At 38.5% G+C, this 288,358-nt stretch overlaps 4 protein-coding genes, 1 long non-coding RNA gene, 1 other non-coding gene and 3 pseudogenes across 15 annotated transcripts; 6 read left to right on the plus strand and 3 right to left on the minus strand.

Annotated features, from left to right (window-relative positions):
- Positions 1–17,751: 17,751 nt before the first annotated feature.
- Positions 17,752–94,909, plus strand: MAP3K1 (mitogen-activated protein kinase kinase kinase 1). Of its 5 annotated transcripts, XM_042987057.1 has the most exons (21): positions 29,158–29,954; positions 33,978–34,013; positions 61,842–61,992; positions 64,627–64,827; positions 68,973–69,173; positions 69,539–69,655; positions 69,971–70,119; positions 75,947–76,068; positions 76,677–76,758; positions 76,873–77,056; positions 79,879–80,157; positions 83,142–83,263; positions 84,855–84,946; positions 85,199–85,388; positions 85,696–86,980; positions 87,342–87,494; positions 88,242–88,404; positions 90,323–90,454; positions 91,292–91,434; positions 92,163–92,294; positions 93,528–94,909. In XM_042987057.1, the coding sequence occupies exons 2-21, from the start codon at positions 34,003–34,005 to the stop codon at positions 93,675–93,677; spliced, it is 4,059 nt and encodes a 1,352-aa protein (XP_042842991.1). In that variant the 5' UTR covers positions 29,158–29,954; positions 33,978–34,002; the 3' UTR covers positions 93,678–94,909. The 5 variants fall into 5 exon arrangements, with proteins under 5 accessions (XP_042842985.1, XP_042843007.1, XP_042842991.1 ...); XM_042987051.1 differs by lacking the exons at positions 29,158–29,954; positions 33,978–34,013 and adding an exon at positions 17,752–18,263; XM_042987073.1 differs by lacking the exons at positions 29,158–29,954; positions 33,978–34,013 and adding an exon at positions 18,562–18,712.
- On the minus strand, positions 49,976–124,095 carry LOC122238729. 2 transcript variants are annotated; one of them, XR_006217854.1, is made up of 6 exons: positions 124,012–124,095; positions 98,055–98,151; positions 83,951–84,167; positions 79,469–79,558; positions 64,672–64,825; positions 49,976–50,147 (listed from the first exon to the last, which is right to left on the minus strand). It is a non-coding gene; the product is annotated as an uncharacterized LOC122238729 (long non-coding RNA). The 2 variants fall into 2 exon arrangements; XR_006217851.1 differs by lacking the exons at positions 49,976–50,147; positions 64,672–64,825; positions 79,469–79,558 and having other exon boundaries at positions 83,493–84,167.
- Positions 113,832–115,408, plus strand: LOC102967772 (annotated as a pseudogene).
- Positions 124,013–131,333, plus strand: SETD9 (SET domain containing 9). Of its 3 annotated transcripts, XM_042987088.1 has the most exons (7): positions 124,356–124,419; positions 124,930–125,111; positions 125,607–125,974; positions 127,380–127,503; positions 127,992–128,107; positions 128,827–128,932; positions 130,964–131,333. In XM_042987088.1, exons 2-7 carry the CDS (start codon positions 125,080–125,082, stop codon positions 131,049–131,051), a joined length of 834 nt encoding a protein of 277 aa, XP_042843022.1. In that variant the 5' UTR covers positions 124,356–124,419; positions 124,930–125,079; the 3' UTR covers positions 131,052–131,333. The 3 variants fall into 3 exon arrangements, with proteins under 3 accessions (XP_007079990.1, XP_042843026.1, XP_042843022.1); XM_007079928.3 differs by lacking the exons at positions 124,356–124,419; positions 124,930–125,111 and adding an exon at positions 124,013–124,149; XM_042987092.1 differs by lacking the exons at positions 124,356–124,419; positions 124,930–125,111 and adding an exon at positions 124,013–124,149 and having other exon boundaries at positions 128,831–128,932; positions 130,964–131,051.
- A 4,226-nt stretch (positions 131,334–135,559) lies between these two features.
- On the minus strand, positions 135,560–208,399 carry MIER3 (MIER family member 3). 3 transcript variants are annotated; one of them, XM_042987129.1, is made up of 13 exons: positions 208,167–208,399; positions 186,980–187,175; positions 164,562–164,707; positions 155,502–155,636; positions 153,859–153,979; positions 152,636–152,721; positions 152,368–152,440; positions 150,240–150,391; positions 146,674–146,755; positions 145,084–145,178; positions 139,887–140,014; positions 139,667–139,809; positions 135,560–139,561 (listed from the first exon to the last, which is right to left on the minus strand). In XM_042987129.1, the coding sequence occupies exons 3-13, from the start codon at positions 164,658–164,660 to the stop codon at positions 139,104–139,106; spliced, it is 1,572 nt and encodes a 523-aa protein (XP_042843063.1). In that variant the 5' UTR covers positions 164,661–164,707; positions 186,980–187,175; positions 208,167–208,399; the 3' UTR covers positions 135,560–139,103. The 3 variants fall into 3 exon arrangements, with proteins under 3 accessions (XP_042843063.1, XP_042843047.1, XP_042843053.1); XM_042987113.1 differs by lacking the exons at positions 186,980–187,175; positions 208,167–208,399 and adding exons at positions 167,739–167,763; positions 169,208–169,225; XM_042987119.1 differs by lacking the exon at positions 186,980–187,175.
- A 23,054-nt stretch (positions 208,400–231,453) lies between these two features.
- On the minus strand, positions 231,454–232,405 carry LOC102967211 (annotated as a pseudogene).
- A 20,201-nt stretch (positions 232,406–252,606) lies between these two features.
- LOC122232361 lies at positions 252,607–252,743 on the plus strand. Its single transcript, XR_006209729.1, has one exon. It is a non-coding gene; the product is annotated as a small nucleolar RNA SNORA42/SNORA80 family (small nucleolar RNA).
- A 10,513-nt stretch (positions 252,744–263,256) lies between these two features.
- On the plus strand, positions 263,257–264,169 carry LOC102966921 (palmitoyl-protein thioesterase ABHD10, mitochondrial-like). The gene has a single exon (XM_042987134.1). The coding sequence runs from the start codon at positions 263,257–263,259 to the stop codon at positions 264,106–264,108; it is 852 nt and encodes a 283-aa protein (XP_042843068.1). The 3' UTR covers positions 264,109–264,169.
- A 16,164-nt stretch (positions 264,170–280,333) lies between these two features.
- On the plus strand, positions 280,334–280,516 carry LOC122231981 (annotated as a pseudogene).
- The last annotated feature ends 7,842 nt before the right edge of the window (positions 280,517–288,358 follow it).

Consider the following 288,358-nt stretch of genomic DNA (forward strand, 5'->3'; position numbering starts at 1 on the left):
TCAAAGTTCCTCAGACCAGGTCTCATCTCTTTGTATTGTTGTTGTTGTTTTTAACTCTTGAGACTTTTTGAACAACTGCTCTATCTCTGATGATTCCAGTTGAGCTGCTCAAATTGAAACCGAGTGAATGTCTTAATAATAGGCTTTGGGGGGTATATTTTTTAAAGCACGTGTATATAAAGCATTCACATAGAGATAAGCATAAGTCATAATAGTACAGGAGTGTACATTTATTTTTAATTTATGCAAATGACATTGTGATAGATGTAGAAATATAGAGATACATCTTATTTTTTTCACATAAGTTTCTATACACAACGTTCATAATTGACAAAATGTAAACAAAATGGTTTCACTCCCTCACCAGAATAGAGTATAAATTTTAATTTAAAAGTTGTTTTAATGTTTTATTTATTTTTGAGAGAGAGAGAGAGAATGAGTGGGAGAAGGGCAGAGAGAGAAAGAGATAGGGGATCCAAAGCAGGCTTGGTGCTTGAACTCACAAACTGTGAGATCATGACTTGAACAAAAGTCGGAAGATCAACCAACTGTGCCACCCACATGCCCCATAAATTTTAATTTAAAAACAAACAAACAGGGGCACCTGGGTGGCTAAGTCAGTTAAGCATCAGACTCTTGATTTCAGTTCAGGTTATGATCACATGATTCCTGGGATCCAGCCCTGTTTAGGCAGAACCTGCTTGGGATTCTCTCTCTCCTCTCTCTCTGTCCCTCTCCCTGCTCACATTCTCTCTCTCTCTCTCAACATAAACAAACACTTAAAAAAAAAAATACCCTCCCTTACCAGGCATTAAGCCAGCTCTGTTGGCTTTTTTTTTTTTTTTTAATGTTTATTTACTTCTGAGAGAGAGAGAGAGAGACAAATCACGAGCAGGGGAGGGGCATAGGAAGAGGCAGACACAGAATCTGAAGCAGTCTCCAAGCTCCAGCACAAAGCCTGAAGCAGGGATTGAACTCACAGACCATGAGACCATGACCTGAGCTGAAGTTGGATGCTTAACCAACTGAGCCCCACAAATGTGCTGAAATTTATCAGAAAATTCATCGCAGCTATGTCACCGTATGAGCCACCCACATGGCCAGGGGCATAAGGGACAGAGGTATCTAAATTGTGAGATGTGTAATAACCAACATTGATAATTTGACAAGTCTAGCAAATCTCTAGCTGCAGGACTATAGCAAAGCTTTAAGGACACTAGAATGTGGGAAAAGTCCCCAGTAAAGCAATGAAGTAATGGGTCAGTGAATAAATCATTTGTGGAATTGATTTTTGGTGAACTAGCTTGTGGCAAATTCACTCATTATCAATGAATTGACTTTTGCTGCATGGGCCTGATGCAACATGTATAACTAGAATGTATAAATGTAGGTTAGGTCCTACAGTCTCCACCACAATGATCTTGAATCCTACTTTACTGCAACCTGTGGTAAGGAATACACTTTGCAGCATGACTACATGCACACACATGCATACACACAACACACACAAAAGATTCACATTGCCTTCACTCCAGGCAATGCACTCTGATATTTTCTATCCTATTTCTTTTATTTTTTTAAATAATAGTTACAACCCAATAATGTGATTTCTTAATAATTCAATTGGTTTTGACCTGCAGTTTAGAAAACCTTGTAACAGAAAACCTGTTGTAATTTTGAATCTATAGTACAAGGTTAATAGTCCCATAGCACCAAATTAACATGTTTAATACTGTTTTGGAGAAAATAATGGATATGGTTCCAACTGAGTGTTCCAGGATACAATTCCCCACTGCAAGGGAACATTCTATCTACTCTAAATCCTATCGTGGGACCATAGGGAGACCTTGAAGCTCCACATTGCTGTTGTGGCTGCTCTGGCCTGATGGGTCACCGAGGAGCTAATTAAAAGGCTGAGGGGAGAGAAATGCCTTGGTCACCAGATGCCTCACTAATGGAGCCCTTTCTTTTCCTCTACCAAACCTGTTTCACTTTGCACTGCCAAAACTGGCTGGCTATCTGCTGTCCATAGGAATTGCTCTTTCCCTTGCTCTGCTAAAACAAACACCATCTCCACCTTTTCACTTCTTCTGTCCTGCAATCAAGTCAGCAACCGTATGAGGTTTCCTAAAGGGTAGAGTGCTGGCAATGAGAATGCACTTATTGGGTAGAAAAGCCTCATGCCTTTTCTTTCTCCCTTGTGCTGGGTAGGAAAAAACAGAATTGCACATAGATTCTTGTGGTGAGTTTTCAAGTGCAGCAGTGTTGATTTACCATCATTTTAAGAAAAAACAGACTTGGGTTGCTCTGATGGGGCCTTCATGTCATCTGCCTGAAACCAATATTTTATGATACTATTTCTAATTTGGTGACATATGAATATTAGAGGGGAAAATGATAAAAACATACGCCATGTGCTATTGTATAATGTCTCATCATTTAGCCATGAATTTAAACAAATTACATGCTGATTATACTTCAAGTGTAAAATGCTGAGGGCCTCTTCTGCCCTTTTGAGTTCAATTAAATTTTTAATTACTTGGTAAAGGAAAGCACTTCAGGAAAGAGAGGTGACATTTCACCCAAAAGCTTTTGTAAAATTAAGAGTTGAAGAACAATGATATTTTTATCTGCTATTGTTCACTGATGACCAGCCAGTCTATTTGTTTGTCTGTTTTTGTATTTAACCATCTCCATGTGTCCATCCCCAATGGACTTGTATCAGCCATACTGGATGCTGATAGGAAAGATTAGAATCAAAGATGAAGAATAAATAAAACCTCACCTATTTTCAGGTTTTTCAAATTTCTGGGACTCATCCTTTGTCGCTGGAGCTTTCCATATTGAAGTTAACCCAAAACTTAATTTAGGGAGAATGTTTGATTAGCATTCCTTCAGTTATGAGGCCTTTACAAAGCACAATGTTTTCTTGGCATCTTTGTTAGATTTATTTTCTTCCTTATCCGTGTGAGCATCTTTAGAAGAAGATGATGAAAGAACTGAACTTTGAAACGGACTTACTGAGAAGGTAAATGTGAAGCACTCAATTTGAAAAACTGAGAAAATACAAAACTGAGAGTGTTATATGAGTATTTGAGGATTCTGAAAGCCTAGGGCATGTGTTGGATAATTCTACCGAAATGCCTAAGAATCTGTTTTGGAATTCCAGGCCTACATTGGAGAGGCTGATAACTCAGTGAGTTAGAACATAATGCTAATGAGCTGAGATGACAATCATGGTCCTTGTTTGAGTTACTGGGAGTCATTAAAAGAAATTTTGTTACTTTTACCCCCCACTAAACTTCTAACCCCAGTGACCTGCTGGAAAATTTTCTGCTACTGCTCAAAATAGGACTGGTTGAGGACCATGAGTGATTATACTATCGTTACTCAGAAAACCTTCAAGTGCCTGGTACCTGATAGGCACTTGATAAACATTTGTTGACTGATTAGAGATGTCTGATTGTTACACAAAGAATACATTTATTCTTCCTGGAAGCAGTGATGTATAATGGGAAGAAGACCAAACTTAGAGTTAGCAGCCTATCCTGCCAATTTTCCAGCTAAGTGATTTGCAGCAGGATTAAAAAAAAACAAAAAAAAACAAAAAAAAACAAAAAAACTCCCTATGGCTCCATTTCCAAGTCTGTAGAACGGGGAAACTTTGTCTCCAAAACGACCTGTGGAAGAATTACGTGGGTAACAGTATGCAAGAACACCTGACAGACTGGGGCCTTTATCAAATGTTGGATGAATCAAATCCTAAATTTTCTGTTGTTGTGAATGAGTTTGTCTTCAATTTTAGTCTTTCCACCAATAATTTTAATCTAATTATTTTGTTCTCTGGATTATGTAGTATTCTTCCTCCCTTAAAAAAAATCAACTCATTTTTGGCAAAGTACAGATGGAAGCAAAAATAATAGGAATATTAAATATTACAATGCCAATAGAAGGGAGTAAGACCAACTTTGAGGTATTAGTAAGACCACAGAGTACCGCCAGGCTCCTGAGTGTATGTGGGTAAAGGAGGCAGGGAATCCAATAGTAACTTCCCTGGCTAAGTACAACTGCAGCATGTCAGAGAGAACTCAGTCGATTATGATTTTATGCCATCCTCTGGTCAATGATGGCCTCTTGGCAGTTACCTAAGCTGATGTTATTGTTGTTGATTAGACTAATATGAAGAGTTATGACAGCTGCTGGAGTACTTTGCTTCAAATAAAATGAAAATAGAACCCAAGGAAACAGAAAAAGATACAACTGAAGGAGCCAAAAATCACCTGAGTTAGAAGAGGCCATTCTGAACATATGCTCAGCTTCTAAGGAGGCTGACAACTCCAGAATGAGACAGGCCAGGCTGTTCGGGAGCTGCCCCTTGTCCTCTGCCAGACGTGATGATCACTAACTGTCACATGAATAGGCAGAGCTGGGCCTGGCCCTGAAACTGCAGTGAGGAGCACTGGCCCAGCCAACAAGCCTGCAAAGCAGTTGGAGAATAGAAAAATGCTAATGTCCTGGGTTTCCTCAACCCTCAATACACAATCTAAGTTCCAACATATGGTCAACTGTTTTAGAAAGGTAAAGAATTGCTTTTAGGAAAATCTGGCCATTTGAAAATCAGCTTAGAAAAGTTCTTATAGTTCAGAAGCTTTTTAAAGTTTATTTATTTATTTTGAGAGAGAGAGAGAGCTGGGGAGGAGCAGGGAGAGAGAGAGGGAGGGACAGAGAGGATCCCAAGAGGATCCACGCTGTCAGCACAGAGTCCAACATACCAGGAGATCATGACCTGAGGGGAAATCAAGAGTTGGATGCTTAACTGACTGAGCCACCCAGGCACCCCTATTTCAAAAGCTTTTGATCTCAATGATATGTCTATATAATTTTCATCACTGATCATTTTAATATTTGAAATTTTTTTTAAAAACCTAGCTCTTCGGATTTCTTCAATTCACATTGCAATATCCTATTTCTAAAGAAGGACATGAATCTTAAAACGTAATTTTGAGACCCTCTGCAATATGAAAAGTGGTTTAAAATAAGATGAAAAAGGGGCACCTGGGTGTCTCAGTCAGTTAAGAATCCAATTCTTGATTTCGGCTCAGGTCATGATCTCACGGTTCATGAGTTCGGGCCTGAGTCAAGCTCTGTGCTGACAGTGAGGAGCCTGCTTGGGATTCTTACTCTCTTGGGGCACCTGGGTGGCTCAGATAAGGGTCTGACTTCGGATCAGGTCATGATCTCACGGCTTGTGAGTTTGAACCGCAGGTAGGGCTCTATACTGACAGCTCAGAGCCTAGAGCCTTCTTTGGATTCTGTGTGTTCCTCTCTATCTTTGCCCCTCCCCCACTCACACTCTCTATCTCTCTGTCTCTCTGTCTCTCTGTCTCTCAAAAGTGAATAAACCTTAAAAATTTTTTTAAAACAAGATTCTCACTCTCTTTCTTTCTCTGCCCCTCCCTCGCTCTCTCTCTCAAAAATAAACATCTAAAAATTAGTAAATAAAACAAAATGAAATGAAATGAAAAGTTTGTTTCCATGGTCTGACCCTGCCTAGTCCAGTGTTTTCTTATCTTAAGTTGGCATTCCAATGTTTTCATATATACTGGTAAGCTATAACAACAATGCCCATCCACTTTACACTGATAAAGAAGATAGTTCTGTGATTTTTGCCACCCTTTGGAGTACTTCTCAAAGAAAAGCCGTTGTTAGTTTACCTTTGCCTCTCTCAGACTGGGATATGACCCGACTTGCTTTATAGTCTACAAGTTGAGGAGAGTAAATGCTTCTGCTTAGCTTCCTCATCTTGCCATGTTTTCCTACAGCTTGGCCCAGCAGATTCTCTGCCAAAAATCATCTGAAGCAACAGATGTATACTGCAATTGCCAATAAATATGTGTGAAGGGGAGGGCGCTCTAGAGAGATGGGCTGTGTTTTAGAGTTGTTGATACAATGACACTTACTTTCTCATCTTAGAAATTATTTTTCTTTGTAATTTAATTAAAGCTGGAAGTCAGTGATAGGTGTCCTCTTAAGAAATGCAGAGAGGTACTAAACTTAAGTCCAAAAGTGAAGATTGTTTCCCCCATCACGTGAGTTGTATTTCTTTTTTACTTTTTCTTAAGTTAGCAAAAAACACTTTATTTAGTTACTGTGCTGAAAAATATGCTGTGTCCACAGCATACACTGAATATATTGCAAGGATTACTCTTCAGTGTTGTAATTTCAGACTGAAGTGCAAAGGCTTCATAACCAACCAACTCAGTTTTAGCACTAAAGTTTGGGAAAAATAAGTCAATAAATTTTATGTTTCCAAAAGAAAACCTGGCATTCTAGCATTTAATTTCACCCTGACTATTCCTCTACCTAAAATTTAAACTTCATAATGTATATAAATTAGTGCCCTTGTTATAGAAACACCTTTATTTTCAAAAGTTAGGAAAGTTATAGGAGTCTAATGAAAACTTAGCCAAAGCAAAATCACTGGTAATAAGGCATACTTTTTTGGGAAAGATTTATTCCTTCATATTTGTATGTATTATTTAAATTTATTATTGAAGAAAGATCCATGTCTGTTATAAGGTGTATAAACAACATAGAAGTAAAAAGTGAAAGTTCCTTCACCCAACTCCCAAGAGTTAGTATTAACTATCTTACAGGTATTTGAAATATATAAAAATTTGTCACATTAGCATTGTATATAACATATATAAAATAAGTATAGACTTTACAAAAATGTAATTGTATTATAATCTGCTGCTTGCTTTTCCACTTTACTACACTTTAGACATCTTTCTTTGTCAGTACAAGAAATAAGTAGAACAAGCTATTTCACTCTTCCCTGTGACTAAATATTCATTTAAGTAGCATAATTTTTAACAATCTAACCACTACTAATGAGATCAAGTTTACTGTTACTCTTTCATGACTATCAACACTGCTCTGTAGAATAGAAATCAAAGCAAGGGCACCTGGTTGGCTCAGTTGGTTAAGCGCCTGACTCTTGATTTTGACTCAGGTCATGATCTCACAGTGCATGAGTTTGAGCCCCACAACAGGCTCTGTGCACTGGCAGTGTGGAGCCTGCTTGGGATTCTCTCTCTCTCTCTCTCTCTGTCTCTCTCTCTGTCTCTCTCTCCCTTTCTCTCTCTCTGCCCCTCCCCTGCTCACTAGCTCTCTCTCAAAACAAATAAATAAACATAAAAAAAAAAGAAATCAAAGCATAGTTTTGTTTAAATTTTTAAAAGCTATTTCACATTGTCCTCTTTGGTTCTGTATTCGATACCTCTTGTGTCCACCTGCATCTTGCACATCTTTTATTTCCATTATTGCTGCAGCTTTGTGCTGCTGTCTGCAGCACGACAGCATCTCACTCCAGCCTGACCTCATTATCTCTCACTTCCTCAGGGTCTATCAGGCTGTCTGACCGATGCCTGGGGACACTAATCAGCTTTCACCAGTGCGTACACCTTGAAATACGAAAGGCTAACACTTCTTGGTGTGACTCTTATCCAATGAGGACAGGAGCTGGTGGGTAAATGCTCCCCTCCCCTCTCCCATTCTTTAGGTGGGCAATTATGAGGCACAATTCACACATCCCTTCAGAAAACCCCTGAGAGATCCAGCCCTTGACTGCCTACAAGGGTGGTGACTGACTGGAAAAAGCTCCCCGTGGATGGGCTTTACCGTTCCCTTTTCATTCCCCCACTCCTATTCCATGGTCTCAGGATCTCCTTTTGGGGGGAATCTCAGTTAAGACAGGTACAGATTAAACCCGACCAAAGGTGACTGTTTCTTCTCATCCTCAGCCACATCAGGCATTGTCCACCTTTTTAAATGTTGTCAGTCTTATAGGAAATAAATAAATCTCACTGTTTTAATTTGCAAGTCTGAATAATAGTAAGTTACATATTTAAAAAAAAAACAAACTTTAAAACATCAGCAAGTAAACCATGATCAAGAGTCTGTCATTTCTTCCAACATTAAAACCCTAAGGAAAAATACTTTGTTGCCTTTTTCCCCCAGATGAAGGTAGTACTTTCTGATTTTCACACAGTAACTGACACCACAAAGATAATAACAAGGATACAACATGACCAGAAGTCTTTTCTTACTGTCTTACAGACTTTGACATATTAAGATAGGACTAGCAAATGATGGCTACATAATTTGAACTGGGTCCTTTGTCCACATGTGTCACACTCTGATAAAATGCTATTTGCTAATAATTCCTATGGTGTAAATACACCTATCCATCCATAAAATGTTAGAGCTGAAATAGACATTAAATTCCATCTTGTTCAGTGTCCTTACTTTGAAAATGGGGACACTAAAACCCAGGGAAGGGAAGTGACTGAATGACTCACCCAATATGACACAGACGGAGAGAGCAATAATCTGGGACTCCTGACTCTGGGTTCGGTGTTTTTCTTAATAAATTATGTTCTCCTTTCAGAAACTAATAATTTGGCTTCTCCAAAATGTCCTTAGCCCTTGTGTCTGGTAAGAGCCCATTTACTCTTGAAACATAATAAGGTAAACAATGCTATTCATAATTTCACCATAGAGACATTACAAAGGACTACAGGTTTCCCCTCTAAAAGTAGAGCTTTCCTATGAAAACTTTGTAAGCCAAAATGGCATAAAGCAAAGAAGCACTTAAAATTAATTTATATGGGTGGGAATGCAAGCTGGTGCAGCCTCTCTGGAAAACAGTATGGAGTTTCCTCAAAAAAACTAAAAATAAGACTACCCTACGACCCAGCAATTGCACTACTAGGCACTTATCCAAGGGATACAGGTGTGCTGTTTTGAAGGGACACATGCACCCCAATGTTTATAGCAGCACTATCAACAATAGCCAAAGTATGGAAAAAGCCCAAATGTCCATTAATGGATGAATGGATAAAGAAGATGTGGTGTGTATATATATATATATATATATATATATATATATATATATATATACACCACACACACACACACACACACACACACACACACACACACCAGAGTATTACTTGGCAATCCAAAAGAATGAAATCTTGCCATTTGCAACTATGTGGATGGACCTGGAGGGTATCATGCTAAATGAAATTAGTCAGTCAGAGAAAGGTAAATATCATATGACTTCACTCATAAGAGAACTTTAAGAGACAAAACAGATGAACATGAGGGAAGGGAAACAAAAATAATATAAAAACAAGGAAGGAGACAAAACAGAAGAGACTCATAAATATGGAGAACAAACTGAGGGTTACTGGAGGGGTTGTGGGAGGGGGGATCGGCTAAATGGGTAAGGGGCATTAAGGAATCTACTCCTGAAATCATTGTTGCACTATATGTTAAGTAATTTGGATGTAAATTACTAAAAAAATTTTATTTATTTTTTTTTAATTTTTTTTAACGTTTTATTTATTTTTGAGACAGAGAGAGACAGAGCATGAACGGGGGAGGGGCAGAGAGAGAGGGAGACACAGGAAGCAGGCTCCAGGCTCTGAGCCATCAGCCCAGAGCCTGACGCGGGGCTCGAACTCACGGACCGCGAGATCGTGACCTGAGCCGAAGTCCGACGCTTAACCAACTGACCCACCCAGGCGCCCCTAAAAAATTTTTACATAAAAAAATTATTAAAAAATACAGGAAACAACAGTGTTGGCAAGAATATGGAGAAAATGAAAAAAATATATATTTATATAGAAAAGTTTTTGAGCATTCCCAGAACCCCTGCAAAAAAAAAAAACCTCTCAGCCTTTTCTGATACCATAGGACATATCTTGCTAATGGATGCCAAAATAAATCGAGATAAAGCACAGATGCTCACAGACAGAGTTCAAAGCTATGGCAGCTTGATGCTGAGTGTGGTTCCTGAGTTCATATTTCTTTTGGTTAGCAAAAGCAGGAACCAATGCAGGTCTTTCATAAAAGCAAAGAGGAAAACTTTCAAAAAGCTGGGGATACCTATGTTTTTAAAGAGAAATATCTAGGGAGGTTATAGCTTTTTAATGGTGACCTCATGAAAGAGCTTTCTAATGGCTCCAAAATTACAACTGCAAATCCTAGAATATTCAGATCCTGGCATACATCACTATTCAAAGGTGACATACAATATGAGGTCAAGACAAGAATCTAAAATTAAAACCAAAATAAAACAAAACTGACAGTTGCTAGTGAAAAATCAGTATCAATGAATAAAGGCATTAGAGACTTTAAATTTATTAGAAGGCTACAGCTACTAGCAGTGTGAAGAGAGCCTGGAGATCTACATCTCACAAGACTACATTCCTGAATTAATTTTGTCTCTTTGGTTATGTTAGAGATTTACCTTAAGTTTTCATATGTATAGTTTGCATTTTTTATGATAAAAATTTATTTAAAATAATGAAAGTTTTAAAAAGTCCACAGAGGTGATTTATGTATTTAGGACAATTGAGTTTTAAATGCATACTTTCAATTCCTATTATGGCTAATTAACCCTTAAATTCTGCTGAGTTGGGTTTACCCATATATTATTTCAGTACAGGGAACTGCTAATATTTGTGGAGCACCTGCTAAGCTCTATGCACTTTACATAATTTCAACTTTATTTATCGCTAGTCCCTGTCCTAGTTTGAGTTGCCCTAAAACCAGACCTTTAGACAGGATTCTAACGCAAATAGTTGTTTGAGAGGGGAAGGCAGGGGAGTGGAGACCTGGGACAGGAAAGGCAGCTAATAAAGATTGTATTTCCAAGCTAGCTACCACTATGGGTAACTGGAGATCAGTCCTGCTGGGGAAAAAATCTGGAAATTATTGCCAACCACACTCCTGAATGATCCCACCCTAAGGGTAAGACATTCTGGTATGTTGGTCAGTGTTTAACAAACAGCTCTGGAAGACGATGGGAGAGTTCTTTTTTTTTTTTTTAAGTTTAAGAAAGAGAGCATGGTGGGGGTGGGGGGCAGAGAGAGAGGGAGAGTGAGAATTTCAAGCTGTCAGTACAGAACCCATGTGGGATCATGACCTGAGCCAAGATCAAGAGTCAGACCCCCAACCTACTGGACCACCCATGCCCCCCAAGTTCTGATTTGTAGCATTTGCTAATAATTCCCGTGGTGTAAAATACATCTATAGTTGCCAATTTCAAGCTATCAATGTGACATCACTGAACTTGAAGTTGGAAAGGGATGTGCACTATAGGTTCTTACAAATGTGTGCAAAGCATCTGTAGTACACCACTGTAACCCTTGTCATTGGGTAAAGACTGCTCTGAATCAGGGAGCAGGGTCCACTTCCAGCAGGCTATATAGTCGGCAAAGTGAGCTTTAGAGGCCAGAGAGATGTAGCTGGTGGCATGGAAATGTGGTAACGGTATGAGGAGAAGGGGAGGCTCCAACAGAAAATCCCCATGTTAATGATGACTAAAGTGTGTACAACTTGTCAAAGGTCATGTCACTAATAATGGAAGAACTGAGATTCCAACACCAACTTAGCTGATACCGAAGCCCTCTTGTATCTGTGTATTGCCGCTTCTCCTAAAGCAAGTGGTATCTACAATGCATTAGTGAACAAAGAAAATTATATTGTATTATTTATGGTAGATTAAGTTACCATAACAACTAAGTCTAAATAAGTAATGGCATAAAACGATAAATTGTTATCCCTGGGAATGAATTCAGGTTTTCTAGAAGGGCTGTCCTCTACCTAGTCACTTAAAGACCCTTTTTATTCTGTGACTCTGACATCCCATGGGGGTATTGTAGTTATCAGTACCCAGCCAGGGCCATTTCTTTAAAGCCATGGTTCCCATTCTATTGGAGAAACAACTCACATGGCCATATGTAACTGCAAGGATGGCTGGGAAAGAGTCCCTCACTGGGCAGCTGTTTCCCAGCTACAGCTATACAGGGTGATGCGAGGAACAGTTATTTGTCGCTGGAGCTCAGGCCTCAGGATAGAGTAAATGGTGAGACCAAAATAATTAATGGTGGAAAGTATGAAGGAGGAGATAGATTGAGAGTTCCAGGAGGGTAGAAAGCATGTCTACTTTGATCCTATGATATTCTTGGGCCTTGCATGGTATCTAACACATAGGAGTTAATGCACTTAGGGGTGCCTAAGTAGCTCAGTCAGTTAAGGGTTGATCTTGGTTTCACCTCAGGTCATGATCTTGCAGTTTAGTGAATTGAGCCACGCCGTGGGCTCTGCACTGACAGTGTGGAGCCTGCTTGGGATTCTCTCTCTCCTTTTTTCTCTGCCCTCCCCCACTCACGATGTCTCTATGTCTCTCAAAAAATAAATAAAATAAATAAAACACTAAAACTACAAATCTTTTTTTTAAAAAGGAGTTAATGCACTTAACATTTGTTGAATGAGTGAAAGAAGGAATTTGGATTCTATGCTCTATGTAATGTGGAACCATTAAAGAGTTTGAGGAGAAGGGACAGAATCAGAACTGTAGTTTAGTAAGATAACTGACAATAGCACCTGAAATTTATTTGAAAGGTTAACTACTGGAAGTAGAAAATAATTTACTTAGGTATATGTTACTAATTTCCATCTGTTGTGACTTTTTCTTTACAGAACATATAAATGTGGATTTATTTTATTTTTTTATTTTTTAAAATTTACATCCAAATTAGTTAGCATATAGTGAAACAATGATTTCGGGAGTAGATTCCTTAATGCCCCTTACCCATTTAGCCCATCCCTCCTCCCACAACCCCTCCAGGAACCCTCAGTTTGTTCTCCATATTTATGAGTCTCTTCTGTTTTCTCCCCCTCCCTGTTTTTATGTCATTTTTGTTTCCCTTCCCTTATGTTCATCTGTTTTGTCTCTTAAAGTCCTCATATGAGTGAAGTCATATGATATTTGTCTTTCTCTGACCGACTAATATCACTTAGCATAATTTTTTTTTATTATACACCAATCTGGCCTCACCAGGGATTTAATAATCCATAAAACTAATAAGTGTTAGGTACAATGGCACTGGGACTGTGCGATGCAACGCACTAGCCGCTAGCTACATGGGCCTTTTGAGCACTTGAATTATAACTAGTCCAAAATGATGTTTAAGATGTTCTGAAGTATAAAATACACATCAGATTTGAAAAATCTAGTACAAAAACAAATGGTAAAAGTTATCATTAGTAATATTCTATGTATTGGTTAAATATTGAAAGAGTAACACCTTATATATATTACGTAAAATAACACATTATTGTAATTAATTTCACTTGTTTCTTTTTAGTTTTTTTTTTTTAATGTGGCTACTAGAAAATTTTAAGTTACATATATGACTTGGCATTTGTGGCTTGCGTTATATTTTATTAGACAGCACTGCTCTAGTAGATATCAATTTTGTATACCTATTTAGCAGTTTTCGTCCCAAAATAATGCAAATCAATTGCAAAGTGAAGGTGCAAATGTTGCAAAAGATGCAGAAGTTAACTAACCCATCGGAAGTAGCAGTGAACTTCTTAGCTCACATGTAAAGCCTTACCAGTGTAGGATTCAGCAGAGTTGAACCAGCAGACCACAAAGGAAGAGAAAAGGAACAGGGACAACAATTCAAAGAAAGCAACTGAATATTACAGGAGGACCTTGAGAAAATGTATGAAGTCTTCAAATATTTTTTGCAAAACTAATAGTCATAAATAAACCACAAAGGTCAAATGAAAAAAGAATATCTCATCATACATCAAAAACAATAACCAATATAGCTCATTCAAAGAATTCAAAGAATCAGTGATGTTGCAAATGTAGTATAACTTTCCTAACTGTGAGATAGATCAGTTTCATAAGTTGTAGTTTTATTTTTAAATAGGAAAACCCAAATTATCTGTTTTTCATTATTACTACAAAATTTAGTGTCTGATTTTAAGTACATGCAAATATATGTAAAATATTTAGATGGCTGGTTAATAAAAAGGAATCATAAAAATGTATGTTTATCTTTATAAGATACATATATCTTAATATCTTACTGTTTAAAGTTTATTTATTTATTTTGAGAGAGAGAGAGAGAGAGCTGGGGAGAGGCAGAGAGAGAGGGAAAAAGAGAATCCCAAGCAGGCTCCACCCTGCCGGCAGAGAGCTCAATGCCGAACTTGAACTCACAAACCATAAGATCATGACCTGAAGAGTCAAATGCTTAACTAAGCCACCCAGGCACCCCTTAAATATCTTATTTTAGCTTAAACATAAATAACAGTATTTTGTTTTGTATGATTTGGGATTTCTTAACCAGTACGTGGCTGTGGGGCCCTGGTTTGTTGAGTGTGGGTTCACTATTTAGAGTTCCATGTATCTATGTCACTTATCTCACTGCCTACAATTTTCACTTTTACTTTTTTAAAGCCAAGTGAGAACTGATAGATACCTGCTTTTCCAATCTTTTACAGTTAACACATCCACTACTAATTTCATAAAGACTTTTTTCAGGGTCTTACCTGCTTGCATTTTCCAAAGCATTTAACTTAGTTTTCATTGGAACAACGTTCCTTTTGCATTTGCATACCCATGTTTTATTAACAATCAATTTGATAGTATTTAAATTTCATAAGGACACTTATAACACTATAATCAGGTTTGGGAACAAGTATGACAGATTTTCTTCGGGCCCACAACTCACCTGGAAGGAGAAGCATACAGGCACCATGAGCATTCATTGTGCTCTGGCATCCCTTTGAAAATGCCCTTTTAGGGGGCCAGTTATCCCATAAATGACAAGATTTCCTGACTTGGAACATCTGGAAACAACTGGGAAGTATGGTATCTGGAAAGAACATGGAGAAACCAAATTCTAGCCCAGCTCTCCTGAAAGTACTCTATACTAAATATATAAATATATATAAACCTCATAGAACACAAGCTTTTCATTCTATGTTGCACATTATATTCCTGCTCTTTATGTCTACATAAAAATAAATCTTACAAAAAAAGTATGGAAAGACACACACAGATCTGAAAATTCTCTCAGAGTCAGCCTGAAAAATAACTAATAAAAATATTTGCAGATGGGAATTTTTTAATTTTGTAAATAAGAAAAATAACAAACAATATCTCCAGAGAAGAGGAAAACTCCCTGCATATGCATAGTAGATACTAGGTGCTCAATAAATATGTGATGAATGACATACAGGCTGAAATATTTCTGCCAGTGCATACTAAATCAGCTCATTCTGATGTCAGTGATATTTACGCACAATCAAGAAACACACCAATATTAAGCTAGATTCTCCAAATGAATGTGTGTAGCAACCAAAGTGTGATAAAGGTTACCAAAGTTGTCATGGGATGAGTGAAATCATTGCAATACTTCTATCTGGGAAAGCATAGAACTAAAGGACTTGGAAATAGTACCTGAAGTTTTCAATGCACAAGCAACCTTCGAAGAGACACAGACTCCTTTATGTCATTAAAGAAATCAAATTAAGGCACTTCAACATCAGGATCCAACAGTACCAAAACCAGAGCTAGAGTCCTACCATGTTTAAGATTGAGAAACTACAGTAGCAATCCCATGGGTTAAATTGTCCTTAAAGAAGACTTTGTATTAACATATTGCAGACAAAGAACATCCTTTGCAGTCAAGCATGTCCTTTGCTTATTTCTCTCTCCTCCCCTCCTCTAAAAAAAAAAAAAAAAAAATCTATTTGTCAGTGCATAATGACAACCCAAATATTTACATAAAAGATCAAGGGCAAAATTCCTCAAAGCACCAAAAACTAGGCAAAAGACCAGTACTTGGGTTTCTCGGTGGTGGTGTGTGGTGAATGGACGAGGTCAGAGAAGTGGGGCTAGTTTATAGTGTTGCATTTGCTACAAATAAAGAGTTTTACTGGAATCCTCTTCTACTTTGCTACTATGGCCAAACTTTAAAATTGGAACGATTTTGAAAGGCTAATTACAGGTAACTCTGTGTGTGTGTGTGTGTGTGTGTGTGTGTACACAATTTTAAGGTTTTTCTGTCTAAATAGGAAAGAGGATAGTTTATCCTTTCAATTTGGGATTTGGTGGGTGTGGCAATCTGGGAAGATCTGGGAAACAACTAGTGTTTAGTTTGGATGATACACCTGGCTACCATTAAAAGAGCATATAATTATAGCCTAAATGTAGACTTTAAATTTTAACAGATTTATCTAAACTTTCAAAATTTGTACCGTTGAATGTAACTATCTAAAACCATTCTATGGCAGATGTTGCAGTAGTATTCAAAACTGAGCTAATTTACACTGCCATTTTAAAAATCCCTCCAATATCACCACATTCCTAAGTTAACGTTTATACTCGGGAATGGGGCTTTCATTTTTTCTAGTTTGGAGAAGTCAAATGAATTGTTTTGTAGACAGTTCAGACTTCTAATTCTATGAAGACTGACAAGACAGCGCTCTACTTTGTGTTAGAGAGGAACCCTCTCCCTCCCATCCCCCCACGCTATGTTTTAATTAACGTTTCACAAAATAAATATAGGGGTGCAGGTCCCGGGTTGTGGGACGTTTCCCCTCACAGACAAACATGCTCGAGGAAAAGGAGGGGAGAAATAAACGCCACACAGAAGATCTACTCGCCAGAAGAAAGGTCGAAAATCATTAACATGTAAATGGTACTTCTTCCATTCCGAGGCACCTTATCGCCGAGACTGCCCCAAGGACTGGAAGGGTTCGGAACTCCAAGTTAGGCAACTTGGGGACTACAGGGGTCGGGGCGGAGGGAACCCAGACCATGGCCAGACCCTCCTTGGAAGGACGTGCGGCTAGAGGCATCGGATTTAGAGGCGGGGCGGGGCAGGGCCGGGGGGGGGGGGGTGGGGGGGGAGAAGGAGGGACTGGCCGAGGATGATATTATCGAGCACTTTCCTGCACAGCCTAGCTTCCTTCCCCAAACGCGCTCTATGTGGTCCCGTAAACCGCTGCCCTTCCCCAAAACAGCGGAAGAAAAAATAAAGATGTATAAGGGGACACCCGCCCTCCGTGTCTCTCTCTAGGTGAGAGGGGTATCCCAAATCGGTGATGTCAGGTCGTGAACAAGATATTCCAGGAAACGCTGAAGTTTTATTTGTAGTTCGTGTTGCGGAGGGTGGGGGAGGAGGACAATGGAAGAGAAAAACATTAAAAAAAAAAAACTTATTCTTTTTGGTCCGCGGCTGCACGTCTGCTGAAAATTGAGTTTCTTTCGCTTTCCATCAAGCCGAGAACCCTGGCCGCCACCTGCGCGTCCCGCGCGGGGTGGGGGAGGGGGTTGGTCCTCGCCCGGGTTCCCCGACGACCACTGCAAAGGGCAGCGAGAATGACAAACCGCAAACTGTCTCGCCGGCATTCCCTTCAACGCACCACACACCTAAGTTCGAATTGAAACTCCCGTTGGCCGACCTCCCACCGAGCCAGGCCGAGATTGCGGCGGAGAGGAAGCTGCGCGCTGCCGCCACGGAGGCTCCTCCTCTCGCCGGTGCAGCCCGGGACTACCTGGCGGCTCGGGCAGGGGCGGGGGTTGGGTGCAGCACGCAAAGCTCAGGGCACCTTCGAGACGGCTACGTTCCAGCCCACTTCGCAGGCCAGCGCGGGACGCCGGGCGCACAGCCTATTCCTTCCACCTGCTCCATGCCGTACCCTCCCCCTTCCCTGGCTGTGCCCGGTGAGCCTGCCAGACCGTCCAGGCCAAGCACCCGGCGGGCCGTGCTCACGCAGTTGGCGCAGGCGGCCCTACGCTAGCGGCGCAGCGCCCGCCGGTCCGCCCGCCCCCTGCACTCTCCCCGCCCCCTCCCTCCCTCGCAGGGGCCGAGCGAATGTAGCCCGCGAGAGAAAATGGCGGCGGCGGCGGGGAATCGCGCCTCGTCGTCGGGATTCCCGGGCGCCCGGGCGGCGAGCCCCGAGGCGGGTGGTGGTGGAGGTGCTCTCAAGGCTAGCAGCGCGCCCGCAGCAGCCGCGGGGCTACTTCGGGAGGCGGGCAGCGGGGGCCGCGAGCGGGCTGACTGGCGGCGGCGGCAGCTGCGCAAAGTGCGGAGTGTGGAGCTGGACCAGCTGCCGGAGCCGCCGCTCTTCCTCGCCGCCTCACCGCCGTCCTCCTCCACTTCCCCGTCGCCGGAGCCCTCGGACGCAGCGGCGGGCGGGAGCGGTTTCCAGCCTGTGGCCGTGCCGCAACCCCACGGAGCCGCGAGCCGTGGCGGCGCCCACCCTCCGGAGCCCGCGGCCGCACCGGACAGCGGCGCTCCGAGCCCCGCGGGGGCCGAGTCCGGGGAGAAGCGGACGACCGCCGCCGAGCCGCCTCCTGCAGCGGCCCCAGCCGGGTGAGCTGCGCGGCCGGGGATGCGGCGGGGACTTGGGGGACGGGCGAGGGCAATGAATGAACCCCGGACACCGCGCACTGCGTCCCGGCGCTCAGCGCCGCTAAGCTGCGCGCCGCTCGCCGGGATCTGAGCCCTCGGGCACCCCCTTTGACCCCTCCGGCGTCGGGCGGCGCCCCGGACCTGGCCTGCGGGACGAAACGGGGGCCCGGGGCGGGGACGTGCCGGAGAGTTTGTTATTGTTTGTAGACATGTGACAGGCGTGCGAGCCGCGCTGCAGGGACCCGTTGAGATAAGGTGTGGGGCCCCGGGCTGGCTTTGTGGGGCTCCGGAATCGGGACTCTTGGAGGACCCCCCGGCGTGGGACCCTGGTGTTGCCCTCGGGGCTGGGCTGGGGGGCGGGCAGAAGCCTGTTGGCGGCGCCCCCAGACGAGAGTCCCGGGATCTCTGGGGTGAGGCCAGAGCCTGCAAACAAGCGGTGGTCAAAAAAAGGGGCGGGGTGGGTGGGAAGCCCAGCCCGAGGCCGGGTGGGGGGCCCGGGACGGAGGAGAACGCGGTGAGGTCCTCCCGGCCTTGACAGGCAGAGACCCTTAGCAGGTACCCGGGGCCCGGCCCGGACGGAGGCAGAACGACCACAGGGGCTCCTGGTGGAAGGCGCTGTAACGCCTGTCAAAGCGTTGTGGGCGGGCAGACTGCACACTCGGGGACTTGTAATATTTTTGGAGTTGGTTTTTCTCATTGCGTCCCTCAAGGGGCTCCACATGTTCTTGGGAATGCGGACAGCGCCACTGAGACTTGAGTGACTTCTGTTTGCAGTTTGAAATTGGCCTTTGAAGTTTGCATTTGGCGGAGTGGTGTAAGAGCCAGGACCGGATGTGTCAGCCATTCAGTTTCAAAGCAGTGGTGACTGCTCCCCGCAGCCTCTCTGGCGTGGCTGGGGACCGCGGCTCGGGTGCGGTGCTTCCTGCTCGGTGCAGCTGCGTGGGCCGCCCGCCTGACTGAGGGATTCCAGGGGTCACAGTGCGGTGGGCTTCGGCTCACATAGCCCTGTAGTGCCAATGCATTACGGTATGTGTAAGGTAACAGACTAGACGTTCTTGGCCTGACCCTTTCTTTGGCTACTGGAAATCTTTATGTTAAAGGAAATTCTTTTAAGTGTGACAGCCGTAATCCATGTTTTTAGAAAATCTGACTAGTGTTTGCACAGCACAGTCTTGATGAGTATTTTGAGTTGCTGGAAATGTTTTTGTGATAGTTACCCATTGCCCTGTGGAGTTTCCTGACCTTTATTCTGAGTATTTTAAAGACTGTCTTAGATTTTTTTCCTTGTGAGACGAATCTGACAGTAGGAATCCTTGGTTTCGGTTATCTAAAGTTCTTTGGCACTTTTTTGAGCTTGATTATTTATTTAAAGCCACAGTTCATTTATTACCAGGAAGTCGCGCCCCCCCCCCCAAAATTACCCTAAAAATTATGGTCAACACTGTGCCATGGCAATCTTGAAAGGAAAGGAGATGGCTGTGATAGTTTTCTGCGTGCACTTGTAAATATAACTTAGTTTTACGAGAGTTAAGTTCCTCTACACTTTGCTGCTTCCCTGCAGATTGGAGTAAAAACTCAGTAGGATAATTCTTTGAAGGCAGTTGATACTACAAATGAGCTCCAGATAAAAATATTAAACCTTAAATTTGAGAAGTTAATTTTATCTGTTCTGACGAAAGCAACTTTTGAATACAGTAAATAATTTAGTACCAGCATTTTAGTCATTAAAGAGCTATGAATATAGAAGAGCAACCACTGTAAAAAATAATGTGTAGAAGTTGTTTAGTGTTGTCTCCACACAAAATAAGAGGACTAAGATGGAGGCAGGTAGAATTCAGAAATGGTAATTTATGCTTAATTTTTGCATTTCATAACGTAGGTATTTTTCCCCTCTTTGTTTCAGGAGTGGATTATAATTGTGCAATGTGTGAAATAATGGGCTAATCAGCATAATCACTTTTTAAAAATGAATTTCACTAGCCAGAATGCTGTTTGTTCACCCTAAGTCATCCCTGCAAATTTCATTTATACTAAAATGTTGATTCCCTAAACTTTTGAAATATAGTGATTTTTCCTTTCAATTTCCTTGTCAGTGGGATTGAAATTCATTTGCATTTGTTGGTATAAATACTTTGAGTATAAAGAGTTCATTGAACTCTACATTTTACTTTTTTGACAGTTTCATTTGTACTTTCTGGAGGAAAATTTAGCCTTGAGATTTTGAAATATTTTTATGTTTTAGTAGTAGTAAGGGTCTGGAGACCCCTTCTGTCTAAAGACCTATTGTATGTTTTAAAGAGAATCCTATGATTTTTAATTTCAGAATTTCCTTCAGGTTTTTGACCTTTGGATGTAGAAACTGAAAATGTAGAAAATATATTTGTGCAGTATAAATTATGTAAGTTATACTCATATTAAAAATAGAAAAGTTTAAGTCTGACCCTCTCCTTTAGGGTAATAATTGAAACCATGAAAGTTTTGTGCCTGAAAGTGGCACCCAAAGGTTTGGGATTTTAACTTACATTACAGAATTAGGAACTTTTTCTTCCTATTTATTGTCTTTGAAGAAAAATTGCAGTGTTATCCTCCATTGAACAGGCTGTTGTGAGTTTGGTAGTTATAATTACTCTATCCTATTTTTGTAACTGAAAAAACCCTAACTATCAATTTGCTGGCCCCATGAAAGAACAAGATATGCTGTACTTGTTAATGTTAGTTTTTGTTAAAACTAAAGCTATTACATAGGCTGCTTTTATATCCTCATATAGCCCTCAGCTTTCACTTCCGTTTAGAAGCTACTGGGTTAAAAATATAATTTAGTGATTTTTTTTACTAGAGGAGATACAGGAACATTATTACCTAAAAATAAGTTTTAAAAAATTAAGTTGACAATTTTACAAAACAGTAGAGGGAGTTACAGAAGTTAACATAGGTGAATTTGTAAGTTTTGTAGTTATGAATTATCTCCAAACTCTCTATTAAATCAAGTAAGAAAATTAATGCATTCTTCAAAGATTATCCTTATTAAATATAATTCTGAAAGAAAAATATCAGTTATAGTTGCTGCCAACTTTTGTTTTCTTTTCATATCTGATTTTGGCAGGGGTAACTGGTTAACCAACATTCCTTAATGTATGATTTCCAATACTCTTTAATAACTCCATTTTGTTAGATACAAAAACCAGGAAGTAGCCCTGTTCATTGGTACTGTTTCACCTCCTCATAGTGCCTCAAGTCTATGTTGCTTGTCTTAGAAAAATGGTCATTGACTTACTGACTTGAAGATTTCAAAATATAGAAAGAAAGGAGTGTTCTTTGTTTTCATCGAGTGCAAAATAACCAGCTACAGCTTGCCTAGGCTGTCTGCTCATCAGTCCTTGACACTGGCTGTGAACATTCCAGAAGAAGAAATAATGGGGTGGCAAGGCAGTTAATGGTGAATGGATTCCCCTGAGGGAAAATATGAGGCATTCAGAAGTGCTCTGAGTTAGAAAGCATGATTTGCATTTGTAACCCATTTTCTTGGGTTGAGGGGTCTTTCTCTATAAAGGCAGTAGAAAAATGTGGTATGGAAAAGTAATAGTCTCCAGAGGCTGCTTACGAACTATACTATATTGCACCTCTAACCTTGGTAATGTTTTGATTATATCAGATACCAAGTATAGTCCTTAGACTTGGTGGTTTTCCTCAATCCTGGCCTCTTTTTATATCCTAAGTCAAAAGTTAGAGCTACTTAAAAATGTGAATGGGTAGAAGATAAATGTAAGCAAATGTTCAGTATTAGGAATAGATCCACATTGTCTCTAACAAATAATTGAAGAACATTTTTAACATGAAAGAAGTAATCAGGAACAGAATTAAAGTAAATGGTTTGTGGCAAAACAGTGAGATTAGTCAGGTGATATGTAAGAGGATTTTAGCTATGGCTAAAACATGTTCATTGAGCATACAGATATGTTTGGATTCATTTTATGTAGTCACCTTTCTTCCCTTCTGCGGGTCAGACAAGTTACAGCCCTCCAAGGCTTTGTAATTTCTGTTTTCAAGAGGTGGAAACTTATAGGTAATGCTAAAGCCCTTTGATCCCATAACTAGAAGACAGCTCCGTCAGTCTGACTCCACAGTTCATTTCTTTCCACCATCTATGCTGCTTTTATTTTTTCAAATTAATAATTAAATTAATTGATAATTTTTAAGGAGGAAGTTACTCTGCAGGAGTCATAGTAAACATAATAGGTCTCCACTGAGTGCCATTGCCAATGTATTTGTCTCTTTATATGTATATACTGCATAGTTTTCTGTAACCTGGCCTTGTATATGTAATACAAGTAGACTGTACTAGATCACCTTATTGTGTTAGGCATGAAAAATAATTGATTCATGTTGAGTGTTTCTTAGATTTCTTGATTTGTGCTGTATTAAATCGGAAGTGGAGGGAAGTGAAGCTGAAATTAAAATCACTCATTTATCTAAATCATCATACATGGAGAGAAACTTCCTGTTTAGCTGGACCTTGCTCCTTTGTTGTTCTTTTTTTATTTCATTCATCCAACATGTAAGAATCTCTACAAGATGATAGTCTTTGTATTAGAGAAAAAGATCATTAATGCATGGTCTCAGTTTCTCTTGGTGGGTTCTAGTATGCATGTGTTAGCAGTACCATGTTAAGTGCTTTAAGAGAGATGTGAATTCAGAGAGACACCCAGATTAAAAATTAGTGTTCTGAATCTCATCCACAGCATTCCACACTATTCATGCAGTGAATATGATGGTACCTCCCTAACTTTCTCAGGAATTAGTTGGCCTTCCAGATTAGTAGTTAAGGGTGGTAGCTTTGTTTTACTTTCTGCAGGGCATTTGGTCTTTTTCCCCTTTCTTAGGACAGGTATATGCTGTAGTTTTTCCATTTCTACAGTAATGGAAAAAGGAAATCTAGATACAGATGAGTTTCAAACTGTTTCTGGCTATACTCTTAAGAGGAATATATACAGAACTGCAAGTTCAGATGTGATTTTTTTTTCTTGAAAGAGAAAATGGAGGTATGGGGAACAAGAAACTCAATATATGCCAATGGTGCTTTTAAACTTTAGTCTTAATTATTAGTAACAGCAACTCTGCTAGTTAAGAAAACAATATTGGGAAATGTAAATTATGCTCTATGGCATAAGATAATCAAGAAAATATCCTTGTCTTTATATACTCTATGGCATATCACAGTTGGTTTAGGTATGTTTGGTATGGAAGGGAGTTTTATTAGTGACGGAGTCCTTTGGAATACCAGTCTGGTTAGTTTAGTTTAATAGATTGACATGTCATAGAGTGCCAAGAACTGTTAAGTTCTTAATAACCACCAAGCATATATTTCTGAGAGTACAGTCTGTCACCTGGAAATCATTAGTGAGGCCATCAGACCTCTTGAAGAATGGAGGAAGTCCCTGGAGCTTCCACAGTGCTGTAGTTAGTGCATTAACTAAGTTTATCACATGAAATATATTGAGTGTATGTGGAGTAAGGAGAGAGTAGACACTGGGTGGAGACTTTACTCTTGACAAATAGACGTGATCATTACTTTTTTGTTGTTGCCTAAATAAGTCATTTAACTGATATATTATCAAGTAACCTTCAAACTGGTCTAACAGCATTCTGAATAGTAAATATCAGTTGTTAACAAATGCGGAATTCTGTCTTATTATTTATACCATTGCCCAGTACCTAGACTCGTGTCTGCTACCCATGAATGTTAGGTGCCCATAAATGTTAGGATGGATTAATTTTCTCAAAGTGGTTATTTTTAAATTAGTGTATCTGAAGATTACAATAATTTACTTTGATGTGATTTTAATCATGGTCTAGCTTAAGGCAAGTTTTGAAGTCAAGAACTGTTTCTTAGGCTTGATATTTAGTAGCAGTAGTTGGTGTTTAGCAATCACTGACCATATTGATTGATTTCATATTATGTATAACAAAGTAATTAGTTTAATAGCTCAGTGTAGTTGCAAAGTAATTAGAGCCATGCTCAAAGTATCAAATAGTGAGAAAATTGAGTTTCTGATATTTCAAGTGGCTAGTTATTTGGACTGATGGGTAATCCTCCTGATTATCTTCTTCACCCTGACAGTTCTTGCTTGGTGGCCCATCATCACTCTCTTGAACATTAATATTAGAAGATCTTCAGGTTGATCCTAGGGCTTCTCTCATTTTGTCTTCTCCATCCCTACCCTCATTAATGCCTTGAGATCAATTATTGACCGTTCACAAATGATTGCCGAATTTCCTAACCATGACCTCTCCTGAACTCCAGACTTGACATCTAACTGTCTGTGTAACAGAGCCATACTCAGATATCTAAAATCAAATTCAGGACTTTCCCTATACCTTGTTCTACTAATACGTTCTCGGCTTATGGAATGGCAGAACCAGAACCTAGGAGTTACCCTTGACAGCTCCTTGTGTATAGTCCACCATCAGAGGCTGAGGATTTGACTGTTACCACATCCTTAAGCCAGGCTTCCATGATCCCTTATTTAGACTAATGTAGTAGCTTCCTGACTTGCCCCTGTATCCTGCTTTCTCCCTTCTAATCTGTTCTCCTTATTATATGGCCAGAGTGATTGTTTTATTTTATTTTTATTTTTATTTTTATTTTAATTTTTATTTTATTTTATTTTATTTTATTTTATTTTATTTTATTTTATTTAAGTAGGCTCCATGCCCAGTGTGGAGCCCAATGCAGAGCTTGAACTCAGGACCTTGAGATCAAGACTGGCTGAGATCAAGACTCACGCCCTTAACTGACTGAGCCAGCCAGGTGCCCACAGAGTGATGACTTTAAAATGTTAATCTGATTATAACAATTTTCCTCTAGAAAAGTAAGTAAGATTAAATATGAAAACTCTCAGAAGCTTTCTATTTGGTTAAAAACAGAGAATCCTTAACATGCTCTACCCAGTCCCTGCCCTGTCTGGCCCTGCGCCTCTCCAGGCTGTCTCAGATCACACTTGCCCTTGTTCTTTGCTGGCTTGCCTTCTTTCATTTCCTCAAACTCAGCATTCCACCTCTCGCCATAGGGCTTTGGCATGTACTGCATGCTCCCTCTGCCGGGAACACTCTTCCCCAGTCCCATGTCAGTACTTCCTTGTTCAAACCTTAGCTCAATGATACTTCCTCGGGGAAGCTTTTCTTCCCTGGTCTCTCAGACTGGCTTCTAGCACAGTGTCTCTCTACTGTCAATGTTGTGATTTTACATTTGTTATCTCATTTGATGAATTGCTGCCTTCTCCAGAAGATTATAAGACCTTTGTGGGCAGTGCCTGTGCCTGGATGGGGACCCGGCACCTAGCAAATGCCTGGCCCAGAGTAGACCCCCAGAGTAAATATTTGTGGAATAAATGAGTAAGGATAATAATGGCAAGTTTAACCTAGTGGATCATCTGTTTGTCGCCTTTGGTCACAGTACCCTTGGACCTAGCTGAGACACGAATAAACAGCAAAAGCCTAGATGATTGTTATTTCCAAGTTCTCAGTTTGTGATAGATTCATTGGGAGGTATATGGACTATTAGACATGCCAAGTGCCTTGACTGAGGTAGGACAGCTTAATGTGGCATGGGGGAAATAGCTATATAGTAGTCCCTTACCCCCTTTCCCATGGTTTCACTTTCCAAGGTTTCAGTCGGCTGGCCGCAGTCTGATGATCCTCCTTCCTCCTTCTGACACTGTCATCACAAGTTCAGTAGTGCTACCCCTTCCCCACTCATGCTCTGTCTCTCTCTCTCTTTCTCTCAAAAATAAAGAAAAACATTTAAAAAAAATTTAAAAAGGGTGGGGGGGGCCCTGGATGGTTCAGTCAGTGGGTTAAGCATCCAACCTTGGCTCAGGTTATGATCTCACGGTTCATGCGTTCAAGTCCCGCATTGGGCTCTGTGCTGACAGCTCAGAGCCTGGAGCCTGCTTCACATTCTGTGTCTGTGTGTCTGTCTCTGTCTCTCTCTCTCACTCTCTCTTCCTCCTTCCACCCCTCACTCATGTTCCCTCTCTCAAAACTAAATAAAAACGTTAAAAAATTTTTTAAAAAAAGTTCAGTAGTAGCTTAACACTACGTCGCCAAGTCTACATCATTCACCTCACTTCATCTCATCAGATGGGCATTTTATCATGTTACATCATCACAAGAAGGGTGAGTACAGTACAATAAGACTTGGAGAGAAAGTGACCACGTTCACATAACTTTTATAAAATTATATTGTAATAATTGTTCTATTCTATTAGTTACTGTTACTCTTACAGTGCCTAATTTATAAATTTAGAAAAAACATAATTTATGTAGGGTTCAGTACTATCTCTGGTTTTAGACATCCACTGGGGGTCTTGGAATGTGTTCCTAGTGGATAAGGGGAGACTGCTCTACTGCATGATAATCTCTTGTAGGTAAGAAGAGCTTACTGTGTGTATGTAATTCTTTTGCACTTACTAGGGTACTGAAAATGTGTGTGTATGCATATTTATGTATATATGAATAAATATACACATAAAGGTGCCACGCATTAATATAATGATTCCTTTTTTTTCAAGTTCTCAAAATGTTATGTAAACTTAAGATATCGTTTTAAGGTTCTTGTCCCAATGTATTCATATGAATAAATATAAAGATGTTATGCATTAATGTAATTGTTCCTTTTTCACAAACTAGTAATGTAATGTAAACTTAAAATACCATTTCCAGGATTCTTGTCACAATATAACCCTACTTCATGTAAAATTTATTAAACTGTTTTTGATAGTAATTCAACTTGTAATAAATAGAAGTTCACATTTGCACTAAAGAGATTTGCTAGGCAAATACTGTATGAGATTTCAGGAACCAAGAGCCCACGTAACAGAAAGAAAACATTTTAAAGTTTACTGATGGTAACTAAACCCAGCAGCCTCCCTTATCTAGAACATGGTTTAGCACTAAGATGTAGGGAAAAAAGGCTCTCAGCCGCCAAAGAGCCTGTAACAAAATCTATCCTTTGAAGTTCTTTGATTTTACACTTAATGAGAGTTCTAAGGGCATTGTCTCAGGATTCACAGACACTTACTTAAGATATTCTTGTTTTCTTGTCCATTTGGTGTCCCTAAAACACAGCAATCAAAAGCCGCCAATTAGAAGGACTAGGAGTATGAGGGACAGGTTCCCTGATGGCAGCAATACTGGCAAAGAGATTTGACAGCCAGAGAGGAGAGAGGGAGGGAGAGGAGGATGTCACAGCATTGCTGTTGGGGACACCTGGTGTGGGAACATTCTGTTCCACATACCTGGATAGCTTCTCAGATTATGAATTTTTTGAATGACAAAACTTTCCACATTACTTCTTGAGCACCAATTTCCTTATTTGTAGAATGACTATGAAGAAGATTGTTTTTTATAATGGCAAGTGTGGCTCATCATAACAAAGTTGTGGTGTTTCTTTCTATTCAGTGAACGGAAATTAGAATGTTTATAATATATTAAGATTTTCATTCAAGATAGTTGTAGCAAGTATTTTGATCCTTAAAGTGGTAAGCTTCTAAATTATCTAGAATACGTAGTTACATAGCCCTGATGGTACTAAATAATTGAAGAGTCCGTTAGAATTCTGAAAAATTGGATGCCACTCATTAGAAATGTCGTGTGGATTGTCTCTGTGGGAAAATCTTTTTTGTTCTATTTGTTGGCTTGAATCATATTCTACCCTGCAGTTTCTTTAAGATACTTCTTAATCACTACCACTAGGGATATATCCTGACCTTTCTCCTAGTTAGACTGTGAAGAGTGAAGCAGTAAGCTCTGACTTTTTAACACTGATCAAGTTACTTAATGACTGCAAGGTTTTTGGTTTAATTACTTGGAAAAGTCTGTATGCTTTAAGGTGGTAAGTGTTTTGAAACAGACATTCACATTTCTTCCTTTTTTCTCCTTCGAGGTTAATTGGCTGCATCTCTTTATCTTCTGGATTTCTATTAATATTCTTAAATTCTGCTTGGGTAGTAAATAAGATAATTTTAATTGAAACTTAGATTTTATAAAAGATGTTACAGACTAATGTAGATATTAATATTCCTGAAAAAGTTTTAGGTTTTTTAATCTAAATTTATTTTGAATTATGAAAATATGTTTCAATCTTCTGATACAATGGCATCTCCATGCTGTTTTATGAGGTCCTAATAATGTTTTTGGGATTCAGGACTTATAGAATTAAACTTCATTATTAAAATGATTGGACAGCCCTTTTGAAAGCAATAGAACAATTATTTTTTTAATTTGTATCTTTATCATTTTACAAAAAGGACTGTACACTGGAGACTACAAAATTTTCTTTTTTCTTTTTTTAGATTTCTTTTTAACATTCATTTTTGAGAGGGTGTGAACAGGGCAGGGGCAGAGAGAGAGGGAGACATAGAATCCAAAGCAGGCTCCAGGCTCTGAGCTGTCACCACAGAGCCTGACGTGAGGCTTGAACTCACAAGCTGTGAGATCATGACCCAAGCTGAAGTTAGACGCTTAACCGACTGAGCCACCCAGGCGCCCCATAAATTTGCCTTTTTCTTGACAGTATTTTGTTAGTTGTGTTGATAAACATGGAGCTATCTTTTTTGTTTTTTTTTAATGTTTATTTATTTTTGAGAGAAACCAAGTGTAAGCGGGGAAGGGGCAGAGAGAGAGAGAGGGAGACACAGAATCTGAAGCAGGCTGCAGGGTCTAAGCTGTCAGCACAGAGCCCAATGTAGGGCTCAAACCCACTAACCGAGAGATCATGACCTGAGCCAAAGTCAGTCACTTAACTGACTGAGCCACCCAGGCGTCCCTGAGCTATCTTTTTAATGACTGAATAATATTCTGTTATATGAATGTCTCATTAGCCAGTTTTCTATTTTTTTCTCAGTTTCCTGTTTTTAGACATTTATATTGTTTGTGTTTGGATTGTTATATTAACCTTTAGTGACTGCCATCGTATATGCATTTTTATGTATTAGAGAATTTATTTCTATAAAATAAATATTCAGAAGTGGAATTGCTGAGTCAAAGGACATGGATATTTAAAATTTGATTGTATAGCTGAATTGCATCATCAAACATTGTACCAGTTTATATTTATTTCTGTTTATTTCACAGTATGTGAGAGTGCCCGTGGCCCCACATTTTGGCTATCATTGGACATCATCCATCTTTCATTTTTTGCCAGTCTGGATGAAAGATGGTTTCTTATTTTAATTTGCATTTTTTAGCTTTTTAACATCATTGTACAACTTGCCATATTTATTATGGACAAGCTGTCATAATAATTTATTGGACAAGTTGTCATATTTATTAACAGTTTCATATTTCTTTGGTATATTTTCTTTCATACATGGGTAAGAACTGTTTATTTTTTCCTGTTGGTTTGTGATCACCCTTTGTATGTTAGAATAGCTCTGACATGTATTGCAATTGTTTTCCTCCACTTTGGTGTTATGAATTTCAGTTAAGAGTGTTTTTCCACAAAGAAAGTTTAATTGTCTTTTCAGATTTCAGTGTTTTCTTTTCATTATTTTTGCATTTAGGTCTTATAGCATGGCCTTCTAGAGATGCAGTGCTGTGTAGTACTGAAGAGTGCAGATGCATGAATTATAGTCAGAGTGTCACCACTGCCAGGTAGTGTAACTGGGCAGTTACTTACCTTCTTTGCATTTCACTTTTCTTAACTGTAAGATGAAGATACCATTTCATAGTTATAATGAGGACTGAGTATTTGTATAGCTCTTCAGACAGTGAGTGCTTGGTGCACAGTAAACACTGTATAAGTAATGGTTCTTACTATTCCCTATTGTAAAGTTATACAAATTCACCAGCATTTTCTAATATTTTTATGTATTTAAAAAAAAAAAAAAAAACTTCTGATCCATCTGAAGTTGTAAGGAATGGTACAGGGTCTAACTTCATTGTCTCCAAATGACTAACTAGGTGTCCCAGCACTGTTTATTGATTAAAAGTATTCCCTTTATCACATACTAAATTCTCAGATATTTGGAAGTTCCTAGATACATTTCTTTATTCCAGATCTTTTTCTTGCACTAAGGGCCTAAACTCCTAAATAGCCACATTTCAAGATTAAAAGAAAGACATTAACTAGAGAGAAAGGATATATCAGGAGATTATTAACTATATCTTTGCTGACTCATTCTTATTGATTTTGGTCCCTGAAATGTCTTGGCTTCATTGACAGAACCCTGCATCCTACTGCCTCTGGGATAGTTTCTCTAGAAGGTGCAGCTCTGGCAGGTGCTATAGCCCTGTGTCCACACTGAATCCCTGTCACCCTGCCCCCCAGCTTCTCTATCCTCTCCCTCAGTTCTCCTGCTTGTTTTGGGTGCCTGTTGGTAACTCCTGCCATCATCTCCCTCATTGCTGTGCTCTTATTCTTCTGGCTTTCTTATCCTCAGCATCCAAGCAGTCTCCAGTTGTACTGTTGCCAGTTCCCTGCTAGCCTTGGAATTCACCCTACGGCTGCTAATCCAGGGTCACACTATTGTCACTTCATCTCGATCTTGCAAAGCCTCCTTCCTAACCAGACTCCTGCTTTTAGACATGTCTTCCTGTCTTTTCCCTACACTGTAGTTAGAGTGAGGCTTCTACAGTGAGGGTATGACCCTGACACTTCTGTCCACGGAACTTTCCTTCATCCTCAGAATAAAGTCCAGACTCCTTAATCTAGCTCAGAAGCCCCTGGTGACCAGGTCTGCTCCCCTCTTAGCTCCCCCTTTCAGGACACCGTCTTTATTTTCAATGTGCTGTTTCCTCCATCTGGAATACTCCTCATCTCCACTGTGAGATGGTTTTCAATATGTTTTTACTCCCTTTGCAATAACGAATTACTGGTATTCTACTAAATATAAGTGTGGCTTTTTGCAGAAGTCAATACTGTATTGTGAATTCTGCTGAACTCTGATTTAAAGTTCCTCAGTATCTGAATTAGATTTGTCGCTTTTAAACCTCTTCAGTTTTTCCTCTGTGATTGTGTATGTAGTCACGTCTTAACTGAACAACGGTGTTTACGAAGAGTTGTTTGTAAAGTGTACGTTATTATACAGTGAGTCGGATTTTTCAGGTTATGTGAAAATTTCATAGGTGCAATGTTGGGAGAAAATTTTGGTGGCACACAATGTATTGCTGTCTTTGGGAATAATCCAAGACCATCTCCCGTAGGAGAACAAACATGCTGAAATGCTGCAATCACAGGGCTTGACTGTGTCCTGGGCACATCATCACAAGGTTTATATCAGCTGCCTGGCCTCCTCAGGCAAGGTCCCAGGAAGCCGATGGGCTGTAGGAAGACAGGCCTGTCAGAAGTTGGGTCATTTGAAATCTCTTTTTGTCTAGTCTTTGCATACTCTTTCCAGAAAAACCAAAGGCTAGAGTAGTAAACATGCCAGGGTGAATGTCCATTACCAGTGCTATCATCCCCCCTTACACCGCCACCATCCATGCCTTCAAGAGCACTCTGAGTGACTTCTGTGAACCAGGCTCCAAGGTGCTAGGGACCCAGGAGGGATGATGCGTGTAAAGGAGTTTAACAAGGTAACAGTCTGCTGATGACAAGGGTTGTGCAGCTCTTAGTCATCTGGGAATGACACTGGTGTAGGGAGGGTTTTCAGGGAAATGGGAGGTCCATGCCAAGTTCTGGAGAATGCAGAGTTGTGAAACAGGTGAAAGGGGCTTGCTTACAGGGAGACTTCATGAGGTGCAGGGGGAACAGACACAGGCCCTCTGCTGATAAGTGAACTGCAAGTATAGTTCAAATAGCTCTAAATGGGTGGAGAGTAGAGTGTACATGGGGCTAAGGAACCAACCTGTGGACAAGATTTCTGTCTGTGCCCAGAGAGCCGTGCAGAGCTCTCTGCTTCATTATTGCTCCCACTGGTCAATCCTTAGATCTCTGTGCTTAGGGCAAAATAAAAAGCTTTTGTAGTTTTACAGGTAACCACAGTGTGCTAGGAAGTGGAACAGGAGGCCCAAAGAAGGAGTTACATCAGAGCTGGTGCAAGGTAGTCTGCAGCCACAAGTCTTTCTGGAAGCTATGACTCTTGCATGGCCAGCAGCTCCCACATTTGCAGAGGTCCACAGATTGGGAGGTGTTTACCTGCAAAACAAATTCCATCCACTTTGAACCTGAATGTGGTTTTGGAACTGCACTACACTGGGCTGTAGTGATTAGGGCCCTAAGAGTCAGACCTGCTAGCCACTTAATACTGTTGGACCCAGGGAAAGTCACTTAACTTCTCTGACCCTCATATTTCTCACCTCAAAAATGGTGTGAGTGGGGTGATGAGATGAAATAATAAAGCTTGATTCTTGACCCAGTAAAGTACTCAGTAGGGGCGCCTGGGTGACTTGTCAGTTAAGCCTCCGACTTCGGCTCAGGTCATGATCTCACAGCCTGTGAGCTCAAGGCCCACGTCAGGCTTAATTCTGACCGCTCAGAGCGTGGAGCCTGCTTCGGATTGTGTCTGTCTGTCTTGTCTCTCTTTCGGCCCCTTCCCCATTTGTGCTCCGTCTTTCTCAAAATAAATAAATAAAAGTAAACATTAAAAAAAAATTTTTAAGTACTCATTAACTGTCAGTAATATCACTGCAAATAACTATGAAGACCAGTTAAAACTTTGTACAAATGAAGATGAGGTTAAGACACTCAAGGTTACCTTAATTACCATTAATTTAGGAAAGGTAATGTATATAGATTATGTGTCATCTTGAGAGGAATTTATTTTTTATTATTTTGAAATTATTTACTAGAATAATGGAAAACACAACTTTCAGAATTATGTGATATGGGATAAAGCATATCACTGGTAGTACATAGATCAAGGTTCTCATCACTTTGTGAGGACATAGGGCTGGTTTTCTGGGTTTGGTTTTCTCATCTGTGAAAAGAAGAGGTGACTTACATAATCTCTTGGTTCCCTTAAAGATCTAACAACTTTACAAAAATTTAATTTGAAAATTACCGCTTGTGGCTGTATTTAGTTCTAATTACTGAAATGATTACTTTTGTGAACTTACATACTCTTGAAATTTTAAACCTGGATATCAGCCCTAACAAGAAATACAAATGAAAATCAATGAAGGCCTAGAAAAGTGGAATCATGTTTATTAACTGACATTAAATGATGAGAAAATCCTTACTTTTTTTTTTAAAGCCTGTAACTATACTGGGAGTATAGTATTTTGCAAAGTGGAGAAAAATTAGGACTGAGTAATTAGCATGTTTGTGTTTAACAGCTATGGTTAGAGAAGAGTTTTGAAAGTAACTTTGAATCTAATTTTTGGTAACTATACTGGTAAAAGCTGTTTTGCCTTTTGGTTTTTTTTTTTTTTTGTTTAGCTTTAATTGTATAAGGAAAGGATATCCCCAGGGATATCTTCTAACGAACAAAGCCCTCTTTTGTCTTTTTCCTAAATTTGTAAAGTTTTTCCATAAATGCCCATATGTATACATTCTTTTTTGCTTAAAACTTTAAAATGCATTGTTCAGTGACACTTAGTTGTATTGCTTCCTGATACTGAAAATTCAGATTTAACTGTATTGCAGGGGTTCTTTTCACATAATTTGGACAGAGTTGGCAATTCCTAGAAAGTATGAATTTCACTATGAATTTTTTTTTCTTTTTAATCTAATAGCTTGGTGCTCAAGTTCTAGAAGAATATGACTTTCAGGTAGGTTTGGAATAAGGCTTTTTAACTGACTTAATCACTGTGATTGTACCAACTTGAAGCATAGTCACAGAAAATCTCTTGCCCATTGCTATTCTTCATGTACAGAACTGAAGCTGCTTCTAATTCATTGCTGAGCACATCCAGTACTAATCACTGTTTGTCTTTGGATTCCTGGTACTGAAGAATACTTGACCTTTTCTGCTTCCATCACAACCCATACAGTTCCTGCGTTTTGAATGTTGGGATCAGCTATTCAGATATTTGGGAGCACTTACTACATGCTGCTAGCACCTGATTTATCCACAGACACAGCTGTGATGAGAAATAGAGCAAAGTTCTTTTGAGTCTCAATTGCAATTAGCACTATTCCTTTAGCTTATTGTGACTGATAACTAGCAAAAGTTTTTGTTACCACTGAATAAGCTTATGCAGGTAGACTGTCAATTTGCACAATGCAAACTGAAATCATCCTGCAGTTTTATAAATGCATGGTAGAACATTTCCTCCAATGCAAGAGGATTCGCTAGGAGTTTTAAATAATGCCAGAGATGTGTGAGAACAGAGCCTTCCGTTTTGGGGATTAGATCCATAAAGACACTTTGGGCATCCAAGAGAAAAGGTTTATGTTGCAAATTTCTTGATTTCTCTTCTCCCTCTTACTTCCTGGGCCAAGTTTTGGTGATAAAATCTAAAACCATCAGTGTCTGAAAGTCATCTTATCTCTAAATACAGCAACTTGCTAAGAATTAAATTGTGTAATATAATGCTTTATTCTTATTGAAGGTTCCCCAAAATACTGAATGTCACAGATTTTAATTACTAAAAGCAAATGAGTAGAAATTTCTTATATGAGTAGAGAATATGGTTGGCCATATACCGAGCCAAAATGAAGTTTTTGTTTCTGAGTTCTTTCTCTGTTTAATATTCCCTGCCTACAATACATACACATGTCATGTCCCCTGCCCCCCGACCCCCCAAAACACAGACAGGTCTTGACTTTTCACTTGTGCTGGACAGTGGCTCTAAGACTTGCTGTTAGTAAGCCACCTGCACTGAATTCTTTGCTTTAGCAAGTTTCCTATAATGCCATTGCAATCACATTTTTTCTCTATTTCTTAGTCCTTTATTAAAAATAAATATTGCTTTATAAATTATTTATTAAGCATTGATAGGGTTTGCACTTGTGATCAATTTGCTGTACACTTTGGATAGTTATACCATCCTTCTCTTCATAGGCTGATTTCTGTCCTCATGCTTTGGGTTACTTTTGCCCCAGTATATTATTACATGGGAATACAGAGCACAGGAGCTACATTTTATATTGGCTGAAGCCGTATTGTTTTTAAATCTGTCACAGAAATTAGCCCAAAGACCTAGAAAAATAATATGCTATCAATTATTGATTTTTTTAAATAGCTAATCTGGGACTGATTTTAACTGTACTGTGAGAAATTGCATTAAAAACATTGATAAAAGTATTTACATTTTGTAAAAAGTTTCTGCTTAAGGGATATATTTTAAGTGTTCATTTTTCCCCCATATGCTTAGTTAGCCGTGTGCATCAAATCTTTCTAAATACAGTGTTTTTTTCCATAAACCGTTAAAATATCCTGGAAATATTATAATTTCAGAATTTCAGCCCTTTCTTCCACAGCTCTTTTACCTGTGAAAATGGGATAAAATCTTGTTTTCTTAAGATGATGTGTAAGAATTTGGGGTTTGGACACTGTGGGCACTGTGAAGACATGACAGCCATCACCACCTCCCCTCCAGGATTATGTCACCTGTGATTGTTGTGAGGAAGTGGTGAAGTTAGCACTCTTGGCTTCTGTGGCTTTCAGTTTCTTCCCTGCTGCCTAGTAGTTATTTTGGGGTCTCCCCTGTATAAGTCTGAGAAGCAAAATATCACTGGGTGTCACCCTGGATCCTGGACATCAGAGGGGTCTGCTGCTATGCTGCAGCTGAAGCCAGGGTGGACTCCCTGGCTTATATCAGTTCAGGTACCAGAGAACTGCTTCTGGATAAGACTTGCTCAGGATATTGACCTGTTCTCCCTTGCTGGAGCACAGAAGCAGCCATTGAGACTTTTAGAGGCGACGAGATCAGGAATGGGATGGAGAACAGAGGGGCTGCTGGTGGTGGCAGTGATGGCAGTGGCAGCAGCAACTGAAATCGATCTTTACGGCCAGTGAACTGCAAAACCTGATCAGCTTCTTACGGGATAGCTAGACTCTGACAGAGGCAGATGGACCACAAAACACCTAGGCCTAAATTTTTTTTAGCCCCTGATTTGTAACTTGATGTGTTTTTAATTATTCATTTTGTGATTCAAGTTTAATCAGACTAACTACAAGTGGGGCCTTTAGACTGCCCTTTCAAAAAATTGGTAGCATGTTCACTTCACTTATTAAATGATATTTTGAATCATTACCTGTTACTTTCTCTTAGAACTTTAAACATTCTTTAAAAACGTGAATATTTTAGTCTATTTCAAGATGTTTATTACTGCTTATGTAGGACTAATGAAAAAAATTAGGAACAAATGAATTCCACAAGAATTTTTCTTTGACCTCTGAAGAGTCAAGTAGCCCAACTTAAAGGTGAGAAAATGTGGATAATACTTTGAAAATGAAAACTATTCTGATAGAAAATTGAAGTTTTCTTTTCCTGTTTCATTTAAAATGAAAAGCCTAATCAAATTGCATTTCAAATTCAGGAGTTCTTTATGGACACATCTGATTCCTTCTTTCCCCTTTCAGCTATTGTATAGGGAATTTTCTGTGTCTTTAGTTGAAAAACATCGAACCTGCTCTCCAGGAGCTGATTGTGGTAGACGGCGTGTTAGCATCAGCTCACACCAACAAGCCTGTACCCAGTACTGTCTTCCCACCTGTGCAGACCATTGAGTAAAGTACTTGAACCACTTTGAGTTTGTCCTCATCTATGAATGGGAAATAATGTCTTTCATACTTCAAGAATTTGAGAAAATTGAACGAAATGATGGCTATGAAAGTGCTTTCAAAGGGTAACAATGCAGCACTAGGATTTATGGTCCCAGCACTTCAGAATTCCAAAGTGCAAGCACCTGCCTCTCTAAGTATCACAGTGGCATTAGAGATCTGGAGCAGTGGAGTCCTGGGCTGAGGCGGCTGGGGCTGGCCAGTGCTGAGTTCCCATCAGCTCATCCTAGTTCAGCAGCGTACTCCTGCTGTGCTGCTCTTATTGGAAAGAGCAGTAATAGCTCACTTCCTCCGTGCCTGGTCCACTGGGTGCATCCTATAGCTTCTCTCATTTAAGACTTACACCATCCTTGTGAAGTTTTATTCCCATTTTACAACTGAGAAAGCAGACACTCTGAGAGTTGAGGTAACTTGGCAGCTAGTTGACCTTGAAGCCTGGATGTGAACCCTGGTAGTCTGACTCCAAGACTGTGTGCTCTTAACCTTTTTGATAATCTTGTGTGTGTATATATATATATATATATATATACACACATATATATATACACATATATATATACACACACACACACACACACAATATATATATATATAAATATATGTTTTATATACGTTATACATATATTTTAAATCAGGAGATAGGTTTGAGTTACATCAGCACATTTTTTTAAAGTTTATTTATTTTTAGAGAGAGAGCATGAGTGGAGGACAGGCAGAGCCAAAGCGGGTCTCAGTGTCATAAACCATGAGATCGTGATCTGAAGTGAAAGCAAGATTTGGACACTTAACCAACTGAGCCACCCAGGCACCCCAGCACATACATTTTATTATCTTTTATTTATTTCCTTTTCTTGCCTTTTATTGGAGTAAAAATCATATCTGATTATGACTTTTTAAATTATGGTTAAGTCTTCCAGAATACACAGGAAGCATCACTGAACCATGTTAACATTTTTCATTGTGACGTGAAGTTGGTATAAAATAAAGCCAATTGTAAACACAAATAAATTTAGACTTCATTGTGTTTACTGTGCCAGAGAAGAGAGTAGGCTCTAGGGTGCAAATATGGTCGGATTCTTTTTTTTTTTTTTAATTTTTTTATATTTACATCCAAATTAGTATATAGTGCAACAATGATTTCAGGAGATTACTTAGTGCCCCTTACCCATTTAGCCCATTCCCCCTCCCACAATCCCTCCAGTAGCCCTCAGTTTGTTTTGTCCCCCTCCCTGTTTTTATATTATTTTTGTTTCCCTTCTCTTATGTTCATCTGTTTTGTCTCTTAAAGTCCTCATAGGAGTGAAGTCATAGGATTTTTTTCTTTCTCTGACTAATTTCACTTAGCATAATACCCTCCAATTCCATCCATGTAGTTGCACACGGCAAGATTTCATTCTTTTGGATTGCGGAGAAATACTCCAGTGTGTGTATGTGTATGTGTGTGTGTATATATATATATATATATATACACACACACCCCACATCTTCTTTATATATATATATACACACACACCCCACATCTTCTTTATCCATTTATCCATCAGTGGACATTTGGGCTCTTTCCATACTTTGGCTATTGTTGATAGTGCTCCTATAAACATGGGGGTGCATGTGTCCCTTCAAAACAGCACACCTGTATCCCTTGGATAAATACCTAGTAGTGCAATTGCTGGGTCTTAGGGTAGTTCTATTTTTAGTTTTTGAGGAACCTCCATACTGTTTTCCAGAGTGGCTGCACCAGTTTGCATTCCCAAAATATGGTTGGATTCTTAATGCACAGACCTTTGCCAACAGAATGGGAGATATGCTTGGAGTGCACTTGCATTAGAAGTAGTCATTGTTAACACCGTGGAGCCTTCACCCTTCACAGAGTGCACGCACAGACTTGGTCTCCCCTGCACCCTGTGACACTGCCATTATTCCCATTATATAGTTGGTGGAGATACCTCACAAGAGTTAGGCAGCCTCTCCAGGCAAATGAAGTAGTAAGAGACAGAGTAGTAATCCTCTGTTCTGTATTTACACCCACTCCCTCCTGTGCCGCCTCTCCTCAGCTTGCACCTGAGTGTCCTAGTGCATGCTCCAAGGTAGCTGCCTTGGGTATTTCAGGCATTTTGAAATTTATTTCTTTACATCTAAATGTAGTTATTAGAACTCTTTGTGTAAGTGGGTCTTAAAAAAATATTTTTCATGTCCTGTGGTTTTAAATAAAGATTCAATTCAGACTTCAGCATTTTTTTTGGTTGGTGTAATTGTTGGTTATGCCTGTTTACTAATTTGAGTAAAGATATTAATATCTAAGGCTAACATCCAATATAGAAGTATGCCTAAGTGAATTCTAGTCCATTCTCTTATTGATGTTTGTTCTCTACTAGTAATGTAGGTTAACAAATGCCTGCCTCCCAAATGTGGAATCTCTTTTTGTGTTCAGCAGACATCTTCTTTGATAATTAGAAGAGCTTAGTGGCTTTGAGAAAATTCAGTAATCTCCCTGACCCTATGCCTCCCTAACAAACAAAGGCGATTATCTTTAACTATAGAAAGTCCACTCAGGTAAAAATGAAATCTCCTTCAGGGCAAGATAAATATCTTTGCCCTTAACTGTCTTTTATTCCCTTATTTTGTTTTCTTAAAAATCATAGTAATGTATTTGCTGTCCTGTAAAACTTACATACGTGCTCCTTGTAGAAACTTAAACTGTCACCTCAACTCAGGCCATGTTTACTGGCATACTGTGTGCATACTACTGTGCTAGGAACTCATTTGGGGAGGTAAAAAGATGATTGACTTCTTGTGTCCTCTGACTGGTTATAGCACTACTGGTAGCTAGGTTCAGGAGAAACTCTTGGAGAAAATAGGGGTAGTTGTCCATTCTGCCTGGATTTGACAGTATTCATGTATATACTGGATATGAGGACAACTTCATAAATGCTGCCTACTGATTATCTTTTTAGGGTACAGATGATGTAGGCATTGAAGAAAAAAGATGAAGAAAGAAATACCGTTGTGCTGTAAGAAAGGCCTCTTAATAAAAAATGTAAGCTGACACACACACACTCTCCCAGGAAAACAATCAAGAATGATGCAGTGCCAAACTCCTGAAAATTATTTTATTATGTGTATTTTACTTATATACATCTTTTAAGAAAATAACTTGTGGAAAGTAAGATATGCTTAATCTTACATATCTTATTACAGTGATAATAATTCCTCCTTTGGGATTGAAGTTTCATGGCTTCTTATGAATGTTTGTAAGGATACCTTTGCTCACTTGAACCCTGGGTTGCTCAGAATCTTTCACAATTGCTGAAGATTGAAGAATGAATGGAGAGTTGCTGTGGGCAATTTTAATTCCTTGATAGATCAGCCCTGGTTCATTTCCGGACCTCTGAAAGAGTAGTGGGGAAATCCTAGCTCAGATTCCTCCTTCTGAGGAGTGCCAGGATTTCACGGAAGAGAGCAGAGGAGAACCTGCAAAGGAGATGTTACAGGACAGATGACACCCAGAAGGCAGGGGAGAGGACATTGTCCATGGAGAAAATGGTCAGCAGTGGCAGTGCCATTGGGCAAGGAATGTGAAGGTGGTAGTGACTGTCTTCTGACCAGCAGTTTTAGTGGGGTGGTGGGCATCGGAGCACCTGTGCTTTGTTAAGGAGTAACAGGGCGGTGACGAAGCCCAGGCTCCTCTTGAGAAGCTGGCAGAAGATGGAAGGGGAGAGAGGAGAAAGCCTAAGGGTTAGCAAAGGCAAAGAAGCATTTAGGATTGATGTGATTGGTCTTTATTTTAAGGCTAGGAGAGGGGAGAATGCTTATAGACTGAAAAGATGGAGCAAAGAGAGGAGGTTTTGTTGTTCAAGTAGTGAGCGTGCTTTTCTGAAACAGACGTTTCTTGAGGAGGAGGCTGGGAGGGCACTTGACTGAATGGTGAATAGGAAGCCAGTCTGTGATTAAAAGTTTGCCATGGTTATGAAATATGTAGATAGGCATTTTTTTCTGTGTTTAAATTATTGTAGTTCATGGTGTAACAAAACATTTGCTCACTCAACAAATTTATTAAGAACTGGCTATGTGCCAGGCACTAGGAATACAGCAGTGAGGGAACAGACAAAAATCCCTGCTCTTACAGACATTATGTTCTAACAAAACACGGTTGTGATTGTACTTGGAACCCATTTCATGGTTTCTACATGCACAGTTTGTTCATGTCTTACAGACTTCCCTGAGTGTGACAGGGAACACTTTTTTTTTTTTTAAGTGACTTTCCCTGCCCCAAGTGTTCAGAAGGTTGCTTTCTGTCCAAGCCGTCTTGGTGGCTCTGATAGTTCTCTACCCTCTTCCTAATTGTCACTTACAGTTGCCTCTTAGAAATAGTAACCTGGTCCTGTTTTAACTTGGTCAGCATGCATACCTAACTGGTAGCCAGTCACATTTTGATGCTGAAGGTGTGGTGTGGTGATGCATGTAGGGGTATGATCCCATAGTACTTTCTTGGTAATAAAGTATCAAAGATTTAAAATATTTTTAGAAAAATAGTTTAGGACATATTTATAAATATCCCTATAAATATTACTTATTCTGTTGTATAACAGATATAACTGATAGGCTTTCTTGGGTGGAAAGTGGTAGAGATATGGTATATGCTTGGCAGTTATGCAGTTTATCTTCTCTCTGCCTCAGGTAGAGGGTGACTTATTGCTTATATATGGCTAGTTGCTGTGGCCTTGATAAATTATGCTCTCTGAACAGTTTTTTGAAGTTTTGTCATATCTTTATGTAAACATCAAACTGATGGGAACACGGTTGAGAACAGCTGCTTTAGCTTGTTTGTGAACACTTTGGACATCCATTCAGTTCTGCTGAAGGACCCAGGAGTGTCCCATGCAGTCTGCCATCCTGAGAATGCTTGCTTGGAACAATGAACATCTTTGTGTCATTGGCTAACATTGAATTCATTTGAATTTTATTTTTTAGTCATATTTGTATTTTTTTTAATTAAATTTTTTTTGATCTTTATTTTTGAGAGAGAGAGAGACAGAGACAGAGCATGAGCGGGGGAGGGGCAGAGAGAGAGGGAGACACAGAATCCGAAGCAGGCTCCAGGCTCTGAGCCATCAGCATGGAGCCCGACATGAGACTCAAACTCACGGACCGTGAGATCATGACCTGAGCCAAAGTTGGATGCTTCACCGACAGAGACACTCAGGAGCCCCTAGTCACATTTGTATATTCAATGAAAGACTTTCATTGCAACTCACTCCCAAATCTTAGAATAAAATTGGCCTTCTAGAAATTGATGGTCAATTTTTCATGCTTATGCTATGGCTTCTAATGCATACCACCAGCTGTTTTCCCCTAAACTAGGAGAGTCCATGTTTGAGGAGTCTAGATTTGGGCTTCCAACACTGCTGCTTCCCTGGACATACCCCCATTCATCAACCCCCTTGGCTAATTCCCTCTGAGGTTGCTTCCTAGTAAGATAGTAGTCTCATGACTTCTGCCTCTCCCCTCCCATGCACAAATCCTGTTGGGTTTTCCTTCAAGACTTTTTATTCTTACTAACCACAGGAAAATCATCAGGCATTAACAAAATGAGAGTCATGCTCAAGTTCCCAAACTTTGGGAAAGTTCTTTACACTGAAATACAGATGTCTAAATTTGTGGTTCTTGGCTTCTTTTACCGGCCATCTCTTAGTGTTCTACTGGGATGAAATCTTCCACTTTTCATTCTTTCCACAAAGCGTGGTCATAGAGATATGGTCTGGAGGCTCATATTGGAAAGGCATTCCTTCCTCCCAGCCTGCCGTGTATAGGTACCAAGCATTTGAAGATCCATAATGTTAGAATGGAAAATGAGTAAGACCTGGTCTTACCCTCAAGTAAAATATAGCACAAGGGGAAAGATCAGTCTTTTCCTTTATTCAGCATGTATTTATTAAGTATCTCCCATATGCCAAGCTTTTTGCTAGGGTGGGGGACATAATGTTGAGACACCCCCCCCCCACTTTCTGCCCTCAAGGATTGCACAGTCAATTGTTGGAGACAGATAAGTGTCCATTTTAATAGTGCAATTTGCTGAGAGGGGATGGAAGAATCTATCCCTCACTCCAAACTCAGACTGAAAGCCAGCCTCTGGGACAGTTTCTCTAAGGTAGAGATGACCCTAGAACTTGAGTGGTAAGGTGACAACTACAGGGCATTGAGACCAAGAGATACGCCAAGGAAAACTAGACAAATTTTATTTTTATTTTTTCCTTCTTCTGTGTACTAGATAAACTCACATTTTATTGTCAGCTTTGTTTCCATTTTTCAACCTAAAAGTTTCGAGGTTGCATATCAGCCAGAATGGTAATGAATTGAGTCAAAGTTATTCCAGGTAGAAAGAATATTCATATACATGCTTAGGAAAAAGAGTTGGTGCCTGCCATGATTTAAAACAGGAATAACATGGGGCACTGGGGTGGCTCAGTCAGTTGAGCATCAGGCTTCGACTCAGGTCATGATCTCACAGTCCGTGGGTTCGAGCCCCACATCGGGCTCTGGGCTGACAGCTCGGTGCCTGGAGCCTGTTTCGGATTCTGTGTCTCCCTCTCTCTCTGTCCCTCCCCCACTCACGCTCTGTCTCTCTCTCAAAGATAAATAAACATTTTTTAAAAATAAATAAATAAATAATAAAAAAAAATAAAACAGGAATAACACAATAATACAATTTATGTATAATCTTTTGCCCCATTTTCATTCAGATCATTCTTTTATAACTGAATTAATTAAAATTAGAGATGGTTAAAATGACTGTCTTTTGAAGAATATACTAGGCTGTCATAAGTCAAAACCTGCCATTTTAAAATTAATGCAATTATTGGATTCTACTAAATTGTACCTTTTGCTACAGTGAAAAGAAATTGGCATATTCAGGAACACCTCCAGAATTCTGTTGAAATAAGGAAGACATTATTTAGGTAGACAGTAATGATTCAGACTGTATTTGGGACCGGATATCAGAATTAATGTACCTTCTCTTTGAAGTGATTAGTGGGGCAAATGACATCTTTGATAGTAATAATCACTTAGGTTACATTTTTAAGGAAAGAGTGCCACCTGCTGAATGAAGTTTTTTTCTTCTCATTCCATTCTAGAATGTTCTGTTTCACTTTGAATTCTTAGTTTTTTCAACTATATATAGATAGCTTATGTCAGCCAAAGAACAAAGAAGTTAGGTTCACTCCTGATCTCATCTTCCAGTGGATTAAATAAGGTGTGCCTAGTATTCTTAGAGGAGGTTTGTGCCATCAAAACCAGTTGCAGAAAATAAAACCTTAACCTAAACACGATTCAGCACTTTGCAAGTTTCAAAACCTTCCCATGATTGTAATGTACTCACTGGCCCAAAGTTTTTGTTTTGTTTCAAGATGGGTATGTGGACACTCATTGAGTAGGAATAGGTGAGCAAATGTCTGGGAAGAAATTATGCCAAGGAATAACTGAAGGGGAATAAGGAACATATGAAATTCGTCAACATCTACTGGGGGAGACCTCAGTCACCTAGAATGTTAGTACAGAAGTAGTTTGATCACAACTTGGCTGTAGGTTATTTGAGGAGATTCCTGAAGTCAAGTTGGAAATCTAAATACCTATTTTACAATAATCCATAAGGTACTTTTGTAGTTATTAACAAGATGTCATCTCATCAGTGAAAGGTTGAGAACGTGAACACTAGCAAACACAGCAGTAATAGAATTAAAATATTTTATTTGAGAATTTTACATGGCCATTACTTGTAGTTTATTGACACATTTGTGGTGTTTTGGCTTAATTTGTTAGGCGTCAGTCATTTGCAGCTTTTTCCACTTGTTTATTGGACTATATAAGTAGAGAATTTTTTTTCTTACCAGAAGAGCTAGACAGTACACTAGATTGATTTATACTTGCTGATACAGACAGAGTAATTGCACAGCCCACAGAGGAATGACATTTTGTATTAAAAATCTGGAACTAAAAAATCATATATACATAGTGTAAGGTATTAGAATTTATTCCATATAAAATATTTATGTTTTTTATTCAAATATGTCAAGTTTGTATCCTAAATACCAGATGTAATTAACCAAAGGTTAGTCACTTTTTCAGTTTGAGGAATGAATTGTACCTAAGACAGCAGATCTTAAAAAAAAAGTTGCAGTGATATCTACTTTTATTACTTAAATAAGCAGTAATAATTGGCTGAATGATAAGCATTCTAAATATAAAAAGCATAATATTTAATACAGAATCAAAAAGATTTTACAGTAATTGTGTTTTCAGGTTAGCACTCAAAATGACACATTAAATATTAACATCTTAGCTTTTCTTCATTTACAAAAAGCAAACCATCACTTCTGTGACACAGATTAAGCATTTCTTTTTTTTTTTTTTAAACGTTTATTTTGGAGGAGAGCACAAGTTGGCGAGGGGCAGAGAGAGAAGGGGCAGAGCATCTGAAGCAGGGTCTGTGGTAACAGGCTGACAGTAGTGAGCCTGATGTGGGGCTCAAACTCATCAACCACGAGATCATGACCTGAGCCGAATGGACACTCAACCGACTGAGCCACCCAAATGCCTCCATATTAAGCATTTCTGAAATGATGACACCAGATTAGGATAAAAGCAGGCTATATGTCTGCATAGAGCTCTGGACCAGGGGAGTCAGAATTCAAATTGGACCATTGTCACCAGTGCAGCCAAGACTTGACCAGAGACCAGACATGCTTCATTTCTCATTTCAGGGTAGGTACTACTTTACATCTTTTTGACTTGTAGCACTTAAATATGCAAAAATGGCTGTTCTTTTAAGAAAGAGAAATTTGTGTTTAATTAAAAAAAAAAACTAGAAGAGTTTTTAATGTAAAACAACTGAAAGTCCATGTTTTGTGGTCTCTCCTTTCTTGAATGTTCTTCCTAATAGGTGTTTGACATTTCCGAGAGAGCTTTGATAGACTCTTAAATATAATACTCACCTCTTTTCGTAATGAGGTTTAAATTGCTTTTATGTAATGACTATCAAGTGTACAGAGTCTGTAAGTTTAGTATTTCCTAGCCTGAGTTTTCGTAGGGTCTATGGATTCACATGTGTAGCTTGCTGATGGTAAGAAAGGCTTCTCAGATTTTAAAATACTGGGAGCCACAGGATTATAGGAGTGGCAAAGAATATTTTACACAAATAAACTATTAGAAGGTACTCTCCAGATTTAACAAATAAGGGAGTTTATGGGTCATGTTGAGCTTTATATTTTTGTTTATATTATATCTCCCTTATAGGACTAAAGCATTTATATAGTGGCATTAATAAACGAATCAGGGGTGCCTGGGTGGCTCATTCAGTTAAGCATATGACTCTTGGTTTTGGCTCAGGTCATGGTCTCGCACAAATCGAGCCCCTTATTGGGCTCCATGCTGAGCATGGAGCCTGCCTGGGATTCTCTCTCTCCCTCGCTCTCTGCCCCTCCCCCACTCACATGCATGTGCTCTCTCTGTAATGTATGTATATGTGTGTGTATATATATATATATACATATATATATAATTAAACAGACAATCCTCTTAATAGATGCAGAAAAAACATTTGACAAATACAGCATCGTTTCTTGATAAAAACCCTCAAGAAAGTAGGGATAGAAGGAACATACCTCAAGATCATAAAGACCATTTATGAAAGACCTATAGCTAATATCATCCTCAGTGGGGAAAAACTGAGAGCTTTCTCCCTGAGATCAGGAACACAACAGGGATGTCCACTCACCACTGTTGTTCAGCATACTGTTGGAAGCTCTAGCCTCAGCAATCAGACAACACAAAGAAACAAAAGACATCTAAATCAGCCTGGAAAAAGTCAGATTTTCACTCTTCGCAGATGACATGATATTCTACATGGAAAACCCGAAATACTCCACCAAAAAACTGCTAGAAATGATACATGAATTCAGCAAGTTGCAGGATATAAAATCAATGTACAGAAATTGGTTGCATTTCTGTACACCAATAATGAAGCAGCAGAAAGAGAAATAAAGGAATCTGTCGCATTTATAATTGCACCCAAAACCATAAAATACCTAGGAATAAACCTAACCAAAGAGGTAAGAGATTCGTACACTGAAAGTTATAGAAAGCTTATGAAATAAATTGAACAAACACAAAGAAATGGAAAAACATTCCATGCCCATGGGTTGGAAGAACAAATACTGTTAAAATGTCCATATGGACTACCCAAATCTACACATTTGATGCAATCCCTATCAAAACACAGAACTAGAACATTCTTCACAGAGCTAGAACAAACAAGTCTAAAATTTGTATGGAACCAGAAAAGACTCCAAATAGCCAAAGCAGTCCTGAAAAAGCAAACCAAAGCTGGAAGCATCACAATTCCAGACTTCAAGCTGTATTACCAAGCTGTAATCATCAACACTGTATGGTACTGACACACAAAAACAGACACATAGGTCAATGGAACAGAATAGAAAACCCAGTAATGGGCTCACAGATGTATGGCCAGCTAATCTTTGACAAAGCAGGAAAGAGCATCCAGTGGAAAAAGACAATCTCTTCAGCAAATGGTGTTGGGAAAACTGGATAGTGACACGCAGAAGAATGAACCTGGATCACTTTCTTACACCATACACAAACGCAAAACAGGTAAAAGACCTAAATGTAAGACAGGAAAACATCAAAAATTCTAGAGGAGAACACAGGCAGCAACCTCTTTGACCTCAGTCATAGCAACTTCTTACTAGACGTGTCTCCAGAGGCAAGGGAAACAAAAGCAAAAACGAACAACTGGGACTTCGTCAAGATAAAAACCAGGAATGTGGCCATCAGTGCCAAAAACACGAGAGTGCTACCACTGGCCAGAGCCTTGGGTGTTTGCAGTAAAGTGAAGACTGTACCCCAGGAGCCTTTTTTATTTCATATTCTGGGGCTTTCCTTAGGCATATAGAGATTAAAGAAAATGGCTTGTCCAGGTTTTGTTGGGTTTTTTTTCCCCCTTTGGCTGGTGTCTTACGTTTACCCAAGACCTAAGTCCTTGGCAGAGAGTGAGTAGACAGGGGCAAATCTTAGTGACAAACTCTGGCCTCTGCTAGTAGTTAGATTAGTCCAAGTTTGCATGTCTGACACCCACTTCTCTTAGGATGGGTTCACATCAGGTGATTTTACCCATCTCTCTAGCTGGCTGTCAAATAATCTTTTCCCCCATATTTTGAAATCTTAGAGCCTTAGTTGCTCTAAAGACATGCTGAATTTTATGATAGCTTGAGAAGTCTTACATTAAGATAGTAAGACAGCTAGTTTTAGTTTCTTCTCTAGATTTTTCTTCTTAGATATATTGACTTATTTGAGCCAAAAGGGACTATATAGATGATTCAGTACAGATTTCTCACAATATATCCCAAGAACCACTACTCTACCAAAGGTGTTCTGCTAAAAGGGGCTTCTATGCCAATGTAAGGAATGCTGTGTATCTTCTTTTTTCACCCTTTTTGGAAAATTAAGATGCACATAGGTCTTTAAATAAACTCATTTAATTTCATTTTATCTAATATTTCCTAACAGTAGGGTTATAAACTGTTTAGTATTTTATAGAACATTATTTTCACCAAAGTTAGATCTTTTGTCTAGAAAATCTTTCAGCCTTAATCAACTCCATGCCAGTCCTTCTCTTTCCTTTAAAATTATTCAGGTGTTACCTTCTCTGTGGATCTTTCCAGGATTCCCCTAGATAAATTTAAGGGATGGAGATCCACTCCATCCTTGCAACTATTTATGGTATGTTAAAATACTTCTATTGTTGCAGAGATGGCCTCATATTTTCTCTACCATAGAGAAAGTGCTAGACTAAGCACCTGGAGGGATAGAGGTCCTGTCTTATTTATCTTTTGTTTCTTTATCCCACTTTGTATATCTGATGCTTAGACCAGAGCTTACATGTAGTCGACATGCCAACATTGATTGAACAGAGTGGGTTTCTAGCATTAAAAGCATAAAGAAGAAAAGCAACATTTATTAGGAAGTCATTCTTCCTCATTCTGAGCATCCCAGTTAACATGCCTTTCCACCAGCTAGAAGGAAGTAGTACTATAGAAATAGTATCAGCTGTTCTGCGGCATTTGAAAGAAATCATTCTCCTAGCAGAGGATGTAAGAGGGCTTTGTGCTCTAATTTGGTGCTATATCATACTCTCCTCCATTAATCTGGGAACAGTGAAAATAGCCCAAGGGTTTTTATCAACATAGATGTATTCACTCAAATTACATTTACATACAGTTACATTTTTAACTGTAAACCAACTTTTCTTAAAAGAGAGGAATATATACAGTAACAGTCCAGTCTTCCAATTACTAGCCGTACTCATTTGATCTCTTAAAAGAATACTCAAACTGAACTGCCATGCTTTTTGAAAAATAACTGACTTGGTAAAAATGTAGTTAACACACCCATTGGAGAAAGTTCCAAAGAAAAGCATACACCAGAGCCTCCATATAACATTGATTTGGGATCTTTCTGATGCAAGGCAAAGTGGTTAAGGAACAGCCATCCCTCCCCCCACCCCCCAATACCTGCTTTGTGCCATGGACTATGTACTAGTGCTCTTAGACTGAGGACGGGAGACAGTGCTTTGTGGGAAGCTGTCCCCAGTAGTGGTGTAGGGAGTTCCAGTCTACTTCTGTAACGTATTGTAAAAGCCCCCTATACTTATCCATTGGTTGTCATTTAGACACAACCCTAGATTTGTCGTGTAGCACAAAGGAGAATTCTTAAAAGGAAATAGACATTTACCCGATACTATAAAGTATTAGTATCCTTTTCCTTGCTTACTAATCTGTGATCAACAATTCAGGAAGAGGATGCTCATATGTCCCATTTTTCTCAAAGGTTTCTAAAGGTTCTTCATCAGGTATCAAGGACACAACAAAGTGGGGGATAAACTGGAATTTTTAGCAATGACTATCAAAAGAATACAAGCCTCAGGATTAAAAGTTTTTGAAGCTTCCGTGGGTTTTTTTTGGAGAGGAAGAAATGAGAAATGGGACCATATTGGTCTTAAACTCCCTCTGTAAACAGTGGTTCTCAGAAACTAGTTTACATTAGGCCTGGTAGATCTCCGAAGTTCGTGGGTGTGAAGAAAAGAATAGTATGAATCTTCTCCCTGGAAAGATGGGTGGAAGAATAGTAGTATTTAGAAATATTGTTACAAAGGTCATTACTGTGATGAGTAAAACAAGTATTTTTGAAAAATACTTAGTTTAAGTAATAAACATTCCCTTGACAGCAACTTTTCAGTCCATTTGTCTGTCATTGTTAGCAGAATAGCATTGTTTTTCTGTCACAAGGATTTTCATGTATTTTGTGAGTTGATCAATCTTACAAAATCATGAAACTGAGGGTCCCTGGGTGGCTCAGTCAGTTAAGCATCTAACTGTTTTGGCTCAGGTTATGATCTCACAGTTTGTGAGTTCGAGCCCTATGTCAGACTTTCTCTCCCTCCCTCCCTTTCTGTCTCTCTCAAAAAGTAAATAAACAGTAAAAAAAATTTTTTAAATCACAAAACTCATTTCTATTCAATTCTGACAGTTTTTATAGTTTTCACTCATCTACCATAAATATTGCCATTTAATTTTAGTTCATAATTTGTGACAAGTCCGTGAATTTCACTGAACTTGAATCATTGCTGGTTCACTTTAGTCTGATTTGTTTTCTTTTATGCACATACATGAGAGGTGTGACCTTGAAAAGATGTCTGCCTTCACCGTCTCGTTTTTCTCTGAGTGCCTTTTTAAAAACGTTTTTGATTTCAAATCGCTAATCTTCTTCTAGGATTTTTATTTCCTTACTAACCTAACTTGATTACTACCTTGATTCATCTTACTTCCTTTAATTTTCTTTAAATTCTGAGCCTGCGTGGCTCAGTCATTTGTGTCCAACTCTTCATCTCAGCTTCAGGTCATGATCTCACAGTTAGTAAAATCAAGCCCTGCATCGGGCTTTGTGCTGATAGCACAGAGCCGGCTTGGGATTCCCTCTCTCCTCTCTTTCTGTACCTCCTCTGCTTGTATTCTGTCTTTCTCTCTCTAAAAATAAACAACAAAAATAAATAAATTCTTATTGCCTCCTGGCAAGTTTTAACTTCTGTTGTAGACATTTTCTTGACTGGTCCGTCACATACTTGTCATTACATATGACTATTATATGTCCTCTGGCTTGATAAAGTATATATAATTATTCTCGTTTGATACAGATTTATTGATTTTCAAATTCATCTATTAGCACATTTAGAAGGCAGGGTGATTTTTTTTACCCCAGATTTGGATAGCATATCATAGTTCCATTACTGTGTGATGTTACCAGTAATGCATTTAGACTGGTCTGTTTGTGGTAAATTAATTAACTTAAACATAGTAGTTCTTAATGGAATGTGTCAGCTGAGAGAGAGGGATGTACCAAGGAAACTTACTAATCAAGTTTTTGCATTGCTGCTTTATATTCTTCCTGGGACTAAGAGGTATTTTTGAACATTCATTTTTCATTGTATCTTTTTCTTGATTTATGTAGGCACAGGAAAAACAGCCCCTTTAGTTTGATATTTACTCATGTATAAGTGTGTCTACCTGAAAGACTAGCCTTGGTGTTTTACCTTCATTGTGTCAGTAACTTTGGAAGCTCCTGAAGTCCATCCATTAGCCTCATGTGTTAATTATACAATATTTACTTTTCCTGCAAAGTAGTTTTATCAGACTCATATTTGAATACTGGTATGAATATGTGACCAAGAAAGGTGCCTTTTAATCATAAAATAGTGTTGAGTAGAGTTAAATAAAAATGCAGCTCATAAAACAATCTAGAATCTTTTCTTTCTTCACTGGGGGCACCTGGGTGGCTCAGTTGTTTGAGCATCCAACTCTTGGTCTCAGCTCAGGTTATGATCTCACAGTTTGTGAATTCAAGTCCTGCATCGGGCTCTGCACTGACAGCATGGAGCCTGCTTGGGATTCTGTCTCCTCTCTCTACCCCTACCCCTACTTGCTCTCTGTACCTTTCTCAAAATAAATAAAAATTTAAAAAATAATGTATTCTCCATTCATCATAATATTGTCCTAGTTGGTAGTTATCAATATGTTATTTACATTTAAGAACATTTTAATGGTGTTTGAATTTATAACAGTTACAACTACCAGTAATTCACTTATCAATCCGTTAGTGTTTATTCATTATTCTGTAGTCTTGCTTTAAATATATTTATATATTTTTACTACGTATCTAAGAACATATGGTACAGAACAATGTAGCTAAAATACACTTTTTAAATTTTATTTATTTGTTTTTGAGAGAGAATCTTAAGCAGGCTCCACGCCCAGCACAGAGCCCTGTGTGAGATTTGATCTCACAACCATGAGATCATGACCTGAGCCAAAATCAGGAATCAGGTGCTCAACTGACTGAGCCATCCAGGCACCCATAAGATTTTATTTTAAGTAAATCTGTACTCCCAACATGGGGCTCGAACTTACAGCCCCAAGATCAAGAGTCCCATGCTCCACTGACTGAGCCAGTCAGATGCCCCACAATACACTTTTCTTTTTGATTCACTTGAATTCTCTAAAAGGAGACCTTCAGGCATATAGTTTACTCCATAGACTCGGTCATGGGTAATTGACTGCCAAAAAAATTCCATATGGAGTTGCTACCTTGAAGAATGCTTTGATACTGTCTAGTGGCTCTCTGCCTTTTGTAAACTCCGTTGTTATATTTGCACAATGATTGTTCATTCAGTATTTTACAAATTACTGATTTAGAAGTCAGAAAACCTTTTGATCAAAACCACAATGAGATACTACCTCACACCTCGCTAACATTATTGGTGAGGACGTAGAGAAAGAGGATCTCTTTCACCTGCTGGTAGTAACGAAAACTGATGCAGTCGCTCTGGAAAACAGTATGGACGTTCCTCAAAAAATTAAAAATAGAGCTACCCTACAACCCAGCAATCACACTACTAGGTATTTATCCAAGGGATACAGGTGTGCTGTTTCGAAGGGGCACATGCACCCCAAGGTTTATAGCCGCGCTATTGACAGTAGCCAAAGTATGGAAGGAGCCCAAATGTCCATGGATGGATGAATGGATAAAGAAGATGTGGTATACACACACACACACACACACACACACACACACACACACACACACAATGGAGTATTACTTGGCAATCAAAAAGAATGAAATCTTGCCATTTGCAACTATGTGGATGGAACTGGAGGGTATTATGCTAAGTGAAATTAGTCAAAGAAAGACAAATATCATGACTTCACTCATGAGGAATTTAAGATACAAAACAGATGAACATAAGGGAAGGGAAGCAAAAATAATATAAAAACAGGGAGGGGGACAAAACATAAAAGACTCTTAAATATAGAGAACAGAGGGTTACTGGAAGGGTTGTGGGAGGGGGGATGATCTAAATGGGTAAGGGGCATTAAGGAATCTACTCCTGAAATCATTGTTGCAAAATATGCTAACTAACTTGGATGGAAATTAAACAGTAAATAAGTTTTTTAAAAAAGCTTTTGAATATTCTTGTTCTCTTTGAAATTGTTTTTATGTCCCAGAGGCACTAATTTATGCTAGAAGTTATGAGTTAAATAGGCTGTGTGTATCTGCTGGGTACAATATCTGCACAGTGTTATTTCCTAGGTATTTGTTTATTAGAAGTGATAACCAGCTACTCTGACTCTGAATCAGCAATTGTTTATGGAGCCCACGACATATGTTGCTCTGAGTGCTCTGTTCGTAGCTATAGGAGGTGCCAGAGAAAGGAGGTGCCAGAAAAGGCACTTGCACTTTTCTTGTCTAGGTTGGCCTAAGTTAGCTAGTGAGCAAATGACTGCAGTATGATTACCCATTAATATATTCTATTGGTTTAATTTTGGTTAATTTCATACATACTCTTCATGTGTCTATACCACATTCAACTTTTCCAAATCTTGTCAATTTTGCTTAATTAAATTTTAATCTTAAAATTCAAATGGAGTGACAGTTTGGTTGAAACTAATCCATGAGGTCAGATAAACTGATTTTTAGCAGTTTATTTTTAGCATATATTTAGCATATATTTTTAGCATTTTTGGAATAATTTATAAATATGAATCCATCAGAATCACTAAGGTGGTATTAAACTGCTTGTAATCATTGTTGACAATAAGTTGTATTACTGTCTTTGATCTTTGGCCTCCATATTATTTAACTCTTGATGTTATTGACCAGAATACGGGCTTTTTGAAAGTGAGATTCTGTGCCTGTGTCACTCAAAGGACTAAATAAGATTTGTACAATACTAGAAATAGCTGTCTCCCCCCATAAAGACTTTCTTTTTTAATATTTATTTATTTATTTTGAGAAAAAGAGCACAAGCAGGGGAGGGGCAGAGAGAGAAGGAGAGAATCCCAAGCAGGCTTCATGCTATCAGCGCAGAACCTGTTGTGGGACTTGAACCCACGAACAGTGAGATCATGACCTGAGCTGAAATCAGAGTCAGATGCTTAACTGAGCTACCCAGGTGGGACCCCCCTCCCCCACAAAGACTTCTGATAGAAATTCTACATAATATAAAACTGGTTATATCATGGCCATACCCACATTAACAAATCAGTAGGGGGGGTTGGTGCCTGGGTGGCTCAGTTGATTAAGCATCCAACTCTTTTTTTTTTTTAATGTTTACTTATTTTTGAGAGACAGAGTGAGCGAGTGCATGCAACTGAGTAGGGAAGGGTCAGAGAGAGATGGAGACACAGAATCCGAAGCAGGCTCCAGGCTCTGAGCTGTGAGCACAGAGCCTGACATGGAGCTCGAACTCACAAATCAAGAGGTCATGACTGGAGCCGAAGTCAGACACTTAACTGACTGAGCCACCCAAGTGCCCCAAGCATTCAACTCTTGATTTTGACTCAGGTCATGATCTTGTGGTTCGTGAGTTCAAGCCCCACGTTGGCCTCTGCGTTGACAGTGCAGAGCCTATTTAGGATTCTCTCTCTCCCCCTCTCCCTGCTTCTCTCCTGCTCCCTCTCTCTCTCAAAATAAATAAATAAACCAAAAAAATAAATAAATAAATCAGTAGACCTTTGTTGTGACAAAGGTTTACTCTGTATAGAAAAAAAAAAAAAGCAATTGCCTATTTCTTGTTGTAAATCAGTAGGACTTGTGCCATCATTCTCAGGTTCATATATTACTGAACATAACTTGAGTAAAATCTTTTGGGGACTAATTTTCATAACGAGCCATTTTTATATATTATTTCTTACGTAAAATTAGATATGTTATAAATGCTGGAAGATGGAAAAAAAAAAAGACGGAAAGGTTGGACTGGCCATTGATTTTGATCTTTCCTCCTCAGTAGCAGCCCACATCTCTCAAGAAGTTATCTCATGGGAAAATAGAGCTGTTACAGATATTTTGGCCTCATGTCTTGGTCAACAAATTTTAAGCACTTGTAATCATTTTCTTTTTGCCCTATAGGATATAAGAGACTGTGGAATCATTCATATGTGGGTTTAAATCCTGTATTCTTCACATATAGACTTTATCACCTTGGAGATGTTACTTAACCTCCTTGGCTTTTTGTTTTTGTTTTTGTTTTTGTTTTTTTGCCAATGGGATAATAAAAGTTCCATGTCTTGGGAATTGACTGAGGTGACCCATGTGGAACTGTTAGCGCAGTGCCCTGTCGATGTTAAGGGATTGTTAGCCTCTTTTGTTAGCCATATGCTTCACCAGACTCTCTCCCCAGTCTTACCTAAGTCATTCCTTCTCTTGACCTTTACTTGGAAACTTAAATTTTAAGGGTCCCACAACAGACTAGTTTTGTTTTGGAAGGGGGTTCTTCCCTTACTCTCCTCTCCCCTTGGTAACAAAGTCTGTGGGTTTTAGCATAAGAATTCCTACTCTTATGAGAACTTCCCACTCTTATGAGAACTTCCCAAGCAGACCTCAGTTGTGTGGCTCTTAATTGTGCCTGTCCCAAATAATTCAGTGTATTTCCAGGGTTCTGTGAGATTCCTTGGATACTGAAAGAATGAAGATTCTTTGTATATAAAGTTATCCATAATGTGAACTGTTTGACAATCTTCATATATACTAAAGTTAAACCCCTTAATTTCCAGAAAGGTTTCATATAATCATTATATACTCCTATTACAGTGAAATGCTCTATTAATGAAAAGAATTAATGAGCTTTTGAATTCTTAGTCACCATTGTAAAAACTTGTTTAAACTTCTTTGTATTCTTATCAAATAGATAAATAGCACAGATACCTGGCGTTGACTCATTGTAAAAACAAAATCAGAATTGACAGTGACCTGCCATAGCAGTCAGAGTCAGATTGACCAAGGTCTAAATCCTGGTCCTGCTCCTTATATGTTGTGTGATCCCAGGCTTGTAAGCCTGCCTCTCCACGCCTCAGATGGTAATGACCTCATGTGGTTATTGGGAGGGTGAAGTACCTGTAAATATATATAAAGCACCTAACACCTTGCCTGTCATGTAACATTAACTTTTTCTATTATGACGTATGTCTGGTCATTACTTCTCCATATTACTAGTTGACTAACATATTTCCATGCTAAAAATGAACTATTTAAGAAATAGCTTTTAAAAATTATAGTTAACTTGGTAGGATTCTATTTTTGAGTGTTTTTTGAATATCCTCTGTGTGCCAGAGCAATGAGCTGTGTTAGTGCTGTAGTCAGACTCTTTGGGGATGCAGGGAAGAGAGGGATTATGGGGTTTATTTCAGTACAATGTAAAAAGGACCCATGAAGTTTCCTCCATTGCAGCGAACACATGCAGCCTTTGGAGAACTTGGTTATTCACCACCCAGGGAAGTGTAAAAGTAGCTCTTACCGGGTAACAGCATATCAGGGGACCCAGGTACAACTCTCATGTTTATTTTCATTGCTTCTTTCCATCCTTCCATCGCTGACCTCATCTTCCTTCTAATTTCTCTTTGCTCTCCCTTATTTTGTCTCACTGTTCCTAGTTACTGCTTTGCTCTTTTTCTCTATTTTGGTGCCATTCTTCCTACAGTGACACATCCATGTATCTTTTAAACTCCCACAGTGGGCAGATCTGGTTAAAATATAACAATGCCATCTAGTATAAAGGGTCTTTGGATGAGGGCAAATTATTGCACTGGCCAAATGTGACTGCTGGAGGGATTCACGTTTATAAACCATAGTGCCCCTGAGCATCAGACACTACAGAAGGGGAGGTGGCTATGACTAGATAGGTGCCCTGGCTTCGAGTTGGGTGCCTTTTGTGGCTTGTCCAGGACATTTGCCTGGATAAAAAAATGAGTATGATGTTGTGGTCTGTCCCAGAAGAGCTCCTAGTGTGGTGAGGGAAGCAGATACTTAAACCAATACTGGACTTTATGCTGTATTATAATTAATATTGACATGGTGGGAGGGAGTGGCAACTGCTGTAGAGTGGGAGTAGGAAGTTCTTGATGAAGGCATGTAAGATGATAGGGTGGTTCTGTCAGGAGAAAAAAACCATCTGCAGTAGCAGAGAGGTATGAAATATCTTGGTGTACTTAAGAGAGTATTGAGAAGAGGGCAGTGACTAGTATTTAAGGGGCTCCTGGAAGAGGGTCTAGTATATGATACCAGTGAGGTCAGAGAGTCAGAAGCAGAAATAGGAAAAAATCATCTAGAAGTTAAGGGAGAGGACATCTATAAGAGTGACAGTCCATTTAATAATAGCTGGTACTGTGGGAGGTCAGATAAAGAAAGGACCAAATGGCTTCATTAAGAAGGGGGCACTGAACCATTTCATTTGTTAGCAGGTAAATTCTGTCTCTAGAAAGAGACTAGAACAAGAAGCCTAACCTCAGAAGAGAAAGGTTCTCTGACACTCTAGATTGATCACAAATTTATTCTGAGGAATGTTTAGAACCAAAAAAAGCAAGAAACCTCATGTTTTCTAAATAAACAGGAAAGGAAGATAAAGCTTAATCTGTAACAGTGTTTAAGTTTCTCATATTTGTCTGGCTAAAATTTCATTTATTTTTAAAGTCTTCAAAATACTTTCCCAAAATACATTATGTTTGTTTTGTCAAAGAGTCAGAAATATACAAGCTATTACTTTAGATAAAATAACAGGTATTGGTTGTAGGTACTAGGTCAAAAATAACTCTCCAGAACACTCTTGTTTAACCAAAATGAATTAGAGGCCCTCTAATCTCCTGGTGATTTAGCAACTATCTGTTTAGATTAGTTTGTGGGTTTAAGATTAAGATTTAATATTAATATTATTATAGCTATAATGTTAATTGGATAAGATGACACATGACTTCTCTATCCATACACACATGATTTTTTTCCTAGTCAGTAGAATTAGGATTTACTGTATATTTCATTGAAGCTAAGATCCCATTGGTTGTAAATGGAACCATTATTTTATATAAACCCTGCCATAAATTACAACATTTGATTGTAAGAGGCATTCAGATTTCAGAGATACTAAAATGTGAAAAATACACATTTTATAATTAATGATATATAATTATTTATGAAGACATTAGAATATTTTGGTTTATATTTACAGATTAATTTAGGAACAACAAAAATTGCTCTACTAAATAACATCTAAACTGCAACTGTAGTCTTAATTAAAAACAGAACTATAAAAAGAATAACATGAGTAGTCATTAAATTTTAAAACTAGGAAGGTTCTTAGGGCTGTCAAAGATGTTAACACATGATTATTCATTTAATATATGCTTTGATACCTATCATAAGCCAGACATTGTTAGATGTTGTATATATAATGATGGATAAAACACTGGTCCCTGCCTTCATAGAGTTTATAGTTCTTGATGGGGGATCGGGAAATAGGCTTGCAAATTGCAATGAGTACTTTAAAGGAAAAGTACAGTGCTGTCAAAAAATGGAACAAGGTGGGGGCGGTGCCTGGGTGCCTAGTCAGTTGAGCATCCAGCTTTGGCTTAGGTCATGATCTCCTGATTGGTGAGTTTGAGCCCCAAATCGGGCTTTCTGCTGTCAGCACAGATCCAGCTTCAGATCTTCTGTCCCCCTCTCTTTTTGCCCTTTCCCCACTCACACTCTCTTGTCTCAAAGTTAAATAAACATTAAGGGGCACCTGGGTGGCTCACTGGGTTGAGTGTCCAACTTTGGCTCAGGTCCTGATCTCGGATTCATGGGTTCAAGCCCTGCATCAGCCTTTGTGCTAATAGCTCTGCAAAAGTCTGTCTGTGCAGAAGTCTTGAGCAGGAAAGATGTTGGAGTTTTTTAGACAGTGAAAGAAACACAAGGGTTGGGTAGAGGTCTAGGTGATTTTCAGTTGAGATAAGACCACATGGTGCATAGCCACAGTGGACCTTTTAAACATTTTAATCTAAGCCCAGGGGCAAACCACTGGAGGGTTTTAATAGAGGAAGTGACCCTGGCTGCTCTGTGAAACCTGGACTGGAGTAAGATTCAAAGTGAAGAAGCCCCCTTAGGAGTCTGTTAGTACAGACCAGCTAAGATGGCAACTTGACCTGAGGGATTGTGAATGGAAGATACATTTTCTTGAAGATAATTTGCCAGTATTATCAGGAATCTTAAATTTGTGTATGGTCTGACCCAGCACTTCCATTTCACTCCCTTGTTCTGAAGAAACAGATGTATGTAAAAGTTGAACTACTAGTTTGCTCATTCCCTATTATTTATTGAGAAATTGGTTTAAATAATTACAGTATTTTCAAACAAGCAAAAAGGAAAGAGGCAACTCATGCCAACTTTAAGGAGGCCACATCTTCCAGGAAGAGGTGTTTAGACAGGGAGAGTCTTCTGGTGGGTTCCTGGGAGAGAGACACTGAAAATACAGAATGGAGAAGAGATACTCCTAAAACAAATGTGGGGGAGGAGAGACATTTAGGACCAAAGGGAAGATAAGCTCTCTTGTCTGGGAGTGCAGGAGCTTCTGGTGTAAAATGTACTGCAGTTCTGCCATGTGACTTATTTTTTGAGAACTAGCCTGGGAACCTAGCCACGCCTTGCAACGTTGTTACTGGAGGGGAAAGTGTTTGCTTTTCAAACTAGAGAATTGTAAGTGAATTTTTGGTATGCAGTCAGCCCATAAATTCAGTTGCCTGTAAATCTGAGCTTCCCTGGGTAAGTAGTAACTGAACAGGATGAAATTTTGTGAAAACGTTTCTCTACCCCTGCCTTTTCCTTCCCTTAGCTCTCCCCACCCCCTACTCTCTCACTCTCCTCTCCTTTTCTTCTTTCTTGTTCCTTCCCTTTCTTTCCTCTCTTCCTTTCCCTCTCCTCCCTCCTTCTCTAGTCTTCTCTTATATACCCCAAAAGTTATATTTTATACTATAATTAGAGCAGGAAAAACAGCCAGGCACTTCTAAGTAAAAAAAAGAATCTCCTTCCTTTCCTTCCTTCCTTCCTTTACCTTTTTTCTTCTCAGGTAGCCTCTTTTTTTTTTTTTTGGACAGCTTTTTTATACCATGTGATGGAAATACTCTACTACGTGCTCTTAATGCCGATTTGCAAGTTTTCAAATGTTTTGTACTCTTTGCATTCCTAAAACTCTCTAGACCAATCTCTGCACAGGGATGTTTAACTTGTTGATTTCCACTCCCCTCCAGAATTGATGCTTTAGGAAAACCAGTTAACCATTTACTTTCTAGTGCATATTTAGTTTTAAGTTTTTGCTGGTTCTCTGAAGATACTGCTGCTCTGTGGTTGTAATTATCTGGAAAATTCCTAGAGGAGTTTGCATTTCACTTTTTAGTAAGCTTGCAGCTATCATCTCTGGTATTTCCTTGAGTATTTCCTTTTCCTATCTATGTAGAAAAATCAGTTTTGTAGCTTTATAGAATTTCCAAAATAGTTATTGAACTTAGCTGATTAGTATTTTTTAAATTGTTACTTCTCCCAGAGTGCAAATGCTTTAACTGTTTCCTTATGAATCAGGTTTTAAAATCCATGCATATGTATATTGTATCTGTTGTATATATCCGCATGTGGATATAAGTGTATTTGAAATTAGTGGATGCTTTACCTATTAAAGGCTAAATAATTTTAGGAGCCTTTTAGGATTAATTTTCAAAAATTACTAGCTTACAGATTATTTTATTCTGATAACTCCACAGTATATTATGGAGTAAAGTTCACATGTTTGTACCAATTTTTACATTTTATATATGGAGTGTCCCCAATACTGTGATGTGGAAATAATGTTACAAGAATACAAATCTAATCATTTAGGCTTCGAACAAATATTGTGAGATCATAGAAGATGTGGTTAGGTTTCACTTAGCTTATTAAATATTGATTTAGCTTTTTTCAGAAAATGAGCATATCCACCAGATTCTATCTATATTTACTTAAATTATTGGAAATCCTTAAGTTATTGGAAATCCTAGAGTAGTAAAATGCTCTTCTAAATATTTGTCTGTTAAATACTTCAAGTATGTGAGAGTGGTATAAATGGAAGCAGTGCAGTCTTCATGAATGTGTTTCTTAATGCAGTACTTAATGTCTTGGGATCCATTTTGTTAACTACCTGTAAACAAAGGTCTGTGTTAGTAGTATTAGTAAGCCTGCACCTTCTAAATAGAACTTTTCTTTTTAAAGGCACTATTACACTCACATTACCATACAACATTGAAAAACAGAGTATATACGATTCACAGTGACACTTTCTTTCATACTTGGCTTAAATTGAGGTTTTAGCAGTTACCTTTTTAGTTACATGTCCACTGAAAATATAAAATACTACTTATTCTTGGAAATTTTTTATATACTAATCTCCTTCTTATTGCTCCCTCCATTTTAGTCGCGAGATGGAGAATAAAGAAACTCTCAAGGGGTTGCATAAGATGGACGATCGCCCAGAAGAACGAATGATCAGGGAGAAACTGAAGGCAACCTGTATGCCAGCCTGGAAGCACGAGTGGCTGGAGAGAAGAAATAGGAGGGGCCCTGTGGTAAGTGTCTGTTTACCTGCTATAAGGAAGAAAGCATAGGAAGAGATGGGAAATTAAGCATAAGTAGATCCTCTTGTAAGCTTTTTTTTCTTCTTGATTTTAAGTGCAGTTATTTGATTTGCTTAACATTCTAGCCACTTGGAATAAAACATAGCTAAAACTATGCTCATTAAGCACCTTAAATTGTTCTAGAAACTGAACTGGTTGGATTGGGTAGCTAATGCTTAAAGCAACACTGCCCCCTACTGTCAGTGTCTAAAATCCTTTTGGTAGAGATTTATACTGTATTTTAAGAAAGAAAAGCAATTTTTCTAATGTTCTCTCTCTAAGATAGGATCCAAAGATCTGAGTTCCAGAAATCATCCAGGAAAGCAAAAACTGAATAGCCTCATAGAGTTTGAGGTAAATTTAAAAGATGCCCAGGGTTTGAGGAAAGAAACCTAGATTACTAGGATTAGGAGAGAACGTCATACTCCATCTTTTGCCATGGTTATTCTCTTTTAAGGTATACAAATACTATGAAATGTGCTTCTCATTCTTACAAAGGAGATAGACCTCAATTGTTAAGTGATCCCGTATCCGCCTGTATCAGCAAGTTTTTTGTCCTTTATAAACAAAGATAAGTTAAGATTGATTAGGTTTGGGGTAGGCAAAGGGATGGTGGGCATAATCATAAAAGTTATTGGGCAAGCTACTCACTTGACATTTGAAACCCTTGACCTTTACCCTTGCCAAATGACCAGCTAGCTCTCCATTCATCCCTCTTGCCTATTTAAGTTCAAATTGAAATTAATTAAATGTAAATAAAGTAAAAATTTAGTTCCTCAGCCACATTAGCCATATTTCAAGTGCTTGATAGCCACATAGACATCCCTCATCATTGTGTTGTCTTGCACGTTCTACCTACTGGTGTTTACCCATGGAGCCAATATAGAATATATTTAATTGTTCCTTTATCTACCAGCTTTTTAAGCTGTGTTACTCATGAGTCCTTTCCTTTCCAGCTGAGCTTCCACATTTCTTGCATTTGTTTTTCATAGGAAGTAGTATGGCGAGAACCCCTCACTGTTTTAGTAATCATGTCAGAGGATAAAGATGAAGAAATCAGGAATTTATCTTAGAAAAGCAAAAGTTCTATTGAAATAACTTATAGAAGGGAGTAAATTTCTACCAAGTTACTACAAAGAACTTTTGAGTAGGTAAAGCCATTTGAATGTGTTGCTTTCTGGAGCTCCTTGTGCTAGTGGAGAGTCTAAATCTTTTGAGAATACCATAAAGCAGAAATTACAACTTTTTAAAAAGAAGCCAATAAAGCCAATCCTTTATTACATATAAACTAAGGACATTCCATTTTCTAAGACAAAATTTTGGTTTTTCTCACTGTCCCCTTTCTGGCAAATCTTTAAATACAAGACAGAGCTAAAGAGGGAAGAGATGTGTGGAATAAGACATTTGACACGTAGTCCTTAGCACAGTTATACTACCCTGTATGTTACAGTTTACAGATTTCATATTACCCTTAAGAAGTTTATAGTCTACTTGGGAAATCTGATTGTGTTTATTATGTCTTATATAAATTACATCAGATCCTTCTTGAAATATAAGTGAGATATAAATATCTCCAGTTGTGAAAATGCAACTTATAAATAAAAATAAAGGCATGAAATACCACAGAACAGTTTGTGAGTATACACCAAATGTGTGGACTGGGCAGAAAGCAATGATGACTTAGAAGAAAAATGTCAGGCTGACAGAGTTAAGGGCACTTTTGTTAAAGGTAGGATTTTAACCGAGCCTTAAAAGCTGGGTGTTTTCACCAGGTGAAGGTATGCTACCTGGTATGCTGCAGGCTAGAGATGTGGATTAGAAGGGAGAGTGGGAGTGAGAGTGCAGGACAAGGCCAGGTTAGGCGTGTGTGGTAGGCACAGCAGCTGGCTAGTAGAACAGTAGAAGAGTAGTGGAAGGAAGGCGGGGATGGTTGGCTAAGGCTACAGTGTATGGCCTTTTGGTCATAGCTAGATTAGGTCTGTTGAGAAATAGCAGGTTTTATAGCCTGCATTTGTGCTTGAGAGATTGATCTTTTAAATATCTAGCTTCTTTTGGTGATTCTGAAATATATGTCTAAACTGTTGTAACATAACATTGCAAAAAAAAAAAAAAAGGCAAAATGGTTTTGTATCGATTAGACTATTTGGGCACATAAATTACTCCCATTATTGTTTTCAAGATCCTGCATTTTCTCAATAGAAATGAAAAAACATCTACTTTAATCTAGTTGAATAAGTTAACTGTAGAAGGTATAAGTGCTTATTTTTCACATTTGTTTACTAACCTGTGATTGTTGATTTTTAATGTTAAGTGATTTAGAGCACATAATAACAGATAATGCTAAATTTCTAAAATTACATAATAACATTTTAACTAGTGATAAAGCCTACGTTAAAGAAATCTGTGGGTAAAAAGTCTTACATTTATATCATTTGAAGTAAGACTAAATAAAAGTTGATATGTTGTCTGTTATATTTGTATAATATTGTGTGATGAAAAACTTGAGTTCATCTCTTAGTCTGTTGTGTTCAAATTTACTTATTTTTTATATTTTTAAGTAATGAGAATATTGGAATTTTAATTTAGGTGGTAAAACCAATCCCTATTAAAGGAGACGGTTCTGAAACTCACAGCTTGGCAGCTGAGTCTCCAGGAGAAAGCCAGACAAGCACCACTTCACCAGCTCCCAAGGGCCGCCGCAGTCCTTCTCCCGGCAGCTCCCCGGCGGGCCGCACAGTGAAATCTGAATCTCCAGGAGTGAGGAGAAAGAGAGTCTCCCCCGTACCTGTAAGTTAATGTTTCAACAAGCATGTTAAGTTTCTACAATTTTTAGATTCATCTGTAACACAGAAAATATTGCTAGACATCTGTTAAAGCAGCACTTCTCAAAGTGTGGTCCACAAGCCCTACATTGGGGGAAGAGGGAAGGTCCTGGGACCTTTTCTGTGGATCCGTTAACTCAAAGCAAATTTGGTAATAAAACTGAGATGTTATTTGCCCCTTTCACTGCATTAACATTTAAATTGGTGGGTAAAGCTGCTGGTGCATTCACCTGAATTAAAGCTGTGACAATAGAAAATGTATTCTTCATCTGGGTATTTGGCATTTTCCTTAAGACTAGTTAAGTGAAGGAAGGAACTTGAAGGAAGGCAACGGAAATGTTTTTTCACCAGTGGTAAAATTTGAGATTTCAAGCAAAAATTAGAATTTTGGAAAACTATCTACCACTGTCAGCTTGACAGTTTCCCAGTCCTTAAAAGAATTTTCTAATGAGATCAGTGATTTTATCAACTGTGATTTTTTTTTCCATATATATCGCACAGTGAAATGTGTGAACATTTGAGAGATCTGCATAACTTAGTGAACCAGTATTTTCCTGATGACCAGTGCATGATGAAACAAAACCATCCTTAGGTAAATGATCCATTCAAATTGTGTGAGATATACCATCTGGATTTTAATGTGTAACAGTAGGAAAAGTTTGTTGGTGTGGTTTCAGATTCCATATCACAGTCTCCTTTAAGAAACCACTTTTTTGGGGGCGCCTGGGTGGTGCAGTCGGTTAAGCGTCCGACTTCAGCCAGGTCACGATCTCGCGGTCTGTGAGTTCGAGCCCCACGTCAGGCTCTGGGCTGATGGCTCGGAGCCTGGAGCCTGTTTCCGATTCTGTGTCTCCCTCTCTCTCTGCCCCTCCCCCGTTCATGCTCTGTCTCTCTCTGTCCCAAAAATAAATAAAAAACGTTGAAAAAAAAATTTTTTTTTTAAATAAAAAAAAAAAAGAAACCACTTTTTTGGAGTAGTATCAAAAAAAGAGTGTTCATAATTACTGTCTTTTACAATACCTTTCCCAGCTACATATATTTGTAAAGCCACATTTTCTTCATGTACTTTAACCAGATCATAGTATCACAGCAGACTGAATGCAGAAGCATCAATGAGAATCCAGCTGTCTTCTATTTTAAATCAGACATCAAAGAGATTTACAAAATGATAGGTGCTAACTTCCAGAGAGAAAATGAAAGAATGAGACCTCTAGTGGCAAAATGCAAGTTAAAATTGACTTTCTAAACTTGAAGAGCAAATGAGTGAATGGTAGAATGATTAAGGTCATGCCTACCAAGGGGAGATTTGCATATAAATCCTTCAAGAAGTAAATTTTAAGTGAATCTTTTCACATTAAAGCCCAAGATACCTACCAGTATTTATTGGCTTTATGTTGACACACCTTTAAATGAGCTATTAAAAAAAAACAAAACTTAAAATAAGAACAATCATGAATCTGCAAATTAGGTGGAGCTCAGCAAGAGTGACTTTTGTCTGTTCCTCATGGCATCTGTGGAAGTTAGAATATCCAAAATGCTTCCTTACTCCCATATCTGGTGTTTCAGCTGGGATGCTAGAACAGTTGGGGGCTGCTGACATCTCTTTCGTTCTCACAGCACAACACCAAGTGTTGCAAGGTAAGAGAGAACATAAAACATATTTCCTCTCACAGTCCTAAGAGGGAATCCACCCTGCTGACATCTGCTCTTGGACTTCTAACCTCTGAAACTGTGAAGCAAATTTCTGTTAAGCCAAAAAAAAAGTGTATCAGGAGGGCAAGTCCAGTGTGGAAGTTCTTATAAAGCTGCCTTATATCCTAATGCCTTATTGCCCAAAAGTAGTTACATGCCAGTTGCAAACCCAGAATTAGTGTGGTGGGGGACTCCACAAGGGTGCAAGTACTGGGCGGTGTGGTTCATAGGGGCCATCAAAGTAAAAGTCTACCACGAGTACATACAAATTACATTTTCCCTGCCCTCTCCCACTTTAGGATAGATGTTAAAGTTACCCCTCATTTAACAGCAACTTAGCATTTCATTATCTGGATAAATCATAGTTTAATGAACTTCATACTAATGGACATTTATATTCCTTCTTCACTTTCATTACTAAAAAAACGTATGCAAACATACTTTTTAGGCATACATCATTTTGCACATCTGTGAGCAAATCCATAGTCTGAATACTTAGGTCATATAGCATGTACACGTGTACTTTTTTTTTTTTTAAATAACTGCCTATTAAAAAATAATGGCTGTATTGAGATATAATTCCTATACAGTACAGTTTACCTGTTTAAGTTATATAGTTCCTTGGTTTTGGTCTACTCAGAGTTATAGCCATCACAGCAGTCAACTTTAAAACATTTTCATCACCCCAGAAACCCCAGACCAAATGAGCAGTCTATCCTCAGCCCTAGGCAACCATTAATGTACTTTCTGACTCTATATATAATTTGCCTTTTCTGGTCATTACATATACAGTAAATGGAGTCATGCAGTATATGTGGTCTTTTGTGACTGGCTTCTTTCACACAGCATCATATAAGTTGTATCCATACTCTCTTTGTTTTAGTTTTGTTTTCCCCCACAAACTGTGTTTACTTATCAGTGTGTGCATTGGGCACCTGGGTGGCTCAGTCAGTTAAGCATCCGACTTCAGCTCAGGCCATGATCTCACTATTCATGAGTTCAAGCCCCGCATTGGTCTCTCTACTGTCCGCAGCATGGAGCCTGCTTCAGATACTCTATTCCCCACTCACTCTTGCCCTCCCCTGCTCCCACTCTCAAAAATAAATAAACATTAAAAAAATTTTTTTTAATTATCAGTGTGTGAATTTTTGCCATGTGCATTCATATTTTAACACAAAGTATTCGTTGTGCCATATCATTCTTCCTCTTTTTTGTTGTTTAACATTCAAAACTAATTTCTGATACACCTACTTCTCTTTATGTTTAAAAGTACTCCATTTTTTTTAAGTTTATTTATTTTGAGAGAGAGCAAGAAAGATCTGGGAAAGGGCAGAGAGAGAAGGAAAGAGAACCCCAAGCAGGCTCCACACTGTCACTGTGGTTACAGGGCTCAAATTCACGAACTGCAAGATGATGACCTGAGCTGAAATGAAGAGTCAGATGCTTAACTGAGCCACCAGGCACCCCAGAAGTACTATACTTTTAAGTTATAGAAGATAACATTCTTTTGTGTGGATATACACATTTGGCTTATCCATTCATCAGTTGATGGACATTTGGGTTATTTCCACTCTTTGGTTATTATATATATAATGCTGTTGTGAACATGTGTATATGAATCTTTGGGTGGACATAACTTTTCACTTCTCTTGGGTTTATACCTAGAAGTGGAATTGCCGGGTCATGTTTTCCATAGGAGCTGTACCATTTTATTTCCCCACAAGCACGGTTCTAATGCTTCGTGTTCTCACCAACATTTATTATCTTTAACGATTAAATTAGGTGTCAAAAAGAATTAGAATTCCCACTGACCACTGATGGAAAGACCAAGTTCTAGGGGAATCAGTGAGGTAGAATGAGAGTGGTATATGTCACCCTCACCACAGGAGAAGTTTTATCAGCCTTTGGTGAGATGTCTTAATCTGGGGAAAGTCACTTGCCATTAGTTCTCTACAGACTGCACCATGGGAGGAATTGCATGGCAGCATTTATATGCTCTTGCAAAAGAGCATTTGGTAACACCTTAAGTGGAAGTGAGGAAACTGGATATTTAATTTTTATCACTAGAAACAAGTCATTGTGCTTGCTTCTAAGTGAATCTTTATGCTTTCCATCTTGGTTTACATAATACTCTTCAAAGAACTCAAATACTTACAATTTGTAAAATTATCACATGGTTGTCTCACTTGGCCAGATATTTATCATTATTTATAGGGATGACTGTGATTTTAGAAGTTTCTTTGTGATGAGTATGTCAAATAAAAGCATTTGCAATATGCATTTTGTCCCATTATATTTGGGAGCATTTTTTCAGAATATAAAATGCCACATGGCCATCTGATACGACCTTTTTTTTAAGGTAAGTGTTTCTTATCAATAAGTAAGCAATTTACCTAATACAAAAACAATGTTGTGAAGTTTCAGAGCGGGAGAATCACACCACCTAGAAGAGCCCCTTCCCCGGATGGCTTCTCACCATACAGCCCTGAGGAGACAAACCGCCGTGTAAACAAAGTCATGCGGGCCAGGCTGTACTTACTGCAACAAATAGGACCCAACTCTTTCCTGATTGGAGGAGACAGCCCAGACAATAAATACCGGGTGTTTATTGGGCCTCAGGTAGGATCTTTCACCATTCTACAGTTTATTAGTATCTGTTCTTCTTAAGTTTAGATGACTTATTTCTCTTCAGTAAACTAAAGTGAGTTTAAAAAATATTTTGGGCTGATAAACATTTTTATTTAATGTATTTGTGAAGGTTTCTACTTGAGAATACAGATTTGATCTATTTAATAAATTTACCATAAATAAGAGATTAGTTCATACATAGACTTTTCTTGCTTATCCTTATATATCTTACATAATAATAATGAAGCAAATAGAAAACTTTGTTAAACTTGGAAATATAAAAAAAAGTGATCATCTTAGGAATTCTAATAGAGCCAGAGATTTGTTAACCCATAAGTTCTCTTTTAACTCTCTAGAACTGCAGCTGTGGACGTGGAACATTTTGTATCCATCTGTTATTTGTCATGCTCCGGGTGTTTCAACTAGAACCTTCAGACCCAATGTTATGGAGAAAAACTTTAAAGAATTTTGAGGTAATTTTTAATAAGTACCTTAGAGTAAAATTGTTAATAAATTTTTATGGCTCATTCCTGACACTTCTCCATGAGGAGTCATTTTGAAGTTATAAAGACACAGAAGAATTATTTGAGCCTTATCTCTTATAATCTATTGACTTTTTCCTCCAGACTGAAAAGAATGTGAACACTGACCTGCTGTTATTTTGAAGCTCTTAAATTGGCTTTGTGAAAAACTTATGAAATAAAAGACAAATAATTCAACCTCTATAGAATTCTTTATATGTTATTATGGCATGAATATCATTGTTACTGTTTTTTTTTCAATGTTAGGTTGAAAGTTTGTTCCAGAAATATCACAGTAGGCGTAGCTCAAGGATCAAAGCTCCATCTCGTAACACCATCCAGAAGTTTGTTTCACGCATGTCAAATTCTCATACATTGTCATCATCTAGTACTTCTACATCTAGTTCAGAAAACAGGTTAGTACTATTTAAGGAATTAAAAGCATTAATCTAGTGTTACTTTTTAATTTTAGAGGTAATTTTTTATACCTACTTGTTAAGCTGCTCTAAAGTAATTGACCTATTGAACCTTGGCTTTGAAGTTAAAATCAAGGGTAAACAACATAGATCATCTGAGCATGTGTGTGTATACACATATATATATGCATATATATATGTGGACTTCTCATCCTGAAAAACCACACTGTTGAAAAATGGCACCTTAAATATCAGAATATAGTAGAGTCATTTCACAAGAAAAATCAAGTGGCAAGTATAAATATAAGTGGCTACTATTTATCAATCATTACTTTGTGCCAAGCATCTAATACGTTGTCTTATTCTGTTCATAGGCCAACCTCATTAGGTAGGTTTTATCACTCTTTTGCAGATAATGAAGGTGCAGCACTGTGTAAAAAATATGTCTATAGTTTTATTAACAAATTATATACAAGGCAAATGGTTTTCCAAAATCACTTTGAAATGCAGGATCTCTAAATTGTATGACATCACTACTTCTTTCATAGATCTTTTCAGGGAATCCTCATTACAGGCTGTTTTACTTGTGAGAGCCCAAGGATACTCTTGGAAACAGACTAATCAATTGTAATTAAGAGATACAGTAGCCATTAATCACAATTACTATTTAAAATCTACAGCACTTCTCAAACTTTTTCATTGCCTAGCTGATAAGAATGAACATACAATACTGAAGGATATAGCCTAAAATGACCAGTGTGAAAAAATTTTCAAGTCTCTAGTATTATAAAAATTCTTGTCCGTTATCTTTCTTTTCCAAGTTCCTTATTGGGTTTAATGTAAAAATGAGTTTTTTAGGGCTGGTTTAGTGGTGACAAATTCCTTCAGTTTTTGTTTGTTTGGGAAGACCTTTATCTCTCCTTCTATTCTAAATGACAGACTTGCTGGATAAAGGATTCTCGGCTGCATATTTTTTTCTGTTTAGCACACTGAAGATATCGTGCCAATCCTTTCTGGCCTGCCAAGTTTCAAAAGAGAGATCAGTCACGAGTCTTATAGGTCTCCCTTTATATGTGAGGGCACGTTTATCCCTTGCTGCCTTCAGAATTTTCTCTTTATCCTTGTATTTTGCCAGTTTCACTATGATATGTCGTGCAGAAGATCGATTCAAGTTACGTCTGAAGGGAGTTCTCTGTGCCTCTTGGATTTCAATGCCTTTTTCCTTCCCCAGTTCAGGGAAGTTCTCAGCTATAATTTCTTCAAGTTCCCCTTCAGCACCTTTCCCTCTCTCTTCCTCCTCTGAGATACCAATTATGCGTATATTATTTCTTTTTAGTGTATCACTTAGTTCTCTAATTTTCCCCTCATACTCCTGGATTTTTTTCTCTCTCTTTCTCTCAGCTTCCTCTTTTTCCATAACTTTATCTTCTAGTTCACCTATTCTCTCCTCTGCCTCTTCAATCCAAGGTGTCGTCGTTTCCATTTTGTTTTGCATTTCGTTTAAAGCGCTTTTCAGCTCCTCGTGACTGTTCCTTAGTCCCTTGATCTCTGTAGCAAGAGATTCTCTGCTGTCCTCTATATTGTTTTCAAGCCCAGCGATTAATTTTATGACTATTATTCTAAATTCACTTTCTGTTATATTATTTAAATCCTTTTTGATCAGTTCATTAGCTGCTGTTATTTCCTGGAGATTCTTCTGAGGGGAATTCTTCCGTTTGGTCATTTTGGATAGTCCCTGGAGTGGTGAGGACCTGCAGGGCACTTCCCCTGTGCTGTGGTGTATAACTGGAGTTGGTGGGCGGGGCCGCAGTCAGACCCGATGTCTGCCCCCAGCCCACCGCTGGGGCCACAGTCAGACTGGTGCGTGCCTTCTCTTCCCCTCTCCTAGGGGCAGGATTCACTGTGGGGTGGCGTGGCCCGTCTGGGCTACTTGCACACTGCCAGGCTTGTGGTGCTGGGGATCTGGCGTATTAGCTGGGGTGGGTAGGCAAGGTGCACGGGGGCAGGAGGGGCAGGCTTAGCTCACTTCTCCTTAGGTGATCCACTTCAGGAGGGGCCCTGTGGGCAGCGGGAGAGAGTCAGATCCGCTGCTGGAGGTTTGGCTCCACAGAAGCACAGAGTTGGGTGTTTGCGCGGAGCGAGCAAGTTGCCCGGCAGGAACTGGTTTCCTTTGGGATTTTGGCTGGGGGATGGGCGGGGGAGATGGCTCTGGCGAGCGCGTTTGTTCCCCACCAAACTGAGCTCTGTTGTCCGGGGGCTCAGCAGCTCTCCCTCCCTTTGTCCTCCAGCCTTCCCGCTTTCTGAGCAGAGCTGTTAACTTATGACCTCCCAGACGCTAAGTCACGCTTGCTGTCGGAACACAGTCCGTCAGGCCCCTCCGCTTTTGCCAGCCAGACTCGGGGACTCTGCTTGGCTGGCGGGCCGCCCCTCCGCCACGGCTCCCTCCCGCCAGTCCGTGGAGCGCTCACCGCCTCGCCGCCCTTCCTACCCTCTTCCGTGGGCCTCTCGTCTGTGCTTGGCTCCAGAGACTCCGTTCTGCTAATCCTCTGGCGGTTTTCTGGGTTATTTAGGCAGGTGTAGGTGGAATCTAAGTGATCAGCAGGACGCGCGGTGAGCCCAGCGTCCTCCTACGCCGCCATCTTCCCTCCGAAGCCTCAAAAAATGAGTTTTTTTTTTTTAATTTTTTTTTTTAACGTTTATTTATTTTTGAGACAGAGAGAGACAGAGCATGAACGGGGGAGGGGCAGAGAGAGAGGGAGACACAGAATCGGAAGCAGGCTCCAGGCTCTGAGCCATCAGCCCAGAGCCCGACGCGGGGCTCGAACTCACGGACCGCGAGATCGTGACCTGAGCCGAAGTCGGATGCTCAACCCACTGAGCCACCCAGGCGCCCCTCAAAAATGAGTTTTTTAAATCACTCCAGAAAAGAGTGCTGCTTTTCTTAAAAGGGCACCTCCTATGTGTTCCTGAGGCACCTGTTTGAGAAGCACGGGTCTAAGTGATTAAATCCCATCTTCATCCATCAGTTTTTTACGTATTGTAACTACTTCAAAATTCACAAATAGAAAGTAATCAGATCAAGGGATTTGTGAAAAATGGAGAGACCAGTTTTTTCACCTGTAGGAAAAGTAAATGTTTGAATTTCCTTATTTTTGGTTAAATGAATTTGTTTTAGAATCAGAGAGTTTTACAAGCTTTTTGGGAATTAGAGATTTCTAGTTTATGTGGTTCCATGATAAGTGAAGCCAAAAGAGGTCATGCCACTCAGGTGAGCAAAGGCAGAACCAGAACCTCAGCATCTTGACTCTTAGTTCAGAACTCTTTCTCTTACTACTTACCTCTTCTAAATAGATGAAAAGAATGAATTTTATTTCTCAAGCTTCCTGACCCAAACTTATTCTGGACCCTTTCTCCTTTTGGTTGACATTCCTGTAGCTTTTTATTTTGGAAAAAATAAAAAATGTTTAAAACCAGGTAGCCAAAGTTAAGTTAGAAAGTTTCTCTCTAAAATAAACAAAGGTACCTTCCAAATATGGGCTGGCCATACTATGGATATTAATTCATTTGGATTAATGTATCCATGCAGAGAAACCACAGAAGCTATAATCTAGATTTTACTGAGATTATACTGTGTTGCTAAGTAGGTTATGTTTCATGTAATCACAAATTTTTATATCTAAAGACTAAAATAAAAAGAAACTTATCTGGAAACCTGATTGCATTGTATTAATTTTAAACTATATAGGAAACAGTAAAAAAACAATTAGGACAATTGGAATATACTTTAAAAACTTTACCAAAAAAATTAAAGCTGCAAACAGGAACCTAAGGTCCCAGTACATAGTGGCAAAGGGCATGAAGACAGTATTGACACAAGAATTCCATAGGGCGCCTGGGTGGCTCAGTTGGTTAAGCGTCCTGACTCTTGATTTCAGCTCAGTTCATGATCTCATAGTTCTTGAGGTCAGGCCCCATGTTGGGATCTGCACTGACAGTGTGGAGCATGCTTGGGATTCTCTCTCTTTTTTCAAAATAAGTAAATAAACTTAAAAAAAAAAAAAAAATTGAAACAAACATGAAAATGGTTTAGTTAACCTGATAACTAAGAAAATGGTCATTAAAAAAAAAAAAAAAGGTATCAGATTTATTTAGAGACTTTGTAATAAAGACCATTCAGTTCTCGTGTAAGGATTTGCTTCACTGTATGTCAAGTGCTATATAGCCTTTCTGGAAAAAAAAAAAAATGTGATTTTTTAAATGTTTGTGTTTGTTGATCCAGTAAATGTACCTTTTTTTAAGAAAAAAATGTTAATCTGAGAAATGCACAAGATTTATATATATGACTGTCACAGTATTGTGAAAAATTGAGAATAGCTTAAACATCGAGCAAGGGAGTGGTTAAAGTATACCCATATTAGGAATAGTTCATGCAGCCGTTAAAATTATGCTTCTGAAGAATACTGAATGGCGTGAAACAAAATCTAAGTTGTAATGCTGTATGTCATGCATGAACCCAATTTTTATATATATAAAGGGTATTATGGGTACATACATACTATAATGACCAAAAATTTTAATGGTTATCAATAAGTGGCATTATTACACTTTTTTATACTTTAAATACTTTGGGCTTTAAGGTTCACTGGGTCTCTGTCACAACTACTCATCTCTGCCCTTGTAGCTGAAAAACCCAAAGAAGATATGTGAATGAATGGGGATGGCTGTGTTCAAAAAAAACTTTGTTTACAAAAGCTGGCACAGGCTAATTTGATCCCCTTGTAGTATGCTAATATCTGCTCTCTACTCACATGGCTTGACTCCTGAAAAAACTGCTAAAGAAAAGAAAATCAGAAATGTAGAAGTGGGCACAAAGAGGTTTCTCCTTATGTCTTAAAATGTGAAAATACAGAAACAACTTTTGTCCAACAATAAATAAATGCTTATGTAGTTAGATCTATCTACTCAGTGGAAAATGATGCCACCATTAAATTTTTACTATGTATATGAAGAGTTTAGTAACAAGTAGAATATGAAATTGTACATCTCTATAGATAAATGATCTAAATAATGTTTACAAAATATATACTGTAAAAAGATGAGCGGAAAAATTCCAGGATGGAATTTTTTTTTAAGTCAGAAAAGCATTTCAGTAGTAAGTTATACTTGCAGTGGGACTGAATTGTGGAATTTTTTTTTTTCTAAATCTTTTGAGTAAGCTAATTTCAGTGTAATTTGAAAAGTTACTTGAGCTGGGATCATCTTTGCCATTAATATTTTTATTATAGATTGTTGTATAAATAATTTCTCCAATATTTGTTAATTTTTGTCATTGCTGCATGCATATTTTGACAGCATTTCCCCACTCCATGTAGCTCCTTAATTATGAAAGGAGATAAAGAAAAGGGGCAGATAGTCAGGAGGGAGAGAGACTGACTAGTAAGTATGCCTTCACCTGAGGAATCATGCATCCTGACTTTGCTAGACCTGTTTAGCTTTTAGGAACATTTTTTAGGAAATTGTTACTTTACTATCACTCATTCAGACCAGTTTTTCAGGAACAGCAGAATCTGGGGGCTACATGGGTCTCTTAAGATTATAGTTTATATACTGAATTGTACTCATAGCAAGGAAAGCTTAACTCAAAATCTTAAAGTTACTCTACTAATTAATAGGAAAAATAAATTTCTCAAATAGTTGTATGCAAGATTTCCTAACAAGAATTTCTATTTTTTCATATTGTAAAGAATCCAAAACTGTTTTTAGCTATGCCATTAATTCTGTATTATATTCTTTTCTGTTTAATGCTTTCATTTCCCCTTCCTTACAGTATCAAAGATGAGGAGGAACAGATGTGTCCTATTTGCTTGTTGGGCATGCTTGATGAAGAAAGTCTTACTGTGTGTGAAGACGGCTGCAGGAACAAGCTGCATCACCACTGCATGTCAATCTGTATGTGGCTCTTTCCTCCCCCTGCTCACTCAGAATAGTTGCTCTATGAGCCAACTGTATTATTTAGGATTTTAACATGACTTTTGTGGAGCCTAGGGAGAGAAGAAAAGAAGTATATCTAGGCCCTTAGGTAAAGTTTTCAATGAATTGGAGTTTAGGATCCTTTAAGAGATGAGCTGTGTGAGCAAAGAAATGTAACATAGTGTGATACATATAGTAATGGAAGGAGTGCACAGAATTAGAAACATGATTCTGGTCTTGAAGTGTACATGGAGGTGAAGAGGTAGAAGACCTGGGCAGGCGTGACAGGGTAACATCAAAGCAAGTTTGAAATAACATTACCAGGTAATCAAGTGGGCAGAATGTTTTGAAAAATAGTTAGCAAAATACATGTTGTAACTAAAAAAACAGCATTTGCAAGAGGTATGTGCATCAGAATAAAATTTAACCTACTGTGTTTGCCTGCTTCTAGGTAAATACCTGATCAGGTTGTTTTTTGAGGTTCTTTCAATATAAACCTATACTAGCCACGAGCAACAATTATTATATATAACTACTTAATGTTAAGCATTTATATTTTTGTAAAGTTCTTCCCTTTAATTTTTCAGGGGCAGAAGAATGTAGAAGAAATAGAGAACCTTTAATATGTCCCCTTTGTAGGTCTAAATGGAGATCTCACGATTTCTACAGGTAACAGTTTTGAATTAATGATTTGGACGTATCTAACAAAAAGTTAAAATGTTCCCTAAATGTTATTTAAATCTGTTAATTATTTTTAACAAGGTTTTGTTAATTTTCAATTAGCCATGAGTTGTCAAGCCCTGTGGATTCCCCTTCTTCCCTGCGAGCTGCACAGCAGCAAACCATACAGCAGCAGCCTTTGGCTGGATCACAACGAAGGAGTCAGGAGAGCAATTTTAACCTTACTCATTATGGAACTCAGCAGATTCCTCCTGCTTACAAAGATTTAGCTGAGCCATGGATTCAGGTAAATGGTTCTTGTTCTTCATTTCTCAAATAAACCTTTATAGACCACTTAATGTAGTTGTCTCCCAGTTGTTTATAGTTTAAGAAAATACTTTTACTTTGCCTCCATCATGACTCTTACTCGATGGAAATTTCTACCTTTGGTGTTAATACTATGCTGCTCACTCTCAACAATAGCCAAATTATGGAAAGAGCCTAAATGTCCATCAACTGATGAATGGATAAAGAAATTGTGGTTTATATACACAATGGAATACTACGTGGCAATGAGAAAGAATGAAATATGGCCTTTTGTAGCAACGTGGATGGAACTGGAGAGTGTGATGCTAAGTGAAATAAGCCATACAGAGAAAGACAGATACCATATGGTTTCACTCTTATGTGGATCCTGAGAAACTTAACAGAAACCCATGGGGGAGGGGAAGGAAAAAAAAAAAAAAAAGAGGTTAGAGTGGGAGAGAGCCAAAGCATAAGAGACTCTTAAAAACTGAGAACAAACTGAGGGTTGATGGGGGGTGGGAGGGAGGGCAGGGTGGGTGATGGGTATTGAGGAGGGCACCTTTTGGGATGAGCACTGGGTGTTGTATGGAAACCAATTTGACAATAAACTTCATCTATTGAAAAAAAAAAGAAAGAAAGAAAGAAAAAGAAAGAAAGAAAGAAAGAAAGAAAGAAAGAAAGAAAGAAAGAAAATACTATGCTGATTATAGAGCTTAAATTTCAAAAATTTTTGGAGCCTCACTGCCCATCTCTAGAACCATCAGACATTAAGGATTATCCAAGGATAGACACTAGACCCCTTCAGTGCTAACTTATTCAAATGTTTAATCCCATTCCTACTATTTCTCATTTCTGTGTCTTCATGGCATATATATAATAGCTGCTTAATAATTGCTGAGTGGTTGAAAAAAAATGTATGATATTTGCCTTATATTAGTCATTTTTATTTGTAAGGGCAGTTCCTATTCCTTTATTTTCTCTTTGGATGAAATATTTTTTTCTTCCTTAATCAGAATTTCTACTGGTTGTTTGGTTGGATTCTAGTGATTTTTCTTTGTTATTTTAGTCCATGATGTTTAAAAATGTAGAATCCCAGGGGTGCCTGGGTGGCTCAGTCAGGTAAGTGTCCAACTCTTGATTTTGGCGCAGGTCATGACCTCATGGCTCATGGGATCCGACCCCGTGTTGAATTCCACGCAAAGCATGGAGCCTGCTTAAGATTGTCTTTCCCTCTGCCCCTCTCCCCACCTCGTTCACTCTCTCTGTAAAATATGAATGAATGAATGAATGAATGAATGAATTCCAAACCAATATCTCCAGTAGATAAGTGAAGTAAAATATTTTCAATAATCTGTTAAATACTGTTTAACTTAAATTTGTCAATGGACACACTAACTCATTCAGTTTATATGTCATTAGGATTTATTTCCTTTTTCTTTTTATGACCACTATAGTCCTGCAGCTTTTGAAACTCTTCTCAGCATGTAATCAACCTATCATGAATCTAATAAAATTTCCAAACTTAATAAACATACCTTATTTTAACTGGTTCATTAATGATATTTAACATAGGCCCTCATCTATAAATCCTCAGGAGAACTCTCAAATTGATACTGAGCTATTGGATGCTATTCTTTCAAGGCAGTGGTCTAGTGTGTTTTGTTTAAGCTTTAGGTTGCACTTAATGTTATCTATTCCTAGTTTTTTACTAAGAATATAAGACAGAATTAAGACTTTGATCATAGTATGCTTTTTAACAGTGAGTGCCAGGCATATAATAATTTAACTATATTCTAGTTAATTTATTCTCCTTTATTAACTTAAAACATCTATAAATAAGTCATTTGTTTTCCCCAAAATGGTGTTTATTCATCTCCAAAATTTCAAAAATTTTCATATGACAAATTTTCTTAGGCATTAAGTTTACTTTTAGTTAATTGTCCCATAATGTCAAGACCATGTACTCTTTCCGTTATTTAGGGACTCTGGCTTTGCAGACATGGTAATGATGTGTTGTTTTTTTTTTGTTTGTTTGTTTTTTTGAGAGAGCGCGCGAGAGTGCAAGCAGGGAAGGGGCGGAGGAAGAAGGACAGAGAATCCTAAGCGAGCTCCACACCCAGTGCAGAGCCTGACATGGGGCTCTATCTCACCACCGTGAGATCATGACCTGAACCAATATCAAGAGTCAGTAGCTTAAGTGACTGAGCCACCCAGGCGCCCCAACATGCACTTTAATTCTAGGCATATCATTATCCTTTGCTGATTTGAACACAAGAGTTGTTTTTTTTTTTTTTTTCTTTTGGCTTTAGATTTTTCCACTCCATTCATTATAGTTCCATCTAATTTTGCTGAGTGTTTTTTTCTTTTACCTTTTTCTACAAGACAGAAATCACATTAAAAGCTTTTGACTTACCACTGTCATCTGTAGGAGAAATACTCTGTATCCCTTGGACAGTCCAGTGCCTGTTTTGATTTGGCTTTATCTTCAGTTTTTTCTCTGTAACTACCATAATATGAATTCAGAGTTGGGGTACTTCACAGATTTTTTTTCTTTGGTAAGCATAAGAGTACAGAAATGTATAAATATCCATCTAATTACTTAATGGAGTTCACTCTTAATTTTATTTGAGCTAATAAATATTAAGGGCTTTTGATAATTACCAGTTAAACTTGAGTATAAGTGGCTAGACATATTTGAACCTGCGTAGATTGATAGAGACTTAAGAAATGTCCGCAATTTTTCAAAAATCATGCTTATTTCCAAATACTTCAGGTTTATTGGTTTTTCTTCACATTAAATTCATTGTGTTTTTTTGATTATAGGTATTTGGAATGGAACTCGTTGGCTGCTTATTTTCTAGAAACTGGAATGTAAGAGAGATGGCTCTCAGGCGTCTTTCCCATGATGTTAGTGGGGCTCTGCTATTGGCAAATGGGGAGAGCACTGGAAATTCTGGGAGCAATGGTAGAAGCAGCCCGAGCGCTGGAGCCACCAGTGGGTCTTCCCAGACCAGTATCTCAGGAGACGTGGTAGAGGCATGCTGCAACGTTTTATCAATGGTCTGTGCTGACCCTGTCTACAAAGTGTACGTTGCTGCTTTAGTAAGTAGCTTTATTATATAACCAAAGCATTATGGTTGTGGTGTTTTTTTTTTTTTAAGCTTGTAGATATCATCCTTAAAATCCAGTAAAACTACTTTTACCTGATTTAATTTTGGAAAATTCAAGTTTTTATTCCATAATCCCAGGAATTACAATTTTCCATTTAATCTCTTCATTTGGATTTTACTTGTTTTAATCTATTCAAGTTTTATTATATACTGTTGCCTTTTCTCCCCTAAGACAACAGTGTCTTGCTCTTCATATCTTTACATTTTCCTTACACCTTACATATGATCAGATTAAAAATGTTCTTAATGGATAGCAAGTGACCAAAGCTACTTAGATTTTTTTGAAAATTTGCCATTAGTTACACATTAAGGAGAACTGATTGTTAATATTGTTGTATGTAAATTCAGGATTCTTTTCACAGAGGAAGGTTCTAGGACACAGATGATTCAGTTTTTCTAATTTAACCTATTGGAAGTTGTGTTTCATAAATGAGATGGAATAAGGAGCTTGTTTCATTTGTGATTTTGGAGGCTATTTGACTTTTTTCATTCTGAGTATACATAAATTTAGAACAGTTTTTCAACCTCAGCACTATTGACACTGAGCCAGATAATTATTTGTTGGGGGCAAGGGTGCTGTCTTGTGCACTGTAAGAGGTGTAGGAGCAACCCTAACCTCTCTCTACTGGATACCCATAACACACCTCTCTTACCCCTCCTCCCCATCATGACAACCCAGAATGTCTCCAGGCATTGCTGAGTGTCCCCAGAGGGATGCAGTTGCCCCAATTCACAACCACTGCTTCAGAATAATTCTTACCTAGCCAGTTTCAAAACTCATTAATCCCTCTGCTTCCACTTTTTTTCTAATCATCCTATAATACCTATGCCTAATAAATCTTCTTTTTGAGAGGTAGTATAGCCTGATGCTTATGAACATGAATTTGGAGTCAGAACTGAGTGACCTCATAATTTATCATCCTAACTAGGATACTTAAATAATCTGCTAGTTCAACTGGGACTAGCATAGGTAATCTGGACATAAGGTTAAGATTATAGAGACCTTGATTCAAATTCTGGTTCTTCCACTGGCTAGCATTGTGATTTTAGGACTCTTTAATTTCAGGTTTCTCACCTATAAGGAAAATACTACCTCTTAAGTTTGAGATGAGATTATGTAAAACCTCTAATCATAATGTCTGGAACATTGAACATTGACTATACAGTAGCCATCAGTATTCCTTAAAGACCACTTTGATTATTCCCCAGCTTAGAAACCTTTAGGTGTTTCTGTTGCTTTAGCAGCATTTCCAAAAGTACATTCCATGGAAGTTTGGCAGGATTATGAAAACTTCCCTTGAAGACAGAGTTCTTTGTTAAAATTGATAAGCAATGAATTACACAAATTAAATGGGTTGTTCACTGAAGGCTTCTAGGAACCTTCAGTAAGCTAATGTACATTGGCAATCTATGAGATCAAGGAGTAGGATGCATTGTTTCCCAAATATTTCTTACCTTGGTCTGTTTTTTCATGTAGAATATTCAGGGACCAGCATAACATAAAGACCAATGTTCTTGGCCCAACTTTTAACCTCCTTCTTCTTACTGTTATCTAACACAAACCTTCAGACATACTTGACTATTCAATAGACTGCCTATCTGGTTGTTGCTTAAGTTCAGATGGTTTCCCATCTAGTTAGTGAGCTGTAGAGGGAAGGGACTCTGAGAATCATACTATATTCTGATTCCTCTATAATTACTTAGTGCGCCAAGCATAAGGCAGGCAGAAGTGGTTCCTTCCCTTAAAGCTCTCCCTCCCCTCTGTCCTCCTTTTTCTTCCTCTCCCTCGCCATACATAATTCTTTGCTGAACCTTTGGAGAGTTAATTTGTAGGCATCATGACATGGTATTTCACCTCATATACTTTAGCATATATCTCTTGAGAACAAATACATTCTTCTGTTCCAGCAATGTTCTTTACAGCTAAGCTGCAGACTTTATTCAGTTTTCACCAGTTTTTCCATAATGTCTTTTTTTCTGTTTTAGGATCCAGTCCAGAAACTCACATAGCATTTAGTTATCATGCTCCCTTAATCTCTTCCCATCTGTGACAGCTCCTCAGTCTTTCCTTGTCTCGCATAGATCTTGACACTTTGAAAGTGTGCTGACCACTTATTTTGAACAATGTCCCTCATTTTGGGTTTATGATATTTCCTCATGATTAGGTTCAGTTTATGCATTTTTCACAAGAATATCAGAGATTTATGTGCATTCTTAGTGCAGTGTATCAAGGGGTACATGATGTGCCAAGTACTGGTGATGCTGTCCTTCATCACTTGGTAAAGGTGATGTTTACGGGGTTCCTTGCTATAAAATGACAATAAATGTTTTGAGGCAGATACTTTGAGACTATGCAAAGACCCTGTTTCTCTTCAGAATTTCGCTTACTGGTTTTAGCATTTTTCAGTGGATCTTGTCTACAGCAGTTATTATTGTGGTATTCTAATGCTGACTTCCTATTTCTCTCATTCCTTCTACATTAATTAATAGGAATTCTTCTATAAAGAGGAGCTGTCTCTTCTGCCTCATTGTGTATTTATTCAGTTTTTAAATTTTATCAATATAGGCTGATGAGTATTTTAGTCTGTGGGTTATAATGCAATCCTGTCATCATTTAAGTTGTTGCTCATATTATTCCAGTTTTGGCCATTGGAAACTCTTTTCATTTTGAAATACATACTTTAAAAATTATAGAAATAGTTCAGAGCATTTCTTTCTACCCCATCTATTTATTTATTCAGTTTTTTATTTGTATCAATATGGATTCATGGATTATTTTATTTATGGGTTATAAATCTATTCCTATCATTATGTATTGTGTTTATTAAATTGTCTCAGATTATACCAGAGTCTCTGATGCTTTTCAAATGCAGTTAAACTGACCTTCAGGTTTCCCCCCCCGCCCCCCCCCAACAGAAAACATTGAGAGCCATGCTGGTATATACTCCTTGCCATAGTTTGGCAGAAAGAATCAAACTGCAGAGACTTCTCCGGCCAGTTGTAGACACCATCCTAGTCAAGTGTGCAGATGCCAATAGGTAAGGCCCTATTGATGAACTGCTTCAAACCCTCTTATATTAAAAGCCTAGCAACAAGCCTCATACCTGGTGAGTATTTGATACATATTTATTAAATGAGGCTTTGAATATTGTTTTCTAAAATGAGATTTGAAATTAAAATGTAACACTGAAAGATTTTCAGCACTAGGGAGAAGGGCTAATGGCAAGTAAAAACCAGGCTAACAAACTGCATGGATAACCACATTACTGTGTTGTGATTTTCTTTTATTATAAAGCAATATCCTTAATCTCAAGGCCAGTTGGTAAGAATAGTAGCTGATACAAATATAATCTCATTTTAGAGAATGAGTTACACAGGATAGGAACCTATAAAATCATTATACCTGGTTGAAAAAACCCAACCATTCCATATTTGCTGTGTAATGGAATTTTACTCTATGACAGTTTATGTTTAAAACAACAATAACAAATTGCATACATCGTTGCAATATCCATAAAAACTGACAAGGAGCAAGAGTAATGCTAACTGGGAGAGTAGAGATAGTAAGGTAGAGAAGTTGAGGCATGATCATAGTAAAATAAGCTCAGGCTGTGCCTTTATGAGACCCCTGGTTCACTTTTATTTTCCCATTCTGTGAAGTGGGAGGAAAAGATGACTTTTCACTTAGTGAGCATAGCTGGGAACAGTTGTTTGGTGGTTCTCACCTCTTCACATCCAGCCGGTCTCAGGTGGTAAGGAAGCATGGACTCACCCTTATGCCTCTGCCATTACACCCATTTGGAGCTCTCTCAGCCCAGCCTTTGTCTTCCTCCTTCCATCGCATGCTGTCATTTGTAACTGGTCTCAAAAATTAGGTGCTTAGATTTGATTTGCTTCTCATTTCATTACATCTTTTTCCTCCATTGTTTTCTCTATCCAAGCCTATGGATTGAAAGTATTAGAGATTTTCTTATTAAGGAGAGTCCTATAATATCTCAAGAACATTAACAGGCAAATTAACAAATCGTTAGCAAAATACACAGAAAAATCACATGATTTTTCAGTATGAGAATCAGTATTTTTCTGAAAACTTCATTGCTTTTGTGGCAGTTGTTGTGTGCTTTCCAGAATTCTAAAGTTAGATTGTGTACCTGGTTGCTTTGATGATGGACATTATAAAAAATACAGTAGAGGTTTTAAGATACTTGGAACTCACTCTGGCTATATAAGAGAACATGAAGGTTTTGGAGGGGGAGGTTTTGTTTTTAATTTAAGAGATTCTTAGTGAAAATTCAGAAATCAAAATGAGTCTTCTGTCTTTTTTAATGAAGTAATCAAAATATGCCTTCTACCTGGTTTGCTATTTAAATCAACATTTGCTAGGAGCCACTAGCAAAGATTCTGTGCTTAACATAGATGAGGTAAAGCTTATGAAATTAGACTTTAAATAATGAATATTATCTGTAGCAACACTGTAAATTGATTTTAGTGGTGGAAAAGCAAACACTTGTGAAACTATTTTTTGCCACCTTTTCATATGGCATTACATTACTATTGTCCTTTTGTCCTTTTAATGTGTATTTTATCCAGGATAAGATCCAAGTCTGATGTTGCTTCTTTCATTTTTAGTCGCACAAGTCAGCTGTCTATATCAACCCTGTTGGAATTGTGCAAAGGCCAAGCAGGAGAGTTGGCAGTTGGCAGAGAAATACTTAAAGCTGGTAAAATCTTTTTACTTAAAATAAATGTAGCAGGTCTTATCATAATCCCATAATCTCTGATAGGGCAGCTGTATACAGGATTTTGAAGTAATTGTGTAAATTGATTCAGTCAGCTAACATTAGAAATAGGAATTAATCTAAACAATACTTAAAATGAATATAATTAGAGTATTTTTCTTGGTCTTTATGCTATTTTGATCATGTTTTAGATTTTAGTATCACTATTTTTCAGTTGTTATTTCCTTTTTGTAGGATCCATTGGTATTGGTGGTGTTGATTATGTCTTAAGTTGTATTCTTGGAAACCAAACTGAATCAAACAACTGGCAAGAACTTCTGGGCCGCCTTTGTCTTATGGACAGACTGCTGTTGGAATTTCCTGCTGAATTTTACCCTCATATCGCCAGTACTGATGTTTCACAAGCTGAGCCTGTTGAAGTCAGGTAATTTTTCTTCTGCAAATACATTACTTTGTTCTTCCCTCCTACCCCATCCCTACCTTATCCCGCCCTCCCCCCTCCCCAAAGAAGGACACATTTTAGAAAGACTTAGAAACTACAGAACATATACAGGTTACTACTAATACCTTAATATTTGATTGACATAAAAACCTCAAGCCTGGGCTATTTAATTGAAAATATATAGATCCTTTGTACTGAAAGGACTGTTTTTAAATGTATAAGCTTCTTTTTATTTGTGTATATTTTGCAGTAATTTTAACTTGTAATTGAATGTGTTTTTTTCTTTCAGGTATAAAAAGCTGCTGTCCCTCTTAACCTTTGCTTTGCAGTCCATTGATAATTCCCACTCAATGGTTGGCAAACTCTCCCGAAGGATCTATCTGAGTTCTGCAAGAATGGTTACTGCAGTACCCCATGTATTTTCAAAACTGTTAGAAATGCTGAATGTTTCCAGTTCCACTCATTTTACCAGGATGCGTCGTCGTCTGATGGCTATTGCAGATGAGGTGGAAATCGCTGAGGCCATCCAGCTGGGCATAGAAGACAATTTGGATGGTCAACATGACAGCTTTTTGCAGGCATCTGTCTCTAGCAGCTTTCCCGAAACCACAGAGAACAGCTCCCTTGAGCACACAGACCATTTAGAGAAAACTGGAAAAGTACTGTGTGCCACAAAACTGAGTGCCAATTCAGAAGACGTTACTGACAGACTGGGCAGCATTTCAGTAGGACTTCCTAGTTCAACAACAGTGGAGCAACCAAAGCCAGTGGTTCAAACTAAAGGCAGACCCCACAGTCAGTGTTTGAACTCCTCTCCTTTATCTCATCATTCCCAATTAGTGTTTCCATCCTTGTCAACTCCTTCTTCATCTGCCCCATCTGCACCAGTTGGTACCGGAACAGATATCGCTAAGCATAGACCTCAGGGATTCATTCCCTGCAAAATACCTTCTGCATCTCCTCAAACACAGCGTAAGTTTTCTCTACAGTTCCAGAGAAACTGTTCCGAAAACAGAGACTCAGATAAACTTTCCCCCATCTTTACTCAGTCAAGACCCCTGCCTTCTAGTACTATACACAGGCCAAAGCCGTCTCGACCTACCCCAGGTAATACAAGTAAACAAGGAGATGTCTCAAAGAATAGCATGACACTTGATCTGAAAAGTAGTACTTCCAAATGTGATGACAGCTTTGGTGGCAGCAGCAATAGCAGTAGTGCTGTTATACCCAGTGATGAGACAGTATTCACCCCAGTAGAAGAGAAATGCAGATTAGACGTCAATACAGAACTCAATTCCAGCATTGAGGACCTTCTTGAAGCATCTATGCCTTCAAGTGACACAACAGTAACTTTTAAGTCAGAAGTTGCTGTCCTGTCTCCTGAAAAGGATGAAAATGATGATACCTACAAAGATGATGTGAATCATAATCAGAAGTGCAAAGAAAAGATGGAAGCTGAAGAAGAAGAAGCTTTAGCAATTGCCATGGCAATGTCAGCGTCTCAGGATGCCCTCCCCATAGTTCCTCAACTACAGGTTGAAAATGGAGAGGATATCATCATTATTCAACAGGATGTAAGTACAAGTCTTAGATTAGAGTTTCTTTGTACCGCTAAAATCTAATTCAGAAATGATGTTTTTTACACAAGTTAATCATTAGAAGCAATTTTTCACATAGAATTACACATTGTATATAATATCGTGTCATTGCTTAAACACACACTCCTTGACTATTTCAAAAGCATTTCTGGTTGGTTCTATAATGGTGATCACTTCTGCATTTGACATTGGTCACCAACACTGCCCATTCAGAGGTCAACTTTATAGGTAGTTTGGGAAGCCAGACTGAACAAGAATAATATTTTGCGAGGCTAATTTCACAGATCCTTCCTCTTTTAACTTAATAGTAAAAAGATTGCTTTCATTTAATATGTAGACACCCGAAACTCTACCAGGACATACCAAAGCAAAGCAACCTTACAGAGAAGACACTGAATGGCTAAAAGGTCAGCAGATAGGCCTTGGAGCATTTTCTTCTTGTTATCAGGCTCAAGATGTGGGAACTGGAACTTTAATGGCTGTTAAACAGGTAAATATCTGGTGAGCACATAAATGATTTAAATTATAAAAATGAAGCATGAGCAAATAAGAAAAGTAAAGGCTAGGTCCCTTTGTGTATATGCTTTCATTCTTTGATTATCACAAACCTAAATTTCAAAGTAAATACTGCCAAAGCACCAAAAGCATCATGAATTCTATTGAAAAGCTGAAGCATGATTATTTTAACAAATTATAGAAACGATCCCTCAAAGTACAGTCTTTAAGTGTGACTATGCATGACGATTCTAAGATGCAACATCAAGGTGGGCCTCATAGTGGCTGTTTTTGGTTTTTGGTTGTGCTTTTTATAAACAGAGGTATGGTTTCATACTCCTTTTAGCAATGTAACCAATGTACCATCATCTTGGGGGCTCTGGTAGTTTACTTTTTATGATGAGCATGCTTATCAAGATAAGAAAATAATTAAGTTTTCATTTTTAAATCACATTGGTTTTCCATGAATTGGCTTTTCTCATTCTGTCTTCGGTTTGGGAGGATTGGCTATGTCCCATCTTTTTGTCACTTTTCTGATATTTCACTGCTTAAGCCACATCCTGTCTAAAAGCGTTTGAATTGGCTTTTTATGAAGTATCTACATTGCATCCATGAGCATAAATGCCAATTCCTATTATATAAGCTAATATGAATTTGCCCATTTTAGATCAGATTGTCAGTGAAAACTGTAAATAGAAATTCATCAGAATTAAAAACCTTGTAAACATGGTTACTGAAACAGGTGACATATGTCAGAAATACATCTTCTGAGCAAGAAGAAGTAGTGGAAGCATTAAGAGAAGAGATCAGAATGATGAGCCATTTGAATCATCCCAACATCATTAGGATGTTGGGAGCCACATGTGAGAAGAGCAATTATAATCTCTTCATCGAATGGATGGCAGGTATGTTCATGTTTTAAATTACCAATAATAGTACATGAATTTAACTTTCTGGTTGACGTTAAATTTAGGAAAAACATTTTGATGAATACATATTTTTATTAAATAGCTTGAATTTCTAAAAGCAAATCACCCTAATAATATAAACTGTAAATATCTTGTCTTTAAATACAAATAAAATATTGTCTCTAACTTTGAAACTTTTTCAGTGGTTTATTTTTGAGAGAGACAGAGACAGAGTGTGAGCAGGGGAGGGGCAGAGAAAGAGGGAAACACAGAATCCGAAGCAGGCTCCAGGCTCTGAGCTGTCAGCACAGAGCCCAACACGGGGCTGAACCTTACAAACCTTGAGATCATGACCTGAGCCGAAGTCGGATGCTTAACCAACTGAGCCACCCAGGCGCCCGTCTGTTTCTTTTTAAATGATTATATAGCATTCTTTTATAAGAATAATTTTTTTTTAAACCGCTATGTATAAGACCCATATTTTTCCAGGTGGCTGTCATTAGTTGGACAGATTTGAGATGTTTTAACATGACAATATAAAAGTGAAATTAAGATATAACTTGGAGGGGCACCTGGGTGGCTCAGTTGGTTAGGCATCCGACTTGGGCTCAGGTCACGATCTCATGGTTCTTGAGTTCAAGCCCCACATTGGGCCCTGTGCTGACAGCTCAGAGCCTGAAGCCTGCTTCAGATGCTGTGTCTCCCTCTCTCTCTGCCCCTCCCCAGCTCGTGCTCTCTCTCAAAAATGAATAAACGTTAAAAAAAAAAAAAAGAATAAAAAAGAAAAAAGATACAACTTGGAAAAATTAAGCAATGAAGCATAAAATTGAACCTTATCTACGTGAATAAATAATGACAAAATATACCATATATACAGTAAAACAAGTAACTTGCGATGTAATGAATGAATAAGTGGTTTAACTTTTTAGATTTTTTTGTGTTTGAAGAGTTGATTTTTATTCTTAATATGTTCTCTGATGTTGGTCATAGCTAGGTTGATGGTTGTTTTCAGGTTGACTATTACATATACTTCTCAGTGAGGTTTACTGAGTTTGTGACTTGTACCAGGTCACAACTAGTAGATAATAGAATATGAAGCCTAATGCTCGATCTTCTGGCTCCTCCTATTCTCTTTACCTTCTGCTAAGTAACATGTTAGCACTGTTTATTTAAATCTTATTATTAAGAAAGGTATTTTGGGAGTGCCTGGGTGGCTCATTCGGTTAAGTATCTGACTTCGGACATGATGTCCGAAGTCATGATGTCGCAGGTCATGATGTCACAGTTTGTGAGTTGAGCCCCACCTCGGGCTCTGTGCTGACAGCTCAGAGCCTGGAGCTGCTTCAGATTCTCTATCTCCCTCTCTGCCCCTCCCCTGCTCGCATACTCTCTCTCAAAAATAAACAAACATTAAAAAAAATTTTTTAAAGGTATTTTGGGGGTACCTGGATGGCTCAGTTGATTGAGCATTAGATTCTTGATTTTGGCTTATCTCATGGTCATGAGATCAGGCCCTACATTGGGCTCCACACTGGGGGGTGAAGCCTGCTTAAGAATCTCTCTGCCTCTCCCCCCTAATGCTCTCTCTCAAAAAAAAAAAAAAAGTGTTTTATGTATCTATCAAAAAGAGAGGTGAATGGTACATTTCAGAAATGGCTCCATGTAAAACTATTAAGTTTTAAAGCTTTCTGAAATCTTGACCTCCCAAAAAACTAGTTCATGAAAGTTTGATGAAAATGTCTAATTGTTAGGAATGTGTTTTTAAATCAGTTTCACTTCTGATGCAGTGTATAAATATAACATTCCATACATGAATGTCAGTTCATGTGGTGCAAGCTAATGTAACCAAAATGTAATCAGTGGTTTTAATTTGGCTTAAATTTATGATAACTATCATTACATGTTTGTCTTAAAGGGGGATCTGTGGCTCATTTGCTCAGTAAATATGGAGCCTTCAAAGAATCAGTAGTTATTAACTATACTGAACAATTACTTCGTGGCCTTTCATATCTCCATGAAAACCAGATCATTCACAGAGATGTCAAAGGTAAGAATTCTTTTCATTACTACCTATTAGCAAGAGGTAGAAATCAAATGTAGTTTTAAAACTCAGAACTTTGTTGATAATTTCTAACTTGAGATTATCTATGGGACTGTTTCTCCAGAGTAACTCAACTCACTAGAATTATTCTAAGCGAAAGGAACCTTTGGAATCATATAATCTGCCTTCCTTAGGCTGTGACTTTTCCATTCTTACTGCTGATTTTTTTTTTTTTTTCAGTCTAAGTAACTAATGGCAAACCAAGTATAAAATTCAGGTCTCTGATTACCTTTCTTGGTCTCCTGATCTCTACTGCTTCCCCAAAAGTTCCCATTCCTGGTTTTATTTAAAATAACTGGGATATTATGAACTTTTTTGAGAAAAGGCCTTTCAAATCTTTTGCAGTTTATTTTGTTTAAGAGCAGCTTTGGTTTCCTTACATGAAAGTCTTTGGCTAGTATTTGACAGTGTGTATTTTGAATTGGTCTTAGGTATATTTCAACAAATTTTGTCTTAAAATGTAAGCTACACTAAAACTTTAATGTTGAGGGAAGGTTTTTGTTGGGATTCATTATATTAAAGGCTTTCAACACTTAGTGACATTTCACTAAATGTCTGCCTTTGTATCTCTTTATGCCTTCTTACTTTCATCTTCCCTTTGAGGATTTGGATTTTATTTGTTTTACATGTCGATACCTGTGTGCCTTCGAATTGAGAGGGGAGAGTTCTCTGAACCTCTGACATACCCACTTCTTCTGTGATTGTCCTATTAGTAGTATTTTACTGAGATTTGAATCCTTTTGTTTTTTAACATACAAGGTCATTTGCTGTTTTTGTTGACAGGTGCCAATTTGCTAATTGACAGCACAGGTCAGAGACTGAGAATTGCAGATTTTGGAGCTGCAGCCAGGTTGGCATCAAAAGGAACTGGTGCAGGAGAGTTTCAGGGACAGTTATTGGGGACAATTGCATTTATGGCACCTGAGGTGAGAAGCAGCTTTGAGTGTGCTGAAAGAAAATATCTGGAGTTCTATGTGACAGAATTATAGCAAATTAGTTTGCGGTGTTATTCAGTATATGCTTACCACTTAAAAGTCCATGAGTCTAAAAATAAGGTTTTAATGGTATCCTTGATTTCAGACTCTTAATCCCTGCCTTTCTATCTTGGTCTTGACAAAATTTTAAAAGATGGGTTTTCATAGATTTGCTTAAAAGTTATTTCTAACAAAGAATTTTGGGGTAATTTATACTACTTGTTTTGTAGTAAGCCCAAAGTGCACATAATTAGAAATCTTAACAACTGTTCTCTCTCTATTCAAAAGGGAGATGACACAGAAGCAGGACTTAGTAGAAGTTTAAGTAAACATTACAATTCTGAATTAGGCTTCTTTTGTGTTCAGAACTATTCGTGTTCATATGTAATGATAACTGGTTGTCCTTTGGCCCCATAGTTAACTTTTAAGTGCACTGGGGCTGCTTTGAAATTCTGTGATGTGATCCTTCTTCAGAATCTCCCAGTTCTCCAAAATATTTTTTGTACCACACAGATTAAGTTTGTTGATGAAATAAATGAGACATCAGACTAGTCCATGGAATTGCTGTTTGTACCATTGTCCTGGTTTGAAATAAAAAAACTAGAATCCGTTAACTACAGAATGTCTTTGTCTTTTTTTAATGGATCCTATTTCCAAATTAACTCTCTTTTTTATTTTAGGTACTAAGAGGTCAGCAATATGGTAGGAGCTGTGATGTATGGAGTGTTGGCTGTGCTATTATAGAAATGGCTTGTGCTAAACCACCCTGGAATGCAGAAAAACACTCCAATCATCTTGCTTTGATATTTAAGGTATTTATGATATAAAAATTACTTCTTTCCACTAAAATTGGCAGGAGGAAGATTTTCATGGGTTCTCCTTAACTCTCAATCTAATGTCCAGGCAGATCTTCCTTAAAATAAATATGTATGTATACATATGCAGGAATTCATATGGTGCGGTGAATGCTGGCAGCATGTACAGTTGGTTCTCATTTTTCACAGTAGTTAGGCTCCATAAAGTCATTGTGAACAATGAGTTAGCAAATAATGAGTCATTGTTCCTAGGTGAAATATGTGTATATCTCAGACTTTCAAGTGTAAAAATGTAAAGCTCTTCCTGTATATAATCCACAAATTTTTACAATCTGATTTACTATTTTCTGTATTTAAAAAATGTACACCCAAGTCAGGTGCCAAATCCGGTCTGTCCATTTCCATCAAAGAATAGTAGAATAGTTGAGATTTTTAGCTTTTGATCCAGACTTGTGCTAGGTAAAAGCTAGGGCTTTGGAGCCATACAGACCTGGTTTCAAACCCTGGTTCCATAAAGCCGTGTGACTAGGGAAATGATTTCTGTCTACCCTCTGTTTTCTTGGTTATAAAATAGGTATAATAACAGCACCTACTTCATGGGATTATTATGGGAACAAACAAAATTACCTCTGGGTCTTAGTGAAGCCCTTAGCACACAGCTGTCTGTGTGCACAGTGACTAGTATCAGTCCTGTGCACTGGCTCCCCAGCACCTCACACCTGCCATAACTTCTTCTAGCCCTTTTCACACTCCTAGAACTGTTTCCTCATTCAGTGCAGGTGTGTTTCTAATGTACTGGCCAGGTTTGGTCTTGCTCACTTGGAATAGCTCGCTGTGCTGAATATTAGAAAATGCATGATGAAGCAAAGATCACAAAAGCCATACTGGAGAATGAATATGAGTAAAGCATATAGTAAACTGAATACTCTTCCTGTCTGACCATTTTGATGCACTTAGTCTTGTTCATTTGAGACAGTAAGGAAAACTATAGATCGACCTGATCCAGATGTAGTTGATCAATCTAAAATCCTAAAATTTGAAGGTTCTTGAAGGAAGCCTCCCATCCAGCGGGTGAGTTTTTGCACAGATTGTCAGAAGGAAGTCCATCCACTGTAGCCTCAGTGCCTGTGTACAGGATGCACATATAGAGGCTTTGAAATCTATGCACATGTACTAATACATCAGAAGTTCCAATTGTGGCAAGTTTCAACACAGGTGGTTTTCTTACAGATTGCAAGTGCAACTACTGCTCCATCGATCCCTTCACATTTGTCTCCTGGTTTACGGGATGTGGCTCTTCGGTGTTTGGAACTTCAACCTCAGGATAGACCTCCGTCAAGAGAGCTACTGAAGCATCCAGTCTTCCGTACTACATGGTAGCCATTTACACAAACTATAATGGGGACAGGATGCTCATCAAGAGAAAAAAACTTTTGTGGGGAACCACGTTGATAATCTGCTGGCCTTCATGCCAACGAACAGCTATGAACAAGACCAGTGGGAACCCTTACCTAAGTATGTGATTGACAAATCATGATCTGTACCTAAGCTTAGTATGCAAAAGTCCACAGTTTGTGCAGACACTATAAACTGTGCCTTTCAAAGAACTGGCCATAGGTAAACAGGAAAGCAATGAAGTTTGCATGACTAATGAACAGAAGCATATTTTGGGGTTTTTTGGAGCACTTTTTCAGCAATATTAGCAGCTGAGGGGCTCAGGATCTATTTTAATGTTTCAATTATTCTTCCATTTCATATCATGATCACAGGCAGGGGGTTCTGCAATTCCGTTCAGTTTTTTGTCACTGGCTATAAATCAGTATCTGCCTCTTTTAGATCAGAATATGCTATAAGTAGCAGTAAATAAATATATTTTTAAAAGTTGATGACTTCTTTATGAACCACAGTTGACCTTTATTTTTTAAATGCCTGGGCAGTTGTGGTTCACTGTGCATTTTACTGTTGGCCCATTCATTTCGTTTTTGGAAATTATGGTTCTATATTTTCATTTCACCTTCACTTTTGTTTAATATTCAGGGAAAGGTGATCTTTTCAAACCAGAAAAAAAAATAGAACTAGATGTGAACTAGAGTTTATTAAATATCTTGCTATTCCAAGTGTTTTTTTTTTAATACAGATTAATTTTGTTTTAAATTGGAATATAATAAAATACTACCTTCATTGAGTCAGTCACTGCTCTTTTCATGCAGGTTAAATATAAATTAAGTGAAAATCAACTATTCTCTGTGATGCAGCTCACAACCAAGATCAAGATTACCTTGAAATTTATTTGAGTTCTTTTAATGTATTGGTTTCTTTTGTAGGAAACTTCACACCACTGAAGTCTTACTTTGTATGTAACAATCCATCATTCGTCATCACCACTAATAACAACATGAGACTGCTATTTTCCTTCTACCATGCATCATCTCTTTCCACTAGGCCTGGCTGACCATTAAAGAAAAATTAACTAATGACCCAACTATTAATAATAGCGTTTGTACAAAATAAATCTGCTTGGGACTTTGAAAATGTGTTCAGAAAGAAAAGTTAAATGGATTCCACTTACTAATCCTTGAATTTTGCACAATTATCTAATGGTTTTCATCTGAGTGGAATTCAGATACATGGAATCTAGAAGGAAAATGGCAGCTCTTTTATCCTTTTTTTGTGAGTCTTTTAAAATCAAGTACTGATTAAATATTTAATACAGCTTTTTGAGATGTTAAATTTTAACTCTTCAGACGCCAGTTGAATTGTTGCAGAATGAAACAGAATTGGTTATTCTCAAAGACTCAGGATAAACTAAATAAGCTATATAGAGTACATTTTAAGTGTACAACACAAATTGGAAGTAAAATAAGTTACAAGTTAAGTTTACAGGGATATATTGCATATAATTTTCAAAAGACAGTTTTGGTTTTTTGGGTTTTTGTTTTTTTGGTTTTTTTTTTCTATGTGAATGTGTCTCTTAGTGAAATTTTACATTCCTTTGTTTTGGAAGATTGGCAATATTTGAAGAGTTAAAAATAGTACCGAAATGTGAAGTTTGGTAGCTCTACATGTGTTGTACTTGACTTTCTTTTTTATTTTCTATCTTTTGTGTGTGACTACTTAGAATTTTCACAACTCTAATAAGATTGTTTCCAAGTTTCTCATGTGCAAGCTTTAACGGATGCACTCTTGCCATTTGATGTACTGGAAGATCACTGGTCAGATCAGTACTGTGTCTGACAGAAATGTAAACTGTATAAACTGAGGAACCTCAGCTAATCAGTATTACTTTGTAGATCACCATGCCCACCACATTTCAAACTCAAACTGCCTCTAGATGTCCAAATCCATTGTTTGAGTTTGTTTGCAGTTCCCTCAGCTTGCTGGTAATTGTGGTGTTTTGTTTTTTGTTTTGTTTTCAATGCAAATGTGATATAATATTCTTATTTTCTTTGGATCAAAGCTGGACTGAAAATTGTGTAATTATTTTTGTGTTCTTAATGTTATTTGGTACTCAAGTTGTAAATAATGTCTACTGCTGTTTATTCCAGGTTCTACTACCTCAGGTGTCCTATAGATTTTTCTTCTACCAAAGTTCACTTTCACAATGAAATTATATTTGCTGTGTGACTATGATTCCTAAGACTTCCAGGGCTTAAGGGCTAACTTCTATTAGCACCTTACTATGTAAGCAAATGTTACAAAAAAAAAAAAAAAATCTCTGGGTTAAGAAAATTTGGCTTAAATGTATCCTTTGTTATTTTAAATATATCGAGATATTTTAATTAAAATTTTTACCCCATTGAACCAATTTTATAGTATTTGTACCTATTTTGGTGTTTTGTCTTTATAGTAAATAAAAGTTTTTGAACAAAGGTTGGTAATTTTATTTATTTTGCCAGTTGCCCCGTTATGTCTTTTATGGTTGAAGTATTCAAACCACCATCACATGTTCCTAGTAGTTGTCAAGACTCATTCAAATCCAGAACAAGGTGACTCTTTTATAGAGGTCCCTCCATTGGGAGTTTCAAGCTTCTTCATGACTGGATTCAGAGTATGCCTTTGTTACAGGAATATCACAGAGGTGATGCTATGCTCTTCTTAGTGTGTCTTACCAGGAGGCGCTTACGAAGTCAGTCCGTCCGGATGCTGGTGATATTAATTTAACTGATCATCTGAGTAGGCTTCACCAGTATAAAGTTATCCTTTCCCTTTATAATTAATATGTAGCTTTATGTTAAGTATTTTGCAGAGGTAATATTTTGAGGCTACATAGTTTGTTCTTCATTCACCATTAACTCTCTGCTCTTTGCTTTCTTGAATTCTGAATTATTACTCTGTTAGTTGCCAGATGGTGATTTTCTAGTTCCTGCATTCCTTCTGTATTTTATTAATGGGCGTTTTGCTATAATGACTTATTATTTATAACAAAATGGATTTGCAGATTCCTATTCAGTGAGAGCAAATCCATTATTGTCATCATGTATTTGTTCAAATTGTCATCCTTAGCCACTGGGTGCCTCTGAAAGCTAGCTTCTCTGTCCACTGGCAAGCCACCATTCTTCTCTGAACACTTCCATACTTTCAGACCTATCTTGTGTGTCTTCCACTTCAGCCTGGAGATAAGCCATTTTCCAAAGATTTCTTTGATGGAAACTGGTATTTAAAAATAGGATGGTACTCTCTCTCTCTTTCTGCCTCTCTCTCTCTCAAAATACACTTTTTTTAAAAAGTGGGGGGTGCCTGGGTGTCTCAGTTGTTTAAGCGTCTGACTCTTGATTTTGGCTCAGGTCATGATCTTGCAGGTCATGAGTTCAAGCCCCATGTCGGGTTCTGCACTGGCAGTACAGAGCCAGCTTGGGAATCTCTCTTTTTCCCTCTCTCTCTCAAAATAAATGGATAAACTTTAAATAAATCAATAAATAAAAACAGGGTCCCTCTTTACGTATTTTTAACTCCTTTCCTGGACAGTAAAAACTCTGACTCCCATTTACCTCAATATATCTTGTTCAAGTCCTCCACCCATGTAACCAATCTCCAATCTTCCTAATCCCCTTCAGGCTGCCTTGTCTCCCTGGGGCCCAACCCCTGCTGGACTGCCTTTGTTCCAGCTTACCTATGGGCTTTAGTATATATGTTATATATATATATACATATATATATGTATATATGTATATATATATATATTTTTTTTTTAAAGCTATCTTACATGTATACATAAAAGTCACATATATTATAGCGTGGTGTGTGTGTGTGTATGAGATTTCCAATATTCCTCCTGGCCCCATTTATTCACAGCCCCCTCCCCCCACTATCAACATCTAAGGGTTTTTTGGCAAGAAGAGGAACTCTTTAAAAAAAATTTTTTTTTAATATATTTTAAGTGAAAATTCTAACTCTTTTTAACATAATCTACCTTATGTGGCTTTACACGTTATGTACTTTCACATAAATACTACTACTGTTCCCAGGTAGCATAGATGAAACTTAATTGATTCTGTTAATTGATTCTGTTCACACAACTGTTTAAATCATATGGTGTTTAAAAAAAAAAAAAAAAACTGTCCTCTTATATTAACCTGCTGAGAATGGGAATGAAGATTTACTCACCAGCTAGTATTTGTCAGTCACACCCTGGAACACAGTGATTATACTCCATTTCACAAATGCAGAAATGGGGCAATTTCAATCATTCTGCAATTCAAGCTACACCAGCCAGCGAGCTCACGTGGCCTGCCCCACAGTTTTAGTCTTAGATTGTACCTGTGGTTATGTACTCATTTCCACTTTTATCCTTCATTTTTCTGCCAGTAGTCATTTCTCACAGGACCAAACTCATCAGAAACAAGATGAATCAACCCTGCAAAACAGGTAATGTCACTGAGTAAGTATGGGTTCAGAGGGCATTTTGTGTCTACATCTGTTTTAAAGCTTCTGTATTATTTGAAAATGTGTGTCTTTTATATAGCCTCTAGATATTACTGTTGAAGGGTACACTTGTGTCATTTTCAGAAAACATTACTTTTGAGAACAGGTTTTTGCCTCAGGAATTAAAATAAATTCTATTGTGGGGCGCCTGGGTGGCTCAGTCGGTTAAGCGTCCAACTTCAGCTCAGGTCATGATCTCAGAGTCTGTGAGTTCGAGCCCCGCGTCGGGCTCTGTGCTGACAGCTCAAAGCCTAGAGCCAGCTTTGGATTCTGTGTCTTTCCTCTCTCTCTGCCCCTCCCCTACTCATGCTCTGTCTCTCAAAAAATGAATAAATGTTAAAAAAATTTTTTTTTCTAATTCTATTGTTCTTTGATTCTATTTAAGTGATGTTAATAATTGTGTAAAAGGATGATACTGCCAGGTTAGAGATAATCTAGAAAAATGTTGGTATATCATGCTTACACAGAAAAGCCAATGAATACATACATGAACTAATACAGTAATACACTTGTTACAAAATAAAATGCATGAATACTGAAGCCACTGGGGAAAACAGTGACTAACAGAAACTTTTGCAAACTATCTTTATGTGTCATGACAGTTTTTAGGTTTGTCCTTTATTTATTTATTTTTTTTAACGTTTATTCATTTTTGAGAGACAGAGACAGAGAATGAGTGAGGGAGGGGCAGACAGAGAGGGAGACACAATCCAAAACAGGCTCCAGGCTCTAAGCTGTCAGCACAGAGCCTGACTCGGGGCTTGAACTCAAACCACAAGATCATGACCAGAGCCAAAATTGGATGCTTAACCGACTAAGCTACCCCTAGGTTTGTCCTTTCTTAATTTTAAGCTGTAAGCAAAAATCTCAGGTTAAAATGACATAAGGGAGGAAAGGATGGGCCTTTTAAAGTAGGTCATTAGGATGGACCTAGAAACCAGAGATCATGAAACATAACCTAGATCACATCTGGCTCTGCCAATTGCCATTTGACTCTCTGAACCTCCATTTCTGCTTCTATGAAATCAAAGTGACAATGTTATGTGAAGGAGAAGAACCTATGTAAGTGACCAAGAATTGCCAGGTACATTGGATACACAATATATGTCTGTATGAATGAATGAGTGACCCCAAGGGCATAGACTCAAATACTTCTTTGTGGCTAGAAGGGTCTTTAGCAGGGCTTGTGGCCAACCTCAGAGTTCATACCAAATTCACATCCAAGAAAGGGGTCAGAGCTCACCACACTGAAATGGGGAAAAAAAACAAAACAGAACAAAACAAAAAGTACTGCCAAAGCCTTTAAATTTTCAAAAGAAGCTGGAAATCTGGATTTTATCTGTAATTTCCTGGTTTTTAAACATTAGAAACTAATTTAAAATTTGGATTAGGAACTGTAGGCTAACCAAAATTCATATGCTAGATTTGACCTGTGGCTAGCCACTTATTAATCTCTGATTTTGGTCCAGGCTTATAAAACAAAAGAAGGTAGAAAACAGGAGTAGAATCGCCATTTTGGAGAATTGGGTCTAGGACTTTTGTCTTCAAAGAGCTATGAGATGGGGAGAAAGTGGAGATGCTGATTACAGATGCTAGAAAACTAACCTCTGAAGAGAAAATCAATGTCTAATTATATGCGCTGATGTGAAATGTTTACCACTAAAGCTTGATTAGCAGGTAGCAAATTCTGCATATGGAGCATTCAAATATACCATTACTGTGATCTAGATAACTTTGTGAATTTATTTGACAACAGATAGGCATTATCTGTGACTAAAGGACTCCATCCATGACTGAAGCCAGTCTTACCACTTTGTAATTAACCCAGAATCACCATAGCCCAGGCCTCATGGCCCTCCTACTTTGCCAGCCATGTAGAGATAAACTTGGGCTAACCTGATGATGTAAGAGGCAAAGGCATCATGTACCAAGTTCCTTTTCCCACAGTACTGAAATTCCTGTCAGAGTTTATTTTTGAGATTACTAAATGCTATTTCCCCTTCAAGTTAATTTGCTGAAGGAGATTTCTCAACGCGTATAAAGATATACTGAGGATGAGGGTGTGACTAGGGTGAAAGGGGGAGAAAGAGAAGAGGGAGAAAAAACATGGTATGAGAGATACTGAAAAATCCGTGGCACCAAGTGGCATGACTGCATTTGTATTTTGTAAAGATCACTCTAGTAGCATCTTAAAGAATCAAACCAGGTAGTAGCAGAGGCAGGTACAAAGTCAGAAGATAACTGCAGTGTCCAGATAAGAAATTAAGAAGGGAGAGTGACATCACGGCAGCATAAAAAGGTCCCTATCAAAACTGAATCATGAGGAGGGGAGCCTGGGTGGCTCAGCTGGTTTAGCGTCCCACTTCAGCTCAAGTCATGATCTCATGGTTTGTGAGTTCAAGCCCCGCATCGGGCTTTGTGCTGACAGCTCAGAGCCTGGAACCTGCTCCGGATTCTGTGTCTCCCTCTCTCTCTGCCCCTAACCCACTCTCATTCTGTCTCTGTCTCTCTCAAAAATAAATAAAAACATTTTAAAAAATTAAAAAAAAACAAAACTGAATCATGAGGAAAAAGCAAAAGTGAACAGACTGATAAAAGTAAGGGGACTGAATCAGTAATCAACTCCCCAAAAAGAAAAGCCCAGGACTAGATTTTTGCACAGGTGAATTCTATCAAACATTTAAAGACTTAATATCCTTCTCAAACTTTACCCAAAAAATGAAGACAAAGGAACACTCCCAAACTCATTTCATGAGGCCACCATTACCCTGATAACATAGCCCTAAGGACTCTATAAGAAAACTGTAGGCCAAAATCCCTGATAAATAGAGATGGAAAAAATCAAAACATTATCAAACCAATTCAACAGCACATGAAAGGGATCATATACCATGAACAAGAGGAATTAATTCTTGGGATACAAGCACGGTTCAACATCTACAAACCAATAAATGTAATACACCAGATAGATGCAGAAAGCTTTTGACAAAATGACAACATCATTTTATGATACAAATGCTCAATAATTTGGGTACAGAAGGAACATATGTCAACATAATAAAGGCTATATATGACAAGCACACTAACATACTCAACTAAGTTTTCATATCTGTAACTTAAAGTCAATTTATTCAAGGAGATTTCTCAACATTTACATAATATGCTGACAGAATGAGGGTTGTACATAACTTTGTTATGGAGATGAAAAGTAGAAAGCTCTCCCTCCAAGATCAGATCCCTCCCCCCAGAACAATCAGGGGTGCCTTCTCTCACCAATCTTATTCAACAAAGTACTGGAATTTCCTGGCCAGAACAATTAGATAAGAAAAAGAACTGGGGTACCTGGGTGGCTCAGTCGGTTGAGCATCTAACTCTTGATTTCAACTCAAGACATAATCCCAGGGTTGTGGAACAAGCCCCACATCGGGCTTGGTGCTAAGCATGGAACCTGCTTAATATTCTTTCTTTCTCTCTCTCTTTCTCTCTCTCTCTCACCCTCCTTCCCTCACTTTCCCTCTGCCCCTCTCCCCTGCTCTCATGCTCTCTCTCTAAAATAATTAATTAATAAGAAAAAGAACTAAAAGGCATCTAAATCAGAAAGGAGGAAGTAAAATGTCTTTGTCTGCAGGTGATATCATCTTACATATAGAAAATACCAAAGACTCCACCAAAAACTGTTAGAACTAATAAATTAATTCAGTGAAGCTGCAGGATACAAAAATCAATATATAGAAATATGTTGCATTTCTATTCACTGAGAACAAACCAGCAGAAAGAGAAAAATAAGAAAATCATTCCATTTACAACTGCATCAAAAAGAATAAAATACCTGGGAGTAAATTTGACCAAGGAGGTGAAAGACCTGGACTCTGTCAACTGTAAAACACTAATGAAAGAAACGGACGATGACACAAGTAAATGAAAAGATAAACCGTGCTCCTGCTCTGGAAAAATTAATATTGTTAAGATGTCCATACTATCCAAAGCAGTCTGTAGATTCAAGGCAATCCCTATCAAAATACCAACAGCCTATTTCACAGAACAAGAACAAAGAATCCTAACCTTTGTCTGAAACCACAAAAGATTCCAGGTAGCCAAAGCAATCCTGAGAAAGAATAACAAAGCTGGAGGTATCACAATCCCAGATTTTAAACTATACTACAAAGCTGTAATAATCAAAACATTATGGTACTGGCCTAAACATAGAAACATCAATGTAAGAGAATAGAGAGCCCAGAAATACGCCAACATGTATATGGTCAATTAATCTATGACAAACGAAGCAAGGATATCCAATGGGGAAAAGACAGTGTCTCCAATAAATGGTGTTGGAAAAACTGGACAGCTACAAGTAAAAAACTAAAACAACCATTTTCTTACAACACTTACCAAAATAAGCTCAAAATGGATTAAAGACCTAAACACAGGAGACAAAACCATGAAAGTCTTAAAAGAAAACATAGGAAATAAACTCTTAGCCATCATTCTTATCAATATTTTTTGGCTGTCTCTCCTTTGGCAAGGGCAACAAGAGCAAAAATAAACTACTGGGACTACATCAAACGAAAAAATCCCTTTTGCACAGAGAAAGAAGCCATCAACAAAACAATAAGGCAGCCTACTGAATAGGAGAAGATAACTGCAAATGATATATCCAATGAGGGGTTAATATCCAAATATATAAAGAACTCATACAACTGAACACTGAAAAGCAAACAATGTGATTAAAAAACTATTCAGAGGACCTGAATAGTTATTTTTCCAAATGACATCTACAGAAAGCCAACATACACATGAAAAGATGCTCAACATCACCAATTATCAGGGAAATGCAAATCAAAACCACAGTGAAGAATCACTTCACACTGATCAGAATGGCTACTATTAAAAAGATAAGAAATAGCAAATGTTGGCAAAGACGTGGAGAAAAGAGAACCCTTACGCACTACTGGAGGGAATGCAAAATGGCGCAGCCATTATGAAAAACAGTATGGAGGTTCCTCAAAAAATTAAAATTAGAATTACCATATGATCCAGTGATTCCACTTCTCAGTATTTATCCAGAGAAAACAAAAACACTAAATCACAAATATATATGCTTCCCTATGTCTACTGCAGCATTATTTTCAAAAGCTAAAATATAGAAACAACCCAAGTGTCCATCAATAGATGAATGGAAATAGAAGATGTGGTGTGTGTGGGGTATGTGTATGTGTACATATACATCCACAATGAAATATTATTCAGCCATAAAAAAATAAAGAATGAAATCTTAACCACTTGTCATAACATGGATAGACGTAGCAGGTATATTATGCTAAGTGAAAAAAGTCAGAGAATGACAAATACCACATGATTCCACTTATATGTAGAATGTAAAAAACACAACACATGAACAAATGGACTCATAAATACAGAGAACAAACTTGTGGTTGCCAGAGGGGAGTGGAATGGCAAGAGGGTGAGAGGGGTGATGAGGAAAAAGCTGAAGGGGACTAAGAGGTACAAACTTCCAGTTATAAAGTAAGTAATGGGATCAAAAGTACAGCATAAGGAATATAGTCAATACCAAAATAGGGGTGCACGGATGGCTCAGTCAGTTAAGCGTCCGACTTCAGCTCAGGTCATAATCTCACCATTTGTGGGTCCGAGCTCCACATCAGGCTCTGTGCTGACAGCTCAGAGCCTGGAGCCTGCTTCAGATTCTGTGCCTCCCTCTCTATCTCTCTCTCTGCCCTTCCCCTGCTCATGCTCTGTCTTTCTCTCAAAAATAAATAAACATTTTAAAAAATTAAAAACAAAATAATACCAAAGTAACTGGTTGACCATTTCATAATATATTTAAATATTGAATCATTACTTGGTACACTTCAAACTAATACAAGATTGCATGTCAACTATACTTCAATTTAAAAAAAGTTTTTAAGTTGCAGATACAAAACTAACAACAAAAGAACAGAAATCAGCTGTTTCTCTACACTAACAATGAAATATCTAAAAAATAAATAGAGAATAAAGAGGGGAGCCTGGGTGGCTCAATCAGTTGGGCTTCCGACTCTTGGTTTCAGCTCAGGTCATGACCTCAGGGTTCATGAGTTCAAGCCCCACATCAGGCTCTGGGCTGATAGCACAGAGCCAGCTTGGGATTCTTTGTCTCCCTCTCTCTCTGCCCCTCCCCCACTTGCTCTCTATCTCTATCAAAATAAATTTTAAAAGCTTAAAAATATTACAAAAAACTTTTAAAAAAGAAAACAATCTCATTTACAAGTGCATCAAAACCAATAAAAGATAAAGGAATAACTGTAACCACGGAGGTGTAAGATCTAGACACTGAAAACTATAAAACTATGATGAAAGAAACTTAATTAAACACAAATGAATGAAAAGATAATCTGTGTTTATAGACTGGAAGAATTAATACTGTCAAAATGTCCATACTACTCAAAGCCATAGAGTCAATGCAATCTCTATCAGAATTCCAGTGATAATTATCACAGAAAAAGAAAAGGCAATTCTAAAATTTGTATGGAACCACTAAAGATACCTAAAAGCCAAAGCAATCCTGACAAAGAAGACAAAGCTAGAGAGTTCCCACTTCCTGATTTCAAACTATACTACAGAGCGATAGTAACCAAAATGGGATGGTACTGGCATGAAAATAGACACATTGACAAATGGAACTAAATGAAGAGTCTAGGCATACACCTCGCATATAGAGGCAATTAATATTTGACAAGGGAGTCAAGAATATTCAGTAAGGGGAAAAAAGTCTCTTCAAAATGGTGCTGGGAAAACCTGGATAACTGTGTTCAGAATAATGAAACTGACCCTGATCTTACATTACTCATAAAAATTAACTCAAAATGGATTAAAGACTTAAACATATGACTTGAAAATGTAAAAGTCCTAGAAGAAAACACACGGATAAAAATTCTTGGCAACAATCTTCTGGATAGGACACCAAAGTGGAAGCAACAAAAGCAAAAATTAGTAAGTGGAATACGAAACTAAAAACTTCTATACAGAAAAAAAAAATCAACAAAATGAAAAGTCAACCTACTAAATGGTAGAAAATATTTGCAAATCATGTGTCTCATAAGGGGTTAATACCCCAAATATGCAAAGAACTCACAACTCAGTAGCAAAAACCAATCTGATTAAAAGATGCACAGAGGATCTGAAGAGTTTTCTAAAAGTAACATACAAATGGCTAGACATATGAACAGGTGCTCAACATCACTAATCAGGAAAATGCAAATCAAAATCACAATGAGACATCACCTCAGGGAATGTAAAATGGGGCAGCCACTATGGAAAACAGTATGAAGTTTCCTCAAAAAAATAGAAACAAAACTTCCACATGATCCATCAATTCCACTGCTGGGTATTTATCCAAAGGAAATGAAATTAGTTTCTCAACAAGATATCTGCATCCCTATGTTCACTGCAGCATTATTTTCAGTAGCCAAGACATGAAAAAAACCTAACCATCCATCGAATGGATGAATGGTTAAAGATGTGTGTGTGTCAGTGTGTGTGTGTGTATAAATATTATTCAGCTGTAAAAAAGAAAGAAATCCTACCATTTTTAACAACATGGATGGACCTTGAAGATGTTAAGCTAAGTGAAATAATTACATCAGAAAAAGACAAAGACCGTATGATCCACAAATATGTAGAACTTAAAAAAAAAAAACACCTAGATACAGAGAACAGATTGGTGGTTGCCAGTCTGTGGGGCAGGGGGGTTAGTAGGAGGTCAAAATGGGTAAAGGTTAAAGGGTACAAACTTCCAGCTGTAAGTCCTAGGGACGTACAGTAATGAGCACAACATGGTGACTATAGCTAACAATATTGTATATTCGAGAGAGTATCTTACAAATTATCATCACAAGAAAAAAATTATAACCGTGTGGTGATGGATGTTGACTTATTGTGGTGTTCATTTTGCAAAATACACATATATCATTGTTGTACCTGTAAAACTAATACAATACTGTATGTCATTAAAAAAAAAAAAAACTTATGTAGGAGTAAAAGCAAAGCGAAGTAGTCTAGATGCTTAAGAGGTTCTTTTCATGGTCTGACCTCTGCTTTACTCCATCACCTTCTAAACTATCACCTTCTCATGACCAAGATACCTTCCCTGCTATTGCTATTTCCCAGCATATGATATGGTCTCTCTTGTCATCACACTCTTCTACCTCTGCCCCTCTCTTCACTTGATTCACTCCAACTTGTCCTTCAAGACTTACTCTTAATTCCTCTAAAGGTCACCCCTACCCATGCTGAGTCAGATGATTCTCTTCTGTAATGCTTTGGCATCCCTAACTTAACTTTTTGGTCCTCTCACTACTTGGCTATAATCTTTGAATTACCTTTCTTCTGTATGAGACTGTGAGTTTTGCAGCTGTAAGAACAGTATCTTATTTATTTCTGTGCCTTCACTGACTAATACAGAGACTGAAACAGACTCAACTTAGGTTTGTTGAACTAAATGGCAAGGAGAAATTATTGACTAAAAAAATACAGTTGATTTCTAACTTAATTAAAATATTTATAGCTAAATGGGGCACCTGGGTGGCACAGTCGGTTAAGCATCTGATACTTGATCTTGGTTCAGGTCATGATCTCACAGTTAGTGAGTTGGAGCCCCATTATCAGGCTCTGCCCTGATGGTGTGGAGCCTACTTGGGATTCTATCTCCTTCCCTCTGCCCCTCCCCTGCTTATGCATGCGCTCTCTTCTCTCTCTCTCATAATAAGTAAACTTAAATTTTTTTTAATATATTTATAGTTTAACGAGACCAGTTTTCTGACTGTATATTCTTGGTGGGATATATTCAAGAACAAAGGAAAGCAAATACTATTTGGTTTCAGTAGTGATATTGCAATTCTCAAAGCATTTTGCATTTTATAGGATACGAATAAGAAATATTGGGGCGCCTGGGTGACTCAGTTGGTTAAGTGTCCCGCCTCGGCTCAGATCATGATCTCGCGGTTTCTGAGCTCAAGACCCGCATCGGGCTCTGTGCTGACAGCTGGGGGCCTGGAGCCTGATTCAGATTCTGTGTCTCCCTCTCTCTCTGCCCCTCCTCTCTGTCTCTCTCTGTCTCTCAATAATAAATAAACGTTAAAAAAAATTAAAAAAAAAAATATTGATGCCACCAAGGAAGAGGGTTTTCAGTGTGCCAGAAGGAAAATACAAATATGAATGGGAGGAGGTGGGGAAAAATCAAATGTTAGTAAATTTCAACTGGATATGAACTCATGGTTTTTAAAATACAGTTTTTAGTAACACTGAGCACACCCAGCTTCTCAATCTTGGTTTCTAAGGCTGAAAACCTAAATGAAAAACAAAACAAAACAGGGATCCTCATATAAACAGCTACTTTCAGATCTGGCACAATAAAATAAGAAATGAGCCTAGTATATAAGCCTAATGGGACATGTCAAAAGGATGCAGCTCAGGTGCCAGGGTGGCTCAGTCAGTTAAGCATCTGACTCTTGATTTCGGCTCAGGTCATGATCTCACAGTTCATGATATTGAGCCCAGCTTTGGGTTCTGAGATGACAGCACAGAGCCTGCTTGGGATTCTCTCTCTCCCCCTCTCTCTGCTCCTCCCCCACTCGTGCTCTCTCCCCAAATAAATAAGTAAACTTTTTTTTTTTTAAAGGATGCAACTTATGGGAATGCAAGCTGGTGCAGCCACTCTGGAAAACAGTAGGGAGGTTACTCAAAAAACTAAAAACAGAACTACCCTACGACCCAGAAATTGCACTACTAGGTATTTATCCAAGGGATACAGGTATGCTGTTTTGAAGGGACACATGCACCCCCATGTTTATAGCATCACTATCAACAATAGCCAAAGTATGGAAAGGGCCCAAATGTCCATTAATGGATGAATGGATAAAGAAGATGTGGTGTATATATACAATGGAGTATTACTCAGCAATCAAAAAGAATGAAGTCTTGCCATTTGCAACTACATGGATGGAACTGGAGGGTATTATGCTAAGTGAAATTAGTCAGTCAGAGAAAGACAAATATCATATGACTTTACTCATATGAGGACTTCAAGAGACAAAACACATGAACACAAGGGAAGGGAAACAAAAATAATATAAAAACAGGGAGAAGGATAGAACATAAGAGACTCTTAAATATGGAGAACAAACAGAGGGTTACTGGAAGCTGTGTGGGAGGGGGGATGGGCTAAAAGGGTAAGGGCACTAAGGAATCTACTCCTGAAATCATTGTTGCACTATATGCTAATTTTGATGTAAATTTAGAAAAATTACATTAAAAAGATAAATAATAAAATAAAATAAAACAAAACAAAATAAAATAAATTAATTAAATAAAGGATGCAGCTTAACAGGGCTCCTACAGAATAAATTTGGGGCAATTTGATCAGTAAGTGGGATAACGACGTTATCATGCTGAATAAAAAAAAACCCATGAATCCACAGTGATTACAAGAGGGCAGAGAATGAGAAAAGGAAAGCTGTTTTTTACAAACGAATATCAGCTAATAAACTAATAAATATAGAAATGGGGATCTAATTAAAACACATCATTTTGGGACACCTGGGTGGTTCAGTTGGTTGAGGGTCCAACTTGAGCTCAGGTCATGATCTCACAATTCATGAGTTCAAGCCCTGCGTCGGGCTCTGTGCTGGCATCTCAGAACCTGGAGCCTGCTTCAGATTCTGTGTCTCCCTTTTTCTCTGCCCCTCCCCCACTCATGCTCTCTCCCTCTCTCTCAAAAATCAGTAAACATTAAAAAAGAATTAAAAACACATCACTTCATGAACCCCAGTGTAATAACAAGACCAGGCAAAAAATCCTCATTGATGCTGAAACCACTGTGAAATGTTGGGGAAAAGGATACTCTCATGGTCACAGAGCATCACTCTAGAGATTACTCATAAATACAAAGGGAAACCATTATCTTCCAGTGAAGGTCTGTTGTCATTTTTAAAAAAGTGATCACATGTAGTATCAACAATACTAGGACAGCCTGAAATGATGTCCCTCTTGATGTGATGCAGTAAGAAGCACACATTATATATAATATACATCATAAATATCCCTCTCACCAAATGGTGAACATAAAACAGTTATGTAACACAGCAGGTTTGATCTCTTCGTAAAAGTTTTAGGTCATGAAAAACAAAAGCAGGGGTAGACTAAATTAGACCAGATTAAAACAGACTAAAAGCAATACGTAAACTCTGATCCAATTTAAAAAACAAATAACAAAAGAAAAAATAGCTATCAAAGTCATTTTTGAGATGAGAGAAATTTGAGTATGGACTATATAGTCATGATACTGAATTAATGTTCATTTTAAAAGACAGGATATTGGGATTACTTAGAAAAATGTTGTTCTTGTAAAGCCGATATGGAGAATTCGTGTTCAAATGGAAAGGAAAAAAAAAGAGAAAGGGCGGCAATATTGCAAAATATTAACAATTGGTGAAACTACAAAAAAGATAGATGGCTGTTCATTGTACTTTTCCATAGATTAGAAATTTTCAAATATAAGTTGGTAAAATATTTCTAAGTTTGTATATTTTTTGGTTTGGCTTCATTTCATTTTTACATTTTACCTTGATTTCCTTCTTTTGCAGTTCATTCCAGCCTTTCAATGGCAATTCAGCCCACACTAATTGACCAACAGTGTTAAGAATTATTTAAGCAATTATATAATTTCCAGAAGAGGGCAGCAAAGTAAAAATTTTCTTTAATAAAGGATGATCTTGGTGTTAACTTTACCAATTATTTGAACATTTGCCTCTAGGTCACCTCTCTCTCATGAATAAAGCAGTTGTGTCAGTGTGCCTCTGAGAAAATTAAAAAGCTCAAAAGGCAATCACTGAGACTTCTATTTTTTCAATCTAAAATCTAGACTCAATGTTTATTGTCTGACAGGACATTCCTATTTTCCCATTCTGACAGACAGCTACAACCAAGGAGAAGGTGTATCAAGACACTTGGTAACTTCTTTGCTGATCTCCTGTTCTGAAGACCACCCAGCTCCTAGCTGGCCATTCAAGCTCCCACCCATCCATCCACCATCTATTTACCCACCGATCTAGCTTCCTAAACTACTTCTACATGCTAATGCTCTGAACCTTCAATGACCACCAACCACGTAATGCCTCAAATCTCAGTACTTCCAATGATCTTAGTCTGCCTTAAAACTTTACTTCCTACCATTCCTAATGCAATTGTTTGCTGTACTCAGATCATTGTAGTCTTGCTCTGTGAACCCATTGTGTTCAATCCCATCTCTGTACCTTTGCTCATGCCAGTGGTTCTCAAACTTCTTGAACTCATAGTTTTGTCTGAGAAGTGTTGAGAACCAATATTCAAAGCTGCCACAACCAACTATGTACTACACAATTCTATGGGGCATCATTCACACTGCAGTCCTAAAAGAGTTGTGTATTTATTACAATTACTTTCCACTAGATGGCAGTAAAGTGGCTGAAGGAAGAAGTGGTTTTTGCTTAAAAAAAAAAGTGGCTTTTGCTAATCCACACAAAGACTAGCAGAGATCATTTTTTTCTTCTGCTTTTAATGAAATATGTTAGGTCCTATGGCACAAAATAACTTCAAAATATTCTGTGTCTAATTTTATCAATATGCCATACATTACTGTAATTCATAGAATGGGCATTAACTCCAATGAAATGTCCTTCCTCAAAATTTTGCATCACAGTTTGTAGTTCTAACACTCATTCTAAAACATTTTTGTCTTCAGACTCTATTACACTTTTGAAAATTACCAAGAGTCCCCAAGGGACTCTTTATATGGGATATATCCATTGATATTTCCAGACTCGTTTATATGGGATATATCCATTGATATTTCCTGTATCACATGAAAACTGATGTTTTAAAATATTTACTTATTAATTAAAAATAAAAATTCAAAATCTATTACATCTTAATGTGGATGACATACCTTTATAAAAAAACAGTTAATCCATTTCCCCCATAAGTAGTGAGAAGAATGACATTTTTTCTATTTTTGCAAAGGTATTTTCTTTCTGGCTTAATAAAAGAACTGGATTCTTGAGACAGGGGAAGCTAGCAGAGTAGGGGGGAACCTAAGCTCACCTTTCCTCATGAACAAATCTAGATAACTATCAAATGATCCTAAATACCCCAGAAACCAACCTGAAGACTGGCAAAACAAACTCCACAACTAAAGGGAGAGGCCATATCGAAGAAGACAGCAAGTACCGAGACAGGTCTGGGAGAGAAATACATTGTGGCCACTGCAGTGAGGAGGGAGCTGTGGCCACAGAGAAAAGCAAGAGACAAACACAGAGGGGAGCCCACAGGGGAAAACAAATCCCCAGAGCAATTGGCTAAGAAAGCAAGAGGGCCCAAATTGCTTGAGTTCTTGCACCCAGTTGTGCTTAAAGCCTACAGTTTTAAAGGTCAGCTTGGCTCTGGGAAAGCTTGGAGGATATCGGGCTACTCTTGAAGAAAAGGCAGGTCAAATACTCTGTAGACTTAGGACATGGAAACAGTTATCTGAAAAGAACCTGGGGCACACATGGTGAGGTTAGTTGTTGCTCATCTCAGAGCATGTCACAGAGAGGGAGTATTCACAGACAGACCCCTTCTGGAAGAAAAGAACTCGCAGGCACCATTTCCCACCCTGTCCCTCACCATAAGCACGGGACCACCTGTAGGAACCAGCACAGACACTTGCTACCTAACTTGCTTACACCAAGGCCCACACCCCCACACTCTGGTGGAGGCGTCCTTTCCTGTCACGCTTGCCTCAGTCCCAACATGGCAGGCCCTTCCCAGACCAGCCCAAACCCATGCTCACACCTCATCTCCTGACATGGGAGTTTGGGGGACCCTTGGTTCTGGCAGCAGTGGCACAGTGGTGACAGGTCTCACATCACAAGCAGACCAGAAGACACCTAGGTAAAACTCACCACATCCGGGCCAAGGACCAAACACTGCCCACAACAGAGAGCCTCTGCAGACTACTGGCCTGAGAGATAAAGCAGCCAGGACACAACAGCAAAGCAAGCACACACTGCATACAATGGAGATAGTCTAGAAACCACCAGGCCCAGGGGAATAGGTGATACTATACTTATGCACCTCCTCTTCATAAAACCATTACTCTCAAGAACAAGAGGTATAGCTGACTTTACTAGCATACAGAAGCAGGCACAAAGACTTAGACAAAATGACAAGACAGAGGAATTTCTTTTTTGGGGGGCAGGGGGAGAGGGCGAAAGTAAGCAAGGAGCAGAGAAAGAGAGGGAATCCCAGGAAAAGCAGAGAGAGAGAGAGAGACAGAGAGAGAGAGAAGTGGGGCTTGCCAGAACCAGGGCTCGTGTTCACCTGAAGCGGGGCTTGTGCTCACCCAATGTGAGACTCGAACTCACAAACGGTGAGATCATGACCTGAGCTGAAATCTGATGTTTAATGATTGAGCCACTCAGGCACCAGAAGAATTTCACCTAAATCAAAGAACAAGACAAGGCCATGGCCAGGGATCTAAGCGAAACAGATATAAGTACACACCTGATGGAGAATTTAAAGCAATGATCATAAGAATACTCACTTGGCTTGAGAAAAGAGTGGAGGACACCAGCGAGACCATTAACATACAGATATGGAATAACATAGCACAGATAAAGGGCTCAATAAAAAACAGAAACATGCTTGATGGAATAAACAGCAGGCTGGAAGAAGCAGAGAAACAAATTAGTGACCTAAAAGACACAGTAATTAAAGTAATCAAGCTGAACAAAGAAAGAGGAAGAATTATGCAAAACAAGAATTCACTTATGGAACTCAGTGACTCCATCAAACAGAGCAGCACTCATATTACAGGAGAAGAAGAGAAAAGAAGAAGAGAAAAGAGGGCACAGAATTTATTTGAAGAAATAATAGCTGAAAAATTCCCTAACCTGGGGAAGGAAATTGACATCCAGATCCAGCAGACACAGAGAACTCCCAAAAATTACAAAAGCAGATGCACACCAAGACATATTGTAATAAAAATGGCAAAATATAGTGATAAAAATATATTATAAAAACAATGAAAACACTAATTTGAAAGGATATATGCACCCCTGTTTATTGCAGCATTATTTACAATAGCCAAGTTATGGAAGGAGCCCAAGTGTCCATCGATAGAAGAATGGATAAAGAAGTTATATATATGCAATGGAAGATTATCAGCCATTAAAAAAGAATGAAATCTTGCCATTTGCAACAACGTGGATGGAGCTACAGAGTATTATGCTAAGCAAAATAAGTCCATCAAAGAAAGACAAATCTCATACGATTTCACTCATGTGTAATTTAAAAAACGAAACAGATGAATGTGGGGTGGGGAGAAGAGAGAGAGGCAAAGATTCTGTTTAAGAATCATAAAACAGATTCTTAACTATAGACAACAAACTGGGGGTTGCTGGAGGGGAGGTAGGCGGGGGTATGGGTCAAATGGATGATAGGTATTAAGTAGGGCACTTGTGATGAGCACTGGGAATTGGTGAATCACTAAATTCTATGCCTGAAACTAATATTACACTATAAGGTAACTAGATGGAATTTCAATAAAAAATTGAGTGTTTTGGTAAATTGAGTTGGTTGACGCTTAGCTATTTCAGTGGTGACGCCACTTCATTCTTTCTGATACTCTTACCTCTGGAGATCTTCATATTTCTCTAAGTTCTTCCATCTAAATACATAAGCCTGTATCTCCCTCTTTTTTTTCTCTCTACCCTCTACTCAGCAACATGAGTGTCGATCCAGCTCAGCCCCAATGCCCACTTTGCCCCAAAGCACCCAATTCTAGGGACTCTTCTCCATTGCCTGAGGTTTATGGGCCTGAAGGAAATTATGCATCCTTGCAAATGTCATCTGCTGAGACCCCACACACAGAGACCATCTCTCCTCTTCCTTCCTCCATGGATCTGCTTGTTCAGTACAGGCCCAATACTTCCACCAGTCCCAGAGTAAAAGTACTACCCACTTCTACAGAGAAGATCACAGGGAAGAAGGAAGATACAGCTCAGGGCAACAAACAGAAGATCAGAACCATTTTATCTCAAACCCAGCTGTATGTACTCAATGAGAGATTTCAGACACAGAAATACCTCAGTCTCTAGCAGATGCAAGAACTTTCCAACATTCTGAACCTTAGCTCTAAGCAGTTTAAGACCTGGTTCCAAAACCAGAGAATGAAATGTAAGAGATGGCAGAAAAACAACTGGCCAAAGAATAACAACAGGGTGACTCAGCTCTCCAGAATACCCAGACTTCTATTCCTATCACCAGGGATACCTGATGAACACTTCCGGAAACCTTCCAATATGGAGCAACCATTACTGGAACAGTCAGACCTGGTACCCCCAAGCCTGCAACAGCCAGGCCTGGAACAATCAGCTCCACAACTGTGGAGAGGAATCCCTGCAGCCCAGATCCAGTTCCAGCAAAATTCTGTCAGCGATTTGGAGTCCATCTTAGAAACCGCTGGAGGGGGCAGCTGGGTGGCTCAGTAGGATGAAATTAAGCATCCAATTTCGGCTCAGGTCATGATCTCACAGTTCATGGGTTGGAGCCTTGTGTCGGGTTCTGTGCGGACAGCTCGGAGCCTGGAGCCTGCTTCGGATTCTGTGTCTCCCTCTGTCTCTGCTCCTCCCCCACTCACACTCTGTCTCTCCCTCTCAAAAATAAATAAACAGTAAGACAGACAGAAAGACAAAAACTAACTGCTGGGGAAAGCCATAATGTAATACAGCAAACCACTAAGTATTTTAGTACTCAGGAAACAATAGATTTATTCCCAAATTACTGTGAACATACAGCCTGAAGATGTGTGACGATGAATATATCAATCTCAATGTGGGTGGTGGCTGTATTACTTCTCCTAGGATTTGTCTTTTACGGTCTGTATCTCTTCCTTGATATTGTTTTTCATTATGCTTATTCTGTCAATCAAGGGGGTATGGTTGCAGTCTAATCAAAGAGGATTCCGTAGCTTTGGCTGCTATAGACAACATGCTAAAAGATGTTTCTGGCTATATATAACTAGATACAATACTAAATTGGACATCTTTAGGCTCCAGAATTCAACCTCAAGAATGGGAAGTAAAAATACAAAGACATGTGATGAAGGATTATTTGTATTTTCTGAGATTGTGAGGCTTGTTAACAACTTCAACTGTTATGGTGATGGGTTAAGTTATAATGTGCATCACTGATTTACTCTGCCCCCTGTGCTGGTTTAATTACAACTCCTAGCTTGTTCATTATCCAGTACTTGTAGAAAGCTGAGGGCCAGCTTGGCTGGTGGTTTATAGGTTTGAGTACAAATAAATACCGACTTTATCTTTAAAATACATACATACATACATAGAAACAAAAAGAACAGAAGGTCTCAAATCATTGATGTAAGGTTCTACTAATCAAGCTGGAAAAAGAAGAGCAAAACCAAAGTAAGTAGAATGTATAATAGAGAACAGAAATTAATAAAATGGAAAATAGACAAACAAAAGAGAACATTAAGACAAAAGCTGTTTCTTTGGAGAAAAAACCCGAGTTACAAAGATGAAGAAAAAGGAAAAAAAAATCACCAAAATCAGGAATGAAAGTGGGGTTCTTACTACAGATCATATATAAGACTATATTTATGAACAACTTTATGTCAAAAGTTTGACAGCATAAATAAACAAATTTCACGAAGAACCTTTTATCAAACTTGAAACAAAATGAAACAGAAATTTTCAAGAGTGCTTCATCTTTCAAGGAAATTGAATTCAGGAGGAGGGATCAAGATGGCAAAGTAAGAAGATCCTGAGCTCACTTCCTCCCATGGACATACCAAAATCTACAACTATGTAAAGAACAACTATCTTTGAAAACAAACTGAAGACTACCAGAACATGTCATACACAACTAAGGAAAAAAAGAAAAAGCCACATTAATATGGGTGGGAGGGGGTGAAGACATTATCTAATTAGTACCCACACCTACTGCACAATGATCCCTTGCAGGAGGGTATCAAACATACAGGCCCTCCAAGAGAAACAAGGAGTCCAAGCTCCACATCTGGATCCCCAGTTAAGAGACTGGGAGCTAGAGAGCATTATGCTAAGCACGGGAAAGATGAGTGCCCATAATACCTGGCTTTGAAAACCAGTGGGCTTATGTGTGGGAGACCCAGAAGGCAATAGGAAACCTATGTTCCATGCTTTAGGGCAGGTGCATAACCTCAATCATCCCAAGTTCCAGAGCAGAGGCAGCAGTTGGAAAAGCACCTGGGTGCTGAAAAGAGATTCACTGACCAATTTTAGGACATGTGCCAGAGGGGCAGGGATCTGTTAGAACATTCTCCAGAGACGGGTGTGTTACCAGACACCTTTTTCTTCTTCTTTTTTTTTTTTTTTTTCATTTCCCTTCTACCTAGCTGGTCCAGCCTGGCAGGAGCCATTTCTGACACTCTACCTACTGTGCTAACACCAATCACCTGGCCCCAGTCTTTCTCTGCAGATTGTGCCAGCCCAGCCCAGCCCAGCCCAGCCCCCCTCCAAAGCAGCTCCCACCCTGCCACACCTGGGGGTGGAGGCAGCTGTACTGGAGCCCTGGCCTCCCACTACTCCCATCCCCAGCAAGCAACCTCCACCCCAGGGGAGAAGAGCCAAATACTAGGGCACCTGCAATAGTCACACCTGGAGGTCACAGCCAGCCACAGTGGAAGCCTATTCCACCCACACACATGGCCACAGCTGCCGCAGCAGGACTTCACAGCCAGCTGCACAAGGAGCCAACTCTGACACAAGCATGCCCATAGTGGTTATGGCCTGTACTCTCAGCCAGACAGGCCAAGGACCAGCCCCACTCACCAGGACATCCAGAGTCGACATGGGTAGCCCTCACAAAAAGCTGCACAACTGCCCTGCACACCAGGGAGTTCACACCAAGTGCAACCCAGCTATAAAAGAAGGGTACGTGCAGCCCACACAGGAGAGACCTCTAAGGCACCTGGCTCAAGAATGGGGAGGTGGGAGAGGGGTTGCGCAACTGGGCCTGACAGGACACCTTCTGCATAAAGCCAATCTTTCAAAACTGAAAGATATAATTGATTTACCTAATACACAGAAACAAACACAAACAGGCACAAGAAAGAGACAGAGGAATATGCTCAAGACAAGACAAAACCTCAGAAAAAGAACTAAAGAAAAGAGAGAGAAGCAATATACCTGATAAAGGTTCAAATTAATTTTCTTAAGATGTTCACCAAACTCGGGAGAATGGATGAACACACTGAGAACTTCAACAAAGACAAACAACATATAAAAAGAATCAATCAGAGCCTAAGAAAAACTGAAATGAAAAAACACACTAGAAGAAAATACCAGTGGATGAGATGATGCACAAGAATGGATCAGAAACCTGGATGACAGAATAGTGGAAACTACCCAACTGGAACAGCAAAAGGAAAAAAGAATCAAACACAACGAGGATAGCTTAAGGGACCTCTGGGGCAACATTCTCAGCAACAACATGTGGGAAGCAGAGAAACATTTGCATAATGGGTACAGAAGAAGAGAGACATAAAGGGGTCGAAGACCTATCTGAAGAAATATTGACAGAATTTTCCCTGACGTGGTGAAGGAAACAGACATCCCATTCCAGGAAGCACAGAGTCCCAAACAAGATGAACCTAAAGAGACCCACACCAAGACACATAACAATCAGTGTCAACAGTTAAAGGCAAAATCTTTAAAGTAGCAACAGAAAAGCAACTAGTTATGTATAAGGGGACCCTCAAAAAACTATCAGCTGATTTTTCAGATTTCACAGGCCAAAAGGAAGCGGTACAATATATTCAAAGTGCTGAAAGGAAACATTTAAAACAAGAATATTCTACCTGACATAGTTATCACTCAGAATTGAACAATAGATCAGAGCTTCTCAGATAAGCAAAAGCTAATGGAGTTCATTAACATCAAACCAGCCTTACAAGAAACCTTTAGGAAACTTCTTTACATGAAAAAAGAAAAGGCCATAACTAGAAATAAGAAAATTGTGAAAAAAAATAAAATGTAACTGGTAAAGGTAAACATATAGTAAAGATAAATGATCAACCAGAGTGAGTTATGAAGACTGAAAGACAAAAGTAGTAAAATCATCTAGACCCACAATAATTAAAGGATACACAACATATTAATATGTAAAATATAATATCAACAACATAAAATGTGGTAAGGGTGGTTAAACTATGGTGCTTTTAACTTGAACTTAAATGACCATCAACTTAAAACAGAATGAACCTCATGTTATATATAAACCACAAAACTAAATCCTATAAATAACAGATACACAAAAAAGGAATACAAACATAATACGAAGGAAAGTCACCAAATCACAAAGAAAGAGAGCAAGACAAGGAACAGAGAAGAACAGCAAAAACAAACAGAAAACAACTGACAAAACAGCAGTAAGTACCTATCTATCAATAACTACATTAAATTAAATGAACCAAATGCTCCAAAGAAAAGGCATAAGGTGTGTAAATGGGTTAAAAAAAAAAAAAAGAAAAAAAGAAACATAAAAAACAAGACCCATCTATAAGCTGCCTACACGAGACTCACTTCAGATATAAAGACATACACAGACTGAAAGTGAAGAGATGGAAAAAGATAGCCCATGCAAATAGAAGTAAAAAGAAAGCTGGATACTTATATCAGACAAAAACACAGTAACACACAGACTGTAACTGAAGACAAAGAATGGCATTACAGAAGATAAAAGGATCAACCAAACCAAAGAACATAACACCTAAAAACATCTATGCACCCAACACAGGGGCACCTAACATATAAAGCAATATTAACAGACATAAAGGTGAGAATTGACAGTAAATGAAATAATAGCAGTGACATTGGTGGATAGATCATCCAGACAGAAAATCAACAAGGAAACAGTGGTTTTAAATGACATGTTACACCAGGTGGACTTAATAGATATACAGAGCATTCCATCCCCAAACAGCAGACTACACATTCTTTTCAAGTGTACAGGGAATACTCTCCCAATAGATCACATGTTAGGCCACAAAACAAGTCTCAATAAATTTAAGAAGAATTAAATAATATCAAGCATTTTTTCTGACCACACAGTATGAAACTAGAAATCACTTGCAAGAAAAAAAAATGGGAAAAAAAAAACAAACAAAAAAACACATGAAGGCCAAACAACATTCTACTTAACAACCAATGGGCTAATAAAAAAGTCAAAGGGGAAATTTAAAAAATACCTTAAGACAGGGGCGCCTGAGTGGCTCAGTCAGTTAAGCATCCGACTTCAGTCGGTTATGATCTCACGGTTCATGAGTTCGAGCCCCGCATTGGGCTCTGTGCTGACAGCTCAGAGCCTGGAGCCTGCTTTGGATTCTGTGTGTCCCTCTCTCTCTGCTCTCCCCCACTCATTCTCTGTCTCTCTCTCTCTCTCCTTCAAAAATAAATTAAAAACATTAAAAAAAAATTTTTTTAATACCTTAAGACAAATGAAAATGGAAACACAATGGTCCACAACCTGCAGGATGCAGACAACACAGTTCTAAGAGGAAAGCTTATAGCAATACAGGCCAATCTCAAGAAACAAGAAAAATCTCAAATAAGCTTACACCTAAAAGAACTAGAAAAAGAACAAACTAATACTAATGTTGTAGAAGAAAGGAAATAAAGATCACAGAGGATATTAATGAAATACAGAACTGGTTGTTTGAAAACATAAACAAAATCAACAAATCATTACGCAGACTTAAAAGAAAAAAACAAATAGGGCCCAAATAAATAAAATCAGAAATGAGAGAGAAGTTACAATGAACACCACAGAAATATAAAGGATTATAAGAAAAATCCTGCAATTATAGGCTAACAAATAGGAAAAACCAGAAGACATAGGTAAATTACAAACATACAATCTTCCAAGATTGAATCAAGAATAGAAAATCTGATCAAACCTATAACTAGTAATGAAGTTGAATCAGTAATCAAAAAACTCTCAATACACAAGAATCCAAGACCATGACATATCAGATAAAGGGTTAGTATCCAAAATCTATAAAGAACTTATCAAACTCAACACCCCCCAAAAAAATAATCCAGTGAAGAAATGAGCAAAAGACATGAATAGACACTTCTCCAAAGAAGACATCCAGATGACAACCAACACATGAAAAAATGTTCCACATCACTCATCATCAGGGAAATACAAATCAAAACCACACTGAGATACCACCTCACACCTGTCAGAATGGCTAACATTAACAACTCAGGCAACAACAGCCACTGGCCAGGATGCGGAGAAAGAGGATCTCTTTCGCACTGCTGGTGGGAATGCAAACTGGTGCAGCCAAGTATGGAGGTTCCTGAAAAAATTAAAACCAGAACTACCCAATGACCCAGAAATTGCACTACTAGGTATGTATCCAAGGGATACAGGTGTGCTGTTTCAAAGGGGCACATGCACCCCAATGTTTATAGCAGAGCTATCAACAACATCAAAGCATGGAAAGAGCCCAAATGTCCATCGATGGATGAATGGATAAAGAAGATGTTGTGTGTGTGTGTGTGTGTGTGTGTGTGTGTGTGTATACACACACACACACACACACACACACACAATGGAGTATTACTCAGCAATCAAGAAGACTGAAATCTTGCCATTTGCAATTACATGGATGGAACTAGAGGGTATTATGCTAAGCGAAATTAGTCAGAGAAAGACAAATATATCATATGACTTCACTCATGAGGAACTTAAGGTACAAAAAAGATGAACATAAGGGAAAGGAAGCAAAAATAATATAAAAACAGGGAGGGGGACAAAACGTAAGAGACTCTTAAATATGGAGAACAAACAGAGGATTTGCTGGAGGGGTTGTGGGTGGGGGGATGGGCTAAATGGGTAAGGGGCATTAAGGAATCTACTCCTGAAATCACTGTTGCACTATATGCTAACTTGGATGTACATTAAAAAAATAAATAAATAATTTTTAAGAAGGCATCACATTCCCTGATCTCAAACTATGCTATAAAGCTATAATAATCAAAACAGTGTGATCTGGCACAAAACCAGACATATAGATCAACAGAATAGACTAGAGTCCAGGAAAAACCTTACACTTATGCAGTCAATTAGTTTTCAACAAAGAAAATAAGAATATACAATGAGGAAGAGACAGTCTCTTCAATAATTTGGTCCTGAGAAAACTGGAGAGCTACTTGCAAAACAACGAAACTAGACCACTTTCTTACACCACATACAAAATTAAATTAAAATGGGTTAAAGACTTAAATGTGAAACCATAAAACTCTTAGAAGAAAACATAGGCAGTAAGCTCCTGGACATCAGTGTTAGCAGTATTTTTTTGGATCTGCATCCTCAGGCAAGGACACCAAGGGCAAAAATAAATGGGACTACATCAAACTAAAAAACTTTTGCACAGTGAAGGAAAACATGAACAAAATGAGAGGCAACCTACTAAATGGAAGAAGACATTTGCAACTAATAAAACAATAAAGGGTTAATATCCAAAATATATAAAGAACTGATACAACTCAATAAAAAAAAAAATCCAATTAAAAAGTGGGTAGAGAACCTGAATAGACATTTCTCCAAAGACATACAGATGGCCAAGAGACACATGAAAAGATACTCGTTACTATTATTCAGTAAATGCCAATCAAAACCACAATGAGATATCACCTCACACCTGTCAGAATGGTTAGTATCAAAAAGACCAGGAATAACAAGTGTCAGCAAAGATGCAGAGAAAAGGGAAACCTTGTGTATTGTTGGTGGGAATGCAAAATGGTGCAGCTTCAATGGGAAATAGTCTAGAGTTCCCCCAAAAAATTAAAAATAGAAATAACATACATTTCAACAATTTCACAGCTGGGAAGCAAACAAAATCACTAACTGGAAAAGATATATGCACCGCCATGTTCACTGCAACATTATTTACAATAGCCAAGATATGTAAACAACCTAAGTGTCCATCAGCAAAAGATGAATAAAGAATATGTGGTGGGGCACCTGGGTGGCTCAGTCAGTTAAGCGTCCAACATCGGCTCAGGTCATGATCTCACAGTTAATGGGTCCAAGCCCCGCATTGGGCTCTGTGCTGCCACCTCAGAGCCTGGAGCCTATTTCGGATTCTGTGTCTCCCTCTCTCTCTGCCCCTCCCCTGCTCATACTCTGCCTCAAAAATAAACAAACATTAAAAAAAATTTTTTTTAAAGAATATGTGGTATAAATATATACAATGGAATATTACTCAGCCATAAAAAAAGAATTCTTGCTATTTCAAAACCTGTAACAACTTTGTATGGTGACAGATGGTAGCTAGACTTCTGATGGAGATCACTTACTAATGTATATAAATGTTGAACCACTATGTACACCTGAAACTAATATTGTATGAAAACTGTACTTCAATTTTAAAAACTGAATTCATTATCAAAGAAAACTACAAACCCAAATGGTTTCACTGGTGAATTCTATCAACATTCAAGGAAGGAATAACACCATTCCTATACAAATGTTTTGGTCTTTTTTCACAAGTAGAGGAAAAGAGAATACGTCTCAATCCATTTTATGAGGTCAGCAAAAGTCTAACACCAAAACCTGAAAACAAAACTACAAACAAGCCATGACACTGAAAATTTTATAACACACTTCGAAATAAATTTGAGACAACAAAAGCATATAAAAACCTATAGAGTATGACCAATGTGTTACTCATAACTATCTAGCTATCTCAATCCAAGCATGGTGTAACATCTGACAATGTATAATTCATACATTAACAAAAGAACATAGAGAAATTATGTGATCACCTCAGTAAATAGCAAAGAAAAGCATGTGATACTCATCATTAACTTAAAACAAAAATTCTTGACAAACCAAAACTAGAACTTTTTAGATTCGAAGTACACTTACCAGAAAAAGAGTAATAAACGATGTTAAAACCGTAGAAACAGAATAATAAAGTGTAATTATACAAACTAATATGGAGAAACAATAAAATACATTTTTGAATAAATAAAAGAAGTTGTGGATATTTGTAGTAGCTTAAAACATTCACACATATATCTATGATTTTCTGTAGGAATACAGAACACATAGAAATGAGACTGAAATAAGACAAACACATAGAAATAAGACTGGTAGAAAACACATCAGTCTGATAACTTTTTTTATGTTTATTTATTTATTTTTGAGAGAGACAGAGTGTGAGCGGGGGAAGGGCAGAGATAGAGGGAGACACACAATCCGAAGCAAGCTCCAGGCTGCGAGCCGTCAGCGCAGAGCCCTACATCGCGCTTGAACCCACCAAGCTTAACCGACTGAGCCACCCAGGCACCCCATAAATTCTTAACAAACACGTACTGATTTCAGAGATTCTTGTAGTTTGCATCCACTGGAACTAAGCATGGTCTGAACTTCTCCGAAGTGGGTGTGTGTGTGTGTGCGCGCGCGCGTGTGTGTAAATACACGAGCGAATGGAGAAAGAAAAGGGGAATAGAGGGCTTCCCTCATCTATACGCACCTACGATTCAGCCAGCTGAGGTCAATAAAGGAGAGGGACGGAGGCCACAAGATCCAAGGGAGTCCCAGTGCAAAGGAGCAAGGCACTGAAGGCGGAGACCCAAGAGGGGCAGGACGGCGTGGCCTCCGCTCCTCCCCGGACCAGGGCGGGCCCGAGACTGTGACCCACCTCTCCGGCGCTGTCCTCGTTACAGCGCCGCGGGACGGCCATGCCGGGCCGCCTGCTTCGGGGCCTGTGGCAGCGATGGCGTCGTTACAAGTACCGCTTCGTTCCTTGGATCGCGCTGAACCTAAACCACAACCCCAGGTGAGAGGGCGAGGCCGGCAGACCAGGGACGTCTTCTTTCAGCCCCACGACGCCACCAGGACCGCTGAACTGGAGGCATGTGGGCCCTAAGTGGGCGGAACCTCCGGCGAAAAGCGCTTTAAACGGCGGTCTCTGGTGGGCGGAGCCTCAGGCGACCCTGGGGCCCGAGGTGGGCGGGCCCGTAGCGAGCAGAACCTGAGGTGGGGCGGGGCCTGAAGTGGGCGAAGTCGAGGCTGGTGGAGTCGGAGGACAGCTGGGATACCGAAGACGGTGGGGAGCCTTAGGAGGGTGGGACCTGAGGCCTACTCTCCCAGAGTACCCCGCGCTGTGAGGTCTGTGAGGCGGGCGTCCCTCACGGGCAGTGCGGCTCGTGCTCTCCTTTAGAGGTCTTCGCTGACGGGCGCTTCTGTCCGGGCAAAAAATAGAAACTTTTGAAAACGAACAAAGTTTATACAGCGTGAGGGTGCATGGCCTTCTCTCCGCCAGGGCATACTTCAAAGTTCCTTAGAAAAGCCAAACTGAGGTTTATTTTGATAGCTCCATAGTTTATATGGTGAAAGCAGCCCGGCTTGGATGTGAGGATAACAACTTGCACTAGCTGACGCAGAAAAACAAGCAAAATGTCACTAAAAACACGTCCGAATGTGGGGTTTAGAATAGTCCATGCCTGAAGAAAGGGATCTAGTTGAGTGGGTGGCGGTGGAGTCACTGTTAATTCCGGCTCTAGTAAGTGGCATGGTAGCGATCGTGAAGAAGCTCACGTAATGCTCACTTAAATAGGCAAAGCTAGCTCCACTGAAGGCCAGTTAATAACCGAAGAGCTTTTCCAAAGTTTGATTCCGCGGAAACGTGAATTCAGGGCCACCGTTGCTATAGAATTGTGAAGCGGAATGGCTTTCTTTTTGTCAAGAAGTAAAAAATAATACCATTATGCGAGTAAAAATGATGCAGCCATTAAAGAAGTAAGTATTCCCGGGAGAGAATGTAACAAAGTATATAATGTTAAATTTGTCTTTGTAATTAAATGCCTATAAAATATATGAGGATTCTTATGCGATATTCACATAATGGCCATGGATGTAGTGGGAAGAGGAACTAGTTCTGTTTGAGCTGTGGCTTTCCTGCTTAACAGCTTTAGGATCTTGGGCAAGCTCCACAACGTCAAGCCTCAGTTTCCCTGTCTGCAAAGATGAGATAATGAATGTAAGGACCCAACAGCATTTGGTACAGATAGACTTTTCACAGATAACCGGCTATTTGTAACTTGGGTGGGTATTGCCAGGAGTTAGCGAACTACAACTATCCCCAAACAATTCTTTCTTGAACTTTTTAGTTTTATGCCCTTCAAACACATGAGAATAATCATCATTAAGCCCAGTAACTTAGAAGGCATGAAGGCATGAAGCCTGACTTTTATCACTTAAAGGGTAGTGAATGGAAACTTTTCCTGTTTTCAGGACCATCCGGTATGTTCCAGAGGAATCCAAAGACAAAGTTATCTCAGATGAAGATGTCCTAGGAACATTACTGAAAGTTTTCCAGGCTCTGTTCATTAATGATTTCCATAAGCAATCAGATATCTTGACTATGCTTCCAGAAACCGTTAAATCAAAATATCATGACCTACTGTCAGTTCAACATCCAAGGGTGAAACTGCTTGAATACAGACATCAACAGCAAAATATCTTTAAACCAGAAGAAATTCTTTATAAGACACTGGGTTTCAGTGTTGCCCGAGCAACTAGCTCATTGATTTCTGCTGGAAAAGGTGTCTTCGTTACCAGAGGATTGGTACCAAAAGGCGCGGTTGTATCTATGTATCCTGGTAATGACTCAATTAGTGCTTTGCCAAGAGTTTCCTATTTATCAGTTAATATAAGTCCAACAAAATACTTACTCTTATAATCCTTTGAGTAAGGAGTTGAATTAGAAACTGAGATTTCCACACATTTGTAAATCCTGATTTCGAAAATAACTACAAATTATTTTATGTGCTAGAAAGCATCCTTGAGTATTTATTTGAATAAAAGCACTTTTCTTTTAAGGAAATTTTTGTAGTCAGTGTTTAAATGTAGAATATAGTATGGCCTACTTTGATAAGATGAATTACTTAGAAAGCACTAGAGAATAAGTCAGTTGGCTTACATAATTGATAACTAAAGGTAAAAATAGTACAGGTTAAAAGAGGTATGACAGAGTTTAAACCTGTAAATCAATAAATACCTTTCTGCCATTTCTACACTTTGAAAGTAAAGCAGCTTCTTTGCAAAAAGATCATTGACTAGAATGCTTAGTAGGGTATGTTATTTGTTAAACTAAGATTACATTATTTGTAAATGTTTAATTCAGACATGTTTTCAAAAAGTCATTCTATTTTCTAATTTTACATCCCTAAGCAAAAGAGTTGGTTTCCTCCTACACAACTAACTCTGTAAAGGCTAAATAGAACAAGCTGGCAACAAATTAATACTAGAATAAATTTAATAGATTAGGATGCCAGTAACATAGGACACACTCAGTAAATACTAATTTTCTCCTTTCCTCTACTGCTAGCGAAAGGGGAAACAACCTGAATATCAGATTCATTTATTCCCATTTTGTCTACATTATTTAACTGGTTATTAACAAATACATTTCTTAAAAGACTTTCTTTTTTTTTTTTTTTTTTTTTTTTTTTTTTTGAGAGAGAGAGGGCGCAAGTCAGTGAGGGGCAGAGAGAAACCAAGCTCACCTGAAGCAGGGCTCGAGCTCACCTGAGGCAAAGCAGGGCTCGAGTTGACCAATGTGGAACTCGAACTCACTACTGTGAGATCATGACCTGGGCTGAAGCTCGATGCTTAACCACTGAGCCACCCAGGAACCCAAAAGACTTTTTAATGGATGTCAAATAACACTCTACTTTAAAAAGCAAAAACAAAACAAAACAAAAAGCCCCTATAATTTTGTAAAGCTGAATCTCAAATGTGGTGTTCACATTTTAATTAATCAAAATAGTCACATTTTATTTGGCTATGTGAACAAGTTGATTCTCTGCTCCATTTACTTTTGGGCACTCTTTAAAGGGAAGAAGTAGCCAAAGAGAATGTGATAATCTAGACTGGAGGTAAAATATTAGAAAAAGGTAGAGAAAATAAAATAGTTCATTTCATGTTATGTTTTTTTTCCAGAGAAAGGTGCTTATCATGATGTTAATAGTTTTTACATGTTGCTATGTCCTTATCTTATAATAGGTACAGTATATCAGAAGTATGAGCCAATCTTTTTCCAATCCATTGGAAATCCATTTATTTTTAGATGCCTGGATGGGGTACTTATTGATGGAAATGACAAAGGAATATCAAAAGTCGTATACAGGTAAGTTAGTGCCCATGTTCAAACATAACGATAGGACACAGAGCCACAGGAAAATGACCATGACCCTGGCCTTTTCACTTTAAATAAAAATCTGTTTAGACAGCTGCTAAGTGGCAACTCAGCTGCCCTATTGACTAGACAAAACTTTAAAAAAAAATTTTTTTTTATTTATTTTTGAGACAGAGAAGGACAGAGCATGAACTGGGGAGGGTCAGAGACAGGGAGACACAGAATCTGAAGCAGGCTCCAGGCTCCAAGCTGTCTGTCAGCACAGAGCCCGACCCGGGGCTCGAACTCAGGGACTGTGAGATCATGACGTGAGCCGAAATTGGACGCTTAACTGACTGAACCACCCAGGCATCCCAGACTAGACAAAACTTTTTAAGAGAAATTGGATTTGTTCAGTTCTAGGATTAATTTTGTACTTTTGGATTTTACTGTAAGACATAAAAGAACAATCTCTTACCTAATGCTTTCACCTGTTTCAGATCTTGCAATGGGAGGGATCAACTTGGTCCTTTAAAAATGAGTGACAGTACATGGCTAACATCAGAAATTTGTAATCCACTTGCTGTAGGACAGTATGTCAACAATTGTTCAAATGGTAAGTTGACATTATGGGTCTGTGAGACAAGATATAAATATAGCAGTAGTAATTTTTCTCCTTTGCTATATGACTGAGTGCCAGAGGCAGTTAAATTTAACATCTCAGCTTTTCAAAGCCTGTAAATAAATTGTAATGCTGAGAAGGCAGATATTAAAGAAGTTGGGGAAATAATGATATACATTAATTGGAATTCTTTAATTTACTATTTTTCTTCTGGTTTTTCAGTAAACATAGGTAACTGATAAATGCTCCTTTGATCATTATTATTTTAGCATTTTTTAATAGTTAAAAAAAGAGAGAGCATTAGAGATCATTTTGTCAGAGCCTCAGTAGAACCTTGTAGGTTAAACTAGACTGGTATCCCCTTTCTGTTGCTACTTTTGTGAATCACTTACCTTCTCTAGGGCTTGACTTTCCTAAAAATATAAGTTTGATCTCGCCTACATTTAGCATAGGTTTTGGTGTTAGGGAGATATGAACTTGAAACCTGACTTTTCTACATAACCTTCAACCTTTCTGAGTCTCTGTTTTCTGATCTTCAAAAAGTAAATAATAAAACATACATAATCTAGTAATGCCTGGAAGGTAATAGTGATTATTAATTTGAAAATGTTCTAATAATTTAGAAAACCATGCATCAAGTGTTAAAATTCAGTTCTGTTTTCCATGACCTTTTTTAAAACGGCTATTTCTAAAAATTATATACTTGTTCCTAGACAGAGCCGCTAATGTCTGTTACCAGGAATTTGATGTGCCTGCAGTTTTTCCTATAGAGCTAAAACAGTATCTTCCAAACATTGCCTACAGCTGTGACAAACAAAGGTTAGTCTTTTCCTATCCCCTGTCTTCTGCTGTACTCAAAAAACATGTATATTCGAGGGTGCCTGGGTGGCTCAGTTGGTTGAGCATCTGGCTCGTGATCTCAGCTCAGGTCATGATCTCACGGTTTGTGGGTTCGAGCCCCACATAGGGCTCTGCACTGACAATGTGGAGCCTGCTTGGGATTCTCTCTCTCACCGCCCCTCACCCCTGCCTCTCTTGTGTGTCCTCTCTCAAAATAAATACATAAACTTAAAAAAAATTTTTTTTTAAATATATACATTCCAAGAAAAAGCTATACAGAACTTGGAATAATTTCTCTTAGGAAAAAATTATAACTTAAATTTTGATTTTCATCATACCTTAATGTATTAATGTAGGCTCATTTGAAGTTTAATATTTTTCATTAACTTAGCTCATTCTGCTTCTTATTACCCATTTTCGTTCTATGTAGTCCTTTATAAGTATCAACCTTAAAATTTTTTTCAAGTGATTCATTGTTACTTTTCTACTTACAAAATCTTCAAATACATTTTTTAATCATTTTAAGGATTATGTTCTTCATCTCACTTGAGAACACCCAGTTGAAGAAAAAGGCTAAATTACACTATTCTTTCTTTTGCTCATTTCACTATTACGTTTGGAAACTTAATGAAAAATGAGGAAATATTCAGGGGCACCTGGGTGGCTCAGTCAGTTAAGTGCCTGACTTTGGCTCTGGTCATCATCTCACAGTTCATGGGTTTGGGCCCCGTGTTAGACTCTGTGCTGACAGCTCAGAACATGGAGCCTGCTTCGGATTCTGTGTCTCCCTCTCTCCCTGCTCCTCCCCGACTCACACTGTCTCTCTCTCTTTCTCTCTCAAAAAAATAAACATTAAAAAAAAGAGGAAATATTCAGAAAATACATATTATTAATGTAACATTTCTATTCAATAAGTGGAAAGTCTGAAAGTGTTCAAGTAACAATTTCTAAATGTAAGTAATTCTGTAGAGTTCTTTATCAACAGTGCTATAGGAAAATATAATCTTTATGTCATGTCACTGAGCTGCCAGGTGCTAGCAAACTTTATTTTTTATGGGCCCCATTAAATTGTCCTTTTAAGATGAAAGAGATTTAAAACTTAGACTGTTCTTTGGGGGCACCTGGGTGGCTCAGTTGGTTGAGCGTCCAACTTTCAATTTCGGCTCAGGTCATGATCCCAGGGTTATGGAATCAAGCCCCTCATTGGCCTTCACACTGAGCATAGAGCCTGCTTAAGATTCTCCCTCTCTCTCTCTCTCTCTCTCTCTGCCCCCCCCCTCCCTCTCCCCCCCCCCCCCCCGCCCTTCTCCCCGACTCCTACTCTGTCTAAAAACACAACAAACTTTGACTGTTCTCTGTACTTGATACATACTCTGTCTCTACCTGTGTGTATGTAACAGTTGGGTTTTTTTTTAGCTATATGCTCTGGAGCATAATATCACTACTGTTCAACAAGTACAGGAAAAGTTAACTGAGTAGGAACATTGAAGGTTACTTATGTCTTACGGTGTTCATAAAAGTATTTTTTTAATCCCAATTAATTTTAAGTAATGTTTTCATCTTTGCAGAATACAAAGATACAAATTAATTTTAAAATGTTAAACCACAGGGGCACCTGGGTGGCTCAGTCGGTTAAGCGACGGTTAAGCATCTGACGTTGGCTCAGGTCATGATCTCACAGTTCGTGGGTTCGAGCCCTGCATTGGGCTCAATGCTGACACCTCAAAGCCTGGAGCCTGCTTTGGATTGTGTCTCCTTCTCTCTCTGCCTCTCCCCTGCTCATGCTCTGTCTCTCAAAAATAAATGTTAAAAAAAATGTTTTTTTTTAAACTTACTGATTTGTGGTCTCCATCAGGGATAAGAACTATTTCTTCAGGGAAATCAAATAGCTAAGACAATAGTAAAAAATTTGAATAAAATTATGTCTATAACAGCTAAATTCGTTATATTAAAAATATGAGCTTGGATTTGTTAATACTTCTAACTTTTGTGTATTCTTTTTGTCCTCAGCCCACTTCGATGTGTCATTCTTGTAGCACTCAGGGACATCAAACAAGGAGAAGAGCTTTTTTCAAACTACTATACAATTGTCAGCTAACTATGAATTAGAAATTAGGTTTTCTATTCAGCTATTTATTCTAAATGTTTTTGTTAATTGTATCTCTGAGTTCCACCTATAGAACAAATATTTTGAGGCCTAATTGGAGTGGGAATTTTTTGTTTTTATTGATGTTAATGTGTTTATATTAAAAGCTATTTCCTTCATTACAATTTCAAATTTATAATGCAATTATAATTTTAATTGGTTTTCACCTAAAAACACAGTAGCTTATTAAATTAAAACCTACTGCCTGAAATTAAAATTTCAATTTTTCTTTTATTTTGTATCTCTGTGGTTTATAAAATTTTAACCAAATAATCACCATTTCTTGCACTGTTGATGTGTACAAACTTCTTTAAAAACTCTATTTTTAGACCTACCCTATGACCCAGCAGTAGCACTGCTAGGAATTTACCCAAGGGATACAGGAGTACTGATGCATAGGGACACTTGTACCCCAATGTTTACAGCAGCACTCTCAATAATAGCCAAATTATGCAAAGAGCCTAAATGTCCATCAACTGATGAATGGATAAAGAAATTGTGGTTTATATACACAATGGAGTACTACGTGGCAATGAGAAAGAATGAAATATGGCCCTTTGTAGTAACGTGGATGCAACTGGAGAGTGTTATGCTAAGTGAAATAAGCCATAGAGAGAAAGACAGATATCATATGTTTTCACTCTTATGTGGATCCTGAGAAACTTAACAGAAACCCATGGGGGAGGGGAAGGAAAAAAAAAAAAAGAGGTTAGAGTGGGAGAGAGCCAAAGCATAAGAGACTCTTAAAAACTGAGAACAAACTGAGGGTTGATGGGGGGTGGGAGGGTGGGTGATGGGTATTGAAGAAGGCATTTTTTGGGGATGAGCACTGGGTGTTGTATGGAAACCAATTTGACAATAAATTTCATAAAAATAAAATAAAATAAAAACAAAAACTCTATTTTTATATTATAAAGCCAAAAATATATGTTGTTGCCATGAGTTGTGTGTGTGTGTGTGTGTGTGTGTGTGTGTGTGTGATTTAAGGATTGTTTTAGCTTTTAGCATGGAAATAAAGTCATAAGATAGTGGTGATGGGAGGAACATGTATTCCCCATTCTTTTTTTTTTAAGTTTGTTTATTTATTTTGAGAGAGAGCGAGCGAGCAAGCAAGCAGGCTCCTTGCTGTCAGCACAGAATCCAATGCAGGGTTCAAACTCACAAACTATGAGTACATGACCTGAGCTGAAACCAAGAATCAGACACTTACCCGACTGAGCCACTCAGGTGCCCCTCCCCATTCTCTTATCCCAAGGGGGAGCACTTCCAATAGTGATGCTCCTGGCCTCTCTCTATACCCATTGGAGGAAGAATGATTTTCTGAAATTATCTTTGGAGGCGAACTAGGCACCCATGGCCCAGACCCCTGTATTTTTTTTTTTCTGTGGACTCTGCCAGCAGAGAGGGTGTCCTGGTCTTCTCTCTGCTCAGCCAGTGATAGAGTCTAGTAGTTCAGAGGTGGAGTATTAGCTCACCTGGCCACAGCTCTGAAGCCACATTCTCCAGTGAGTTTCATTCATAATCTTTCCTTGATCTCCATCAACCTCCCACATTTCTCAGTTCCAATCTTGGGTGGAGAGGACACCTCAAATCCTAACATGGAACCAGATTTTAACCACCGTAACTGCTACATCAACAACTTTCTTCAGTTTATTGCAATTTCAATAGTATCGTAATTGCCTTCCCTTGTTTCCACTCCTGCCACTTTTACAGAATTGATCACCCGGAGAGGTTCTTGTAAATGTAACTCAGATCTTGACCCACCTCTGCTCAACCCTCTCATTACTCCTCGTATACTGGAATAAATGCTAAAGTCCTTCACATATATGATGTAGCCATTCACTACCTCTGATCTCACCTCTTGCTCGTTCTACCCCAGGCACATCTGCCTCCTTCCCACACCTTGAACCTGTTGGACACACGCACACTTTCAGGGCTTCTGCACTAGTTTTTTGTGCCTGCAAAGGTCTTCCCCTTTTTTGTCACCTTGCCAACCATCGTACTGAAATTCACAATCCTTAAGTGCCAGCCCTGAAATTCCTATTACACTTTTTTTCTCTATCATATGTATCATGTATAAATAGTAAATGTACATTTGCGACAGTATCTGATTCTTTTTCTTAGCCTCCTTTATCTTTTATTTGTGTAAGATCCTTAAAACCAGGAGAAACTAATCTTATTTGGAAAAAAAAAAAAAATCTACTTGACCAAGAAGATCCTGTTACCCAGAACCTTATATAAAATACAGAAATACTAACTCCTGTGGACATATTAGGAGGGGCTGTAGGATGGGCTGGAGTTTTTAGGAGTGAACTCTTGAAATGTCAACTTAACCAGTGCAGGGAAAAAATATGTTATATAGAAAAAGATCAAATATGGCAAAATGTCAGTTCAATCTGGTTTGTTCATTATACTATTCTAATTTTTGTCTTAAAAAGTCTTTCTTTCAAAGCTAGGGGACAAGTCGCCATTAGTTTAAGAGTAATATAGGCCATCAAGCATTCAGTGATACCTACTAGGTGAAGGGTCCTGGGATATACAAAGAATAAAACATGGTTCCTCATAAAATGCTCACAGTGAGAGTATAAAGCTTGCCTAGTATCATGACTTGGTTTGCACTGGAGGGGTGAATTTTTTTTTAATGTAACACTGACATCTTAAAACATAGAAAAACCATGTTATCTTTTTTCTTACTAAAAATTTTTTTAGATTTATAAATGGCTAATTTCATTTGACATGCTTACAAAATGCTTTTGAGTTCTATACCAGAAAACAACTTTGTAGCAGTATTGCCTTTACCTTTGTATAAGCATCTCATCAAAATTGAGTTACACAACAGCCTGTGTGTCTCTCAAAAGTGAATGTCAACTAATGTATTAAACGTAGAAAAACGTGAGCACTCCTGGTCCAGAACCATGAATTCAGTCCCCTAGTACACAATTTTGCCAGAGAATCCACACAGACACAGAAATAGACCGTGAGGATTAAAGAACGCCTACCTGATGGGAAATGGTAAACAGTACTATGTCCCAGGGGCTAGTTTAAATTCAAAGCGTAGGGGTGCCTGGGTGGCTCAGTCGGTTGAGTGACCGACTTCGGCTCGGGTCATGATCTCATGGTTTGTGAGTTCGAACCCTACGTCGGGCTCTGTGCTGACAGCTCAGAGCCTGGAGCCTGCTTCAGATTCTGTGTCTCCCTCTCTCTCTGCCCCTCCCCCACTCATGCTCTGTCTGTCTCAGAAATAAACATAAAAAAAATTTAAAATAAATTCAAAGTGTACATAATGAAATAGGTAACTTACAGAAGCCCTGAGGCCTTTGAGAAGTCAGAGAAGCTGCAGGCTCAAAGCCTATCATTGATGAAAATTATGGCCAAGAAAGATAAAGTCTACAAGTCAGGAGAGATTATTCTGCTCCCACAAGGCTCTCCTCTCTCCCCTAAAAGCCTTAAGTACTTTGTAGCTCTCACATGGTACTTGGCCACATGCTTGGCTGGATTGAAAACATCTGTACCTGTCCCCACCTGAAGGCACTACTGTGTTGTGTCCACCACAGACCCCTGAACATTTATGCTCTGTGGCGTCTGTGCAAGAAGGAATGTGATTTTAGAAAAGTAACCAAAGCAGAGGATTCAAGAGCGCTTGCTTTCATTTTATCCTCTTTGTGTCCTTGTACAAAATCTGGACCCTATGTGCTATCTGATCACTGCATATTAAGAATGGACTAGGGGTGCCTGGGTGGCTCAGTCAGTTGAACATCTGATTCTTGATGTCGGCTCAGGTCATGACCTTGCAGTTTGTGGGATCAAGCCCCACATCAGGCTCCCCACTGGCAGTGTGGAGCCTCCTTGGGATTCTCTCTCCCTCCCTCTCTCCCTGCCCTCCCCTCCCCAACACCCCTTCTCTCTCTCTCTCTCTCAAAAAAAAAAAAAAAAAAAACAAAAAACTAGATAAAGCTCTGCTCAGAGGAAATGAAATATGCGAACAAATTTGTGAAATTAGACTAAGAGATCTTCAGCTTGAAAGATGAAGGTTTTGAAAAGGTTTCTACGAGGCTACTAAACTATGTATACTAGGATAAGAAAGACTAGTTTACCATAAATACATTGTCAAATAACAACACAATTAATAGACATCATGTCTTCCTAAAAGACATACTTATCTACAACAGTGTTTGAAACAAAACAGACATTCAACAAATATTTCCTGAATTACATTGAAAGTATAAGCTAGCCTCATTTTGGGATGGCTGTTTTATTCCATATGGAAATTTGTTATAGAGGATTTAAAGAAAAAGTATTTTATCTGCCATTTGTCACTATCTATCAAATATCTTATTTACTGCCTCAAAAACCAACCGAACAGTGGTTAAATATCTACCCATGTCCCATGAGTTATAGCTTATGATTCATTAAACAAAAATCTAATTGTGGCAAATACTCACACGAACCAAGAAAAAAAAAAGATTTCCAGATGTTTATTTCTGGAACTGTACACCAGGTATTAAAGTACAACAAATACAAAATAATGCTCAAAAAAATCAGTGTTTATGTACAAATATTAAAATCAATGCAACAATAGCAACTTCCTCTTGAACATCTGATACTAAAACTTGTTGTGATTGTCACTAATTAATCTCATACTCACAGGATACTTATTTCAAACTGGGACAATTGGAATCACTGGTCATCTAAGAGGAATTTTAATATCTACCATATTTAACAATAAAACTAATAGTTTCCTCCTTTTAGTGAAAAAATTAAGAACTTTTTAAAAAACATAGTAATGTCAATATTTTTATAAATTATTTCAATTTCCATTTGTAGACAATGTGCTTTGAAACTCTGGGCAAACAATCTCCTTGGTGGTCAGGTTTATTCATTAGTTTACATTCAAAGTTGAAATATTCACTAGAGACTTTGGTTAAATTAAATAGTATCACTATGCTCTATTAAATCTGACGTTCTCAAATATTTATGACCCTCAATTTTAAAAATTAAAAAGGAAACAATTGCACAATTCTTTGACCTAATTGTACACACTTTAGTATTGTTTAAACAGTATTCTACATCCTTCAAGTAAATTCAGCAGTTGACCGTGACAAGAGGAAAACTAAACATTTAAAATGCTAGCATGGAAAAGATGACGTACGACTAACAAAAGTATTGCTATAATCACAGCACCAGTTACACTCCTAAATGGATCCGTTGTCCTCTTCAAATTCCCTGTACATAAAAGATACATCAGCCAACAATACAACTGCTCACCATGGATTTTTGGTTTGTTCATAAGAAAATAATGCGGCAAAAGAAAACAAAAGAATTTATCACAGTTTGTTATAAGAATTGTGCTTCACACTTGATAATAAAGGCATTATTGTTTCTTCATAAAATTGCAAATCAGTTATTTTCATGCTCTCAAACGCAATTCTTCTAATAAACAGTAACAAATTCTCTGTTAAGATGCTTAACTGGAGGAAACAAAACCCAGTAAATCCAGCTTTTAAAAGAAAATTCAATAAATAGCTATTTTACATGGATAAAGTCATAGTGGTACAATTTATGAATGTCACATCAAGCATGCACAAAAATGGTATTATACATGGCGGAAGCAGTCAGAAAATATTGAATTAGATCTAAAAAGATATGAAGAATTTACATATATATACAAAAATCTTGCAAATTATTGCCTCATTTTAACAAGGAATTAAAAGTAAACGTTACCAGCTAGTTAGCACTCTCTAAGAGGCTAAAATCAGATTGACATTTAAAAATCTATTAAACTAGCTGGAATTTATTTTTCTCTCATATCATTTTCTGGATTTTGGTCAAAAATCTTTATTTAAATAACTAAAGTGTCCATTCAACTTGCTGATAATCAAAACTTTAGATAAGAAACACTGTTTCCATCTTATATCAAGATCCCAGCAATGCATAGATAAACTGACTATGTTACTGCATCAGCTACTGAGAATGGGCATGTTCATTTAAGTGCAACTGGTATTAGCATTCAGTCATCTTTGTGTAAATTATTTTATACAAACCAGCCACTGTAAACCCAGAGTGAAAATTAAAGTTATAACAATGGAAGATTATGGCCAGTATCTTACTAAATTATAAAAGGTATACTGATTTTTAACAAAAGAAATAAGGTTCAAAGTTTAGCACAACACCACAGCAATAAGAAGCTGATAACTTGGATAAAAATATCTGAAAGCAACATAGAGCCCAGGCTACCCATTATTTACTGTGTGCATACGGGAATGCTAGACTTTAGATGTATAAATTAGAGACTGATTTTAAGTTATTAATTTAACTACTTTTGTCCACTGTGCTAAACTAAATTTTATAGTAAATATGCTACTGCGTAAACACTTCAAAGCAATCTTCATTAAAATGCTGCAAACAAAAATAGGAATACACATCATCCAAAACTAAGGATGTCATTGCAGTTCACAGTTTTTATAATAAATACCCTCCCTTTCCATCACTACTAAGGTCACTACAACCTATCTACTCATCAGCACAACCTTGAAGCGACTTATACTTACAAATATCAGCAATGCAGCCAAACATTTAAGTTTTTTGCAAAGCACAACAACTAGCAGAAATTGAAAATTTCAACTAAGATGGTGCAAAAAAAAAAAAAAAAAGCAAAATTCCATTGTAACTGAACTATAAAAGCAAAGCTTATTACATCCTAATACTGTATTGTGTATCATGTGAATTCACCTTTTAACTTAAAGATGCATATCTATAGAGCAAAAATGGCCAAAGTTTATGACAATGGCTTCTCATTCACAATGTCTGGAATAGAAATAAAACTGAGTGTGAGATGCATCTGAACGTCTATCACTTTTTAAAACTTAAAGTGGTAAAGTACCATTCTATGTCAATAGACAGAAACTCACATTTTTCTTGCCAACTGTTCAAGCTAAACAAAAAAAGTTTAAATATACTTCAAGGTTCTACTGCATTAAGTGTAAAATCTAGAAGTCCCTCCAAAATATGAACACTTTGAACTGCAGTGCTACAAACAACATAAGAAGTGTCCCAAATGTAAACCATTGAGTGGCAACATCCTAGGCTCTGTAGACTGTGTCCTGCAAGTCAGTTGCCTCAGGATAAACTAAGTTATCAATACCAGTATGATTTTTAGAATTATAATCTTGACAATGGTGGACAAAACCCCATCTAAATACCACATCTTCAAAAGCCAAATTTTTAGCCAATCAATGAAGGTACACAGAACTCTTCCCACAGTAAAATGACAGATTCTGTGTAAGGTAGCCCTGGTCTAGAATTTTGAAACAGGATCCAAGCAAGTGTCTTCATAATTTGCACGCAGTTCCTCGTGCTGGCTTCCATAAAGATGGACTTGCTGTTTTGTAAACTGAAGTGCTCTAGTTGAATAACATGAGAGAAGTTTCCATTTTAAAAAAATCCTTGCATGTTTGTGCAGTTTAAAGAAACCTACCCCTGCTTTTATTTAATTAAGAAAATAAAACCAAAAAATGCTACATTGAGCAGGGATTGGGATCGGTACCTGTAAACATTGTTATTCCACTGCATCCATTACGGCAAAAGGAATTTACAAGAAAAGAAGCCACTCCATTCAGTTCAGAACATCTGTGCTGGTTTTGAGCCGGTGGCCTCTGTCTACAGGTTTTAAAATTGGGAGTGAGGGCAGTGGGGAACAGAAAAGAATAGAAAAAAAGGGAGTGGAGAAGAGGTACTGGGGGATGAGGAAGAGATAAGCAGAGCTTAAAGCTGCACCACAGAGTTCAATCTTAGTTCCCAACTCTGCTGATCATAGTTCATTTCCACATTTATGGATTGAAAAATGAAAATACTCTTGATAAATCAAGATATAGTTCTATACATACTGACATCACTGATGTCATAGTGAAAAAGGTTCAAACTTCCAGTGAAAGACTAAGCAAACCTGATCCTTTCCTCAAGTTTACTGGTTCTGCACACCCACTGTTTCTGGGCTCCTCACTCGTGTCACTCAGAGTGAAGGGCGGCATGCTGATGTAGAGCATGGGCACTGATGAAGCCATTGGTCTCACTGGCAGACAGACTGCCAAAGTCAGCCACAGAGACGGCCATTTTGGCACTGGTGATGTGATGTGTGTGATTTTCAAAGTCCACACCCAAATTATTTACAGAAACCTCATTCATAAAGGATTCAGGAACAGCAATGCCCATTTTCAATCTCTTTGCTGGTCTTTCTGACTCTTCACTGCACATGTTCATGGGGTTTAGCTCCGAGTGATAAAATCCAGTCTCAAATAAATTAAAACAATCACTTTCCCCGTTGCTAGGCAAGGTGAGTAACTCTTCCGTTACGACAGGCACATGATTTACTTGTCCACGGGGTGTGTTGCCCAATGGAGGAAAGCTATCATCCAAACAATTAACATCCGTGGGGTTGCAGACGGTTGCTACGCTGTTGGTCAAAGCTAAAAAGAAATGGAAAATGGTTTAAGTAAGTTGTCATGTGTCATGAAACAAAGAAGACACAATTTTGCCCTAAGCTGAAGAACACAAAAAGATGCTCATTTTACCTGTCAAGTCACTGGCAGTGAAAGAGTTGAGAATGTTCAGCTGTTGATCAGGAAGAGGCTCAGGTCGATTAGAAGTTAAGGCTGAAGAATTTACTGTCCCTCCCAGAGCTTCTGTTTCATCTACCAAACGATCCATATAGTCCCTGAAAAACATACCCCAATAATTTCATGACTGCATATCAGAGTTAAAACAAAAGTCTCTAAAGCCCACGGTACTTACGTAACTCCAGGGTGATGGTTATATCGTTTCTTTCCAAATCTTGTCTGTTGAGCAAAGTAATCATAACGTTCAGATTTCTTCCACATATAGTAGAATGCTACACATTCAGCAACTGTTCTAGTTCTCACCTAACAAAAGAAAGTTAAATTTTTCAATAGAAACCAACAAACCCAATCCATTTTTTAGTAATTTTTTTAATACAACTATAGCTTCAATCCATGGGTCTTACTTTCTATCTCCCGAATTATGAAATTCTGAACATTTTATTAGAAAAAAAGTCTTTATATTTATACTATTTAATAATAAGGATACCTTCAAAAGGCCAAGGTTTGTTATTTCAATCAGAATGTATTAGTTTATAAAATAAATGTGTACCCAGAAATGATGCTGAAAATCCTAAAACACTGGCAACCTTTACTTTTTTCCTCACTGAACACTCATTGTGATTCTGACTGCAGCAGGAGTCCTTAACCCTGAGGGGTCCATGAATGGGATTAATGGGCATCTATTAAATCCGAAAATTATATGTAGGTACACTTTTCCGGGGTAAAGGGCTGCAGCTTCATCAGATTATCAAAGGGTTCCATAATGCAAAAGAGACTAAAAACTCTTAGAAAAGGGATCAGCACTCTACTGCATCTGCAATTTCAGATGATTTTCTAGCTAAAGGCAGGGTGTTTTCCTTCAACGTGGGTTTGGTTCACAGCTACAGGAGTTTGGTAACAACAACAACAAAAACAATAAAATTGGAGCCTCACCAACATGTCTCCACATCCAGACTAGGGCTGTTCAAACTATATGCAGCTAGAGGTATGAGTTCAAACATACAGACAAAATTCTGTGTCCTTCTCTAATAAATACTTTCTCCACTGCTTAATCAGTATCCCATGAGGAACTTTTAGCATCTCTATCCTGATTACTGATCATGACATAAGTGCATAACATAAGGAACAAGCTTTCTTTTTTTTTTTTTTTTCAATATATGAAGTTTATTGTCAAATTGGTTTCCAGGGAACAAGCTTTCTAAGCCAAGAAATAAAGTGTACATTTCAATAAACATCATTAACTAGAAGTCTTTGTGGTGAACATAGGCTTCTTGGGAACAGAGAACTTTCCTGTCTTATTCACTGATGTATTCCTAGTGCTTAAAACAACGTCCAGTAAATTGTAGAACTTCATTATTTATGGAATAAATGAATAAATTTCCTAAGTCACTGTAAAACTTATGTTTTATTTTAACTTCAACAACCCAGCCTTCTTTAAAAAAGTTTTATCTATTCACTAAATACTTCATCTCATCTTTGAGAAAACATAAGATTTTCATACATACAAAAAGGCATTAAACAATTCAACATCATACTGGAATATCTAGCAAAAGCAATAAGAAAAATAAAAGGTATACACATTGAGAAGAAATAAAACTGTCTCTGTTTACAGATGACATGACCATACAAAGAAAAATCCAAAGAAGCCACAAAAAACTCATGGAACTAATAAACGATTATAGCAAGATTGTAGCACACACAGTTAACACACAAAAGTCAATTGCTTGCCTATATACCGGCAATGAACAAATGATATTTGAAATTTAAAAACACAACATTTACATTAGCACACCCAAAATGAAATATTTAGGTATAAATCTAACAAAATACATGCAAGACCTATGTAAGGAACATTATAATATGATTAAAGAAATGAGAGATATAAATAAATGGAGTGATATTCCACATTCATGGATAAGAAGACTCATTACTGTTAAGATGTCAGCTCTTCCCAACTTAACCTATAGATTCAGTGCAATTCTAATCAAAGTCCCAGCAAGTTATTTGGTAAATACTGACAAACTAATTCTAAAGTTTATATGGGAAGGGCAAACAATACAAAACAAAAACAGAATAACCAACACAATACTGAAAGAAAACAAAGCTGGAGGACTGATAGTACCCAACTTCAAGCTTACTATAAAGCTACAGGAGTCAAGACAGTGTGATACTAGTGAAAAAACAGATACCCACATTAATGCAACAGAATAGAGAGCCCAGAAAAAGACACACAAATGCAGTCAACTAATCCTTAACAAAGAGTAAAGGCAATGCAATGAAGTCGTCTTCTAAACAAATGGTGCTAGAACAACTGAATAGCCACATGTAAAAACAAATAAAAAAACAAGGAAGAAAGGAAGAAAAGACACAGTTCTTAAAAACTTTCACAATTAACTAAAAATGGAATACAGATGTAAATGTATAATGTGCACAACTATAAAGCTCCTAGAACATAACATAGGAGAAAATCTAGATGACTTTGGGGATGACATGCCTTTTAAGATGTAATACTAACAGCATGATCTATAAAAGAAAATTTGTTAGGTTGAAGTTCATTAAAATTAAACACTTCTACTTTGCAAAAGAGAATGAAAAGACAGCCAAAGACTGGGAGAAAATATATGTAAAACACCTATGTGATAAAGGACTGTTATTGGAATTATGTAAAGATCACTTAAAACTCAATGATAAGACAACAAACCACTCAGTTAAAAAATAGGCTAAAAAAAAAAAAAAAAAGGCTAAACACCTTAACAGAAGACACCTCCTTACAAAAAAGAAATACAGATGGCAAATAAGCAAATGAAAAGATGCTCCACATCATATGTCATCAGAAAAATGCAGAAAACAAGATACATTACACACCTATTGCAACACCCAAAATCTAAAACACTGACAACAACAAATGCCGGCAAGGTTGTGGAGCAACAGGAACTCTCATTGCTGGTGGGAATACAAAATGGTAAAGCCAATTTAGCAGACATTTGGAAGGTTTTCTACAAAACCAAACATACTCTTACCATATAATCCCACTCACTGGCATTTAGCCAAAGAAGTCAAAAACCTTCAACCAGATGTTTATAGCAGCTTATAACTATCAAAACTTGGATGCAACCAAGATGTGCTCCAATAGGTGAATGGATAAGATGGTATATCCATACAATGGGATAGAAAGAAATGTGATAAAAAGAAATGCACTTTCAAGCCATGAAAAAAAATAGAGAAACCCTTAAATGCGTTATTACTATGTCAAAGAAGCCAATCTGAAAAGGCTACATACTATATGATTCCGACCATATGACATTCTGAAATGGCAAAAGTATAGAGACAGTAAAAAGCCAGGTGTTAGGAGTAGGGCTGCAGGGAGGGAAAGAATAGGGTGGAAGAGGTTAGAGTACACGGATTTTTAGGGCTGGGAAACTATGCTGTATGACACTATAATGGTGGATATCATTATACATGTAATGGTACATGTCATTACACATTTGTCAGAACCCATACAACACAAAAAGTGAACCCAAATGTAAACCATGGACTTCAGTTAATAATAATATATCAATATTCATTCATTAATTATAACATATATATCACACTAATGTAAGATATTAATAATAATGGAAGCTGTGTATGTGGGGGTAAGGGGATACACAGGAACCCTGTGTACTTTCTGATCAATTTTTCTGTAAACCAAAATGCCCGAAAAAACAGTCTATTAATGAAAAAGGCAGAAAATATTGACCTACCCATCTAAACACTTCAGAATCTTATGTTCCTTTAGGATAAAGAGAGATAATAATAAACAAAGCATACTTTAATGAAAATTATTACAAACTACTAGAATATACACACACATACACTTTTTTAAAAATACTTTATTTTTTAGAGCAGTTTTCAGTTCACAGCTGATTTGAGCAGAAAGTCCAAGTTCCCACATACATCTCCTGCTCCCAAACATGCATAATTCCCTTCACTATCAATTCCCCACCTCAGTGGCACTTGATACAATCAATGAATCTATACCGGCACGGGTTTATTACCCAAAATCATTTACATTAGGGTTCACTCAGTCATTACTTATTACATAGGTATTGAAAAACATATAATGACATACATCTATCAGTATAACATGATACAAAATAATTTCACTGCCTTAAAAATCCTCTGTACTGCGCCTATTTATCCCTCCCTCCACGAAAAATTTTGAAACCACTAATCTATTTATTGCCCCCATAGTTTTACCTGTTCCAGAATGTCATATAGTTGAGATCATACAGTATATAGTCTTTCCAGATTGGTTTCTTTGCCTTAGCAATACATGTTTAAAGGTCCCCCCATGTCTTTGTGGCTTGATAGCTCATTCTTTTTTAGCACTGAATAATATTCCATGGAATGGATCTGTCAGTGTATTTATCCATCTACCTCTCAAAGTGTGTTAATTCATCTATTCAAAGGACATCTTAATTATCTCCAAGTTCTGGCAATTATGACTAAAGCTGCTATTAATATTTGTGTGGAGGTTTCTGTGTGGACATAAGTTTTCAACTCCTTCAGGTAAAGACCACTGAGTACAACTGCCGGATCATATGGGAAGAGTATGGTTAGCTTTGTAAAAAAACACCAAACTGTCTTTCAAGAAACTGTCAACTGTCTTTTTAAGGTGGCCATACTATTTTACACTCTCATCAGCAATGAGTGAGAATTCCTGTTGCTCCACAACCTCACCAGCATTTCATGCTGTGGTAACATTTATAGTTGCTTTTAGTAACCAATGTTTCTTCTTTCAGCAACTGCAGTTCTGGCCACTAAAGGGAAACATTTCTGAGGCCACAAACCTCTGAATAGCTTAGAAAGAAATCAAAGTCAAGGAAAATGGTAAAAGACTAAGACTACCTGGAAAATATAGTAAATCCATTTTCTTTTCTGTTTTAATGTTTATTTTTGAGAGAGAGAGAGAGACACAGAGTGCAAGCGGGGGAGGGGCAGAGAGAGAGGGAGACACAGAATCTGAAGCAGGCTCCAGGCTCTAAGGTGTCAGCACAGAGTCCGACGCAGGGCTCAAACTCATGAATCACGAGATCATGACCTGAGCCAAAGGCACACACTTAACGGGAATGAGCCACCCAGGCATCCCAAGTGAATCCATATTCTATGAATATGACAACTATATGTGTCAAAAGATAGGTGAGTACACTATCAGCATTCCCAGGAGTAGGTGTTGGCAAATCCCAGTCATGTTTAGAGTAATATGAGAAATGTTAACGTCAGGAGAGCATTAACAAGTTCTTCCTTTCTTTTGTCCTAAGTGACTTAAAACTTATTTGTTTATATTCATTGTAATTACTAAGCAATCTGTACTAATCTGCCTAATTTACCTTATTCTTCTGTATAAGATGAAAATCTTTTCCAAAAAGCATGAGTGCATGTTCAAAGCTCCGGCATTCTTCTTCTGTCCATGCAGTCATTCCATCTAAAGAAATGTTAAAAAAAAAAAAAAGATGTATTGATTGACCTCACATCTTTTATGCAAATTGCTAGTTTACTTTCAGTATGTTTCCCCCTATAAAAGGCCATTAACTAACTCCTTCCCTCTCCCTGTACCTCCCTCCCTCCCTCTCTCTCTCTCTCTTTCTCTCTCTCTCTCTCTCTCTCTCTCTCACACACACACACACACACACACACACACACACACACAGTTCTGTAATCCAATGATTTCAGTTAGGATTACCTAAAGTATACACATTATAAATATTACTTAAAAATCTACAATACCAAAATACAAAAACTAGGTTTTTTTTCCCTGCATGAAAGGATAAGGATGTAATTTTTTTAACTTATGCTCATTGTTTTTCTAATTTTTTTTAAACTATAAGCATACATTTTTTTTTTTAATTAGAAAAAAAGGTTATTTCCTTTATGGGAAAAAAAGTTCCTTATTTTGCTATTATATCAAAACCATAGTGCTTTAAGTAGAGACCATGAGTAATCAATATATATTTATTTAGTCTTTTTGCAGAGTGCTACACTCTGGAAATCTAACAGGAATAAGAAACGGCCCATGTTCTCAAAACACTAAATCCCATTCAACTTCCCAGAAGACACTAACATTAATAAACTCAAATCTATTTGGGGCAGAGAAGACTTGGAGTTTTTTCCTCAAAGACATGGGAGACTACATCCCCATGAAGAATAGTCCACCATAAAGATAAAACATAGTTTGAACTCAAGAAAAAAACCCAGTATTTAGTTCTCAACATTAGGAGAGCTTAAAATAAGTTTTTTAAAAAAGCAACTTTTATAAGGAAACATTCCAAAAGACTGTCTCAACCTACAAGTTTAAACATACTCTTTTCAGCTTTTCTATTTTTGCCAAGCCATTTATATAATATTAGAGTATTATTTCTTTACCTACTTACTTAATGAAAGCCATGGTGCATGCAATTCACTTATATAATAACAAAACTACTGAAATTAAAGTTAACCATTTTCCTTGACACACACAAAGCAAAACCTAAGCGCTGTAAAAATTTTATTACATGATTACTAAAAACACCCTTCTTGTAATAAATTCAATGGAATATTTTATACATGTTTCTTTTTTATCTTTAATCTCCTTTCCATTTCCTGTTTGGTTTAAAAAAACAACTTTTTGTTCAGTGAAATCATAAAAATCATTCTTTTTAATTACTTTGGATATATTGTCATCTCTGGGGTCTGCTTTGTTCTGTAACTATTTCTTCAAGAAAGTGGAGGTGACAGGGGGGTAACTAATGTGTATTTGAAAAATCTCTGGTACGTCTAAAAATAGAGGGCAAGAAAAGGAAACAATTATTCGCTATGAAGATGAACACCGATCTTACAAAAGTGTTACAGGACTGCTCCATCCTTTATAATACTTTGCTTATTCTACTCCCCAAATGAGGATCCCCTGTCATTTCCCTCTCTTGATCCCAAGCTTTGCTTACCTTGAGATGCCTTTCCATTGCAGCAGTACCTTTCAATTGCTTCCTTTATATTATGGTTACACTTGAGAAGTTCATATAATGCCTACAAGAGAAAGAAAAAAAACTATTCAATAAAAATTATCAGAAATTCATACTTAATAGCATTAAAACAGACAAACAACCAGGACCAGTAACAGTCCTGACAAATACTGTCTGAAATGCTCTCTAAATATGTAAGACATGGGGCGCCTGGGTGGCTCAGTCGGTTAAGCGTCCGACTTCAGCTCAGGTCACGATCTCACGGTCCATGAGTTCGAGCCCCGCGTCGGGCTCTGGGCTGACGGCTCAGAGCCTGGAGCCTACTTCCGATTCTGTGTCTCCCTCTCTCTGACCCTCCCCCGTTCATGCTCTGTCTCTCTATGTCTCAAAAATAAATAAACGTTAAAAAAATTAAAAAAAAAAATATGTAAGACATTTGAGGGTATGTTTGTCCAAACATTTAGTCTACATACCTATCCTGATGATAGACTCAAGTATCTCAGAAGTTTGTTCATTTTCACTCTACCCCTCAGAAGTCACCCACTGGTATCACTCTTGACTTTATTTTTTATTGTCAGGCCATCTGAGCTGGGGAAATTTCCCTATTTTAGATGATTTTTCCAGGTGGGAAAAATTAGTATAAATATGGTCTTGTTCTTCACATCACCTACTCCCTGCCTTTTAGAGTGTCAATATAAGGAAACAGCAGCTAGCCTGGAAGAGGATGGGTATTTTAGTGACTTGGGTTTATAACAGTCTCATTGTCTACTATGAAACGTATCATTTTTTAATCCTGTTTAAGATTCTTCCCCTCTCTCTGCCCCTCCCCCACGTGCTGTCTCTCAAAATAAATAAACAAAAACTTCAAAAAAAAACCAATCTAGCTGCTAAAAGAGCATCTGGTAAATCAATATCCATTTCTAATTTTAAAAAGAAAGGGGCACTTGGGTGGCTCAGTTGGTTAAGTGTCCAACTTCACTCAGGTCATGATCTCATGGTCTGTGAGTTCAAGCCCCGTGTCAGGCTCTGTGCTGACAGCTCAGAGCCTAGAGCCTGCTTCAGATTCTGTGTCTCCCTCTCTCTGCCCCTTCCCCGCTCACACTATGTGTCTGTCTGTCTCTCTCTCTCTCTCAAAAATAAACATGAAAAGGGGCGTCTGGCTGGCTCAGTCGGTTAAGCGTCCAATTTCAGCTCAGGTCATGATCTCACAGTCTGTGAGTTTAAGCCTCGCGTCAGGCTCTGTGCTGACAGATCAGAGTCTGGAGACTGCTTCAGATTCTGTGTCTCCCCCTCTCTCTGCCCCTCCCCTGCTCATGCTCTGCCTCTCTCTGTCTCAAAAATAAACAAAAACATTAAAAAAAATTTTTAAAAAAATGGAAAAAAAAAGACAAAAACTTTTTTCTTCATGTTTATTTTTGAGAGAGAGAGACAGAGTGTGAGCAGGGGAAGGGCAGAGAGAGACGGAGACACAGAATACGAAGCAGGCTCCAGGCTCTGAGCTGTCAGCACAGAGCGCGACGCAGGGACTGAACTCACGAACTGTGATATCATGACCTGAGCCAAAGTCAGATGCATAACTGACTGAGCCACCCAGGCGCTGCAAAGACAAAAACTATTATATGTGTAAGCAGAAGGTTACTACCTTACTACAATAAAGACAACCTATATCAAACCAAGCACCAATATTCTTCTTTTTTTTTTTTTTAATGTTTATTTATTTTTGAGAGAGAGGGAGAGAGACAGAGAGCAGGCATGGGTGCAAAGGGCAGTGAGAGAGACAGACAGATGATCCAAAGCCGGCTCTGTGCTGACAGCAGACAGCCCAACACAGGGCTTGAACTCACAAACCATGAGATCATGACCTGAGCCAAAGTCGGTCGCTTAACTGACTGAGCCACCCAGGTGCCCCACACTGGTATTATTCCTAATGTAAAAACCTTAGATGATTACTTTCCATCAAAAGCAGGCCTCAAATCACTATCACTACCAAACATCTCTGAGTTATGGCTACTTAAAGACCAGAAAGCCTGATAAAAACAACTGAAAAATTATTAGTTTCAACAGCTTGAGAAAAGTAAATTTTTAAAAATTGGTATTTCTCTATATTAACATACAATTATAATAGAGATCCCATTTACAAAAGTATTAAAATCACGTATTTCAAATATTGAAGAATTAAGTTAATTAGATGGATGTGATTCCCAAACAAACAAAAACATTTGAGTGATTAAAAAAATAAAATAAATGGAAAGTCAGACCATGTTCTTGAACTGGAAGGTTTAATGTTTTAAAGGCACTAATTCTTGCAAAATTAATTTATAGTTTCATGGATTATCAGTACAAAAACCCAATGGGATTTCTTTTTGACAGGTGAAAGATACTCTGAAATTCAGTTTCTATAACTTCTCTATGTTACTTGGGAATTCAAGGCTGAGTCCAACTATCACTGGATATTCATTTCAGTTAGGATCATCTAGGCTAAAGATACAGGGTGAAGAGTATACAAGAGGGGCAAAATGGTATCAGAGGGCAAAACTAGGGGCATCCAAAAAAAAAAAAAAAAAGCCCTAATAGGTATTACTCCCAGCCCCATCCCACATACAATCAGGAGTATTCTGCATCTATAGGTACACAGTGCTTAACAAATGCTCCTAAAGCAAATTTATACAATCTTAATACAAAATACTTTCAAACATTTCCTGAATAAAGTTTGAGAGTAATCCAAAGAATATCTTTATTATAAAACCTACAAGTCTAAGCATAGAGAATGTTTAAGTTAAGTGACGTTATAGCTACAGATGGAATATATAAAATCATCAGGAATGAGATACTAAAGAATTTTCAATGGCAAAGGAAAGTAAGTGACTCAAATTAAGATATGCACATATACATAGAAGAAAAGACCAGAAGACATCAAACAATATGGAATGGTTATCGCTACCAGCTCTTGGGAATTTTTATAAGCCAGTATTTTCCAAGTTTCAAAAATCTATCAGGGGGCACCTGGGTGGCTCAGTTGGTTAAGCGTCCAATTTCGGCCTAGGTCATGATCTCATGATTCATGAGTTCAAGCCCCGTGCTGGGCTCTGTGCTGACGGCTCAGAGCCTGAAGCCTGCTTCACATTCTGTGTCTCCCTCTCTCTCCCTGCCCCTTCCCCACTCGCGCTCTGTTTCTCTCTCTCTCTCAAGAACTAAACATTAAAAAAAAAACAAATTGGGGCGCCTGGGTGGCTCAGTCGGTTGAGCGTCCGGCTTCGGCTCAGGTCATGATCTCACAGTTTGTGGGTTCGAGCCCCGCATCGGGCTCTGTGCTGATGGCTCAGAGCCTGGAGCCTGCTTCGGATTCTGTGTCTCCCTCTCTCTCTGCTCCTCCCCCACTCATGCTCTGTCTCTCTCTCCTTCAAAAAATAAATAAAAACATTAAAAAAAAAATTAAAATCTATCAGAAAAAGAGATATCCAGTTCACATGTAAGAAATATTTTAATCGAATATAAGAAAATCAAGAAGAGACTAGTTAGCTGCTGTTTCAACAAAATTTGAAGAATACCTGTTCATTGTCCCTTGTGTGTGTTCCTGCAGATATCCTATCCATTATTTTTTCATTTCCAGTTCTTAATGAGGTCTCAACAAGGTACTCCTTAACTTTGCTCTCCAAAACCACACCAGGACGCCAAAGTAGCTGGTCTTCATTTTCATACACTGATAAAGAAAATCCCATTAACATACTAAATAATGAACATGCTCATAGATGTATACAAACTGTTCTTCCTCTTCTTTGATATGTTACACACTGGGACAATTTGAGGACACAAGCAATTTGATTGTCTGGCAAGGTGAGTCCTTCATTGGTAAAGGTTTAAAAAAATTTTTTTTAACTTTGTTAAGGGCCAAGTGTTCCAGTGGCTAGAGCAAGTAGCTTTCTCACTGGTTGGATTTACTATCCCATCAGAAGGCTTTCTATGCCCGGTAAAATCTAATGTAAAACTCAGAGGAGAGGTTTTATACTCTCCCTAATGAGGGAGTAAAAATAACCTGTGAAAATTCTTTAATAACCTCACTGAACTCCCTGTCTTTATGATGATTATATACAGGTTAAAAACTGTAAAGAAATAAAACAAGCAAAGATCAATAAAAACCAAAATATCTGCCAATAATGAAATACCTAAGAAAGGTAGGTTTTTACTTTACTGATTTCCTCCCAAAAGGTGAATTTTATTTAAAGGAGGAAGCAAATTAATCAAAAATGAATGATTAACAGTTAAGAGATGTAAACTTTCCAAAATCTCTTAAAGAGGCTGATATACTAATGAGTGACATGTCACTCAAATAAGGTATATATTCTATCAATGTCCACATTGCCACCATAATTAAAGCTTCTACTTCACAAAATTAAGTAACACAGAGGCCCAAGTACTTATCCCATTGCTTCAAGTGCAATGCATTCTTCAAGTGTGTAATAAAATAATTTGCTGAAATCTCACTATGTACCAAGGACCATGATAAGTGCTTTACATTCACAACTGTTGTGAATCACCACAGGAATCATCACTCCCAGTGAGCAGGAAAGTTAAAAATAAAATATGCCTGTGAAATAATAAGACTGACTTTTCATGTAAATTTCTGGAACCAGTTTCTTTCCTCTTCGGTCAAAACTGGAATAGGTAAAATAGTTTGGGTTTATTCCCTCTAAGTATAGAGAAGGTATATCTTTCCTCCTGAATGTGTAGAACTGAGAGATGACTACCTCCATTACGTCTAATCTAAGAACTGACAGCTGCTAAGCATGTATTTGACTTCCAGGGTTTGTGTGGCATTTAGGTGGGCAACTGGGGCATCTGAAGGTGATCAACTACTGTTTGCTTCCCTGGGAGAATATCACTTTGAAAGCAGTTTAGGAAAATGTTGTTGGTAGGGACTGAAAAGGCTAAGAACCCTAGAGTAGCCAGTCCTTCCTTCCTTCCTTTAAATAGAGGATGAGCTAACAAAGAAAAGGAAGAAAGAGTCAGGAAGGGTTGTATCACTGTGACGCTTTGGCCCCATCATGTCATAAGAACAAATAAACTCATTAGCGAAAAGGTCAAATGCACATGGCCAAATCTACAGGCTTCCCAATTTCAGCTAGGGAAATGTACCTGTATCTTTATTTTCCACCACATTTTCAGAACCAACTGTTAACTAGGACCTAGCAAAATTGTGAAGAAAAAACTGATTACACTTAAGTAGGGGTGTACAAAACAAGAAGAATCCTTGTATTCTACCACCTTCTCTTTCAGGGCTCACACAAAATTTCATCTATATTCTTTATTCATTAAGAGTTGTCTTTCCAAGAGGATTTTATCTCTCAAATACTCATTATCTCAAGTGGTAAGATTCTACCCACTTCTACTAAAGTGGGATGTGGGCCAAGCAGCTGCACCCTCAGAGACGTTCCACTACTTTAGCAGTTGCCTTCGCATACCTGTAAGGCTAAGAAGCACTGTACGGAGAAAAGAGTGGTTCTCCAAGCTTCGAAGTTCATTTCGATATATTATTCCTAAGTCAGTCCCAAACTTTCACTGACTCCAAATTTATCTTTATACTGCCAAGGCTGGTATATAATCAGATAACTAAACAAACACATTAAGGGGTAACAGCCTACCAAATATTATCAATATCAAAATCAAAAGCCTCCTTACCTTTCTCATCACCATCATACTCTCCAAGGTATGGGGGAATCTCTGCCTGATATTGTAAACCAATCATTATTTCCTACAAGAAAATTCAGAAGTAAAAACACCCTATAAAAATAAATTCTGAAAAACAAGTTCCAATTTATTAATCAGTTACAAGTCAAAAGAAATTTCATCTTGTAACAACAAAATTATCTTAAGTTACTTCAGAAATGTTTTTAAAAGTTATGTTAGTCCAAACAGTCCACTAACTTCTGATGGTAATTCAACTTACTTTCCTCAAATCTTCAGGTGAGTTACCACTGTCTGTTTCAACATCTTCAGCTTCTGATTCCTTATCTCCGTCACATGTAGTATTTGCTTAAAAGAAGAAAAGTAAATTTTAAAAAGGTTTTTTTGCCCACTTTTGCAGCACTCGGAAGAACAGCTGGCACGTGGTACATTATAAAAATCTGAATACATGAGAGTAGCACAAATATACTCAACTTCTTGTACTATTCTCAGATATTAACACCAGTCAAAACAAGACACTGAAAATACTAAGAAAGTGTATATATCCTTAAAAATTTTTGGTCTAGTCATGGGGCACCTGGGTGGCTCAGTCAGTTAAGTGTCCAACTTCGGCTCAGGTCATGAACTTGCTTTTGTGGGTTCGAGCCCCGCATTGGGCTCTGTGCTGACAGCTCAGAACCTAGAGCTTGCTTCAGAATCTGTGTTTCCCTCTCTCTCTCTCTGCTCCTCCCCTGCTTGTGCTCTCTCTCTCTCTCTCTCTCAAAAATAAAGATTAAAAATTTTTGGTCTTGTCAAAGAGTTTGGGAAGGTAAAAGGAAAACCACTACAGTCACCTTAAAAAAGAAGAGAAAGCACTGGAGGTCTTATTATATACTAACCCAGAATGGGACATAGACCAAGATGCACATTAAGTCCATCAAAATTATGTTTTTGTGCACATACAAGCGTATATGTATTTGCATTTGTTAAGTGAACAGTTCTTCTACAATCAAAATACCTAAAAAAATAAGCAAGTTTCCAGATAAGAAATTATTTCACTTCAAAAACCTTTCAATATTACTGATATACATTAAGAGATAACACCAAGAACTAAAACGAAAAAATAAAGAAATAAATCGCTAAAAAATACTTTTTGAGCATCTGATAGTTTTCAAAACTGGGAGAGTAAAGAGCCTTTTAAGAGAAGTCCAAAAAATGTCCATGAAATTTCATGGCTGAAGAATCGTTTCCCATAGTAACAGATGAATCTTGGGAAAGAAAATATACAGCCTTGCAAAACTAAACAAATACTTTAGGTTTTTAAAAGACATATTAGTTTACCTCTATCCCAATAAAAAAAGTGATAATCTTATTTGGATTATTAAAGGACTGCACGTCAATTAAAGAAAACATTTAGAATATTCTGACAAACTATTGAATGCCATTAAGTGTACCTGAGCTAGAGTATCAATGCTACTATTAATCAGTAACGACTGGGTTTCTTACATCGTAAAGGCCTAGGAAAGAAATCGGAAGTTTCGTGGGACGTCACAGATGGTGTCAGGTCATCTGCAGAAGACTGAGTTTCCTCATCATCACCGGACAGCAGGTCTTTAGCAATTTCCTCCTATAAGAATAGGAATGCAGTGTTAGAGTTAGAAATTATTACATCTCATAAAAAATATTTAAGAATTAAAAAAAATTTAATAAAAAAATTATTACAACTCATCAATTTAAGAAAAAGTCTTCATATTACTCATAAATGTATTACTATGGTATTATGATACAAGTAAGAATCTGTTGAAGCCCCCTTAGTTTTGAGAGAAGTAAGTCTGAAATGCTCTTATAATTTACTTCATATACATAAATAGTGGTAACACTTAATATTTAATTACATATAATACTTAATAACTTTACTGCTTACACACTTTTAACAAACAATTTTGCGTAACTTATGGATAAACAGAAAGCTCATATGAAGCTGCAGGCTAAGTTTTAGTGACTTTACAACAAAAATAATCTTACTTCTAAATGATTAATAATTAAACTCAGGGCTTCTGGGTGGCTCAGTCGGTTAAGCGTCCGACTTCAGCTCAGGTCACAATCTCGCAGTTTGTGAGTTCGAGCCCCGCATCGGGCTCTGTGCTGACAGCTCAGAACCTACAGCCTGCTTCAGATTCTGTGTCCCCCCTCTGTCTCTCTGCCCCTTCCCCACTAGTGCTTGTTCTCTCTCTCTCTCAAAAATAAATAAACATTAAAAAAAATTTTTTTTAACAATTAAGTTTTCTGCCAACATAAATAAAACAAAACCAAAAACTTCTCCAAACTCTTCTCTTCCAATAATTTAAAAAATCTAACTAATGAAAAGCTCTGACTAGTGATATAACTTTAAAAGAACAGATTTGAATTTATTATTTAAGTATATAGTTATCTTGTGCCTGGTACCTAGTAGGCACTCAATATTCGCTAGGTGACTATAGTCATTAAGGTATGGTACAGTAGTATCACATTTGACTGGAAAGGAGGAACAACAAAACTTACAGGAAGAGGTTCCAAGATGTGGATTCCTCTCCCTGCCTGATATCTGAAAGGCAAGGAAAGCTTTCCAAAGACCAAAGAAAGTTAGCAGAGACCATGGTTGTGTGAACTTTCCTCAGCAGGAACTATGCCTTCCCCACAACCAACAATGTTACAGATACGTCACAATGGCCTTGTCTACTGTGGCTGCTGTCACTCACAGAGCCCAACAAAACAGAACTTCTCTCTAACCACTCCACATCTAAATCAGCTTGGTTTGAAGGCTTCTGAGGGATTTATTAATCAATGCGTTCAAGCAGTCAGAGGATCAAAAGAAGTGAGGGCAAAATCTAAGTTTAGACACAATATATCAACATAGGGAAGAAAAAATTGGGGGAGAACACTCAAACATACAAAGCAGCAGGAAGGTATTAGTACTTTTAAAGTAGTGTGATCAAATCCAAACAATACTTAAATTGGGTCACCAAAATGACAAGAGCAATGGGGCCAATAAGAAGTTTACATTTCAGAATTATAAAATGCTTTCAATTAAAAGGAAACTAATAAAAAACAGCCAATGATAATGGCTATTTTTGGATCTGGAAGTTTTCTTTTAAATGTTTGTTACTTACTTTGTCTAGTGTCATGTCTGGTAGTTCATCAGCAAGTTCACTTGGGGAGCTATTTGCACTGGAATTTGCAACTGCTGGAATTGTAGGTTCATAGCCATAGAATGCCAGTAAATCTTCTAGAGGCATGTTTCCTTCCTATTCAAGCCAAGGCACAAACATAAACTCAGTAAATGCCACAATACAGAAGTACAGATAAACTTAATGTTCATAAAACAGATTAACAAAACAGCAGTATCAAATCAAAGCCAAGTTTTAGTTTTTCTTTTTGTACTACTGCTAGAAAATAGGCTTAAAGACTTAGAGCTTTTATTAACATATTAACAAAAGCCTTAAAAATTAACATCTTCATTTTTATTTTCCAGCATCATTTCACTATTTTTTTTAATGTTTATTTATTTTTGAGAGAGAGAGAGAGAGAGAGAGAGCGTGAGCAGGGGAGAAGCAGAGAGAGAGAGAGGGAGACACAGAATCCAAAGCATGCTCCAGGCTCTGAGCTATCAGCACAGAGCCTGGTGCAGGGCTCGAACCCACGAACCAGGAGATCACAACCTGAGATGAAGTCAGATGCTTAACCAACTGAGCCACACAGGCCCCCCTATCATTTCACCCTTTAAAAAATTCCTCAAATATTTGCTTTAGTGACTTTTATTTTTTTAGCATTCACATTGGTATAATGATTTGCCTTGAAAGCATTCACAATTAATCAATCAATAACTTCACGTAATTTTTAGCTTGTTTCTTCGCAATTAACAGTTGACCACTTGGTTTATTCTTCATATTAATGAAATGATACCTGAAGGGAAACCACTGCTGAGCATTCACTAACACCAACAATATTTATATATTACTGTTAAAAATTATCCTTTTATATTACTACTATCATAGCTATATTCTGTATAGTTGTTTTAGGTTTCTCTTCCATAACCATCTACTGAAGTTTGTATCATTACCACCATTTTACAGGTGACAAAACAGAAGGCTCAGTTCTGGGTTCAAATCCTAGTACCACTTACTGGCAGCACTGCTTTGATAAAACCACATACTTTGGCTGCAATGCTTCCTGTGTAATGAGTACCTATGCTGTGCCACATACTGGCACCCTCTTCCCCCAACTAATCCATCAGAAAATAAGGAGTGTATTTCCTTTTTAAAAATATCTTAATTCAACTACTAAAGTGTATAGAACTATTTATAATTATTCAAATATATAAACACAAAACAACGTATCTTTAGACTAATTTTTTCAATATTGTAAAGATGTTTATGCCCATCTATTAAGAGATTCATTAAGCTTGCTTATGGGTTTAGTTTTCTTTTTAAGGCAAATGCCTAAGTCATGATGCAAAAAGCATGAAATGCTAAAGCAGAGTATGTAAAATATATCCTCAGCATATCACAAAGTGAGCTGAGAGAAGCCAGTGATGATTCTAGAAAGCCACTGATTGCCCACCAGGCCCCACAGGGAATTCAGGCTCTGGGGGTGCCCAAGAACCTGACCTTCACCTTTATAGGTCTACTAGAACTTACATTTTTCACTGTGCCTTATTAAAACAGATTCAAGCGAAATGAATTTGGAATAAGGTTTAGGACAGAATGCTACTTTGTAAATTTGCTGTAGGAGACATGTGCCTTTTGCAGTGACCATACCAATCATGTCACTCATGAAATCCTTTCAGCTTGGGATTGAAATCAGTTAAAAAGCTGCTTTGGTAGCATGGAGTCAGCACAAATTGAGTTGGATGGTCAGGATGGACAGAAGTTCACCCATGCCATGAGGAAACCTCGTGAATTATTCTTCTCCTGAATCAATGAACAGAACCCCTCACATGTGCCCAGAACCAGATTTAGAGTCTCCTTAGCCCTGCTCCTTGCAGACTCCATGCAGCCTATTCCCTTTGGCTCATATTGGTTTTAAGAGGAGACTAGGTTGCAGCCTTTGCAAACCACCTGTCATCAGTATTTCTCCAAAACCTCAGAAGTTTCAGATTCTCTCAGTGACCTGAGGAGATGTCAATTTTCACTCATCATACACAGGCAGGTCCACTTTTCCATCAATACAGAATTTACTGCATTCTAGATACTGTGCAGAGGCTACTAGCTATGGATAGAGAAAAGAAAATTTATAGAAAAATCCCTGCTCTCAATGACTGTAGTCCTGATGGAAGAAACTGGTAAGTTAACAACTATAATACAATGTGTTGGCTGCATTAATCAATTCTGGAAATAGCACTATACACTGTTGAGTACAGAGAAGGGAAGAACTACACTCTGGGAATAATGGCATTTCCTCATGGGAATACATGAGGTTAGGGAGGTACCACACAGGATGGAAAGACTGAGCTAAGTCTTGAAAGATGAAGAGGGATTTGACAGATGAGGGCTGTATACTAGGGACTCATGGTATATCATAAGAAACACTGACTGAACAGTTACTGTGTGCCAGTAGGCCAGTGTGCCAAGTGCTGGTATGAAAACAGGTCTTGCCCTTCTACAGTTTACAGTCAGTGCAAAGGGTGGGGGGGGGGGGCGCAGAGATAGTGACAATTCACAAATACAGAATTGCCAATTATGATGAATGCAATGAAATAAACAGGGTCCTGAAATACAGAATAATGTAGAGAATCTACTTTCACCAGGTCAAAGGAAAGACAGTGTCCTTTACTCCCAGGACAGTGGGAAGTAAATGGAGACTTAAAAAAAAAAAAAGGCAGGTGGGGAGTGCCATGACTTCATTTCTTCTTCAATGCTGGGCAGCTACATAAAGAAAAGTGTGAGAAGATGGAGAGGTAAGAAAAAAACAGGGAGACCACCTAAGAGCCTCACACTGGATTAAGGTAGTGATACAGACATGGAGAGAAGTAAATAGATGATACACATTCGGAGGTGGAATCAAATGAGTTCCGGGATGTGAGAGTGAAAGGGGGAGAGAAGGAGGATTCCCCAGATTTCTATTTGAGCAACTGCCTGCATGGTGATAACTTTTACTGAGATAGAAAGGACTGAAGGAAAGGTTTGTGAAGGAAAAAAATTAAGAGTCCTGCAGAAGACACGAGTTAAATTTGAGAGGACTATGAAACATCTAAGCAAAAGAGTCAACTTGGCCAGGAGCCTGGTGCTCAGAGGATCAAGCTGGGCTAAAGATATAAATCTGGCATTTATTAGCATCTAGATGATATTTAAAGCCACAGAAGTTGAGAGGGTAGACAGAAAAGAGAAAGGAATATATAGTTTATTAGAAGAACTTTCAGATATATTACCCTAAAGGCAATGGGACACATCTAAAAAATTTTAAACAAAATATGCATTTTGAAAGTAACATTCTGGGGGGAGTCCAAGAATGAGAACCTCAACTAAGGAAGGGAATTATCTGAGTGAAATTAAGAAAAAAGAATCTGTTTCTTGGCCTACATGATAAAGTGAATGTAAGTGACAGTGAAGTCTACATGAACTGCCCGTTTCTGGCCCAAAAAGGCTAAATACTTATAGCACCATTATGAAACAGAAACATCAGACAAATGAACTTGAGGGTGGAGGGTAGGATGGTAAATGATAATTCAAGGCAAAAGTTGAAGCAGTGGGCCTGAATGAGATCATCCAGAAAGGCCATACAGAGTGCGAAGACAAAATCTAGAGGCCTGGGGAATGCCATTAGTTAAAACATGGGCAAAGGAAGAAAAGCCCATAAATACAACAGAGGGAGATACTGGAGAGCAGAACTAGGTGAAAGCAGAATTACGTAAGTTAAGAAGAAACAACTATGGAGAGACCAGAGATAGTCACTTAAGTCAAATATCAAAGAGAAATCAATTGAGATATAGAGAGACATGAATTCTCTGTACCTATCAATCAGGAATTATTGGTGACCCTACAGACTATTGGGAGAAACAAAGTTGAGGACTGAATAGAGGGGGGGAAAAGTGCATACACTATAAAAAAAGAATCACTAAAGATAACACAGGTTAAAAAGAATTTCTTCTAGGGCTCCTGGGTGACTTAGTCTGTTAAGTGTCTGACTTGATTTTGGCTCTGGCCATGATCTCACCATGAGATTGAGCCCTGCATCAGGATCTATGCTGACAGCATGGAGCCTGCTTGGGATTCTCTCTCCCACTCTCTCTCTCTGCCCCTCCCTCACACAGTCTCACTCACTTTCATTCTCAAAAAACATGAACATGAAAAAAAATTTTAATAAGGCATTTAAAAAAAAGTTCTTCCAAATGTAGGAAACATATGAGTAGGACTTGCTATGCTGAAATAAAAAAAAAAAAATAAGTGGGAAGAACAGACTCAGAGCATGAGGGATAGAATTAAGAGTTAGCCTGGGATGTGGCATATACTCTAGGGACAGTAAAGAAAGAAGAAAGAATGAGTACAAAAGTTATATTTGTATGTGTGGGGCAAACAGGAGATTCTAGGTAGTCATTCATGAAAACCCTACTTTCTCTATAAAAATAATTATGATCATCTGTTGAGAAAGAAGGTGGGTATCTTAGTGGAAACTTCACTAATACAGTCAAGGAATGGCACTCGTTACTAAAAGGGAGCTGATGTTAAAATACAGAAAAGGTGAATCTAATCTCTGAAGCACTTTACAAATGAAGTTTCTATTAGAGCCTATCAACATCTTAAAAGTTTGATCTAGCACCTTATTCCAGGTAGGAGGATTTTTCTCGGGTATTTTGTTGACCCTATTTAAATTTTAAGGAGCACATTGAGTCTACTCATACTTATAAGTGAACTGTTTTTTAATGCAAAGGTTTTATATCAGAAAGAACATAAAATTTAGAGGCAGAGGACTCAGTGTCATTACCATAGACAAATCACCTAAAATCCCTCACCTCCATTTCTTTATCTGTAAATAAAGAGTATCATAATTTCCTTGATCCTATGATACATAACTTCACATACCAGAAATCAGGATGCATTCCATTACCAACATATAGATTTCCCATAGTACTGTTCGTCCCTGCCCCCATCTATATAATTTCTAAATCTATGATGCATTTCACAATCAACAAGGCCTCTTAACCAAGAAAATAATGCTAATACTCATCCAATCCATCTCATGGTGCTGCTAGATTGGTCAACAGAAATGGTCTAAGTGAAATGTAGATCACTTTTCATATAATACCAGTCTGATATCATAAAACATGCAGTATACACATAGCTTTTTTAAATAATTAAAAAAAAAAAAAACCCACAAAACAGGAAGGATCTATACCAGACTTTAAGTGGTAGAAAAGGTGATTTTCACTTTCTCATTTCACATTGAGTATCAAGGGGGGAATCTACATATTAATGTATAGAACTTTTCTAAAAGTGATGGCTCTAGACTATTAAAACCTTAGCAAAAATTAACATGAATAAATTAAAATATAGAAAGACATGATGTAAACCTTATATGTTCAAAGACATAAATGTAGTCACATAATGTATTCTCTACTTCTAAGTGCTACTATACAAAGTGGGGTTTTTTTTTTGTCTCTTATTTTCCATAATATCTAATGTAACTAAAAATTTATAAGCACTAAAATACAGGTCATATTTACAGACTACAAGCTACTGAGTTTGTTTACTTGCAGAATAAAAATTTACTGTAATTTTTGTATTTTTTAAAAAAAGTTTATTTATTTTGAGAGGGAGTGCAAGCTAGAGCTGGTGAAGGGTAGAGAAAGCAGGGGGGAAGAATTCCAAGCAGGCACTACGTTGTCAGTGTGGAGCCTGATGTGGGGCTTGAACTCACGAACTGTGAGATCATAACCTGAACCAAAATCCAGAGTTGGATGCTTAACCAGCTGAGCCACCCAGGCGCCCCTTACTGTAATTTTTAAAAACAAACATTAACATCAAGCCCCTAAGACTGTGAACATGTAATAATAGCTAAAACAATGTTCCAATAATAAAAGACTAATAAAATACATTAAATGATATAGAAATAATTTTAAATTTCTTCTAAAAATAATCTTTACTCTTTACACTGGTATCTCTATCTACTGTTTCTTTTATTCATTTTCATGTTTCATTAAACATCAATAAAGAACAGGGACCACATTTACATAGTTATGCTTTACTACACATAAGAATTATAGTTCAGAGAAACTGGGCAGTCAGTCACTCTTAGAAATAGCTCCTCTTGGGGCACCTGGGTGGCTCAGTTGGTTGGGCGTCTGACTTCAGGTCAGGTCATGATCTCACAGTTTGTGGGTTCGAGCCCCGAGTCAGGCTCTGTGCTGATGGCTCAGAGCCTGAAGCCTGCTTCAGTTCTGTCTCTGACTCTCTGCCCCTCCCTCACTCACGCAAACTCTCTCTCTCTAATATAAATAAAAACATTAAAAAAAATTAAAAAAAAAAAAAGAAATAGCTCCTCTTATCCATTGTTCAATGAGAGAAGATTAGGCTTCTAGATGGAGACACAGTTCTTTGGTCTTCACTAGAAGCTGTTTCAAGATCACCTGTATCAGGGCGCATGGGTGGCTCAGTCAGTTAAGTGTCTGACTTCAGTTGAGGTCATGATCTTGTGGTCTGTGGGCTTGAGCCCTGAATCGGGCTCAGTGCTGACAGCTCAGAGCCTGGAGCGTGCAATGGACTCTGTGTCTCCCTCTCTCTCTTTACCCCTCCACCACCTGTGTTCTGTCTGTCTCTCTCTCTCTCAAAAATAAACATTAAAAAAAGTTTTAATAAAAAAATAAATTAAAGATAACCTTTATCTTTCTGTCCCAATTTCTTTTTTTTTTGTCCCAATTTCTAAGAATGTGACAGAATACCAAGAAGCCAAACTGTCCAAGTAGAAAGAAGTTGAAATATCTAAAGACCTATAATTTTTCTCAATCTACAAATTCAGTGACAGATATCATTACAAAGCAAAAAAATTAATTACCAGTGTTTATTAAACAAAATGAAAATCATAGGAAAAGGACTAGGTATTTTTGTGAATAGCTCCGTAATTCTTTGCTGTTCATTATTTCTCCATATCTTCCCCAATGTCCTTTTAAAACCCACTAAACACAGATCAAAGCAGCTATTACTACAATCTCTAGAAGAATAAAACCTACAAATCTGAAAAACAAAATCTTAAGAGCCCATAAAAATCTCTACCAGATTACTCACACTCAAGTAGTAACTGAGTTGTCACATTAAATGAAATTTTAAATTCTTACTACTTTACTGACAAAAAGACTATTTGCATGTCTAAAATGCAGTCCAATTCATTTATACCATTTTCCTATGTCATGGTGTTAACTATGCTGTCTTCCCATGTTTAACAACACATAAACAAGGAAGACACATTACGAGACCACCTGAAACTTTTGCCACAGGCCCAAACTGGTGTCTTCACTTAAAACTGTACAAGAGAGAACTCTCTATTCTAACAAGCATTCCATGAACTTCCACATTAGGCTAAACACCATTTACTATACACATTCTTCCACAGCTCTCACTGCTTATTACCTCCATAGTTTTTTGGTCTTTGTTTTTTTTTTAATATTTACTTATTTTTGAGAGAGAGAGAGAGAGAGAGAGAGAGAGAGCGAGCGAGCACGGGAAGGGGAGGGGCAGAGACAGACAGGGAAACACAGAATCCCAAGCAGGCTCTGCACAGTCATCCAGAACCTGACATGGGGCTCAAACTCACAAACCACGAGATAATCACCTAAGTGGAAATCAAAAGTCAGATGCTTAACCAACTGAGCCACCCAGGCGCCTGTCTACCTCCATAGTTCTTAGCATATCATATTAAAATTCTTTGTTCCCCTTTGTCACTCCACATTAAACTGTAAGCTGCTTGAGTTCAGGGACACTGTCAAATTGCTCATTTTTGCATTCCCAGAGCCTACCACAGTCCTGACTTAATGATAACAGTAGCTGAATTCTGTTATTCTAGACCCATTCATAAGAGGTAGGAAGCAACTGCCTGCAAAAAGCCAAGGCAGAGCTCGAGACTTCTGGGCACCTTTTTTTTTTAATCAAAAGGCAACATTTTATTATCACCCCTGAAAGGAGCAATATGCAAAACTTTTCTTCTTAAGTATTTCACAACCATTTTATCTTTATATTCCCAAATCCGTTTGGCTATAAGTTGGTGGGGGTTTAATGATTAAATCTAATAACAATTGAGTTGAATTACTCTGCCAAGTAAATGAACACGTTTAGAAATTTTCAGGTCCACCAGAGTAAGCCTAGGGTCAAGACCCTGAAGAATGCCTTCAGTTTCCCTGTATATTAATGCAAAGGGAGAAATGCAATAAGAGCTCATCTCTGTCTCACAAAGACAGCAGAAGAGATTATTTAAGAAAGGGTCTTGTCTTCTTCAAGAAAAAGAAGTATGAAAATTCAAAGGATTATTATTATTCAATATTATTCCTGAAAGCATTTGTTATTCTGGTCTGATTAGAGATAAGGTTAACTTTTAGTAAGCATAATCCTATTTTTTTCAAGTGACCCCTATGGAGACCTCTCTCTGCAGTCCAGGTATAAATACTTGTTTAAAATCCAGTTCAGTTCAAATTATACTGATTTGGGATTTAAAGAGTTATAAACTACATTTATTCTTGCCAACTTTTAAAAAGATGACTAAAAAGGGTAGAAAAATGGGACATTATTACATTTAAAAATAGAATTAAAACTTTTTATCTTTCAATGTTCCTATAGTACTTCTCCCTGTATCTACTGCAGTGTTCAGTTAAACTCAAGTGTGACCCTAAGTAGAATAGTGTGGTATAATGCACTGGGCTGGGCTAGGACTCAGAACCAAGTTTAGAGCTGAAAGTTCTCTATATCCCAATATTCTCATCTGTGAGGTGACCAGATGTACGTATTTTACTGTGCTTCAAGAACTTAAAAACTAGATTAAGACATAAAACAATTTTGAAAAATTAAATGAGAATTTACTCATTTATTAGACTTTCCCTCAAAATAATGAGAAAATCCGTGAAAATCTTTAAAAGTTAGGTCAAAAACAAGGATGCTGAACCTAATTTTATTTCAGATAGACTGTAAAATAATTTATAGTACAGTTTCAAAATCTTTATGTTATTAAGATATGAAAGTAAAATCCTTTACCTTTTCTAAGTCTTCAATTTCAGAACTGAAGTTTTTACCCTCATCCATCATTTCCTCTTCTTCAAGAGTTCTTTCATCATCATAGTCATGGACCAACATCTCAGCAGTGGGGTCAAAATCATGATCCTCAGAAGACAAAGACCCAACTGGAATAAAACAAACTACATCACTTTACACATTCACAATGCTACTTACAAAAGAAAATAATTTGTGTTCTTCTGCCAGTCCCTTTTAATGTTTATGTATAAGGTTTATTAAATGCATTTACTATATACACTCAACAGGTTATAAAGACCATACAGTTCTGAAAAGATATCTAAATCAGCAAAAGAACAAGGCAGAGTAATTTAACAACACTTTAATAAGAAGTCTAGTCCATGAGAACACAACTTATAATAGTAGCAAAGTGATTTAAATGGAACAGTCCTTAAAAAATGATCTAAGAGAAAAGTTGAACCTGTTTATCAGTTTAATACATTTGTCTAAAAGCAAAAGAAAAATGTTACAAGGACTATGAATGGAAGATTTCACAAGAAATCTATTATACACTAAAGCTCAACACTTCAGGCAAAGAGAATATAAATTCTGCCTAATTATAACCCTCAAAGATACAAAACAATAGGAACAATAGAAATCTGGTTCCCAGAACAAATAAAAGTTTTTTTGAAGCAGCTATACAGCAAATCAATCTCTAAAACTACTGTCACTTTTCATGTCCACACTGTATTTCAAGCTCCCCAGCATTAACCAGACAGGCATTAAACTGTAAGAGCACACTTTTCTTTGGACTACTAATAATTAGTTTTTAAGGGTATGTGAAGGAAATAACAAAATCACATCTAAAAGTTTCTGGGAGATGTACCCAGTTGCAAGCTGTTTTGGCCAATTCATATTTGTTTATAAAATTGTAATGCTTTTTAATAGCAAATATGAAGTCAACAGGATACTCTTATAACCAAGTTGAGAAATGAATAAGATCCGCAATCCCAAGAAAATGAAACCAAATTTATGAAAACTGGAATTTTCTCCATTTTACTCTCATATCTAATTCAATCAGACCAGTGACTCTCAGAGCATAGAAGGAAACGAAGTACCACAATCTTTGGGTAGAGGAAAAGAGAAGTGGAAGGAAGCAGATTCAACATAAAAAGTTTGGTCTGTTTTTAGTCAAGCTATTTAACATTTTAAATTTCAAACATTTAAGGACAGTGTGAAATCATTACCAAAACTCTGAACAACACCAAAGATTTTTCACTATGAAAAAAAACCACAGACATAATTCAGTGATTTTGATTCTGAGTTTGAAGAACTGTAATCATCAGTTCTAAAAATAACACAATTTCTATGGCACTTAATTCTTTAGGAAGCTTACATTCATTATATGATGTTATGTTTTTAATGTTAAAAGATTATCTGTGCATTTTAAAACCTGTCGAAGTACAGATTTTAAGTACAGAGCTTAATTTTAAGCAAAAAGATGAATATTTATTAAAGAGCTCAAAAGCAGAACATCCACCATTACGAATTTTCTATTTTGAGGAATTCCTGGAAACCTCTGTAATATTACTAAGGTCAGGGATGAAATAGATGGTAACTTTTCCACCTCTTTCAGGCACAGCTCTGTCCTCTTTTGTAATCCCCATATCACTTGTCACAGCACTCTTCCTTCTTAAACTAGAAGGTATTCAATAAGGGCCAGAAAGCAAATGGCCTGAGGTCTACTCTAGGCTTTGTCCCTGGCTTGCTGAGGACCTGAGGCAAGTCATTTCAACTTTCCGGGCCGAGTCCAGTTTTTCATTTGTAAAATGCATAGTGCTGGCTTAGATGACCTCAAGAGTCTCTTCTAAGCTTTAAAATCTTTAAAATTGGGTAAATGATTAAAAACAGGTTATAAAAGTTTGTTTAAACACCAAAACTACACAATCTTCTTGCTATTTAGATTGTAACTTCTTAAAGGCAGACAGTGATGCAAAATGGAAAAATTCCATTATCATCCAGATGTTTGGCATCATGTATATAAATATTCCTTCCTGAAATCAGTTATGACAAAGAAATGCTTGTCTCAAAATTAGAAAAACTTTTTAAAACAATTTTTAAACGTAAAAACATAGATAGCTATTTTAAAAACAACCACAAATTTCTTCTACTCGGTGACCAATTGTTTTATACTTTCAATGATAATGAAGTGAGACCTTAAAAGACACCTAAATATTGTACAAAATAATACACAAGGAAACGGGCTCTTCACTCTAAGGCAACATGTTGTAAGGGAAGATTTCTGAACTTTTCCAGGCTCTATTAACTAGGTGACTCTCAATGGAGTTATTTAAAAGTCTTCTCAAGTGTAAAATAAGAGAGTTGGCGTAGTTCAGAGGTACTTTTCCTGGAGACTATTAGAGGAGAAAGAGGCAGCCAAAATGGGGCTGGAAAGGGGGTGAGAAATTAAACAAAGCTGTCCTCTCCCTGATGGGATTCAGGGGCTCCAAAAGCCCCAAAATGTATGCAATTATGCATATGTGCAGACTTCTGGAGACCATCTCTTGCTGTCATCATATCCTGACAGAAGTTTCTGATTCCAAAAAGGTTAAACACTGTACTAGATGATCTAGGGTCCTCTGACCTCAAAAATTCTGTATTAGCACTTTTCTGTGTCAAACTTGGAAATTCTATGTTTCTTTTAAGGTAGCTTTACCTAACTCTCATATTCCAATTTTAATAGAGCCCATAGACATTTCTCAATTATGAAAAATTTAGAAGAGAAAATAAGGGGAGATAGGGAGTCATGGTTAATAATCCATATAAGTAATCCCAAAGTTTCGACAAATTAAAGAGTCGGTTTCTCGGGGAAAAAATTATTATCTACACTAAATTGCAAAAGTTAGTGGAAAGTTGATTTGGGATTAACTGTTTTGGGCTTGGACAAAAAAAGACATGTGAAAATTAAAGACATAGTACTTAAAAAGAACACCTGTCAGTTAGCAGCTTTGTAACAAGTTATTTTTTCAACATGCAAGAAAAAAAAAGAGAAGTGTAACAGTTCCTTCCTCGAACAACTCAATTACCAAAGTGATGAAAAACTCGCAGGACAAATTTTTGTGGGAAAACCTGTAGCAATAGATCTCTGAGCCCCCCATTACCCTGTGGGAGCCACTGAAGAGGTAAGAAAATAGGACAAACCTGGGCTCGAACTTCCAAAAGAAGCCTAGGAGAGAGAAGAAAACGTGAGGTTAGATCGCGCAGCCCGGGAAGAGGCAGCGCCGGCAACAGGGCGCAGAGGAGGCGGAGCCCAGCGCTCCTCCGCAGCTGCCAAAAGTACAAGACGTAGCTTCGCTCCAATCGCTCCCAGCCCCTTTCGGGCCCCTCTTGGCTGCCTCGCCTTCCTCCCGGAGTCCCCAGTGTGCAAACTCGCAGACCCGGGACGAAGCCCAGAGTCTAACAGGCAACTCCAAGCCCCCAAACCGTCCTTTGGAGCTCAGCAAGTTACAAAGCGAAGAAGCAAAACCCAGAGCCGTTGCCTCGCAGTCCCGTCTCCGACATCTCGGGGTCTCCCAAATCCCACCTGGCTCCCCACGGAACCAAACACCACCTCGCAAAGCAACACCGTTTCCTGGAAGGGAATCGCCCTCGGAGCACCTAGTCTACCCCCTGGGGCCCGGGAGCCCCAATTCTGAGGCTGTCCTCTAACCCGAGCGTAGGCCAGCTCGAAACAGGACACTCGCCCCCAAACCAAAGCGCAAGCCCCCCATTCTCTCTCCCAAAACTGGAAACGCGGCCCCTCAGTCCCAGAGATGCTAGTTCCCTCCAGGGTGTTTAGGCCCTCCATAGAGCCCCTCGCCCCAGCGAGCTCCAGTCCAAGGGGCTCCTGCTGCGCTACCCCCTCCCCCCAGCTCACCAGTCCCGGGGGACATGACCAGGGCAGGTTTGCTCGCCCTGCCTCCTTCCTCCAGGCCAGAAGAAAGTGGGGCTACCGAGAGCCCCAGGAAAAAACGTCGAGAGTCTTGGACAGCCACCTCACACCCAGGGGCTCCCGCACCTCCAGGGCTGCGGGGCGAGGAGTCCCGCTCGCCTCCCGCGAAGCCCCGCGGCCGCGCATCCCGCTTGCCTCCGAGCTCGGAGCAAAGTGGAGCGTGAGGTTCCTTGGCGCCGCAGCCCTGACCCGCTGGGCCGGGGGCACAGAGCACTCCTCCCGCAGGACAGTGGCGCAGCCCGCTCCCCGCTTTGCAATCCGGCCGCGGATGGGGAGGGGGGGGGGGGCTCGGCCGGTTTCCACCCACTCTGGCCCTAGAAAGCGGCGCCGAGGCTCCGGCGGCCCGCGTCAGCTGCCTGGGGGGGCACGGCACGGCGCTGTCCCCAGGCCAGGGCTCGCTGCCGCCGGTCGCCACCTCCCGTCCGGCCCCGTCGCCCGGCCGGGTCGGGGCCGGAGCCGCCGCGGCCTAGTCCCGGAGGGAGACCGCTCCCGCGCCCGCTCCCGCCCCCCGGCCGGCCCCGCCACGGCCCGTTGCCGCCCCGTGGCCCCCGCACCGCCGCGCCGCCCCCACGTTGGGCCGGGGGAAGGGCCCCGGATCCCCCAGGCCGTCTCCGGGGCCGCGGGGGACCGCCGGGCGCCCGCGCTAGCCCGGCCGCTCCTGCCCGGTTTCCCTGCTCACCTCCGCCATATTGGTACCTTTAGGGCGAACGAGCAGCGCCGAGCCCAGTCCCCGGATGGGGCGCCTGAGCCAATCGCAGCCGCCGCCGCCGCCGCCGCCGCCGCGGTCCGCCCGGCACCCGCCCGGCGGCGGAGGCGGCTCGGCCCCTTATAGGGCAGGGCGGCCCGCGACGCCCCCGGCCCGCTCGCACGCCCACCCCGCCCGGCGCCGCCCGGCGCCCCACGCCGCACCCCGCGCTTGCTGCGGACGGGCCGCTGCACACCCGCGCTCGCCCGCCCTCCCCTTCTTGGTCGGAGTAAAGTTCCTGCCGAATTGTAGGCAAGTGGGGGACGGATGGAAACTCGGGCGTGGGACAGACCCACGTCCAGGCAGCCGAGGCCGAAGAGCTGGCCGGGGCAGCGGAGAATCGACCGACTGACCGACACTCTAGTCCGGTAGGACGTTGGGGGAGGCCGGCAGGAGACGTGGAGGGACAACTCGACAGACTTCCCTAAGTAAAAAGAAAGAAGGTGACCGATGGAGTAGACTGGTGGACACGAGAAAACCCCGGGAAATGGGAGAAGTGACTGATGGACGGCAGGGTCAGTCCAGAATGGGAGGCGGCGACCGGGCACCTTGCGGTTTTCCCGAAGAGACCTGAGAAATGGGGGATACAGGTCAACATGCACTGGCTCGTGGAGTGGACGATGGAAGTGATCGTTTGCCAGACAGGCTTTGGAAGGTAGTGACAATAACAGAACAGGCAAAAGATCAAAAAGGCAAAGAATGATGAGTAGACTTGCACAATTCAGAGAAGACACTCAAAATATAAACTGTGCACGTACCCCAAAAAATTAGATCTTAAGAGGTTTTGAGTCACCAAATAGTCCAGGGCACACACTTGATAGAACAGTGGAAAAGCGAAAATAGTAGAATCAAGGCCCTGAGTCGGGTCTCAAAAATTCTACCTCCATCCCAGAAAGCCAAACATTTGCTTAAAATGAAAACTAGGTCAAAAAGAAAACTAGTCCTGTGGGCAAGTGGATGGATGGAGAAGGGAGGACAAGGCTTAACAGATACACATACTCCTGCACCTGCCTTCCTCTTCATTGGAAGAGGTAAATCTAACTCCTGGCAGATTCATATCCACCTGAACAACTTTAAGCAAAGTACACAGAAATATTCATTAACAGTTCATGGGTAGCCCACAGAGGTAAATCCTGCAAGCTTCAAGCCATCATGCCAAGTTGCCTTGGCACACCATTGTCTTAAAGCAGGAAGCAAGAAATAACAATACATATGGAAAAGAAAGTTTAGAATGTGGAAGAGAAAATTTTGGCACATCCATGGGTAAGTCAGATATAAATACAATCAAAAGTATGGCAGGACACCCACAGAGAGACATGCACAGGAGAGTGATCTCAGACATAGAGCTCTTCTCCCAGTTGTTGCTAAAACATGTAGTATTAAATGATAGAGTTGAGGTTTTTGCTAAGAAATTGAGAGCCTTTTTTGAATTCTAAAACTTGCCATACTTTTAGTCCAAACATGACAGGTTTGCTTTTATGCTGGGATCACCTTTGATTCTCCCCTCCAAGAGAATACACGGACGATGAAGCTGAAGATATGATTATGGATAGGAGAGCAAAGGGTTACTTTTAACATTTTTGCCAAGGCATCTTAGAATTAAAGTTACTCCCCTGGCAAAAGTTATTTATTTATGGAAATTTTAGGGAAAAATCACTTCAACCATTTCAAAACATCATAAAGACATGGAAAATTACACTTTCCCTGCTGTGAAAGATATCTTTCGACCTTTTGTCCAGTCAAAGCTGAACTTTGAAACCAGAGGCTTGGCACACGTTGTATGTGCTGTCCCCAATGAGGCGTTTAGAGTTTTCAAAGTAAAAAAAAAAAAAAAAAAAAAAAAAGTTGCTTGAAATTGAGTGCAGGTGATTAACTTCAGAAATGTTGCAGCAAGCACGCCCTGTGGACAGAGCCATTAAACAGTGCCCTGATCTGCTTGACCACAGCATGAGCCCCCATAGACTAGGTCAGGGATCTGAATCATGAAGTGTCTCCAACAACCTGCCTTGTACTTAACACTAGGAGAAACGTTTTCTTCATAGCAAAATTTGGTGGTCTTAGGTTCCATTTTGCCATGTCTGAGAAATACAGAGACTCATGTACTCGGATGAACTTAGTAGAGCGTCTGCAAATTCTTTTTTCATTAAACTGCAAAGATTACATATAGGCATTTATAATTTTGACTGCTTATATTCTCTCCATCAGAGTACACTGTTTATGTAGCCTTTGCCACGTATTAAATAAGGATTCACAGAAAAATAGTGAAACTAAATAAATTTGCAGTTTAAGGAAGCAGAGCTACTTTCTCACCTTCCAATCACTAGAGAAAAAGTTTACTGCCCAGTCTTACATAACACATTCCTTTTATGATAAAGTGTGTAAAGTCTACTTATGTACATGGATCTTTCATTCTCTTTGATGACAAGACTTCCAGGAGTTGGTATAGATATAAAGTCCCCTGTTCCAGGGAATGGAATAAAAAATTATATTTTACTGTTGTTTTTATTATCCTGTCACTACACAACAGGTGGCATTATATAGAGAACAAGTCCTATGCTGGACACTAGGCAATACAGGATCACCATAAAAGTCCTTGTCTCTCCGGTATTTCAGTCCTTGTAACTGAATAATTCTTGTATGTGGTGGATGGGACCAAGAGCAAGAAGACTCAAAACTAAAACGATGGTAACCCTCTAAAGAGAACCAAAATGTAATAGATGCTCTAGCCATCTTTAGAAATGAGATAAATCAAGAATACTTTATAAATGTGTGCTTTGAGATGTTTTACAATAAATACATAAAAAAAAAGAAAATGTAAATATAAAAAAAGACCAGTAAAACAAAATGCACTAGGAGGTCAACACCAGAGAAAAAGCTACAAAACAAGAATATTCAAGTAATGAGTTGTAATACAATATGAAAGTTAAACCATAGATATGGTTTGCAGCTTTCTGGAGACAAAGCAAATAAATAATGGCTATCAGTTGCTTGATTCTCATTGTCTTGGAGGAGAAATACACAAATTCTTCAATGGCAACAAAGCTTTTCAGAACACTTTAAAAGAAATGTCTTGCCTGCACTACACAGCAACATAGTAATGTAGAGGGAAATACCCTTTACCACCTCTTCAAATTCACTAGCTTGTTTTACAACACTGTTTCTTTTAGTGACCATCCATGAAAGTTGAGGGTACATTATGGGTATATAACCTACCAAAAGCAGTTTTAATGGGAAGACAGTAATGCAATGCAAATTTTTAGCTTTCTACAGATTCCATCTAACCCAAGGGAAAATAATAGGCTATCCAGTGTTAAAGTCTATGGTAGTCAGGCAGGTATGATGAATAGGTAAAGTAGGCTAATATGAAGACAAAAGTGGGGGCCATAGCAAACCAAGAGATAATAACCCTGCCTAAAAGGGGCAGCCACTAACTTAGTCTCAGACTGGCCTTTGCATTGTAAGAATGTAGGCCCAGTGCTTCCAGACATTTGAATTTTCCAAAAACAACTAGAAAGTTGGATTTTTATGTGAAATCTGTTTTTTTAAACTTGCCAACTAATTAAATTTTTAAACACAGTGTAGGCCAAATATATCACATTAAGTAAATCATGGTGTGAACTTCCAGTTTGCAGACCCTAAAGTAGAACATCCAATTAGTATTAGTTCTCAATATGGCTTCAGATAAGACTGTAATGTCAGCAATTCAGCTCTCCATGGGATTGAACTACTTGCATTTTTTTGTAAATATATCCTCTTCTCCTGAGAGAGATACTCAAATATTTTTTGTTGGAATGAATGACTAGTCTCTGAGAAGACTAACTCATTATAAGTTTTGCCTAAACAAAACACTGTTAACAGAAGGGGGATGGTCTTCAGAAAAAAAGAAAAGAACATTCACAGAGATGAAAAAAGACAGTGAATCCTCAGTTCATTACAAAGAAGAAGAAAATCTGGTCCACAGACATGAGAATCTATCTATCTGACCCATGAGTTACGGCCATCCTTCAAATATGATAGATTTGGGGCACCCAGGTGGCTCAGTTGGTTAAGTGCCTGACTTTGGCTCAGGTCATGATCTCACGGTTGGTGGGTTCAAGCCCCACATCAGGCTCTCTGCTGTCAGTGCAGAGCCTGCTTCAGGTTCTGTCTCCCTCTCTCTCTCTGCCCATCCCCACGCTCTCTCAAAAATAAACATTAAAAAAAATTAAAGAAAATACGATAGATGCATCAGGCTAACACACCTTTGTAAGGTGACACAATTAGATCTTCAAACTCAGTAACTTTAAATTTAAGGGATCTTCTCAAAAGAATTGTGAATACCTATACCCCTTTCCACATATCCAAGCTGACATCTAATTTTTCCATTATAAGTTTAAAGAGTTGCAAAGGATATACTTCCCAAAATATTGTAATGGTGGCCCTTTAAAAAGAAAGCCTTCATTTAACACTTTAAAATGCATGCAATGGAATCTAAATACCACAGCAATTTGATATGTCCATCATTCTTTTTTTTATAAATAAAGAATATGTTTCTTCTTTAACAGTAGGAAATTTTATGATTTCTTTTTCTCTCTGATCTCAAATTCCCATTCTATTTCATCCAAAGAACTTTATCCCAGTGTAATATGTTTAAGCCCAAAAGTCTTTTGGTGATGCCCTACTATCTTTTTCTGCAACAAAAAGATCTCTATAAATTGACACTCAAAATTAATAATTTCCCTCTAGATTACATTATCAGTCCAATTATTATTAATTCCCAATCGATCAAAACAATATACATGTATTACAAACTTTGATTAAAGCTTATTGAACAAAAATCAAAATTGAACTAGATATCAATCTCTTAATAAGATGGATGGGACCTGAAAAAATTAGGTCCTGTACCTGTGGATAAATTTTATATAACACTAGAATGAGAATGAGTTTAGCATCAGTTCCATTCTTATTCTTTATGTGTATGGAAGTAAACTCAGAAACCACATTCACACAATAGGTTTTGTTGCTAAACCATCACTGAATTCTTTGAACTCCTTAGTAATATATCATGTAGTGATCTTCCTTCAAACGTTATTGTTTATAATCTTACACTGTTATTTTGATCATCTTCACTTGTGTTGAAAGCAAATAATTAAAAGCTACCTGACTTAACAAAAGGATTTGTTACCCAGTCCTCACGGTCCTTCACTATAATTCACATCAATCTTGATGAATACCAAAAAAAGACTTTGCCAAAACTTATCAAATGAACGATTGTACTGGTTATTTTTTTCTCTTAGAGGCATACATTTAAGCCAACATCCTCAGAAAAGGGAGGGCAAATGGACATATTCTTAATTTTAATACTTTCTTGTCAATATAGTATTTTTAAATAAAACCTTTTTCTTTTATTTTATTTATATTGGTCACATTTTTAAAGTTTATTTATTTTGAGAGAGAGAGCATGTGCGCTCCTGAGCAGAGGAGGGGCAGTAAAGAGGGAGAGGGAGAATCTCAAGCAGGCTCTGTGTTCCCATGAACCGTGAGATCATTACCTGAGCCAAAATCAAGAGTTGGACGCTTACATCTTATCACACATTTTAAATACATTTTTGTCAAAACCATGGAGCTTCAGATTCAGCCCTTTCAGATTGTGGAAAATATTCGCCATACAACTCAACCAGCAAAAACTGTCCCCTTTGTCAAACCACACTGCCAGGTCAGATTTGCTTTCTTTCAAAGAAAATCTGACTTCACTTTCTAATTTCACTGCCAATCCTAATGAGCATGTTAAATCTTATTTTGAAGCATATTAAAAATCATTGAGAAATAAATTACAAACCATGTGCTATAAAATAGATTACTAAAAGGCAATTCAAGATTAAAATGAGGTAAGATTTAATAGAATGTATTCATTTTATCATGTTATAAAAACAAGAGTAATCAATACACAGTTCCTGATTACTTAGTTTGTTTTCATTCAATGTAATGTGTAGCTAAAATTGATAAGTTATTTATTTTGCAAAGGATGTGGTAAAAGGCACAGTAATCCTTTGGCAAATGTGCATGTGTGTGTACTGAACTTTGGTATTTGCTTTGGAAATAAAGAATTATGAGTAAAATATCAGAAATACTCCACTAATTTCATTTGTGTTCAAACTTTTCTTATATATTTGATGATATACAAAGGTATGTGCTGCTAAAAATAATCAGTCCAGGAGTTAGCCTTTCTTTTTATTTTTAATAGAAAGTGGGAAAATCTTAGATGAAATTATATAAGGATTTTTATCTGTGACTTTTATCTAGTGTTCCTAGAAATGTAGAAATCTGAAAAAATTTGTTTCCTCTTGGAGTCATGTTTATTGAGACTAATTGAAAATACTTGCTTAAATAGTGTTTACTATTTCCTATCAATGCTTGCTTCTGTACTTTGTTCTTTCTAGAACTCTCCTTCAAAAGCATTCTATTTTTTTGACGGTCAGAAAAGAAAGTCTTTAAATGAAAATTATTCTGCCTCTCACTACTCCACAACATACTGTCTCTGTTATCAGAAAATCCCAACAAGGACCAAAATACTCCATTCTTCACACCATATTTAACTTAAAAAATATATAAGACAGGAAGATTTAACATGCATTAAATAATTTCTACAAGCTTATTATATATCCTTCATTTTAATGTGCATTTCTAAAACTATACGGTTAAGATCTCTTCTTATATCTTGGTCACTCTAATTGTAAAAAAAAAAATACACTTCTCTAAGACTGACCAAAACAGGCTGAACAAAACAACTGTTCAAGTACTGACAAGTGCTTCATAATTCTGTTGTGCTGTATTAGAATAGAAGCTAGAAATAGAGTATTAAAAAAGCTTAACTGACAATTTCAGAATTTTAGCACTAAGTAACGGGCAACCCGTTTGGAGAACTGGGTTTGTGATGGAATGCACAGGGCATGGAAAAACAGGGACTTCTGCTGATGCAGGATCATTAGCAGGGTATTAACAGAACTAGACTTATTTAATAGACTTATAAATTATCTTGAAGAAAGAATGTACAATTCAAGGAATGCCAGTGACTTTGCTCTCCATCCCCCTGATGAAAATATTCTGGTTTTATCTTGAGATGAAAAGACTTGAATTTTCCATACTCTTGGTTGGCTTCTCACAGTGTAAGCATCTTGCTGCACTGACTGTAATTCTGGTGTTTAAAGATACTTTTTTTTTTTTTTTTTTTTTTTGGTACAGCATGGCCTGTAAATACAAAACTCCTTCATCGTCTGGTGTTAAACTAAAGAGATACCAAGTTAATACTGAAGGAAAATTGACTTCACTGGATTTTTTTGAGAGGCTGTATGTGGAAGTTTCCTAACTTTTTTTTTTTCATTTCAATTTCTTTTCAAATTATTATTATGGGGCACCTGGCTGGCTTACTTGGTGGAACATGCAACTCTTGATCTCGGGGTTGTGAGTTGGAGCCCCATGTTTGGTATAGAAATTACTTTACAAAAATAAAATCTGGGGGTCCTCAAGTGGCTCAGTCAGTTTAGTCTCCAGCTCTTAATTTCGGCTCAGGTTATGTTCTCACACTTTGTGAGATCTAGCCCCATGCCAGAGACTGCTTGGGATTCTCTCTCTCCCTATATCTCTTTGCTCCTCCTCTGCTCCTGGTCTCTAAATAAATAAATGAATAAATAAATAAATAAATAAATAAATAAACTTAAAAATAAAATAAAATCTTTAAAAGGTAAAATAATTATTATGAAATGTTTTAGGAATATCAAAAAGTATGCCATTTAAATAGCTTTTTATCTTCCTTTCTCTTCATTTAGCTTGCACAAACTAAATGTAAATACAGTGTTGATTCCACATGATAAGCATTTATTGAGTACCTATTAAGTGTGTATCAACCACCTTGGAGGTTGGTATTGTCTCTGTATTATAGATAAAGAAACTAATAGAGAAATTGAAACTTACCCAGCTTGTGAATGACAGTTAAATTTGGGCCCAAATCTGCCTAAGCTGTTTTCTTCATATAAAAATATTAATGAGTAAACCAAGAACTATGAAAAAACAAAAAGCATTTAGGTGAAATCTTGGTAATTAAGAGACTGAGCAAACTCTGTTGGAGGAAAAGACATGCTTAAACTAAGGGACCAGCTTTGGAAATAACCTATGAAACTGGATAATAGAAAAAAATATGTATTATATTAACTTATTGTAATGCTCATACAATTAGGTAAAATAATCTGAGTTATATTGTACTTAAAAGATAATAAGCTGATAGAACACAGACTGTGTCCATTTGAGTCCCTCTTTGCATACACTTGGACTAGCACACACACTCAGTAAATATAAGTTGGATGAATGAGTAAATCAGGATCCAGTTCGAATACAGCCACTTCCAAATAACCCAAGGTATACAGTAATGACGATAACAGGCAATGTGTCCTAGTGCATCACTGGAAGGGTATTTTAGAGGCAGCAGTCATTCACTTATTAATCCATTTACAAATCACTTCCATCCCTGGCCTTTGGTTGGATAGGGCCTCCCCTATCCAACTGTATCCTGTACTGTATCCTGGTACAGTAAGTGTACCAGGAAGACAAGTCAGGGACAGGAGCTGTCTGACTTCACTGTGCAGTCAGGCAGCCCTATTGTTCACCTGTTCTGACTTGTTGCAGTCCAGCTCCCTCCCCCACCTCAGATAACTAACTCCCCTTGATGTCACACAGAGTAATGTTCCTAAGGGCCCCCTTTTTTGTATGACTCACTGGAACATGCTCCCTTGGCTTTCACCCACTGCATTCCCCCTGGGACCTCCACTCACCCATAACTGCAGGTTTTTCCTGGTCCACACAAGCCACGTCAGCTCTACCTGGCCCTCTATCTCAGAGAGGAAGGGACATAATGAGCTCCCTGTGCTAGGCTAAGTGGATTCACTACAAAACTATAATCATTCACCAACTTGTATTTCAGCTTTTGAAATACTTACACGCCAACACTTAATTTTACACACAAATGAATACCCCCCACCACTGAGTGGATTTCTATCCAAAGTTACCATGTCAAAGTTGTGCAAGAACAAGCCTATTGGGGGAGGACTTTTTGACATAGAAAGAAGAACTTTCTATCAGAAGCATTTATGTGCTGTATTAGTCTGCTGGGCCACCGTAATAAAGTACCACAGACTGGGTGAGTTCAACAGCAGAAATTTATTTTCTCACAGTTCTGGAGAGCGGAAGTCCAAGACCAAGGTGTCAGAAGGATTGGTTTCTCCTGAAGCCTTTTTCCTTGGCTTTTAGATTCTCCTCACGTGGCCTTCCTTCTGTGTGCACATATCCCTGGCGTCAGTGTATCCAAATGTCCTCTTATGAGGACATCAATCAGACTGGATTCGGGCCTATCCTAATGGCCTCATTTTAACTTAATCACACCTGTAAAGGCCCTATCTTCAAGTATAGTCACATTGTGAGGTACTACAGAATTCAACATAGAAACTTGAGGGGACACAATTCAATCCATAACAGGTGTCCCCTCAGATTCTTTCCACCCAATCTGCCTCTCATACTTGTAGCTTCTGCCCTGGATGATCAACTCCACGCAAGGAACTGCATTCTGGTGTCTGGAGTCTTCTTGCCACTTCTGCACTTGGACAACACACCAGCTGCAGAGCACAGAATCTGGCTTTTTGAGTAACTGCTGGAGGGGCTAGATGGTGTAAGGCAGAAACATGGAAGTTTTGATTCTATATCAAACTTTCATGAATGGGGACATGGGAGACAAATTTTGATGAATGGAGACATGGGAGACTGAAGGGGATCTGGCAGTTAAATTTCCTCTCCTCCTTCCCTTGGATGGATGACTCTGGGGTGCTGGTTCCCCCTGCAACCTGTCCTGAGATGTCCAGTGTGACTGAGAAGATGCATTTGCTGAGTGACCTGCTGGGCCTCCTGTGGCTTTGTCACAGAGCAATGAGCAACATGATTATGCACCACTTTGCAGTGCTTTCCATTCTTCCCTGTTTAACTTCCCTTTTTCCATCCTCTTGCTGCCATGGTTTTCCATCTCCCAAATACTCACAAATACATCATCACTTAATCCTTGCCTCAGGTTCTGTTTTCTAGGAAACCTGAGCTAGAACACTGGCATACTTGACAAAGAGAAAATGAAACTGAAAAAAAATCCTGTTAATTAGAGACAAACACTGACAAGGAATCTTGGGGATGATTCTGAGTAGAGTATCATTTAATCAATAATGTGGCCCTACACTACACATGTTGAGCTCAGAGGACTCATCATCACTCTTAATGAAATAGAAGATTAGGAAGTATATCAGCCAGTTCCAAATAGAAAATCAGAAAAACCATTCTAAGATTTAAAACAGAAGAAATTCAGGGCGCCTGAGAGTAGCTCAGTCAGTTAAGCGTCTGACTTTGGCTCAGGTCATGATCTCACATGGGTTTGAGCCCCGCATCGGGCTCTGTGCTGACAGCTGGGAGCCTGGAGCATGCTTCAGATTCTGTCTCCCTCTCTGTCTGTACCTCCCCCACTTGGATTTTGTCTCTCTGTCTCTCTCTTAAAAATAAATAAACATTAAAAATTTTTTAAATAAATAAAACAGAAGAAATTCAAATAAATAAACAGAAGAAATTAATCCATGAATGGGTTACACAAGTCTAAGATTCAAAACAGAGTACTGTGAAGTTATTCAGAGATTTGCAGAAAGTGCCACCACTCTTAAGCTGGAGGGACAAAAAGCATAATCAATGTTACCACAGCCCGGGGGCCAGTCAGTGGGGGAAGCCAGAACTATGGTATACTTGCCTAGCTAGAGCTGTACCGGAGATGTAACCAGAGACAGAGAAAGAGGGACAAATATCCTGGCTTCTCTCCTTCTCTCTCTGATTTATTACCAGTGCCTTCCATTACCTGAACCCAAGAAGAAGCCAGCTCACCCAGGAGCCTAGGAAATGGAGCTTGTAGGAATTGTTGCCCTGTCATATGGAGGAGTTCAAGAGAATTAATGACATAGGCTAAGGACTGACCCAGAAAACAAGATTGGTCAACTTGGAGAAATTGTTAGAAGGTCAGTAACATCAGGGGTGCCTCGCTGAACATGGAAGAACATGCTACTCTTGATCTCGGGGTTATGGGTTTGAGCCCCACGTTGGGTGTAAACATTACTTAAATTTAAAAACTTTGAAAAAAAAACGAAAAAATAAGGTCAAGAACTTTATGGACCAGGGAAGTGTATCTTGGGAGGAAAAATATAACACAGATACAACAGTGAACATTGGAATAAAACAGATCTGAATTTAAATGTTACTGGCATGTGAACTTGGATAAGTCATTTAATGTATCTGTACCTCAGTTTCTTTTTTTTAGTCTGTGTTGTACCCCTCTTAGAGTGTGTAACTCTTTAGAAGCGTTCCACAGAGGGATAAGGAAGTTGGAATTATATCCACCAATTCCCATCCCCATTTGAAGCTAATTCCTGGCATTAACTCTCAGGCACTTTCATCCTGACCTTCGGGAAGGCCCAGCCTGCTGTCTCAGCCAGATAACTCTCATAGGCAGAGAAACGCAGGAACTAGGTGTATAAGGTGCCGTCTGAAGGTGACTCCAGGTGGACTGAAAAATATGGATCAAGCGTTGGCAGTATCTACTGCTGACGGATAGCTAAAAAAGCTCTGAAAATCATAATGGACCAGAATCCAGCCTTAAATGAGCACAGTTGCACTTTCACGTTTTCCTAGACCAGTGCTTTTTACACTTTTCTGACCAATACCCACACTTGGAAAGGTATTTTGACATTTTGACTCAGTACACGTGTGTAGGTATATATACATGTATATAACTGAAACAAAAGATTCATACAATTATACTCATTCTAAATAGCACCTACTCTGATTTTTTTTCCATTTCATTATTTTTTTTAACAAGGTTGCAAGTCTTGAATTGATTTCATGACCCTCTAAAGACCCTCGGTTCATATCCTAGCCACACAAAGTGTGGAATGCTGCCATGACAAGGAACTGGAGCCAGAATGCAAATAAACTATGTCACTATACACTAAAGTCATTAAACACTAAATTCAGCTGACATTTCTTTCATAGCAAGACGTTCTCAGTGAAGGAAGCAGTATGTTGATTGATATTTTATAAAAGCAAAAAAAAAAAAAGTTTTCTAATATGCTTCTCTATTGTTAAAAGATCCTAGCCCTCCAAAATCTTGTTCAGTTATTTCTTGGCATCTCTAAGGAACATCTCTGATGCTGCCATCAAACTACATTTGCAAAAGATTCCCACCCTCTCCTTAGTGCTGATGGCTAGAAGCAAGGGTGAAGACCACTGCCCACTTCTACTCACCCTTGCAAGAAGGACCACATGGCCCATACCCCTGGGCTCCCTGCTGCTGTCACCATCTAGCCTAATGGGAAACAAGACTCAAGTTCCACTTCTGTGGACTTAAAAGAGAAGGAAAATTGGGTCCCTACTATGACTATAGTTTCCATACTTCAGGTTGCAGATGATGTCTGTGAAGCTATCCTCCTCCAGGACAGCAGTCCTCAAACTGGAGTACCCTAAGGCAGTGGTCCTTAACCAGGTGTATTTTGCTCCCCAGGGGGACATGTGCCAATGTGTGAAGATATTTTTGGTTGTTAAAATGTGAGGAAGGGGGTTGCTACTAGGATTTGGTATGTAGAGGTTAAAGATATTGTTAAATATCCTACAATGCACAGGACAGCTCCCCTCATGACAAAGAGTTAAATGACCCAAAATGTCAATAGTGCTTAGATGCAGAAACTGTGCCCTAACAGTGCACATAGGCTTCCATGCAGTGAGCAGGCACAGATTGTTTTAAGCTGACTGGTTACAGATCTTTAGTTTCCATTTGTACTCTTTCCTGACTTTGGGCTGCTACAGCCTGCCAATTCTCCTTTCCAGCCTTCCTTTCCTGATGACCCTTCTCCCAAATCCCATATAAACCTGCCCAAGTTGAAAAACCTAGAGAGCACCTAAAAAAAAGGACATGAGATTGTGTGCTCTCTCCTGTGAGGAGCATCTGTGAGGCAGTTCCCTGAGGGCAAAGCAGAAGAGCTTCATAAAATTAATAAAGCATCAGTGCCTTGGTTCAAGCAGGTGACAAACCGTCTGGCAAGCCTCTGAGCTTTATGCACCCATTTATATGTTTTAGAATTGGAATCCAAAAGTAAGATAAATCCATCACAGGGAGACCTAGGAACACATATATATGAGTTGATAAATGAAGTCAGACTCCTTCTGACTGAAAATTCAATCTGGCTAATTGGTTTAAGAATGAAGACTGGCTTTGCCATTTAGATTAGATAGCAGACATTTCCATAAACGAAATAGGTTCAATCTGCAGGCCAAGGTACACTATATAATATGCCAGGAGTGACATCCTTTGAAATTCTTTAGATTTATAATAGAAAAATCTTCATGTGAACTGAAAAATGTGAGACGATGGTGATAGAAGTCAGAAGAGTGGTTACCTACAGGAGGGAGAGGGCAGGTATCAACAAGAAGGGAACATGAGGGAACCTGCTAGTGCTGGAAATGTTCTACATCTTCATCTTGATGGTGATAACATGAGTGTATAAATATGGAAAAGTTCACTGAGCCTGTACATTCAAGATTTAGGTACCTTAGAAAAGTTCTATTTAAATTTTTTTTTAATTTTTATTTTGAAAGAGACAGAGAGAATGTGAGTGGAGGAGGGGCAGGGAGAGGGGAAGAAAGAATCCCAAGCAGACTCTGTGCTGTCAGTGCACAGCCTGATGTAGGGCTTGATCTCATGAACCATGATATCATGACCTGAACTGAAATCAAGAGTCAGACGCTTAACCAACAGAGCCACCCAGGTGCCCCAGAAAAGTTATACTTGAATAAAAACAACAACAAAAGTAAAGGAGGTTTTAAAAATCTTATGTGAGACTATTCAAGCAAAAAAGTTTGAAGACCACTGCTTTAGGAGATTGGGAGGAGGAAGTTTTCCTGCAGTTGCAGTCCAAAATATGTCTCTCCTGTTCTGTATCCTCAGAACCTCTCCTTCTTAACATGTCTTCTTTTCCTCCCAAACTCTTCCACCAAGCCTCCAGGAGTCCTACTCTGTGATCTACACACCCCTTATATCCTGAATCACTTCCCTGGGCATTTCTCCCCACCACCTGCCTTAACTGAAATTTGCTCTTCTCCTGATCCCCCACTGCCCCCACCCACCCAGGACATCACCCTTTCAGACCATACAAACTTCAGGGTCAGGAGGTGAGGTCCATGTCCTTGTTCCTCTGGTAGGAAGCCAGGATGCTCCACCCTCTGAGAATCCTAATATTCACTCATACTATCTTCATTCCTGGTCACTGTCATTTACTGATTACATGGCCACTGTTCTTCACCAACGTAGGATCTGGTGTATACACTGCCTTCTCCCCCCTAATCCCTGCTATTCTCTTGGTTGCATTTATACTTGAAGAACAAAGATTTTAATTTTGATGAAGTCCAATGTATTAATTTTTTTCTCTTATGGTTGGTGCTTTTTGTAGCCTGTGTAATTTTTGTCTTCTCAAAGTTTTCCAAGATTTTCTCTGATATTGTTTTTCAAAGTATGTTATAGTTTTAACTTTAACATTCAGGCCTATGACCCATTTTGAGTTAATTTTTATATATGGTGTGAGTTAAGGGTCAAGGTTATTTTTTTTTTTCAATATAGATACACAGTTGTCCCAACACCACTTGTTGAAAAACTTTCCCCATTGAAATAACTTGGCACCTTTCTCAAAAATCAACTGAATATAGATACAGATATATAGATATAGATATAGATATATAAATATTTTTGATGGTTCATATATATATCAAAAATTTTTTTCAATTCATATATTTTTATGAAAAATTGTATGTGTATAATGCCTATTACTAGGGTCCATATATTTTTTCATGATTCTTGATGACTTATAATAATAAGATTCATAATAAATCTTGAAATTGGATAAGACAATTCTTGATAATTTATAATAATAAAATTTGTAATAAACCTTGAAATCAGGTAGTGAAAGGCTTCATCTTTGTTCTTTTTTTAAATTATTTTGGCTATTCACTATCCTTATTTCCATATGAATTTCAGAATCATTTCATCAATTTCTACAAAATTCCTGCTAGTATTTTGCTTGAGATTGTATTGAACCTATAGATCAATTTGGAGAGAATTGCTATCTGAACAACAGCAACTCTTCCAATTTATGAACACAACATATCTCTCCATTAACTTAAGTCTCATTTAGTTTCTCCCAGCAAAGTTTTATGGTTTTCAATGTATAGATCTTGTAAATCTTTTACTAGACTCAACCCCAAATATTTTATGTATTTTTGATACTATTTTAAATGGCATTTAAAATTTTCATTTTACCATTGATTGTTGCTAGTATATAGATATTCAATTAAATTTTGTATATTAATTTTGTACCATACAACTTTGGAAATTTTATTTGTATGTTAGTGGCTTCTTGTAGACTCCTTAAAATTTTCTATTTTCACAAATATGTCATCTGCAAATAAAGACAGTTTTACTTCTACCTTTCTGATCCATATATCTTATTGTTTTTCTTGCTCTATTGTAACTGCTAGGACCTCCAGGATAATGTTGAATTAAAATGTTGAAAGTATTTATTCTTCATTGTTCCTGATATTCCTGGGGGAAAGCATCTCATCTTTTACCTTTGTGGTGGTTTTGAAATATAGTCACTGTTTCTCTTATACTCCTCCCCTCGGAGAGTGGAGTCTTTCCCCCTCCCCTTGAATGTGAGCAGTAGTCACTTGCTTCTAATGAATAGATTCTGGTGGAAAGGCTATATGTGACTTCATAAATGGTCATAAATGGTATTGTAGCTTCCTTCTTGCTTTCTCTTTTTCTTGGATCACTACTCTGGGGGAAGCCATTTGTCAAGCCATGAGAAGACTTATGAAGAGATGCGTATGGTGAGGATCTAAGGCCTCCTTCAAGTAGTAAAGACCTGAAGGCTTATCCCAACAGCTTTGTGAATGAGCTATCTTGGAAGCAAATCCTTCAGCCCTAATCAAGGTTTCAGATGACCATAATCCTAGCTGATATCTTGAACGCAACCTCATGAGAGAATCTCAGTTAGAACTACTCTACCAAGTTGCGCTCAAATCCCTAACCCTAAGAAATAGTGAGATGTTAAGTGTTTATTGCTTAAGCTGCTAAGTTTTGGGGTAATTTTTTACACAGTAATAGATAACTAATATAGCCATTAAGTATGATGTTTCCTGTAAACGCCCTTTATCATATTAAGGATATTTCCTTTCTATTAGTAGTTTGCTGAGAATATTTATTACAAATGGGTGACAAATTTTGTCAAGTAACTTTTTTGCATATATTGAGATGATCACATTCTTTTTCACCTTTATTCTGGTAATTGGTGATTTTCAATGTTTATCCAATCCTTCATTCCTAGGATAAACTTTAATTTGTCATTTTGGTACATCCATACACTAGAAATAACATCAAGCAGTAAAAAGGTATGAAAACAGATACAAGTAACGACATGGATGAATCTCAAAAACACTCTGGTTCCAGTTATATTAAATTCACAAAGTACAAAATTAATCTAGGAAAAGAAGGTAAATTTGTGTTTGCCTGGGACTGGAAAGTGTGTGGGGACTGACAGTAAAGGACAGGAGGAAAGGTGATAGAGATGCTCTATATCTTGATCATAGTAGTGGTTACACAAATGTATAACTCACTAATCAGTACCCTTAAAATGGGTGCACTTAGGGGCACCTGGGTGACTCAGTCAGCTAAGCATCTGACTCTCGGTTTCAGCTCAGGTCATGATCTCATGGTTAACTTCGTAGGAATGAGCCCTCTGAGTTGGAAGTGCAGAGCCTGCTTGGGATTCTCTCTCTCTCTCTCTCTCTCTCTCTCTCTCTCTCTCTCCCTCTGCCCCTTCTTGCTTGTGATCTCTCTCCCCCAAAATAAAATTTTTTTAAATAGGTGGTGCACTTAAATGTTAAGTGAATTATACCTCAAGAAAGTTGACGTTTAAAAGTTTATACTTGAATTCTACAAAACTATATAGTTTCAGAATGTATGTCCTAATCATGCACATTAAAATAAAAATGCTAAAACGGTAGGTGTAGGTTATCTTTAAACATGGTTTTCTGTGTTACACCTAATGCTAGCAATTTGGTTAATAACCACAGTGAGGGAGAAAACACTGGCTTAGTTAATGGATTTAATCTATTCCTGAATCTAAATGGTTGTTAAGTAAAGCCTTCAGCTGTGTATAGAATTGTTACTGAAATAAGTGTACTCACTGAGCCTGGTTTCCCAGGGTAAAATTCAAGTACGGTTGAGAGATTCAAACGCAAGTCAATTTTCCAAGTCAGAAACCTCTACTTAAGTCATCCCAGCCTAAGAAAAGAGGGTTAAACAGAAACACAATCCATGACTTTTCTGATGGCCTTTCTCTTTGTGCTGACAGGTTTTCTCTTTCAGCTGTGGTACTATTGAAATCTGTCTCACCCCAAACCAGGACTCTTCAGCCTGGAATGCATAGAAGGTACTAACACCAACAGTTGTTTCTAAATAAACCAGCCATAAAAGAGAAGTCATTGAAAAGAGGAATGATAAACATTATCAGTTGTAAGTTACTGTCAGCAAAAACCAGTTATTTATTACTACCTTACCTAATGCGGAGACTCCTCTCCCTTCCCCTTTGCAGCAAATAAAAAGACCAAAGGAAATGAGAGTCCACCTCTAAACTGATCATTGCACTGGCTGTTCCATCTCATCCTTGCCACTCTCAGGTTGGAATTCCAGAATGATTGCTGTCCCATCCCCAGTTCAGCCCTTCCTCGGTCCCTCAGCTGGTCACTCCAGCAACTGGAGTAGAAGAGAAAGAAAAGGGGTACTGTCAGTCACATTTAACCTTCCTCTTTCTCTCCTCTTTTATTTTGGGGGTAGCATCTGAGAACCCCAATATCTGCCAGCCTTATTCCTTAGTGGAGGAAGTCAAGGAGTCTGCCAGTGTGATGGAGAATGACTTTTACAGGAAACCCAGAAGATGCCTGAAATCAAGGAAGTGCAGGATTCCTAAGGTCAGTGAGCCAAACAGGCTCTAGGAGCCAATAGTGGGAAGTAGGGTGCCATAATCAAAAAGACAGATGATAGCAAGTATTGACAGGGATGTAGAAAACTGGCACCCTTATACACTGCTGGTGCGAATGTAAAATTCTGCAGCTGCCTTGAAAAACAGTCCGGAGGTTCCTCAATAGGTTGGGTATAGACTTGCCACATGACCCAGCAATTCCACTCCTAGGTGTACACCCAAGACAAATGAAAACATATGTCCACACAACAAGTTATATACAAATATCCTAGCAGTATTGTACGTAACTGCCCCAAACAGGAAACAACCCAAATGTTCATCAACAGGAGAAAAGATAAATAAAATGTGGTATATTCATATGATGGAATATAATTTTGCAACAAAAAGGAATGAAGCACTGAAACATGCTACAACATGGATGAATCTTGAAAACAAGACCACACTTTGTCTAATTCCATTTACAAGACATGTCCAGAATAGGCAGGCAAATCATTGAAACCGAAAGTAGAATAGTGGTTGCCTAGAGTGCGGAAGGGGATGGGGAGTTTGGTGGCAGAAGGATTGGAGGTTGCTGTGTTTCTTTTGGGGATGATAAAATTTTCTAAAATTCATTGTGGTGATGGCTGCCCAGTTCTGTGAAGGTACTAAAATCCACTGAATTGTACATTTTGAATGGGTGAATTGTATGGAAGGTGAATTATATTTCAATAAAGCTATTTAAGGGTGGGGGAAAAAAAAAAGAACCATGAGCCCAGGGCAGGAATAGAAATCCCAGGAGCTAGCCTGAAGGGAGGGTTGAAAGAGAGAGAGATGGTAGGCAGGTGGGTGGCCTGAGGCAGCTCCGAGGCTAGTGCTGGGAGTTGCTGTTGCTGGTATCTGTACATTGCAACAACAAGAGGCAATTATAGGTTGAGCAGAATGTAAAGGACCAAGAGTGGGCATCTACTGTTCTTAGGACATAAGACTGTTTCTATAGTTGGTATTACAGAACTCCAAAGAGGCTGCTTTTGCAGGGTTTTTTTTCTTTTTTGTTTTTTATACCAATTTTATTTTATTTTTTTAGATATAATTTACTGTCAAATTGGCTTCCATACAACACCCAGTGCTCATCCCAACAAGTGCCCTCCTCAATGCCCATCACTCCTGTTCCCCTCTCCCCCACCCCCCATCAGCCCTCAGTTTGTTCTCTGTATTTAAGAGTCTCATAGTTTGCCTCCTTTCCTCTCTGTAACTTTTTTCCCCCTTCCCTTCCCTCATGGTCTTCTGTTAAGTTTCTCAACATCCACATATGAGTGAAAACATATGGTACCTGTCTTTCTCTGACTGACTTATTTCACTTAGCTTAATTCCCTCCAGTTCCAACCACATTGCTACAAATGGCAGGATTTCATTCTTTCTCATTGCCAAGTAGTATTCCATTGTATATATAAACCATATCTTCTTTATCCATTCATCAGTTGATGGATTTTTGGGCTCTTTCTATAATTTGGCTATTGTTGAAAGTGTTGCTACAAACATTGGGGTACATGTGCCCCTATGCGTCAGCACTCCTGTATCCCTTGGGTAAATTCCTAGCAGTGCTATTGCTAGTCATAGGGTATTTCTATTTTTAATTTTTTGAGGAACCTCCACACTGTTTCCCAGAGCGGTGGCACCAGTTTGCATTCCCACCAACAGTGCAAGAGGGTTCCTGTTTCTCCACATCCGCCAGCATCTATAGTCTCCTGATTTGTTCATTTAGCCACTCTGGCCAGTGTGAGGTTGTATCTAGTATGGCTTTGATTTGTACTTACCTGATGATGAATGACACTGAGCATCGTTTAATGTGCCTGTTGGCCATCTGGATGTTTTCTTTAGAAAAGTGTCTGTTCATGTCTTCTGCCCATTTCTTCACTGGATTATTTGTTTTTAGGGTATGGAGTTTGGTGAGTTCTTTATAGATTTTGGATACTAACCCTTTATCTGACATGTCATTTGCAAATATCTTTTTCCATTCTGTCTGTTGCCTTTTAGTTTTGTTGATTGTTTCCTTTGCAGTGCAGAAACTTTTTATCTTGATGAGGTCCCAATAGCTCATTTTTGCTTTTAATTCCCTTGCCTTGGGAGATGTGTCAAGTAAGAAATTGCTGCAGCTGAGGTCAAAGAGGTTGCTTGCTTTCTCCTCTAGGATTTTGATGGTTTCCTGTTTCACAGTCAGGTCTTTCATCTATTTTGAGTTTGTTTTTGTGAATGGTGTAAGAAAGTGGTCTAGTTTCATTCTTCTGCATGTTGTTGTACAGTTCTCCCAGCACCAATTCTTAAAGAGACTGTCTTTTTCCCATTGGATACTCTTTCCTGCTTTGTCAAAAATTAGTTGGCCATACATTTTTGGGTCCAATTCTGGGTTCTCTATTCTATTCCATTCACCTATGTGTCTGTTTATGTGCCAATACCATGCTGTCTTGATGATTACAGCTTTGTAGTAGAGGCTAAAGTCTGGGATAGTGATGCCTCCTGCTTTGATTTTCTTCTTCAATATTACTTTGGCTATTCGGGGTCTTTTGTGGCTCCATACAAATTTTAGGATTGTTTGTTCTAGCTTTGAGAAGAATGCCGGTACAATTTTGATTGGGATTGCATTGAATGTGTAGATTTCTTTGGGTAGTATTGACTTTTTAACAGTATTTATTCTTCTAATCCATGAGCATGGAATGTTTTTCCATTTCTTTGTGACTTCTTCAATTTCCTTCATAAGCTTTCTATAGTTTTCAGCACACAGCATAAAGCTTTATAAGCTTTCTGTAGTTTTCAGCATACAGATCTTTTACACCTTTGGTTAGGTTTATTCCTAGGTATTTTATGGCTCTTGGTGCAATTATAAATGGATCAGTTTCTTTATTTCTCTTTCTGTTGCTTCATTTTTGGTGTATAAAAATGTAACCAATTTCTGTACATTGATTTTGTACCCTGCGACTTTGCTGAGTTCATGTATCAGTTCTAGCAGACTTTTGGTGGAGTCTGTCAGTTTTCCATGTAGAGTATCATGTCGTCTGCAAAAAGTGAAAGTTTGACTTCTTCTTTGCCAATTTTGATGCCTTTTATTTCATTTTGTTGTCTGATTGCTGATGTTAGGACTTCCAACACTATGTTGAACAACAGCGGTGAGAGTAGACATCCCTGTCGTGTTCCTGATCTCAGGGGGAAAGCTCTCAGTTTTTCCCCATTGAGGATGATATTAGCTATGGGCTTTTCATAAATGGCTTTTATGATGTTTAAGTATGTTCCTTCTATTCTGACTTTCTGGAGAGTTTTTATTAAGAAAGAATGCTGAATTTTGTCAAATGCTTTTTCTGCATCGATTGACAGGATCATATGGTTCTTATCCTTTCTTTTATTAATGTGATGTATCACATTGATTGATTTGCGAATATTGAACCAGCCCTGCAGCTCAGGAATGAGTCCCACTTGATCATGATAAATAATTCTTTTTATATGCTGTTGAATTCGATTTGCTAGTATCTTGTTGAGAATTTTTGCATCCATATTCATCAGGGATATTGGCCTGTAGTTCTCTTTTTTTGTTGGGTCTCTTTCTGGTTTGGGAATCAAAGTAATGCTGACTTTATAGAACGAGTCCGGAAGTTTTCCTTCCATTTCTATTTTTTGGAACAGCTTGAGAAGGGTAGGTATTAACTCTGCTTTAAATGTCTGGTAGAATTCCTCAGGGAAGCCATCTGGTCCAGGACTCTTATTTGTTGCAAGATTTTTGATAACTGATTTAATTTCTTCATTAGTTATGGGTTTGTTCAAATTTTCTATTTCTTCCTGTTTGAGTTTTGGTAGTGTGTGGGTGTTTAGGAATTTTTCCATTTCTTCCAGGTTGTCCAGTTTGTTGGCATATAATTTTTCATGCTATTCCCTGATAATTGCTTGTATTTCTGAGGGATTGGTTGTAATAAATCCATTTTCATTCGTGATTTTATCTATTTGAGTCCTCTCTCTTTTCTTTTTGAGAAGCCTGGCTAAAGGTTTATCAAATTTAGGGGATGAATGGCGGGCACTGTATTAATATGTTTATTTAGGTCTTCAGAGTCAGGAACCTGAGCTACTCATGCTCAGTTAGAGACACTTTATCTTCACTGATTCCATGTAAGGCCTTTTTTTGTATGTTCCTTTATGTTAATTCCTTTTTACTCCCATAACCTACCAAAGCAACCATTCTAATGGGCATGATGAGCATCTTTTTTTTTAAAGTTTATTTTGAGAGAGAGAGAGAGCATGAGCATGAATGAGAGAGAGAATCCCAAGAAGACTCCACTGACAGTGCAGAGCCCAACACAGGACTAGATCTCAAGAACCCCAAGATCATGACCTGAGCCAAAATTAAGAGTCAGTTGCTTAACTGACTGAGTCACCCAGGTGCCCTGAACATCTTTTGGTTTGTATGTATACACTTGTATATTGAATGTTACTGTTTTGTATGCATGTATTCATACATTCAGTAAATATTGTTGTGATAGCTCATTCTGTTTCTTCTTTTTCACTCTACACATTGTTTTTTAGATTCATCCATGCTGTTAGGTATACCTCCAATTCTTTGCTTTTAACTGCTCACTGATGTGTGTCCAGTACATATTATGTATTTACTGTCCCCATAATGGACATATATGCAGTTTCCTCTCCCTGCTACCCCCAATACTGTGTGCCATCCATGAGAATGCTCCTCACAGGCCTCTAGCCCCAGCGAGTATAAGTGACCGAAGGCCCCAGCTGTTGTGCTCTGAAATCTATCTCTGTGCTTCACCTAAGGTCACACTTCCTGTGGGCTGCTCCCAGGAGGGAGCAGAAACACTAAGACAGACCCATTTCTGGGTAACATGAGACTCCTCTCATAGCTGATTTTTCCTGGAGGACTTCCAGGTGGACTTGAAAAACATTCCTTAGATCACAAGGCAATTGAGGACACTTCCACCAACATTCTTTCCCTCTCTTCTTCACTCAGGACCAGACTTGCATCATGGAATGAAGGTTATCCCAGTCCTCCCAATTTTCTTTCACAGGTACTTCCTCTACTAATATCTTTGGACATTTAATTCCCATCTTGGTGTCTGTTTTTCAGAAGACCCAGGCTAATCCATAATGCTATATTGAGCATCCTTGTTCATGTTCCTTGATAAAGTTGTGTAAAGATTTCTCAAGGATGTACATCTAGGAGGAAACTTTTGGGGTCACTTGGTGGGTCCAGGTTGCCCCCAGAAGGGGCTGCTGCCCCATCTCTGTTCTCACCAGCAGCACCTAGGGCTCCAATAGCTTCTCATCCCCGCCTCCTTGGGGTATATTCCAGCTAATGTCTGCCCATCTAATGCACATAGTGATGTCTTTGTTTTATTTATTGATTGATTGGTTGGTTGATTATTTTATTTGAGAGAGAGAGCATGCATATGAGCAGGGGAGAGGGGCAGAGAGAGAGAGAGAAAGTGAGAGAGAGAGAGAGAGAGAGAGAGAGAGAGAGAGAATTTTAAGCAAGTTCCACGCTCAGTGCGCAGCCCAACACGGGCTCCATCCCAGGACCCTGGGATCATGCATGACCTGAGCAGAAATCGAGTCAGACACTTGGGGCACCAGGGTGGCTCAGTTGGTTAAGCTTCGGACTTCAGCTCAGGTCATTATCTCATAGTTCGAGCCCCACATCTGGCTCTGTGCTGACAGCTGAGAGCCTGCAGCTGGCTTCAGATTCTGTGTCTCCTCTCTCTGCCCCTACCCCACTTTCTCTCTGTCTTTCTCTCTCTCTCAAAAATAAATAAATGTTAAAAAAAAAAAAAAGCGTTGAACACTCAAAGGACTGAGCCGTGCAGCCGCCCCATTCATCTTTGTTTTAAATTTCTCTGATCACTAAAATTATTGATCATGTCTTCAAATGCTTATTAGTCTTCAGAGATTCCTCTTCTGTAAATTATCCATTACACTCTTTGCCCATTTTTACATTGAGATTGCTTTCTTTATCTTTTTGGTTTCAGAAATTATCTGTATATTCTGAATATTGAACCATTGCTGGTTTCAGACATTGCAAAATCTCCCAGTTTATCATCTAGTAACTTTGTCCACAACATTCTTCATTAAACACAAATCCTTCATTTTAATGTAATCGAGAGTATGGCGGGGAAGGGTGTTTACATGTCACACGGGCAAGTTATCTCTCTAACTTTTAATTTTTCATCTCCGAAATGGTAGTAATATAAGAGAATCACACCCATCTGAAGTAAGTCAGATGAATTGGTCAACTAAAAATGGAACATCATAAAATGCCATATATTTGCCAAACATTTTTTTTAACTTAAAACATACAAAAAAACCTTTATTTATATGTCCTTATGTAGTGCATAGACCTTTCTTTGGCTAACTATTTTTCACATCTTTTTTTCTTACCTGATCCACATCCATAATACATGGGCAACAATTTCCAGTTTGGGACTCTTTAAAGTAAAAGCAAAAACTATTGTCTTCTAGATTTTTACAGGTTTTTTCTATCTTATTACAATTGTTCTTATTCATATTTAATTAAACAGAATGGTTTGTTTTAATCACATCATTCCAAAACAGTCCATTTAATTTTCTTCAGAAAAACTCTTCACACTCATATTTAATCAGTTTATGTGCTATTTTTCTTTTTCTTTCTTTCTTTCTTCTTTCTTTCTTTCTTTCTTTCTTTCTTTCTTTCTTTCTTTCTTTCGAGTTAGGGAGCATGAGCAAGGGAGGAACACAGAGAGGGAGACAGAGGATCTGAAGCAGGCCCTGCACAGAGAGCCTAGAGCCTGATGTGGGGCTTGAACTCACAAACCGTGAGATCATGACCTGAGAGCTGAAGTCAGATGCCCAACTGACTGAGCCACCCAGGCGCCCCAAATTTATGTGTTTTTTAATCAAATAGCACAATTGTAACAAGTATGATAGGCACAAACAGGTTTGAGAACAAAGACATTTCTTTTTAAACATATGAGTCAACATGCCAGGGCAGAAGCACACGGGTGAACCAGAGTCCTTAGGAATAAATATTCATGTGTCCTTGGAATTCCTCCTTATTGGTCATGGAGGAAATAAGTGGACAGTCTTGTAGAATCTGGTGAGTTGTTTTAGTAGGGTCTACTCACCAATTTTCACCATTATCTACCTTTTGGCTAGTTGTGCTGAACACTGCACCTGACACCTAGTAAGTGCCCAGTAATTGTTCATCATTAATAATACTAGACCATTGGTCTCATCCCTGGATAATCTGTCCCTCCCTCTTTCCTCTCTCCCCTAAAAAAACATCTGGCAATGCAATGTGCTAGAGGCATCTGGGGATGTCTCAGCTGGAGAGGTGGTACTGGTATCTAGTGGGCAGAGGCCACATATGCTGATAAACATACTACAATGCACAGGACAGTTCCCTTGACAAAATGTCAATAGTGCCCATATGGAGAACCCTTCACTAAACTGCATGCTTCAAGAGAACAGGAACCATACAGGTGTTTATTCACAATTGTACCTCTAGCACCTAACACACTTCATGGCCCATAGTAAGTATTCAATAAATATGTGTTAGCACATTCATGCAAACTGACTACATGAGTGAAACCCTTTTGAGATGAGTGAGAGCACACCCACAGAGCCAGGCTCCAAGACTTCAAAGGGAGCACAGACCCCTTTCCCAGAAAATTAGTTCAGACCACTTATGCAACTTAAGTGTCCATCGATAGATGAATAGACAAAGAAGATGTGGTATTTATATACAATGGAAAATACCCAGCCATAAAAAAAGAATGAAATCTTGCCATTTGGAACAACATGGATGGAGCCAGAGAGTATTAATGCTAAGTAAAATAAGTCAGACAGAGAAAGACAAATACCATATGATTTCACTCATATGTTGAGTCTGAAAGCAAATCAAATGAATAAACAAACAAAACAGAAACAGACTCATAGACACAGGAAACAAACTGTCAGTTACCAGAGAAGGAGGGGTTGAGTGGGTGAAATAGGTAAAGGACATTAAGAGGTACAAACTTCCAGCTATAAAATAATCAAGTCTGGTTGATATTACATACAGCATAGGAAATATAGTCAATAATATTGTCATAACTTTGCATGGTGACAGACAGTAACTAGTAACTCATCTCATAATGTATAAAAATATAGAATCACCATGATGTACATCTGAAACTAATAAGATATTGTATTTCAGTTATACTTCAATAAAAACAAAACAGAACAAAATACAAATATCGATAATGTTCCAAAGAGACTGGACTAGAACACAGCCCAGTATTCTTTCCACTAGGATGCCCTGCTCCTAAGCAGGTTATTTAAAGACATATGAAAATGATTTGGATAAAGTAACACAAAATAAACACATTTCAAATGGGTTGGCATAAAAGGAAGCTGCACAGCACACATGTTAAGGACTTTTTAAAATGTTTATTTATTTATTTTGAAAAAGAGAAAACGAGTAAGAGTGCAGGGAGGGGCAGAGAGAGAAGAGAGAGAGAAACCCAAGCAGTTCCATGCTATCAGCACAAAGTCTGACATGGGGCTTGATCTCACGAACTGTGAGATTATGACCTGAGCCAAAATCAATTAAGCCAATGCTTAACCGACTGAGTTACCCAGGCACCCTCTAAGGACATTTTAAAAAAATGTTTATTTATTTTGAGGTGGGGGAGGGGCAGAGAGAGGGGGAGAGAGAGAAAGAGAGACAGAGAGAGAGAGAGAGAGAGAGAGAGAGAGAATCCCAAGCAGGCTCCACATTGTCAGTGCAGAGCCTGACACAGGGCTTGATTCCACAAACCGTGAGATCATGACCTGAGCAGAAAAGTCAGACCCTCAACCAACGGAGCCACCAAGGCACCCTGCTAAGGACATTTTTATGATCACATTCCAGAATGTTAAATTAGAAAATCACAGAAGTACACAACTAGTCATCTTTTCTTTGCTTGGAAACATTTCACAGAGAAGTTTTGCATGTGGTCCTGAAATTTCTCTGCTCATTCAAGTTTTGGCTATTCTTTTTGTGGCGTGGATCTACAGAACAGCAAATGCCATAACCTTTAGTTCACGCATGACTGTCGCCTGTGTCACTCTGTGGGATTCAGCCAGCCTTGGCAATCCTCACGGATGGATGGAAGGGGAGAGGCCTTGGATACATCTGGGTTGGTCCCAAGGGGTCAAACACAAGGGAGGAAGAGAGAACCAAGCAGCTGCAACTGCAGACAGCCTGAGCAGGCAGTTGAGCAGGAAGAGAAGCCCAGCGGGTATGTGAAGCACAGGAATGGGGCACTCAAAGTGGAGCACACTTAGAAGTTCAGGACACCAAGCCAGCAGCCTGTCATTACTGGGGCTGTCTGTGATTCTGATCCTTGGGAGCTGGACTGGCATAGCTGAGGAAGGCTCCCGTTCTAACGGATGGGATATCAACCAAGTTATCAACAACAGGCTCAAATACAGAAGCCCAGATTAAAAAAATGGAGCCTGTGAAGGGTGCCTGGGTGGCTCAGTAGGTTGAGAGTCTGACCGGCTCAGGTCATGATCTCATGTTTCATGAGTTGGAGCCCTGCATCGGGCTCTGTGCTGACAGCTCAGAGCCTGGAGCCTGCTTTGGAATCTGTGTCTCCCTCTCTCTCTGCCCCTCCCCCGTTCATTCTCCCTCTCTCTCTCTCCCTCTCCCCCCGCACCGACTCCATCAAAAATAAATAAACATTTTAAAAAAATACTAAAAGAAATGGAGCCTGTGAAAGTAGATGGAGAATTCAGGAATCAAGTAGCTACTGCCTAAGGATCTCTGTGGGTCGGTTATGGATCAGCTGGAGTAGAAAGACTGCTCTGCGGGGAGATAAAAATGAAGAAACCAGGCTCTGGACTGGACAAAAAGAGACAAGGGGTTAACAACTGTCAGGAGGCTGTGGGATCTTTGATTGTTTCTCTTGCCCCATTGTGAGCACAGTTACAGGAGCACTGGAGTTTCTGAGCTCCAGAACATTCCCTTCCCATATGCTGCCCCAGAGTAGATTTACAGGTTATACCACAGAGCTATTATTAGAGAGAGAAAGGAAAACTTTCGAAACTCTTTGGTTGAGATTTTAAATGTTTACAGTATTTTTTGCAATTGATTGTTAGTTGACTTCTTTTGCTCCCTGGTGCCACCTTGCACTTGCACTTGCACTAGCCCATGGAGCTCTTTGTACACAGCCAACCCTGACCTCCTAAACTTATGAGCAATCTCCTTGAACAAAACCCACCAGAGATGTCTCCATGGGGAAAGGATGAGACAAACAGAGGGAGGGATGGGAATCAGCTCTACGTGAGGTTTAAGTTGGAAGAACACTGAAAAGGAAGTTGTGTAAAGAGAATGCAGGTGTGCTCTGAAGCATTTTGTGGTAGGATTGAGTCCCCCTGTGTATACACCCTGTGTATTTTTTCAATGCTGATCTACAGAGAAATGAATAAATGAATGGTCGAATGTATAAATCAGTGAATGAACCAAATAATCAATGGACTGATAAATGAATGAATGATGATGATAAGAAAATGGCAATGAACAACTATCATTACACAGATTTGTGTGTGTGTGTGTGAAGGGAGAAGAGTTCAATGAGTTGATGGGTGTAATCAGTAAACAGAGGGCTGTTCAGGCCCTTCCAGAGGGATTGGTGACAAACTACAGGAGATTCACAAGCACCAAAGTGCCTCCGAAACCCTCACCCCTAGGATGGCTACAGACATGTGTGGCAGGTGCACCCTCATAGTGGACAGCTGTCATGTTCTATGCTCCCCTTCCCCCATCCAACCACCAGGTGTGGAACAGAGGGGCCCAAGTCGAAGGACTCACCACTCAACCAGTCCTTTCTCCAAGAATCCCTTATGTTAACTCTCTGACAATGCGAGAGAAACAGAATCACAGAGGATATAACTAATGTATTAATTCAAATGAAATTCCATGCCTCTGAAAGATCAGCTACCCAGCATTGGCCACAATGATACTGTACACATGTGCCATACAGTGGATGGTGAAACTGTTAGCTATACAGAGTGAGATGACCTCCAGCTCGATTTTATCTAGCCAATCTATCGGAGAACAATGTATTCTAATGGCCTATTGTGGCTGACCTTTTCAGATTGAATATTGAGTTCTCAACTGATAGACGGAGTGAGTACCAGGATCACCTGGGGAGCTTGTCAAACTTCCCATGCCCCAAGAGTCCTAGCCCCAATTCTGGTACTCCCTGCCTGAGATATCAGCTACTAGATATACAGCAAGGAATTAGATCTGTTTGCACCCAATACAAGGTCTAGCATTCAATGTAGCTCAATATGTAGTTCTTGAGTAAATGGATGAATAACTTAATTTAGTTGTTTTTTTAACCATAGAATTTAGAGGGTTTTTTAATATTTATTTGTTTATTTTGAGAGAGAGAGAGAGAGCATGCAGGGGGAGAGAGAGAGAGAGAGAGAGAGAGAGAGATTCCCAAGCAGGCTCCTTGCTGTCAGTGCAGAGCCCGACTCAGGGCTCTATCTCATGAACGGCGGCAAGATCATGACCTGAGCCGAGATCAAGAGTCAGATGTTCGACCGACCAAGTCACCCAGGTGTCTCTAGAATTTGGAGTTTGAAGAGACCTTCTAACTCAAACACCTTAATGACAGAAATAAGGTCCAGAGTGGTGACGTGATTTTTCCAGTATCACACATTTAAATAATGGCTTAGCATGGCTACTAAAATTCGAAGAGTATTCAGAGTAGTGAGTATAAAAATGTAAGTTAATCAACAAACATAACTTTTCTGCAAAAGGCAAAGCAACAGTTCAAGAGGACTGGTCAGATGGTGTGATTGAGAGGGAAAAAGAGACATGCAAGGATCACACATCAAATGTAGGGCCATGGATCTGTCCTATCTTTAGGTTCCTGCCCTCCACATTCTGAAAAGACCTACTGCCAACTAAGCCTGTCCTCTGAGCCTAAGCCTACAAATTACAGCAGATGGGCATCGTTTACCAGGGAAGTATTTCCTTTAGCAGGAGAAAAGGAATCAGTGTCAAATGCCAATTTGGTGCCTCAAAGATTCTGGAAGAGATGTTCATTGATTGGGAATGATTTAGATGAGATTCCATTTCAAGACCTATGATCTCTATTATGAAATTCCTTACCACCATTAAAACATCTTTTCCTGAAGCAATAGTGGTATCAAGAACATGGCTATCAATTTGAGAGGAAAGACTACTTATTTCTAAGGTCGAGAGCCAATAAATCATTCAACATTGAAACAGCTACTTATTTTTTCACTGGGCAAAGGCCAAAATAAAAATCAGAGCCTCTCCTTGCAGGTGAAATTCTTTCCAATACTTCATACTCCAAGAGCCTATGCATAAGTCTACTTGGTTTTAGGTTGCCAGAGAGCAGGATGTTATTTTAAACAAACATACCACTGGAGTGACACTTTCCATGGGGCCACTAAGATACCACTTAGAGAAGATAATGATGAGGCACAATCATCTTCTTAGACTCTTCTTTGGTGATTGAGCAGCTAGAAGGAAACACTGGTTTGGAGAGCCCGCAAATTTATCAAGAAAATGCCTTTTGATAGTAGGAGCACTTTATGAAACTGGTCTCCATGAAGTTCCATGATATGTCTTTGGATTCTATCCATCCACCCAAATGGTTTAAACCAAAATCAAGTGCTGCCATATGAAATATTTTTAAAATGTGTGTTTGATCCTGATTAAAAATGTTTATGGCCACTATATTTCCAAAAATATCTCTTGTGTATGCCAACAATTGAGCCCACAATCTATGTTATCTGTGCCCTCAACCACTTGCACTGTTCTTCATCTTTGAAACCAGCTGTTAAAGGGCATTAAGAGTGAGGTCACTTAGCCTCCAAAGAGGATCATTTGACAGTGCTACACAAAGTCATCCACTGACGAAAGATAATAGTCTTTGCAACTGTGTGTGGCCTGCACCATTGCACAATGTCATTGAGACCAGAGAAGTCACCAGGGACACCTTTCTGAAATTAAAACATGCATTCTACTGCCTTGTTTTCCCTGAGAAAACTGATTTGTGAAATCCACCAGTCACATAAGGTTTAAAAACCTTCAGATGGCAAAACTTGCAATATATACAACAAGTTTCATCCTAAGGTAAAATTATCCCTCATCCCTCATATTTTCACAACTCTGGTGTTAATAGTTAAAATAATAAGATTTTAAGGAAGTTTTTTGTTTTTTTAAATGTTTATCTATTTTGAGAAAGAGTGTGTGTGTGTGAGAGCAGGGGAGGGGCAGAGACAGAGGAAGAGAGAGAAAATCCCAAGCAGCCTTCATGCTCAGTGTGGAGCTCAACACAGGGCTCAATCTTATGAACTATGAGATCATGACCTGAGCTGAAATCAAGAGCCAGGCGCTTAACAAACTGAGCCAACCAGGTGCCCCAAGGAAGTTTTTCGAAGGCAAGTAAGTCCTTAGCAAATGTGAAAATAAAAAGTTTCTTGACCAGAGTGATTTCCACAAAATGTTAAATGCAGCACTTAGGTTAATATGTGTCTGAGTATTTAACTGCATCCTTCCAGGCAGATCTCAACATAAAAAAATAAGGAAGAATGGCAAGAAACCTGTTTACCCCAGGAGAGGCTCACTTCTCATCTCAATAGGAATTTCAGTTGTAATAAACTTGCTAAAACTATTTTAGCATGAGAGATTAATTATAATTCTAAATAATGAGACATTTTCTTCTTCAATTGCTCATGATACAACAATTATAGTTGGCAAGCTCTCCCTTGGTCACACTTATAATCTATGACATTAAAATATAGCTGTGGTTTAGTCAAGGCCAATGAAATCAAGCAACTCTGTACTGGGTGTGGAATGAAATGTTACATTAGCAATTCCACTTTAATGAGTTTATCTTAAGGAAATAAAGATACGAGCAAAGATTAATGCACAAAGATATTCATAGCAAGGTCTTTCTTTCTTTCTTTCTTTCTTTCCTTCCTTCCTTCTTTTAGAGAGTGAGCAAGCAGGAGTGAGGGACAGAGGGAGAGACAGAGGCAGGGAGAGGTGCCCCAGCAGGATTTGTGCATAAGAAAAAATTGAGAACAATTCTAATGCTCAATAACGGGTCACTAAATAGATCATGGTACTGCCATAAAAATGATGATTTTTTTTTTCCTGGTGGCTCAGTTGATTAAGCAACTGACTCTTGATTTCGGCTCAGGTCATGATCCCACAGTTCATGGGACTGAGCCCCACACTGAGCTCTGCAATGACAGTGCGAAGCCTGCTTGGGATTCTCTCTCCCTCTCTTTCTGCCCCTGCCCCACTCTCTCTCTTTCAAAATAAATAAATAAATAAACTTTAAAAAAAGACAGATGAGTTTATTTTTAGAAAAAAAAATTTCATATACAGAGAAAATAGTCCAGAAGAATATATGGTATTATTATATATGGATTATACTATGGGTTATAATTATGGGTTATCTTAACTTTCTTCCTTCTTTCTAAGTTTTCTACAATAAATATGTAAAGACTTACATAACTTTATTTTTAAAAACACATTTTATAGAAAAGAATAACAATGTTAGAGGCCAAAATGCTATTTGCCAGATGTTTGTCTTAGATACCTGCAAGCCCTCCTTCCTACTTAAAAAGTCGGGATGGGCTAAGAGGATGAAACAGATAAACCCAACATCTCAGTGACTAAATCCAATGAGAGGTTAGTTTTTATAAATGCGATGGTACAATGCAGCTGTTCCTACGCAGCTCCCTTAAGCAGTTCTTCTCTGATCAGTGACCCAGGAACCAAGGTTCTTTTAACCTGTTGGCTTCACTAGACCCTTTGCATTAGATCAGCAGGGAAGGGAAGAGAGAATTTGTAGGGTTACACAGAAGGTTTTCTTAGCCAGTACCAGATATAACACATAATATCACCCAAATCCATTGTCCAGAATTCAGTCATATTGCGGTGTCTAACTGCGAGGAAGACTGAGAAACATGTAGCTATGTGACTGGAAGGAAAAGAAATTATTTGGTCATCAACTAGCCCATTGCAGCCACACTACCATAACCAAGATGGGCATGACTTCCACATGATCACTCTTCTTGGTACATGGAGGTGAGGGTGAGGCATCCTTCCAAGAAGTAGAAAATGAGGAAATGAAAATTAACCTAGCTGAAGCCAACTCAAATTCATGAAATATATCAAAATCTCACCTATTTGAGCAATGAACAGGAGATTAGATGGACATTAAAAAGGAGGGCCTTCTCACCTATGCCCTATATTCTGGGACTTATTTTTTTCAACCCCCAACTCATGATCACAATACCAGAATGGAATGTTTCATGCGATCTCTGACAGAAATCTGGATTGGCTACATGTAAATGACTGAGGATCTGATAGCACCCAGAACAAATTGGGCTGACTTGAGTCCAACCTTTCAGAAACATGATTGTACCAACAGAGCTGAAAATGTGGCACAAACATTAATTTAGCCCAATATTTTTAAAATTTATTTATTTGTTTGTTTGTTTATTTATTTTAAGTGTGTATGTGTGTGTGCGTGCACAAGCAAGGGAGGGGCAGAGAGACAGGGAGAGAGAGAATCCTAAGCAGGTTCTGCACTGTTAGCGCTTGATCTCACAAACCGTGAGATCGTGTCCTGAGCCGCAATCAAAAGTCGTACGCTTAACTGGCTGAGCCAACCAGGTGCCCCAGGGTAGTCAAATATTTAAGATGAAAGCTAACAAAGTGAAGCACTCTATCTGAAGAATAAGTGTGTGAATAAAAAATGATCTTCAGAAAATCCAGTAAAAGAGCTAGAAAAGAGGAAGAATTTGGCAGTTTAGTCATCACTATTCAGGGAGAGACATTAAATTATATTCATTGAACCCTGTGGCTCTCATGCTTATAAATATTTCACACATATTGTACCATTTAATTCTATAACAACTCTATGAAATAGCTTCTGTTGTAGCATTCCAACAGATGAGGAAACAGATGGTCAGAGAGTGCAGGGACCTTAAAGCAGGGATCTGCTTTAAGTTTTCAGTTTCTAAGCACTGGAGTCAAAAGTGAACCAATGGTTTCTGACACCAGAAGCTGAGAGGCAGTGAGTTCACTGCATCACATGGGACATGAAAATCATGGTTACCCAAGAGGTGTATCCTATGGCAGGACAGGAATAATTCATCAGGTCCCACCTTAGCCTGAATGAAATATTTCCCCATTCAGTTGTTCCTAAACTTGGGTGGTGTTTTCTGTGAGCTTATAAAATTCCAGTTACCAAGCTCCATCCAACCCCTAACACCTCTAGTAGTACAATTCAAGGATTCATATTCTTACAAAGCTCCTATGGTGATTCTAATATGCAGTAACATTCAGAAATTCATACTCCAGAATCTCCCTTCTTTGGCTCTGATTCATACATTTGAAATATTCTATTGAAAAATTCAGCCATGTGGTTGATGGGATAGGGTATCCTAGATGATATACATAAAATTCTACTCATAGGGAAATTTGTTACTCTTTTGTAAATTAAAAGGTTAGCTTTTAATTTTGTAAATTCATCTTTTAGAAATTTTATCAACTGTCCCACCCCAAATCTGTCCATTTCACTTTGTAGTTTGGGTAGAGGAGCCAACAGTCCAAGAGTTTTCCTGGTATTAACACTGTAAGTTCCACATCCCAGGAGGTTCCTCTGGTCAAACTGGTATGGTTGGTAGGGTGACCAATTCATCCTGGTTTTCCTGAGAATGCACCATGTTTTCAAATTGAAGGTCCCACGTGCTGGGAACCCCCCTGAGTCCCAAGCAACCTGTGTCAGTTGGTCACCCTAAGTGGTCACAAACCACTGCCTTCCTATGAGACCCTGCATAGTCTGATAATATCAGACAAATTCTCTATTTTATCATTTACTAAAATATATCTTCCCAAGACTCAATGATTTCCAGAGTTTTTAGGAAATAAGGATTTTGTTCCTAATGAGACCTCATAAATATTAAAACATATAGCATAAGGGTGCCTGGGTGGCTTAGTCGGTTGAATGCCTGACTTCAGCTCAGGTCATGATCTCACATTTTGTGAGTCTGAGCCCCCCATCCTCCTCTCTGCTGTCAGCGACAGCTCGGAGCCTGCTTCAGATCCTCTGTCCCCATCTCACTCTGCCCCACCTCCACTTGCACGCTCTCTTTCTCAAAAATAAATAAAAAAACATTAAAAATAGAAAAATAAAACATACAGTTTATGGAGCACTGTGAAGACTTATTCAGAGAAAAGAAACTCCTCATTAAGGATTTCTCAAAAATGGAATGCTCTGTAATTTCCTTACATCCTTTCATAAATAGGATTGAAAAAGCAAACCAAAGATATGTTGCTATATAGGTCCAAATATTAATAGGACAGGATCCAAGAGTCACACCATAAATGTGATCATAGCAATTCCGAGGTTCCTGGAACCTGCAAAAAACTTAATGTCACCAAGTGTTCCTCTCTGATTAGGAGTTCAGGCTTCATTCCCCATCTCTCACATAAGCAGGCTATGTTTCAAATGAGTGACCCAAGACAGTGAGTTTGCCTAATAGATTTCTACTTTGCTTGTGAGATCTTTTCTTTATGCAAGAATGCTGGGTCAGTTGTTTATACATTAACACATTTGAATATTCATAAACAGTATCTGCTTTAATGTTCCCAAACTCTGCTTCATGAATAATTCACATGTTTGACAGCAACCTATGTTATTCAATTTATTTAAAGACTACAATCAATATAGCATGCTGCTCCAAAACATAGCAACCAGTCCTTTAACTATATTGTGCTTCAAAATATCTTTCCAGTTATTTCTCCATCACACTGAACTACAAATATAGGGTAATTACTAATAATTCTATCTCCATTTTGCATGTCACCACAATCAACATATTGATTGCTTTTTGATTATAATAAACGGTTGGTTAAATTGAAGGTTTGCGATTAAGAATGTTAAGCTCTGATATTTATTTAATTCAGCTGCACCAATTTAGGCTCTACATGGTAATTTCATAAAAGCTATTGAGAATCAGAGTAGTTATTTGAATCAAGTTATAAAGAGAGCCCAGTTTCCCCAGGAGAATCTGGCATTTGAGTAAATTACACCAAGTAGGGGTTTGGTTTTGCCTCTTAGAGCATACAAATCACTCCAGCATTATGCTCATTTTGATATGTAAATATCAAAGCAGAGAAAAACAGGAAATTTTTTTAGGTTAATTTTTTATGTTAGGATTTAAAGAAACGAGTTTCAGAGAAAGAGTAAATGAAGCCTTATTTAAAAACAAACAAACAAACAAACAAACAAACAAACAAACAAAACAACTTTATCCTCAACTGGCTAGGTGAAGAGAAAAACAAGAATTATAGAAGAAATATGACAGAATAGTCACTTTGATAGAGATTTGAGAGATTATCAAGATTTTGGCTTCAGCCAGGAAACCCATTTCAAAGAACTGAAAACCCTCAATGTTTTAGAATCCCTTAGGAGGAGATACCAAGTTTTTGTATAAACCCAATATTGCAGTTACAAAGAGCAGCCCAAACTAGAATAATCAGTGATTGGAAATTCTTGATAACATCATGAAGACCTTTCATCTCTCCTCTTATTTTCTTTGAATGGCCATCTCTCAACACCTTCCTCATTTATTTAATTAAGAAATAAAGTATGTTCCATCGAAGACTGTGTCCCTCACCTCCACTAACCAAAAACATGAAGAAGTTATACAGAACCAGCTTTCATATTTTCTTAACTCTAAGGCATGTATGTTTTATACTGTAATGTTTCTGAAATCAGGTTGGGTAGTAAATATACTCTTTCCTTATTTTTCCCCTAAAAGCTGTTATTTATTGCATAGTCTCATGATTCATATTGTCTTAAAATGAAACTATGGTACTGTTATTGCTCATGGGCTCATCTAAACTAGATTCCTCTTGGAACTATAATTAACCAGGGCCATGCCTGACTTTGTACAGAAAACTAAGTCCCTCCTATACATAAAGCCACTATGGAAACTAAGTCTTCCAGATGCCCTACTTTTAGTACAACATGGTTCACTTCCATGTCACCTTTTTTGTCATCTCTTCTCTCCTAGACTCTTCCTCATACTATTTTGTCCTTCCTTTCTCTTGCCTCAACCACTACTGTTCCTTCCCATTGTACTCTTGGGAAACTACTTCTTATGCATAAATTCCACAGGATTTTCAACATCACCAAGTGTTCCCTAAGTATCTTGCCTAACCTGAAACCCAGACCTTTCCAAAGAAAACGTCTTGCCTTGACACCCTCTGAAGAGTTGCTTCTTAGTTTGCTATACCTGATGTACTCTGAAGTCAAAAGATTATCTTGACAGCATCTTCCTTAAGCAATGATGCATTCAGGGCATTATTCTTCCATCCTTGAGTAAAATCCTCTTTTCCTTGAAGGCCCAAAGCCTGGCTTTACTATCTTCCCTTCCTCATCTCTCTTATTTGTTGACCTCCTCAAATGTCCCATCATTCACTGTGAACCTTGGCTTTTCATCTATCATCTCCCTCTTTCCCCCAGTCTATCATCATCGACATTTCAATGTCTATATGAAAGACCCATCCAGTGCTTCTTTACTTATTCAACTCTAAATACCATCACCTTCACCTATTTCAATTGACATACATTGGGTCTCACCACCACCTAAAATTATTCCACCTCTATATGCCATTACCTGGATAATAATGTCCTATCTTGTTTTCTCATTCTGGAATTCGCACTGTTTGTTCTTGACTCTTGTTTCTTCATTCTCTCTGCATTTACTTTTCTATCTAATCTAGACCCCACAAATCACTTTTACCCTTCTCCATCCAGTTTCCTCTACTGCCTTCTTTTTTGATCCTTCCATCACACATGCCCAGGAAAACTCCATGACTGAAGTACACAACCACCTGCCTTTGTGCTTCACACCTAGTCTGTTAGCCATGATGGGAAAAAAAAATTATACAAACACTTATAGTCAGGCCACTCTGAATTCATGCACTCCAAACAGGTTCTCAGTGGATGTATGGCAATCCTTCTGTTGTATGGGTAGCTTTACTCCCACTCTACAGAAATCATTTGAAACTTCTCCCTCCTTTTCTTAATCTATATCCCAGCACTTCTCACTGTCTGTAAGAGACTTCACCTTAAGGAAAATAGAATTCATCATTTGGGAACACCTTCAACTTTGTTCTACTCAATGCACAAATTTACTTTTGTCTGTACCTCTTTCTCCTTCTTTTCTCCATTGCCCAAATGGGAAAGATGTCCTGCCTTTTATCCAAATCTACTCTCTCTACTTGTAATCTGATCTCATTTGGTTCTACCATCTCTCAATATTGTATCTTCACTCGTGCCCTCACACTTACCGCTCTCCTGAAAGCATTTAAACAGGCCCTAGTATTTCCCATCTTAAAAAATACACCCATTCTCTGGGGCGCCTGGGTGGCGCAGTCGGTTAAGCGTCCGACTTCAGCCAGGTCACGATCTCGCGGTCCGTGAGTTCGAGCCCCGCGTCGGGCTCTGGGCTGATGGCTCGGAGCCTGGAGCCTGTTTCCGATTCTGTGTCTCCCTCTCTCTCTCTGCCCCTCCCCCGTTCATGCTCTGTCTCTCTCTGTCCCAAAAATAAATAAAAAATGTTAAAAAAAAAAAAAATACACCCATTCTCAACTCCACATCCATTCAGGCTCTCTCGTCCTTCAAAAAGGTATCTGCTCACTATCTCCTCTTCTTCACCTGTCATTTATTCCTTGGCTGTTGCAATCTTGGCTTTTCACTCCACTGAAGTGACTCTCACTGAGATTCCAATCCATATTGCCAAATCTAGGGGACTCTTGCAAGTCTGTATTAGAGCTCTGTGGCATTTGACCATTTGACCATGTCATTCTTTTGAAGATCTCTTCCCTGGGCTTCTGTAAAGTCATGGTCTCTGTTTCCTTTCTGCTTCTTTGGCCACTTTTTTTCAGTCTCTCTCTTTAAAAAAAAAACAAACTTTTTTTAATGTTTATTTTTGAGAGAGAGACAGAGCACAAGCTGGGGAGGGGCAGAGAGAGAGGGGAGACACAGAATCTGAAGCAGGCTCCAGGCTCCAAGTTGACAGCAGAACCTGATGTGGGGCTTGAACCCAGGGATTTCAAGCTCACGACCTGAGCTGAAGTTGGATGCTTAATCAACTGAGCCACCCAGGCACCCAGTTATTAACCTCTTTCTGTAGTCACCTCTTCCTCTGTCCAACCTGTGAATGTAGATGACCCTCAGAGCTCTGTTTTGGACCTTTTCTCTTCTACACTGAATGATCACTGCTATTTCTATGCCTAAAGTATCATCCACACTGTGTCAGTTCAAGTTTTCCAAGAAGCATCCACCAAGATGTGATTAGATATGCAAGAGATTTATTGGGAGAAATATCTGTGAAGGATAAAGGAGAGGCAGCAGAAGTAAGTTGGGAAAAGAATTTAGATCATGATATCATTTCAACAACTCACCTATGAAAGAAGAGGGTAAAGGAAAATCAGTAGGAAGAGTCTCAGACTGCCATCGAGTTCTAAGACAGTTTCAGTCAGGCGCACAGGGAATCCTGGAGCCAAAGTTGCCTTTTAAGTAGTCCTATGGCTAGCTGGGAAGTGTGGCCTTGGTGTGAACACAGTGCAGGATTCAAAGGTTGGGGGAGAGGTGGTCAGCTGGGTCTGTCAGTCAAGTGTGCTTCTCAGACCAGGTTCACCTGAAGGAAGTCTGAGCACCGCACTTTCATAGCTATCATCAATATCAGTAAATTTCAACCTTGGCAGAGCATCAGAATCCTGATGGAGCTCTTTAAAAACATATGTATCTAGATTCTGCCTCCTGAGAATTTTGATTTAGTCAGGCTTAGATGAAGCTAGACATGTTATTTGCAAAAAGCGCCATAGGCAAATCTGATTCCTAGCCAAGTTTGGAAACAAAGATCTTCATGTTGATGGCTTGAATTGCTCTATTCAGGGTAGGTCTCCACCTTGAGGTCCATACCCATATAAGCAACAGGTCTTTGCATTTGGATGTCCCAAATTAAAGTCAATATAATCTGCCCCAAGTGTGCTCCTTTTCCTGATTTCCCTACTTCAGTGAATGCCAATACCTTTCAGTGGTCCAAACCAAAAGCCATGGCATCCTAATTGATCCCTCTTTCCCTATTCCTCACTGTCTCTTACTCACCAAGTCCTGTTGACTCTGCCTTCTTGATATTTGCTGAATATCCCTCTCTTTCCTGGTGTCACTATGTTAGTTTAAGCTATCATTCTTGCCCACATTCTTGACCCCTCTAATTCATTCATTACATGACAGCAAGGTGATCCTTCCATATTTGGTGATGTCACTCTATTGTCTCCTTATGGCCTACCAGATAAAGTCCAGAATCCTTTATATATTACACAAGGCCCTACACATTTGAACCCTTGTTTATCAGTCCTGCCTTAATTCTTGTCATCATCCTGCTTCCTGCTGATCTATTTGGAGTTCTGGGAGATCTCTAGGCACTTGTTTCAGCTCTAACTTCTTCTTGGAATATACTGCCTACTTCCTTTCCTTGCTAATTCCTGGTGTCTCAAGGCTCCATTTGAATTCACTTCCTTCTTAAACCTTCCTTAAGGCCAGTGTCTCTTTCCACTTCCACCAAGATGAGTTGATGTCCTTGCACTCCCATCACATCCTACCATTGCATGTTTCACAAAGATTAATGTGATCCTTGAGGCTGTGAATGTGCCTTCTTCAATGGTACATCTCCAGGACTTGGCACACTGGAGCTCTCAAGCTGAGGTACCTTGAGGTTATGAGCCGTAGAAAGAGCACAGGCTTTGGATTTCACCATGGCCTATTTCTGAATAACCTTGGCAAACACTTAAACTCTTAGACCTCCAGTCTTCTCATTTGTAAACCGAAAAATATCCCTCTGAATTGCTAAATAGATCATCTATGTAAAGCATGGTGCCTGTCATTTGGAAGTATACCCTAAAATTCTAGTTTTTTTATTCTCTTCACTTTTGCAAGATCTCAGTTTAACACTTCATCTAATTGAATCTGATCTGTTTCCCCCTTAGAGCTGTTTCCTTCCTGTATATTAGACCATCTTCCCACAGCTCATCCACGCAGCTACCTTCCTCTTTTCTTTGATTTCTTCCATGAGCCAATTCCTGTACCTCATTGCTGAGGCAGACACCACTAATGGTTTTTGCAGAAACCGTGGCGTCAGACACAGCAGCAGATCCATAAGTTACTGCACATCCATGTGAGCAAAGGCTAGGGCTTGAATCCCCAGGTGGGAAATGATAAATATAATTGCTGAAGTGGATACCATTAATGGTTTTTGCAGAAATCATACTGTAAGATCCTCCATCATATGGACACATGAACTCCCCCAAGAGCAACCAGGATAATAAATTCTGGTGTATCAGAAGTTCTTAGCCAGATCTTGGGCATTAAAACACAACCTCACTTAAGCTTTTCCTAGGGACAAAGCAAAAGCTAGGTAACAAATCCTTCTCACCCAGATGTTCTAAAAAAAAATGACTTATGACTCCTGTCCTACATAGATTAATTAACTAACTAACTAATTAAATCTGCTAGTATTTACTGAGTACCTTCTAAGTACTAGGCACTGTGAATGGTCTAGGGATAAATACAGTTGGGAACTGAAAGCAGCTTAGCACAGTGGCTAAGATCATGGGCTCCAGTTCCTGTCTGCCTGAACTCAAATGTAGGCCCCATACTCATTACTTGTATGACCTTGATCAGCAAGCTGTGGTGTGCCTTGGTTTTCTTGAATGTAAATTGAATATATATAATAGTATATTTCTGATAAGTCTTCAAAGAATAAATGCATTAACACATGTTAAGATTTACTTAGAACAGTGTCTGCCACTGTATAAATTTAAATATGTTAACCATGATTATTGTGGGAACACAGAGGAGGGGTATCCAGCCTAGGCTTGGAGACCAGTAAGGGCTTCCCAGAGGAAATGATGTCTAAACTGAAACTGGAAGGATGATGGTAGGTGAAGGAAAAGATTATTTAGGCAGGAACTGCATATGCAAAGCTCCACAGCACAGTGACAATGATCCACAGGGGAAAACTGTTAGAGCTGCTGGGTTATAGTGCATACATGTGTACATGTGTGTGCGTGTGCGTGTGTTGGAAATAGGGGACCTAGAGAGAGAGAGATGATAAAGGTAAGCAGGTGTTCCCCCTGTCCTCCATTTGTCCCTTCTATTTAAATTCTCCTCCACCCTACTCTTTGTCCCAAGGCTGACTACTATGGACTACTTTTGTGCCTCCTTTGTTTACTGACTTCCAGTTGTTACCTGGCCAGAGAGTAGCCCTGGAAGGCCATCAGAAGGAGGGAGGAGAGTACAGGTGGGCTTACTCCTTGGTGCTCTTCCCAGGGAGCCACAGCTTCTTCCAATCACCCTTCCTCACCCACAATCTTTCCCAGGCATGAGGAAAGATTCCCAGCCCAAGAAAGCACCTAGGGAAGGAAGTCACCAAGCCTGATATTCTTTGGATCTCTGGATATTTCTAACACTGACTGGATGTTTGCAACCCTAGCCCAAGGGTCAGCCTTAAGGAGCAAAGAGAAAAAAACTCTCTTTCTCTTTTCTTAAATATTTTATTTTATTTTATTTTATTTTATTTTACTTTATTTATTTTATTTTATTTTATTTTATTTTATTTTATTTTATTTTATTTTATTTTATTTTATTTTATTTACTTTATTTGTTTTTAAGTGGGCTCCATGGCCAATGTGGGACTCAAACTCATAACCCTGGTTAGGCATGGCCTAACCATTTGATGGAAGTAGTATCTGCTTTGTACTATGACACTCGCCTCTTTGTTCTAAATACCTCAGGAGGGGCTCTAGAGATGGGATCCATAAAGTGAGTTCGCCCCACAGATTATCTAGGACAAAAATACATTGGTTTAATATGCTCATGATATTTTACCTGTTACACAAAGATTAGCAATAATGTGTATATAATGCACTATACAATTCCTGGCATGTAGAAAGCACTTATACAGTACCTGTTACTATTTTGTAAGTTAGAGATAATGGCTGATGTGATTATCATAAATTCTTAAGAAGTGATTCTTCAAAGCTCTCTCTACTGCACCCAGATGAATACAGCCCCACTTTCACAGCCTTTCTTCTTTTTCAGTTTATGTTTTTTAACTCTGTATCTGGATTCTTTCGTGTGGAGCTATCTCAATCCTATTATCACCTGCCAGGCTAATCTGTTGACTGTTCTGGTTTCCAACACTCTTCTGCTCTGCCCTTGGAAACACATCTCCAAATAGGAATAGGTCAACCACTGCAGCTGTCCCTGATTCCAACTTGCAAAGCTTTCAGGAATAGAACTTCCTCAGGGCCACCTGAACTTAAACCTTTGCCAGGCCTGAGAGCTGCTGGCACTACCAAACATGGCCTCTAGGGGCACTCGGGTCTCTCTAGTCACCAGAGCTGCAGTGGGCAGGTAGATATCACAGGAATGGACGCTTTTACATGAAACAAGTTCTTGATCCTAATGTAACTAGAAAAACACTAGACTGGTTTTATTTGCACAGTTCCCAGGTTCTGTAGGGTATGATAAAATATTTGCAAACCTGACAAATGAATAGTATCTAGAATACATAAGAAAATCTCAAAACTCAATAGTGAAAAACAAACAATGCAATTAAAAAATAAGCAAAAGACATAAAGAGACATTTCCCTGAGGAAGACACACAAATGGAAAAAAAAAAGCACATGAAAAGATATTCAACTTCATTAGCAACTAGAGGATTTCAAATTAAAACCACAAAGAAATACCACCATGCACGGCTAAAATCCAAAACACCGACGGTACCAAATGCTGCCAAGGATGTGGAGAAATCCAATCACTCATGCAATGATGGTGGAAAATGAAGAATGGTACAACCACTCTGGAAAAGAGTCTGGCAGTTTCTTTAAAAATGAAACAATTACTATACTACCCATCAGTTGCACCCCTGGGTATTTACACCAGAGAAATGAAAAATTATGTTCACACAAAATGTGTACACAAATGTTTACAGTAGTTTTATTCATAATAGCCCCACACTGGAAACATTTCAGATGTCCTTCAAAGAGTAAATAGTTAAACAAATGATGTTACACTCATATCATGTAACACTACTCAACAAAAAAAGGAAACAAACTACTAATGCGCACAACTTGGATGCATTTCCAGGGAATTATGATGAGTGGGGGAAAAAAATGCAAAAGGTTACAGAATATATGTTTCCATTTATCCAACATTTTTGAATGACAAATTAGAGAAATGGAAAACAGTGATAGGTAGGAGTCAAGGAACAGGGTAAGTGGTAGGAAGTAAGTTTGATTACAAAAAAGCATTGTGAGATATGTGGTAATGGAAGTATTTTGTTTTGTATCTTGATCTATCAATGTCCATGTCCTGGTTGTGATACTGTTCTATAGTTTTGTAAGACTTTACCATTAGGGATAAGGGGTAAAAGGATTATGGAATCGCTCTGCAATATTTCTTGCAATTGCATTTAAATCTCAAATTATCTCAAAATAAAAAGTTTAACTTAATAATGGAAAAACACTATTTAAAATTCAGCAATTGTTCAATATTGGCATAATTTACTAATATTGATCATTAGTTACTTTGGATTTACCTGTTATGCCCCTAGTTTCTTAATGTGTGTTTATTTTTGAGAGAGATAGAGACAAAGCGTGAATGGGGGAGGGGCAGAGAGAGGGAGACGCAGAATCCGAAGCAGGCTCCAGGCTCTGAGCTGTCAGCACACAGCCTGATGCAGGACTTGAACTCACCAACCATGAGATCATGACCTGAGCAGAAGTCAGATGCTTAACTGACTGAGCCCCCCAGGCTCCCACCTTTTATGCCCTTATTGAAGTCATTTTACTAATTTAAATATGACCAAACTCCCTACCTCCAACCCACACACACATGCACACACATGTACACACATTTACCTAAATATTAAATACTCCTACTCTGCAGGTCTAGTGTGGTGCCTAGCAATCTATATTTCTAGTAATCAGATAATTTTGATACATACTAAAACACTTCTTTAGGTGAAATTTGGTATCTTTCCCTTTCATTCTAAATTAATATTCCAAAGTCACCTATAAGTGATCAAGCAGTGTCAGTGATAGGACAGTGCTTTGCCAAGCAAACATCTTCCCAGGAAGTCTGGCTCCTGCTATTTCATAGGACATGTTTCCTATTGGAGTGCATAGCCTCCTACTTCCTGTGTGCATTAACACCATCTTTGCTCACCTCTCCAGACTGTATAGGTGACCCATTCAGTTTCACCTGGAGGAAAAACATGGCATTGAGAGTCTTGGGTTCAAAATGAAGGTCTCTTGAAAAGTACAGATGTTCTGACCTTAAAATAAAACCCCTACCATTACAGTTCTGGATCCTGCAAATGGTAAAGAATGAGAAGAAAGTTTCCTGTCAAAACAAAAGCTCTGGACTCCATGTAATCATATATTCTTGTCCTGGGGTAAAGGTTTGCAGCTAAGCTAAGGGATATCATTTCCTCCTAAAATCTATTTAAGGCAAACAGGGATTTAAAAAGACACACAAGTTACCTCTGATACCAAATAGCAAGAATTAAAACCTGCACTAGACAGCTGCTTGCTTCCAAAAATGTCTTGGCAGGAACACAGCTGCAACTTTTCTGAAATCTGAGGAATCAAATTCAGAGAGAAAGTTGGGGGCTAAAGAATCAAGACTTTAGAATACCAAAGCATTAGAAAGTTGAGAGGAATTTCATCAAGTAGGCAAGTAATTCATGCCAAATAAATCCATGTCAAGGCAGAGGAGCAGTGCAATGAGGCTGGGAAAGGGAGATAGATACACTTTTATATCCTAGCACTTGAAGACATTTCCAACATACTTCATGGCCAGGTGTGGACTCTTCTATCAAGCAATTGGGCTTTCTCCCAGAGGACAAAGAGATAAACTGTATGTTTTCTTCTCTCTGTTAGAGGCAGGTATGGAAGAATGAACATGGACTGAACATTCCTGAAAACTCCACTTGGTTTTTGTACTGGCCAGAGAACTCGGTTTCACATAATGAAGATTTGGGATAATTAAGCAAAGTAGGAATTAATCATAAGGAAACTTAAAGAATCTAGCTCAGAAAAGGAGTGTGAGGGGCAGCTGGGTGGCTCAGTCGGTTAAGCCTCTGACTTTGACTCAAGTCATGATCTCACGGTTTGTGAGTTTGAGCCGCACATTGGGCTTGCTGCTGTCAGTGCAGAGCCTGCTTTGGATCCTCTGTTCCCTCCCCAGCTCGTGAGTGCAAGAGTGTTCTTTGTCTCTCCCAAAAATAAACATGAAACAAGGGAAGGAAGAAAGAAAGAGAGAAAAGGAGTGCAGGGGTGCCTGGGTGATCCAGTTGGTTGAAAGGCTGACTTTGGCTCACGTCATAATCTTGCATTTGTGGGTTCAAGCCCTGCATCAGGCTCTGTACTGACAGCTCAGAGCCTGGAGCCTGTTTCAGATTCTCTGTCTCCCTCTCTCTCTGCCCCTCCCCCACTCATGCTTTGTCTCTCTCTCTCTCAAAAACAAACATTAAAAAAAAATTTTTAAATAATAATAAAATAGGGGCGCCTGGGTGGCTCAGTTGGTTAGGCATCCGACTTTGGCTTGGGTCATGATCTCATGGCTTGTGGGTTCGGGCCCCGCGTCGGGCTCTGTGCTGACAGCTCAGAGCCTGGAGCCTGCTTCGGATTCTGTGTCTCCCTCTCTCTCTGACCCTCCCCCGTTCATGCTCTGTCTCTCTCTGTCTCAGAAGTAAATAAACGTTAAAAAAAATTAAAAAAATAATAATAATAATAAAATAAAATGTTTAAAAATTTTTGAAGAAAGAAAGAAAGAAAGAAAGAAAGAAAGAAAGAAAGAAAGAAAGAAAAGGAGTGTGAACTGCGGTGGGCTAAGCAGTTAGGCCCACTGCCAAGGTCATGCCAGCCTGGTTGGGTGTCAATGCTGTTGCAGCTACTACTGCTATAAACTGAACGCTGCCAATGGCTCTGCTACCATTGAGTCCTGAGGGGCACCACTGTTGTCGACATCACTAGGGAAGCCATCTCTTCTGAGAATAGGATGAATCAGAATGAAAGGTCCTAATGATTCAGGACCTCCAGAAGCGTAGCCTATAAATTTGTATTTTAAAACATAATCCTCAAAGTGATTTTAAAGATCTCCCGATTTGGGTAGCAATTACTTAAATATGGAACACTAGTTGTGTTATTGTTCTTCTCAAGGCTTTCCTGTTTGTTTCATGTTCAAAATTACTCAATGGCTTATTACTACCTATGGAAAATGAGGTTCAGATTCCTTAGGCTGGCATGCAGCACCCCAGGTTCTCTGGCCCTACCCCATTTTTCCAGACATGTCCCCCTCTCTCCTCTGTGTACCCAACACAGCAGTCCCACTGGACTACCTTGATCATTCCACAACAGTGCTGATACTCTTCTTGGCTCTGCTCCCATTTTTACCTGCTGAAATGTCTTCATTTTTCAGGTCACCTCCACCACAAGTTTTCCTTAACTACTTCTCAGCTTTCTCTGACACATGTCTTTTTCAATACATCATATTATGACACTGACATAGATTTCTGACATATATGGTATTTATAATAATAGATAATAACCTTTGCATCACCTATTATATATACAATAGTACCTGATTCATAATAGATATTCAATAAATATATAAACAAGGGATGCCTGGGTGGCTCAGTCAGTTGAGCATCCAACTCTGGATTTCAGCTCAGGTCATGATCCCAGAGTCATTGGATCGAGGCCCCGTATCAGGCTCTGCACTGAGCGTGGAGCCTGCTTAAGATTCTCTCCCTCTCTCTCTCTCTCTCTATCTGTCTGTCTCTCTCTCTGTCCCTCTCTCCCATTCACGTGCATGCTGTCTCTCTCAAACCGAAAAAAAAAAAAGTGTGTGTGTGAGTGTGTGTATATGCATATATATACAATATAAACTATACACACACACACACACACACACACACACACACACACACAAGCCATTTTGGGAAATTTTCCAGTCAGATTTATAAAGTACATTAACCACGATAAATGTCTCCAATTAGGGGCAGAGCTGGCCACAAATTCTGGTGTTCTAAACAATAGTCCATTTTTCACATTTATAGATCATGATTCTTTAACACGAATGGATGATCACACTAAGTCCTCTCAACTACAAATGTTGCTTACACTAAAACAACTGAATATCAATACAACTATGTTTTACATAGTTAGATCATGCCCCTGCCCTCAAAAGTTAAAATTAAGAATGTCTATTAACTTAAAACAAATATTACACAAAGATCATTCCTGTCTGTGGTAGCCAGAGATAAATACTTCATTGTAAATATGTGGCAGTGAATTTGACTTAGAAAAGTCCAAAAACCAAGTATCTACTTTTTTAAGGGCTTAACCACAAAGAAAAGGTTGCTCATTTACCTCCCAGGTCAAAGTTTGAAGGCTGAGAGTGATTGGCACAATGGTGTGGTTAAAAAGGACGAAATACTGAGTTTTGGATTTCATTTCTGTGGTCACCTTATTTCAGAGAGCCATTGCTGTGAAATTATAAACAAAGTACTTCCATTTTTCTCTGTATCTTGAATGTTTCTTCTAACTAAATTTATAAAACCAAGTCAAGCCACAATGAAAATAAAAAAACAAAACAAAGCCCTTAACTCCTTTGCTTTGACCTGGCAGATCAGAACTACATAAACATAGAGGTGAAATAAGTGTGGGGAAGGGCTTTATTGATGGAACTGTGAGGTGGTCAGTGAGTCTGGAGATTCCATCCAGAATTCAATCCATACTCAGGAAAGGATTGTGAAAAAAGCCTCAACATAGGATGATCCCATGACTCTTCATTTATTCAACAGACATTTACTACATGTCTGGCACTGTAGGTCTTGGGGTAAGTAAGACATAGTCTGTCTCCTCATAGAAATTATCGTTCAGTGAAGAAAATAACTAACAAATGTTTGTACAGATGATCATCCTGCTGTGGTGACAACAGTTCCTACAAAGGAGATGCACGCAGTGCATCCTGAGATTGTGTAACAGGGGTCCCAACACCAGCTCACTTCTTGGCCTCTAGACTTTTAGTATTTACCTCTACTGTTTGTCCTCAGTTTGCTTAGCTCTTCATTTTACCCATTAGGTCAGTCCTGTCTATTCCAGCTCCCTCTTCTCCAGAGCTCTGGCAAATCATTACACCTGTGTCACTTTTATGCATCCAGAATTTGGAAAAAACAATATTATTTTCTGCATAGTACCCTAGTCTGGCCAGAGCTAATTAGAAGAATTATCATCGTGGATGATCCCAGACAAGATTCTTTAGATTCCTATCATTCTAAAACAGAATCTGCATTGTCTACAGAAGGTAGTGTGGGAGGCCTGCATTAAATGACAGCAATCCATGGCCCCCCCGCCCCACTCCAGGAACCACCAACAGTCCTCTCTCTTTCCTTCAGTGGCAATGGGAGTGTCATCATAGCCTCTATGAGATGATGCCTCATGTAAAATGCTCATAGACAGGTTTTTTCCTGCTGCACTCTCTGGGGGTTGGGAGCATTATCATTGCTCAGGCATATTTACTCAGGCCAGTATCTATAATCTTGACCAGCTAATACAATGCCCACAAACTGATAAAGTTCTTGATTTTCACATTAGTTTTTCTTATTTCCTTTTAGGTCATAAATATGGAGACCTGCTATGCTCAAAGATGCCCAGTTGTGAACATCAATCTGTGGAGAGGTAAAAGTGAGGATGAGGAGGATCAACAAAGTTCTGTACAACCCGTTTATGCAGTCACACAACATTTGTTCACCCTTCTACATACCCTTCTGCGTTTCATGCTAAAGAAGATTCAAGGTGAGAAAGATACAGTTCCAATTTCTAGGCAATAGGTTCGACTGAGCTGAAATAGAAAGATCACCTTCAAACAATAATATTGATGGTAAAAAAAAAAAAACCTAACAAAAAATTTTAATACAGAGTTAAGCTTGAAAGCAAGTAAAGGAAATTCCCAGGTGCTAGGGACACAAAACAGGAGTTGGAGCCAAACCCCTTAAGAAAATATTGACAAATCAATATTAGCCTCAGAGGCCAAGGACTATAATATTAGTGGTTTCATGGAGATGAGAGGTGAGGATTTGAGCTTCCCACAAAAACCAGGCTCACAAGGCCACTCTGCTCATGATAAAGAAATGGAAGGACACTGACCACTGACCAAGGAAGGGTCAATGAAGATATTTATCCACCAAGGGAAGGTGGCATCCAACAGAAATCAGAACCTCAAATCTGTGTCACAAGTGTGAGAGGCTACAAATTCAGACTATCCTGTGAAGATGTGAACACCAAACCAAAACATTAACCTAGAAACTTTTCCAGAGCCACTGAAAACTTTAGGACTCTAGAAGAGGTATCATATAACTATCTTGAAGAGATGTCCACCATGTTGAGAGTCCCCAAAACCACGCTGAGGTTCAGTGGTTTGCTAGGAGGACTCACAGGACTTAACATATAGTCATACTCATGGCTAGGATTTATTATACTAAAAGAATACAATGTAAAGCATAATTGGCAAAGAAAAAAAGCATATGGGCAAAGTTCGGGGAAAACCAATTACAGTTTTCCAAGAGTCTGCTCCCAGTAAAGTCACATAAGACACATTTAATTCCCCTAGCAAGGATTTGTTACAACATGTGAATGTTCCCAGAGCACCTGGGTGGCTCAGTCGGTTAAGCGTCTGACTTCGGCTCAGGTCAGGATCTTGCAGTCCCATGGGTTCGGGCCCCTGTTGGGCTCTGTGCTGACAGCTCACAGCCTGGAGACTGCTTTGGATTCTTGTCTCCCTCTCTCTCTCTGCACTCCCCTGCTCGCTCTCTCTCTCTCTCTCTCTCTCAAAAATAAATAAACATTAAAAAAACAAAAACATGTAAAATGTTCTCTACCAGGGAAGCTCATTAGAGACTCAGAGTCTGTTAATTAGGCAGTTGGTCAGGTAGGCATCCTCTCCCTATCTCATACCCAGGTGCAAGACTCTCAAGAGGAAAGTAAGCATTCATCATAAGCCAAATTGTACAATTTAAGTAGAGAGAACCACTCTGATCAGTCCTGAGAATAGTGGGACCACTCCTAAAATCTAAGTGTGAGATATAGAACCACAAAGACATCTTAAGTATTCTTATCACACACCAAAACGCTAACTACGTGATATGATGGATGTGTTACATAACTTGATTGTGAGAATTCTTTCATAATGTGTGTGTGTATATATATATATATATATATATATATATATATATATATACAAAACATCACATCGTATGCTTTAAATACAATTTTGTTTTTCAGTTATACCACAATAAAACTGGGGGCAAGGGAGGGGGAGCAAACATAAACCAACAAAACCCAAATCCATTTCTGTTAGTTACAACCAAGAATCTTGATGTATATAAGAACAATCTGGGGGCACCTGAGTGGCTCAGTTGGTTGAGCGTCCGACTCTTGATTTCAGCTCAGGTCATGGGCTCACTCTCCATGAGTTTGAGCCCCACATCGGGCTCTGCACTGACAGTGTGGAGCCTGCTTGGCATTCTCTGCCTCTCTTTCTCTCTCTCAAAAATAAATAAATAAACATTAAAAAAAAAAAAAGAACAATCTGAAATATACTTTAAAATAATATATGGGTTCTGGAGCTTCAAGATTTTTGGCACCTGGTGGGAGAAACATACACATAGAGACCTAACTATATATAATTTGGAAAATGCTGTAACAGACACACCTACAAAGCACTCTGCAAACCCAATGGAGGGAGTCTTTTTGTTGTTGAGTGGAGCAGGGTTCCAGGTCAGGCTTCCCCAGGAACTGACAAAACAGGAACTGAGTGTCTAAATATCCATAAGATTTCATCATGCAAAGAGGAGAGGGAGAAGATTTGTATTTAAAGGGAAAGTCATGATCAAATGTACGGTAGGAGGAAGCTGAGTCTGAAGATAAAGTAACTTAGGGTATGAGCACCATTACATTTAAGTTTGAAGAAAAAATAGGGAGGGTATCTGAAGAAGGATAAGGAAAATTAAGGCAGATAAGTAGGTAGAACTAAGTTCTATAAAACCTTAAATTGACATTCCAAAATATTTGAACATTATTCTTGTTGGATTTCTGTCACTTTTAGAGCCAAGGCATATTGGACCATCACCTGCATGAGCTGGTGGGAGAGGAGTGGGTCACTGAAATGAGGAATGGATTGGAGCCAGAGGGCAATCATCCAGCCCCAAGGCTAGTCACTGAAAACAGGACAAAAACCAGTAAATTATTTTAGGTTTAAAGAGCCTTATTCAGATAAAAGAACAAAGAGGAAACAAAAGACATACTGGAGAAACAGAAAACAATTAGCAAGATGATAAATTTAAATCTAACTATATCAATAATTACAACCCTAATTAAAAGACAAAGATGATCATGTATCAATTTTGGCTCATCAGTTGTGTTATGGACTGAATTTTGTCCCCCCACAAATCCCTTTCTTGAAGTGCTAATCCAGAGTGACTATATCAGGAGATACGGTTTTAGGAGCTAATTAAGGTTAAATGAGGCCATAAGGGTGGGGCTCTAATTCAGTAGAACTGTGGCCATATAAGGAGAGGAAGAGAGGTAATCTTTGTCTCTGTCTCCCTATCAGTGTGTGTGTGTGTGTGTGTGTGTGTGTGTGTGTGTGTGTGTGTGTGTGTGTGAGATTTTACCCAGAAAAGGAAGAAGGCGTCATCTGCAAGCCAGGAAAATGGCCTTCACCACCAGTGACTGAATAGACTGGGTCCTTCGTCTTGGATGTCTGTTTCCAGAACTGTGAAAAATAGTATCTGTTGTTTAAGCTACCCAGTCTATGGAATTTGTTATGGAAGACAAAGCTGAGAAAAAAATGCAACAAATGTACTACATTAAGGCAAGAAGTCAATAATAGGGAAACTGGGGTGCAGGAGTAAAGGGATCTATGGGAACACTAGTAGTTTTCACTTAATTTTTCTGTAAAGTCAAAACTGCTCAAAAAAGATAGTCTATTAGTTTTTTTAAAGGCAGAAATTATCCAACTGGTTATAGAAGCAAGATTCCCTGTATAGCACATATAAGAAATGCACATTATAAAGACACAAAAGGTTAAAAGAGAGACGACAGGAAAAGATATATCAGACTAATGCTAATCAAAATAAAGCTGAAGAACCTATATTAATATCAAGACACAAAAGGTTTGAAAGCAGAGAGTCTTTCCAGAGACACAGAAAGTCAATTCATAATGACAAAGTGTCAACCTACCACAAGGACACAACAATCTTAAACATTTATGCAATAACAGAGCTCCAAATAAACATAAAGCAAAAATGTACAGAACTGCAAGGAATAGTAAATAAATCCATAATTATAGTCAGAGATTTCAATAACCCTCTCTCAAGAATTAATAGAACAAATAAAGGAAAAGTCAGTAAAGCTATAGAAGACTTGAACACTGTCAACCAACTTGACCTAGTCAATGATTATAGAACACTGCTTCCCTAAACAGCAGAAAACATACTCTTTTCAAATGCATACACAATATTTACCAAAATACATCATATTTTGAAGTCTTGACAAATTTCAAATGATTCAAGTAATTGTATATTTTATGACCAGTGTGAAATTAAAAATCAACAACAGAGGGGTGGGTGGTTGGCTGGGTGGCTCAGTCAGTTGGACGGATCATGACTCAGGTCATGATTGCATGGTTCGTGAGTTCGAGCCCCACATTGGGCTTGCTGTCAGCCTGTCAGCATAGAGCTCACTTCAAATCCTCTGTCCCCCTCTCGATGCCCCTCCCCTACTTGTGTTCTCCCCAAAATAAATAAATATTTTTTTTTAATTTTTTTTCAACTTTTTTTATTTATTTTTGGGACAGAGAGAGAGACAGAGCATGAACGGGGGAGGGGCAGAGAGAGAGAGACACAGAATCGGAAACAGGCTCCAGGCTCCGAGCCATCAGCCCAGAGCCCGACGCGGGGCTCGAACTCACGGACCGCAAGATCGTGACCTGGCTGAAGTCGGACACTTAACCGACTGCGCCACCCAGGCGCCCCAAATAAATATTTTTAAAAATCAATAACAGAAAGATCTTTGTGAAATCTCCATATACATTTGACCCTTGAACAACATGGAGGTTAGGGACGCTGATCTGCCACACAGTCAAAAATCCACATATAACTTTTGACTCCCCGAAACTTAACTAATAGCCTACTATTGACTGGAAGCCTTACTGATAGCATAAACAGTCAATTAACACATATTTTGTATGCTACATGTATTATATACTGTAAATATAGCTTATTTATACAATAAAATAAGCTATAGAAAAGAAAATGTTATTAAGAAAATTGCAAGAAAGATGGGAATGCAAGCTGGTACAGCCACTCTGGAGAACAGTATGGAGGTTCCTCAAAAAATTAAAACTAGAACTACCCTACGATCCAGCAATTGTGCTACTAGGTATTTATCCAAGGGAAACAGGTGTGCTGTTTCGAATGGACATATGCACCCCAATGTTTATAGCAGCACTATCAACAATAGCCAAAGTATGGAAAGCGCCCTAATGTCCATTGATGGATGAATGGATAAAGAAGATGTGGTATACACACACACACACACACACACACACACACACACACACACACACACAATGGAGTATTACTTGGCAATCAAAAAGAATGAAATCTTGCCATTTGCAACTATGTGGATGGACCTGGAGGGTATTACGCTAAGTGAAATTAGTCAGTCAGAGAAAGACAAAAATCATATGACTTCACTCATATGAGGACTTTAAGAGACAAAACACATGAACATAAGGGAAGCGAAACAAAAATAATATGAAAACAGGGAGGGGACAAAACATAAGAGACTCTTAAATATGGGGAACAAACAGCGGGTTACTGGAGGGGTTGTTGGAGGGGATGGGCTAAATGGGTAAGGGGCACTAAGGAATCTACTCCTGAAATCATTGTTGTACTATATGCTAAATAATTTGGATGTAAATTTAAAAAATTAAATTAAAAATAATAAAAAAAGAAATTAAATTACCTTTGCAATTCAAAAAAATAATTGCAAGAAAGAGAAAATACATTTACAGTACTATACTGTATTTATGGTAAAAAATCTGTGTATAAGTGGATCTGCTCAGTTCAAACCTGTGTTGTTCAAGGGCCAACTATAATTGGAAACTAAATAGCACACTTTTAAACAACAAAGGTGACAAAGGAAAGTAATCAAAATTAAAAAAAATATTTTGAACAGAGTGAAAATGAAAACACAACATATCAAATAGTAGGGGATGCCTAAGTGGTAGAGTGAACAATGGCACCCAAATATGTTCACATCCTAATCTCTAAAACCTGTGAATGTTACCTTGTATCACAGAAGGGACTTGCAGATGTGATAAATGAAGAATCTTAAAATGGGGAGATTATGCTGAATTATTAGAGTAGGCCAATGCAATCACAGTAATCCTTATATGAGAAACTGAGGAGGAGTCAGAATCAGAGGAAAGAACAATGTGATGACAGAAGCAGAGACTGAAGTGATACAGTCTGAAGATATAAAAAGGGCCCTTGAGCCAAGAAACACAGACAGCATTAGAAGCTATAAAAAAAGGGGGGGGGGGGCAGACTGGTTGATTCAGTTGGTAAAGCATACAGCTCTTGACCACAGAGTTGTGAGTTTGATCCCTGTATTGGGTATAAAGACTACTTAAAAAAAAAAAAAAAAAAAAAAAGCTGGAAAGGACAAAGAAACATAGTCTCTCCTCAAAGATTCCAAAAGGAGCCAGCCCTGCCAATACCTTGACCTTAGGTCAGTAAATCTGAATTTGCATTTTTAATCTCCAAAATTATAAAAGGACAATTTTGTATATCTTTAAGCCATTAAGTTTGTGGTGATTTGTTACAAAGACAATACAACAGGACTCTGATATAGCCCTTTAAATACTACTTAGAAGGACATTAAGAAGAATATATACCCGACTTTTGCCTTAAGAAACTAAAAGCAAATTCAAAGTAGCAGAAGAAAGCAAATGATAAAAATCAGAGCAGAAATCAATGAAAAATAAAAGAGAAAAACAACAGAAAAATCATGAAACAAAAAGGCTGGTTCTTTAAAATCAATAAAGTTGAGGGGCAGCCAGGGTGGCTCATTTGTTAAGTGTCGGACTTTGGCTCAGGTCATGATCTCGTGGCTTGGGAGTTTGGGCCCACGTTGGCTCCATGCTGACAGCCTGGAGACTGGAGCCTGCTTTTGATTGTGTCTCCTTCTTTCTCTGCCCCTCCCCTGCTTGTGCTCTGTCTCTCAAAAATAAATAAATGTTAAAAAATTTATTTTTCATCAATAAAGTTGATAAACCTCTAGCCAGATCGACCAGAAAAAGAAAAAGAAGACAAAAATTACCAGCATCAGGAATGAGAGAAGTGATAGCCCTACAGATACAACTGATGCTAAGATAATGATAAGGAATTTCCTTTGTGCTGATCCTGGGCAGGGCCCCACTTGTCCCTTTCAGACACCTTGGAGGGCAAGGGGCTGAAGAGGGCCAGACCCAGGTTTCAGGGGCACAAGCAGGGCAGCTTTTGGCTGTGTACATAGGGTGCTTTATTCTCCATAGAGTGATACATGCTAAGATGGGCTGGGTTGGGCCAATGTCCCCATATGTACAGAATTGAATAAAGTGGGTCTCTGAGGAAAAAAAAATGATAAGAAAGTATTACAAATAACTTTGTACTAAAAACTTCGACAACTTAAATGAGAAAATGGACAGATTCTACAAATTATGAAAGTTGCCTCAAGAAAAAATAGATAACTTCAATAGCCCTACATCTGTTAAAGAAATTGAATTTGTAGTTAAACTCCCTCCTCCAAAGAAAATTGCAGAGTCAGTGGCTTTACCAAGTTCCACCAAATATTTAAGGAAGAAACAATACCAATTATATACAAACTCTTCCAGTAAATTGGAGAGGATGAAATAATTCCCAATTCATCCTATGAGGCCAGCATAACCATGACACCAAAACCAGACAGAAAAAAAAAAGACCAATATCCATCATAAATACACATGCAGATATTCCAGACAAAATGGCAAGTGTAAACTGTATCCAATATATCCAACAATATATAAAAATGATAATACATTATGATTACATGGGGTCTATCCTTCTGTATCCCCCATTATGTGGGGCTTGAAGAAAATGAGAATACAAGATTGGTTTCATATTCAAATATCACTCAACATAGCTCACCATACATGATTATTTTTTAGCTACAAAACTAAAACAACAACTATCTATGTAATCATGTAAAAGATGCTGTAAAAAAAAATGTTCCCCGATAAACAAACAACATCTCTCAGAAAACTGGTACTAGAAGGGAACTTACTTAGTCTAACAAAGTACAATTACAAAAAAAGTGACAGCTAACATTATATTTAATGGTGGAAATTAAATGTTCATCCCCCATAAATTCAGGAGTAAGATGAGAACGTGTACTTTTGACATTTTGGTGCAACATTATATGGGTGGTCCTAACCAGTGCAACGAGGCTAAAGTAATAAATAAATAGATAGCAGTCATATTAGAAAGAAAGAGGTCAAACTGTCTTTATTTATAGAAGAAATATGGAAATTTCTATATAGAAAAAGATGGAATCTTCTTAAAAGCTACTAGAATTAATATATGAGTTTAGAAATGTTGCAGCATTCAAGGACAATATATAAAAATCAATTGTATTTCTATACACTAACAATATGAAAAACTTAGGGTTAAGTCTGACAAAAGATATGCAAGGTACATACAAAACTATAAAATATTGCTGAGAAAAATTAAGGAAGACTTTAATAAATGGAAGAGATGAAAGGTCAATTCTTTTCAAACTCATCTATAGCTTCAACACATTCCCAATAAAAAACCCAGCAGGTTTGTTTGTACTATTAGACAAGTTGATTCTAAAATTCATATGGTAGTGCAAAGGACTAAAATTGCCAAAATGTCTTTGAAAGAGAAAAAGCAAAACTGGAGGATCAACACTACCTCATTTATAAAGCCACAGTTATCAAGATAGTATGTCATTGAGAGAGACGATAGATCAATGGACCAGACTAGAGAGTCCAGAAAGAAACCTACACCTATATGAACAGCTGATTTTTGACAAAGGTGCAAAAGCAATGCAGTGGACAAAAGATAGCTTTTTCCACAAATAATGCTGGAGCATTATAAACAAAAATGAATTTTGACCCACATCTTGTGTCATTAAAAGATTAACTCTAAATGGATTATAGATACAATTGTAAAATAGAAAACTATAAAATGTCTATAATAATAAAAAAAAAAAAAAAACAGGAGAAATTCCCAAATCGTGGTTACCACTGGTTAAGCAAAATTTCTTAGATATAAAACCAAGAAGAAAACAAAATTATAAGTTGTACTTCACCAAAACTAAAAATTTCTGGTTGGTCTTCAAAAGAAATTATTAAGAAAATGAAAAGAGGGATAACTCATGGGTTGAGCATCCAACTCTTGATTTCAGCTCAGGTCATGATCCCAGGGTTATGGGATCAAGCCCCATGTCAGGGTCCAAGCTAAACGTGGAACCTGCTTAAGATCCTCTCTCTCTCTCTCTCTCTCTCTCTCTCTCTCTCTCTCTCTCTCTCTCTCCCTCCCTCCCTCCCTCCCTCCCTCCCTCCCTCTGTTCCCCTCCTCCCCGACTTGTGTTCTCTTTAGTTCTTTCAAAGAAAAAAAAGAAAGGAAGAAAAGAAAATGAAGAAGAAAAAGAAAAAGCCCCAGATGGGGTGCCTGGCTGGCTTAGTCAGTGGAGTGTGCAACTCTTAATTTCAGGGTTGTGAGTTCAAGCCCCATGTTGGGTGTGGAGATTACTTAAAAATAATTTTTTTTAAAAAAGAAAGAAAGGAAGAAAAGTCACAGAGTGGGAGAATATGTTTGTAAGTCATATTTCTGATAAAGGTCTTATATTAATTATGTATAAAGAATTCTCAAAACTCAGTAATCAAATTTAAAGGCAGGGATTCAAAGAGATATTTATACACTCTTGTTCTCTGCAGCATTATTCACAATAAAGTGATAGGGGAAAGTGATCCAAGTGTCCATTTATGGAGGAATGAATTTAAAAAAACATGTTATATACACACAATGGAATATCTGGCCTCTTAGGAAAGAAATCCTGACATATACTACAGTTTGGATGACTCTTGAGGAAATTATGCTAAATGAAATAAGCCAGTTACAAACCAGATGATTCCATCGATAGGAGATACTTACGATGAGTCAAATTCATAGAGATGGAAAGTAGAATGGTGGTTGCCACAGTTGGGGGGTGCGGGAGAATAAACACAATAAACTATTACGGTTTTACTACGGTTTAATAGATACAGTTTCAGTTCATCAAGATGAAAGAGCTGTGGCAAAGGATGGTGGTGATAGTGGCACAACAATATTTAACGCCATTGAATTTTACATATAAAAGTGGTTAGGATGGTAAATTTTATATTAAATGTATTTTAACACATTTAAAAAAATTTTTTAAGATTTATTTATTTATTTATTTGAGAGAGGAAGAGAAAGAGCGTGAGCGGGGCAGGGGGAAGAGAGAGGGAGACACAGTATCCGAAGCAGGCTCCAGGCTCTGAGGGCTCACCACAGAGCCTGACGTGGCGCTCGAACTCTTAAACCACGAGATCATGACCTGAGCTGAAGTCAGAGGTTTAACCAACTGAGCCACCAAGGCACCCCTATTTTATCACAATTTAAAGCAAACTTAATAAATAGAAAACAACCCAATTTTTTAAATGGGGCAAAATGTTTGAACAGACTTTCCCCAAAGAAGATAAACAGATGGAAAATAAGCATATGAAAAGATGCTCAACATTGTTAGTCATTGGGGAAATGCAAATTAAAACCACAATGAGAGATCACTACATACCTATTAGATGGCAAAATTTAAAAATACTGACCATACTAAGTTTTGGCAAGGATATGGAAAATTTGGAATTTTCATATAGTGCTAACGGGAATGTAAATGGTAAAAAGACTTTGCAAAACAGTTGGGGAGTTTCTAAAGAAGTGAAATATATTCTTACCATATATGCTCTAGCCTTTTGACTTCTAAAGAATTTACACAAGAGAAATGAAAGCAGATATCCATACAAAGACTTGTAAAAAAAAATATTTATAGCAATTTTATTTGTAATGGTTAAAATCCTGGAAACAACCCAAATGTGCATCAACAGGTAAATATGTATAAACAAATTGTGGTATATCCATGTGATAGACTACTATCTCCCTCCTTTTATTAGTCCTTTTTATTAACAAAAGGAACATGGATAGATCTCAAAATAATTATGCCAAGTGAAAGAAACCAGACAAAACAATAGTACATACTGTATGATTTCATTTACATACCATTGCAGACAACACAAACTAGTCTGTACTGACAGAAAGCAGATCGGTGGTTGCCTGGGCATAGAAAGAAAGGAGGAGGAACAGGACAGGAAGGAATTAACTACAAAGGGGCATGAGCAAATAACTGGAGGTGTTGGATAGCTTCCTTATCTTGATGGTAATAGGGGTGGTTTCATGGGTGTATGCATATGTCAAAACTTTCCAAATTGTATACTCTAAATATGTCCAGCTTATTGCATATCCATTTTACTTCAATAAAACTGTTAACAAAATAAATAAACAAGTTTTATAAGCTCAGACTCAATCTGCCTCAGTAAATTCCACCTGTTGGTGGAGGCAGAGATGGAGGGGCATAACCATTTGGAATTTTTCACTTTGGGAAATGATCAAGGAAGACAATCTGGGATGAGAAAAAAAATATTGCTGAGCCACGTGGTGTGTTCTGAAGAGGTCAAGAAGTGTTCATTTTCTCTACATTTAATCAACATAGAAGGTCTCAGAGTCAAAAGATATTGGAGCCAGGAAGGAACTTTGAGAAAGAAAATGCAGTTTAGTTTTTTTTTTTTCAGATGAGGAAATGAATCCAAGAGAAATAAAGGGCCTTGCTTTCAGTCAGATAGCTTGCAAAGCTAAGCATAAAATGTGAATCCTCTGAAACTTACTCTAATGTTTTTTATTTTTTATACCTAGATATCCTAAACCCTTGGGTAATTGTTAGTCTAGGTTAGTGTATGAAAATATGGAAAAAGATAACACCCATGAGACTCTGAGATAATAGCTCTAAGGTATCTTTCATGACCACGTGGACAGCCCAGAAAGTAGAAGGGAACACCACTACCTCAACCTTCATATTTTCAGTTCCCAAAGTCTCTTAGACATCAGGCCCTATGTGCCACTAATGACCTCCTTACTACTGGCAGAGTCTTGACAACTTGAAACTATTACTTTTGATGTGAACTCCTTACAGGCAGAGTCAGTTCTGCAATAATGCTTGCCTTGAAAACACAAATATGGTCCAGGGTGATTCATATGTTAGGAAACAATATGAGGATGGTGCGCATTTACCCTTGCCTATGTAAAGTGAGGTCTTATGAGTGAGAAACTGGATGAAAACAGAAAACTTGGCTCAGCTGAACCCAGCGGTGTGGGACACTCAAAACGCATATGCACATGCGCACAGATGCTTAATGGTCTACCAGCTAACTCTGTGCGCTCTGTGTGTTATGTTGTCCCATCTAAGTCTGGTGTTAAATTTTTCCTCTGACTTTACATAACCTACCTTCCTACCCCTTTACAGTGAGTCACAAGCTGCTACCCTTTCAACATTCACGTCCTCATTGAAGTCTTTTTAAGATAAAGTGCCATGTTTACTTTATTATTTATGAATTTCCCTTTTTTTTCTAACTTGGAAGTGGTCACTGTTTATTAACTGAACAGATTATAAAAATAATCATGGGAGACACCTTAGTTCATCCTTCTAACACGTCTGTTAATCTGGTCTTCCCTGTTGGTCACCATCTCTACCTTCTACAATATCGGTGATCTTTTTCTTCATTCTTCCTCGGGGAGAAGATAATTGGAAGGGCTGCAGGAAGTTGTTTGCTTCTCTGAAATATTTTCCAACAGGACAGACCTCATGAATAAGACCCTCCATGTAGACGATGCCCTTTTCCCAAGAGTTTGAGCAATCAAAGTGTTATCTGTCAGCACAATTGACTTTTTGTTGATTTTGCCATGACTATGCTGGCAGATCAATTTATTTACTGATCTCGGGTTTGGGTACCCCATGCAGTATATGGCTCCACCATCCTCAGCATGTTAACTGAAGCCTTGCTGAGCTTAACAAAGGTGCCACTGAAGAACTGACAAAGATAAAGTGTCAACACCTTTTGGATTTTTGGGCTCACACCGCTGATATCTCTGATCCTGAAAACAAATGCCCACTTCGGTTCCACATTACATAGAAGTTGTTTGCATTTCTTGCCCAATCCTCACAATTCGAATCTTACTTCTATACATCTTCCAATCTTCCCTATTCTGGCGCTTAGCTTTTTCATAGATAAGCTTCATCCTTGCCTTGGGAAGCATCTTTTGAGCATTTTTCTCAGGTGCTTGATCTTCAGCACTGCAATACTTTTTCTTAATGGTTTCTGGCACAGCAGAAACCTTCTTTTCTCCATTCTCCATTCTCCATTTCTTTTCTCCAGAAAACTTCTTTTTCTCCATTCTCCATCCTCTGTTTTGGCTGCCTATGAATTTCTTAAGTTATGAGGCTACTTATGAATTTTTTAACCATTTAGCATGTGTAAAACTGTGCTAGCATTTTTATTAGGTTCCTATACTTTTTTGTTTAATGTGTCATTGATGAAGTTCTGTAATGTTGTCTGATCCCATCTTTTCCCATAAACCCTTTCATTTCTCTTGCACTGTTGTGCATAGCACAGTGATTTTTATGAGTGCATATGCCACATTATAGAGGAGCTAAATCAGGAGTGTAGGGTAGACCCTTGAAATACTAATTTTGGGTCCAGTAGCTGTGCCCATGCATATGCACACACATACATACATACACAAACACACAGAATTTTGTTTAAATACTACTGGGCTGGTGTCCTGTCATAAAAGTTTGCTTCAGAGCTGACAGGAGAACAAAGTATCCTTTTCAGAGTCAGCTCACACAATGATTGTTAGTTACAGCATACCAGTCCTTTGTTCCTTCTGAGCAGTGACTGATCTTGGATGCAATGGAGACCATTAGTACTGGTCAACCAGCAAAGACAAGCATTAAGTCAGCTCATACATAATGGATCAGGCTTAGCAATGACCCACCCTCTTGGCATCTTAGTTGCTGGTAACAATATAAGTCAAAGCATGTTCCATTATGGTCTGCATCATAATCATGTGGGGAACTGAACAGAATGCAGATGCCTGGGCTCCACTCTTTATCTGCCAAATCAGAGCCTCTAAGATCAGCAATGAATCAGCATTTTGTTTTTGTTTTATGTTAATTAATTAATTTTTAATGTTTATTTTGATTTTTTAAAATGTATTTATTTTGAGAGAGACAGAAAGCACAGTGGGGGAGGAGCAGAGAGAGAGGGAGAGAGAGAATCCCAAGGAGGCTCTGTACTGTCAGCCTGGAGCAGACATGGAGCTCAAACTCACAAACTGTGAGATCATGACCTGCGCTGAAGTCTGACACTTAATCAACTGAGCCACCCAGATGCCCCTATTTATTTATTTTGAGAGAGAGAGAGAGAGAGAGAGACAGAAAGCACATGCACGAGCCAGGGAGGGGCAGAGAGAGGGAGAGAGAGAATCCTAAGCAGGCTCTGTGCTGACAGCAGAGAGCCTGACATGGGGCTCTAATTCACAAACTGTGAGATGATGACATAAGCCAAAGTCAAGAGTTGGAGGCTTAACTGACTGAGCTATCCAGGTGCCCCATTTTTTTTTTTTGGTGGGGGGAGGGGCAGAGAGAATCCCAAGCAAGCTCTGCACTGTCAGCACAGAGCCCAACACCGGATTTGATCCTGCAAACTGCGAGATCATGATTTGAACTGAAACCAAGAGTCAGACACTTAACTGAGCCACACAGGCGCCCCAAGGAAGATGCATTTTGACAGGCATTTAGTCATCCTTAGGCACCCGGAACTTTGAGAACCCCTGGACTGGACTGTCTACATGAATTGCAGCAAGACACATGATACAGAGCCAGTTTCTTGAGTGCTTAATACTAAGCTTAACTTCTTTTTTACCTAAAACAGCTGGCTCTTACTCCATTTTACATATTATTATTATCCAATTACAATAGCTTTTGTCCAATTTTAAATCATTATCGTTGAGGATTTGTCACAGGTGCCACATGTTGACATGTTGTGAGGGAGAGCGGGTTGATAGAAAAGTTCCAGAGAGTACTTTGACATAGTAGAGAGTGTTGTTCCATAGCTGGTTCATTAAGTTCATATCTCATCTGTCAAAAAATTTTTACAACTATTTTTTCAGAACTTTGAACTAAATTCTCTGGTATGTTCTGAAACAAAGACAGGACACCTGGAGCTTCCTAATGAATACTTTCTATCTTCTATAATCTAGCCACTGATTAATTGGTACTATGATCTGAACTTGTGTACTAGATGGGCTGGGAACAAAATACCAGTTAAAAATTGCAGAGATATTTATGAGTACACTAAAGGAATATAATTATTTTTCTGGAGACGATAACCATTATCATGATGTAGCATACAGTAATGTTTTGCAATCACCAGCAAGTATTAATGTGATGTTTAACATCTTCCACCTTGGAAGATGATTCAAGTCACAAGAAAAATAATGAAAGATCTTAACTTAAAAGAGATCTTTTAAAGATATCTCTCTCCTTAGCAGACTCAAATACATATTACAAAATAATTCTAGTAGTACTTGCTATGTTGGGAGGAAAAAAGCAAGTTCTGTCTTCTAGAGTGTACAAGAGAACATTGTAATAAAGATGTTTTTGAAGTAAACAATGAAGAAAATGGACATTACAGACTTAAAATGGATTTTCTTTGTCTCTTCTGAAATTATTGAAACAAGAACTAGCAAGAAGGAATTTATTATGCATGCTTCATAAAACGGCACCATGTATCAGAAAATCAATGTGAGAATTAGCTAAGTGCTAGAAACCTCCATTACCAGAAGAAGCTATGCTGACAATTCATCTTGTCCACCTTTTCTTTTTTCTTTTTAAATTTTTTAGAGTTTATTTATTTTTGAGAGAGAAAGAGAGAGAGACAGAGCTTGAGCGGGGCAGGGACAGAAAGACAAGGAGAAACAGTCTGAAGCAGGCTCCAGGCTCCGAGCTGTCAGCACAGAGCCTGAGTGGGGCTCAAACTCACGAACCGCGAGATCATGACCTGAGCCGAAGTTGGACCTACTGAGCCAGCCAGGTGCCCCTTGCCCACCTTTTCTAAACAAAACTTGACTTTACCTATTCAAAAATTCTCACTTTCTAATGGCATGATAAGTGCCAAGGTTGGTGCGGTATTTAGGAGTAAAATGTCATGATAACTACAACTTAATTTCAAAGGGTATAAATATATATAAAGTTCAGAGAAAGAAAAAACAAATACAGCAAAATATTAACTATTCCTGAATCTACAAAGAAGGTACATGGGTGTTCACTTTAGTATTCCTTCCACTTTTCTGATGTTTAAAATTTTCCATAATATAAATCTGAAGGAAAAAAAAAAAAAAGAAATACACAATTTAGCCACTTAAAGTCAATGAAAATATTTAGTCACTCCAGAAACCCGTGTAATCATAGCCAAGCCTGTGAGTACAATTTAGTGTGTAATTCTGGTTTTATGACTTAGCGTGGCACTCCTCTAAAATTACAGCTGAAGAAGGAAGTGAAACCTGAAACCGCCCTACCTACTGCAATTCTTTTGATACCATGCATATTCCCCTCCAGAAGTATGACTTGTATAGTAAACGTTACAATGGCTTTCTACCTTTAGGCCCCTTGTCAAAAGATTTGTCCTCTTTCTGTGATTGACTAGCAACTGAATTATCATAGTGTGGAGATCAAAATGAGAAGCAGCTGCAGAGAACCAGTTTTACATAAGTCTTCAAACCAGTGGGGATGTAAAATAGGAAAAGGTTCCTAAATAGACTTGAATAAAATTTTTATTTATCAAAATAAGTGACAACGTGGATTTATTCATGGAGTGAAATCATTGAATCGGAATTTTCCCCTGGAAGGGTCACAGATGTTTAAATATTGCATATGTTTATATTTTTAATATGTTACGTATATTTCCGTTTCAGGAACTTGAAGTAACTAGTTCATCTCAGATTCCCTTTTCATCTCTCTGTGTCATCATCCTTCTTCTGCAGACCCCACTACTTCTGTCTCAGCCTTTCATACTTGAAGGGGGCCTCTGGGCAAAGAACCGCATGTCATCTGCAGAATGAGGAGGGCTAAAGCGCCTCCCAGCCCTCCTGGATCGCATAGCAGTTCAGCTGCATTTTCTTTGCCAGCAAATTGTCTTGTTTACTTTCCTCACCCCCTGAGAACCCACTGGCCTCGGGATCTCTTCAATCAATACTTTAAATGGCCCCTTTCCTGAAAGACGAACAATGAGATTTTAACTCTGTCTCGCTGTCCTTCGTTCTCTCCTTCCTTTTTCCTACCAGCTTTCATTTCTGTAAGTCCAACAAATGATGAGTTTATGAGTTTCTAATATTAGCCCTTACGCTGCCTGACCTATTAACCCTTTCACAGCTGGCTTCCCTCTGCACCTGCTAGACCATTATAGTTCTAAACTCCATGGAAACCAAAAGATTCTTAAAGCAAGCTTAGTAAAGGCCCGTTTCCATTCTCCTAGAAATGCAAGTTCATGGCAGGTGATGTGTCTAATGGGGTTAGCTGGGCCTAGTTAAATTCTCTACTGGACCTCTCAGGTATAACCACATGACTTCCCAGTTACTAAATATTTCCGTGTACGTCATCATGCACATATAGTTCCAGATGCAAAGTTAAAGTTATGACCAGACAAACACAGAAACACCTGCGCATAGTTTTCTAAAGCACCTTCAAGATGACAGGTATTGTGTATGCTCATCTGCCGCTATTATTAGAAGCACTTCATACTGACTAAGCTGGTATTGAGGATGAAGTGGATTAAGACTTACAGAGCCCGAATGGTAAACACATGACACAGGGCTTTGGGGGCAGGCTCCATGGTGTGCAGTTTTGTTCAGCACACACCTCAAATGCTCAGTAGTGAAGCCTGCATTCAGGGCACTTTCTAAGCAGCAGAGAGGCAATCCAAATGTTTAAACGACTCATCTAAACTGACCTTCCACCACAGCCCAACTAATCTCAGGGGATGGGCAAACTGACAGCACAATGCCAAGGTAAAAAGCACTGGAGGGGAAGCAAGGGAACCACAGATGCCCACCAATTAAGCAGATGAATCACCATGTCCCTCCATGCCTGTTTCCCCTGAAGTTCAAGGACAAGAACACCTGACTCATCTGGAGTCAGGTAAGGTTGTTTGGAGCACTGCAGATAATGCTGACCACTTGAGTCACTTAGTGACCATGCTTGAAACATGGAGTGATGCTGAAGGGCAAGCACAAATGGGATGCCAAATGACAGCAGACACTCTGAACACCTGGGTGGTTCAGTTGGTTAAGCATCTGACTTTGGCTCAGGTCATGATCTCACAGTTCATGAGTTTGAGTCCTGCATTAGGCTCTGTGCTGACAGCTCAGAGCCTGGAGCCTGCTTCAGATTCTGTGTCTCCCTCTCTCTCTCTCTCCCCCTCCCCCACTCATGCTCTGTCTCTCTCTCCTTCAAAAATAAGTAAAAACATTAAAAAAAATTTCATTTTTGAGAAAGAGAGAGAGTGCAGGTGTACATGAGCAGGGGAGGAGCAGAGAGGGAGACAGAGGATCCAAAGCAGGCTCTGCACTGACATCAGCGAGCCCAGTGCTGGGTTTGAACTCACAAACCATGAGATCATGACATGAGCCAAAGTCAGATGCTTAACAGACTGAGCCACCCAGATGCCCCAACACAAATGTTTTTACATGATGATCTAATTAGTAACTAGAGAACCATTAGATAGAAAACTCAGCATAGCTGTGATGTGACTGCCACTCAAGGAGAATCCTAGAAGTGGGGGCAGTGAGAGAGCAGGAGCCTTTGACAAATGTGTGCTTGAGATGGTAATCTTTTAAGAACTACATCTGTTCAGAGGGTGAGAGGGCAAACAAATAGGTATGGAAGATTCCACCACCTTCCAGCAGAGACATTTGGTGGAAAACTACTTGAACTGGGCCCGGAGTGGTGCACATCTACCAGCCACTCTCTGTAGATCTGACTTGTGGACCCTACCATCCCCCAAGTGAAGAGAGAGCAGCATGAGGGCAAAGACACACCCAAGTAAGACCGCTGAATGAATCTTGCTTCTTTAGAGGATACATAGGATAATCAACAGATAGTAAAATGAAGCCGGTGGAAAAATACCAAAAACAAGAGAAGGGGCAACATCCTCAGACTCAGATAATCAGTAGGAATCCGGGGGAGGGGGGGTGGGTGGTGGTTAAAGTTTGGGAAATTTTTCCTGCTCAAAAGAATGCAAAGTAACTGACCTCTTTGAAACAAATTCAGAAGAGCATAGGATAGATGGAGATGGAAAGACAATGGGATGAAAAGAAAAGGGAGGTAGGTGAAATGACTGAAAAAGCAGAACTGAAATCCATGATACAGACAACGAAGAACAGAATTGGCAATGTGGTGTCACCTTCCTGGACGACAGGTTAGCAACATGTATCAATATCCTTAACTATGAACATGGCCTTTGACCCAACAATTGTATTTCTAAAACATTTAATCCAAGGAAATAGTAAATTTGCAAAATTTTGCAAATTTGCAAAAATATAACTACAGGATGTTACTGAGGGATTCTTTTTAAATATTTTTTAAGTTTATTTATTTTGAGAGAGAGACACAGCGAACGGGAGGGGGCAGAGAGAGATGGAGAGAGAGAATCCCAAGCATGTTCTGTGCTATCATCACAGATCCCGACACAGGGCCCAAACTCACAAACCATGAGATCATAACCTGAGCTGAAATCAAGAGTCAGATGTTTAACTGACCAAGCCACCCAGGTGCCCCTGAGGGCTTTTTTATAGTAGAAAAATAAGTTTTCACCAATGGGGAATTACTGAAATAAATTATGGTATCACTATATCATAATATTAAAATGAATATAGCATTAATAATATTAAACATAATAATATCAGTATTTATTTAGCACAGTTATTTATTTAATACATGTTACATTATTATATTATGCTATATATATTATATATTATTGTTATAAATGCCACAAACAGGTGCATATATATCATATATACACTCTATATACCATATATGCTATGTATTATATTATGCTAAAAATAAAGTTTACAAAATAATACACAGAGTAAAACGTTAGGTTATTTTTTTAAAAAACATACATTTGTGAGCACTGTGTTGGTCTCTGTGCTGATAGCTCAGAGCCAGGAGCCTGTTTTGGGTTCTGTGTCTTCCTCTCTCTGCCCCTCCCCTGCTCATGCTCGGTCTCTCTCTCAAAAATAAAATTAAAAAAAACATAAAAAAATTTGTTTCATAAAATAAATTAAATTAAATTAAAAAGAAAGAAAAGAAGTCTGGAAAGATTGTATTATCAACTTTGGCTGCATAACAAACCATTCTGAAACTTAGTGGCTTAAAATAACCATTTCTTTAGTTCATGATTTTGCAGAAAGACAATTTGGGCTGGGTTCATATGGGCAGTTTATCTGGACTCAAGCTTTGTCATGCATCTGTGGTCAGCATTTATTTATTTTTGAGACAGAGAGAGAGCGAGCATGAACAGGGGAGGGTCAGAGAAAGAGGGAAACACAGAATCCGAAACAGGCTCCAGGCTCTGAGCTGTCAGCACAGAGCCCGACGCAGGGCTCGAACCCACGGACTGTGAGATCATGACCCAAGCCGTAGTCAGACACTCAACCGACTGAGCCATCCAGGCGCCCCGACACACAGCCTCTTATCTCACTCCTCCACACAGGGAGCCAGGATAATCATTCTAAAAATGTGGATCTCATCATGATCCTCCCCTCACCTTCCCTGCTTACAACATCTCAATGATATCCCTTGCTTTTGGAAAAAAGGTCTAATACCTTAACATGGCTTAAAGGCCCTTTCTGATGAAGTCCCTGCTTACTTGTAAAGTTTCAACTCATTACTCCCGTTTGTCTCCTGGTGGTGATTGTTTCTCTCTGTCTTTGTTTGATGTAAGATCCTCAGGGAGCGCCTGGGTGGCTCAGTCGGCTAAGCCTCCGACTTCGGCTCAGGTCATGACCTCGCGGTCCATGAGTTCGAGCCCCTTGTCGGGCTCTCTGCTGACTGCTCAGAGCCTGGAGCCTGTTTCAGATTCTGTGTCTCCCTCTCTCTCTGACCCTCCCCTGTTCATTCTCTGTCTCTCTCTGTCTCAAAAATAAGTAAACGTTAAAAAAAAAAAAATTAAAAAAAAAAAAAAGATAGGATCCTCAGGCAGAGAGCCAGACTTCATTTAAAAACAAAACAAAACAACAAAACAAAACAGGACAGGTTTCATAAGAAGGCCTCAAGGGGGGCGCCTGGGTGGCTCGATTGGTTAAGCGTCTGACTTCGGCTCAGGGCATGATCTCACGGTCCATGAGTTCGAGCCCCGCATCGGGCACTGTGCTGACCACTCAGAACCTGGAGCCTGTTTCAGATTCTGTGTCTCCCTCTCTCTCTGCCCCTCCCCTGTTGATGCTCTGTCTCTCTCTGTCTCAAAAATAAATAAAAGTTAAAAAAAAAAATTAAAAAAAAGAAAAAAAAAGAAGGCCTCAAGGGGAAAAACAGGAATAGCTTTAGAGCTGGGCCTGACCCCTCGGTGGCCGAGCACAGAAGCTGCCCATGCAGCTCATTTGCCCTCTCCTGCTGGGCCATGGGATGGGGCAGCACAGTATAGTGGCTAAAAGCAGAGTCTCTGGAACCAGACTGCCAAGATAATTAATGCTTTTCTGCCTTAGTTTCCTCCTCATCTGTAAAAATGAGAATAAAACGATCTACCTTAAACTGAGAATTAAATGAGTTAGTGTCTATAAAACACTTAGGACATTGTCTAGCAATAGGCATTATTAACAGAGTTCAGATGCACTTCTGCTTCTTCCCTCTCCTGTCAACTAACTACCAGCTATCTTTCTTGTGCTCATGCTTTCTGCCAATTTATGGCTTTGGATTATTCATGGCTTCCACGGTCTTATGGCACCTGCATATTGTTCCTCTCTGTGTGAGTTTGGCTTCCACTACAATTTTCGAACTGGTCAGCTACCTCTTGAAACTTTCCAAACTCCCCAAGATCAAGATTTTGATTGGTCCAGAAAAATCACTGCAATCCCTCTGTGACAACTAACTGCAGCCAGTTGAGGCAAGAGCACCACTCTGGACTGCTCCCCTCTGTGTGGTTCAGGGAAGGAACCTCTCAGGGGGACCTGTGGGGAAAGCTAGCATTATGGGCAATGGTCTGTGCAGTACACATGTGTACTCAGTACTCAGGCTTAAAGCTCGGTGCTGTCTCTGAGTGTTTTGGTGCCTGGTCCTCTACTCCTCTAGCCAATTCGAATAATTATCTTTAAAACAAATGTTTCCCCCTTTTATTAAAAAATACATACAGCTTAAAAAAAAAAAGGCGCCTGGGTGGCTCAGTTGATTAAGCATCTGACTTTGGTTCAGGTAATGATCTCATGGGTTCATGAGTTCATGAGTTCAAGTCCTGCACAGAGTGAACATGAGCCCTGCTTTGGGTGAGCCCCGCTTCTCTCTCTCTCTCTCTCTCTCTCTCTCTCTCTCTCTCTCTTTTTGCCCCTTGCTCACTTGCGCCCTCTGTCAATAAGTAAATAAATAAATAAATAAAAATAAACCATCATAAAATGGTAAATTTAAAAAGATTCCAACTTAAATAGCAAAGAAGTATGTCCAAATTACTGCTAACTATAGTTACTTCTGTATTTTCCATGTTTTTAAAATATCTTACATGCCCTGCATTGGGCTCTGTGCTAAAAGCACAGAGTCTGCTTGGGGATTCTCTCTCTTTCTCTACCCCTTGCACACACAAGTGCATGCATTCACACGTTCCCTCTCTCTCTTTCTCTCTCTCTCAAAATAAATAAAATAAACTTATCAAAGGGACATATGCACCCCAATGTTTAGAGCAGTGCTATCGACAATAGCCAAAATATAGAAAGAGCCCAAATGTCCATCGACAGATAAATGGATAAAGAAGATATGCCGTGTGTGTGTGTGTGTGTGTGTGTGTGTGTGTGTGTGTAATGGAATATTACTCAGCAATCAAAAATAATATAATCTTGCCACTTGCAACTATGTGGATGGAACTGGAAGGTATTATGCTAAGCAAAATTAGTCAGAGAAAGACAAATATCATATGACTTCACTCACATGAGGAATTTAAGATACAAAACAGATGAACATAAGGGAAGAGAAGCAAAAATAATATAAAAACAAGGAGGGGGACAAAACATAAGAGACTCTTAAATACAACAAACTGAGGGTGGAGGGGCTGTGGGTGGGGATGGGCTAAATGGGCAAGGGGCATTAAGGAAGACACTTGTTGGGATGAGCACTGAGTGTTATATACATAAGGGAAAAAATCACTGGAATCTACTCCTGAAATCATTATTGTACTACATGCTAACTAACTCAGATGTAAATTTAAAAATTAATTAATTAAAAATAAAATAAAATAAAAAACTTAAAAATATTACAAAATCAAATATCTTATTTGGTAATATGTACCTAAAGAGTAATTGTGAAAAAGTCAGATAATTGTGTATACCTCTAAAAATCTCACTGAAAACATCATGTTGCCATAGGAACTATCATAGGTGCAGCTGCAGTAACAGGACATACATGTGCTTCTTTCTTTTACACCATATTGACAAAATAAGATTTATTTTGTATTAAAATATATATACTAAATGTAAAAATACCCCAATATGCTATATAAAACATGAAACAGAAATGAAAGTTCATAAATTAATGCCAAATCTAAACACCTAGGGATAATTAAAAAGCATATTTAGCACTCTACTGTGTTTATTTATTTCCTGTACTTTCTGCCTGAAATCTTATCATGAAAAATCTCAAAAATATAGAAAAGTTTAAAGGATTCTCCAGAGATCACCCATATGCACACAGTTTATTTATCCATTCTTCTGTTGATGGACATTTTGGGACTTTCCATTTTTGGCTACTATGAATAAAACTGCTATAAATATTGTAGTACAACTTTCTTTGTAGACATATAATTTTATTTTGCTCTCTTAATGGTGCTCTTGATGAACAGAAGTTTTTAATTTTGATGAAATCTGATTTGTGAACTTTTTTTAATGGTTAAATCATTTGTGTCCTAGTTATAAATGTTTTACCTACCCCAATCCCATGAATATATTACCTTAAGTGTTTTTCTAGAAGTATAATAGTTTAATCTTTCACATTAGATCTATGATTTAATCTCAAATTAATTATTGTGCATGTTATAAGATGAAGCATGTTACTAGGGTCTTTTTATTCCATGTAAATATTCAATTGCTCTGACACCATTCATTGAAAAAAAGTCATCATGCAATTTTCTCACTGAATTGCATTGACGACTTTGTCGTAAATCACGTAACCATATATGCATGAGGCTCCTTCTGGACTCATTGACCTATTTGTCCTTATGCCAATAGCACCACTGTCTTAATTACTCTTTTAGACTGTTTTAGATTAATTCTTGGCATCTGGTAGGTTAGTCCTTCAAATTCATTCTTCTTCAAGATTGACTATTACAGGGGCACCTGGGTGGCACAGTTGGCTAAGCGTCCAACTTCAACTCAGGTCATGATCTCACAGTTTGTGAGTTTGAGCCCTGAGTTGGGCTCTGTGCTGATAGCTCAGAGCCTGGAGACTGCTATCTGTCACTCTCCGCCTCTCAGTCACACTCCATCTCCCTCTCTCAAAAATAAATAAAACATTAAAAAAAAAAATAGTACCACTAGGGGCGCCTGGGTGGCTCAGTCAGTTAAGCGTCTGACTTTGGCTCAGGGCATGATCTCTCAGTTTGTGAGTTCGAGCCCCACGTTGGGCTCTGTGCCTGGAGCCTGCTCTAGATTCTGTGTCTCCCTCTCTCTCTGCCCCTCCCCTGCTCACATTCCGTCTCTCTCTCTCAAAAATAAACATTAAAAAATTTTTTTTAAAAAAAGCACTGCTTTTTAACCTTAAAAAAAGATTGACTATTATAGATCTTTTACTTTTTTCACATAATTAAAAAAATTTTTTTTAAAGTTTTATTTATTTTTGAGAGAGAGAGAGACACAGAGCACGAGCAGGGGAGGTGCAGAGAGAGGGAGAGACAGAATCTGAAGCAGGCTCCAGGCTCCAAGCTGACAGCACAGAACCCAACGCAGAGCTCGAATTCAGGAACATGAGATCATGACCTGAGCCCAAGTCAGATGCTCAGCCAACTGGGCCACCAGGTGCCCCTTTTTTCACATAATTTTTAAAATCAGCTTGTAATTTTCTATTTTTAAAAAATATGCTAAGATTTTTATGGAATTGCACTAAATTTAAGATCAATTTGAGGAAACTAGACATCTTAACAATATAAAGTTTTCCAATTCCTAAAATGATATATATCTCTATTTAATTACGCCTTCAACTTCTTTTGGCAATGTTTCATAGTTTTCATTGTAGAAGTCTTTGTAGAATATCTTTGATTGACTTCATTGTGGAATAATGTGATGGCATTCTGTACTCTTATAAATGCAGTTTTAACATTTTTAGTTTCTAGTTGACTGTTGCTAATATGGAAAATATATTTCCTATTGACCTCATATGTAGGTTACTAAATTCAACTTATTATTCTAGAAATTTATCTGTAGACTCAACTGGATTTTTTAACTATAAATCAAATCATTTGTGAATAAACAAAATTTTATTTCTTCACTTTCAACTGTATGCCTTTTATTTCTTTCTATTGTTTTATTACACTGGTTAGGTTCTTCAGTACAATGTGAATAGAAGTGGTAAGAATAGATATTATTGTCTTGTTACCAGCTTAGCAGAAAAGCATTCAATACTTCACCACTAAAGTGACATTAGCTGTTAATATTGTTGTTGTTTGATATGTGCTCCTTACCAAATTGATTTAGTTCCCTTCCTAGTTTTCTCTGAATGACATAAGCTTCTCTCACTTTCTTTGATTTTTTTATTTGTATCTCTTCTCTCATAAAGAAAATACTGGTCCTTAATAATGTGAATATAGTTTTTTTTTGTTTTATTCTATGATGTAGATAAAATGGTTTCAAAATTATAGTATCAATACCAAAGTTGCTACTAAGTAAAATGCAAGATTTGCTTTTTATTTCACTCTTTTGATATATCTCCCTAAGACTCTACAGGCAGGGTCCTATCTTCTAAAGACAATTGAAATAATTCTTTCCTCTTTATGGCTGTATCACCAATTTGATATACAGTTAAATTAAACTATTTCATTTTACTTTCAATTTTGGAGGGTTTTTTTCACGTAAACTACCATATCATCTGGGAATAAAGGTAGTTTTGCCTCTACCTTTTCAATTTTTAATCTTCTAATTGTTTTCCACTGACTGCTTGTGTAGGCTAAAGTTTCACAGAGTTAATTTGTTGTGAAGATGGTGATTATTCTTGCCTCATTCCTAAATCGAGTAAGAGTGTGCCCAGTATTTCCCCAATGATATCCTGCCTTAGAGGGAACTGTGTATATCTACTACAACTGCTCCCTCCCCTATATTCCTGTAAGTACAATCCTAAATCTGATCTTCATTATCTCTTTCTCTGCCTTGATCTTCTTCTTTGCACTTTGTCCACCCTTCATGGTTGACAAATTGTTTGAATCCCTTCTGTGATTGTGCCACTTCTGTAAAATGCAAACAACTTTGCTTGGTATGTAAGGTATTCTGCATAAGGTGTAGTTGTTACAAGTATTAATAAGACATGAATGCACTGGGATTGGGCTTTGGAGAGGGTATAGGTGTGATACAAAAGAAGAGATAAGGGAAATCAGAGTCATATATAGTTCTGTATAGCAGGAGGCATCAAATCCCCAGTGGCATGAGTTAAGACTGTGATGGTCAGAGAACAGAGGCAAAGTTAGGAATTGCAACCCTTGTTTGAGACATTAGGACCTCTTTGAAGACCTGAAGTCCTTTCTCACTGATATTAATAAAGCACAGTTATCTGGCTTCAATTTACCTTTCTTACTTCTCTCATACTATTACTCTTGACAAAGACCATCAGACTTAACTTTCTGTACCATTTTTGTACTTGGGATTTCAAATTAGGTTCATTTTGTGTCTGACACTTTAAGTTGGTCTCTGTAGCCATAAGCCAAAGACACCAAGACCCCTACAAGACTCATACACAACAAAGAGATTTAACTGTGTTCTCTACTCCAACTATTCCCTCTGCTCAATGAGCATTTCTTTAAAAAAAAAATTCTTTAATGGTTATTTATTTTTGAGAGAAAGAGACAGAGAGCAAGTGGGGGAGGGACAGAGAGAAAGGGAGACACAGAATCTGAAGTAGGTTTCAGGCTCTGAGCTGTCAGCACAGAGCCTGACACGGGGCTCGAACCCATGAACCGTGAGATCATGACTTGAGCTGAAGTCACACACTTAACTGAGCCACCCAAATGCCCCTCAACGAGGATTTCCTGATCCCTACTCCTAGAAATAATCTCTGGCTCCTTCAAATTTACATATGACTTCACCTGTGCTCTCTTATAACACCTCAATTCCTACTTTCTGCTGTAGTTATTAAAGTACAAATTTATCCTCTCAATAAACTTCCTGAATTAACTCAGACTGATCCATTTTACATTCCATTAACTTCTAGGATGATGTTCTGAATCATTGTAATAAATAATCATGAATAATTGTGGTTTGATCATTACAGAAAACACTGGGCTCCATTCTTTTTTTGCTGTACTTCTATAAATACAACCTAAGGTTGCACTTGCTTTTTCTTATTTGTAAGTTATTAAGTAACATAAACTTAAAATCTTTTTAAGTTAAAAAAACCTTTTTAAGTTAAAAAAATCACTTTTTTTTAAGGGTACTTTTTTGATGAGGGAGAGGGGAAGGAGAAAGAGGGAGAGAGAATCCCAAGCAGACTCCATACTGTCAGTGCAGATGGCTCTGCACTGGGGCACCAGCTCATATACCGTTGGATAGTGACCTGAGCTGAAATCAAGAGTCAGATGCATAACCAACTGAACCACCCAGGCACCCCAACCCTTTGCTTTAAGTTTTTTTTCAGTGCTAGGTTTCTTTTGACTTCTATTTGTGAGGCTGATCTTTAAAATTTAAGTAGACAAATTTGATCTTTTGAGATCTATCATGTAGTTTATGGAGATCTATCATGATCTATCATGTAGTCTATGGAGATCTTGATTCTATTATCCAAACTGTAATCTGTTTCTCCAGCTTTTAGTCATCTGCCTATTTGGTAAGCCATCTCTTCTAGGTCTCCATAGAGGTAAATAATAAAGGTATGTACAATTCGTGAATCCTCATAAAATTATCAAAAACAAAACAAAACAAACCCCCGAACCTCTCAAAGCCAACATGGATTGATTAAGCAGATGTTTGGCCATTGTTAATAAATTAGCTAAGAATCTAACCCACATAATCCATTGTATTACTTTCCGTATCACATTTCCTGGATTCATCCAGAAGAATATCATGATTGTCTTTGTCACATGTCTATTAAACAAAAAATAACTACCAATAGCTTCCCTCTCTTCTACCAATCTTTTTTAAAAATTTTTTTTAATGTTTATTTTTCTGCAAGACAGAGCTTGAGCGGGGGAGGGGCAGAGAGAGAAGGAGACACAGAATCTGAAGCTGGCTCCAGGCTCTGAGCTGTCAGCACAGAGCCCGAAGTGGGGCTTGAACCCACAAACCATGAGATCATGACCTGAGCTGAAGCCAGAAGCTCAACCGACTGAGCCACCCAGGTGCCCCATCTACCAATAATAATAAGGAAGAACATGAGTTTACTTTGGCATGCCACACTCCTGATGAGCCCAAACTGGCGCCTACTGCCAGATAAAAGGATTCTGATTTGTTTAACAAAGGCTAGCATTCACACTCAACTGGCTCTCCCCCATCCAAGGGAAGGCGTTACTCCTACAGGAACAATAGAATTCAGTGACTCACTCCCAGGAGAGAGGTTACTCTTCTTGACAGCTAATCACAACCTGGCAGCATGAAGGTAAAGCAAATCAAACTGACAAAAGCTATCTTCCTAGATTGCCCATTCCTGACTAATTCAGGGAGAAGAATAGAATCTCATTGCTATTGTTTCCCAGCACTTACACACAGTTCCCAGAACTTTATAACACAAGACCAACAATCAAATAAGGTTACCATCTCTATTCACTAATATAATCACCAGTTCTAACTGAGGAAAAAGTTCACTATCAACTGTGTAACATTCACTCCTAAGGGTGTTCCTAAAATACAGGTCTTTATGGTGTAGATTTTTTTTTAAGTTTATTTATTTATTTTGAGAGAGAGAGACAGTGAGCATGGAGAGGCATGAGGGAGAGGGAAAGATAGAGAATTCCAAGCAGGTTCCTCACTGTCAGTGCAGAGCCTGATGTGGGGCTCGAACTTATGAACTGTGAGATCATGACCTGAGTTTATGCCATAGCTTTTGATTAAATTTTTGTCTGCCAGAAATTATTTTGGTAGAAGGTATTCAATAAATATTTGATTTTGTTTCTTGTCTTACCTAAATCTATTAGTTTTTTTGGGGGGGGTGTTAAATTTCAATTTGGAAATAGATTTTGTCAGGGTGCTTGGTGCCTCGGTTGGTTAAGCGTCAGACTCTCGATTTCAGATCAGGTCATGATCTCCCGGGTTTGTGAGATTGAGCCCTGTGTGGGGTGCAAAGGCTGCTTGGGATTCTCTCTCTCTCCTCTCTCTCTCTGCCCCTTCCCCCACTCGTGTGTGCCATCTCTCTATCTCTTAAATAAAAAAATAATTTTTGTAAAAAAGGAAAGAAATAGATTTTATTCTGATTAAAAAGGTAATTTTTTTAATGTTTATTTAGGGTTTTTTTTTTTTTGAGAGAGAGAGAGAGAGAGAGAGAGAGAGAGAATGGGCAGGCAACAGGGAGAGAGAGAGGGAGACACAGGATCTGAAGCAGGCTCCAGGCTCTGAGCTGTCAGCACAGAGCCTGATGCAGGGCTTGAACCCATGAACTGCGAGACCATGACCTGAGTCAAAGTCGGATGCTTAATTGACTGAGGCACCCAGGCACATCAAAAAGGTAATTTTTGAAAACATAATTATAATAGATCTGAGTTTATTTCCTGGCTCTCAGCTCTCCTTCCAGGCAGAGTTCATAATTATATTAATTAATTTGTGCATATAGGAAGAACCTTTTTTTTCAGGGCACTAGTGTATATTCCAATAAATTCCTAGAAACTAGGTTAAATTGGATTCTGTTTTCGCCATGTGTACTTTCTTAAAGGAAATATAATACAAAATAATTCTATTTAATAACAATTTTGGGGTAGGACATGAAAAGAACAAAAATAAAGTGTGTAAGTAAAACTGAGTTTCTCTTAGGACAACTTCCAATATAAAACGACATTCAACTAGTAGATCCTGGCTTAAACCTTTTCGACTTCCAAATGAAATACTTAAAAAGAAAGAAGATGACTACCAAGATCAAAACACAAAACTGATAATTAACTTAGAGGCAGAAGCAAGGGGAAAACTCCACTAAGTCAGATGGAAACTGGAAAAGTTTAATCAATTGCTCTCTTTTCCTATGCCACTGGGGAAAATAGTGGCACTCGTGGGCCAGAAATCAGGTTGTAAAGCCCTTCCGGTTGTCCTGAATGAAGAAATAAAAGACTGTTACAATGAGAAACCTTAGACAGCCAGCCTCCTGCCACATGGTTTGAGGAAGCCAGAATCTTCTCTCCTAGTCCTCCCTTCCTTCTCTTCCTAAAAACATTCAAATTCCATGATAAAAACTAGGCAGGAAGTGGGGTATATACCAGGGGTGTTGTAGTCTCCGGTGTAAACACTGCAGAAACACTGAGACAGAAAGAGCGGTGAAAATAGAGGGTCTAGCAATTATAATATTTCACAAATTCCACCAATTAGAGGGGGATAGAGATAGTGGGGGCAGGAGAAGATACCATTTCAGGCCAGCAGAGTCTCACTAGATGAAAACTTGCAAGAGGCTGGGAATGGGCTAGGAGATGCCCAGCAGATCTGCTACAGATCTGAGAAGGGAACATGCAAGCTAAAACCCATTGCAGTAGTGTGCTGGTAAACAGACTCTGACTACCCCACCACTACCACCAACCCTCCTTCCATTTTGTAAGTTTTTGCCAATTTCCATGGTGTGAACATTCCGAATATAGTGGATCTCAGCTGTCAACGTCACTGAACCACAAGTTAGGAAGAGAAGCACATGACCCCAGATTGCCATAAGCTGGATCCATCACATTCCCTGGCAAGCACTAGATGTGGATGGATTCCTCTTCATTCTAGGATGAGTAAAGAGGACCCTGTCAGAAAAATGCCTTAGGACGCAGAAGGAGAAGAATGTTAACAATAGCTAGCCGGAATTGAGTGCTGGTTGTTCTAAGTACATTCTACTTTACAAGAAACATCTCTTTTAATCTTCATAGCAATTCTATGCAGTAAGAGGTACTATCTTAATTTTAAGACAACAATCTGAAGTTTCGTGAGATAAAGTAATTTTTGCCCTGCTCATGCAGCTATTAAGTGGCAGATTTGGTCTTTGGACTGCTGAACTGCAAAGCCAATGCACTTAAACTCTAAGCTAAGCACAAAGTAAACCTGCAATAAATGTTCTGATTTCTTGACTCATTATGATAAACCATTCATCTCCCTTATAAATTATTGTCATTTTATACTTCTTTCTCCTTTGAATTAATGAGAGATTTATGTCCAGGACCTTTCTATTGATCTTTCCTAATTTACAGTGACAAGTGAGTGGCCTCTTGGGGGAAGATTTTTTTTCTGAGTGAAGTGGGGTGTAGGGGTATAAGTGTGGTGGGAGATACTCAGAGAACAGGGGAACAGGGTGTCAGAATGCAACAGATAGAGAGTAGGGGCTGGGACGCATACTCCAAACGAAAGCAGTCTGTCATCTATCAATATTTCAGCGTTCTCCTAAATTCATGCCAGAGTCGTTTGCTTTGCTGTCATCAGTGTTAACAGCCATATGGATTGATTAGTCATCCAACACTCTAGTTTGATATATACAATGACCTTTATTCCATAACAACTACCTCCTCCCATAGGCACACCTGGGGATCTTTGCACGTCTATGTGCTCCACCTTTGATACACTGAATTCCAGTAAATTGCTCGCTGACTACCACCTTCTAACTCTCCCACATCTTACTCCTTCACTTGACATTTGAACTAGTCAAGCCCTCAGAGACCACCTCCTCTGTTTACCACCAACTTTCCTTCCTTTCTGTCTTCTCTCCTTTTTTAACTCAGCCTACACCCTGGGTTATATCAGTTCAATCACTGTCTCATCAGTGATCTCATCATCTTTGCCCCTTTGCCTCCCATCATCCCTAAGTGTTCATCCATCAGCCCTCTCAGCCTCTGAATGCAAGCTGTTGTGAAAATCATGCAATAAGGTTCTCTCACCTCAGCTTACTCTTCCTCACAGCCCAAAAGTCCTTCAGTAAATGCTTTGTCAGAAGTTTCTCCTATTCCTCACAGAAGCTATTTCAAACTTTTACCATATTCCTAGTCTACAGACCTCTCCTTAACTTCAGAAGACCTTGGCTACACTTCACAATGTGTTCCACGGGAGATGCTCCATATTCTCGGGGCATCAGGGCACTTCTGAGCACACAGTCCATAAGGCTTTTCAACAGGAACTTTAGTACCTCCTTCGTGAAGACTCCACATTCCTGCATTATCTGAAAGCCCTGGGGAATTTCACAGCTAAAAAAGTCTGCCTTCTATACCCAAGTAGAGATGGCTTTGGAGTTTGATAAGAATGTTGATACATATTATTGACACTAAACCCCACTGCCTCCAGCCTCCTGATGATCTTGCAGGGGCTATGTGGAATACTTAAGAGAGGGCAACTGCCCTCACATAGTATAAATCTCTTCCAAGCCTTCCTACTCTTGGTTTCTCAAAGTTACAGACCTAGAGCAGAGAAAACAGAAAAATTTATATATAAGCCCAAATCTCTGATTCAGCCTAGATCAAACTGAATTCCAGATTGTAATAGAGGTGCCATATGTTTCAATAATAGGAATCTTGGGCAGATGAGATGTTGACACAGACATTTTACAGTTTCAAAACTCTGAGCTGGGCATTGGAGCTTGCTGCAGAGATAAAGATCAAATATGGGCTTCATTAACCAATCAGATGTGTTAAGGACACTAAAAATGTGAACATTAGCCAGGTTGGGATAAAGGTCCTTTCTTGACAGATGATGTTTCTTATCATGATGAAATTGATTCCTGGCTAGGGTGTATTTAAGAAGTTCAACAGTTACATCTTGATTTTTAACTACAACGGTTTACTGTTTTATATTACCCTTAATTTTGAGACGATGATGCTTGTTTTACTTGTTTGTTTTGAGAAATTTTATTTCCTTATTGTTTGTTACAGGAAGTTCAGTTTGGATTTCTTCATCAACATTGTAACTGATCTTACCATAATTAATTCAAATGAACATTAAGGAACTGTCAGATCCTCTTGGAGTTAGGAAAAATACATGTATTTTCTTCTTTTCATGGCAGTGGTTAAAAACTAAACTGTGATTATATCAGAGTGTTTTTTTCTCCAGTATTGTGAAAAAACACCAACCTACAGAAAATTAAAGTGAACATTAAAATGAACCACCATGTGCCCAGCATCCAGATTCAACAATCATCAAGAAGTTGTCACAATTGTCAAAATGGCTTAAAAAGCCAATGCAAGCACACAGTGATGGATTGATGGTGGGCCCTTCTCTGTGGGCCTCTCAGAGTACACCTGTGCCAGAGAAGCATGCAGCCCTGAACCACTGCCCAGCTTCCTCACTAGTGGGCTGTGGGCACTGAAGGGGGCTGTACATTGTAAAAAAATAAAAATTAAAAAAAAAAATTTCAAAGCCAATACATACATTTAGCTGTATATTTAACAGTGCAAACTGGTTCCCTGAGCAGCTACCTCTCAGATCCAAGGGCACTACAGCTCAGGCATCTACTACTACACAGTGACAGAGCTATCCTCTCCCCAGGGCACACCTCAGGGTGAATATTTCTACTTTAAATTTTTTTTTAAATTTTTTTAATGTTTATTTATTTTTGAGAGAGAGAGAGAGAGAGAGAGAGAGAGAGAAAGAACAAGTAGGGGAGGGGCAGAGAGAGAGAGAGAGAGAGACAGGGACTGAATCCAAAGCAGGCTCCATGCTCTGAGCTGTGGTGGGGCTCGAATTCATGCACCAAGAGATCATGATCTTAGCTGAAGTTGGTCACCCAACCAATGAGCCACCCAGGTACCCCTAAAAAAACTTTAATGTTTATTTATTTTTGAGAGAGACAGAGACAGAGTGTGAGCAGGGGAGGGGCAGAGAGAGAGGGAGACACAGAATCTGAAGCAGGCTACAGGCTCTAAGCTGTCAGCACAGAGTCCAACGCAGGACTCGAACTTCCCAACAGTGAGATCATGACCTGAGCTGAAGTCAGACATTCAACCAACTGAGCCACCCAGGCATCCTGGATATTTCTACTTCTAATTTTAACTTTTTATTTTTATGCTTCATTAGTTATGTGGGGTTTTAAAAATTATTACATAAATAGTACACACACATTGTAATCCATCAAATGCTACATGGGAGTTTTTATTCTTTTCCTGTTTGAAAGTTCTCATGATCTTCTTACCTCTGAGGTAACTGGTTGATTTGGATCATTTAAAGTTTTTTTTTTTTTCTTTTCCACACAATTATGTGTAAACATATGGTGCTAGGTAGTAAGCCTTTGTCTCTTAGCTCCAGCCTCTTCCCTGCTTTATTGTGATGGTGGGATTGTAACTAGGCTTTCTGGTTTTCTGTTAGGATCCTTGTTTGTTTCCAGTTTGCTAATGGACCCCCATCATCTGGAATGCTTCTTCACTCCTGCCGCTACCACCGTAGGCCCCTGGCAGCGACTGAATAAGGCTTGCAGTTTTTTTCAACAATTGGAGAACCAGATTCATCCCACCCTCTCACTTAGAGATCTGCAAGTTCCCTTTTAGTTGTCTAGTTAGCAGACTGATACCTAGTTTATTGTTATTTTATATTTAGCTTTCTCCCTTTCATAAAACTGATATAATCTCTCTCCTCCTACTAGACAATGACACAGAAATATTCATATGTTGGAATTTTGTTCTTCTCCTTATTTACAAATATTTTTTTAACAATGGGATAATGCCCATTACTTTGCAAGTTGCATTTTTTCACTTAATATTTCATGGACAATATTTCCAGGTCCGTATATATAAGTCTAACTGATTTTCTCAATAACTGCATAATATTTCAGTATATGGGCAGACTGTAATTTATCTGACCATTCTGTCAATGGATGTACAAGTCAAGTCCTAATTTTTGCTATTACAAAAAAAAATGCTTCAATAAACATTCTTGTTCATGTATCCTTCTACAATAATGCATTTGTTTCTGTTAAAAAAAAATTACTGACAGTGGGATTGCTATGTCAAAGAATGAGGTATTTATATTTGTGTGACACCATGTATACTGAACTGAAGTGGTCACACTCCTCAGTTTATGACACCATATCATGAATTCCCCTCTGCAGCCTCCAGAAAGAACATAGCCCCTGCCAACACCTTGATTTATTCCATGAGACTCATTGTAGATTTGGGACCTGTGGAATTATTAGATAATAGATTTGGTTGTTCTGAGCTACTAAGTTTGTGGTAATTTATTATGGCAGCAATAGGAAACTAATCTGTTCTTATTAAGTTTAGGTATTAATGTTATATGTTATTTCATAAAGTAAGTTCAATAGTTTCCTACTCACCTAATCTCACTACTTAATTTTCTTTTTCTGAATCAACTTGATAAGATAGATATTACTAAATTGTTTTCCAAAATGTGAAATTCATGTTTATCCAACAATGGGTGAAACATTTTCTACTAATTCCCATAAGGAATGGACACTACTGATTATTTAATGTTTTGCCAATCACATGAGCAAAAAGTGATATGTTGTTGCTTTAATTTGCATTTCACTATCAATGAATCAGAACACTTGTTGGTTATTGGGGTTTATGATATTCTATAAGTGTTTCCAAATTGTTATGTTTTCATTTATTTATACTATCTTCTTGCTATAAAAAGTTTTTAAATTTGGTATGTTTACCTTTTCTGTTGCTGTTTTTGGGTTTCCAAGCTTGATTAAAGTTCCTCATGCACTTTGATGGCTCATGTAAAGTCCGACATTTTCTTACAAAATTTTATTGTTTACAATTATGTCTTTAATCCAACCAGAATTCATTTTCTGAAATATTATAAAATACAGGATTCATTTGAGTTTCTCCCCAATTGCACCAACACTATTAAATAATTCAGCCTTTCCTCAGTGATTTGAATTATCACCTTTGTTATGTATCAAATTTTAACTTACACTGTACCTATTTCTTTTTTTAATGTTTATTTCTTTATTTTTAAAAACATTTTTTAAATGTTTATTTATTTTTGAGACAGAGAGAGAGACAGAGCACAAGCGGGGAGGGGCAAAGAGAGAGAGAGAGGGAGAGAGAGAGAGACAGACAGAATCCAAAGCAGGCTCCAGGCTCTGAGCTTTCAGCACAGAGCCCAATGCAGGGCTTGAACTCACCAGCCGTGAGATCATGACCTGAGCTGAAGTCGGATGCTTAACCCACTGAGCCACCCAGGCACCCCTATTTCTTTATTTTGAGAGACAGAGAGAGAGGAGCAGAGAGAAAGGGAGAGAGAGAATACCAAGCAGGCTCTGTGCTGTCTGCTCAGAGCCTAACAGCAGGTTCAGTCCCACAAACCATGAAATCATGACCTGAGCCAAAATCAAGAGTTAAACATTTAACCAACTGAGCCATCCAGGTGCCCCTGGATTTAATTTTATATTAGCTTTATCATGTATTCCAATATTAAGTAGGCAAGTTTTTCCACACTGTTGTTCCTTTTCTCTTTTAATGCTTTTCTTGTCTATTACCTTATGTTTATTCTTCCATACAAATTTTAGGATCCAAATAAAAGAAAAAAATTGTATGGAATTAAATTTACAAAATAATTTTAGGAAATGTGGCATTTGATGACACATTATCTACTGAGAAAATCTTTTCATTTGTTCCATTATGTCATATTTTTAAAAATTGCCTTGTTGGATTTGATTCACTAGCATGTTATTTAAAATTTTTGAACCTGTATAAATGAAATTACTCTATTGTTCTGCTTTTTTGTCTTTGTATGACTATGCTGGATTTATAAAACTATTGTGAAGAGTTTCATATTTTTATATATTCTGGAATAGTTTGGTAAACATAGGAATTATCTGTAATTTGAATGTTAGAGGGAATTTAGCTGTAACTTGACCAGACTTGTTGCTTTTTTCATTATTTGAAACCAATTTTATTATAGGGGCGCCTGGGTGGTTAAGCGTCCAACATTGGTTCAGCTCAGGTCATGATCTCACAGTATATGAGTTTAAGCCCTGTGTCAGCAGGCTCTGTGCTGACAGCTTAGAGCCTGGAGCCTGCTTCAGATTCTGTGTCTCCCTCTCTCTGCCCCTTCCCTGCTCATGCTGCGTCTCTCAAAAACATTTAAAAAAAAAACTTTAAAAAACTTAAAAAAAAAGAAAATGATTTTATTATAAAAAATTTCAAGTAGAGAAAATAGTATAATGAAGCTATGTACCTACCACCTAGCTTTGACAATTATCACAAGACTCTTCCATTCTTGTTTCATCTATCTTTCCACTTTTATTTTGCTGGAATATTTTAAAGCAAATCTCAGATTTCATATAATTTCATCTGTAAGTAGTTCACCATGTATCTCTAACAGATAAGGTGTTTTCAACACAGCCACCTCATCACACCTAAAAAAAATTCCTGATTGTTTAAAAAATATCCTTTTCCTATTGGTTTGAATCAGAATCCAAACAACATCTAGTGCATTGCATTTTTGTTGTTCTGCCTCTTGATTCTCTCTAATTTATGAAAGTTCTTTCTTATCTCCTCCTACCCTGCCCTCCCCATGCCATTTATTTGTTGGAAAATCAGGTTGCTTGTCCTACAGCATATTCTAGCTCTGGATTTGGTTGATCATTTCCTTGTAAGGTTACTTCATTAATTTCTCTCTTCTTTGTTTATTTGTTTGTTTATTTTTGGGAGACTGAAAATTAGATAAAGTCTTGAATGTATTTAAGTTAAATAACTTTTTTTGTTAAGGATTCTTCATAGATCATATGGTATACTTCATATTGCACCACGTCATGATCGCCCTTAAGGTCTGATTGTCCCACTTATAGTGATATTGAGATTGATGATTGAATTCAGGTTAGTATCAGCCTAGTCCATTCATTATACAGTTCACCATCAGCCTTTCACCTAATAGTTTTAGCAGCCATTAATAAATATTCCTAATTCAGTGAAGAAATGGGCAAAAGACATGAATAGACACTTTTCCAAAGAAGACATCCAGATGGCTAACAGACACATGAAAAGATGCTCAACATCACTGATCATCAGGGAAATACAAATCAAAACCATGACGAGATACCACCTCACACCTGTCAGAATGGCTAACAGTAACAACTCAGGCAACAACAGATGTTGGTGAGCATCCGGAGAAAAAGGCTCTCTTTTGCACTGATGGTAGGAATGCAAACTGGTGCACCCACTCTGGAAAGCAGTATGGAAGTTCCTCAAAACATTAAAAATAGAACCACCCTACAACCCAGCAATTGCACTACTAGGTATTTATCCAAAGGATACAAGAGTGATGATTCGAAGGAGCACATGAACCCCAATGTTTATAGTAGCACCACTGACAATAGCTGAAGTATGGAAAAAGCCCAAAAGTCCATTGACTGACAAATGGATAAAGAAGTGCTGAATATTACTCAGCAATCAAAAGGAAAGAAATCTTGCCACTTGCAACAATGTGGATGGAACTAGGGTATATCATGCTTAGTGAAATAAGTCTGTCACAGAAAGATAAATATCATATGATTTCACTCATGTGGAATTTAAGAAACAAAACAGAAGAAGATAGGGGGGAGGGAAACAAAAATAAGATAAAAGCAGAGAGGGAGACAAAGCATAAGAGACTCTTAAAGAGAACAAACCGAGGGTTGCTAGCATGATGTTGGGTTGGGAGATGGGCTAAATGGGTGATGGGCATTAAGGAGGGCACTTGTTAGGATGAGCACTGGGTGTTATATATAAGTGATGAATCACTAAATTCTATCCCTGAAATCATTATTACATTATATGTTAACTCACTTGTATTTAAATGTTAAAAAAAAAAATCTTTAGAGCCACTGTTTTCATTAGGATTTGCAAAAATGGTGGTTTTTTTTTCTACTATTGTTTCTGTCTTTGTTAGCTGAAATTCCTCAACAAAAAAGAATCTTTCCTTATCAACTATTTAGTTACACTGAAATGAAGCTCATATAGGAAAGGCAGGCTGGTCCTGCCTTCCCTAATATTTTCAATCATATTGGTATTTCAGGTTTTAAAAAACTTTCAGTCATTTATATATTGCTAGAAAAATTTCTAAATTTTCACTTTATTACCATGGAATGTGCAAACCATTCTGGTATAATTCTTTTGACTTTTCTCATAGCACCTTTTTCAAACCTAAAATGGCATGTGTATATACATACATGTATGTGTGTGCATCCGTGTCTGTGTATTTATTACCTATGGGGTTTGTACATTATTTATCTTTGCAAACAACCAGCATTAGATTTTATTTATCCTTCTGATTTTCCCTTCTATGAGTCACTTCTTAAGTGATTCCAAGTACACCTGTTTCACATTTAGAGTAAGGCTAGGATGAGAGGTAGTTTCTTAAGTAATGTATAATTCCAAATTACCTTACTGTTCTATTTTTCCAGTTAACACAAATTTAATCTCTGGTGTTTCATTTTACTACACAGAGGCAAGTTAGAACTCTTCAGGAAAAAATTCCTCCATTTTTTACTTCTCTAGTCAACCTACAAATTTATTTGCATTCTTGCTTCCTTTTTTTTACCATGTCCCCTCTCACCACAGTGAAAGAAGGTAATTATTCAACTAAGTACTGCATCTATCTCTCCCCCATTCCTAGAAACCTTAACTGATCAATGAATGTTTCTCAAGTGTCTTTAAATTCTATCAAATTATTTTCTTCCCTACTCTGTAAACAGGCTCAAGTGTCTCCCATCTAGGTTAAACAGACAAATATTCCCTTTTAGTTATCTCCATGTCTTTTCTTTCCATTACAGTCAGCCCACTGAAACATAATCTATGGTTTCTACCCACACTCTATCCTCTGCCCTCATTACTTCTCCAAATCTCGTGCCAAAGTCAGAAGTGGCTTCTTCCTTGCTAAAAACCAGTGGACTCACCACAGCATCTGATGCTCTTGACCTCCTTGAAGTACTTTCCTTTCTTGACTCAGATCGTCCTCCCTCCACCTTCTCCTGATTCTTTTACTCCTTTGACTATTCATTCTTATTCTTCTCTGCAGTTTGCTTTTTCTTTCTGAAACAGAGAAGACCGTCAATGTCAAACTTCTCACTGTTTTCATTCTCTTTTCCCTCTTACCCTGGAAGAAAATAGCATCAATTAATGTTCACAGGGCAATAGCTTCTGGAGCTGAACTCTGGTCCAAAAGACTTGATTCCCATAAAATCTTCTGTGTCCACACTGGACTTGCCTAAATATTGTATTGGCACAACAAAGGCAAAGTGTCAAAATCTAAACTCATACTTTTTCTTCAGAACTTGTTTTTCATCCACTACTTCCCTTTTGATGCATAGTACTGCTACCTATCCAATTATTTAAGCCAGAAATTTGGCTTAAAATGATAGCATGAGACAGTGTGACTGCAAAACAGAAAAGCCATTGAATAAAAGATGATTTATCATATGTTTAAGGATAATCTCATAAAAGGCAATTACATATATATATATTTTAAGTTTATTTATCTTGAGAAAGAGAGGGCACATGAGAGGGGTAGGGACAGAGATAGAGGGAGAGAGAGAGAATCTCAATCAGGCTCTGTGCTGTCAGCGTGGAGTCTGACTTGGGGCCCAATCCCACAAACCACAAGATCATGACCTGAGCTGAAATCAAGGCTTGGATGCTCAACCTACTAAGCCACCCAGGCATCTATCTTTTTTTTAATTTAACTTTATCTTTTATTTTTTAAAATTTACATCCAAATTAGTATATAGTGAAGCAATGATTTCAGTAGATTCCTTACTGCCCCTTACCCATTTAAAAAAAAATTTTTTTTAACATTTATTTTTGAGACAGAGAGAAACAGAGCATGAACAGGGGAGGGTCAGAGAGAGGGAGACACAGAATCTGAAACAGGCTCCAGGCTCTGAGCTGTCAGCACAGAGCCCGACGCGGGGCTAGAACTCACAGTCCTCACGGACCGTGAGATCATGACCTGAGCTGAAGTCGGACGCTTAACCGACTGAGCCACCCAGGTGCCCCTGCCCCTTATCCATTTAGCCCATCCCCCCTTCCACAACCCCTCCAGCAACCCTCAGTTTGTTCTCCATATTTAGGAGTCTCTTTTGTTTTGTCCCCCTCCCTGTTTTTATATTATTTTTGTTTCCCTTCCTTTCATCTGTTTTGTCTCTTAAAGTCCTCATATGAGTGAAGTCATATGATTTTTGTCTTTCTCTGACTAATTTCACTTAGCATACTACCCTCCAATTCCATCCACATAGTTGCAAATGGCAAGATTTCATTTTTTTTGATTGCCGAGTAATAATCCAGTGTATATATATATACCACATTTTCTTTATCCATTCATCCATCGATGGACATTTGGGCTCTTTCCATACTTTGGCTATTGTTGATAGTGCTGCTATGAACATGGGGGTGCACATGTCCCTTCAAAACAGCACACCTGTATCCTGTGGATAAATGCCTAGTAGTGCAATTGCTGGGTCATAAGGTAGTTCTATTTTTAGTTTTTGAGAAACCTCCATACTGTTTTCCAGAGTGGCTGCACCAGCTTGCATTGCCACCAACAACACAAAAGAGATCCTTTCTCCGCATCCTTGCCAACAACTGTTGTTGCCTGAATTGTTACTGTTAGCCATTCTGACAGGTGTAAGGTGGTATCTCATTGTGGTTTTGATTTGTATTTCCCTGATGATGAGTGATGTTGAGCATTTTTTCATGTGTCGGTTGGCCATCTGGATGTCTTCTTTGGAGAAGTGTCTATTCATGTCTTTTGCCCATTTCTTCACTGGATTATTTGTTTTTTGGGTGTTGAGTTTGATAAGTTCTTTATAGATTTTGGATACTAACCCTTTATCTGATATGTCATTTGCAAATATCTTTTCCCATTCTGTCAGTTGCCTTTTAGTTTTGCTGATTGTTTTCTTCGCTGTGCCAAAGCTTTTTATGTTGATAAGGTCCCAGTAGTTCATTTTTGCTTTTGTTTCCCTTGCCTCCAGAGACATGTTGAGTAAGAAGTTGCTGTGGCCAAGGTCAAAGAGGTTTTTGCCTGCTTTCTCCTCGAGGATTGTGATGGCTTCCTGTCTTACATTGAGGTCTTTCATCCACTTTGAGTTTATTTTTGTGTATGGTGTAAGAAAGTGGTCCAGGATGGGGTGCCTGGGTGGCTCAGTCGGTTAAGCGTCCGACTTCGGCTCAGGTCATGATCTTGCAGTCTGTGAGTTCAAGCCCCGCGTCGGGCTCTGTGCTGACGGCTCAGAGCCTGGAGCCTGTTTCAGATTCTGTGTCTCCCTCTATCTCTGACCCTCCCCCATTAATGCTCTGTCTCTCTCTGTCTCAAAAATAAATAAACGTTAAAAAAAAAAATTAAAAAGAAAAAAAAAGAAAGTGGTCCAGGTTGATTTTTCTGCATGTAAGTGTCCAGTTCTCCCAGCACCACTTGCTGAAGAGACTGTCTTTATTCCATTGGATATTCTTTCCTGCTTTGTCAAAGATTAGTTGCCCATACGTTTGTGGGTCCATTTCTGGGTTCTCTATTCTATTCCATTGATCTGAGTATTTGTTCTTGTGCCATATCTATTTTTTTAGGTCAGTTCTACATGGGGCTTGGACTTACGACCTTGAGACAAGAGTCACATGCTATAATGACTGAGCCACGTGCCCCATAAAAGGCAATTATAAGAAATTTAAACAGGGGCACCTGGCTGGCTCAGTTGGTAGAGCAAGCAGCTCTTGATAGGGGGTCATGAATTCAAGCCCCATGTTGAGTGTACAGATTAATTACAAAGAAAAGAAAAAACAACCAGACCCCAAAGGAAACTCAGTCTCCCAAGCTCATCTGAATAGCTTTTCTTGACTTTTATCTATTTCCTCCTTCCATGACTAGATTTTTCTGCTAATCTATGGGTTACTAATGCCCCTGCAACTCTAACCCAGTGTGACCTTCCAGGCTAAGCCCACAGCAACATTTCTCTGAATGCCCTGAATATCATGGTTCATAGCCAGAGAGAATCAGACTGCCTCAACTTAGCTGAGTCAAGGGGTGCAAACATGTCTGTTCATGTCCTCTACCTTAGCTAGATCTGTAGATGGAAACAGACTCTCTTTGAAGGAGCTGTGGGAAAGCTAGACTATATGTCGAGTGTCAGTTCTTGAATTTTCACTCTTCACAAATATTCACATCTAAGAAAGAGTCATCACTAGGGTGTCTGGCTGGTTCAGTAGTAGAGCATGCAACTCCTGATTTTAAGGTCTTGAGTTCAAGCTGTATGTTGGGTGTAGAGCTTACTTAAAACCAATTAATTAATGAATTAATTAATTTAAAAAGAGTGAAAAAATAAAAAAAGAGTGATCAAGTTCTATCAGTTCTACCTGTCTAATATTTCACAAATCTAACCACTTCTCTTCATTTCCTTCTCTCATTTAAGTCACCCTTTTCTAGATCTTTCCAATGTGTCCCTACATTCACTCTCTTTCTTCTCATCAGTCCTCTATGCTGCAGCCAGAGTGACCTTTTTAAAGTACCAATTTGAGGGGTGCCTGGGTGGCTCAGTCAGTCAGGCATCTGACTTTGGCTCAGATCATAATCTCACAGTTTGTGGGTTCAATCCCTGTGTTGGGCTCTATGCTGATAGCTCGGAGCCTGGAGCCTGCTTTGGATTCTGTGTCTTCCTCTCTCTCTGTGCCTTCCCTGCTCATGCTCTGTTTCTATTTCTCAAAAATGAATAAACGTTAAAAAAATTAAAAAAATAAAGTACCAATTTTATAATGTCACTTTTTTACTTAAATCTTTTCATAGGATATGTCAAGACTGACATCTGACTTGTAGATATCTATATATCAGTTCAAACTTAATATGACCATCTTAGTTTCCCAGGGCTTCTGTACAAAATTACCACTAATTTGAAGGGCCTCTGGGAAGATGGTGGGGGCAGGCATGGCTGCCCTGGGCTCTTGGGTACCTCATCAGAGGTGGGGCAGAGAGGCTGTCTTCTTAGGCTTCCACCATGGCCTCAGCGCGTTACTTGCAAGGAAGTCGGAGTGGACGCCACGGTGGGTCCCAGCTTGCAGACCAAAGTCATCAGTCTCTTTTCTTAGTCGACCAGACCTTCCAAACTTGGCTTATAAGAAGCTAAAAGGCAAAAGTCTGGGAATTATCTTCATCCCTGGCTATATTTCTAACATGAATGGTACAAAAGCTTTGGCGATTGGAGAGTTTTGCAAATCTCTAGGTCATGCCTATATAAGGTTTGGTTCATCAGGAGTTGGAAATTCGGATGGTAACTTACAAGAATGCACAGTGGAAAAATGGAGAAAAGATGTTCTTTCTGTAACTGATGACTTAGCTGAAGGACCACAGATACTTGTTGGATCTAGCCTTGGTCAATGGCTAATGCTTCATGCTGCAATCGCAAGGCCACAAAAGGTCATTGCTTTTGTTGGTATAGCTACAGCTGTAGATGACCTAGTGACACAGTTTAATCAGCTCCCTGTTGAGGTGAAAAAGGAAATAGAGATGAAAGGTGTGTGGACCATGCCATCAAAATACAGTGAAAAAGGAGTTTTTGACATTCAGTACGGTTTCATTAAAGAAGCTGAACACCACTGCTTGTTACATAGCCCTATTCCTGTGAACTGCCCTATACGATTGCTCCACGGCATGAAAGATGACATCATACCTTGGCATACATCCATACAGGTTGCCGACCGAGTAGTCAGCAAAGATGTAGATGTCATCCTCCGAAAACACAGTGATCACAGAATGAAGGAATAATCGGACATTCAACTTCTTGTTTACACTATTACACTAAGCTTTCAACTGTAGTTAACTAGAATCACATTTTTAGTTGGTGTATCAACTAATGGATCCAGAAAATTGGAAGAAGGACAACAAATGAAAGACCCTGATACTTGGGTTTTTTCCTCTTATCTCTCTATTTTGTAAATATAACATGAGTATTTATTTAACGATGTATAATATAAGTGATACAAATTGTGACGAAAGTATAAGCTGCCATCTGGAAAATTTTCTTCCTTCAATCCTTGATTTCTTTTAATTGAAGTAGAGTTGACACAGTGTTATAATAGTTTCAGGGATACAACATAGTGGTTGGACAGCTCTATATGTTATGCTATGCTCACCACAGATGTAGCTGCCACCTGTCACCATGCAGCACTATTAGAGTGCCACCGACTATTCCCTCTGCTGTACCTTTTGTCCCGTGACCTACTCATTCTGTACCTGGAAACCTGTGTCTCCCAGTCCCTTTCATCTATTTTTGCCCATCCCCCCACCCTCTCCCCTCTGACAGCCACCAGTTTGTTCTCTGAATTTATGGGTCTGTTTCTGCTTTGTTTGTTGTTTGTTTTGCTTTTTAGGTTCCACATATAAGTGCAATAATACCGTATTGTCTTTCTTACTTATTTGTCTTACTTACTTACTTACTTACTTGTCTAACTTACTTCACTTGACCTAGTACCCTCTAGGTCTATCCATGTTGCGTGTTGATTTTTTTTTTTTTTTTTATTAAAAGATTTCCTACTTTTTCATTCGAGATAATTTATTTGCTAAATGCTTATGTTAACCAGGGAAGCTCTTAATTGTGTTCTCTTCTACTTAGAATTGTTAATAAAGCTTGAATTTTTTGTCCTTTGTTTGTCATCGGTCATATATGGAAATTTGTAAAATTGCTTCTGATTTTAAAATGCTATCCACAAAATACAGGACAATGTTTACTGAAGTAAATCTTAAATGATTGGAAAAAATGTCTGAGGCATAAATAAAGTTCAAAACATCAGAATATGACTATTAAAAAATTTACCACAAATTTGGTGGCTTAAAACAACAGAAGTTTACTTTTCACAGTTCTGGAGGCTTGAAGTTTACTTTTCACAGTTCTGGAGGCTTGAAGATGTTAGCAGGACCATGCTCCCTCTGAAATCTCTAGGGAAGAATCCTTCCTTACTTTTTTCTAGAATCTGGTGACTCCTGGCAATCTCTGACCCTCCTTGGCTTGAACTGCATCACTCCAAACTTTGCCTCCATCTTCTCATGGCCTCCTTTTCATGTGTCTCTCTGAGTCCCCCACCCCGCCTTCTTATAATGAAAACAGTCACGGGATATAGAGCCTACCCTATATCCAGGATGATTCCATCTCTTAAGATCCTTAACATCTGCAAAGACCCAGCATTCTGAGATTCCAGGTTGACATGAATTCCAGGGAACTATTACTTAACTCATCACAATTGCCTACAGGCCTTTTATGATATGGTATCTACTTACCTCTCTAGCCTCATCTCTTACCACTCTCCATCTCTCATTCAAATCTTCAATCATACTAAACCCCTTGCAATTCTGGGACCACAGGATGTTCCTTCTCCCTTCTGCAAAAAGATCTTTGCATTTCCTGCCCATCTCTGTCTGGAATGTCCTTGCTATCTCCCTTTGCCTGACTCTTACTATTTTTCAGATTCAGTTGCTCTAGGAAGTTTTCCTAAATCTCACCCCTCCTTTCCATTTGCTCCCCTCACCCTAGATTTACCTCAATCATAGCATGTTTTGCACTATTTCATCATTTTAATTGCTGAGTCATTTCTATAGATCTCTTTCCCCATTTCTTTGCCAGCCAAGTAATCAGTAAGGGACCAAACATTTCTTGTTTTGTTTTCTTTTTAAATTTTTTTTAATGGCTATTTATTTCTGAGAGAGAGAGACAGAGAGAGAAAGAGAGACAGAGCATGAGTGGAGGAGGGGCAGAGAGAGAGGGAGACACAGAATCCAAAGTAAGCTTCCAGGCTCTGAGACAGGCTCTGTCTGCACAGAGCCTGACACAGGGCTCAAACTCATGAACCATGAGATCTTGACCTGAGACAAAGTCAGATGGTCAACCACCTGAGCCACCCAGGTGCCCCTCTTGTTTTGTTTTCATTTGTAGTATTCTCAGAGCCTGACACAGTGCCTAATAGGCACTCTACAAATGATTATAGAATCAATCAATCAATCAATCAATCAATGAAAAGCAGTTCACATATGGTAAGAATTTCCAGATGTTAAAACTGATATGCAATAGCATCCGTGGTGGTTTCTTTATTTATGTTTCTCCTTTAAAGAGAATATTAACTTCATCTGAGGAAACTGTGAGTACTCCATGAATACTGAATATCACATTAGGCAATATTAAATTACCCAATTTGGTTTTGGTGTTGCATGAGATGAAAACCCACTTTGAACTGACCGTAGCCGTATTCATTTTGATTATCCTTAGATCAAATAATGTAAGATTCTCAATTACAGCCATAAACTTGAATGATGTAAATTATCATATGAATGGGTTTGAATTCCATATTAGTATTAACTTTAAAGAAAATTATGTAGTTTTTTTCTAAAGAGAAGAAAAGCTTCTATTGAAGTTGGAAAATGTGTATACCTGTAAGTGAAAGAACCAGAAAAATAGCCTTAAAGAAAAGAGAAAGTTAAAGTATGAAGATAGTATTGATTATCTGCAAGTAACTCACCACTCTCATTACAATAGAATTTATATTATACAGTCACCTTGAATAAAATTAGGACAGAGAAATGTTATTAGGAAGATCACATTCCCTTTTGTTAATTTTTGGAATGAAAGGCTCCCAGGATTTTTCAATATTTTCCTTTATGGTTAACAAAACATCACGGATTATGTAAGTATGTAGCAGGATCTCACACTTGTCAGAATGGCTAAAATCAACAATACAAGAAACAACAAGTGTTGGTGAGAATGCAGAGAAAAAGGAACCCTATGCACTGTTGTTGGGATTTCAAACTGGTGCAGCCACTCTGGAAAACTGTATGGAGTTTCCTCAAATGGTTAAAAATAGAACTACCCTACGATCCAGCAACTGCATTACCGGGTATTTACCAAAAGCATACAAAAACACTCAAAGGGATATGTGCCCCCCTAACTTTATAACAACATTATTTACAATAGTCAAGATATAGAGGCAGCCCAAGTGTTGATTGATGGATAAAGAAGATGTGGTATATATATACAATGGAATGTTATTCAGCCATAAAAAAGAATGAAATCTTGCCATTTGCAAAAACATGGATGGAGCTAGAGAGTATAATACTAAGCAAAGTAAGTCAGAGAAAGACAAATACCATATGATTTCACTCATATGTGGAATTTAAGAAACAAAACAAACAGAGGCACCTGGGTTGTTCAGTCAGTTCAGCGACTCTTGGTTTTGGCTCAGGTCATGATCTTGCAGTTTGTGTATTTGAGCCCTGGGTCAGGTTCTGTGCTGACAGTGCAGAGCCTGCTTGGGATTCTCTCTCCCTCTTTCTCTGCCCCTCCCCTATTCATTCTCTCTATCTCTCAAAATAAACTTAAAAAAATTTTTTAAAAAGAAACAAAACAAACAAGCAAATAGGAAAAAAAAAAAAGAGAGAGTGAATGAGACAAATCAAGAAACAGACTCTTAATTATAAAGAATAAACTATTCTTTACCAGAGGGGAGGGGTGGGGATGGGCAAAATAGGTGATGGGGATTAAGGAGTGCACTTGTGGTGAGCACTGGGTGACGTATGGAATTGTTGAATTACTATATTGCGCACCTGAAACTAATATTACACTGTATGTTAACTAATTAGAATTAAAATAAAAACTAAAAAAAAAAAAAAGAAAAGTATGTAGCAGGCTAGCTGGGTTACCTGAAAGAAAAGAACTTAAAAGCTAATTGTGGTTGAAGGACAGCATCAAGTAGGACATCAATGATGGAGACAGTTCCTGGAGTCCCTTGGTTCCTGTGATCCCCCGGTCATGGGGAAGCACTTGTAGCTTGTGTTTAAAGGATTTGTAAGGACCTGCCAGAGGGGTGGCAAAGTTCTCCAGACTAACAGCAACCCAAGTTTCCAAGGGGCATCAAGAACAGAATAACTCAAAGGTGGAGGGACTGAGATAGCTGTGATGAGACTAAGAAAGGGGAGTTTCTGGTGACTGCCTGGTCTTCAGACTGTCCTTGGGGAACTAAGCAAAATGAAAGAGGATGACTAGTAGATAAAAAGACTACACTTTACTTCACTTATTCCCTCCGTCCTCTCTTCTTTTCTTTCTTTCTTTCTTTCTTTCTTTCTTTCTTTCTTTCTGAGGGAGAGAGTGGGTGCAGGAGAGTGGGGAGCGAGGGGCAGAGAGACAGAGAGAATCCTAGGAAAGGCAGAGAGAGAGAGAGAGAAGTGGGGCTCACGCAAAGCAGGGCTCGAGATCACCTGAAGGGGAGCTCAAGCTGATGAACCAAACTGTGAAACCATGACCAGAGCGGAAGTCAGATGCTTAACACCAGGTGTCCTTCTCGTCTCTCTTTCTATCCTCTCTCTCCCTGTTCTCTCACACACCTGCTGTCTGGCCGTCTCTGGATTATTGGAAAGTAGGGAAAAAAGCAAGACAAATCCCTGTTATTCACATAACCTTTCCCTGAAGCCTATGTTTCTGTGAACAAAGGCCATGGCTGGAAAGAACTAGATACTCATAATCCTCATTTCTGAAAATCTAGTCATTCATTGTTTTTTAATTCATTCATTTGTTCATCATTCATCATTCAACAAACATTTATTGAGCCTATAATGTTCTAGGTATAAAATTTATCTTCCAGATCAATTATTTTCAATCCTTTTTCTTTAAGCCATGCAAGCATTTTTTTTTTCCAGTAAAGGATCACCGATGCTCAATATGGAAAACATAAAAGCTGCACTGAGTCAATTGGGGTGAGGACACAGAACTTGCCCAATTCCTACCCTTCCTTGCCGTGCAGCCCCTGAAAGATTCTGTGGAGCATAGCATACATACACTGTCCTATAATGATCACTTTTGGAGGATGCTAGTGAACCAGTGCGTTAAGTTTGAAAACTGATAAAGAGAGCAAAGAATTAATCATTACTCCTGTGCTTCCTATACATGCTGTCCCTCAGAATAAGCAAATATTTGATGAACAAGTTTCTCTTTATAGGACTACCAGTAGAAAGAAGGAACAATATTGAATTCAAATATCACCATTTTGCAATCTCTAATGAATCAACAGATCAAGTCAGTGATCATCGATGGTGGCTAACATCACAAAGAACAACCAGACTTTCTGTACCACCTAATAGAAGAATGCACACCACCACTCACGACGTTGTCTTGGAAAATAAATCCAGTGTCAATCTGGTTAATCACTAGATCTCATTTACAGAAAATTTAAAGGAGAGAGGATCATGAAGGAATTCTGTCCTCTGCTTTTCTTGAAGTTGGCACCCCACATCAATATCTTCTTCCCGACTTCAGGTGCTCCAGCACTAGCTCAGAGACCTAGATAGAACAACTGAGGTATTAAGTGGATAATTTGTTTACCTTTGAGGTTCCAGACAGAAGTCTCTCTCCTCATCTTCAATTCCTCATTCTCTACCGGATCGCTCTCATGAGCATTTAAATGTGCATTTGGTTCTCAGTGAGTTCCATATCCCTAAATCAGATGTATATTGTCTGTCAGTAGCATTCGTTGTAGATCCTCTTTGAAGCCATTCTGTTGTCCCTGCTATTGTGATACTGCATTCTTCCACTGGTTGTCCAGTCTCTCTGATCAGAGCTTCTCATTCTTTTCTGCCACATAATCTTTACATGTTGGACATTTTTAAAGGCTCAGACCTGGCTTCCCTTCCTTCTCGTTCTGTTCTCTTTCTCTTTCTCTCTCTCTCTCTCTCTTCCTTCCATCTCATCATACCCCTATCTTCAATTACTCACACTTCTTTAGTGATTTATATTCTGATGACTCCCAAGTTTATATTTCTGGCCTAGGTTTCTCTGATCACTTTAACATGTCTGCCAATTCTTTGACAATCCTTTCACCAATGATGGAGTCTAATTCCCCTTTGCTCAAACATGGCTTGGCCATATGACTCTTAACAAATAGAATGTGTGTAGTAGAATACTCTTGTTGGCAGAGATGCTATGTGACTTCTGAGGCAAGTTAGAAGAGGTGATACAGCTTCCTCCTGGCTCTCTCTCTCAGGATGCATGGTCTAGAGCCCTGAACCACCACATAAGAATTCTCATACCCTGAAGCTGCCTGAGAGACAAAGCAGAGACCATACTGTGGTAGACAGAGATGTCCGAGGAGCTTCAGCTGTTCCAGACTCAGAGTGTTTCCCAACACAGTGTTAGGCATGTGAGTGAAGAGTCTTCCAGGTGACACCAGTCCAAGCCATCAGTTGACTGTGACCTCATGACAGACCCAAGCCAGAACACCTCAGTCAAATCATTTCAGATTTCTGACCCGCAGAAACTGGGACAAGTAATAAATGACTATTATTGTATAAAGACACTAAGTTTTGGGGTGCTTTGGTACTTAAAAATAGATATTCAGAATACCCTCTGACTTTCACACAGACATCTCCTGAAGGAATGCCACCCCAAATATGCCACTTTGGCATATTGACTATTTTGAGCTGAAGGCACTTGAGAAGCAGCAGATGCAAGAAGGGCTCTCTGACCTCCTCTTTCCTCTCTAAAAATAGCCCATAAAATTTCCCATGAGAAAGGTGCCCTCTTCCTGTAGCAGAAATAAAAGAACATCCATATCACCAGAAATTGGGAATTGACACTGAGATGGATCTGTACAGATAAATTTACTAAAATCTTTACTTACTAAATTTATTAAAATCTTACTATAATCTTACTAAAATCTTACCTTTATCTTCCACTAATCTGTACACTCCCCACCCCCCACTGCCCCGTACATCTCCTAGTCACTTCCCCATAATTTATTGCCTCTAGCCCAAACCTCCTTTGTCTTATCATCTCTTTTCAAATGTATTATTTCTTTATCTAAAAGGTATATATATAAACTTTTTGCTCTGGGCACATCTCTGGGTCATTTTCTTGTGAAGATTTTCATACATGTAAAATTCTAATTAAACTTGTATGCTTTTCTCCTGTTAATTTGCTTTAAGTCAGTTTAATTCTCAGGCCCGGCCAGAGATCCTAAAAGAGTAGAGAAGAAATTTTTATTTCCTTCTCTCTGGCCCTATTGTTTCCCCATTTTGTCCTTTTGTTAAGTAGTTCATTACCTTCCTCCATCACCCACCTCCCATTCTTAGAAACTTAGCTTCTTGGTTGATTTTCATTTGGTACTTGGAACAGTACTTCCCTCAATCTTTTCATATTTATTATCTGCCTTGTGTTTCCTAGAATTCTTATTTGGTAGCATCCAAGGCATTTGTGCAATATTTAAAAAAAAAAAAGAAGATCCCCAGGGTGTAGCCAAGGCAGACAGCCTATAACAAAGACTCTTACATATGCATATATTGGAATGAAGATCCAAGTGTTTCATGAAAATAATTATCTCTGACTGAAGTAGAAGAACCATTAAGAATCATTAAACTTTGACATGAGTTGTTGGTGAAAGCAATAATTTCCTTTCCTAGAAGACATTAAAAGAATTAGATTCACAACAATTTAGGAATCTGAGTAGTAAAGATACCGTCAGTTCTAAAGCTAGGATAAAGATCTGAATGGCCAATGACCTGTGAGGAATCTAATTTTAAAGGCTAATACAGGCTTGGATTAGACGTATTTGTACCCAGGGGTGCCTGGGTGGCTCAGTGGGTTAAGGCTCACACTCTTGATTTCAGTTCAGATAGAGACCCTGGTCGGGCTCCATGCTGAGCATGGAGCCTGCTTGGGATTGTCTCTCTCTCTCTCTCTCTCTCAATCTGTCTCTCTCTGTCTCTCCCTCTCTCTCTACCCCTTCCCCATGTGTGCACTTGTGCTCATGCTGTCTCTCCCCCCTGTCTCTCTCACTCTCTCTTAAAAAAAAAGAAAAGGAAAGAAAAGAAAAGAAAAGAAATATTTGCACCCAAAGCAATGTTTCTGTACACAGTTCTAACCTGATTAGTCCTACCAAGGGATAAATCATACTTTTTTTTGGACTTGATTTCTCTTGGCCTTGATCTGCAACAGGAATGGAAAGAACAGGATGAACTAAGAGAATCTTTGTCATAGTACAGGAAGGGGAGGAGCAAGAGAAGAGGGTCAGGAAGAGTAGGAATGCCCAGGTCTGCCCCAAGATGGGAGGAAATGAGACAGGATGACAGAGAAGTTAAGACAGGTTGTGCCCTAGATGGATTCAAATGGAATTTCTTTGGGGCTTCCATAAACACACCTGTATCTCAGAAGGAAGAGCTGTCTGCCTTATTTTGTGAGAAATGTTGGTCATGAATGTAAATAAATAGCCCCAAGCTATTGTGTGTTAAATCGAAGAATAATTCTTTGATAAGAAAATTCAATAATGAATGTTTTGAGACAGGCAGGGGAGAAAGAGAGAGACATTCACAAAAAAAAAAAAAAAAGAAAGAAAGAAAAAAGAAAAGAAAAGAAAAAGAGAGGGAGAGAGGAAGTAATCCTTCATAAATTCCACAAGAAAAAAATACTAATGGAGGGCCTGGCTGGCTGTGGGTAGAGCATGTGACTCTTGATCTTGAGGTTTTAAGTTCTAGCCTCACACTGGGTGGAGATTACTTTTTTTTTTTTAATTTTTTTAATGTTTATTTATTTTCAAGAGACAGAGAGACACAGTGTGAGCAGGGGATGGGCAGAGAGAGAGGGAGAGACAGAATCTGAAGCAGGCCCCAGGCTCTGAGCTGTCAGCACAGAGCCCGACACGGGGCTCGAACTCACGAACTGTGAGATCATGACCTGAGCCAAAGTCAGACACCCAACCGACTGAGCCACCCAGGCGCCCCGAGATTACTTTTTAAAAAATTAATGAAGGGTGCCTGGGTGGCTCAATCAGTTAAGCATCTGACTCTTCATTTTGGCTCAGGTTATCATCTCATGGTTCATGAGTTAGAGCCCCACATCAGGCTCTGCACTGACAGTGTGGAGCCTGCTTAGGATTCTCTCTCCCTCCCTCTGTCTCGGTTCCTCCCCCACTGGTGCCCTCTTGCTCTCAAAATAAATAAATAAACTTAAAAAAATTAAAAATTAAAAATTAATGAAAGGAAAGACCAGGTTCCAATGTTATCTATACTGCAACATATTGGAACATGAAATAAATCAGTATCTCAGTCCCCAGAAATTTTAAGACAATGAATAACTCATCTAAGACAATGTATATTTAATAGAAAAGTCCCAAAGTGAAGCACTGCAGTAATCTAGAATGAACATGAACAGCTTCTGATGTTAGGCACATTAAGAGTGAGGTGTTTTGGGAAAACAGCTTTCTGTTTTTGACAAGTACCACATCCAAGATGACATCTGAATAATTAATATGTTTAGCCTTGATAATACATTTTCAGAAGGAATGTGTTAGTCTGGATACAAATTTTCAAATAGTGAACAGCACTTCTTACTGTCACCTCCCATTATGTGTCTTTCATCATCTACTTAGCCAGCTGTGCTGTTATGTAGGCAAAAGCAAACGTATAACAGATGCTCCTAGAACTTAAAGCATAAGGTGTTTTCAAACATGGCTAGCTACATTGGTTAGAGATGAAAGGTGTCTGCACTGGAAAACAGATTAGTTTATCCACTAAGAGTAGTAGATAATGGAATAAAATTCACCACCTGCCTGCTAGCTATGTGTTCTTGGGCTAAGTTATTTAAACTTTCCAAGCCTCAGTCTTCTCTTCTTCCAGGGATGGCTATGATAATTAAACAAAATAATTCACTTAACAACAAACACATCTGGCAAAGGGTAAATGTTCAATAGATGTTAGCAATTCATTATTTAATTCTTATTGAATCGCATATGTGAGAGCTTTGGCGAGCAAGGAAATAGTTTGAAGAAAGCAAGTTGGTTTGATGCAGTACTGCAGCCGAGGCTGCTGCTTAGTGGCAAAAGACAAACAAAATAAAACAAAGAATACCTGTATGAGTGGTGCTCCCAAACTCTCACCTCAGCTTGAAGCAGAGAAGTTCAACTTTTATCATCTATATATTGAAGTTCTGGGTAAAATCTCAATAAAAAGTAGGGCAGCTGGGTGGCTCAGTTAGTTGAGCATCTGACTCTTGAGTTTGGCTCAGGTCATGATCTCACAGCCTGTGAGTGCAAGCCCAGCATTGGGCTCTGTGCGGACAGTGTGAAGCCTACTTGGGACTCTCTCTCTCCCTCTCTCTCTGCCCCTCCCCTGCTTGCTGTATTTCAAAATAACTAAAAATAAACTTTAAAAATTTAGTTTCAATAAAAACTAAATATTACTACTACTTAAATAATTTACAATAAGTGATAGTGGGTAGAGCCTCTGATGTCAAATCTGTATATTACATATCTATGGTGAAAGTCTTAGAAAATTAGAGATAATAGAGAACTTACATAACATGATAAATGGTATATACCAAAAATGTACAGCAGTAATATACTTAATAGTAAAATGCTGACTGATTTCCCTCTAAAATAAGAGTGAGAAAAGAATGCCTGTTTTCCATTCAATAGTGTACCACCCAGTGCAATAAAGCAAGAAAAAGAAATAAAAGGTATAAAGAAATGAAATAACAAAAATGTCATTAACTTCAAGTAATATGATTTTAAACATAAATATTCAAAATAGTCTACAGATAATTATATTTAATATGTTCATTAAAATTGATGGGTGCAAAGACAATATAGAAAACTCAATTCTATTTCTATATCCCAGCAACAAATTAGAAAATAAGTTTTTAAAAAGACACAATTTTCAATAATTTCAAAAATATCAAATACATGGTAGTAAATCCAGCAAACAAAATGTTAGTGAGATAAATTTTTAAAACCTGAAATTTACAGATACAACATGTTCTTAGATTGGAAGACTCAATGTTGAAAGAATGTCAGTTCTTTCTAAATTGACTTCCAGGTCAATGTGATCTCATTAAAAATCTCAACAGAAAATTTGTGAATTGAAAAGGTGATAGTAAAATTTATATGAAATGCAAACAGCTAAGAATAATAAAAAAAAATTGAAGAAGCATATAAAGTATGAGGATTTGCTGTACTGAAATCAATGATTATTATAGTAACAAAGAGAGTAAGGTGTCAGTGCAAGAATAGAAAATTACAGAGTACAGAAAAGACCCATATGCATTTTGACACTTGTTTTACATTAAAGGTAGCAATGCAGAGAAGTGGAGGAAAGATGGTTTCTCCAATGTTAGGTATCCTTATAGGAAAAACAAAACTTGACCCCTACCTCTAATACAATACACAAAAATAAATTCTAGATAAACTTTGTTTCTAAATGTAAAACTTCAAACAGTAAAGTTTCTATATAGTAACTTAGTAAGTCATCTTTGTAATTCTCACATTCTCCCTCTCAGATCCTATAGGGGAAATCAGCTCCAGGAGACAAAATGATCAGCTCATTTACATTAACATATAAATTCTAGGGGTTGGATGTACCATTAGAGGTCATAAGGCTCAGTTCCTCCTCATGGTGCATAAAAAGACTGGCAAGAGTTTAGCTATTAGCATTCCCAGGCCTTTCAACTCGACTATGGAGTAAGTTTCCTACTATGAAAGTTAAGTGCCAGACTGCTAAGCTGACGAGAAAATTTTAGTTCCCTGAAATATTACCCTCTGAGTTTGGGTTGTGCTTGAATTATTTCACTTTGAAGGAGATATTTTGCCTGGAGCTTTGGGCCATGTAATAGTGGAGGATCCTAAATCTTCAGAAGTTGTTCTGAGGAGGGAGAGGGATGTGGCTCATCACCTAAAGCAGGGTGACCAACCGCCTTGGTTTGCCTGGAACTGGGGGTGGTGGGGTCAGGACAGGCACTCTTGACTTGGGACTGAAATCATCTAAAGGCTCACTTACTGTATGTCTGGTCAGTGATGGTGACTACTGACTGGTAACTTAGCTGGAGTTATCAACTGAAACACCTTTACATGAACTCTCCATGTGGTTGCCAGGGAACCCTCACCACGTGACAGCTGAGTTCCGAGAACAAACATCTCAAGAGAACCAGGATGACTTGTGTCACCTTTTATGTTCTAGCCTCAGCTGTCACATAGCATCACCAGTCACCCAGATTCAAGGAGGAGGGCCCTAAATACCGCCCCTCCATGTGAGAACTCTCAAAGTACATTGTAAGATGAGTGGGTAGGATGAGAGATATTGTGGTGGCCATTTGTGGAAAATACAATATGCCACAGTCGTATACAGAATCCACTGAGACACCTGAAGGACTTGAACATACAGGTGACTGGTGTGGAGTGTGGCGGGGCAGGGAGCAAAAGAAAATCATTCTCTCAGGTGCTTCTCATTATCTTCCACATCTCATAAATCAATTTCTATCCTGTGGGTTCTAGGATTTTAAATATGAGCTGGATTTCCATAAAATTATGATAAAGAATGAAAGCAATGTGGCTGGAAAGGACACCTGTTCACAGTTCAGGTGTGCTTTACAACTTTGGTGATATTATATGAATGCAGAGTGGGGACTGGTCACCTGATTTGGTCAGAAGACTGTCATTTTAGGGTTATAAATTCTGTCTCCTTCTACTGTTACCTCCATTGTTTCATCTTACGATGTTGGTCAAGTCACTTGTGTCTCAGGTGCCTCATTTTTGAAATAAGAGTGATAGCAATACTTCACTTATTCGCTTGATAGCTGTAGGAATCAAATAAGATCAGTATAAGAAACTGCCATGGAAGCATAACATTTATAATATTATATAAATGTGTCAAGTTTAACTTGCTATCTTCAAAAAGGCTAAGTATGAAAGCAAAGACAGGAACAGCCTTGGATGGGAATGATGACCTCTCAGGCCCTATTAGATCTGTCATTAAGACCTTGAACCAAAATAATCATTTATATCTAACTTACTGAATTAAAACATTTTGACCCAATGAGGACCAAATAACAATTAGATGATAACACTGTGTTTAATGCATTACTACAGTAAATCTGTAGATCAAGTAACGTCCAACTATACCCATTATTTTTGGAAAATAATAGGGAAGAGCATAGTTTCATTTTTATAGATACAGAGCTTAACAAACTTTTAAACTTATTGTATTTAACCAATGTTCCACTCTGCTGAATTTCATGATGCAGAAAATGGACCATATTGTAGAAAAGGCTATTGGGAAACCCAAAATTGAAAAGTAATGATCACAAGCCACTATGGAAAGTGGTTGTAAAGAATTGAATGAAAAATGAGTAACACTAAAAAGAAGTTAAATCTCTCAACTTAATAATGAGTCTAGTAAAGAAGTCACAGACTGAAGGGGTGATAATAACCACCTCGTTGGATAATAAATTTGATTTCATTTCTGTTCCTAAGACAGCAAATTTATGAACAGCTCACAGTGGTGCAAAAAGTAATCTGAAATACACAGTAAGTTAATCAATGCTTGTTTTATGATTGCTGACCTAGGAAATTGCTGGCTGAGAAAGAGAAACACTCTGGGTCTCAGCGTCCAGTAGAGCCTCTCAGGCCTTCTCATCTGGTTTTTCTTCTTGGGTTGTCTCAATCCCTCTCAAAGTTCCAAACGGTCACCTTTACATGGGTGTGTGCTCTTCTACCACTAACTTCACTCTCTGGGCTCCAAGCTCATGTTACTAATGGCCTACTTATTATAGGGCAAAAAACTGTCCCATTTTGCTTAGGAATGAGATTTCCAGGATGCAGACTTTCAGGGCTCTAACTGGGCAGGGCCCAGCCACACTGGGACAGGATACAACTTACTATTAAATAACTCTCCTTGGTCACTCCTGAGAGAACTTACACTCAGCATATCCAAAAGTTATTGACCATCTTCCCCTTCAATGCAGTTCCTCACAGTATTCTCTCCAGCAATGCTTGGCACTCTGTCTGCACTGACTACCATGTTAGAAACCTTGAAGTGATCACAGACCTATCCTCCTCACCTATCTCCCACACAAAATTAATCGAGTCCTCTGTGTGCATCTTTTGAAAGCGATGTCTCTTTAGTTGGTTTAACTTCCTTATAATCTCTTACATAGACTATTGCAAAGGCCTCTTATAAGATAAAAATGATAGGGGCACCTGGGTGGCTCAGTCGGTTAAGCGGCCGACTTCAGATCAGGTCATGATCTCGCATCTGTGAGTTTGAGCCCCACGTCAGGCTCTGTGCTGACAGCTCAGGGCCTGCAGCCTGTTTTGGATTCTGTGTCTTCCTCTCTCTCTGACCCTCCCCCGTTCATGCTCTGTCTCTCTCTGTCTCAAAAATAAATAAACGTTTAAAAAATAATAAAATAAAATAAAATAAAACAAAATAAAATAAAATAAAAATGATAATTAAATATGCAGTATCTGACATGCCTCATTACTTATATTATTTGGGCTCTGTATTCATGTTTCTTTATTAATAAAAAATATTAATATAAAGACTGAGAAAATGTTTCAGAGTAATGGGACATGGTAGAATCTTAGATTAGGGGAGAAAGTTCCCATAAAGGATGATATTGGGACAATCGATGAAAACTGAATATGGACTATAAGTTGATAATAGTATTTTATCAATATTAAACTTCATGAGTTAAGTCATCACTCAGTATGTATGTATCTGAATGTCTTTGTTCTTTGTTTTTAAGTTTTATGTATTTATTTATTTGTTTGTTTGTTTATTTATTTATTTAGAGAGTGAGAGAGAGCACAAGCAGTAGAGGGGCAGAGAGAGAGGGAGACAGAGAATCCCAAGCAGGCTCCACACTGTCAGAACAAAGCCCAAAACAGGGCTCAAACTCACAAACTGTGAGATTGTGGGATGCTTAACCAACTGAGCCACCCAGGCCAGGCGACCCTGAATGTCTTTGTTTTTAAGATTTACATGCTGTTGGAGTGATAGGCCATGATCTTGGCAATTTTCATATTTTCAGGAAAACATTTTAAAAAATAAAAAAAAAAAGAAGGGGATAAAATAAAAAATAAAGAAGATATCTTAGATGTGTGTAAGGTATCTTAGGTGTGTGTAAGCACTTGGCAACATTGTTGAAACAAAACATTAACTAATCGCTGGTGGGCCCACATCAGGCAATGTGTTCAGAAGTCTCATTCATAGCAAATACAATGAAAATCTTGGGTCTAGTGTGACATCAGCGTAAGCTGTAAAGCCAAAGACTTTCCAGAAGGCCCTTTCTGTTCTAAACAGATGTTAAGGGGATTTGCTAAGTAAGTGCTTACCAAAGTAAAGCTTGGAAGGAGTCTAATAAGACAAAAACAACAAATATTGCTTATTGCAATTCAGCCTTCCACTTTCTATTGCAACCACTGTCTTGCAATCCAGCCTTCTACTTACTGAATTTTTTGCATCTCTGACATTAAAAAGTGAAGTCTTGGGGTTCTTGGGTGGCTCAGTCAGTTAAGCATCCAACTCTTGATCTTGGCTCCAGTCATGATCTCACAGTCATGAGACCCAGCCCCACATCAGGCTCTGTGCTGGGCATGGAATCTGCTTGAGATTCTCTCTCCTTCTCCCTGTGCTCCTCCCTCACTTGCACTCTCTTGCTCTCTCTCTCTCTCTCTCTTTCAAAAAAAAAAAAAGTGAAGTCTTGAAAGGATTCATCTATAATATAGGGTCAACTGACTGTATGTCTTAAGGAAACCAGATCAGACTTGACCTTGCTGATAATTTCCCCATTGAGTCATGAACCAGTGACTGGAGAAGATCAGGTAATAGGCAGTGAGGTCAGCCCATGAGAAGAGCACCTGTTTTGTGAATCTGAGGCCTCCAACAGCTTTCCGCAAGAAAGTCACCTCCCAAAGTGTGGGTTGGGAATGACAATGTGTTGCCCATAGATGGCATCTGAGTTTTAAAGCCAGGATGGTAGTCTCCAAAACCCAGATTCTTAGACTAATTGTTCTGCTGCCACCTGAACCTGGTCTTGTACTTCTGCCCTACATCCAACCTCTATGCCTACTATTTCTCCAAACATGGTTAATTTTCAACTCTATCTAAATCATCGGCCCAACATTTAACCCATACTGCCCTCATATGTCTCCATATCTTTCCTCGTGTGTTGCTTCTACTCAGATGACCCCTAAGCTTTGCACAGTGGCAGTATCATAGCCAATGAGGTTTATCCGAGGCCTGATTATGGCTAATTGAAAACTTTTCCCTACTCAAAGGACCCTTACCCACTAGGCATGCAAGAAATCTCACCTTGCTTCAAAAGTTTATAACAAATGTTTGCTTTTTAAAATCTTTAGTGAAATATTTTCTAATTCCTCCAAGCAGGGGTTGGCTTTCTCACCTATGACTTTATACATATTTCTATTATAATTTTTATTTTTAATTTTGTTTTATTGTTACTTTCTATGTCTGCCTCCCTTGGTAACTTCTTCAAGGCCCAAACTGGGTCATTGTTTTCTTTCCATATGGCCACCTTTTCAATTTCTCTCCAGTAGGCATCTTTAACACCTCATAGTTTTGTCCTTATGCCATACCAACCTTCCAGTGTCCTGCTGACACTCAACACTCACACCAATCATTTTTGTTATTGTCATTGTTCCCTCCCTATCCAGGTTTTGTGCTTAATTAGCTACTGACCCCCATACACTTAGACTGAGGGAGGAGTAAGGGTAACACCATAACTCTAGGGTAGAATGCTGGCATGCACCAGGAGCATTCTTGGGATGGTATATTTTCCTTTTGCATCACTCATCCTGATTGTTCTTTCAGTTCACTGGCTATTGTACCAGGTGTCTATGATGCTTACTATTACTGTTCAGGATGGTCTGAAACAAATTTCTATTTCCCTGCTTAGTATAGCAGATTGGATAGTTTGGGTGTAGGATGGAATCCCTTGGTTAGATCATGAGGTTATAATCAAGGGCAGGGATGCAAACAGAAGTGGAGACAGTAGGTAAAAGGCTATTGTGTTAATCAGTTTGATTGCAAACCTAACCCATAAGGTGAAAAATCTATACACTGAAAACTATAGAAAGCTTATGAAAGAAACTGAAGAAGACACAAAAAATGGAAAAATATTCCATGCTCCTGGATTGGAAGAACAAATATTGTTAAAATGTCGATACTACCCAAAGCAATCTATACATTCAATGAAATCTCTATCAAAATAACACCAGCATTCTTCACAAAGCTAGAACAAATAATCCAGAAAAGAGCCCAAATAGCCCAAGAAATCTTGAAAAAGAACCAAAGCTGGAGGCATCATAATCCCGGACTTCAAGATGTATCACAAAGCTGTAATCATCAAGACAGTATGGTACTGGCACAAGAACAGACATTCAGATCAATGGAACAGAATAGAGAACCCAGAAATGGACCCACAAAATGTATGGCCAACTAATCTTTGACAAAGCAGGAAAGAATATCCAATGGAATAAAGACAGTCTCTTCAGCAAGTGGTGCTGGGAGAACTGGACACCAACATGCAGAAAAATCAACCTGGACCACTTTCTTACACCATACACAAAAATAAACTCAAAATGGATGAAAGACCTCAATGTAAGACAGGAAGCCATCAAAATCCTCGAGGAGAAAGCAGGCAAAAACCTTTTTGACCTTGGCCACAGCAACTTCTTACTCAACATGTCTCTGGAGGCAAGGGAAACAATGCAAAAATGAACTATTGGGACCTCATCAACATAAAAAGTTTCTGCACAGTGAAGGAAACAATCAGCAAAACTAAAAGGCAACTGAAAGAATGGGAGAAGATATTTGCAAACAACATATCACATAAAGGGTTAGTATCCAAAATCTATAAAGAACTTATCAAGCTCAAAAATCAAGTAATCCGGTGAAGAAATGGGCAAAAGACATGAATAGACACTTTTCCAAAGAAAACATCCAGATGGCTGACACATGAAAAAATGCTCCACATCACTCATCATCAGGGAAATACAAATCAAAACCACAATGAGATACCACCTCACATCTGTCAGAATGGGTAGCATTAACTCAGGCAACAACAGATGCTGGCAAAGATTTGGAAAAAGAGGATCTCTTTTGCGCTGCTGGTGGGAATGCAAACTGGTGCAGCCACTCTGGAAAACAGTATGGAGGTTCCTCAAAAAATTAAAACCAGAACTACCCTACGTCCCAGCAATTGCGCTACTAGGTATTTATCCAAGGGATACAGGTGTGCTGCTTCAAAGGGGCACATGCACCCCAATGTTTATAGCAGCGCTATTGACAATAGCCAAAGTATGGAAAGAGCTCAAATGTCCATGGATGAATGAATGGATAAAGAAGATGTTGTATATATACACACACACACGTGTGTGTGTGTGTATATATATATATGTACATATATATATGTATGTATATATATGTACATATATATATATATATATATATGTCTGTATATATATACACACAATGGAGTATTACTTAGCAAGCAAAAAAGAATGAAATCCTGCCATTTGCAACTACGTGGATGGAACTAGAGGATAGTATGCTAAGTGATATAAGTCAGAGAAAGACAAATATCATATGACTTCACTCATATGAGGACTTTAAGCGACAAAAAAAGTGAACATAAGGGAAATGAAGCAAAAATAATACAAAAAACAAGGAGGGGGACAAAACATAAGAGACTCTTAAATACAGAGAACAAACTGAGGGTTGCTGGAGGGGTCGGGGGGGGCGTTAAATAGGTAAGGGGCATTAGGGAGGACACTTGTTGGGATGAGCACTGGGTATTATACATAGGGGATGAATCACTGGAATCTACTCCTTAAGTCATTATTGCACTATATGCTAACTTGCATGTAAATTTAAAAATTAATTAATTAATTAATTAAAAAATTGGTTTGATTGCAGAGCATATATGAAGTAATGAGTGATTAGAAGAGACTAGAGCAACACTGGACTCTTACCAGTTGGATATTGCTCATTGGATTAGCCTTGTCTCTCTCTCTCTATCTTGCAGTCACTTGCAAGGCGGTCCAAGAGCCTTACTGAACAGCTTAAGTTTTCTCCAGGAATAAATTAAAGGGTGGAGCCTTCTGGAATGGGAAATATTAAGAGAAAGCCAGTGTGGTAGAATTTGGTAAATGTAGTACAAGATGACAATGAAAAGCAGCTTCCTGCTACTCTGTTAAGGACTTTGATCTTTGGATTTAGAGCCCTAGGATCCAACTCAGTGTTTTTAAGCATGGTGGGGGTATGGTACTGGGGACATCATCAGATTTATATATGTTTAAAAACTACTTAGTTGTTATATAGAGAACAGATGGAAGTATATCGAAAAGATGAAGTTCATAGCCCCATATGTGCCAAGAAATTTATCTTCAGTTTAATCAAGCCTCTAGATCTAGTTCATGGAAAATGTGAGAGCTAGAGGAACATGTTAAACAATATCACAAGGATATAGTCAGCCAAATCCAGACTGTGGGACATTGTATAGGATGAATGACCTGGTTTCTTCAACAAATGAAGGAGATTAAGAAGAAAGGGAGGAGGGATTATAAATTGTTTGGATCCTAACTGAGACAAAACACCTGCACAAGAAATTTGGGAGCAACTGAACAAATTTGAGTATGTACTGGGTGTTATATGAAAATGAAGAAATAATTGTTTTGGGGTGCCTGGGTGGCTCAGTTGGTTAAGTATCTGACTCTTGGTTTTGGCTTAGGTCATGATCTCAGTTTTGTGAGTTCAAGCCCCACATGCAGCTCTGTGCTGACAGTGCAGAGCCTCCTGGGGATTCTCTCTCTCCCTTTGTCTCTGCCCTTTCCCTGCTCACACTGTCTCTGTCTCTCTCAAAATAAAGAAATAAACTTAAAAAGTAAAAGAAGTAACTGTTTTCTTAGGTGTGGTAATGGCATTAGAATTTGTTTTTGAAAAATTGACCTAAAAAATTGACCTTATATATTATTGATATTTGCCAAAGCATTTACAAATGAATATATATGATATCTGCAATTTGCTTTAAAATAATCCAGAGATAAGAAAAAAGGAAATTAGAATATCTGGCAAATTGTTGGCAATAATTCAATCTGGTGTAATGGGACGTTTTATTATATTATATTCTGTCTACTCTTAAACATTTGAAAATTATACATTTGACAATTTTTATGATAAATTCTTCAAAAAATAGATTAATAAAATTTGGGATTAAATCTGACTAAATTTTAATAACAGAAAGTAACCATCAAACTGTGAAATCTACCCAACATCTCACCATATCCCTAGTGATATGGGAGACAAAAGCAAGAATCAACACTACCACCACCAATGACAAAAATCAGTGATTGGAGAAGAATAAGATCATTCCCTTTTTATGCCCTTCTCTCCATCCTCTCCTGTCTCCCCCCCCCCCCCCACCTCCCCTCTCCCAAAGAGTGGATGCAGTAAAACAAGTTAAAATGCTACTCCTGTCGTCCAGTGAAGGGACAGCCTAGACTGGGGAATTGGCTTTGGAGATGGATGAAAAAGTGTTCGGGTTTATTTAAAAAATTGTGTATGTGGGGAAACCTACAAGGATATTGCAGTGATCTCCTGTGGTGGCCAATTGGATGCTAGGTCCCTTAAGCGTAGAGATTTAAAGAGAGGGAGCATGAGCTGGAGTAAAAGGGGGGAGTCATGTGGAGTTGGCCTGCTTCAGAAAAATAGCCTTCAGTAAGGAATGCAGCCAGCTCACAAAGCAGGAGCCTGGGAAGCCAATACCCTGACTTAGTCTCCTCCCTCTGCAGAGATAACCAGGGACAGAAGCCCAGTGTAAGACAGGCACATAGCCCTCAATACTGGGCCTTGAGTGGGCAGAGCAGGGTGGAGAGTGGATTGGGAGGGGCAAACATAAGGGGCCCAGCACAGGCTTCAGATTTTGTGCATGACCTATGCTATGAGGTTCACACAATCTGAATACTCCCTGTCTTGCCTCTTCTCCAGCCACACCCCTATAAAATGGGGGTATTAAGGTATAAGAGCATCTAATTCATAACTGTTGATCAAGTAAGCATCGCACGAATAAACTTGTGTAAAGCATTCAATTTGCATAGTGCTTGGCAACTGTGTGCCTTCTTGGACATAGTTCTCTTCCTCTGAATATTTTTTTCTTCCCAGGTTTCTCTAGGAACTAGGTCTTTTTTTTCTTCCTTTGTTTTGTTGGGTTTTTTTGGTTGCCTGCAAGAGTAGGTATTTAATAAATACATGTTCAGTGAATTAACACTATGTGTGCTAAGTGTTTTAACCTGCATCATCTCAATTATTACAACAACCTTATAAGGTAAATATCATTCCCATTTTACAGAGGAGGCTATTTGAGGCTCAGCAATGCTCCAGCTTGCCCGAATCAGACCACACAGGCCTGTTTTACTCTAAAACCTATGTATGTTCTTTGCTCCATACCAATAGCCTCATGCAAGGAGGGTTTTCTGCATAGAATGAATGCTGGCCCCTGGAGTATCACTCTGACACTCACGCCACTGTGAATCCCCAAAAATGGGCCTCTGTTCACCAGAAGCCAGGTGACCATATGCCTTTTATCTGCCAATAGATTTCTGGGTCATAGAATCTCTGTCTGAATCATCTTTGTGTCCCCACAGGACAACCCATTTCTTGGTGCTAATCAAGGTCTACTGACTTCAATAATATTAATAAATGATAGGCTGTCTTCTTCTGCTCTTGCTGACCCTGCTTCCAATGTGCTTTGGTCCCCTGAGGGGTTGGGGACCTTAGCCTCTAACTCATAGTCTGGAAGGGCTCTGCCTAACATCCAGTAAGCAATTTCACTGCCAGACTTCCTTCTAGGTACTTTACACGTAGTCATTTGCTCATCATGACAAATCTATGTCTTAAGGTTTCTCCTTATTCCTATTTAAAGTTTCAGGAGGGGCACCTGGGTGGCTTAGTCGGTTGAGCGTCTGACTTCAGCTCAGGTCATGATCTCGTGGTTCGTGAGTTCGAGCCCCGCGTCGGGCTCTGTTTCTGACAGCTCAGAGCCTGGATCCTGCTTCGGATTCTGTGTGTGTCTCTCTCTCTGCCCCTCCCCTACTCATGCTCTGTCTCTCCGTCAAAAATAAACAAACATTAAAAAAAAAAATATTTAAAGTTTCAGGAAACTGAAGTTCAGAAGAGTTTAGTGAACTTTTTCAAAGTCACACAGCTAGAGAGAAAGCCAGGATTTGGAATCCAAGCAGTCTGATCCAGAACCTGTACCTTTAGATATTAATAAAGAAGAGCTTACAATTTTCCAAATGGTCACTTTGCCCTTTTCAGTCCTTTATATCTCTTGTAGTTTTGTGGCCTTCAGCTCTTCCCTGCTCACTATTAGCCTACAGGGCAGCTTTACATTGTCTCTGCTGTTATAAGTAACCGTTAAAAGCAAAACAAAGTGAAAGCTTTTTGCCAGAATTTTTGTTGCCTACATGCTTCACATAGATCAGTCTCACTTCCTTATCTTTGTCAAGCACATTTAGAGATGAAGCTGCTGAAAGGGAGTTCAGTTCAGCGTTTTGTTTCTTATTGTCTTTTCCCCACAGAAGACATTTGGCCTGGACGGTACTAGTAACAAACCAAAACCCCAAACTTCATGGCAGAGTGTTGATTAAAGAAGACTGAAGAGAGAGATGTAAAGCAAGCAGCACAAAAGCTAGAATGGTCTGCAAATCTTTGCTGGAGACAATGTTACCTTTTTCATTTTTCATTTTTTTTCTTTTTGAGAGAGCGAGAGTTGGGGAGGGAGAGAGGGAGACTGAATCTTAAGCAGGCTCCATGCCCAGCAGGAGTTTGATGGGGGGGGGGGAAGGGGGGGGCGGGGCTCCATCTCAGGACTGTGAGATCATGACCTGAGCCAAAATCAAGAGTTGTTTGTTTAACTGACTGAGCCACCCAGGCACCTCAGTACAATGTTAATTTCATTGAAACAATCACTAGTTCTTTAATGTGACCAAAATAGTAATAAACTCAATTATTTTAAATTCATGACACTAATATATGTTCCTTTAAAATTTACTATTTTCCCACCCTACACATTTTTCTTTCCCCCCTTTTAGTCTTTCACTGAATTTACATATATTTTTTTGAAGTTCCTGCTTTTAATTCTTTTGGGCATATACTTAGAACTAGAATCACATGGTAATTATGTTTCTAATTTTTTGATGAACTACCATATTGTTTTTTTGTAGTCGTTACACTTTATATTCCTACCAATAGTGCACAAAAATTCCAATTTCTCCGCATCTTCACCAACACTTGTTATTTTCCGCTTTTTAGATAGTGGTCCTCCTAATGGGTGTAAAATGGTATCTCAACGTGGTTTTGGTTTGCATTTTCCTAATGATTAGTAATGTTAATCATCTTTTCATGGACTTGTTGGCAATTCATAGATTTTTGAAGAAATGTCTGTTCCAGTTCTTTATCCATTTTTAAATTGGGTTGTTTTTTGTTATTGTTGAGTTGTGGTAGTTTTTTTTTTTTTTATATATTCTGGATATTAGCCCTTTATAGGATCTATGACTGGCAAACATTTTATCTCATTCCATAGGTTGCTGGGGTGGGTGGGGTGTTATTTTTTGTTTTAAGTTCAGCTTGATAGACATATTTATATTAGCTGCCTGGTCCCTTTGGGCATTTGAATTTCTGAACCTGCTGACACTTTCTTATATGCAACACTTAACATGCCTCCCTGAAGTTAACACAAGTCTCCTTGATTAGATTTTGGATATTTCCACATTCTTCAGTTATTATTTGAAGGCATTTCTTTTGTCGTATCATTTGTACAAGTGATTGAACTCAACTGTTAAATTTTGAACCCACCTAATTTCATTTCTCATTAAGTTTAACTTAGGAAGTTCCTTGTTGTGACCCCTATGCATATGGGATTTTAGCTTCACTGATCTTATTCTACCAGTTCTTTTTACTGTTGAATCTTGAACAACATGAGTTTGAACTGCACCAGTCCACTTACATGGGGATTTTTCCCCATAAATATAGTACATTACTATAAATGTATCTTGTCTTTATAATTTTCTTAATAACATTTTCTCTAGCTTCCTTTACTTTCATTTTAATCTTTCTCTCCTAAAAGAAAAAGAAAGAGAATTTTCAAATCTGCAATTTCAGTGATACCTGAAAATTGCTTGGTTAACTGTATTACTTT

Source organism: Panthera tigris, chromosome A1 (assembly GCF_018350195.1).
Source record: "Panthera tigris isolate Pti1 chromosome A1, P.tigris_Pti1_mat1.1, whole genome shotgun sequence".
Taxonomy (NCBI): Eukaryota; Metazoa; Chordata; class Mammalia; order Carnivora; family Felidae; genus Panthera; species Panthera tigris.

Bases quoted from the DNA above. Each gene is read 5' to 3' on its own strand.
- MIER3 (XM_042987113.1), bottom strand. The intron at 164,708-167,738 runs GTTTGTCCTATT...GTTTTATTCCAG, and splicing joins TTTTGGAAGTTCGAGCCCAG to TTGGGTCTTTGTCTTCTGAG. The intron at 152,722-153,858 runs GTAAGAAACCCA...TCTTCTTTTAAG, and splicing joins CTTTCCTAGGCCTTTACGAT to CAAATACTACATGTGACGGA.
- SETD9 (XM_007079928.3), top strand. From the start codon at position 124,052: ATGCCGGGCCGCCTGCTTCGGGGCCTGTGGCAGCGATGGCGTCGTTAC. The intron at 127,504-127,991 runs GTAAGTTAGTGC...CACCTGTTTCAG, and splicing joins ATATCAAAAGTCGTATACAG to ATCTTGCAATGGGAGGGATC. The intron at 128,108-128,826 runs GTAAGTTGACAT...ACTTGTTCCTAG, and splicing joins TGTCAACAATTGTTCAAATG to ACAGAGCCGCTAATGTCTGT.
- LOC102966921 (XM_042987134.1), top strand. From the start codon at position 263,257: ATGGTGGGGGCAGGCATGGCTGCCCTGGGCTCTTGGGTACCTCATCAG.
- MAP3K1 (XM_042987051.1), top strand. From the start codon at position 17,782: ATGGCGGCGGCGGCGGGGAATCGCGCCTCGTCGTCGGGATTCCCGGGC. The intron at 64,828-68,972 runs GTAAGTTAATGT...AATGTTGTGAAG, and splicing joins AGAGAGTCTCCCCCGTACCT to TTTCAGAGCGGGAGAATCAC. The intron at 69,656-69,970 runs GTAATTTTTAAT...TTTCAATGTTAG, and splicing joins AAACTTTAAAGAATTTTGAG to GTTGAAAGTTTGTTCCAGAA.